Genomic DNA, 274712 nt, shown 5'->3' on the forward strand with positions numbered 1-274712 from the left:
TTTATTTTTTTTAGTAATCTCTATACCCAGCTTTAGGCTCACACTTCAAACCCCAAGATATAGAATCACATGCTCTACCGGCTGAGACTGCCAGGCACCCCTCTTATTTTATTCTTACAGGTTGGTAATAGATTAAAATTTTACCTCTAGTGTCATGAGGTTTCACTATTTTCTGAAGACTGCCCCAAGGACTCTTGCTTTGTGTGACCTTCTGATCCTGCAGTGAACCTTTGAAATTTTATTCAGTGGGGGACACCTGGGTGGCACAACTGGTTGAGCGTCTGACTCTTGGTTTTGGCTTGGATCATGATCTTGGGGTGGTGGGCTCAAACCCTGCATCAGGCCCTGTGCTTAGCCAGTAGTCTACTTCTTTCTCTCTCCCTCTGCCCCTCCCTCCTTGAGCTCATTCTCACTCTTTCTGTCTGAAGTAAATAAAAAAGTCTTAAATAAAATAAAATAAAATTTACTCCGTGGTAACAAATTATCTTGTGAGAGAATTTGGTATTTGGAAACCACTGAGACTCATTCAGATCTGAGTCATACCATGTGGGGTAGGGTTGCTGAGCAGTATTTTAGGTGTGATGGGTTTTTTAATTAATATATAATGTATTTTTAAAAAGGGGGGGGGGCGCCTGGGTGGCTGCGTGGGTTAAGCCTCTGCCTTCCGCTTGGGTCATTATCTCAGGGTCCTCGGATTGAGCCCCGCATCGGGCTCTCTGCTCAGCGGGGAGCCTGCTTCCCCCTCTCTCTCTGCCTGCCTCTCTGCCTACTTGTGATCTCTGTCTGTCAAATAAATAACTAAAATCCTTAAAGGAAAAAAAAAAAATATATATATATATATATAATGTATTATTTGCTTCAGGGTGCAGGTGTGTGAATCGTCAGTCTTACACAATTCACAGCACTCATTAGGTATGTTTTTATTTATTAATTTATTAAAGATTTTACTTATTTGACAGAGAGATATCACAAATAGGCAGAGAGGCAGGCAGAGAGGGAGCAGAGAGCCCGATGCGAGGCTCCATCCCAGGACCCCGGGTTCATGAACTGAGCCAAAGGCAGAGGCTTAACCCACTGAGCCACCCAGGCGCCCCTAGGTATGATTTTTAAATAGTGCACCTTACTTTCTCATTTGGCAGAGGGGCAAGAAAGCAGGTATGTTTCCAATACTAGCCTATTTAGGTAAGAGCTTGACTTGCTAATGAAACTAGATAGAGTATAAATAAGTTCATTCATTTACTGTAAAAAGGGTCTTGCCTTTTATCGCATCCTCCTATCCATCCATGAGTTAGGCTGCGAGCCCTCCATTCTCAGCTCCCTCTTTCCACCAATGGCAGCTAGCAAATGACTGAAAACATGGCTCTCTAACACACCGACATGTCCCAGAGAGAAGCATGATTTCTGAGGTGGTTCTTCCTCTGTCCAGAGGAAAAGCAGTGCCCAGTGTCCCTTCTTGGCTTTTTCTAATTCTTGGGCTTCTACAACACAATTCCATCCATGTAGTCTTTTACATTTGGGGAACATTCTGCCTGGCAGCTGTGCTGCTGTTAGTTTTCACAATTACTTGAGAAGAGTACTCTCCTACACATTTTCTTTGTTTAGAAGGGAGAGACTAATCATCTATTAAGTGTTCTTTCTTTAGCGAATCCCATTACAGAATCTTGGGTTGGTAGGGCCTCCTGAGAATAAGGACTGGTCCGTGCTGATTAAGAATCCTCTGTGATGTCCTGCCCTATTGCCGTGACAGACACCTCATCTCTGCAGTTGCTTCTGGGACTTTTCTCGAGAAGTGTTATAGAAAATTCTTATTTTTTTTTTAATTTATTTATTTGACACAGAGACCGCAAATAGGCAGAGAGGCAGGCAGAGGGCAGGGGGAAGCAGGCTCCCTGCTGAGCAGAGATTTCCCAATGTGAGGCTTGATCCCAGGACCCTGAGACCATGACCTGAGCCAAAGGCAAAGGCCCAACCCACTGAACCACGCAGGTGCTCCAGAAAATTCTAATTTTTAAGCAACTTCCAAAGGTCATGGATGAGTCATAACATCTTACACTTCCAGTGTCTTCTCCCTGTACACTGAGGAGATAGAAGCAGTTTGAATAGAACTTACATACAGACCTTTTGCAGTTCCTTGAACAGCATGCTCCCACTGTATGGTACATTCACTTGATTTGCTGTCTCCAGGGCCCAGAATGTTCTCCCATGTTTCTATATGTTCTCTCAGATCTTTGCCTTCCCAGATCACCCTTCCTAAAGGTGTATCCCCACCCATTCTGCATCACCGTTATATACTTTATACTCTGCAGCACTTACAACTTTGTACATATTCATTCCTGTAAGGTAAGCTTCTTGAGGTCAGGAACTTTGTTTTATTCACCCTGGGCTCTCCTGGCACCTTAAAGAGCCCCTCACATGTTATGGGAGGAGCTGCGTAAACATGTCGTGGGTGAACGAATAGGCTGCTTTCACAGAACTTCTTGTGGCGCGGACCTGGTGAAGTCCTTTTCAACCCCCTGACTCTGGCTATGTGAAAGCCCCGTAATTCTTCCCTTCAGTGACTCTTCAAGGGACCCAGCCTGTGGCTACCCAGGTAGAACTGGTCACCTTTCCTTTTCTTTTTTCTTTCTTTCTTTCTTTTTTTTTTTTTTTTTTTTGTTAAGATTTTATTTATTTGACAGAGCGTACAAGCACGGGCAGTGGCAGGTGGAGAAGGAAAAGCGGACTCCACTGAGCAGGGAGCCCTCTGTGGGACTCCACCCCAGGACCCTGGGATCATGACCTGAACCCAAGGCAGATGCTTAACTGACTGAGCCACCCAGGTGCCCCTGGTCAACTCTTCTGATGCCCAGCTCTGCCCAGCTCTGCCCAGCTCCGGCTGCAGCCACACCTACAGCTGGTCTCATGCCTTCTGATTGACTGTAGCTCATAAGCGGGGAGGGGCCAGTTGAGTTACCCATTGCGGAGGCAGCAGGCAGTGGGGTCACCTATCTGGGAGGTGGTACCTGCAACCCAACCTGGAGACTGCATCCCTGGCCCAAGGACATAAGTGTGGTGTGCTGGAAGGCAGAAAATCCCATGCACAGGAATCCTCTTGGGAATTTTTCTCCTTTTTATTTTGCATTTTTTAAAAAGATTTATTTATTTGAGAGAACACAAACAGGGAGAAGGCAGAGGGAAAGGCAGAGTCAGACTCCCCGCTGTGCAGAAAGCCTGATATGGGGCCTGATCCCAGGACTCTGATATCACGACCTGAACTGAAGGCAGACACTTGACTGACTGAGCCACTCCGGCACCCCATTCTTTTGCATTTTTAATCTCAGACTCTTGAAGATGGTGAAATGGTTCCTGAAATAGTGCTAACAGAGAGGTAAATTCCCAAAGCACTGCAGCCGTTGATGAGTCTGGCTGCCTTCCCCTACTGCTGCCATCTTTGTGAAACACAATTTCGCCCTTGTCAGAACCACCTCTTAATATCTCTTCATGGCTTTGTCCTCATACCCAAATAAAGGTAATAACTGCCATTTACTGAGCCCCGCCCAAGGGCCAAGCATTTTGTGCTTATGTTCTCCTTGAATTCTCACAGCAACTTGGAGTAAATCATTGTAATCCCCATTTTGTAGATGAGGACACGGGCCTCCTCCTGACTGTGAGGCTGTGTTATCAAAATCAGCATTTCTGCCCACATCTTCCTCTCCAGCCTCATTCCCCTTTGAATCAGCACCCTGAATTTCTTCTAGTGTCTCAGATCCTCCATGCTCTCTCTTCCCTTGAAGCTTTTGCAGGAAAGCTGTCACATTGGCGGGAAATATTCTTTCTCCCCCTTCGGTGAACTGCCTGTACTTCAGATCTCTGAAGGTTTCCCCCAGCCCCTTCCGGCTCTGTCCCCACCACTGCCTGGCAGGCACCCCTCTTACATGCTTCCTCAGTGCATATACTCCCCCACCCTCTGAGCTGCCTGCTCACTCCCCAGGATCCTCCTCCCCTGTGAGCTTCAGGAGAGCAGGTCTTGTTTGCCATCCCCAGTCCCTTGCACATCCCTGGCACACACATGCTCAATAACTGCTTATTGAACAGATCAATGTATCATGGCTTGCCTGAGCACCATGGGACACAAAATAGCCAGTCCTCTGGAAGGTCATGGACAGATAGGGGAGAGAGACACATGGGTCAGGAACTGAGAGGAGGCAGACTGGCAAGTTTTAGGATAGAGGTAGGAGTGCTGTGGGGAGAGAAAAAGATTTTTTTTTTTTTAAGAAATATAAAAGTTGGGCGCCTGGGTGGCTCAGTGGGTTAAGCCGCTGCCTTCGGCTCAGGTCATGATCTCGGGGTCCTGGGATCGAGTCCCGCATCGGGCTCTCTGCTCAGCAGGGAGCCTGCTTCCCTCTCTCACTCTCTGCCTGCCTCTCTGCCTACTTGTGATCTCTGTCTGTCAAATAAACAAATAAAATCTTAAAAAAAAAAAAAAAGAAATATAAAAGTTGCAGGAAAAAAAAAAGAACATAATAAGCACCCATATTTCCACCATCCAGAATTAACAAGGGTTAGTATTTTTCAAATTGCTTCCCGTCATGTCTAAAAGAAATAAACCATTATGGATATCAGCAAAGCCCAAAGAGATGATCAGTCCCTATTATATCCCTGCTCCACTCCTTAGAGACAGCCACTGTCAGAAGGCTGGTATTTGTCCTTCAGTCCCCTAACTCCTGTCTCTCTCTCTATATATAAGCAACTTACAATATTATTTTCATATTATTTTGTTTAGTAAGCTCTATGCCCAGTGTGGAGCTTGAGTTCATGACAAGAGTCACATGCTCTTCCGACTGAGGCCGCTAAGTGCCTCTGTATTGGCTTTAAGACACATTTATTCAGCATCATGATCAGATGATTACATTTAGCAATGAAAAGTATGAATGCAAAAAGAAAATCTATATTAAGACTCTTTATTGGGGGGGGGGGTGCCTGGGTGGTTTGTCTAAGGGCCTGCTTGGCCAGAGGGAGTCATTTTGTGTTTACATAGTGAACTTAGATTGACCCCACCTCTCCCAGAGGAACTTACTTGCAAAGTCTAGATAAAAGGGCGGGTCAAGCCAGGTGAAGACATCCCATCAGTGGGGCACTGATATCTACTAGGGGGCACATACATCTACTAGGGTAAATTGAAATTCAATTGGCCACCCGTGTGTTACCTAGCAGTTTTTTCTGTGTGTGGCAGACCTAGCGTGACTGTGCAGTTTTCTCTGTGTATTGCAATCTCATTGGCGTGTATAGCCCGGCTAAACTACCTCTATTAAAAGTTAGTCTGTGAGGCGGGGAGGGGTCGCCTCTTTGCAAGAGAAGGCCCTGACCGTTCAGTTTGATTCTCGATGCTTGGTGCGAAATGAAGCTTTGCCTGACCTTCGCTTTGTATCAGTCTCGCTCCTTTGATTACGGACCCTAACAGTTTAGTCGGTTAAGTTTCTGCCTTCAGCTCAGGTCACGATCCCAGGGTCCTGGGATCCAGTCCTGCATCAGGCTCCCAGCTTAGTGGGGAGCCTGCTTCTCCTCCCCAGCTCCTGCTCTCTATGGCTATCTCTGTCTCTCTCTCTCAAATAAATAAATAAAATCTTAAAAAAAAATTTATTGGAATGCTTCAACTTTTTACCGACAGAAACAAACAGAAAAACCTCTATTATAAAATTAGTCACAAATACAGTCCTTATGTTTTTTGTCCATACACATGAATATTATCTAAAACTTACCCTTTTTTTTTTAGATTTTATTTATTTATTTGACACAGGGAGAGAGCAGAAGCAGGGGAGCAGCTAGCAGAGGGAAAGGGAGAAGGAGGCTCCTCGCCGAGCTGAGAGCCTGATGTGAGGCTCGACCCCAAGACCCTGAGATCATGACCTGAGCTGAAGGCAGATGCTTCACTGACTGAGCCAGACAGGTGCCCCAAAACTTGTCTTCTTTGTAGCAGTTAGGTTCTGCCACCATGGTGTTTGGGGGGTTTCACAAATAAATCTATTGTAGCTTCCCTGTTCCTTCTCTGGCTCTCCTCTCTCTCTAAGCTTTATTTCTTGGCAGTAATTGAAACCTTCTGCCACTGCCATCACCAGCTTGGTTTTGTGGTTTGGCAGAGTATTGGCCTCCAACATCACAGGGCCCAGAGCTTCTGCCTCCAAAGTGTTTTCCTTTCATGGATCCAGATTTTGAAGAGTGATTGTTGTAATTGCCAGAATCATCATAGCTTCTGCTACCTCCGTAGTGGCTTCCATTATTACCAAATCCATTACAGCCTCCTCACTGCCACCATATGCAACCACTGCTATGGCAGCCACCAAAGTCACCTCAGCCACTAGCTATTCCATGACCAAAGTTGTCATTCCCATCAAAACCATTTCCATGACCACCACCAATGTTTCCAGAGTCACTTCAACCTCTTTGGTTGGACAAAGCACTATCCATCTCCTGCTAGATAGAGCTTTCCTCACTTCACAGTTGTGGCAATTCATAGCAGGTCTTTCTTTCTTTCTTTTTTTAAGATTTTATTTTTCTGGGGCGCCTGGGTGGCTCAGTGGGTTAAAGCCTCTGCCTTCGGCTCAGGTCATGCCAGGGTCCTGGGATCGCCCCGCATTGGGCTCTCTGCTCACTGGGGAGCCTGCTTCCTCCTCTCTCTTTCTCTCTCTCTCTCCCTGCCTCTCTGCCTAACTGTGATCTCTCTCTGTCAAATAAATAAATAAAATCTTCAAAAAAAAAGATTTTACTTTTCTGACAGAGAGATATAGAGAGTGCCGGTAGGCAGAGCAGCAAGCAGAGGTAGAAGGAGAATCAGGCTCCCCGCTGAGCAGGGAGCCTTATGTGGGGCTCAATATCAGGACCCTGGGATCATGACCTGAGCTGAAGGCAGAAACTTAACCGACTAAACTACCCAGGCACCCCATAATGTGGTATTTCTGAATGACAGTTTGACCACGACAGTTTGTCATGGTCATCAAAGATCCCAAAAGCAAAAACTCTCTTCCTGGCACCGCCTCAGTCAGCCATGATTTCAATGACTTCAATTTCCCCATAGTGTTCAGAATAATCTCTTAAGTGATGTTCTTCAGTGTCTTCTCTAATGTCACCAACAAAAAATCTTTTTCTACAGGTGAAGGACCCCAGGTCAGAATTATACTATAGCCTATAAGTTTTAACATTCTTTTTATAACCAGCTTATGCTAACTGAGAAACTGTGGCCAGCTGACCATAGATAAGGGAGTCAGCAAGCAGCATAACAGGATAACGAATAGCAAAAATCTGTGTTTAACCCAGCTGTTTCTGGCTTCTGTATAATAATGCTTCTAATGCTTTGCTAAGAAATGAAAAATTGCTTAAACCCTCGCTCGCTGTGTAATCAAATAAAGTTACACCCTTCCCTTGTTAAGAATTTCCCCTGCTACTGGGGCGCCTGGGTGGCTCAGTGGGTTAAGCCGCTGCCTTTGGCTCAGGTCATGATCTCAGGGTCCTGGGATCAAGTCCCACATCGGGCTCTCTGCTCAGCGGGGAGCCTGCTTCCCTCTCTCTTTCTCTGCCTGCCTCTCTAAATACTTGTGGTCTCTCTCTGTCAAATAAATAAATAAAATCTTTAAAAAAAAAAAAAAAAGAATTTCCCCTACTACTAAGTAAAATTGATAAGGGTTGTCTCCCGTACCAAGGCCGAGGACAGGCGGTTCAGCATGTACCCTCTACAGTACACTATCTGAACGGTGGCTGGCCAGAATGTAGGTCTTCCAAAGCCAATCCGCTAACACCAAGTATGCCTTTTTTCAAATGTTCAAATTGTCAGCCAATCAGCTCCGCCCCACCCAAAACTTGTTTGTACCTGTCTATAAAAATCCTGCACCACCCCAGCCTGGTGTGCTCAGCTAGCAGGAGCTGCTGACCACCCGCAGGCGCCTGCGCTACAATAAAGAACCTCTTGCTGTTTGTATCCTGTGGCAGTGTTGAATTCTTGGGTAAGGGGATCCGCGGGTCTTTCACAGGTAAGTGGGCACCAGGTCTTTGAGAATCTTCTCTTTGGTTCCACAACTCTCCAATCCACCTGCCCCCTGAAGCACTTAGTGTTTGGCTCTCTCATTACACCACATAGTCCGTGAGCTTTCTGCATTGCTCAAAATGGCTCCTCAGACTCATCAGCTGTTTGAAAGCTCCCATGAAGAACTCTGCAGCTGCTCAGAATCTTTGGGAGACTGACTTCAACATGCCAGCAGGAGGAGAAACTTGAACAGTGCTTACTTGCCAGCATTCACAGGTAGAAAGGATATGTATTTTGGCTTTATTGTTTTTATTTTTTTATAAATTTTATTTACTTATAGATTTTATTTATTTATTTGACAGACAGAGACCACAAGCAGGCAGCGAAAGAGGAAGGGAAGCAGGCTCCCGAATGAGCGGAGATCCCTATTCAGGGCTCGATCCCAGGACCCTGGGATCATGACCTGAAGGCAGAGGCTTTAACCCACTGAGCCACGGTGCCCCTATTTTTTTATTCTTGAATAGGCGCCACAGCCAGAATGGAGCCCAATGTGGAAGCCGAACTCACAACCCTGAGAACAAGACCTGAACTAAGATCAAGAGTCCGATGCCTAACCGACTGAGCTACACAGGCGCCCTGTATTTTTTTTGTTTAAGATATTATTTATTTGTTTAAGAGAGGGAGAAAGAGAGAGCATGAGAGGGGTGAGGAGCAGAGGGAGAAGCAGACTCCCTGCTGAGCTGGGAGCCCAGTGCGGGACTCGATGCCAGGACTCCAGGGTCATGACCTGAGCCAAAGGCAGTCACCTAACCAATTAAGCCACCTAGGCACACTCAATGTTATTTTCTTTTTAAAGTGCACCAATTGTCTGAGTATGTGTCATTTAGCATCTTGGTTATTTTCAAATGACGTTTTATTTTGGAGACGTACTCAGATTGATACACGTAGATATGGGTCATTGCTCTCCCTTGCTATAGAGTAGACCATCATCGAAGCATAACTGGAGAATTTCTGCATCGGTAGGGATTCAGACAGATGGTGCAGTCTATTGGAAAAGAGCAGGAATGGTCTGGGCCCCCTGCTTTAACCCACTAAGCCACCCAGGTCCCCCTACTATCCTGCTCTTGGATCTGTATAGGTCAACTGTGCTTTGGCTGATCTAGAGTGGGCTCAGTTCAGTGGATCTGCTTCAGACTCCAGGTCAGCAGGGTTTGGCTGTAGTTTAGGTTTTAGTCTGGTCCAAGTATCTCTCACATTCCTTGCACCAATAGCTTCCCAGAGCAAGAGAGCCAAGCCAAACCACACAAATGGTGAAAGTGAAAGACCCTAGAGGACCCGCACCCAAGGACGCACTCACAGACCGCTGGATGCAATAAGCAAGAGGATTTTATTCGGGCATGCTCGGACTCCCAGGGACACTTGACCACGAAATCCGCGAGGGATGGGTCAGTGTCTGAGAGCCCCGATCTGTTTCGGGAGTGACTTAATATAGAATTTTACAGTCCATTACATCAGAGCCCTCACTTTTCTAGCCAGTAATTTCAAAGCATTACAGCAAGGCCTACACACAGGTAGCCAATCCTTTAAAACCAACCATACATTCTGGCCAGTCACCGTTCAGGTAGTGTACAGTAGAGGGTACGTGTTGAATTGCACGTTTCTAACCTTTATCTGTATACATGCTGAACCGCACGTCTCCAGCTAGCGTACGTGCTGAACCGCATGTCTCCGGCCTTGGTACGGGAGACAACCCTTATCAATTTTACTTAGTAGTAGGGGAAATTCTTAACAGGGGAAGGGTATAACTTTATTTGATTACACAGCGAGCGAGGGTTTAAGCAATTTTTCATTTCTTAGCAAAGCATTAGAAGCATTATTATACAGAAGCCAGAAACAGCTGGGTTAAACACAGATTTTTGCTATTCGTTATCCTGTTATGCTGCTTGCTGACTCCCTTATCTATGGTCAGCTGGCCACAGTTTCTTAGTTAGCATAAGCTGGTTATAAAAAGAGTGTTAAAACTTATAGGCTATAGTATAATTCTGACCTGGGGTCCTTCATAAGCCTCTGTGCTCTCCTCACATCATTCCATGCTCCGTTGACCAAAGCAAATCATATGGCCAACCTTAGTATCAACAGAGCAGGGGAAAATATTCTACCCATAGTAGGACGAATCAATCACAAAGCCACAAGGGAAAGAACATGAGTGTAATACAGGGAAGTATAAAGAACTGGGACAAATGGGTAAAAATTCAACCTACCACAGAGTGTAAGAAAACAAAATTGATAACAATCATGGGCAGAAATAGCCAAAAACTTGCTCTACCTGAAAAGTAATCTTATGAACAGCAAAAAAAAAAAAAAAAATCTGCTTCACCAAACAAGTTTTTGCCCCAGCTTCAAAGTCACAAAAACCGAACATCTCAGCAGGAACCCTTGGAATTTCTTCTCAGGACTGTATGCTGCAAATCCCTCAGATGTTGAAGTTCCCACAACAGTGTAACAAAACTTGTGTTTGCTGAATGGGGTTAAATGCCTTTGGCATTCCTCACCTCCCCCCCAACCTTAGCTCTGGATTCAGTTACCAGCAACAGAGTCTATTGTTACCCTTCAGAACCCCCATTGTCTCAGTATTCTTTGGAAGGCATAGGATTCATAAAAAGTCATCCTGGAAAATTTTTGGACAATCTGGGTGTAATTGCCCAGCCATTTCATTCACTGACCCCGTGAATCTTAGAAAGTCACATGACCTTTTTAAAAAACGAAAGACTTGCACAAGAGCGATCTACTCACAACCACTCTTTCTCACCCTCCTCCCCCGAAAATCCAACTCTACACAGCAGCCAGAATGAGATTTTTTTTCTTAAGGCATCAAGGAAAGGTTTTATTCCAGAGGTAGCTTGAATGAGGGGACAGAAGTCTGGCTCAAATCTATCCGGAATGAGATTTATTTATTTATTTATTTATTTCTTAAAAGATTTTATTTATTTGACACCGAGAGATCACAAGTAGGCAGAGAAAGAGGCAGAGAGAGAGGGGGAAGCAGGCTCCCTGCTGAGCAGATCCCAGGACCCTGAGATCATGACCTGAGCAGAAGACAGAGGTTTAACCCACTGAGCCACCCAGGCGCCCCTAATTTTTTTTAATAAATAATGAAATCTTTAAAGATTAAAAAAAAAATCTTTATTTTTATTATTATTTTTTAAGGATCTCTACGCCCAACTTGGGGCTCGAACTCACAACCCTAAGATGAAGAGACTGAGCCAGCCAGGCACCCCTGGAATGAGATTTTTTAAATAAAACATTTCAATTTTGAGATAATTGTAGATTCACATGCACATTCTGCAAGAAATAATACAGAGGAAGCCAGTTTCCCAATGTAACATCTTGCAAAACAATGCATTTCTGCTATGGTCTGAACGCATCCCCCAAAATTCATATGTTGAAGTACTAACCCCTAAAAGTGATGGTATTCTTTGTCCATTTTTATTTTTTAATTTTTTAAAAGATTTTATTTATTTATTTGACAGAGAAACAGAGAGCACAAGTAGGCAGAGTGGCTTGCAGAGGGAGAGGGAGAGGCAGGCTCTCTGCTGAGCAGGGAGCCAGATATGGGGCTCAATCCCAGAAGCCTGGGATCATGACCTGAGCCAAAAGCCAACACTTAACCAATGGATACACCTAGGCACCTGCTTTGTCTCTTTTTAAATTGGGTTGTTTGGTTTTTTTGGTTGTTAAACCCAGCCATTTGAAGTGAACAGTTTAGTGGCATTTAGTATATTCACAATGTTGTACGACCGTCATCTCTACCTAATTCAGGAACATTTTCATCACTCCTGTAAAGTTTTTTCCGGCGAGATAAACACAACACCAGGCAAAGTGGGTGCAAGGCAAGATTTATTAAAAACACTCTCCGGCGAAGTTTCAGGGCTCAGGAGAAGGGGAGCCAGGAAAGTTGTTCCGGGAGGAGGTGGGCACCCTCGGGCGAGGTTCTGCAACTCTGGAAAGCAGAGTGGCCGAAGTCGCACTGAAGGCAGGGAGGAGGAGCTTTTAAAGGGTCTTTTGGCAAGTTTCCCTTATTTGGATATTTCACCTGCTCGTGGGGGTCCCATTGGTCCACTGGAGCCGGGGGCGGGAGGGTCTCAGATTCCTGCTTGGGCCTTTGTTCTCCTGTCCAAACTCAGGTCTTGCGGCGGGAATTTTCGCCATCTTTTTTTTTTTTTTTTTTTTTTTTAAGATTTCATGAATTTATTTGACAGCGAGAAATCACAAGTAGATGGAGAGGCAGGCAGAGAGAGAGAGAGGGAAGCAGGCTCCCCGCTGAGCAGAGAGCCGGATGCGGGACTCTATCCCAGGACCCTGAGATCATGACCCGAGCCAAAGGCAGCGGCTTAACCCACTGAGCCACCCAGGCGTCCCGAACTTTCGCCATCTTAAGTAGCCCTTTCTGCTAGCCCAACAACTCCAGAATACAATAATGTGCATAAGCAGTTACCGATGTGGCCCCATTTTTAATAGATGGAGGGACAAACTTTGAGACATTAACCAACTGCTCAAGGTCACACTGTGTTATGGACTGAGTTGTGCCTCTTCCCCCCAGAGTGCATATGTTGAAGTCCTAACCCCCAGGGCCTTCAGGATGTGACTGTATTTAAAGAGGTGACTCAGTTAAAATTAGACTTTAGGGGCACCTGGGTGGCTCAGTCAGTTAAGCACCTGCCTTCAGGTCAGATCATGATCCCAGGGTCCTGGGATAAAGTCAACAGGGAGCCTGCTTCTTCCTCTCCCTCCTGCTCAGCTCTCTCTTTTGTTGTATCTCTCTCTTACTCTCCAACAAATAAAGAAATTTTTTAAAAAATAAAATGAAACTTTATTTTTTTTTAAAGATTATTTATTTGACAGACAGAGATCACAAGTAGGCAGAGAGGCAGGCAGAGAGCGAGGAAAAAGCAGGCTTCCCACCGAGCAGAGAACCCTACTCGGGCTCGATCCCAGGACTCTGGGATCATGACCTGAGCTGAAAGCAGGGGCTTTAAGCCACTGAGCCACCCAGGCGCCCCTAAAATGAAACTTTAAAGAGGTGACTCAGTTAAAATGAGACTATTAGGGCTGGCTCAGTGGGTAGAGCATACGACTCAGTCTTGGGTTATGAATTGGAGCCCCATGTTGGGTACAGAGGTTACTAAAAAAGAAAAAAAGAAAGAAAAAAAAAAGATGAAAGGTAAAATGAGATGTTAGGGTGGGCTCTAATCCCATCTGAAAGGTGTTTTATAAGAATCTCTTCTTATAAAAACACACAAAGGGATGCCAAGAATTTGCACACACAGAGGAAAGAAGACCATGTGAGGACACTGTGAGAAGGCAGCCATCTGTAAAGCCAAGGAGAGAAGCAGCAGAAGTCAAACCTACTGATAACGTGATCTTGGACTTCTGGCCTCCAGAACTGGGAAAAAATTAGTTTATGTTGTTTAAGCCAGCACATCTGTGGTATTTTGTTATGTCAGCATTAGCTGGCTGGTACACATCACTTACAGGAAGCCCAGTGAGGACTCTGACATTCTCAAAGCCCAAGCTTCACTCATTTTATCAGGAGTGATGGCATACCCTCTCCATTACCACCCTAGGCCAACCTGATCACTAGGCACAAAAATAGAAAAAAATGTAGGCACTGTGATGTTGCTAGGGGCCCACAGCAATGTTCTAATTTTAATTTATTAAAATAGGGGAAAATATATAATTATAGTAACGAACCAGGCCTGGATTCCTTGGTATTTCTATAAATACAATTGTAAAATGCAATTTTTATTTTTTATTTTTATTTATTTATTTTTTATGGAGGAAGGGTTCCATTAAGGCAGAAGTGTTTAGGACTCACAAAAGCTATAATGCACTATGGCCACCACCATCCACAGTTTGCAAAACACCTTTAAAAGTTGAAAAATGAGGGGTGCCTGGCTGGCTAGCTCAGTTGGGGGAACATGTGACTCTTGATCCAGCGGTTGTGAGTTTGAGCCCCATATTGGGTGCAGAGATTACTTAAAAATAGAATTAAAAAAAAAAAAAAAAGATTTAATTAATTTATTTGACACAGAGGGACAGCACAAGCAGGGGGAGCCAGAGAGGGAGAGGGAGAAACAGACTCTCCCTGGAGCAGGGAGCTGGATGCGGGCCTCCATCTCAGGACCCTGGGATCAATGACCTGAGCCGAAGGCAGACACTTAAGGACTGAGCCACCCAGATACTCCTTAAAAATAAAATCTAAGAAAGAAAGAAAGAAAGAAAGAAAGAAAGAAAGAAAGAAAGAAAGAAAGAAAGAAAGAAAGAAAGAAAGAAAGAAAGAAAGAAAGAAAGAAAGAAAGAAAGAAAGAAAGAAAGAAAGAAAGAAAGAAAGAGAAAAGGAAAGAAAGAGAAAAGGAAAGAAAGAGAAAAGGAAAAAAAATAAATCTCAGGGGGATTGCAAATTCGTTCTTAAATCCTAGGCCACCTCTGCCCCCTAGTGGTAGTAGAGAAATTTCAGAAAAAATCAATGTGCAGCAGCTGTTGGATAATTCGCACCTACCAGGTGCTTTGAAATTGTCCTATATCGTTTCATCCTCACAATCCCATGCAGTTAGTGTTATCCCATGTCCAGATAAGTCGCCTAGACTCAAGGTGCTTAAGACCTTTAACCAGGGTCACATGACTAGTTGGACAGTTGGTTTCCAGCCATGGCCCAACGCTATGGAGAACCCCATTTATCCAGATTTCCCATTGTTGGGATGGGGGACTCCAGCAGTGAGAATTACAGTACTGCTCTAGGTTTCCCAGTTTGGAGACAGAACAGAACTTTTGGAGAGTTTTGCACGGCCAGCATCTTTCATGCTGTCTGCATTTACTTAGAGCCAGACACTGTGCTTAAGGCTGTGATGGGGATCATCGCTGAATGCAACTTAAGTTAATATGAGTCTTCTAAGGAGGCTGCATTTTCTTCCTTCCTTTCTTTCTTTTTTAAGATTTTATTTATTTATTTGACACAGAGAGAGAGAGCTGGAGCACACAAGCAGGGGGAGCAGCAAAGGGAGAGGAAGAAGCAGGCTCCCAGCTGAGCCCTGTGCCCAATGCGGGACTTGATCCTAGGCAATTGCTTAACCAACTGAGCCACTTAGGGACCTGGGAGGTTGCATTTTCCTGGTAGAGAAGAGATTTGGCTTGGCTGCCTCATTCACATCTCTTTGGAATGACATCTATTTATACATTGTCAGCGTCTCTGAAAGAAAGGCACTGGATGCCTCTCCCCCTCCGGATATAGAAGCAGCTGTTTTTCCTTGCTGAAGAAGGGCCAGCAAATTCAAGCGCTGATGGCCAGGGAGCATGTTTTAAAGTTTGGGACTATCTTTTACTCAAACCATTCAGTTATCCATTTCTTTCTTTCTTTTCCTGAGCCAGCTGGGAGCCCCCATAATGTACTTTTATACACTGAGATGAATACATATAGACTTGTTGAATCACTGTGTTGTACTCCTGAAACTAATGTAATGTGTGAATCATTCTTCAATTTAAAACAATTATTTTTTAAATATATTTTTTAAAATAAAAAGTATTTGGGGGTTGCCTGACTGGCTCAGTGGGTGGAGCATGTGATTCTTGATCTCAGGGTTGTAAGTTCAAGCCCCAAGTTGGGTGTAGAGATTATTTACAGATAAAATCGTTTTTCAAAAAAGTATTTTGAACTGAGTAATATTGAAAACATGGTAGCTCAAAATAGAATGTATAGCTAAGGCTCTACTTAGAAATAAGTTATAGCCTAAAATGCATATATTAGAAAAGATTGGTGAAAACCAAATCCTCTAAGTATTCTGAGAAATTTAGAAAAGGACAGCACATTGAACCCAAAGAAAGTAGAAAAAAAATACAGTTAAGTAGGTACTAATAAAATAAGAAAACAAATGTATAATAGTCAAAGTTAAATGAGTCCTTTGAAAAAAATATTACTAAACCTCTAGATTGACCAAGAGAAGAAAAACAAAAGAGACTCTTCATAAATTCACCTATGTCAGGAAAGAACATGAGTACATCACTAAAAATCCTATAAACATGAGAAAGAATACAAAATAATACTAGGGGGCACCTGGGTGGCTCAGTAGGTTAAGCATCTGCCTTCAGCTCAGGTCATGATCCTGGAGTCCAGGGATCAAGCCCCACACTGGGTTCTCTGCTCAGCAGGGAATCTGCTTCTCCCTCTCTCTGTGTCCCATGCCCCGGTTCATGGTTTCTCTCTCTCACTCACTCACTCTCTTTCTCAAATAAATAAATAAATAAATAATCTTTTAAAAAAGAATGTTAAGAACAAGTTTGTGCCAATTAACTGAAATTTTAGATAAAATGAACACATTCCTAGAAGAAAAGACAACTTATCAAACCAACACAAGAATAGGGCAACTGAGGATGCCTGGGTGGCTCAGTGGGTTAAAGCCTCTGCCTTCGGCTCAGGTCATGGTCCCAGGGTCCTAGGATTGAGCCCTGCATCAGGCTCTCTGTTCAGTGGGGAGCCTGCTTCCTCCTCTCTCTGCCTACTTGTGATCTCTGTCTGTCAAATAAATAAAATCTTTTTTTTTTAATATTTTATTTATTTATTTGACAGAGAGAGATGACAAGCAGGCAGAGAGGCAGGCAGAGAGAGAGGAGGAAGCAGGCTCCCCGCCGAGCAGAGAGCCCGATGCGGGGCTCGATCCCAGGACCCTGAGATCATGACCCGAGCCGAAGGCAGCGGCTTAACCCACTGAGCCACCCAGGCGCCCCCAAATAAATAAAATCTTAAAAAAAAAAAAAAAAAAGAATAGGGCATCTGTGTGGCTCAGTGGGTTAAAGGCTCTGCCTTCAGCTCAGGTCATGATCCCAGGGTACTGGGATCGAGCCCCACATTGGGCTCTCTGCTCAGCAGAGAGCCTGCTTCCCCCTTTCTCTCTGCCTGCCTCTCTGCCTACTTGTGATCTCTGTCTGTCAAATAAATAAATAAAATCTTTATTAAAAACCCAACACAGGAATAGAAAACCTGAACAAATACCACATCTCTTAAGCTTTTTAAAAAAGATTTTATTTCTAAATACTCTCTACACCCAAGTGGGGCTCAAACTCACAACCCCGAGACCTAGAGTTGCATGCCCCACTGACTGAGTCAGCCAGGTGCCCCACATATATTAAATGTATTCAATCTGAGATTGAATCTCTCTCCTTGTCCATGTAGCTTTGCAGATGAACCCTTCCAAATTTTAAGGAAGATGTAGCACCAATCTTACACTTTCCAGAGAACTGAAAAAGAGAAGGGCACTTTCATTTAAGATAACAAAAACCTGACAAGAACATAAGAAAAAAAGAATAATAGTCCATTCTCTCTCTATATAGATACAAAAAACCTAAACAAAATATTAGCAAATTGAATCTAGCGATATACAGACCAGCAACACAAGGTTGATTTAACTACAAAAATCAATCAATGGACAAATGAATAGCCACAGGTAAAAGAATGAGGTTGGATCCTTACCTCACAACTTGTACAAAACTTAACTCAAAATGAATCTTGGAGTGCCTAGGTGGCTCAGTGGGTTAAGCCTCTGCCTTCGGCTCAGGTCATGATCCCAGAGTCCTAGGATTGAGCCCTGCAGCAGGCTCTCTGCTCAATGGGGAGCCTGCTTCCCTTCTTTCTCTGCCTGCCTCTCTGCCTACTTGTGATTTCTGTCAAATAAATAAATAAAGGGGCGCCTGGGTGGCTCAGTGGGTTGAGCCGCTGCCTTCGGCTCTGGTCATGATCTCAGGGTCCTGGGATCGAGGCCCGCATCGGGCTCTCTGCTCGGCAGGGAGCCTGCTTCCCTCTCTCTCTCTCTCTGCCTGCCTCTCCATCTACTTGTGATTTCTCTCTGTCAAAATAAATAAATAAATAAATAAAAAATAAATAAATCTTAAAAAAATGAACTTTAAACTTAAAATGGGTCTTAAACTATAAAACTCTTAGAAGAAAGCATAGGTGTAAATCTTCATGACCTTGATTTGGGTGAATGATTATTAGATATGACATCAAAAACATAAGCAACAAAAGAAAAATTAGATAAATTTAACTTCATCAACATTAAGAACGATCATATTTCTTTTTTTTTAAAGATTTTATTTATTTATTTGATAGACAGAGATCACAAGTAGGCAGAGAGGCAGGCAGAGAGAGGAGGAAGCAGGCTCCCCGCAGAGCAGAGAGCCTGCTGCAGGGCTCAATCCTAGGACCCTGGGATCATGACCTGAGCCGAAGGCAGAGGCTTTAACCCACTGAGCCACCCAGGTGCTCCAAGAACGTTCATATTTCAAAGGACACCATCAAAAAAATGAAACGATAACTTGCAGAATGGGAGAAATCACATATCTGATTAAGGAATTATATTAGAATATATATAAAGAACACTTACAGCTTAATAAAAAGACAATGCAATTTAAAAATGGAAAAGATCTTGGGCACCAGGTGGCTCAGTCATTAGGCATCTGCCCTTGGCTCAGGTCATGATCCCAGGGTCCTGGGATGGAGCCCCGCATAGGGCTCCTGGCTCAAGCGGGAAGCCTGCTTCTCCCTCTCCCACTCCCCATGCCTGTGTTTCCTCTCCACTGTGTCTCTCTCTGTCAAGTAAATAAATAAAATCTTTAAAAATTAAAAAATAAAAATGGATCTGAATAGACACTTCTTCAAGGGAGATATTCAAATAGCTAATAAACACAGGAAAAGATGCTGAACATTATTAGTCATCAGAGAAATACAAATCAAAGCTAAATGAGATACCACTTCATAGACATTAGGATGGATGTAATAATGATAATAAAAAAAAATAACAAGTGTTGATGAGATATGAAGAGATCAAAACCCTCATGCATTGCTGGTGGGAACCTAAAACGGTACAGCCATCTTGGGAAACAATCTGGCAGTTCGTCAAACAATTAACAATTCAATCAACATACAAGCCAGGAATTCCACTCCTAAAATAAAATAAAAAGCAATGAAGTACCAATAGATATTACAACATGGTTGAATCTTGAAAACATGCTAAGTGAAAGAGCCAGTTACAAAAATCCACACATTAGGGGTGCCTCGGTGGCTCCACCGCTTAAATGTTTGACTTTGTCTCAGGTCACAATCTTGGGGTCCTGGGATCCAGCCCTGCTTCAGGCTCCCTGCTCAGTGAGAAGTCTGCTTTTCCATCTCCTTCTGCCCCTCCCCGGCTTTTGCTTTCTCTGTCTCTCTCTCTCAAATAAATAAATAAAAATCTAAAAAAAAGAAAAGTCTATGGACACATCTTTTCCTGTGTTTATTCTCCGTGGTTCAATTGGTTAGGCATCTGCCTTTGGCTCAAGTCATGATCCCAGAGTCCTGGGATCAAGCTCTGCATTGGACTCTCTGTTCAGCGGGAAGCCTGCTTCTCCTTCTCTCTCTCCACTCACCCTGTTTGTGTTCTCTCTTGCACTCTCTCTCAAATAAATAAATAAATTCTTTTAAAAAGTCTACATATTATTTTGATTCCTTTCATAGGAAAATCCAGAATAGGGAATTCTATTGAGGTAGAAAGTAGATTACTCTTTACTTACGTCTAGGGAAGTAGAAATGGGGGACATAGAGGTGATAGCTAAAGGGTGTGGGGTTTCTCTTTGGGGTGATGAAATATAATTCATTATGGTGACGGTTGCCCAATCCTTGTAGATATATTAAAAGCCATAGAGTTGTGCACTTAAAATGAGTGAATTGTATGGTATGTGAACTGTATCTCAATACATTTGTCTTAAAAAATAAAAAAAAAGTCAATGTAAGTCACCACATAAACAGAATTGAGAAGGAAAAAAGCTAACATATGCGCATCTTAATATATGCCAAAATGTACATTTATATACTCTCACTTATGATAAAAATTTTGCACAATAGTAGGAATAGAAGGGAAGACTTTTTAAAAAAGATCATTTAATTAATTAATTATTTATTTGATGAGAGAGAGAGATCACAAGCAGGCAGAGAGGCAGGCAGGGAGGGGGGGAAGCAGGCTACCCATTGAGCAGAGAGCCCAATGCAGGGCTTGATCCCAAGACCCTGAGGTTATGACCTGAGCCAAAGGCAGAAGCTTAACCCACTGAGCCACCCAGGCGCCCCTAGAAAGGAAGACTTTTAATCAGAAAAATATCTATTATAAATACCTACAACCAAACATCCTACTAGATATAAGCTCATTTATAAAGTATAAATAAAGTATTTATAAAGTATATTTCTATATTCTAGCAATAAATAGAAATAAAAAATTTTAAACAGCTTTATTGAGATATTCACATACCATATAATTCACCCATTTTATTTTATTATTATTTTTTAAGTAGGCTCCATGCTGGCTGTAGAACCCAATGTGAGGCTTGAACTCACAACCCTGAGATCAAGACCTCAGCTGAGATCAAGAGTCAGATGCTTTACCGATTGAGCCAGCCAGACACCCCCAAATTCACACATTTTAAGGTGACACTTCAGTGGTTTTTAGTATATTCACAGATATGTATATCATCACCACAGCCAAGTTTAGAACATTTTCATCAACCCCTGAAAAATCTCATCCCTTTAGTTATCCCCATCTCCTCATTCCCTCTTCCCCAGCCCTAGGCAATTACTAATCTGTTTTCTGTCTCTGCAGATTTCTCTGTTCTGGATATTTCTTACGACTAGAGTAATACAATATGTGATCTTTTGTGAGTGGGCTCTTTCACTTAGCATAAAGTTTCCAAGGTTCACCAGTGTTGTAACATGAATGAGTACTTCATTCCTTTTTATAGCCAAATAGTATTCCATTGTACAGATGCACCGTATTTTGCTTATCCATACCATGTCTATGTCATTTGATGGACATTTGTGCCTTTTGGATTTTATGAACAATGATGCTATAAGCACTTGTGTACAGGTTTTTGTGTGGACATACACTTTCATTTCTCTTGGTTATATGCCTACAAGTAGAAGTGCTGGGATATATGGTGGTAAGTCCATGGTTAATTGTTGAGAGACTGCCAGATTGTTTTCCAAAGAAGGTGCATCTTTTCACATTCCCACCAGCAGAGTATGAAGGTTGTGATTTCTCCACACATATTCTTCTCAATATTTGTTATCAACTAACTTTTAATTTTTTATGTATTTTTTAAGATTTTATTTATTTGAGAAGAGAAAGTGCAAGTGATGGGGAGGGGAGGAGGGAGAGGGAGAACTGACTTTGTTTTCAAAAATTGTGATAAAAAATATATAACATTTTTAAGTGTCTAATTCAGTGACATCAAGTATATTCACAATGTTAAACAACAGTTGCCACTATTTCCAGAACTTTTTCATCATCTGGGACAGAAACTTTGTACCCATCAACTCCCTAATCTCCCCTCCTCCCGGCTTCTGGTAGCCTCTATTCTACTTTCTGTTTGTAAATTTGCCATTCTAGGTACTTCATATGGCATCATACAATATTTGTCCTTTTGTGTCTGGGTAATTTACTTATCATAAGTAAGTAAGTTTTTTAAAGATTTTATTTATTTATTTGACAGACAGAGATCACAAGTAGGCAGAGAGGCAGGCAGAGAGAGAGAGAAGGGGAAGCAGGCTCCCCACTGAGCAGAGAGCTCGATGCGGGGCTCGATCCCAGGACCCTGGGATCATGACCTGAGCCAAAGGCAGAGGCTTTAACCCACTGAACCACCCAGGTGCCCCTATCATAATGTTTTTAAAGTTTATACATGATGTAACATGTATCTATACGTCACCCCTTTACATAGCTGAATAATATTCCACTATATGGATGGATCACCTTTTGTTTATCCATTCTTCTATAAATACACTTTCTGGCTATTGCGAATACTGCTGCTATAAACATTGGTGTACAAATATCTGAGTCTCTGCTTTCAGATCCTTTGGGTGTATATGTAGGAGTGAAATTGCCGGATCATATCATAGCTGTGTTTAACTTTCTGAGGAATTATCAAATTGGTTTCCATAGTGGCTGTACCATTTTACCTTACCACTAGCAATGCACAAGGATTCTAGGTTTTCCACATCCTTACCAATACTTGTTACTTTCCATTTAAAAAAAAATTTATAATCATTCTAATGGATATGAAGTTGGTATCTAATTGTGGTTTTGATGTGCATTTCCCTAATGACTAGTGATGTTGAGCATCTTATTAGCTATTTGTATGATTTTCTTTTCTTTTTTTTTTTTTTGAGAAATGACTGGTCATTTTTTGCCCAGTTTTTAATTGGTTTTTTTAAATTGAGTTTTAGAAGTTCTTTTTAAAAAAATATTTTATTTTTTTAAATTTTATTTATTTATTTATTTTTTAAAAAGGTGATTTATTTATTTGACAGACAGAGATCACAAGTAGGCAGAGAGGCAGTCAGAGAGAGAGGAGGAAGCAGGCTCCCCGCTGAGCAGAGAGCCGGAAGCGGGACTTGATCCCATGACCCTGAGATCATGACCCTGAGATCATGACCTCAGCCGAAAGCAGAGGCTTTATCCCACTGAGCCACCCAGGCGCCCCTAAAAAAATATTTTAAAAGAGATCACACGTAGGCAGAGAGGCAGGTGGGGGGGCAGGCTCCCCGCTGAGCAGAGAGCCCCATATGGGGCTCAGTCTCCGGACCCTGAGATCATGACCGGAGCTGACCGCAGAGGCTTAACCCACTGAGCCACCCAGGCACCCTGAGTTTTAGAAGTTCTTTATGTATCCTGGTTATTAGATATTTATCAGATACAGGATTTACGAATAGTTTCTTTCTGTGGGTTGTCTTTGAATTCTCTTGACAGTGTCCTTTGGTTCACTAAAGTTTTAATTTTAGGGGCGCCTGGGTGGCTCAGTCGTTAAGCGTCTCCTTTTGAATTGTCTCAGTTGAATAGTAAAACCAATTCTATACTTCTTTTTCCCGTCTCATATTCTAAAGGCCTATGGAAGGAGGTGTCTTCCCTCCAACAGGAAACCTGATGCCTGTTAGTCTCCCTGGAAGGGCTGGTTGGGCGCTAGTTGGTCTGTGCTTAAATAACCGCACAGAAATAATTGCAGACATCAGGCAATATATACTCTTGTGTCAAATGTCCGCTGAAGACAACTGTGATTAGCAGGCTGGGGGAGGAAAAAGTGGAGCTGTATTTCTTCAGTTTGGGAAAGTAAGAACGAGACACCGTGCACACAAAGTGCTCAGAACAGGGCCTGGTACTTAGGAAGCCCGGAATAAAAGGAGTGGTGGGTGCTCTTAGCTTCTCCACTTGTAATTAAGGGAATTGGCTAAACTGATACATTCTCAGATCTCGCTTGGGTGACTCATCCTCCAGGTGCACGAGGAATCGCACGCCAGTAGGAAGAAAGACTGCGGACTTTGCACCCAGGCCTCAATATAGCACAGCAGGAACCTATCCAACCTGGTTCTGGAGGTGCCCAAAGAGCCGGGCGGGCGCTGAGGAGCAGCCATAGGGTGGAGCTTAGCCGTCTCCGCCCACAGCCCACCACATTCTTCATTGGTCCCGTGAGCTCTATGTGCGTAACGTCACACGCATGCGCCACAAGTGTGGATAGGGGGCGTGGCCCACCAAGAAGGAGGACACAAGATGGCGGCGTCCGTGAGGTCGAGGTTCCTGAGGTTGCTACGCGTGGTCGCACCGTGGGGGAGCAGGTACAGTTGCCTGGAGAGGCTGTCTCGGGTGGGAGGCGGCCTGGTCCGAGCCGGAGTGTGGGGAGGGAGAAACCGTTTCTTTTTTGCGGGCTCCCTAAGAAAGGGTCGGGTAAAGACTGAGCCATCCACCTTCAGCTCGGGAGCAGGTGCGACTGCCGGTGCTAAGGGAGGTCAGGATTTATTTAGGGTCTGGCCTGAGCGCTCTCGCTTTGCCCTTTCCAGCTAAGTGAAAGTGCAGAAGGGACAACACAAACAAACAAACAAAACAGATGGAATAGGCTGCGTGCCGTCCACTAGAGTCGAGGCTAGGCTGGACATGTCTTTCGGGGTTTGTGTTCCTGGAAGGGCAGTACGATGTGGGAAGAGCTTTGGATTGGAAGTCGGGGACTTTCATCTCGAATTCTTGGTCTTTGAAGCAAAGAGGTTGATTGGGTGATCCCAAATAGTCTGTAAGGAATTAGGGTCTTGGTTAGTCTGGGGACTAACTCCCACCTCTTAGGTTCTTAGAATTAGAAGAGATCTGAGGGATCATCTGAATCCAGCTGTTTTTCGAATTGGCAAAATTGAGGCCTTGAGTGTGGGAGAGACCTGTTCAGTTTTACCTAGCCAGTTAGTAGCAGAGCCAGGCCCCTGACCAGCCTCATGCACGGACCTTTCCCCCAGACTGCCCACCATGAGGGCAGTTATTATTCAGAAATAGCTTGGGAGCATTTGGACTCCCGGAAAATGGATTAAAATGTTGGTAGCTATGACTCAGAGTTGTCTGCTTGGTGTCATTTCAGAGAGCGAGGGTATGAGAGATGCACAGTGATTTTTGTTTTCCTAGCAGGGTTAATTTTGTCAGCGTTAACCAAAACTTGCTCTGTGACCAGAGGTGGTGACCTGTCATTGTGATTTGGCAAGTAAAAGGACACTGGATTTGGACTGAGAGGGAACAGAAACTGTCATTGGCTTTACCATGAAAGCTTTACTATCACTGACTATTCAGAAATGGTGTAGTTCTCTTAGGAGAAGGCTCTGCAGTGTGGGGTAACTGTTGGAATTTGGACTGAGGGTCTCTGATTTGATATTGATACCAGCTGTGCTGATTTGCTATTGATACCAGCCATGAATTCAGCTAAACTATGTTATGAGTTAGAAAGCTAAAAATGACACTCTTCAGATATTTAAAAAAAAAAATGCTGATGGGGAGCATTACTCACCATCATTTAAAAAAAAAAGGGTTGGAGGCGGGGAGTCATACTTTAGTATCAATGGAGATTAAATGAGACTGGATTTAGGTGCGGGGGTTGGAAGGGATGAGGATTTGGACACAATACGAATTTTTAATTTTCAAAGGTATTATATATTAATACACATAAAAAACAAAAAGACAGTATTTTCTTAGGTTTTAAGTAAAGTATGTCTGTGAGACATATAGATGAAAGCCTCGTATTGCAGGGGAGTTTTTGTTAACTGGGTGATGTGTGGCAGGTGATAGAACAAAGAGAAAGCAACATCTTGGGTGATAATTAATGGCCGTGTTTTCCAAACTTGTTTGATAAAATAATAGGGTGGATGTTTATTAGAAATTGAGATTCCCAGATATATCCCCACCTTGCTGCCAAATTCAGATTCAGTAGGTGTAGTAGCTTGGGGCTGCAAGTGCTTCAGATGATTCTCAGGTTCAGGTTAAGTATGGACTTAGTAACTAGGTAGTGGTTGCTTATGCAAGACTTTGATTCAGAAATATTTATAATATTCCTACCACTGCAAACTATAGTGCCAGGAACCATGGGGGAAGGGAGGGAAGAAACGAATTATAAGATATGGTATTTGGAATAAGCTTTGTGTTTAAGGAACTTTGCAGTTTAGTAGAAGGGAGAGAAGACACTCAACACTAATACAAGATAGAATGTGGAATAAGGCCTTCAGAAGGTCTGCCAGTTCGTTTTTAGGAGAATTTTCATAACTTCGGAAAGAGGTGATAGAAGGACTACAGTTTGGGGTGCCTGGGTGGCTCAATGGGTTAAGCCTCTGCCTTCACCTCAGGTCATGGTCTCAGGGTCCTGGGATTGAGCCCCGCATCGGGCTCTCTGCTCAGCAGGGAGCCTGCTTCCCCCTTTCTCTCTCTGCCTGCCTCTCTGTCTACTTGTGATCTCTCTCTCTGTCAAATAAATAAATAAAATCTTAAAAAAAAAAAAAAAAGACTACAGTTCAAGCATCACCACCATAGATGATGTTAAAGGATTTTATAACCGTGACTGTATGGGCACAAACCAATCAGCATGGACATTGGTCATAGGCAAATTTTTTTTTTTTTTTTTAAAGTAATCTTTACTCCCAACGTGGGGCATGAATTTGCAACTCTGAGGTCATAAGTCACATGTTCCACTGACTGAGCCCCTGGTCATAGACAATTGGTAATGAATATAAACTGCTATTTTATTTACTTATTTATTTATTTGTTTGTTTATTTTTAAAGGTTTTACCCATCCATTTGAGAGAGGAAGCGAGAGCGAGCATGTTCGCACGAATGGGGAGGAAAGGGAGAAGCTGGTTTCCTGCTGAACAGGGAGGCCAACCCAGGGTTCCATCCCAGGACCCCAGGACCATGACCTGAGCTGAAGGCAGGTGCTTAACCAACTGAACCACCCAGGAGCCCCTAAACTCTGTTACTTTGAATAATAGTAATATGTAACTAGGTGCTTGTTTTTCATGATTGTCTCAGGTAATCTTATTGAGGTAGGTCCTGTTTTAACAGGTGGAGAAATTGAGGCTTAGAATTAATTACGTTTTTAAAGTCACACTGCTAGTGAGTGGCAGTGAGCCATACAATTAGACTTGTATGCTCAGTCATGGGTTTTAATCACCTGTTTGCAGGATACCCACATGAGTAACCAGCTTCAGAAGAGACATCTGATTAAACTTATCCATTCATCCCTCTGGACTTACTCTCACCACTGAGATTGGAGTTCAGTAAGAAGGCAGACCCCTATGTTCATCAAGGAATATGGACAGTTGGGGCGCCTAGATGGCTCAGACAGTTAAGTGTCTGCCTTTGGCTCAGGTGATGATCCCAGAGTTCTGGGATCAAGTCCTGCATCAGGCTCCTTGCTCAACGGGGAGCCTGCTTCTCCCTTTCCTTCTGCCTACTGCTCCCCCCTCCACTTGTGCTCTCTCTCGCTCTCTCCCTGTCAAAAAAATAAAATCTTTTAAAAAAAGGTTTATGGGGGTGCCTGGGTGGTTCACTGGGTTAAGCTTCTGCCTTCAGCTCAGGTCATGATCCTAGGGTCCTGGGATCGAGCCCCACATCGGGCTCTCTGCTCAGCAGGGGGCCTGCTCCCCTCCTCTCTCTCTGCCTGCCTCTCTGCCTGCTTGTGATTTCTGTCTGTCAAATAAATAAATAAATAAATAAATAAATCTTTTTAAAAAATTAAAAAAAAAAAAGGTTTATGGACAGTAAACAAATAGGTGGAGATTTATCTATCTATCTATACACACACACACACAGACACACATACATACTCACACGTATATATGTAATCTCTTATTCTAGGTAGCTATGAAAAAAAAATAGGGGCACCTGGGTGGCTCAGTGGATTAAGCCTCTGCCTTTGGCTCAGGTCATGATCTCAGGGTCCTGGGATCAAACTCCACATCGGGCTTTCTGCTCAGCGGGGAGCCTGCTTCCCTCTCTCTCTCTGCCTGCCTCTCTGTGATCTCTCTCTCTTTGTCAAATAAATAAATAAAATCTTAAAAAAAAAAAAAGGAAAAAAAAATAAAGGAAAGCAATTAAAGGGTTAATGCTTCATGGGGACAACTCTTGGGCATATGGTGGTCAGGAAAGCCAAGCTCAGTAGAACACCTTTTCACAGAGAACTGACTAATGAGGGAGTGAGTCACATAGAAGGGTGTGCCCAGTAGAACAAACAGCAAATGCAGGTTGTGGGAAGAGGCCAGGGTGTGGTGGGTACTAGGAGCAGCAACAGGAATGAGTGAGGAGAAGATGGAAAACAGCAGGGTATCGGAGAATCCAGCAAGGAATTAGTATATGGGGTCTGGTTTTATTTTCTGTTTTGAAAAAATCGTTCTGGCTGTTTTGGGATGAATAGTATGTAGAGGGCCAAGAATGAAAACGGGAGACTGGAGAACAGGCCTTCATAGTCATCTGGTAAGAGAATCAGGTGTCTTGGGCTGGAGTGTGAGTAGTGGTGGCAGTGAAAAATCTTCAGGTAAAGATATACACACAAACACACATTTTAAGTTTATTTTTTAAGTAGTCTCTACACTCAATGTGGGTCTTGAACTTAAGACTGGGAACAAGTTGCATGTTCTTCCAGCTGAGCCAGCCAAGTGCTCCTTGGCAGATAAAGATATATTTTATTTATTTAATTTATTTTTTGATTTTTTAAAAAAATCATTTACTCGACAGAGATAGAGCACAAGTAGGCAGAGGGAGAGGGAGAAGTAGACTCCCCACTGAGCAAGAAGCCTGATGCAGGGCTTGATCCCAGAACCCCGGAATCATGACCTGAGCCGAGGCATATGCTTAACAACTTAGCCACCCAAGCACCCCAGATAAATATATTTTAAAGGAAGTTTTCCTGTCTTGCCAGTGTACTGAATATGGATAGTGAGAAAGAAAGGACCTCTATAAGAATGAGTCTTAGGGTTTTGATTTGTGTAGCTGTGTGAGGGGTGATACCTTTTGCTGAGATTGTGTATTAATAGAAATGTTGCTATAGCAGCAGGTAAACCCCAGGATCTCTAACTTAACACAGTAAGTTTATGTCTTGATCTTAATAAAGTCCCAGTGGGTCCTTCTGATCAGTGGGACAACAGTAATTCAAAGATGCTCCTGCTGTCTTTAGCACATGGCTCCCCAAGTTCTTCACTTTTTTCTGCAGTGAGCCAGCTGAAGGGGAAAGCCTGGAGGTGGATTCCTGGAAAACCTGAATGGTCTTCACATTGGTTAGAACACAGTTTTGTGTACTGCAGAGGAAGCTGGCAAACTCCATGTTTTTGGTGTCCAGGGAGAAGAAGACATGGATTTGATAAACACAGACTAGTCACACCACAGGTGGACACCTCTGGGGATGGGGGGGAGCAGGTTGAAGGGGAGTTAGGGAGGGTTAAGAGTTGTGTTTTGGACAAACTCAATTTGAGATGATGATGAGTGGGGATGTTGAGTAGCCAGTTGAAAAAAAATGAGTCTGGACATCTCTGAAGGAGCAGTGAGGGAATCATCAGTGTCTGGCTGTTTAAAACATTTTTTTTTTTTTTTAAGATTTTATGTATTTATTTGACAGAGAGAGATCACAAGTAAGCAGAGAAGCAGGCAGAGAGAGAGGAAGGGAAGCAGGCTCCCTGCCAAGCAGAGAGCCCGAAGCGGAACTCGATCCCGGGACCCTGAGATCATGACCTGAGCCGAAGGCAGCGGTGTAACCCACTGAGCCACCCAGGCGCCCAGTGTCTGGCTATTTAAAGACAGGTGCTTGAGGGCCTAAGTGAAATAGGTGATGGGGATTAAGCCATGCATTTGTTGTGATGCGTATTGAGTGATGTATGGAATTGCTGAAATCACTGCATTATACGCCTGAAACTAATATAATACTGTATGTTAATTATATTGGAATTAAAATTAAAAAAAGTAAAGGCAGGGGACTGGATGAGCAACTCTAGGAAGAGTGTAGATGGAGATGAGATCTGAACGTGGGCATGGCAACAGTTTGAAGGCAGGGAGAGGCCAGAAAGGGAGGAGGAAAATCAGCGTCCTAGAGTAATGTGAGAGTTGTGTTTCAGGAAGGAGAAAGGGTGAAGAGGTCAAGAGGTACAAACTTCTAGTTGTAAAATAAATAAGTCATGGGGATGTGTAGTTAATCATAAAAAAGTTTTGTAGCTGTATGGCGACATATGTTAACTAGACTTACTGTGGTGATCATTTTGCAATATATGCAAAAATTTTTTTTTAAAGATTTTATTTATTTATTTGACAGAGAGAGAGATCACAAGTAGGCAGAGAGACAGACAGAGAGAGATGAGGAGAAGCAGGCTCCCTGCTGAGCAGAGAGCCCGATGCGGGACTCAATCCCAGGCCCCTGGGATCATGACTTGAGCCGAAGGCAGAGGCTTAACCCACTGATCCACCCAGGTGCACCAATATATGCAAAACTTTTAAAAGATTTTATTATTTACGAGAGAGAGATAGCAAGAGAGGGAACGCAAACAGCAGAGCTAGAGAGGGAGGAACAGGCTCTCCTCTGAGCAGGGAGCCTAATTTGGGACTGGCACAGGATGCTGGGACCATGACCCGAGGCAAAGGCAGACCCCTAACTACAGAGCCACCCAGGCGCCCCGCAATGTATACAAATACTGACTCATGTTGTACACCTGAGACTAACAATGTTATATGACAGTCATACCTCAATTAAAAAAAAAGAGAGAGAAAGGGATTAGTTGTGGCAGATGCTGCTGTGAGAGGTCAAATAATATGAGACCCAAGAAACATACATTGTGTGCTGGCAACACAGAGGTTGTTGGTGACCTTGACAAGAGGTGACAGGATAGGAAGAAAAGCCTGGTTGAGCAGGATTAAGAGAGGGTGGGAAGTGAACCTAGGTCTTTTTTTGGTTAAGTTTTTATTTTTTATTTTATTTTACTTCAAGATGTTACTTATTAAGTGAGAGTGAGAGAGAGAATGTGTGTGAGCCAGGGGAAGGGCAGAGAAGCAAATTCCCACTGAGCAGGGAGCAGATGTGGGACTCCATCCCACATGACCTGAGCCAAAGGCAGATGCTTAGCTGACTGAGCCACCCGGGTGCCCTTTTTAAGCTTTTTTTTTTTTTTTTTTTTTTAAAGATTTTATTTATTTATTTGACAGAGATCACAAGTAGACAGGGAGGCAGAGAAAGAGAGAGGGAAGCAGGCTCCCTGCTGAGCAGAGAGCCCGATGCGGGACTCGATCCCAGGACGCTGAGATCATGACCTGAGCCGAAGGCAGCGGTTTAACCCACTGAGCCACCCAGGCACCCCCTTTTTAAGCTTTTATTTTAATTCCAGTTAGTTAACATACAGTATTACATTAGTTTCAGTGTTACAGTGTTATATTAGTTTCAACAATATAGTGATTCAGCAATTCCATACGACACACAATGCTCATCTCAAGTGTGCTCATTAATCCCCATCACCTATTTAATTCATCCCTCTACTCCCCTCCCCTCTGGTACCTATCAGTTTGTTCTCTGTAGTTATAAAGAGTCCGTTTCTTTTTTTGTCTCTCCTGTTTTTTCTTTTTTGCCCTCTGTTCATTTTTTTTGATTCTTAAATTCCATGTATGAGTTAAATCATTTGTTATTTGTCCTTCTCTGACCTATCTCGCTTAGCATATACTCTCTTGCTCTGTCCATGTCATTGCATATGGCAAGATTCATTCTTTTCTAGGGCTGAATAATTTTCCATTGCCTGTGTATATGTATTGTGTGTGGTGTGTGTGTGTATATATACATATATATATGTATATATGTGTGTGTATACATATATCTATACATATAGTATATACATATATCTATGATATATATACATATATACATACGTGTGTGTATATATACGTATATTTATACACACACCACATCTTCTTTAGCCATTCATCAGGTGGATACTTGAGCTGCTTCCATATCTTGGCTATTGTAAATAATCCTGTTATAAAGAGGGGTACAAATATTACTTTGAATTAGTGTTTTTGTATTTTTTTAAAGATTTTATTTATTTATTTGACAGATCACAATTAGGCAGAGAGGCAGGCAGAGAGGGAGGGAAGGGAGCCTGACACGGGCTTTGATCCCGAGACCCCAAGATCATGACCTGAGCTGAAGGCAGAGGCTTAACCCACTGAGCCACCCAGGTGCCCCAGTGTTTCTGTATTTTTTGAGTAAATATCCAGTAGTGTGATTACTGGGTCATAAGTTTTTAACTTTTTGAGGAACCTTCATACTGTTTTCCCCAGTAGCTGCACCAGTTTGCATTCCCACCAACAGTGCAAGAGGGTTCCTTTTTCTTAACAACCTTGTCAGAAGAAACCTGTTGTTTCTTATGTTGATTTTAGCCATTCTGACAGGTGTGAGGTGATTTGTATTTTTTTGTATTGTATTTCTTTTGTATTTGTATATTTTTTGTATTGTAGTTTTGATTTGTATTTCCTGATGACAGATGATGAGCACCTTTTCATATGACTGTTGGCCATCTGAATGTCTTCTTTAGAGAAACGTCTGCTCATGTCTTCTGCCAATTTTTTATTTGGATTATTTATTATTTGGGTGTTGAGTTTTATAAGTTCTTTATATATTTTAGATACTAACCCTTTATTGGGTATATCATTTGCAAATATCTTCTCCCAGCTCATTCCATAGGTTGCCTTTTAGTTTTTTTTAAAATTAACATATAATGTATTATTTGTTTCAGGGGTACATGTCTGTGATTCATCAGTCTTAACACAATTCACAGCACTCACCATAGCACATATCCTCCCAGTGTCCATCACCCAGCCACCCCATCCTCCTACCCCCGCCTTTTAGTTTTGTTGATTGTTTCCTTCACTGTGCAGAAGCTTTTTTTTTAGATTTTATTTATTTATTTGATAGAGAGATCACAAGTAGACAGAGAGGCAGACAGAGGGAGAGGCAGACTCCCTGTTGAGCAGAGAGCCCAATGTGGGGCTCAATTCCAGGACCCTTAGATCACGACCTGAGCCAAAGGCAGAGGCTCAGCCCACTGAGCCACCCAGGCACCCGTGTACAGAAGCTTTTTATTTTGACATAATCCCAGTAGTTTATTTTTGCATTTGGCCTATCTAGAACAAAGTTGCTACAGCTGATGTCAGAGAAATTATTGTCTGTGTTCTCTTCTAGGATTTTTATGGTTGAGAGTGAACCTAGCTCTTTTTAAGAGCTTGTTACAAAGGAGAGAAGAAAAGTGGGGTGGAAGCTAGGCAAGGATGCATGGTGGACAGTGTATGTAAGATTAGAGACAGTATAGGGTTTATATGAGATAGAAACAGTCCAGTAATAAAAGACAAATTGGTGTAATGGCGCATTTGCTGGGCACTTTTTCCAGGAGCTGTGGCTAAGGCGGTGTACAAGAGAGCCGAGCTCTGTGTTCTGGAGTAGGGCTGCCAAGGGGGAAGACCTACATGCAAGAGAAACCACCTGTGTGCCGTGTGTCTGGTTCCAGTGGATAGACGATTGTCTCTGATTCCTACCTCCCCCAGCTAAGGGAGGGAAAAAAGAAGCCTTATTCAACAGTCTACAAACATTCTTTTAGTTGGGGGATTCAGCATTCATTCTGAGACACATAACACAGCAGTGTATAGAAGACAACAATGTACCTTTAGTCAGATTTATACTTCTTGTTCTAATTCTTTTTGGAAAGCAGGGTTTGAGGCTTTTAGCTTTTGTAGTGGGAGTTTTTAGTCTTAAGAAATGAGCATTGTTCAGTGCTGAAAGAACATTCATATACTGAAACATCACCCTTCTTTGTGTTAGTAGCTGTATGTCTCTCTGGCCTTTGTGGTGGTGAGTATCATGGTCCCATATTTTATCTCCATACAAACCTGACTCACCTATTGGAGCATCAGGTTCATCACATTAGCCCTATTAGCACCATGCAGTGAGGGTGTTTTTAAGTCAATTCTGATCATGTTTAGAGACTATCTATATAAGATGTAAATACTAAATATCCATGAAAGTAAACATTATTGTAGGAAGACCATACACAGAGTTCTGTTTTCCACAAAAGTGACATTGTAGACGTTTATTAAATTACTGCTTCTATCATAAAGGGCTCCAGCAGAGAAAGAAGCGCTACTGGCAAGCAGTTTCTTTCCTTCACCAGGTCAAATTAGGGGGAAACCGAAGTGCTATCTGAATTGAAAGGGAAATATTTCCTTTTTGATTAGGGGAGATCCAATTTTTAACTAAAAGTTGATGAATGCTTTCCTTTTTTTTTTTTTTTTTTATTTTAAAAAAGACTTTACTTATGGGGCACCTGGGTGGCTCAGTGGGTTGAAGCCTCTGCCTTCGGCTTGGGTCATGATCCCAGGGTCCTGGTCATGATCCCAGGGTCCTGGTCATGATCCCAGGGTCCTGGGATCGAGCCCCACATTGGACTCTCCGCTCAGCGGGGAGCCTGCTTCTTCCTCTCTCTTTGCCTGCCTCTTTGCCTACTTGTGATCTCTGTCTGTCAAATAAATAAATAAAATCTTAAAAAAAAAAAAAAAGAAAGAATGTTTCCTTAGAGTGGAAAGCTGTGAAAAGTTGTTGGTGATTTTTTTTCATTCTGTCAAACTAGCTTGACAAAATAGCAAAGTAGCCACAAAAAGAATTCAAAAATTCTAAATTAAGTGAGCCTTCTAGACTTGAAGTATATTAGAATAGTTCACATGGTTATTTGTGTCATTTTTTTTCCAGGCCAGACATTCAAAATTTAAAGTTTCAGCTACCAGTATTAGATTCCTTAATGAATAAGAGTTATATGTTTACAAGTACAATTGTTCTTTTGTGGTATGGAAACATAAGGCTTTTTGTAAGAGTGCTGGGTTTACTGTCTATTATGATCTTATGTTAATTAAGAAAAAATTAACTATTTTGAAATAGTTTCAACTTAACAGAAAAGTTATAAAAATAATGAATAGAATTCCTGAAAACCGTTCACCCAGATTTCCGAAATGTCAACTGCATTTGCTTTACTATTCTCCCTTCCTCTTCTCTCTGTATACACGTGTATGTGTGTGTGTATATATAGATAAAATATTATTATATATAAAATATAATTTATTATTTATTATTATTAAATATATAATATATTATATATTATAAATAAATATATATTTTTTGTAAAAGGCTTGAGAGAAAATTACAGATTTGGTACTCCTTCACTATGAACTTTTCAGCTTTTATTCCTACAAAATCATCTTCTCACACAACCACTGTACAGTGGTCAAAACTAAGAAATTAAGATTGATGTAAGACTTATTGAATCTATACATTGTATTCAAGTTTTGCCAATTGATCTACGTTTAAAAAAACTTTTTAAAAGATTTTATTTATTTATTTGAGAGAGAGAGAGAGCACGCATGCACCAGGGAGCCAGTGACCATGAGCGGGGGGAAGGGATAGAAGGAGAGGGAGAAATAGACTCCCTGCTCAATGGCGAGCTTGACGTGGGGCTCATTTTCAGGACCTTGGGATCATGACATGAGTCAGTCACTTAACCGACTGAGCCACCCAGGTGCTCCAACATTTTTTAAAGTAATTAAAAAAAAATATTTATTTGTCAGAGATAAAACACAAGCAAGGGGAGCAGTAGGCAGAGGGAGCCGCAGGTAGAGGGAGAAATGGGCTCCCTGGGAGCCTGACGTGGGACTTGATCCCAGGACCCTGGGATCATGACCTAAGGAAAGGTAGACGCTTAATCCACCAAGCTACCCAGTCATCCCTGTACTCTCTCTTTCTCTCTCAAATAAATAAATAAAATCTTAAATTTTTTTTTTTTAAATAGGGGCTCCTATGTGGCTCGGTCAGTTAAGCAGCTGACTCTTGATCTCAGCTCAGGTCTTGATCCTCAGGGTTGTGAGTTTAAGCCCCATGTTGGGCTCTATGCTGGGCAAGGAGCCTTCTTAAAAAAATTAAAAAAAAAATTTTTTTTTAAAAATAGGGCGCCTGGGTGGCTCAGTGGGTTAAGCCGCTGCCTTTGGCTCAGATCATGATCTCAGGGTCCTGGGATCGAGTTCCGCATCGGGCTCTCTGCTCAGCAGGGATCCTGCTTCCCTCGCTCTCTCTGCCTGCCTCTACTTGTGATCTCTCTCTGTCAAATAAATAAAATCTTTAAAAAAAGAAATTTTTTAAAAATAAATGTTTAATGGTTCATTTTTGCTTGATTATAGCCTTCTTCACTGTGAGAACACTGCTGTGAGCCACGTCCTGCAGTCCTTAAGAAAGCTGCCTGTCAGAGCCTTCTATACAAGTAAGTGGACAGTTAGAGGTGGTGCTGGCCTCTGTGCTTCAGTTTGCTTATCAGTACACTGGGATAGACAGCTCCTATTTCATTGCATTGTTAGTAGAATTAACTGACCTTATATCTGTGGGGTGCTTAGAGTGTCTTGTAGACAGTCATCACTGGAGCCCTAGTGATCATTACCTCATCATTTTTACTGGCTGCATAGTATTCTGTTGAAGACTACCATTTGGTGTTGGACCTTTAGGTTGTTTCTAGGCTTTTTCTATTATAGACATTTCTGAGGTAACATATTTTGGTGTAGCTTCGGGATAAATCTGTAGAGCTAGAATTGCTGGAGCAGAAGATTTGTGTATTTTACAAGATGGCATTTAGGCCAAATTGTTCTTCAAGGAGGGTTGTTCCAGCTTGTGTGCATATGAGCACGAGGTGCTCATGAGTACCTCAGTTTCCCACACCCTCATAAAAACTAGATTATGGACTTTTTTGATTTTGTACGGAGCTTGATTCTGTAAGATATTCTTTTTATTCGATCATACCAGAAGCCATTTTGAACTGACCATGAGAGGACCTTGGGAATAAAACAAATTTGTTAAAGAGAATGAAAACAAAACATTTATAACGGTAGATAGCAGCACATCTGGGTGTTCCTTATTTAGTTAAGACTTGCAAGCTGGACCACGTGGGAATCACAAGAAGGATAGAAGGGGAGCCACAGTACCTGAGCCATGATCTTGGATCTGCAGAGAAGCTGTGCTTTTATAAAGTGACAAGTCCAGCAGAGAGGTGGTCAGTAGTGGAGGGCTGTCTCTACTTAACAATTTCTTTTTGGGGAGGCAAAGTAAGCCTCTAAGAAGGCAAGACATGTAGTCAAAGGGCTAGTGTAGCTGGCAGCATTCAGTGGAACGTGACTAGTCCATCTAGGGTGAGGGCTCATTGCAGTGAGGAGGGAACAGCACTTCGCTTGTCACCAGTTATTTCAGAAAGTTGCTTTATGGTCAGTCTTTCTTGGTCAGAGGCAGAATATTTAGTTGTGAACTAGTAAGGGTTCATTAGGAATAATTAGAAGATGGAAGAGATTAATGACACCCACACTTGCTCATTAAAAGAAAAAACAGCAATACCCAAAACATGGTGGGGGGAGCTGGTGATGTCGGGAGCAGGAGGGCTTCCGCCCATTGGAAGTCACAGGTAGTAAGAAGGGTATTCTCTGGTTTTGTATAGGCTCCTGGTGACTGAGCTCTTGAGATATTGTTTTAATAACAGCATTATTGAGGTATAATCCATATACCATAAAATTCATCTTTTTTTAAAGTGCAGTTCGGTGGCTTTGAGTATATTCAGAATTGTGCAACCATCACCACTATTAATTTTAGAATTTCATTCCCCCCACTTTCCCCAAGCCAGTAACAGCACTTGACTCTTTAAACTATCACTCCCCATTTCTTTCACATAAGGTTTTTAAGGTTCATGTTATATCATGTGTTGGTACTTTATTCCTTTGTGTTATGAAATAATACTCCTTTGTATGGATACGCCACATTTTAATTCATTTACCAGTTGATGGACATTTGGGTTGTTTCTACTTTTTGGCTGCTACTGAACATTTTTATATAAGTTTTTGTGTAGATGTCGGTTTCATTTCTTTCAGAAATATCCCTAATAACAGAATTGCTGGGTCACAATGGTAATTTTATGTTTAACATTTTGAGGAACTGACAAACTGTTTTTCAAAGTGGCTGGCCCATTTTGAAATCCCACCAGCAGTGTATGAGTGTTCTACTTTCTCTACATCTTTGCGAGCACTTAATTGTCTTTTTTTTTTTTTTTTTAAGATTTTATTTGTTTATTTGACAGAGAGAGAGAGATCACAAGTAGGCAGAGAGGCAGGCAGAGAGAGAGGGGGAAGCAGGCTCCCTGCTGAGCAGAGAGCCTCATGCGGGGCTCAATCCCAGGACCCTGGGATCATGACCTGAGCTGAAGGCAGAGGCTTAACCCCCTGAGCCACCCAGGTGCCCCCTAATTGTCTTTTTGATTATAACCATCCTAGTGGGTGTTAAGTGGTATCTCACCATGGTTTTGATTTCCATTTTCCTGTTTACTAATGATTTGTTGGTTTGCTACAGCTGTGCTAGCAAAGTACTGCAAACTGAGTGGTTTAAATAGTAGAAACTTACTCAAGTTGAAGACTAGAGGTCTGAGATCAAGGTGTCACAGGGCTGCTTCCTTCTAAGGGTTGTGAGGGGAAACCTGTTCCATGCCTCTGGTCTGGCTTCTCATGGAAGCCAGAAGCATCATCCTGATCTCTGCCTTCATCTTCACACAGCATTCTCTTTATAAGCATGTCTGTCTCCAAGTTTTCCCTTTATATTAGTACATCAGTCGTTATCCGGTTAGGGCCCACCATGATGGCCGTATTTTATCTTGTTTACTTCTCTAGAGACCCTGTATCCAAGAAACAACAGGATTTAGATCCTGTGTATGTTTTTAAATTGGATTGTCTTTTTTTATTATTGAATCATAAGATCTTATGGGAGTTTGCATTTGAGAATACTTGTGTCTGGTCAGATTTGGGTCTAGATTGTAGAAGTAAGGTCAGAGAGTCCTGGGTGAGAAATGGTGCCCGATTCCCAGTTCTGGATCTGGTGGTAGCTAGCCTGGCAACCTTGATTAGTTTCTTGACCTCTTTGTACAGTGTTTTCATCTTACATTCTCTGGCTGTGGTGGCACTTGAGGTGCATTGTAGTTTCATAGGAAAGATGCTTGTCCCTTGGGCACCTGGGTAGCTCAGTCGCTTAAGTGTCTGTCTTCTGCTCAGGTCATGATCTCAGGGTCCTAGAATTGAGCCCTGCATTGGGCTCCCTGCTTGGTGGATAGTCTGCTTCTCCTTTTCCCTCTGCTGCTCCCCCTGCTTGTTTTTCTCTTTCTCTTTCTCTCTGTCAAATAAATAAGATCTAAAATCTAAAAAATAAAACACACACACACACACACACACACACACACGCACGCACAAAGATGTTTGTCCCTTACATATTGGTAGAATTTGGAGACAGAAGGTCTTTTTTAAAATTCTTATTTATTTATTTATTTATTATTTATTTTTTAAATTTTACTTATTTGAGAAAAAGAGTGAGCGAGAGAGAGCACAAGTTGGAGGAGGGGCAGAAGGAGAGTGGGGAAGCAGGCTTCCCACTGAGCAGAGATGTGGGGCTCAATCCCAGGACCTGGGATCATGACCTGAGTCAAAGGCAGCTGCCCAACCGAGCCAGAAGGGTCTTAATAGTGACTCAAGGTCGCACCTGCCTATCTAAGATGCACTGGTGTTTCCTGGACCTCATTCTAGTGCCGTTTGCATGACTCATCCTTGTCCCTTCTCCCAGTCTCAAAATTTTCCTGTTTTTTTTTTTTTTTTGTTACAGATGCCAGAAGAGTCCACACTGCCCCTGCTCGTACCTTGTTTCTGCTCCGTCCCCTGCCCATTCTGTTGGTGACAGGCGGCGGGTATGCAGGTTACCGGCAATATGAGAAATACAGGGAGCGAGAGCTGGAGAAGCTGGGGTTGGAGATTCCACCCAAACTTGCTGGTCACTGGGAGGTAGGAATAAAGGTGGAACCACCTTGAGTTCTCATTAGGCACAACTATCACTTTTTAAATTGCCTCAAAGTTGAAATGTTTGAAAAAATGAAATGTGCTTCTTTGGAGCTCATGTCTCCAGTGGGCTTTTGGCCAGACACAGACGTTATGCCTTTGGCGTCATGTAGGGCTTCTTTTCTGTGTCCACACCTACGCCTGGTCTCCCCAAGGGCTCTGAGTAGCAATTACCTGCAATTGCAATCCTCAGACTTCATGCCTTGTGTGGGGCCTGACGTCCTAGTCGTTCATGCTCTGCTCTGTCTGAGGATAAGCTGAAATGGTAGGACTTTTGTGATGTGGATAAGTTCTTACCAGGAACCAGACTGAAATAATCAAATTCCTTTATTGTTACTGCTTGAAATGCTTCCCTCACAACAGGGCAGGCTTTGATGTTGTTGAGCCATGTGTGAAGTACAATGAACTGTCTTATTCAGTTGCGCTCTCGTGGCCCAGGATGATACCTAACAGCCATTCAGTAAATGTTGAAATTGAACGTTAAGGTGTAAATTTAAAAATGCCTTCTTTTCAGCCATAGTGTAATCAATGAAAAATCTGAAACATCAGTAGATCAGTAGCCTGGGCAAAAGTGGGGGGAGCGAAAGTAGAGACTTTATGGCATTTGGAATGATGCATTTGGGTTTCTTCATGAACCTCTCTATATTGGTAATTTAGCTTGTTTGAATCCAGTGGCCAGGGCATGTGGGTTCTGAAGGCGAGTCCTAACCATGTCCCTCAATAGCTGTATGAACATGTCACTTGCCGTCCGGTCCTCTGTGTGACTATGCTATAAGTAGTATAAACAGCTATAAGGCAGGCTGGATTGGAACCCCTCTGAGATTCCTTCTAGCTCTTGCAGAGTTTATCTAGGAATATTTGTTGGCATTGGCATTACATGCTACATTACAGGCTTCCTCCCACAATCCTATTTTGAATTTTGGTTTAGACCCTCTTTCTCCAGTAGAATACAGTGTAAAGATTTCCTCTGATTTCCGACAGTCCTATAAAACTGTGACTTAGTCAGCCGGCCCTACAGATCCAGATGTGGGTATTACCCCAAGAGGTACCTTTTTGCTTGCCCATGTATCTCTACCCTTTTTTTGGCCTGTTCGTACATCTTGGACTTTATAGTAGCCTATCTCAGACCAAAAAAGAAAAAAGGTTTTTTGTCTTCTGGAAGTATCTGACAAAATCCTTTTGGCAAAGGATAATTGTGTAGTATGTGAGTCACACTTTTAAAATTTGCTGTACTCTATTTCCCATGACATTGGTGGTTTCCTCTGTAAATATACCTTTTCCTTTATGCTAATAAACTACTTGTTAGACTGTGATCATATGACGCCGCTCAAGTGTTCGGCCCAAGGTAGCTTCTCTCTGACCCCACGTGTTTGCAGGCTGAGTCACGCTGTGACAAGCTTTGCATGCTTGTTCAGCAAATTCCCACCCATTTCAAAGGTCTTCCAAGAGAATCTACATTTGGAAGAAATCTGTGACTTCCAAATCATAAAGACTAATGTCAGTAGTATTTTTTTAGCATTCACCGTTTGCATAATTAGTATTACTGCCATGTAGGAGCCAATACCTGAAAGACAACCATTTGTAGGGAGGACAGGTTTGATTGGCTTATAAGTTCTGGGGCCTGGACAGTAACAGAACACTGGATCCGAGTGGCCCCATGGAGCGTGAGATCTGAAGCCCCTATTGGTTAAGAGCTGGGTTTCAGTTAGATACGGTTCTTCTGGTGGAGTAAAATGGCCACAGGACTGTTGGGTTTACAGGCAGGATGCCAGCATTTCACTTCATGAAGGGGAAATGGTCTGGACTCTGAGTAGACATTGTAGGATTTCAGAGGAGAGACAGTAGGTTGTGAGAAGGGAGAGTGCTGACTGGCAGTCGCAAACTGGATTCTGGTTCTGCCCCTGCCCCACCTAATCACTGTCATCTCATGAAAAATGAGAGTACCCTAATCTGGTCAATCATCAGGATTGTTGGGGAGCTTTAGAAACTACGGATTCTTTGATCTCACCCCTGGAGATTTAGAAAGTTTGGGCAAGCTCAAGATCTTTGTTTTTAAAAAGTCCCTTCAGTGATTCTGATGATTTAGGAATCATGGGCAGATGAGCTGTAAGGTTCCCTTCAGGGCTCTTTTTTTGAGTGGCAGATGAAAACTGCTGCTGCTAATTTTGCTGGAATATAATCTCTTCATATCCTTGGGTCAAGTGTGGCATCTCTAGAGCTTGAAAGAGGACTGGCTGGTACTTATGCTGAGATGAGCCCCTGGGACTCTTTAAGGATTTATACCCATCTCCCCCCGCCCCCATATCTTTCCTTTATTTCAATTTAAGTCTGTCTGTCCTTCCTTCCTGCCTCCCTTCCTTCCTCCCTCCCTCCCTTGTCCTCCCTTCTCCCTTCACTTCCCTTTCCAACAGTATAGAAGAAACCATAACCCCAAACTCTGCGCCGCCTCATTCACCGCAAACTCCACTCGGGGGTGTGGGGAGAGGGCACAGCTCTTGCACAGGGGCAGCGGGGAGGCAGGTGTCAGACACAGTTGAAGACTTGAGCTCAGCTGTAGCACCTTGGCATGCTGTTTCATCTTCCTGGGTTCGTTCTTTATTTTTTTTTAAAGACTTTATTTATTTATTTGACAGAGACACTGCGAGAGAGGGAACACAAGCAGGGGGAGTGGGAGTGGGAGAGGGAGAAGCAGGCTTTCCACTGAGCAGGGATCCTGACATGGGACTCAATCCCAGGACCCTGGGATCATGACCTGAACCGAAGGCAGAAGCTTAACGACTGACGCACCCAGGTACCCCCTTCCTTCATTTTTTTAAAAGATTTTATTTGTTTGAGAGTGAGATCATGAGCATAAGGGAAGGATAGAGAGAGAAGCAGGTTCCCCACTGAGCAGGGATCCTGATGTGGGACTTGATCCCAGGACCAAAGGCAGGTGCTTAACCAACTGAACCACCCAGGTGCCCACTAGGTTCTGTTTTTATAGGTCTAAGAAAATCTTTGCTTGCTCTAAGAGTCATGTATGCAAAAAAAGCTCATGCAGTTGGCTGAGTGGAAATGAAGCTTATGTGTTTGCTTGATGGGATGAAGGAAACTCTGTAACTAGCAGCAAAGTGAGTAGTAGCCTGTTGAGGGTGTTCAGAAGCATCCAGGTTCCAGCAGCTCCGCTCTTTCTTTATATATATATGGCATCACTTTCCTCAACGGGGAAATAGCTCACTTTTTTTAAAATTAGAAAGCATTATAAAATGTGGAGACGAAACAGTGATGACCCAGGATTGTACAACTCACAGGAAACCACAGTTCACATTTTGGGGAACTTAGCCCTTCTGGGGTTTGGGGTATTTAGGAATACATATTGTTAATTTTTGTTTTAAATGAGATAGTTTAAAAAAAATTTTTTTTTAAAGATTTTATTTACTTATTTGACAGACAGAGATCACAAGTAGGCAGAGAAGCAGGCAGAGAGAGAGAGGGAAGCAGGCTCCGTGCTGAGCAGAGAGCCCGATGCGGGGCTCGATCTGAGGACCCCGGGATCATGACCTGAGCCGAAGGCGGAGGCTTTAACCCACTGAGCCACCCAGGCGCCCCTAGTTTTAAAATTTTTAAATAAAACACAATCATGTAAATTCAAATACTAATGAAGGGTTACATATAAAGATATCTTCCACTCTCTGCCCCTACTAATTTCATCTCCACTCTTCAGAAGCAGACAAGCATTTTTAACGTTAGCGTATCTTTACAGAATGTTTCTACTTACATATTTTTTGGCTATTCAAAGGTGATTTAATTTTGACATGCATCGCTATGTAAGTTTAAAGTATATAGCATGATGGTTTGATTTACATATATTGCGAAATGATTGTCAGAATAGATTCAGCAAACATTCATCATCTCTCTAGATATAATTTAAAAAAAAGAAGAAAGGAAAAAAGAAAAAACTTTTCCCAAACTCTTAGGATTACCTCGCTGTACTTTCCTCTGTGATAGCAGTGTTGGCTCTAGGCATCAGGTTGTATGTTCCGTCACTAGTACTTAATTTCTCTTGTAACTGGAAGTTTGTACTTTTTGACCTTCTTCTAATTCCCTGTGTCCTTCCACTCCCTGGAGTCCGATTTCTTTTCCTCCAAGTCTGGGTTTTTTCTTTTTCTTTTTCTTTTCTTTCTTTCTTTTTTTTTTTTTTTAACCTTTTATTTGTTTTTTTAGATTCCACATATAAATGAAATCATGCAGTATTTGTCTTTCTTTTTCTGACTTAATTCACTTAGCATAATGCTTGCAGGGTTCATCCATGTTGTTGCAAGTATAGGATTTCATCATTTTTTCTGGCTGAATAATATATTCTATTGTATGTATGTACATATATACATTGTGTGTGTGTGTGTGTGTGTGTGTGTGTGTGTGTGTGTGTTATCCGTTGGACACTTAGGTTATTTCCATGTCTTGGCCATTGTAAATAATGTTGGTATGATGATTTAATTTTTTAAAAACATTTTTATTTGACAGAGAGCATAGGCATGGGGAGTGGGAGGGGGAAAAGCAGGCTCCCCACTAAGCAGGGAGGACCCTGGGATCTTGACCTGAGTGGAAGGCAGATGCTTAACTGACTGAGCCAGCCACCCAGGCACCCTGATGATTTAATTTTTTAAGTTAACTTTACTGAGGTATCATTTCCATATAGTAAAACATACCCTTTTTAAGCATATAGTTCATTGTTGCTTTTTTATTTTACTTTATTATTTAAAAAACTTCTTTGAAAGATTTTTATTTGATAGAGAGGGGAAGATAGAGAGAGAGTGTGTGAGTATAGGGGGAGGGGCAGAGGGAGAAGCAGACTCTCCGCTGAGCAGGTAGCCTGACTTGGGGCTTGATCCCAGGACCTTGAGTTGATGACCTGGAAGTCAGACACTCAACCAGCTGAGCCATCCAGGTGCCCCAGTCTGTTTCTGTTTTGCTTTTTAGATTCTACATTTAAGTGAAATCCTACTGTATTTGTCTTTATTTCACTTAGCATAGTACCTTGCATGTACATCCATGTTGTCACAAATGGCAAGATTTCATTCTTTTTTGTGGCTGAATAATATTCCACTATGTGTATATACTACATTTTCTTTATCCATTCATTTATCTGTGGGCATTTAGGGGGCTTCCATATTTTGGCTATTGTAAATACTGTTGCAGTGAATATAGGGGTGCATGTATCTTTTTGAATTAGTATTTTCATTTTCTTCAGATAAATACCCAGGAGTGGAATTGCTGGGTTGTATGACAGTTCTAGTTTTAATTTTTCGAGGAATTCTCAGATTGTTTTCCACAGTGACTGCAACAATTTATATTTCCACCAATAGTGCATGAGGGTTCCCTTTTTTCCACATCCTTGCCAACACTTATTATTTCTTATCTTTTTGATATTAGCCATTCTGATAGGTGTGAGGTGATAACCAGTTGTGGTTTTGATTTGCATGTCCCTGATGATTAATGATGTTAATTTCTGCCCATTTTTTAATTGACTGACTTCTTTTGGTGTCAAGTTGTAGAAATTCTTTATGTATTTTGGATATTAACCCCTTACCAGATGTATCATTTGCAACTGTCTTCTCCCATTCAATAGATTGCCTTTTCTTTTTTGTTGATGGTTTTCCTTTGCTGTGCAAAAACTTTTTAGTTTGATGTAGTCCCAGTTGTTTAATTTTGCTTTTGTTGCCCTGGCCTGAGGAGACAGATTCAAAAGAATATTGCCAAGATCATCACCTTAGAGTTTATGCCTATGCTTTCCTTTAGGAGTTTTATGGTTTCAGGTCTTACTTTTAGGACTTTAATTCATTTTGAGTTTATTTTTGTATATGGTGTAATAAAGTGGACCAATTTCATTCTTTTTCATGTGGCTATTGAGTTTTCCCAGAACTATTTAAAGAGTTGGCATTTTCTCCATTGTCTATTCTCACCTCCTTTATTACAGATTGTGTAAGTGTGGGTTTATTTCTCACTCTATTCTATTCCATTCATCTGTGTATCATTTCATTGGGGTTTTTTGGGTAAATATATGTACCTGTGTAATCAGTACCACACTCAAGATAGGGAACATGTGCCTCTTTGTAGTCAGTATCCACCTATGGCTCCAAGGCAATCACTGATCTGCTTTCTGTCACTATGAATTAGATTTGTCTTTTAAGAGATTTTAACAAATGGGATATACTTATTTATTTATTCATAGATTTTTGAAAAAATTTATTTGTCAGAGAGTGAGAGAGAACGTACAAGCAGGAAGAGCAGAAAAGGGAGAATGCAGGCCTCTATCCCAGGACCCTGAGATCATGACCTTGAGCCAAAGGCAGATGCTTACCCAAATAAGCCACCCAGGCATCCCTTATGGAGTTTTCTGCATAGCTCCCACCTTTCTGGTTCTCCACCTTCGAGAACCTAGCTCTTTATTGATGTAGTCATTTGGGTTTCATTACAAACAAGCAGAACTCATTTCAGCAGGGACACTTGAAGGGGTCTGTTTTATCCTTAAAGGTTCTAGAACCAGTTCCAATGTGTGTGCTTGCAGGGCGGGGGAGGTTGTGTTTCACTACATCAATAAGCAGGGCCCTTGACACCAACTGGGTATCCTACAGTTCAGCTCCGTTCTGACGCTATTTGCCCAGAGATCGCATCCTATTTTACAGATTAAGGGCTCAAGTCCCACAAGACTGTCCCTCCCCCCACCAGATGCTTTCAGAAGTTGTTACTTGTGCTTCTGACTGACTAGCTATAGGTTGGAGGTTCCACCACCTCCTCCTCCCCACTTTGAGTTACTGGTGAAGAACTCAGCCCTACGAGACTGCCTTCCTAACTCTCTTCAGATGCCAGTTGCAAGTCCAGGTGCTTCTGATTGAATGGCTATAGATCGCAGGTCTCCATAATCTGCCTGAAGAAGATGAGGAACAAGACAAAGCTGAGCTTTGGAACTGGAAGGAGTCCAGGGTGGCTGACTCAGACATCTTCAGGGCCCTGTGTGGAGCTTTCTGCTAGGCTGTTCTTCCACAAATCACTTTGTTTCCTTGATCATGCTGCAGACCACCGGTCTTCTGGGCCCCCTCTTCCAGGAGCTGCTGGCGGGACTGCTAAGAAACATTTTCACGTTTGAGGGGGGAGTTTGGCAGGGCTGGGAGAAGCTTTCAGATGAAGAGATCTCCTAGGGCACCTCATGCTTGTCCTGGCTCCTTGGCCAGACTTTTGTGAGGGCGCTTACTTGCTCATGACTTCTGTGCCAGACTTGAGACACCAGCCATTAGTGGTCTTCCTCAGGAGGCCTCTCCTGGATCCCAGGAAATGAGAATTAGCAAGAACACCTGGCACCCTCGCCCCACCATTACTCTTCCCCTGGCACAGCAGTGCATGAAGTTCAGTCTGTAGGGAGCTCCAGTGGCTTGACTCACCTGGGACGCCTGTCCTCAGGTGCTCATGGCCAAATGGCCTAAGGCCTGCAGAGCCTTGAAGTGGCACTAGGTGGCACTCTCACACAGGGGAGTCCCAGCAGGGTGGTTGGAAGGGACCTCGTTCGGGGTGGGAATGTAAACTTACCAAAGGGTTTTTGTTTTTCCCAGAAATCATTATTAACTATTGTCTGGAATCTAGAAGGCATTTCCTTACTGAAACGTGTGAGGTGGAAGTCATGCTAGAAGGCTGATCTCAGGACAGACCTTTGGGCTGGTTTATGAGTTCTAAATACCAGTCTGCCCAAGAGGCCTAGAATGGTTATAAAGGAGCTCTGGTAGACATGGAGTAGCAGTGTTCCTCATTTTACAGGGAGAGCATTGGTGCTCCAAAGGCTGCTCAGCAAATGAGAACCCGGGCTTTTGTTTTCCTCCCCCGAGTGTAACTTGGACTAGACCTGGTCTGGAAGTAGTGGCAGCTTTGGGGAAGTCAGAATGGTCCTCCAGGATCTTTCTGGTTCTGGAATTTAGTGTTGCCAGGATTCTGTGTTATCCTCTTGTGCTTTAACTGCTTTTTATCCAGGCTCCATGGTGTGTTTGCTTAGAGTTCTGGGGTGAGAATGGAGTCTCTTAAGTCTCACTGAGTCTCAGAGAAAGCTGTGGGCCCAGACTGGGAGCTGCCAGGTACAGCCCATGTTGGGTATTCACCAGCCTTGTGCTGGAACCTGAACCCCAGGGTGCTGGAACTAGACATAGGGCATCCCTGCTGGCCTGTTCCTGCTCTGCATTGTGGTATCCAGTGTTATGGAAGTCCATGAGGAGGGACCCTAACTGTCTTCTGGCCTCCCCACTGCAGCATTCCAGGCCTGTAGCTTTTCACAGGGCATTTGCTGGGATAGAGCCAGATGAGGAGGACAGGTGTGTGGGTCTTTGTCTGCCCAGTACCATGTCCTTTTCCAGGCTGCCTGGGCCCAGCTGCCCATCTCTTTACAAGCCAGAAGGCTCTTTCTTCCTGTTCCAAATGTTGCTTTAGAAACAAAATCCTCTGAGGGCACCTGGGTGGCTCAGTGGGTTGAGGCCTCTGTCTTCGCCTCTGGTCGTGGTCCCAGGGTCCTGGGATGGAGCCCTGAGTAGGGTTCTCTGCTCGGCAGAGGGCCTGCTTCCTCCTCTCTCTCTGCCTGCTTCTCTGCCTACTTGTGATCTCTGTCTGTCAAATAAATAAAAATGAAAAATCTTAAAAAAAAAAAAAAAAAAGAAAGAAACCAGATTCTCCGTGGTCATAAGAAGCTAGGGATGTACCTTTTTATTTTACAATTTTTGTAAAGATTTATTTATTTATTTATTTGACAGACAGAGATCACAAGTAGGCAGAGAAGCAGGCAGAGAGAGAGGAGGAAGCAGGTTCCTTGCCAAGCAGAGAGCCCAATGCGGGCTTGATCCGAGGACCCTGGGATCGTGACCTGAGCCGAAGACAGGCTTTAACCCACTGAGCCACCCAGGCACCCCTAGGGGAATGTACCTTTTTTTTTTTTTTTTTTTTTTAAAGATTTTATTTATTTGACAGAGATCACAAGTAGGCAGAGAGGCAGGCAGAAAGAGAGGAGGAAGCAGGCTCCCCTCAGAGCAGAGAGCCCGATTCGGGGCTCGATCCCAGGACGTTGGGATCATGACCTGAGCCGAAGGCAGAGGCTTTAACCCACTGAGCCACCCAGGCGCCCCTAGGGGGATGTACCTTTGATCAGTACCCTAGAGTGGCAAGATTGAGCCTTCAGAGGCAGTCTGACCATTGAAGGGGGTGCTGACCTACCAGATGCTAATCTGGCTCCCGAATGCCATACCCTTTCTTTGGTGTTCCCGTCAGACACTCTGTCTTGCCTAGAAAATGTTAGGCTGGTTCCTTCTCTCCATCCCTTGTGGAGCAAGTGCTTGGTGGTCATGGGGATAGGGTGCTGACCTCCCCAGGTTGGGCCCTGCTATCTAGTGGGGTAGAAAGGCAACTGTAGGAATCTTTCCCCCCATCCTCCTCTGTCCCCGCCGGCAGCACAGGTTCTAAACAGCCCGAGGCCAGAGGGGACCTTGCTTCCTGGGTCTGGTTCCGTGGTCTATGCCAGATTTTGTGTGGCAGGAGTTTTGTATGATAGTGGAGAAGAGGGGGCAGGGGTGGGAGTAGGGGCAGCTTGTACCTTCAGGATGGGATGTGAGAAAGAGCCAGACTTAGATGCCTTGTGTGTGCTTCAAGGGCCAGAAAAGGTGGCTGGGGGTGGCATTCTCAGTCTTGGAAAGCTGGCCCTGGATGAGATAAGCCGCACGTGGAGGCCTGAGACTACCCAGATGGGGGTGGGCAGGGAGGAAGGCCCTCAGCCAGGCCCAGGAGGTGTTGCCTGGGAAATCCCGTGACCGGCGGGGTTGGTCCCTGGGCCGCAGCCCCTCCCCTTAAAGGGGCCCTGGGCGGGGTGGCTGCGCCGCCCGGCGGGAGGAAGGAGCCGTCTGTCTGCCGTTGTCCAGTGTCCGCCCTCTGTCCTCGCCCCCGGCGGCCTCAGTGGCTGGACCGGAGTCCCCGCCCGCGGAGGCTTCCTCTCCCGAGCGGCACCTCCCTGAGAGTCGGTCCCTGAAGTCCCGCCGGACGGGACCACCTGCGGGTGAGTGAGCCAGAGAGCAGTGGGCTCCCTGGAGCGGGCGTCATGGGTGCCCGGCGCCGCATGGAACTGCGGGACCCTGGGCCGGAGAGCCCACCCCACAGTCTCCATCCCGTTGTGGGTTTCTCCTGCCCCACATGGTGGGTCACGGGCCGCGCAGGATGAGCTCATTTCCGCCGCGTCTGGTAGCATCTCCTCGCCCTCCAGCCGAAAGGGGAAATGCTGGGCTGGGGCTCTGTGTCCCCTTCCGCGCGGGGAGCTCTGGGTGATTTCCTCAGTGCGGCCCTATTCCTGGGTGGGACCGGAGGTGTTCTCAGTTCCTCACCCAAGGGGCGGAGAGGGGATGACATGCTCCCTTCGCAGAGCCCCATCCCCGCGTCGGAGTTCCTTTCATTTGGGAGATTTAAGGAAGCCCCACGCTGTGGGGAGTACCTTCCCATCCCTTCCCCTTCCCTGGCCTCTGGCTTTAAAGAAGCATCTCTGGGTCCTTTTCTTTGCTTCCTCTTCTCTTGCCCAAAGCTTCCCCAAGATGGCTCGCCCGTTTCACCTGGCAAGAATCCATTTTCCCTGTTCCCAGTTCTTGAAGTTTTGTCTGCTTCTAGCCCTGGAACACAGGGAGGAAGGGTTGGTGGCCCCCCTGGACACAGCTGCCTGTGTGTGCTTCAGGTGAGCTGCAGGAGGAAAGCCACCCTGACCTGCCTTCTGGGGTGAAAGTGGGCTCAGAAAGGCAGGCAGGTAGATCTAGGACTTGAGGCCTCTGAGGCTCGCTATCTGCTGAGACTTCAGGAAGAGTGACCCTGGTACCCAGTAAGAGTTCCACTGAGGGAGCAAGAGCAAATTTCTCAGTGTCTCTGGCAGGACCTGTGCCTAGCTGCAAGGCCTTTGGTGCTCAGGGAGTGCTTGTTGGGGGCAGACAGTCCCGACTCTGTCCCTGCCTTCCTGGACTTGCCAAAACTCAAACCTGAATCCACCAAAGTCCAAGGGAACCAGGCAGGAGCCTGCCTCCCGCAGTCCCCTGCCCCCACACCTCTAGCAAGGGTAACTGGCCTGGGTCTGTCCATCTGACTTCAGTTGGAATGTTCCATTCCACTGAGGGGGTAGTGTTGCCTTCATCACAGGCTGTGAGGGGTAGATGGGGACATTGAGCATTGCTTGAGTTGAACCCCCAGAATGGGACATCCAGACAAAGGTGACCCCTCCCCTCAACCTGGTCCTGTTGGGCTGTTGCTTCTCCTCAGAGGGGCAGCCACTGTTACTGTGGTTTGGGCTCTTTCAGAACTGCCACCTCTACCCTGTGCCTTCATCTCGTCAGTGGGAGTGAACCTCCTTCCTCCAGAGTGTGAGTTTGGAAACAGAGGTGAGAGGTTGGGGATTCAGGTCCAGGGGATGAGGCTGCACCAAGGTCTTGGGTGGAAGTGAGGCGTGGTGTTTCTGAACAGAGCAGAGTTCTGGACCAGGGTTGCTGCTATGATCTGAGCCTGTAGGCGGTGAGCAGGACTGACCCTTCCCATTTTCCAGATGAGGAAACTGATAGCCTCAGAGCACCTGTGACTTGCAAGGCCTCTCCCAGCTCAGGGCCAGCTGGACTGCCAGGGTTGCAGTAATTGAGTTGTCCCCATACCCTACCAAAGCCTCTGAGCTCTCCTGCTCATTGTGGCCAGCCCTTAGGCCTTATGATAACTTTAAACTCTTACTGGTCACAGCTCACAACTCTTCTCCACAGAGTGTTCTTGAGACTAGGGAGTGAGGGAGGTTGTCTGTACTTCCTCGTCTCAGGGTATGCTCCTGGCAGATTCCTCATCTGGGCCTGAGCCCCTCGTCCCACTCCAGGGAGCCAGAGAGCAAGCGGGAGAGCAACAAAGTTCTGGCTTGGGCTCCAAGGTCATTGCAGGTGTGGGGGGAAGTCGGGCACTGAAATGGGGAGGGCAGGAGCACTGTTGGCCTAGGAAGTGGCGCTTAGCCTTTGGAAATCAGGAAGGAAGGAATGACCCTTAGGGAGCCCCTTCCCTCCATCCTGCAGCTTTGAGCTGAACAGAGGGTGCCAGGCCTGTTCCCTGGGGGACAGGTGAATTCATGTCTGTTTTCTGGGGAACTTTTCTGGCCCATGCATGGTGATTTGGAAGAAGCCTGACAGTCGGGTCCCTGTCCTATTTCCAGAGAGTAAGTAGAGTGGTGATGGAGACAGGATGGAGGGCAGAAGACATTCTGCTGGACCTTCGGGGCAGTTTCTAGAGTCTCTAGGATAGCAACAACTTGGGCCTGCACTGCCGTGACGGGCTGTGTGGTCTAGCCAAGTCCCTAGGCCAGAGGCTCTGGAGTGAATGAAATGGGAGAGGCACAGACAGGAATCTGCTTTGAGGACTGGAGGTTTGGGGCCAAGGTAGGTTTGTGTTTGGGTCCTGGCAGGTGCCTTTCTAGCCGCATGCTGCAGTGGCTGCTGCCTGGTGTGATAGGATGGTGAGGAAAATGGGTTAGAGGAGATGGGGGCTCCTCTCCTCTCCCACAAGGCCTCACTGTGAATCCCAGGTGTGCATTCATTCCGAGCTTTCTAGAGTGGGGGAAAGAGTGCTGGGAAGCCAAGCACTGTGCCCAACCCAACCTGCCTGACACCCCTTGGGGCCTGTTTTCCTGGGGAGCTGACAGGGACTAATGTGGGACCCCCATGGCCTGGTGGGTCATGGAGGGGCGGGGTGTGTGCTTAGTATGTGGGTAGTATAGTTGAGGTGATCTGACTGTTATGGATGGGAAAGTTAGGAGGCTGAGCCTTGGTGGGGCATAGACACAGGGGTGTCCATGGGTCCCTGGGCTGGCCCTTGGGGCGGAGGAGGTTTATGTCCAAGTCCGCTTTTTGGTGAGACTGGGTGGTGGGCACCATCCCACCTGGCTCACCCTCAGTGAGCTGTTCTGCCCACCCAGGCAAGTGGCCTGGGAAGATGATCTCTGTTGGAGAGGTCTGGGCCTGGGGTTGCCCAGGCTTTGCCACTTCCTTGGTGGGGGCTGGAAATCCATGCTTTGCTTTTGGACCTCCGTCAGTCTCTTGACCCAGTGCAGTCTCCCTTTGCACACTGCGCTCCAGGGATTCAACGCTAACCTCCAGGGCCTCCCTAGCCTTTTCACCTCTGGCTGAGGTGGCTTTACTGGGGCATCAACATTTCACACTAGTGTGGGTGGAGTCATGTCTAAGTGGGGCCTCTTGCTCTGTGAGTCCGTTGGCTGTGGCGGGGGTGGGGGGTGGTCAGCACTGGCCTGGGACTGCATCCACGGCCGGGTCAGTTCTCCGCCTTGGGAGCTTCTCTTGGGGCCCGCATCTCTGCATCTAACGTTGGTGGCGGGCACCGTCCCCTGTAGCCTGCCATTGGGATTGGAGGCCAGGCTGGGTGGGGCCTTGACTCCCCTTGGGTTTAGACAGCAACAACTGTGGAATGTTTGTTCTCCTTCCCTGTTATCTGTGAGGGTTTTGTGGAGGCTGGGCGTGTCCTCCCAGATCGCCAGGCAGAGTCAAAGTGCTGTCCAAAGCAAAGATTGTGGGGGGAGCTGGTTCGGGCTTCACTGCTGGTTGGTTTTCCTTCAGGTCAGGTCGTGTGTGTGCTCATCTGCTGAGGAGGGCTTGTGGGGGTTGGTATCAGGGATGGGAGGCTCTGAGGCCTGGGGGGCAGCAAAGAGAGAGCTGTAGCAGGTCAGATGTCCATCGTCTCACCCTCTGTGCCTCTCCTGCCTTCCTGCTCTCTCATTCCTCAGATGTTACTTCGTCACCTGAATGGAAAATGGGTCAGGTCCTGGGGAGGGAGGGGCTGCCCAAGCTGCAGACAGGCCGACGCTGGGCGCCCGCCTGGAGCACAGGGCTCTCAGATTCCCACTTGTATTTCTTGGGCTCATAAGCGTCTGGTCCCTTCCCTGCCATCAGCTCACTGGAGCAGGCAGGTGGCCAAGCCTAGGGACAGAGTGGGCGGAAGGCAGGGGCTTGTGTCCCAGGCGGTAGGCCTCTGCCGCTTCCTGAGCTGGTGTGACCAGTGCCTGTCTTTGCAATAGCCCCGACCTCTAACTTGCGCCCTGTGAGCCAGCGGGACCCAACCAAGCTGGGAAGAGGCCCACCAGCCACCAGGCGGCCAGCCAGAGGAGTGGTGACAGCACAGAAGCTCCTGGCTGGGGGGAAGGGAGGAAGGAGGAGAAACAAAGGCGAGTGTGCCTGGCGCCGCCCACCATGTGTCAGTCAGAGGCACGGCGAGGACCTGAGCTCCGAGCAGCAGCGAAATGGTGAGATGCTGCCGGCCCCGTCCTAACCCCTCTGTGCCCCGCCACAACCTCCGGAAGGTCAGAGTTCATGTCCAGCGGCCCCGTGGTGGAGGTGGCAGCCGGGGGCCAGGGGATCAGCCCCCGAGGCTGGAGGGGCCCGGCCCGGGGGGCCTGAGTCGGAGAGCCCGCTTCAGGTACCTAGGGAGGCGGAGTGGGCTGGTGGCCTTGTGTCTGCTGCACCCTGATTGCTGCTCCCAGGCCCCCCCACCCCGGTTGTCCCCCCATCCCCCAGCTCCGGGAGAGGGGCTGCTCTTCTGGGATTGGTCCCTGGGCTTCTGCAGTGATCAGGGCGGGTGGGGGAAGCCCTGGGGACAGCAGGGATTTATTCAGCTTTGCTTGGTCCCCACCCCCTTAAAAGACCTTTTGAAAATACGGTGGGGTGCGGTGGGGTCGCCTGGGAGAAGAGGAACACAGGGAGCCTGGCGAGCTGTGGGAAGAAGCGTCTTCCATGGCCATCCCAGCCATCAGCTTGGTGCTCCCATTTTTTCTTTTTAGTATCAGCTGAGATGCCTCTTTGTTCCTTGCTTTTGTTCAGCAACTAGGGGCACAGGACACGCTTCTCTGAGAGCACAAAGGCACAGATGGGAGCCTTAGATTATCCAGTTGAATGCAGTCTTTGCGCAGATGAGGAAACTGAGGCCTGGGAACCTTCCCAGAGTGGATGGGAATGTGGTTGCCTGGTGGCTGCACTGGACCTCAGGAGCATTTTCTAGTGCTTAGGCATGAGACCAGGGGACTTGGGTCTGCTGTGTCTCAGGAAGCCAGGGTTCTGGTGGAAATGCCCACCCCACCTCTAAGATCCCCACGAGGCTGAGCCCGTGCAGGATGCACTGAATTTGGCTGGTGGGGACCTTTGCCGAAAGGAGGGGGCTGGCTCAGGTGTGTGGCCCCAGCAGACCTGGGAGGTGTTCTGAGAGCTGGTAGGGGGTTCCCCCCACCAGCCTCTGCGTCTCCTTTGGAGAACCTGATCTGATGTAGAAAGACCAGGCAGGTGGATGGAGCTTTAGCTGTTCAGGGTATGCTGTGTGTGCAGGTGCATGTTCCTAGTCTTTTCCTTTGGGATCTTGTCAGGCCCAATCCCTTCATTTATCAGATGAGGAAATGAGGCCTAGCGCCAGGAAGAGATTCTCCAAGATGCTACCGTGCAGCAGTTGCAGTCGCGCCCCGCTGCTGTGTGCTGCTGCACCTCTGGGTCTCTGACTCCAGCTGTCTCCCCCTGGGGACCCTGTGGCCACAGCCGGCCCCAGGAGTGGGGGGCTGGCATGCAGGCTGTGCACCCCGTCTTCCCTGTGCTGCCCCCGATTCCTAGTCCCCCTTAACTGGTAGGCTGGTGGGTGAGACTGGGATGGGAGTCTGCTGAGCAAAGGCAGATGAGCCCCCACCTCAGCCTGGGGTTGGGTTGAGGAACCTCAAGGCAGGCTTGCTGAGGGCGGGGTGGGGCCTCCCAGACCCTGCCAGCTGACCTGGCCGTGCATGGACATCTGCTCTGCAGGTTGCACTTCCCCCAGCTGGCTCTGAGGCGGAGGCTGGGACAGCTGAGCTGTATGTCCAGACCTGCCCTGAAACTGCGCTCCTGGCCCCTGACGGTCCTCTACTACCTCCTGCCCTTCGGTGCCCTCAGACCGCTCAGCCGGGTGGGATGGAGGCCCGTGAGCAGGGTAAGTGTGCACAGGCTGCTGGCCCAGCTCCCCCTCCCTACCCTCCAGGGGTAGGCCTAAGGTTGGGACCCGGCCCACAGAAACGCAGGAGACATTTGTCAGATTAGAGCTGATGGTGTGGGTGCTGAGCCCTTGGGGATGGTCATTTTGACAGGCAAGTTGGTTGGGAAGTCCAGGCAGGCTGGTGGCCCTGATGGCCTGCTCTGCACTGCCTTTTCTTGCCTGCACTGTGCCATTTGGGGGCTCTGCTTCTGGAAGAAACCTATACTGGGAATTCAGAAAATGGTTTCCTGTGTTTGGGAGATTTCCTGTGTTTGGGCAGAGGAGAGCTTAGAGGTGATTTTGAGAGGAATGCAAATTAATTCCTGGGTGCCAGAGGGTGATTGAGGAGGACTGATGCCTATTTGGGCCCCTTAGGGTGTGGATGGACTTGGGAGCCCCAGGCAGTGCTGGGTGACTGAGCGACCTGGCCGCCGCACCCTTGAGGGCTGTCTGGCTGCCTGGCTCCCTCGCCCTGGGCTCTCTGGGCAGGCTGACCCCAGGCAGGGAACCTTGGACTCTCACGAGCGTCAGCTGGGAAGAGTTTGGGCCACTACTCACTCAGTACACTGTAGAGGTGTTTAAAGTTGGAATGAAATTGCCTTTACACCCTAGGGACTTGGTGTCTGGGTTGGGCTGACAAGCAGCAGCTGCCAGTTAGAGGCGGGTTCTGCTGTGGCGGCCGCACCTGAGGCTTGAAAGGCATCCCCTTCCAGGTCGCCTGGCCCGAGGATTTGGCTGGGGGTGCCAGCAGATAGCGGGGGTGCTGGGGGAGGCTGGGCCCAGTCCTCTCTGCCTTCAGGAAGCAGCCCCCGGTGCCCTCACAGTAAAGTGCCTCAGAGCCCTAGCAGCCTGTCCCTGGTGACCGTGGTCCAGAGCACCTGCCGGGGGCGGGGGTTCCTCTGCCTTCTCTTCAGATTAGAACGAGTGCTTTGGGCTGTAGACCTTCCCATGCCCCCAGGGGCTCCTGCCCCTTTCTGCCACAGCCTCTTGGTGCAGGTAGCAGAGCTGTTCACCCCCCCACCCCGCCCCTTTCCTAAAGAGGGAAGACCAGACTGCGCGGGCCAGTCTGTTCTTGGGGATGGGGGCAGTTGCTACTGGTGTATTAAGTGACTGAAACCACTGGGTTTAAGTCACTGTGTCAGTCTTGGCCAGTACTCAGTTTGTGGGAGTGTTTGGGAAGCTCAGTCTGGTTCCTAGTGGGCAACAACCACATCACAAAGCCGTGGCAGGGTGCCCACGTCTCCGGGGGTGGTGGGTGGCTGATTGGGGGGCACGCGGGGCCATCTGCTCATCTGCCTGCCTGTGGCCCACAGGTGGCCCTGTACAAGTCGGTGCCCACGCGCCTGCTGTCGCGGGCCTGGGGCCGCCTCAACCAGGTGGAGCTGCCGCACTGGCTGCGCCGGCCTGTCTATAGCCTGTACATCTGGACCTTTGGGGTGAACATGAAGGAGGCCGCCGTGGAGGACCTGCACCACTACCGCAACCTTAGCGAGTTCTTCCGGCGCAAGCTGAAGCCGCAGGCCCGGCCTGTCTGTGGCTTGCACAGCGTGGTGAGGCCTGGCCCTGTCCTCCATCCCTCCCCCGGAAATGGGACTCTTGCCCTTGCCTTTGGCAACCAGTCCCAGCAGTCCCCACAGGTGGCCCATGGGTACTCCTCCCAGGCTGGGGCCCCCAGGGAGGTGGAGACCCTGCCCCAAGTCCCCCTGCTTCCCTGGTAGCAAGCCTCTCTTGGCCCTTCCAGATCAGCCCCTCAGATGGGAAGATCCTGAACTTCGGGCAGGTGAAGAACTGCGAGGTGGAGCAGGTGAAGGGGGTCACCTACTCGCTGGAGTCGTTCCTGGGTCCACGTACTTCCACAGATGATCTGTCCTTTCCACCAGGTGGGTTGTTGCCGGGTGGCAGCCTTGAGACCCTATGGCAGCGTGGCTGGGCTGGTCATCAGGGAGGGAAGGGCTACAAATCGCTTTGTGGAGCTTTGGGGCCTCCCTGAAGCCCATGTCCAGACTGCACAGGCTCAGGTGCTTGTCTGACAGCTGGCCCTCATGTCTGCCTCCTGCAGCGCCCCCCTGCGGCTCCTTCAGGAACCAGCTGGTCACTAGAGAAGGGAATGAGCTCTACCACTGTGTCATCTACCTGGCCCCCGGGGACTACCACTGCTTCCACTCCCCCACTGACTGGACCGTTTCCCACCGGCGCCATTTCCCAGGTTGGCCAGAGCCTTACAATTTTTTTGGTGTCCTAAGCTTTTTGGTGTCAAGGGACCAAGGCTCCACACTTGGGAGTGCTGAGGCTGTGAGGTGACTGCTTTAGTCTGGCAGCATGAGGGCAGCAGGGGGCAGTCTGGGGTCTAGCCCACTTTGCATTTGGAAGGATATAGGTGGACAGGGGGCTTGGGGAGGCTGGTCTTCTTGCTGGGTGGGGAATGGCAGTGTCTCTGCTCCCACAGGTTCCCTGATGTCTGTGAACCCTGGTATGGCCCGCTGGATCAAAGAGCTCTTCTGCCACAACGAGCGGGTGGTCCTCACTGGGGACTGGAAACACGGCTTCTTCTCGCTGACGGCTGTGGGGGCTACCAACGTGGGCTCCATACGCATCTACTTTGACAGGGTAAGCAGAGTCAGGCCCAAGTTCTGGGCCACTTGGTGTCTCCCCCACCCCTTCTCCCATGGAGCCAGATCCGTTAAGACTAAGTTCTAGAAGAGCGTGTCCCTGGCCAGGCCCGGCTCTGTGGAACAGCTGCCCCCAGTAGGGGCTTGGCCCTGCTCTGCCAGCCCCCACCCCTATATGCTATCATTGCTTATCTGGAAATGGCTGGACTGGGAGGGGGTTCACCTCCCAGTCTGTATTTTGCTTCTGCTGGGAACCCAAGGGGAATATGGAGCTCAGAGTGGAGCATGCTGATCAGAAGCCAGTGTCCGAGGGGGGTGGCTAGTGGCCATCCTCCCCTGAGAAGTGGGGGGCAGGGCTGCCCCTTGCCTGTTCTGGGTGCTAGAGAAGGGTGGGGTCTGAATCCCCTGTGTCCCCCCCGGGTCCCAGTTCACAGCTTCTACTGGCGACTCTCTGGTTAGGCTTATGGGCCAAGTCGCTATGCCCAGCTCCCTTTCCAGGCTGGGTTAGGGACAGGCAGCACAGAGGTGTTCTGGGTCCAGGAGCAGACTCCACATGCTCTACCCCGGGCCTCCTGCAGGACCTGCACACGAACAGCCCACGCTACAGCAAGGGCTCCTACAATGACTTCAGCTTCGTGACACACACCAACAAGGAGGGCATCCCTATGCGCAAGGGCGAGCACCTGGGCGAGTTCAACCTGGGCTCCACCATTGTGCTCATCTTTGAGGCCCCCAAGGACTTCAACTTTAAGCTGAAAGCGGGACAGAAGATCCGGTTCGGAGAGGCTCTGGGCTCCCTCTAGAGCCTTCTTCCTGACGTCGGCTGCTGAAGGAGCTTTCTCAACAGAAATGGGAAGGTCTTTTTGGGGAGCCTCCATGGCTGTATAGGGAGGGGACAGTCTCAGGGCTATGGGGCCCGACCAGGCAGGACCTGGGTGACTAGTTCCTACCGTCCTGAGGTGTGGGTGAGGTCAGAGCCCTTATTGGCCCTGGACCTATATTGTCCCTCTTCCCATCTAAAGAGAACATGCAGGTCAAGATGATCTCAGATTACCTTTTGGAGACTCTTTTTAACCTATTGTATAAACTGGAGACCCTGCGTCTCCTGGCTGGGTGTTCAGTTGGTCTTGATTTTTGTTGTAAGACGGAAGTGGTTCTATCTGTTCTTGCTGCTCTCATCATTGCTTTTCAGCCTCCCCCCTGCCTCCCCTGCACTGACCAGGCTGTGCTGCCCCCAGAGCAGCGCCATGTGGCCTTTAACACAACCGCTTTCTGTTCCCAATTCACCCCCCACTTGTTTCGGAAGAGCTTTCTCCTTGCATTTGTGGCTGTGAACACATCATCTTTGACTCCGCCAGCATCTTCTGAGGGGGATCGAGGGGGGTGGCGCTCTACACGCCCCAGTGAGTGACCTTCCAGAGCTGGCGAGACATCGTTCTAGTAGGCAAGACCAGTTGTTGAACCCCCACCCCCCCAAATGGGTCCAGAGTGAATGGACAGGCAGGTAGTGGTGGCCTGGTGTGGGGGGGACGCCCCCCCCATATCCAGACCCACAGAAACATGGTAAGTTGCTGCTATTGATTCAGGAGCTTGTGTTGGCAGCAGAAGAGCCTTGGTGTATTGGCGGGGGGAGGGGGGGTGTCAGTGCCTATAACACCTGTCCCCAGGTAACAGGTACATAGTCCTTAGGGAGCCACTGACGGGGGGGCGGGCCAGGGTTCAGGTTTCCCGGGGACGCTGTGAATTTCTCCTGCAGGAGAAGCCATTTGAACTCTTTCAACTGTATCAGTAGCACAGTATTTTTGTATGAAAAGTGGGAGACTTCTGAACAGTAATTCATTTAATTGCAACCTTTTGAAATAAAAAAACTCATTGCAGCTTTGCGTTCTGTTCCTGGAGGTGGGCTGAGGCCTCCCTGGGGCAATGACTAGCACAGAGCCCGCCGCAGGGCCTGGACCCGGGCGATGCAGGCGTGGATGGGTTGGCGTTGGGCCTGGAGCTCAGAGGTCAGCTGCTGGATCTGCCGCTCCACCTGGGGAGAGGGGGCGGGGAGGCTGTGTGGGGGACCAGGGGAGGGGAGGGGGAAACTGTGCCAGGGCTGCCTGGGGCCTCACCTCCTGTAGTTCTTCCTGCACCTGCCGCTCTGCTTCCTGGTCCTCAGGCCTGGGCTCCTCCTGGCTCAGCTCCAGCCACCGGCGCAGGCTTTTTGCTTGTCGCTGGCAGGACCTGCCGGAGGGAGACACATGCTGCCAGCCTGTCCAGGCCCTTGGCTTTGCCTCCAGGTAGGGAAGCAGCCTATCTGCTACTTCTGGGGGTGGGGAGGCTCGAGGAGGGCGGTGCAGTTCCCTTGCCAGCCCCCCCCACCCTCCCCCACCCAGCTGGGCAAGCACCTTGGGTGGGCCCAAGGACCCTCACAGCCAGATCTGGGGAACAGCTGGCGGGGGGGTGGTTCTGGGTCTTACGAGAGGTTCTGCTTCATGGTCTGGTAATCCTGCAGTTGCTTCTGGATACTCTCAAGCTCAGCCTCCAGGTCCATGTGGCTCTTGGTGACAGAACAAGCTGGATCTTGACTACCCTTGCGGCTAGGCCAGGGCTGAGTGGAGGGATCCCAGGTACTGGGAGTGACCTGAGCACTTACAATGCTGTCAGGCTTCAGGTGCACCCACTTGGCTGTGGAGCCAGCCCCAGGCCCCGTGCCTGTGAAGTCCCCAGGAAGCAGGAGGCGGGAGTGAGGGACGCTGGCTGGGGATGGCGAGGCCTGGTGTGTCAGCCCAGGGGTGGTGGGTTGTGCAGACACCTGTAAAGGGAGAACAGATGAACACAGAAGCAGGGAGGAAGACTGGGGGAGACGCACCAGGTCGCCCACTGCAGGGGTCTGGGGGGGTGAGGTCTTGGACTTGACCAGCTCACCCAGGCCGGGTCTGGCCCTGCCCCTTTCTTCAGACCTGAGGAAGTTGCACAAGCAGCGCAAGGAACACCCCACACCTGTGCAGTCCAGTCCCACCCCTACCCTAGGGCCTGGTTCAGCCCATCCTGAGCAGCTGTTTGACCCCCACCTCATTCTGAGCTGTGCCCCTGCAGTTCAGTGAGGAAAAGTGGTCCAGGGCAATTGTCCTGGTCAGACCACACATCCCCAACCCTCCTTTCCTCTACTGGTGACCTTCGCCCAGCTCTCTGGGCACCAACTCTTGGGGGACCCCAACTCTGCCACTGTCTCCTCTATTACTGAGCACTTGTGCCTTCTCGCACCCCCTTGCTGTCCCTGCCCAGACTCCTCTATCTGGCTGTCATATGCCCCAGGGAGCCGCCACCTTCTCCAAGGTGACCTGTTTGGTTCCCAGGGGTTTACCTTCAACAACTACATTGCAGACTCTCAGTTTTGCTCACCACCTTCCCAAGGGCCACACTCAGAATCTTGTTGCTTTATCTTAAATTTAACAGGTTCACGACAGACTGTTCAGGCTTTATCCCAAGCAGGCCCCTACCCCCCCCCCCCGCCCCATTTTCCCTCTTTCAGTAAGGAACTCATTATTCCTGAAGTTATTCAAGCCAGAAGTCCAAAAGTCATCCTGGATTCCTTCCTCCCTTATCAAACCCATCGGAGCAGGTCCTGCCTAGCCTGCCTCCCACGATGGGCTCTGCCCACAGCCACAGTCACCACTTAATCCTGGCCCCTGGCACCCTGTGCTGGCCCATGGGATCACGGCTGCCAACCAGCCCCCATCGCTTTCTACTGAAAATCCAAGTATTTCCCCTGGGCCTGCAGGACCCTCGTGATCTGCAGTGTCTTCATCCATGTCCAGGGCTCTTTGGTCCCCACCTCTGCGACATGAGCTTCACAAGCAGGGGCCCAGCAGCCTTTCCCTACTGTGTTCCTAGGGCAGGGGCACCTCTACTTGGTAAAGGCAGGAGTGGCCTCTCTCCATCTCCCTGAGCCGGTAGTGCTCTGGAAGCAGTGAGTACTGCTGTGGCTACAGCACTGAGAGTGTGAGAAGAGCACTGAAGGCCAGACCAAAGAACAAGACCCCAGGTGACTAGGAGGACTTACCCTGGCAGGGATTTCCACCACACATGGCATGAAGGATGAAGGGGGCAGTAGCTCTGGGCCTGTATTCAACGCGGGGGGCAGCTTTGGGCCAGGGTGACTCAGCAGGGCCTTGGGCTGGGGCAGGGGGCTGCTTGGGACCAGGGCTGTCCAGGCTGCTGGTAGGAAAGGCCTCATCAGGGCAGGGCCTGCTGGCTGGGCCATGCCTGAGTCACATTCCTGTGGTGCCTTGGGCCTAAGCAGAGGGACAACAGGAGCTGGTCAGGCCCTGGTACCTGGCCTGAGAAGCAGGAAGGAAAGGAAGCCACCCACCCTAGGACCACACCATATACCCTTTCCCCCCAAGGGTGCCACACCCCAGGGGCCTCTGGCTCGGCTCCAGCTCCAGCAGGAAATGTGGGCGTCGAGGCTGCTTTCTTGCCAAGCGGGCATCATTGCTGGGAAGAAAAACAGGCCTAGTCCTCTCGCCTACCTAGGGCATCCAGTCCCCCCTCCAATCTTACAGGGAAACGGAAACTGCTGGCCTACGGTCCGCAGGTGACGGGGAGTGGACCTGGGCCACAGAGTACTTTCAGTAATTCCAATGAAGTGAGCCTGATGTCGTGGGGGTGCCTCACCCGCCTCATTTCATTTGACCTCTGCAGCTACCCAGTGACACAGGTGCCCCTCCCACATCAGAGGAGGAGCACACTCTTCCTGACTCTTCCGGGTCAGGCCCTGTTGGGATCCGGTGCCAAGGGAAGCAGACTGAGGCTCAGGCAGTGCCGGTCACTCTGGGAACCAACAGCTGGGTCAGCCCCGTGTGCAGGGATGGGCCAGGTTACAAACAGTGGGGTTTCCTGGTCAGAAGGGGAGAAGCAGGGTGACTGGCAGGTCTGGGGGCGTGAGGGCGGGGCTGCCCGACAGCCGATTCCTTTTTTAAAACCTACATGTTCTCTCCCCCACATTCTGCAGGAACAGAGGCTGCGGTCCCTTTATTTGGGGCTGATGGAATGGGAGGGACAGGATCCTGCTAGAGAAAGGGGTCCACAAGGTTCAGCTGGGACCTCCTTGTGTAGTGCAAATTTCTGCTCCAGGCAAAAAGCAAGGAGGAAGAGGCGAGGGATGGGCTACTCACAGCTCTAGGAGGTGGGGGTCCCCAGCAGCCAGGGACAGGCTGCCCCGAGCCCCCCAGGGCCCATGAGGAACTGGTGGCTTCTTGGTCTCCGGAGCAGCATCCCCAGCCCCAGCTGCAACATAGCTGGAAAGGGGACTGTCAAATGTCACTCTCCTCCTGGGCATGGTGGATGTGGTAGAATGAGTCTCCCTGTCCTGGCCCAGAACCTTCTGTTTCCAGAGCATGGCACAGCGATGGACCGCACGGTGGAGACTGTGAGCCGCCTGCAACGGGCGTCTGGTCAAGTCGTGCTGTGTCTGACCCGCTCCCCGTGAGAAGGCGGGGGACCCTCACCTGCACCTGCTGCTGGGCATGCAGCTGCTGCCGGAGGGCCTTCATGCCACCCGCGAACCGTAAAAGGCGTGTGGCACCCTCCCGGAGGAGCTGCTGCTGGTAGGCCTGTACGGCCTGCTCCTGACGCGCCTTCTTTCTTCTCCTCTCCAGCACAAAGCCCAGCCACGAGGCCCACACCTCCGGAGAGAGGAGAGGAGGCCCAGTTCTCCCTGCTTAAGGCTCCCCCCAGGGCTGTGCCCACGACCCACCCTGGCCTCCCCCGAGGCGTACAGGGACAGCTGGGTGTGGAGCCCCTATTACCTTTGCCTGTAGTGAGAAGGACCAGAACCACAGGGCCCGGGCTGTGCCCTGCTGTTCCCGCCTCCTGTTCGCCAGCTATGTGCCAGAAAAAGAAGATTATGGAAGTCAGGGAGGCCACTCTGACCACAGGGACCTGGTCACTCTGAGACCCTTTTCTAGTAAGGCTGCCCTCCCTCCACTGGGAAGGGCCCAGTGCTGCCTGGCCCTGAGTTGGTGGACCAAGGAGTGATCCTCTGGGAAGAACAAAGGCAGAGCTCTGGGGGAAGGGAGTGAGTGGGGCAGAGTGCTGGGCACAGGAAGGTCTGCTGGGCACGATGCAACCCTGCCTGGTGTTTTAGCACGTCCTTGGTGAAGACTTAAAATGCATTCATATTAATTTTTGGATAATACCCTAATGTGACACTGTAGAAACAGGGCCCTGAAGTGATGGGCTTGTATAGGTCACAGATGGAAGGAACTGGGCAGTGCCGGGAAATGACCAGGGTTGGGGGAGCCCTCAGACAAGGGTGGAATTTAAAATTTTAAATGTGGGGGTGCCATGGAGTATGTGACTCTTGATCTTGGGGTTGTGAGTTTGAGCCCCATGTTGGGTATAGAGATTAAATAAATAAAAATAATAAATGTGGGTTCAGGAGGCAGTGGGAGGGGGAAGGGGCTTCTCCTTGGCTCCCACCTGTTGTTTCCACTGGCGGAAGCAGGCCCGGCTGCGGGTCTGGGCCAGGAGCTGGGCACCCTGCCTTTGCAGGAGCTGGGGAGAGAGCAGCTAAAAGCAGTCAGGGCCCTGCATCCCAATCATCTGGGCACAGCCTTGTGGTGAAAGGCTCTCGGCCCAAGAGAACTGTCCTCCCATCTCCAAGAAGAGTCCTGGATGAAGCTAAGGCTTCCTGTACCAGGCAGGAGCATCGAGCTCTGACACCCCACCCTTCAGGATGAGCTAGGTTTCCCTCTTGGGCCATCTGGTGCCTGGGGGAGACCCGACCCAGAGGCTGGCTTCCCTCAGCCTTCCCAGAAAGGTCCCTGCAGCCTTGTGCCTGCAGGGCGGCAACCACCCAGCACCCATCCTGGCAGTCGTGGGTTCTGCCACAGAGCACTCCTCTTCCCCAGGTGGTGGTCTCCTGGCCCGGGAGCCACCGCTTGCCTCACCCGCTTCCTGATGCAGCCCAGATGGTGCGCCTTCCACTGGGCCAGAGCTCGCAGCAGCAGCCGCCAGCCGTGGTGTGCAGCCGCCCTCCTGAGCTGGGCTCTCTGCTGGGCCGCCCTCTGGCCTCGGTCCCGCCAGCGCCGAAACCACGTCCTGAGACAACCTAAGGCAGATCCAAGTCAGTGTTTACTTTTTTGGAGGTTTCTACAAACCAATCTGCAAGGTTCAGAGAGCTGAAAAGGTTGTGTCGGGGTAGAGCTGGGGTGTCAGCCCCCACTCGGTGAAACCGCCACATGGGGACGGTGGCCACTGTGTGTTGACAGCTGTGGCCACCTTCAGTGGCCATGAGCACCCTGGGGACCAGAACCTGGTGTGCCGTTTACTATTGTGCCCCCAAAGAGTCAGCCAGAACCACCCGCCTGTCGACGGTGACTACGTACCCCCATGGGTACCATGGGGGCCATGGCCCTATTTGGCCTGGGAGGAAACCCAGGCTCAGAGAGTCTAAGCTGCTCCAACCAGGCCTTGGAGGAGGCACAGCGTCTGCTATTCTGGGTGCTGCAGGCAGGCAGAGGCTACTGCATGCATTTTGTTTCTGTGTCACCAGATTCTCAAGGGGGAGCAAGCACTTTCCTCTTCTTCTTCTTCTTTTTTTTTTTAGGTTTTTCCCTTTTCTTAAGCCCTGAGACAAGTTTCTTTTATAGACAACAGATACTAAGGCACTGATGCCAAGATGGGGGTGTCCTCTGGGAACTGCTGGAGGGGCAGGGAGGGCAGGTTTGTAGGCCTGGAGGTGAAGCCTTAGGACCAAGTGCTGATACTTCCTGCATACTGCTTCCAGGGTGTACCTCTCACTGGGTCCTTACGACAACCCCACAAGGCAGCTACTATTATTCCATTTTGCAGATGGGGAAACTGAGGCTCAGAGAGGCCTTAATGGGGCCACACAGCCAGCACCTGACCCTGCCCGTATCAGACACTCTGTTGAATGTGTCTTAGGACACATTACCCTGAACTCCTCCTCCTCCAGCACTCAGCCCCGCCCTTGGGCTGCCAAGGTGTGCCTGAGACTCGAGGCCTTAACTAAGCCCAGAAATGGTTCCGCAGGCACTGAGTGCACATCTGCTATGTGCCGAGAACACAGTGTCTTGTCTTGTGGTCTCCCAAATCCTTGTACCACCTGTAAAGGACACAGCAATCCCAGGGCCCACCGTGTGCCACCCAACACCTTCCATGGAAAGCTGCTTGCCCCTCGGTCCTGCAGTCCAGGGTGCAGCCTGTGCCTGTCCCCTCTAACACCTGCTATGGCCACCTGACCCCCACTGGCAAGGCCTCTGCAGTGCTGATGCCAAAGCTCTGCCCAAACAGAGGCCCCAGAATGGGCCAAACCCCTCAGCTTCTTTCTTGGGAGACACCTGGAAACAGCACTGGTTTCTGGGGTGGGGGGGCAGCTTAAGGACACAGAGAAGCACACTAGCGTGGAGTAGGTGCGGGATGTTTGACCCCCAGGGCTCTGCCCAAAGGAAAGCAGAGATGTGTGTTTAGTCACATAAATAGTGCAGTCAGAACCAAACCAGTTTATCAGTTTTTGTCCTGGAGCAAACCAACAACTTGACCTGTCTTCCCTCCAGTCCGATTTAAAAAATTTGTTTTCATTTCCGGTTGTATTGTCATTTATTCTAACCACTGCTCATGTCCCTACTGCAGGGCCATGGGCCTCAGTTTCCCTGCATCTCACCTGTGCTCCTATCTGACGGTCTTCCCCAGGCTCTCTGTACAGCAGGGAGTCAGGCTGCCCAAGGCCACTACTCCCTGAACACACAAGGACCCAGCGACACAAGGAAGCAAACTCCCTCCCCTTGATTCCTTCATGAGAATCAGATACTAAGCCTCGGTCTTACACCTGAACATCAACTGGTTGGCAACTGGCTGGGAAGAGAACGCTGTGACACGCTGGGTTGAATGGTTACCCCTCCTCCCAAACCCGGAACCTCATCCTGAACCTCCAAACTGCTGTGACTCGGCAAGACGGTCAGTGTAGTCAGCTGACACCACCCTGGAGCAGGGCAGGCCCTTAACCCAGGAGGACTGGCATCCTTCTGAGAGAGGTGGTAGCAGGGCAGATAGCCCTGTGCCCGCAGAGGCCGAGGCTGGAGGGATGGGTCTGTGAGCCAGTAAACACCAAGGACTGCTGGGGCTGTCAGAGGCTGAAAGAGGCAAGGAAGGATTCTCCCCTCCAGCCTTCACAGGAATCATGGCCCCGCTAACACCCCAGTTTCAGACATGGCCTCCAGAAGGCCAAGAGAACAATCTTCTGCTGGTGGAAACCTCCCAGTCCGCAGTACTGTTATCTCAGCAACAGAAAACTCACACAGGGTAGAAGAATACAAAGACTGAGGGGGAAGAGATGGAACACGAGACAGTTCTATGTCCTTCAGAGCCCCCTCCCCAGCTGCCAGGAACTCCACTCACCCCTATCCAGCACCTTCTGGGCCTCCTTAATGGCACAGTCCTCCTGCTGTCGGTAGTATATCTGCACGGATGCAGCCTCCCGCCACTGCATCAGGACCTAAGGGACAGATGAAGAGCAGAGCCTGACTTCCCGGGACGCCCAGCGCTGTGGGACTGAGCAGGGACATGGCACCCACACATGTTCCGGAAAACACCGGCCAGAAGCACAGACCCCAGGCCATGGACCAAAGCCCCCAGTCCCACAGGAAGCAAAGTATCCCAGGCAATGAACTGTTCTATAGGAGTTCAACTTCTGAGCACGCCATCAAGAAGTCAAGGCGTCCCATGGGCATTTGTTCCATTATTAGGTGTTGAACGAAGCTGTACATTAGATGCGTGCATCTTCATGCAATCCATGAAATCACACTAGCAGAGCACTTTACAAAGAAGTCAAGCAGCCGGGGTTGCCTGCTCCCCAGCTCCTTAGGCACAAATTCCATTCTCTGCAAAAAAGGCCTGCCTTCCCAGCCAGAAGCCAAGCAAGTCTGACAGCAGACTAGGCCTTGACTTTGTCACAGTTCTTCACCCTCTGGAGGCTTCCAAGTTGTCAGGACCAGTCTTCCCCGGCCTTCCAGTGGGAGAACCACTGCTGTTCAGAGCTCCTGGCAAAAATCCTTCTCTCTAAAACAGCCCCCAGTGCCGGGACCACTGCTGTCCCTTCATTTCTGAACTACCCTGTTGCATAATACGCCTTCCTCCCAGGGTCGTGAGCTGGCACGCCCTCCCTCTTGCAGCACATAGGACAGGCCCCACCAGGTGGCATTTTGGGGCCACTTCCCACAGACGATGACCAACAATCTCACATTCCCGGGGTGCTCTACACTTTTGAGAAAGCCTCTGCAGCCACAAAATCAGCCACAATGAACATCCTCTGACAGATGAAGAGAAGGAGGGCCACACTGACATGGCTTGTCCCAGTGGAAAATTCCACATGTGTAGGAAGTACTGATTCTGATAACCAGTTTGCTCACTGTGTTTTTGTTTTAACGGATATTGGTTCATAATCCAGCAAAAAAAACCCTGCATGGAGGAGGATGAGTGAGCCCATGTCCTGGGTCCCTTGTTCAGTGCCTAGCTTCGGGGTGACCCCCTCGCAGGAGCGAGGTCCCAAACCCTCCTGGGCGACCAGCTGGTCTCCCCAGGCCTCACCTTGGAACACAAGGTTCGCTGGTAGTGAGCGCGTGCTCGGGAGCTTTGCTGGGCTTTGTGCACACGGGCCAGGGTGTTCTCTCTCCAGCGACGGAACACACTCCTGCAGGAACACGGGCCGGGGAGATGAGGGTGTCACCAGTGCGTATGAGATGGGGGAGGTTCCTGTGAGTCATTCCCGCTTCTTCAGCCCACTCCTCAATTGAGGACAGACTCCTTGTACCTAAGAATATCAGTCTCACCAACAGCCATATTTATGGTGACACACTCAACACAGGGCTGGTGAGCCTCTGCTCCGTGCCAGGCACTGGGGGAGCCCCAGGGGCACCACGGTGAACAAGACCAAATACTATGTCCTCGTGCATGTACGTGACACACAGTGGTGACCAGGCAGTGACAGTACAGGTGAGTCACACCACAGGCACATAGACGGGAGGTGGCGGAGGGCCGTTGGCCCCTGCCCCGCAGTTGCTGCAGAGTTCGCTCAGCGACTCCATCTTTCTCACTCCCTCTGCCTGAGGGGCTGGATGGGGACCTCCCTGAAGGAGGGTAGAAGTGGCAAGTCCACAAGGCCCACCTCCCACAGGCGGCATGGAATACCATGTGCTGAACAAATACGGAGGAAGGAAAAGAGCGGAATGAGGGAGGCCTGCCGGGAAGGAGAGTGTGAGAGGTTGGTTTAGCAGGAGCTGAAACAGAGAGAGCGAGTGACCTCCAAGGCTGTGAGAGATGCCTCTGGAATCTGTGGAAGGCCTGGAGAGCCAAGCAGGGAGGCAACTGAGTGGAGGCTGAGGCACAGGGGGTCCCTGCAGCTCTGGAGGGGGCTCTCGCAGATGCCCAGGTTGACAGCTGCCTCCTCAAGGCCCCAGTCTGCACACAGCAGCTTCCAGACAGGGGGTGACCCAATGAATGGAGTGCTTGCTGTGGCAAAGCCCAGCAACGCTGTGAGCAGTGCAAGGAGCTGGGCTGCCCTCCCTCCACACCAGCCTGGCCCTGCCTGGGGCTGGAGCGGGCGCCCTGATCCTGAGGCCCTGTGAGAGATGCTGGGGAGACTCACCGCAGTAGCCGCCTCTTGTGCTGCCTCTCCCTGGTCGCCACCTCCTGGAGGATGCTCCGAACCCGGCTCTGATAAGTCTGTGGGAGACCAAGAGGAATGGCGGGCGCAGGGCCCAGTTCCCTCCTTTGTCCCTCCCTCAACCGGGGCCCTCCTCCCAGGGGGTGCGATGCTGGAGGTGGGCACTGGCCTAGAGCTCTGAGTCCCATGCCAGTAGAGCACCTGGATAACAGAGAAGATGGTCTTGTGAAGTCCTCACCTAGCAAGTCAGGCCACTGGCCTCCTGGACAAGGGGTCACTTCGATGTGGAGGCTGGCCCTCCAGAGGGCACTCATTTTTACTTTGCCAAGCAAGGATGCCAGAGCTCAGCCCCGTGGCTGAGAGACCCACCGTCGTGGGCACACGGAGGCTTATGGGACTCCTCTGGGAGGGGCAGGGAGACCGAGGGAGGGACACAAGATCCCCACCCCACCCCCATCCCACCCGAGGCAAGGGGTGACCGAGGGACCAGCAGAAGCCCCTACCACCCAGGAGCACAGCGCCCCCCGCAGCACGGTGCACCGGTGGTGCAGGCGGGCGCGTGTCAGCTTCCGCCGCTCGGCAATGCGCAGAGCCAGGCCCTGCGGACAGAGGGGGGGCCAGGAGGGGCTCAGTCATGCCGCCATCTTCACCCGTGGGGTTCTCACCTGCCCCACCCACCCCGCCAAGGCCTCATCTATGACTAGGTATCTCTCAGGGCTTTGTGGGGATCAGATGGGGCAAGAGCCTGACTCAGGGTAAACGCTCAAGCCATTTGGCAGTTGACACACTTTTTACCCTGAGTAGGATGCCTGCAAATGGTTAGACCAAGAATTTTAGGTTCAGTGAATTCAGACCAGAACCGAAGAACATGGGAGTTTGAGCCAATCACCTCAGGAAACCAGGTTAGTGCTTGCCCCTCTGCTGCCCAGCCTGTCTCCCGTGCTCAGAGGCAGGTGGCTGCCGAGGGGCGGAAGACAAGCCCACATGCCCGTTCCGAGTCACGCTGACACCCAGCTCCACCTGTCCGCAACCACACGTGGTGGCATCTGTGCCAAAGCCTCACCTCCTTCCACCTGTTCCAGGCCCGGTGCAGGAGCCGTGCGGAGTGGAACTCTGCAGCCAGCACTAGGCCCGTCTTCCTGTGGGGAGGGCTGGAGTCAGCACTGCAGCCTGGACCCGGCCAGGGCTCTTTCCACCCACACCCCTCACAGTCCCAGGCCCCTGTCTAGTGGTTCTTAAATTAGTGGGGAGGGAGGAATCAAGACCTTCTCTGGGGGTACCTGAATGGCTCATTCAGTTAAGTGTCTGCCTTTGGCTAAAGGTCATGATCGCAGGGTCCTGGGATTAAGCCCTGGGTTGGGCTCCCTACTCAGCAAGGAGCCTGATTCTCCCTTTCTCTTTGCCCCTGTTTGTGAGCATGCTCTCTTACTCATGCTCTCAAATAAATAAATAAATAAAATCTTAAAAAAAAAAAAAAAAAAAAAAGACCTCTGAAGAGCTGCCAAAGGATTTGGGCTCTCCCCTCAGGAAAGTGAGCATCTACTCAAATTCTCGGAGCCAACCTGACAGGGTTCAAGTACACTGAAGTACACTCATGTGCTGGCGACTCAGGAGATTAATGTGGCCAGAATCTGAGTGGGGAGATCCTCACAGCACAAAGTGGATGCAGAACAGCATTAAAAGCGGGACAATGTCTGCTGTGTCCATGTGGGCTGTCTGCCCCACCCTGTCTCCAACCATATGGTGTGGTAAAAACTGCCACCACCTGCCCCTAGGCCACAGCTGCTGGTCCTGGTGCTCAGCTATCCTGAAACGGGCTCATCAGTCTATTTTCTGGACGTGGTCACACTGGACCCCACCCAGTGAGTGAGATGCATCCAGTGCGTAGGACCTCAGATCCATGGAGCATGTCTGTCCCTAGTCGAGTTCCTGAGACTGGGAGCTCCATGAAGTACCCCAGGATCCTCCCACTACAGCCCTGGTTCTGTATAGACTATATCAGGCAAAATTTCTGGAACTTAAAACCAGGACCTAGGCTAACACAACCCTCCAACAGGCACTCAGAGCTGAGAGTCTACCACTATGGTCGAAGCTGGCCTGAGAGGGGAAGAGCTTCAGGGGCAGAAGTGGCCCCTCACTCTGTTCTGAGCCCTCGGGCACTGTCTCTCCAGATGCAGAAAGCCCTCCTGAGCTGGCGGTGGCGGCGGTGGGCCCAGGCCGCTGCTGTCCGCTGCCGCTCCCGGTGCTGTGCTGCTGCCCGCTGGTGCCACGTGGACCAGGACCTCTGCAGGAGCTGCCGCTCTGAGTGAAGGATGGCCTGGGGCAGGATGGCAGGGAGAGAACAGAGTCGGTCCAGCAGCTGGGGGCATAGAAGCCAGAAAGAGTCTATAGGCCACAATTACTGACCAAGGCAAAAGAGATGGGCATTAACGAGCTGCCTTGGCCCAGAAGTCATATGTAAACTCCACTGACAAGGGCAACAGATGCCCCAGGCCCTGCCCTGCCCTGCCTTGTGAGTCCTGGTCACAGGCAGGACGCCCCGCAATGTGGGTCTGGGTGACGTCCCGAGCAGAGGAGACAGTGAGCGCAAAGTCTGAAGCAAGTCCTGCCCGTTCCAGGCACCTCCTCAGGGACGGCCACTTACCATCCTCTCCGCCAAGCGGTTTTCTCGATGCTGAAACATCTTCTGCCACCAAATAGCAAATACTTGCTTCTCCAACGTCTCCCTAAAAAGATAAATAATAACAATAATGGGAAACAAAGCACTGAAGATAAAACAAAATCACTATGAAAAAGAATGAGAAGTTCCAAATAATTGGTTTTTTTTTCCCTTAGGCTATTAAAAGGTGAATAAGTTGAGATGGGAGAGGAAGGAAAGAGAAAGAGAAGAAAAGCAGACAGCAGTGGCCAAAAAGCCCCACGAACGACCCAGTCCTCTCCAAGTTGTTTCCGGTGTCAGCCAAGCATCTGCACAGTATGAATAAGACTGACTTTGAGACGCTGGCTCTTCATTAGTTCAGTTCCACACTGAAATACCAACCGTGCTCAATGGTCAGTAGTGAAATCCTTTCTAGTCCGGGCTGACCGGCCTGGTTGCTGTTACACAAATACTTAGGGGAAGTGGTTAAAAACAGAGGCCAGGTCTCCAGGGCTGACCAAGCAAGTCTGAAGTGGGCCACAGGAAAGAATATTTAAAAGAAGCGTTCCATGTGAGGTAGACAGGGAGACAGGTTTGAGAACCACTGCTCTGTCACCTCTGCCTTGGCCTCCCCACTCAGCGCAATGATGTGAAGGCCCGCAAACGCAGCACTGGGACAACTGGTCAACAGCCACTAGGAGCCATGCGTTGGCAAAAGCACGGGACAAAATACACGAGGCAACTGTTTTCAGGCCCTGGACAAGAGGCAACATAGACTGTGATCCTTAGAGTTGAGAAGCAAGTAAGGTGAGCCCCGTGGCCGCCCAAGCTTTCTGCCTTGAGGGCACGTTCTGAACACCAGAGGCAGGGCCACCGAGTCCAAGCAGAACAGGCCAGTCTCACTCAGTTGGGGCAGAGAATAGAGTTCAAGACTGCAGGGGAAGGAATGTATGCATCTGTGGCTTTCTAGAACCTGTAGAGACCTCAGAGGCACGCTCACACACACCCTGCACACTGCAAGTGTGTACCTCACTTTCTCTGTGAGTCTGCCCAGTCCACAAGTAAGGCTATACAAGCAGGCTCTGTGAGACCTAGCAGAGTGGACTCTTCAGGGCTGACTGCTGGATGGAGATTACCAGAAGCTGGAAAGGGCTGGGAGATGGGAGTTCTGGCCCAGTCTGAATGAAGAGACTTTTCTGGGAACCCCAGAATTCAGAAAGGATGGCCTCAGGAATAAGCGCCATGCCCTAACTCTGAAGACAAAAATCAAAAAGACTCACACATGGGGCACATGGTACAGCGTGCAACCCTTGATATCAGGGTTGTAAGCTGAAGCACTGCACTTGGTGTAGAGATTACTTAAAAAATATCTTAAAACACAGACACACACACACACACACACACACAACCCACACAAAGAATGAACAGAACCACACTTGATAGGATCAACAGGAAGCACAAGAATAAAGAGCAATCACTGTCTACCAGAATAAAAGGCAAAACCCTTTAAAGGAAAAACAGCTGTCTACAAAAAGAATCACCCAAATGTTGGAATCAGCAAACACTTAGAAAGAATTATTAAAGTGTGTGTACTTAAATGAAGAATGAACAAAATTAGTTACCAGACAGGGAATCTTGGCAGAGAAATAGAACCAAAAGCAAAAAAGAACCAAATGATTTGGTGGCTTCTCAAAAAGTAAACACAGAATTATTTGATTCAGTAATTCTACTTCTAGGTATACAACCAAAAGAATGAAAAACAGAGACTTAGACAGATGTATGTACACCAGGGTTCACAGCAGCATTATTCACAATAGCCAAAAGGTAAAAACTCACGTGTCCATCAACATACAGAGGAACAAACTGTGGTATATCCATACAATGGAGTATTATTCATCCATAAAAAGAATGAAATTCTGATACATGCTATGACATGGATAAACCTTGAAAACATTATGGCAAGTAAAATAAGCCAGACACAAAAGGTCTAATATTACACAATTACACATATATGAGACATCTAGAATAGCCAAATTCAGAGACAGAAAGTAGTTTAGAGGTTCCCAGGGCTGGGAATAGACGGAAATAGAAAGTTAGTGTTTAATGGATACGGAATTTCTGTTTGGGATGATGAAAATGTTCTGGAAATGCACTCCCCCTGCTTGTGTTCCCTCTCCCCGTCTCTTTTTACAAAAAGATATTAATTATTTATTTGACAAGGAGAGAGAGATCACAAGTAGGCAGAGAGGCAGGCAGAGAGAGAGGAGGAAGCAGGCTCCCCGCTGAGCAGGGAGCCCCATGCAGGACTCAATCCCAGAACCCTGAGACCATGACCTGAGCCGAAGGCAGAGGCTTAACCCACTGAGTCACCCAGGTGCTCCTAAGTAAATAAAATCTTTAAAATAAAACAAAACAAAACCCAAAGATAAATAAAAACATCTTAAAAGCAAAGTAAGAGAGACAGATTACATTTAGGGGAAGAATGATACAAATGATGGATGCCTTTATACCAGAAATAATGGAGGCCAGAAGACAAGGGAAGAATGTCTTTAAAAGACTTGGGAGGTCTTCTGGGTGGGTCAGATGGTTAAGGGTCTGCCTTTGGTTCAGAGTCCTGGGATCAAGCCCCACATTGGGATCCCTGTTTAGTGGGGAGTCTGCTTCTCCCTCTCCTTCTGCCCCCTCCTATGCTCATTCACTTTCTCTCTCCTGAATGAAATCTTTAAAAAATAATAATAATAAATAAATAAAAATAAATAAAGATAGACAGACTGATTGATTCAGGAGTGAGGGGTAGAGAAACTCATTGTTTTATATCCACGAAAAGGTCCTTTAAAAATGAGACCAAGAGTGAAATAACCATGAACAAAAGCTGAGATAATTTCTCTCCAGCTGATTTATAGTATAAAAATGCTAAAAGACAGGGCACCTGGGTGGCTCAATGGGTTAAACCTCTGCCTTCGGCTCAGGTCATGGTCTCAGGGTCCTGGGATCCAGCCCCGCATCGGGCTCTCTGCTCAGCGGGGAGCTTGCTTCCCTCTCTCTCTGTCTGCCTCTGCCTACTTGTGATCTCTCTCTGTCAAATAAATAAATAAAATCTTTAAAAAAGATGCTAAAGGACAAAAGCATATAGATGAAAACTCACAAATTGAAGAAACAATTTTCCATATTAGATATGGAAAATATGTGGGTAAATATAAAAGATTTTTTTTAATCTCTTAATTTTTAAAAAAGAATTCTGTCTAAAGCAAAAATTACGTGGGCAAAATATATGACAAGAAATACTATCAATAATGGAGAGGGGGACGCCTGGTTGGCTCAGTGGGTTAAAGCCTCTGCTCAGGTCATGATCTCAGGGTCTTGGGATTGAGCCCTGCATCGGGCTCTCTGCTCAGCAGGGAGCCTGCTTCTCTCTCTCTCTGCCTGCCTCTCTGTCTGCTTATGATCTCTGTCAAATAAATAAATAAAATCTTAAAAAAAAGAAACATGATGGGGAGGAAAGGAATTCTACTGTTTTTATGTTCTTATATTTAACATGAAGTGGTACAACAGAACTGAACAGAACTGTAGTAAGTCTAACAATGTGTATTGTTAATTCCTATACAAAAGAGGGGTGCCTGGGTGGCTCAGTCAGTTAAGTGTCTGCCTGCAGCTCATGTTATGATCCCAGAGTCCTGGGACCAAGCCCCACATCAGGCTCTGCTCAGTAGGGAGCCTGTTTCTCCTTCTCCCTCTGTCTAGTGCTCTGTCTACTTGTGATCTCTCTCTGTGTCAAGTAAATAAGTAAAATCTTTAAAAAAAAATACGAAAGAGGGGCACCTGGGTGATTCAGTCAGCTAAGCGCCTGCCTTCAACTGAGGTCATGATCCCAGGGTCCTGGGATCAAGCCCTACATCAGGCTCCCTGCTCAGTGGGGAGTCTGCTTCCTCCTCTCTCTGCCTGTTGCTCCCCCTGCTTGTGCCCTCTCTCTCTCTCCCTGCTCTATCAAATAAATAAAACATTTAAAAATAAAATAAAATGATAAATACAAAATACAAAAGGTATAAAAAGCCAACGCAGGAAATAAAATGGAATATTAAAAAATTCTAAATGAACAGCGCAGAAAAGGGGAAACAGAGAAACAAAAAACAGATGTAGGCTTCGGCCCAACCACACCAATTACATTAAATGTAAATGAACCACACACTTTAATTAAAAAGCAGAGATGTGGGGCGCCTGGGTGGCTCAGCGGGTTAAAGCCTCTGCCTTTGGCTCGGGTCGTGATCCCAGGGTCCTGGGATCGAGCCCCACATTGGGCTCTCTGCTCCGCAGGGAGTCTGCTTCCTCCTCTCTTTCTGCCTGCCTCTCTGCCTTCTTGTGATTTCTGTCTGTCAAGTAAATAAATAAAATCTTAAAAAAAAAAAACAAAAAAAGCAGAGATGTCAGGAATCCCTAGGTAGTGCAGTCAGTCAGTCAGTTGAGCATCTGACTCAGCTTTGGCTTGGGTTGTGAGCTCAGTGTTATGGGATCAGGCCCCAAGCTGGGCTCCATGCTTGGTGTGGAGACTGCCTGGGAGATTCTCCCTCTCCCTCTCCCCATCCCAACCCCTTCATGCTCACTTGCTCACTCTTTCTCAAATAAATAAATAAATGAAAATAAATTGTCAGACTAGATTTAAAAAAAAAGACATAAGAGGAAAACTTTATTAAATATGAAGACAAATAGAGGGAAAGGTAAACCACATAAACTATAAATACAGAAAAAGCTGCTGAGGATATTTTAATAAAAGTCAAAGCAGGTTTTGAGAAACGAAATATTACCAAAAATAAGGAGGTTCATTTCAAAATGATAAAAAGGGACAGTTCATGAGGAAAACATAACAATCTAAACTATACATGGACCAAATAACAGAGATTCCAAACGCATGAAGTAAAACTGGTAGTATTATCAGGAAAAATAGAAAATCCATAATCATAGCTAGAGAATTTTAACACTTCTCTCTAGTAATCGATAGAAAAAACAGACAAACAAAAAAACTAAGGTGGGGGGTGATTCAGTTGGTTGACTGTCTGCCTTCAGCTCAGGTCATGATCCTGGGGTCCTGGGATCCCTGCTCAGTGGGGAGCCTGCTTCTCCCTCTCCCACTCTGCTTTATGCTCACTATTGCTATCTCTCTCTCTCAAATAAATAAAATACTTAAAAAACAAACAAATACCTTGCCTGAGGAAAGCATCTGCATCCTGGAGACTGACTGGAAAGCCAGGGCTTTGACTGAGTGAACACACTAACCTTTGCCTCTACAGTTCTCTTCCAGCCTGGTTCTACCTACAGGTCCTGGACCTGAGGCGTGGCCTCCAGCCCAGGCATCCTGCCTGCAGAATGGCTGCCCCCACTGCCCATGTCTTTCTATCCTGCCCATTTCTCCTGCCTAATGGGATTTTGCACAATTCAGAGTTTTTCCATAAACTAACTCTTGTATTAATAAAGGCTTTAGGAGATTTTTGTTAAAAACCAAGGACCTCTCTTCAGCTCTGAACAGATTTTTCCTTCAATTCAAACATAAAGATTTATGGACCTTTCAAGTTGACTCCAATTTGTGGATGGTTTCTCCCACTTTCCTATTCTACATTCTTAGTCCTATGTTAGCTTTATGTCTCAAATGGTGAAATGTAATCAGTCCAATAAAATATGAAATAACCATGAAAAAAACAAACAAAACTCAACAACAAACAAAAAGCTACAAGGATACAGAAAATTTGAAGATGACTACCAACCAGCTTGTCCTAACAGACATTTACAGAACACTGTATCCAGCAAGCATAGTATAAATATCCTTTTAAGGTACACACAGGAAAAAATAAAGTACACATCGAAGGTGCACCAAATCAGACCACATATATTCGGCTGTAAAACATATTAATACATTTCAAAAACTGAAGTTATATAAGGTGTTTTCTAGCCACAATGGATTAAATAATAATTAAAAACAATAATGTATCAAGAAAATTCCTATTTGAATATTAAATAACAGATTTCTTTTTTTAAAAAGATTTTATTTATTTATTTGACAGAGAGAGAGAGATCACAAGCAGGCAGAGAGGCAGGTGGGGGGGGGTGAAACAGGCTCCCCACTGAGCAGAGAGCCCGATGTGGGGCTCAATCCCAGAACCCTGAGATCATGACCTAAGCCGAAGGCAGAGGCTTAACCCACTGAGCCACCCAGGTGCCCCTCAAATAACATATTTCTAAATAAACCACAGGTCAAAAAATAAGTCACAAAGGAAATCAGAATATATTTTTAGTTGAATGATAATAAAAATACAGCATGTCAGGATTTGTGGGATAAAGCTAAAGCAGAGGGAAACCTTACAGCTTAAAATTTTCACAAGAGGGGAGCCTGGGTGGCTCAGTGGGTTAAGCCACTGCCTTCGGCTCAGTTCATGATCTCGGGGTCCTGGGATCGAACCCCACATCAGGCTCTTTGCTCAGCAGGGAGCCTGCTTCTCTCTCTCTGCCTGCCTCTCTGCCTACCTGTGATCTTTCTCTGTCAAATAAAAAAAAAAAATTTTTTTTCACAAGAGAAAGATTTAAAATTTATAATTTACTGCCAATAACAAAAGAATGGGTGGGCATGCCTGGTTGGCTCAGCTGTAGGAGCATGAATCTCTTGATCTCAGGGTTGTGAGTTCATGCCCCATGTTGGGTGTAAAGATTGCTAAAAATAAAATAAAATAAAATAAAATAAAATAAAATAAACTCTAAAAAAAATGGGTGATTTGTGCTTCCATCTTTTTTTTTTTTTTTTTTTTTTTAAATTTATTTGACAGAGAGAGAGTTCACAAGTAGGCAGAGAGACAGACAGGGTCAGGGGGGAAGCAGGCTCCCCGATGAGCAGAGAGCCCAATGTGAGACTCGATCCCAGGACCCTGGGATCATGACCTGAGCTGAAGGCAGAGGCTTAACCCACTGAGCCACCCAGGCGCCCTTATGCTTCCGTCTTAATGTTTAAAAAAAAAAAAAAAAAAGGAAGGCATATTAAATCCAAAGTAAGTAGAAAGATACAAAATAAAGAGCTAGAATCAATGTAAGAAAAATATACAATAAAAAAATTAGCAAACAAAAGTTAAAAAAAAAAACCCATGATAACTCCTTGCAAGACTGATCAAGCATAAAGAGAAAAGGGTGCCTGGGTGACTCAGTCTCAGGTCATAATTCCAGGGTCCTGGGATCGAGCCCCACATCGGGCTCCCTGCTTGGCAGGAAGCCTGTTTCTCCCTCCTGCTACCCCTGCTTGTGTTCCCTCTCTCACTCCCTCTCTCTCTCTCTGGGAAATAAATAAATAAAATTTAAAGAATAAAAAGAAAAAAATACAAATTACCAAAATCAGGAATGTACAAGGAGGTATCATCAGAGATTCTACAGACATTAAAAGTATATTAAGGCACTTTCATGAAAGCTTTTTGCCAATATATTTAACACCTTGGATAGAATGAAAAATTCCTTGAAAAACAGAGCTTACCAAAACTAACATGAAAAGAAACTCTTGGTTAGCTCTGTATCTATTTTCTTTTCTTTCTTTCTTTTTTTTTTTTTTTTAAGATTTTATTAATTTATTTGACAGAGAAAGAGATCACCAGTAGGTAGAACAGCAGGCAGAGAGAAAGGGAGGGTAAGCAGGCTCCAAGCGGAGTGGAGAGCCTAATGCGGGGCTCGATCCCAGGACCCTGAGATCAAGACCTGAGCTGAAGGCAGAGGCCTCACCCACTGAGCCACCCAGGCAACCCCTCTGTATCTATTTTCAAAATTATATCTGTAATCAAAAACCTTTCTGTAAAGGAAACTCTAGGTCCAGATAATTTCACTAGCAAATTCCATAACAAATTTAAATACCAGAAAACTAAAACCATGATCCCTCATGAAAATACATGTAAATATTTTTAAGAAAACATTAACAGATCAAAATCAGCAACACTTGGGGTGCCTGCGTGGCTCAGAGGGTTAAGCCTCTGCCTTCGGCTCAGGTCATGGTCTCAGGGTCCTGGAATCAAGCCCCACATCGGGCTCGCTGCTGGGCCGGGATCCTGCTTCCTCCTCTCTGTCTGCCTCTCTGCCTACTTGTGATCCCCCTCTCTGTCAAATAAATAAATAAAATCTTAAAAATCAACAACACATGAAAAAAATAATATATCATGACCAAGTGGGGTTTGTCTCAGAAATATAGGGCTGATCTAATACGTGAAATCAGGAAAACATATGATCATCTTAATAAATGCAGAAAAAGCATCTGGCAAAATTTAACCACCTTCATAATAAAAATTCTCAATAAACTATGAATAGAGGGCAACATTCTCAATCTGATAAAGGGTATCTACAAAAATAATGTGAAATACTGACTGCTTTTATTTTCCCCCTAAGATTGGAAAAAAGACAAGTATGTATCCTCTCATTACCTCTATTCAATACTTCATTAGAGATGTTAGCTAATGAAGACAGAAATAAAAGCCTACAGACTGGAAAGGATAAAGTAAGTTGTCCTTATTTGCATATAACAGGATTATTTATGCAGAAAACTATGTAATTAAAAAAAAGACTCAAACCATTAAGTAAATTTAGAAAGGTCACAGAACAAAAAGTTTCAGCTGTATTTCTATATACTAGGACAAACAGTGAATGGATTTAAAAAATAATTCTATTCACAAGAATATTAAAAAAAAAGGTCTTTAGGAATAAATTGAACAATATATATACAAAACTTCTATGCAAAGTTATAAAACACTGAGAAAAACTGAAGAAAAACTGCGTAAATGGAGAAGTGTATGTTCATTTATGGAAGACTCAGTAAGTTTGAGATGTCCAATCTCCCCTAAATGTCTATACAGATTAAGTGCAATCCCAAACAAATAAAAGAAAATTCCAGGAGGAATAAAGTTGAAGAACCAATTTCAAAACTTGCTATCAAGATACAAAAATCAGGAGAGTATGATAATGGCATAAGGATAAACAAACAGATAAATGAAACAGAAGAGAAAGTCCAAACATAGATACAAACTTATAAGGACAACTGATTTTCAGTAAAGGTGCCAAGCCAACTCAATGGGGGGATGAAAAGTCTTTTCAACAAACAGTGCTGGAAAAATCTGAAAAACAGAAAAAAAAATCCTTGACTCTTACCTCATACCATATATGGAAAAAATTCAGGATGATCACAGACCTAAATGTAAATGGTAAAACTTAATATAAAGCTTCCAGAGAAAATATTGGAAAATATCTTTCAAGATCCTGGCTGTAGGCAAATATTTTTTAGAGAAAACCCCCAAATCACTGATCTTTTATGATTAGAAAAAAATTTGATGAACTGGACTGTAACAAAATTAAACATTTCTGCTCAACAAAAAATACCGTTAATTTATTTCAGTATATATATTAGCTAATATATAGATCCCCACCCTGTGATCATTTCCATATATATATATATATATATATATATATATATATATATTTAACCACTTTGCTCTCAATGAAAAAAATACTGTGAGAAAATAAAAATGTAAGCCACATTACCAAAAGAAAATGTTCTTCTTTTTTATTTTTTTAAAGATTTATTATTTGAGAGAGAGAGACAGAAAGAGCATGCTAACATGGGGAGGGGAAGTTGGGGAGGAAGAGAGAATCTCAAGCAGACTCCCCGCTGAGCTCAGAGCACAGCACTGGACTTGATCTCAGGACCCTGAGATGATGATCTGAGCCAAAACCAAGAGTCAGAGGCTTAACTCACTGAGCCACCCAGGTGACCCTGGAAGAAAATTTTTTTTTTTTTTAAGATTTTATTTATTTATTTGACAGAGAGACAGAGATCACAAGGAGGCAGAGCAGCCATCAGAGAGAGAGAGAGAGAGAGAGAGAGAGAAGGGGAAGCAGGCTTCCTAGTGAGTGAGCAGGGAGCCCGATGTGGGGCTCGATCCCAGGACCCTGAGATCGTGACCTGAGCCGAAGGCAGAGGCTTTAACCCACTGAGCCACCCAGGCGCCCCAATATTTTCAATACATATATCCAACAAAGAATATATAAAGAACTTTGAAAAATCAATAATTTTTTAAAAAGACACAAAGCCCAATTTTTTTAAAAGGTAGGGGAAAGAACTGAATAGACACTTCACAAAAGAAGATATACAAATGGTCAATAAGCACATGGTAAAGGCTGAATCAGTCAAACTCTGTCTGGAATTCAAAGAAAGAAAATTAGCTCAGACTGATTTCACTCAGAAAAGAGGAAAAGCTGCCTAACCATTAGTCAGATCAGGACAGACACTGATAAAGCCAGCTACAAGGAAACATGGTTTCTTCAAAGGCCAGGCAGCAGCTGTAAAATGCCACAAGGGCCTCTTCGGAGTGGTTACTGCTTCTTTACCACGATGCCCCAGACAAGCTTTGCTGTTTTCACTTATTCCTGAGGGTACACATAACTGTACTCCCTAGTGAACCCCACTTATCCCTCCTACCTTTGCCTCAGAAACAGCAAGCAATCCAAAACCAATCCCTGTTTTTCTTTCCCCCCTTCAGAATCCTTTCATAGGATTCAAACCCTACAAATTCCTTTCCCTCAGGAACAGCACCATTCCAGAATTCCTCTGGAACTCCTTCCTTCAAGGCAATCAATCTGACTTGGTACTGCCAACTACAGGATTTTGATCCTGGCTGATTAGGCCTTAGGGTTGCTGGGGGGAGGGGGGTTGGGAGAAGGGGGGTGGGGTTATGGACATTGGGGAGGGTATGTGCTTTGGTGAGTGCTGTGAAGTGTGTAAACCTGGCGATTCACAGACCTGTACCCCTGGGGATAAAAATATATGTTTATAAAAAATTTAAAAAAAATGCTCCATATTATTAGTCAGCAGGGAAATGAGATGGAACTCCACATCCACTAGAATGGCTCTGTTAAAAAGATGGTCAAAGGGGCTCCTGGGTGGCTCAGTGAGTTAAAGCCTCTGCCTTCAGCTCAGGTCATGATCCCTAGGATCCAGCCCCGTATCAGGCTCTCTGCTCTGCAGGGAGCTTGCTTCCTCCTCTCTCTCTGCCTGCCTGCCTCTCTGCCCACTTGTGATCTCTGTCTGTCAAATAAATAAATAATATATTTAAAAAAATAATAAAAAAAATAATAATAAAAAAAAAAGATGGTCAAAAATCTTAAGAGACTCGGGGCACCTGGGTGGCTCAGTGGGTTAAGCCTCTGCCTTCCGCTCAGGTCATGATCTCAGGGTCTTGGGATCAAGCCCCACATCAGGTTCTCTGCTCAGCAGGGAGCCTGCTTCCCCCTTTTTCTCTCTTCTTGCTGTTCTGCCTACTTGTGCTCTCTTTCTGTGTCAAATAAATAAATAAAATCTAAAAAAAGACAACAACAACAACCATAAGAGACTCTTAATCTCACAAAACAAACTGAGGGTTGCTGGGGGTGGGGTAGGGAGAGGGTGGCTGGGTTGTGGACATTGAGGAGGGTATGTGCTATGGTGAGTGCTGTGAACTGTGTAAGACTGATGATTAATAAACCTGTATTCTGGAGAAAATAATACATCATATGTTAATAAAAATAAAAATAATTAAAAAAAAAGTCAAAACCAGATGTTAATGAGGAGGTGGAACAAGCAGCATTCTATCTGCTGGTGGGTGTAAAATGATGTGACCCCCTGTAAGAGGAAGCATGTCCCCACCTGAGAGCCAGAGTCCGCTTTTAGGTATCCACCCAAGAGAAATGAAAACATAACCCGCTTAAATGTTCATAGCAGATTTACTCATAATGGCCTCAAATTGGAAAAAACCCATGTTAAAAGGGGTGAAAATATTGCCTTATATTCATCCAACACCACTCAGTGAAGACTGAACTCCTACCAAACAACAAGGGTCAATCTCAAAAACATTATGCTGAACTTCAGAAGAAGCCAGACACAACAGATCACCTACTGTATGATCCCATCACTTAAAGTTCAAAAACAGGCAAAATTAACCTGGGATGACAGTAATCAAAGCAGTGGTTACCTATGGTGGTGGATGGGGGGAGGTGCAAATAGACTGGAAGGGGGCACGAGGGAACTTTCTGGGGTGATGGAAATGTTCTAGACTTTGACTCGGCTGTTGATTATCCAGGTATACAATTTGTGAAAACTCACCAAACTCTTTACTTAACATCTGTGCCTTTCACTATGAACTTAAGCTCAATTAAAAAAAAAACAAAAGACAAATCAGCATACTAAAAGACCACTGGTAGGTTAAGAAACTACCATTTTTAGTAATAATTCATGAGACCTCACTACAAATTCTGTCCATATTCCTAAAATATTAAACAAATACCCTAAGAATTATGGAAAGATAGAACATATATATTTTGGGGGAACTCTGATTTGCTAAACTCCAAACCGAACCTATGAATATTCATTTACTGTAAGAGTCACAAATCACTAGGGATTGGCGGGGAAGGCTGATATTCTGTACTGCCATTCTGCTTGTATTCCACAGGCATTATTTCACTTTTCATGACAACCTTATGAAACACGACTATTACATCAACCCATCTCCATTTTACATCTGAGGAAACAGGCTCAGAGAGACCAAGTGGCCTGCGCAGGGTTAGGGAGCCAGCAAGCAGTGGAGCAAGGGTCTGAACTCAGGGCTCTCCAGCTTCCAAGCCAGGCTCCCCATCACTTTGCTCCCTCAAGAGCTAAAGGCAGGAACCTAAAAAACTTCAGTTTTCTAAAAAGAGCCAACTCAACCAAAACAAGATAAAATCCACATCAGGCCAAATCCAGATCAGGCCCTGGTTCTCCCTCAAACTTCCTGGCTACACCCTGTCTCCAATTCACCCACCACCCCCCCTTTTTTTTTTAAAGATTTTATTTATTTATTTGACAGAGATCACAAGTAGGCAGAGAGACAGGCAGAGAAGGGGGGAGCAGGCTCCCCGCTGAGCAGGGAGCCCAATGTGGGGCTCGATCCCAGGACCCCGAGATCATGACCTGAGCCGAAGGCAGAGGCTCAACCCCTGAGCCACCCAGGTATCCCACTCACCAACCTTTTGTCTCAAGAATGGTCCCCAACAAAAATCCTTTTGGAAACTCCTCTTGGCTATTTTGAAAGAGCCCTCGATATTTTTTTAACATATAATACATTATTTGTTTCAGGGATACAGGTCTGTGATTCATCAGTCTTACACAATTCACAGCTCTCACCATAGCACATACCCTCCCCAATGGCCATCACCCAGCCACCCTCTCCCTCCTACCCACCCCTCCTCGCCCCCCCCTCCCTTCCCCTCCAGCAACCCTCAGTTTGTGTTCTGAGATTGAGTCTGTTATGAGAACCCTCAACCATCCCTATGGCATGCCAAAATACAAAAGAAGTAACAGAGTCAATCATGACTTTGCAGAAGAAATGAAGGAGTGCGTGTGTATTAAGTAGTAAAGCCATTTTTCCAATGGAATCTTAAACCAGACCTCAGTTCAGAAAGTAGGTAAAGGTGAAGTCACTCTCTTTGCAGAAGGGGAAGAGGTAAATTCTATCCCCTTGCCAGCCTCCAATTCCCCACCGCTACCCCGTAAATGCTTCTCCTTGGATTTTGGGTGAAGGACTCTCAGAATTCTGGCTGATCCCCTCAGATTAGCATTCACACTCTTTCAAAGTCAGGACCACTGCAACTTCTCCCAGCGTTCCTCCCACGTCCCTCCCTCTCGTCTCTGTCCTAAATTGATGGGAACTCTTCTCAGGCAATCTCCAAAACCATCACTTTACTAGTTACGTGCACCTGCTCAAACATTTATCTGTTATCTTCTTTATAGGCTCAGGCAATCCCCTCAGCCTGGCCCTGCTCATCCTGCCCCCTCCTGCCATCCATCCTCATCCCCGGGCTCACAGCATGCCTTCCTCCAGGGACCTTCCTCAGTAGCTCTAGAAGAACTCAGGGCTGCCCTAAGTGAGGACATGCGGATCTCTTCTCTGGAAGTGTCCTTCAATTGTTTCTTGTGTATCAGTTTTACTTCCTCACAAAGATTCAAAGTTTCTACGGAGTCATCAAAAAGATCTTCCTTTTCATCTAGGAGAAAGTCCCTGGTGTCAAGGAGATCTGAATTTAAACTCTGGCTCTGCCACTTACTGGTTGCTTTACATGGGGGAGTCATTAGTCATCTTGAGCCTGTTTTCTCGGGACTGCTATGAGAAGGAAATTATTAATGAAGTTGCTGACGTCACAGGCGAATGAGCTTATGTATTTGTTTCCCGTCTCCCATCACAGCATGCCCACCACAGGGGCAGACATACAGTCGGCGATGAATAATTTCTTTGTTGCTTTCTGCCAACATGCAGCAAGGACCTGCTATGGGCAAGTTTGGTTCTGTGGGAGCTAAAAAGACGTAGCTCTGCTCCTTGCCCATCTTAATTTTGTTGACAACTGTATTTCAAGACTTCAAAAAGCCAGGTCTAGCAGGACAGGAAGCAAGAATTTCAGGGAAATCACACTCAAGAATGCCTGCCAGGACAATGCAAGGTCCAACCACGCTCTGATCCAGAAAGCTAATGGGCAGCATTCACAGAGCTCACACTGGCTTGCACTGAGGACAGGGGCATAGAACTCAGGCTCTTCTGAAAGCATTTGCAATAAAGTTGAGCAAAAGCTTTCCCAGGGGAAATACTGGCTGGCTTTTCCTGCTAGATGAAATCAATGAGCCCACATAATTGACAAACCAGGAAGAACCAGGGCCTGGGAGGCTGGGAGGCTGAACACCACCACCAATGGCCGTGTGGGAGCAGAAGCCTGAGAAGCCTGCCCAGACAGGAGAGGCACCGCATACCTGTGAAAGCGTGCTGCTCTCGCATTGAGAACACTTTCCTGATGGTGCCATCGCCAGAATCTTCTCCATGTGTGGAAGGCTGCAGGAAGGGCTCTCTGCTGGAAGTGACTGTCTGCTCTAGACCGCAGCCACTACAGTGAACAGAATGACCTTTATTTGTACTTTACATTATTTATTTATTTTATTTTATTATTTTATTATTTTTTTTAAAAGATTTTATTCATTTATTTGACAGAGAGAGATCACAAGTAGACAGAGAGGCAGGCAGAGAGAGAGAGAGAGAGAGGGAAGCAGGCTCCCTGCCGAGCAGAAAGCCCGATACGGGCCTCAATCCCAGGACCCTGAGATCACGACCCGAGCCAAAGGCAGCGGCTTAACCCACTGAGTCACCCAGGCGCCCTAGTTTACATTATTAAAAAAAAAAAAAAAACAAAGGCAGAGGGGAGGGTGGCAGCCCTGGGTGGCTCAGTGGGTTAAGCCTCTGCCTTCGGCTCAGGTCATGATTGCAGGGTCCTGGGATCGAGCCCCACATTAGGCTCTCTGCTCAGTGAGGAGCCTGCTTCCCCCCACCCCCGCCTGCCTCTCTGCTTACTTGCGATCTGTCAAATAAATAAATAAAATCTTTAAAAAAAAAAAAGAGACCTTTCAGGGTCACATTCTAGAGGGAGGGTTGCTCTCTACACTAAACTGAGAAAATTAAAATCTACATGATAGGTGAAAAATGAAATATGATGGGTAAGAAATTTTTACTCTAATTAAAAAGTTTAAGCATCTCTACCTACTTGTGTGTCTGTATACACATGTGTATATACGTGGATAAGTCTAAATGTTTTGTCCTATGTACTAAGTGTTCATACCCACTGCCCGTTTCACTCTCTGACTGCTAGTGTTTGACTCAGTGATATACATGGGCTTTTTGAATCTTAAGAAATTTATCAATCCTTTGTCATGTGTATTATCAACATTCTTCCCATGCTGTAATATATCTTTTGATTTTACTGTAATTACGAAAGGCTACTACTATTTTACTATTATCAGCAGGAAGATAGACAACTGACATAAAAATATATACACTCCTCCATGATCCAAAACTTTGTGGGGATAAAAGCATATATATACAGCGGTGCTTTTTAAAATAGGACCTCAAGTTCTTTGGATTTCCTCATTCCCTGAGAAGTCCCCTCCCCTTGAATCTGGGCGGGACAGTGATTGCTTTGACCAGTAGAGAATGGTGAAAGCGACCATATGAGCTACTGGGTCATAAAGGGCCATACAGCTCTGTGTTGTTCACTGAGACACTTTTGGAGTGAGCAGCAACACAGGAAGTCTGACTCCCCTGAGGCCACTATGCTCAAAGGCAATCCAAGCCTCTTGGAGAGGCCCAATGTAGGTTCTCTGGTTAACAGTCCCAGATGTGCCCAGTCTTCGCGAGTTATTCCAGTCCAGGAACCAGCCATGTGAGTGAAGAAACTTCTAGAGAATGCTAAGCTCCTGGCATTAGAATCTTCCCAGCTGAGGCCCCAATAATCATGGAGCAGAGGCCAGCCATTATTGTGATGTCTTGTTTTAATTTCTGACCTGCAGAACCCTTAAGTATAAAGGGTCATCTTTTTTTTTTTTTTTTTAAGATTTTATTTATTTGACAGACACCAATCACAAGTCGGCAGAGAGGCAGGGAGAGAGAGAGGGGGAAGCAGGCTCCCTGCTGAGCAAAGAGCCTGATGTGAGGCTCGATCCCAGGACCCTGGGATCATGACCTGAGCCAAAGGCAGAGGCTTTAACCCCCTGAGCCACCCAGGCACCCCAGAACCCATAAGTATAATAACACAGTTGTTGTTTTAAGCTACTGAGTTCGGGGTGATTTTTTTTCATAGCAACAGACAACTGAACAGTAAGCATATGTGTGTGTGTGAACATATGGTATACATACTCCCACGCACATGGAGGAAAAAAGATACCAAATTTACTCACCAAATGTAATTTAAGATTACGGGTGTTTTAATTTTTTTCTTTTATCTCTTCCTACACATCTCAAATTACAATGTCTATATATTGCTTTTGGGCATTTACATTTTCAAATGTAAATGAAAGTAGAAGCAACAGTATAACGAATCCCCATGAACTTAACATTCAACTTCAATAACTGGCAAACGTTTTGCCATTCTCTACGCATTACTTTTTAAAAAGAAAGAAACCCACAATAAAAAATATCTTTATCTTTTCCTGAAATAGAAAGAACTGATGTTCTCTTTAACGAACTTAATGTTCTCTGATGTCATCTCCTTAGATGACAGTCAGATGGTTAGCAAAAGATCTGGGAAAAAAACAAAAAAACAAAAAAACCCCAGAACTAAGCAGGGCTCTTACTATTTTTCAGACCTTCTATATGACGCAGGCCATGCAAAAGCAGTGTGGAGAGATAAGAACACTGACCTTTGACCTTCCAGCACTGCTGGGCCCCAGGGTCAGGGGCTCTTTTTCCAGGGGGAAAATAAGAGACTCTGCTTCTTTTCCATCTTGAATAAACACAATCTTTCAACCCTGGCACTCAGTTTCCTTTTCTAAATGGTCTCTACCTTCTGTTGAGCTTACATTAAATGGGTTTAAGAAACCAAGTGGCAACGTCCTTTCAGAAAGAGTCACATCATCCAAAGGAATGTCAAAGAATGCAGCAATTCTAACCATTTTCCAGGTGTGGAAGGCAAACCATCCCCTGGGCTGGCACGGCCCAGATGCCAAGAACAGAGATGATCCTTCAGAAAAACTCTGTAGCAACCCATGGCAGTTTATCTGGCTGTTCACTCGTTCGTTCATTCACTCATGTAAATGTTAGTGGCACCTACCCTTTGTCCACACAGTGCTAAGGAGAAGAGAGAGACAGGGTCTACCCTCAAGTAGCTCACAGACTGGCAGGGAGAGGGGCTGGGAAACACCTAGGCACAGAATACACTGACAAAGCCACACAGGGGGCCGGGGGATGGGGTAACACCAGAGCCAAAAGGTTCAGAGGGACAGAAGACTGCATGTACAGTGAGAAGCACATTCAGGGAAGGACTGGCAGCTTAACTGGCCAGAGCATAGCTGTGAAGGAACGAAGAAGTAGGTAACAGGAAAGGGTACAGAAATTAACCAGAGGCCGGCTCCCACAGGATTTTATACACCTTACTAGAAAATTCAGATTCTCTCTCAACACTATGAGTAAACAGTCAAATTCTTTAGATTCTCATGTTAGACTCTAGCGACAGATGGAGGTGGGGGTGGGGGAGGCAGGAGTTTGGCTTTCGTTTCCCTGTTTCACCAAGGAGGGCCAAAACCAGGCCCAGGCAGCACGCTAACCCCTGAAAGGCCCGTGCAGACACTACCAGTTGAACACAAATGCCCCCAAGCCTAAAGGTGGCCTCCAAACCCTTCTCAGTTCAGCACTCTAGACAGCTGCGGCCATCATTTGAGCTGGCCTGCAATATTGCACTTAATTGCCATCCTGGGGCTAAATTATAAGGCCTGTGGGAGGAGGAATTTTTTCTGCTTTCGATCACAGCTAAGCCCCAGTGCTTAGCACGGTGTCTGAGGCACAGCGGCTGCTCAGTAAGTCTTTCCTTCCTTTTTTCTTTTCTTTATTTTTTTATTTGTCAGAGAGAGAGAGAGAAAGAGCACAAGCAAGGGGAGCAGCAGGCAGAGGGAGAAACAGACTCCCTGCGGAGCAGGGAGCTAGATACGGGGCTCGAGCCCAGGACCCTAGGATCACGACGTGAGCCAAAGACAGATGCTTAACCGACTGAGCCACCCAGGAGCTCCTCAGTGAACGGAACTGAAGCCAGGGCTCCTGGCTGGCTCAGTCAGAAGAGGATGTGACTCCTGATCTCAGGGTTCTGAGCTGGAGCCCCATGTCAGATGTAGACATCACTTAAATAAAGCTTTTCTGAAAAATGGAACTGCATCCTTCCTCAGTCTGCCTTTCCTAACTCGCGAGCCTGATCCCCATGTCCTCCCGCCTGCTATGGGTACCTGCCTCACACGGTTCAGCACTGAGAACTCAGCACTATGTTCTACACTTTCCCCAGTATTTCCTAAAGGCTGGCTAACTAATAGAGTAAATGAATAACGATGTGAATGGAACGGCTGTGTACTCACAGCACGTGAAGGTAGGGGGCTGACGCAGACTTTCCAGTATCACTAGAAGGAATTGGGGGAAATATCTTTGAGGTTTTCACAGCAGCACCAAGACCTCTTAGCAAAGGTCTTTTCCAAGAATCTTTCCAAAGTAAATGAGTCCGACAATGTAAGCCTGTGGAGTTACTCACTATGAACTTACTCCATACCTGCTTATATCGCCTCTTCTGAATATACTGTGACCATGATTTGATACACTTGCGTAGCAATGTTATTCTGAAATAAAACACATAACATAACACATACTGCCTACTGCATGTCCAGGTTTGGGTTTTAAAAATGTTGTTTGTTTTTAAGGCCAAAATATCTGGGTGTAGTTACATCTTCAGCGTTGAAGGCAACCTGTCAGTTTCATTCTAGGACAGGGGAAAAAAGAACCTATCATTCGAAACAACATCTGTCAGCCACTGATTTCGGACTACGGCTTGCCCCCAAATTTTGACAATTTTCTTATAAACCTAATTAGACCACCAAGCACAGTGTCTCTGGAACCTAGGTAATACGTACGAAATCCCCTATCATGAACTTTCTGGGGCTTGTGTTGGGACCACCTGGGTCTGTGACAGGCTCCTTCCACCAAAGTGATACCCAGGGTGAGAACTGCCTTCAATTCTGTAAACCAGGATTTAAAATAATGATTGACCCTAGTAACTCCAAATATAGTTAAATATTGAGATTCTCACCGACTCATTAAAAAAATGTTCCAAAACGGGACCTCTATGTGAATTCAATTGATTGGCTTACTGGCTGCAGGGAGGGTATATTGAATATTTCCCACAGGGAGAAAGTGAAGAGTAGTTACCTCTGAAGAGTAAGACTAAGGGATCAGAGGGAGGGATCCAAGCAACTTTTATTTTTCACTTTATACCTACCTTCCTATACATTGAGTTTTCCTTAGAGACATGTGCTGCTTTTATTTAAAATTTGGGACACTCTCCACTCTTCCAGAATAAGACACTTGCCTGAGCCTGCTTTTTAACACTATCAGTGCTTGAATTCTAAGATGTGAATGTCACTAAAGCATGAAGGATTGAGGCAGGCAGCTAGCTGGCACATATTCCGAACTATGGTGACCAAGAACCAGTACAAACATCTCTATTCTACCTCTCATCTAATGAGCCAAAAGGGAAACACAAGCTTAGGAACCACTGATTTATAGCAGGGCCTTTCTGAAGCTGGCCAGCACTGCAAGGAAGGGTAAGTGCTCTCTCCAAGAGAACAGTCAGTCAGTCCCTGGAGAGCACAAGGAGAAGGCCCAAGCCCCTACCTGCAGTGGTCGTGGGCAGCACACAGTGAGGGAAGCTGCACTCTCTCTTCCCTCTGCTCAATCCGAGACTGCCAGAGGTTCCAGAATCTGTGCAGCAGCTGAAGCAAGACAGAAAAGAAATGGAAGTTTAATTATTAAGGCAAAAGGTGAAATGATCTCTCCTAACCTATTAGCAAATCCTTGCCCCGAGAGACTATCAGCTCCCACAGAGGAGGAATTATACCTCAATTTGGAGTAGCCGACATATAACAGGCTTACAAAATAATTGTGGCTAAGTTATACAGAGCTATTCTAGGCCAACATAAAAGGCAAAAAGATGAATTTCCCTGTCTACAGAAATCAGAATCAAGACGCTGAAGCTATTCCTCATCTGGGCCTCAGAGAAGACAATGCCAGTTTGTTTATTTTTTATTTATTTTTTTTTTTGTAAAGATTTTATTTATTTATTTGACACAGAGAGAGAGCACAAGCAGGCAGAGAGGCAGGCAGAGAGAGGGGGGAAGCAGACTTGCCGCTGAGCAGAGAGCCTGATGCGGAGCTCGATCCCAGGACCCTAAGACCATGACCCGAACCGAAGGCAGAGGCTTTAACCCACTTAGTCACCCAGGCACCCCTTTTAATTTTTTTTTTTTAAGATTTTATTTATTCATTTGACACACAGCGAGAGAGATCACAAGTAGGCAGAGAGGCAGGCAGAGAGAGGAGGCGAAGCAGGCTCCATGCTGGGCAGAAAGCCCGACGCAGGGCTCGATCCCAGGACCCTGGATCATGACCCGAGCCAAAGGCAGAGGCTTTAACCCATTGAGCCACTCAGGCACCCCTACAATGCCATTTTATTTTTATTTTTTAAAGATGTTATTTATTCATTTGACAGAGAGAGACATAGCAAGAGAGGGAACACAAGCAGGGGGAGTGGGAGAGGGAGAAGCAGGCCCCCCGAGGAGCAAGAAGCCTGATGTGGGGCTCGATCGCAGGACCCTGGGATCACAACCTGAGCCGAAGACAGACGCCCAACAACTGAGTCACCCAGGAGCCCCAACAATGCCATTTTAAAAGTTAAAACTGATCTTATCACCTCTGACTGCTCCTGATGTAGTCTTGCCAAAAAAAGTGCTTAACTTCAATCTAATCAAGCCCTTAGATCAAACTTCTAATTTATAGGAATGACATTTAAAAAAGGAAAAATCAAATGACATCAAATGGAAACAGATAAACTGAGAATATGGAATATTGTATAACGCCAAATAGCTGGCCTTCCTTTTCCAAAAATCAGTGTCACTGAAAAAAAAAGTATACATTACACTAAGTGGAATAAGCCAGGCACAAAAGGGCATGTAAATATGAGATCCCTAAAGTGGTCAGGTTCACAGAGACAGAAAGAAGAAAGGTGGCCGCCAGCTGCTGGGGGCAGGGGAGAGGAGGAGAACGGGAAGTTATTGTTTAATGGGGACAGAGTTACAGTTTTGCAAGATGAAACAGGTTCTGGAGATGGATGGTGGTGAGGATTGCACAATGTGCATGCACTTTGTGTCACGAAACTGTTCTCTTAACGATGGTTAAGATGATAAATTGTTATGTGTATTTTACCACAATTAAAGAATAAACATATTAAACAAAAGAAGTGGAGGGGGACACTATTATTAAGAGCCTCATAAGACATAACCAGATACAGTAAGTAATCAGCCTTTGGTTGAGTCCTGGTTTAAAACGGAACATTTTGGGGCGCCTGAGTGGCTCAGTGGGTTAAAGCCTCTGCCTTCAGCTCAGGTCATGATCCCAGGGTCCTGGGATAGAGCCCCACGTTGGGCTCTCTGCTCAGCGGGGAGCCTGCTTCCCCCTCTCTCTCTGCCTACTTGTAATCTCTGTCAAATAAATAAAATCTGGGCACCTGGGTGCCTCAGTGGGTTAAGCCTCTGCCTTCGGCTCAGGTCATGATCTCGGGGTCCTGGGATCGAGTCCCGCATCGCGCTCTCTGCTCAGCGGGGAGCCTGCTTCCCTTCCTCTCTCTCTGCCTGCCTCTCTGCCTACTTGTGATCTCTCTCTGTCAAATAAATAAATAAAAATCTTTAAAAAAAAATAAAAAAAGAATAAAATCTTTAAAACAAAAAAACAAACAAAAAAACCCGGAACATTTCAGGAGCAACTGTGAAAATTTGGATATGGGCTGGGTATTGGATAAGATTAGGGAATTACGGTTCATTTTGTTAGGGATGGTAACGATACCGTGGTTATGAAGGAAAATGTGATTTTTGGACAATGCAGGCTGAGATGTTTAGGCATAATGTGTCACGATGTCTGTTACTTACTTTGAAATGATTCGGAAAAAAAAAAGAAAAAGTAGTAAATATTAACAATTGGCTAATATTTGAATTGCAATGGTAAATATAAGGTGTTTATTCTACTATTCTTAAATTTTTCCATACGTTCGAACATTTTCATAATGAAAAACAAAACAAAACAAAAATCCTCCTACACCCAAAAACATGATCTATAAGTAGAGATAGAATATTTGTTGCCCTCAGGTAAACCAACCACTGAAGACAAGAGATTTACAGTTCAAATACAACCAAAGCCGCCTGGAATGCAAAACTCAAAGTGTACTCCCCAGGTCAGGGTTGGAATCCACAGTCCCTGACCCCTGAGTCAACTATCAAGTTTCTTAGCAAACAGATTAAAAAACGGATTAAACTAGGAAAAACCAAGGGCTCCTCTACCAGCTGGTAGGGGTAGCCAGAGAAAATGGACACTAAGGTTTTGGGGTATGAAAGGTTTGGGCAAATCTCGAGGCACAAAGGTTAAAAGAGAAGATAAGGGACAAGAGCTTCCTCCACACAGATGACCCTCACCATGATGTCATGCTGCTGGTAAGCAAGGTTCTTTCTTATTTGCTGGAGATGGGCATGCGTCACATTGTCTTTCAGGGCTCGAAAACAGAAGTGCTGTGAATAGAAGGAAGGACACAAGCAGTTACAAATCAGCAGCATGTGTACCAGTAAGAGCAGCACCGGAGTACAGTAGGGAGAGGCCCGGGCACAGATATTCACAGCTGTTCCCGGATCCCGGAGTGTTTCTCTGCTTTATGATTCACCTGGGAGTCTGATACACAGTAGGCACTTAATAAGTAGCTGTTGAACTGCTCCCTGGCTATCCACCAATACTGCCCTGGAACAAACACACCATCGCCTCTGACCAGGAGAGATCCCCGTGGCCCAGACAAGAACACGACAGACAAAGGTTAAAGACATCAACTCTGCCTCTCAGGAAAAGACTTAGATTATGGTGGGGTTTTTTTTGTTTGTTTTCTTTTTAAAGCCATGTTGGCGGTGGGGTGGGGGTGTCCAGTGTGCACACTTATGCAATTCCAAATGTAGTTTTGCACGAGCAGAATAGAAGGAAGAGAAGGAAGTGGTGAGTAGGGGGGTGTTGAGTGAGTAGAGGGGTTTGGGGCAGTGGCAAGACGTGTGGGACTGGCTCCAGCTCCATCTACACTGCCTCGCATGTGACCTAAGTAAAGCCTTTTATCCAATGCCCTGGGTTCCAGTCCTCTGAGACAGAAGTGAAGCAATCAGGGGTTTTCATATTGTGCTTTATAGAACCCAAGGCCCCTGAATGTGTCTGAAGACCTCCTCATGTGGTGAGGGGTTGGGAAAAGCAGCGGTAGATGCTTCACCCACAGCATCTACTTTGATCGATTTTACAGATGAGGCTCCCAACACTAAAAAGGGAGTCCGCCCTGGGGGTCATGAGTTCAAGCTCCACGTTGGGGGTAGAGGTTACTTAAAAAAAAAAAAAATGAAGGGGGACCTGGCTGGCTCAGTCAGTAAAGCATGTGACCCTTGATCTGAGAGTTGTGAGTTCAAGTCCCATGTTGGGTATAGAGATCAATTAAACATAAAATCTTCCAAATAAATAAAAAGGAGGCTGACCATGTGGATTAAAAAAAAAAAATGCAGGACTAGATCATCTCCAAGATTCCCTTTTATGTCCAGAACCTTCTGATCTCATCCATGAACTTTTCTGATCCAAAATGAAAACAGGGACACTTGGAATAGAACAGGGTTTCATGAGTGAAGCTAATCCCACAACCAGATACACCTGAACAGTCTGCTGTGTGCCTGGGTCCTCCAAACGTGAAGGCCTGAGCAAGGCTGCTAAGTATGGCTACTCTGTGTAGACAGGCTTTCTATTAAAAGGTTGCATTCTCCTTATCATATACTTTACATTTTATAGAGTGATTTCTCCCCCCAGTTTCTTGAACATGGTACCTTCACATCTTAGGACTTTGGCCAGTTGTGCTGTTAAATATTAACCACTCAAATTTTGGCAGTTCTGCAAAGAAAAAAAAGAGCCTCAGGAAGCTTCCACACACTTACCAGCAAGCTGTGCCTCCTGTGTTCTTCCGCCACCTTCCACTGGGCCGCTTCTTCAGCACACAGCAGCATGTCTGGCAGGGAGTGAAGGCCCCTCATCTCAAAAATGTCCCCACCCCCGCACACTGCAATCCTAGGGACCCAGCAGAAGGGTCTTGGCTGTGGGGGATAACAGGTGGGCTGCCGTCCACCTCTGTCTCTCTCCTCCTGATGACCCAGAGAAGAGGAAGCAAAGGGAAATTGAGTTGCTTATTGAACAGTTGGCCTTGCCTTTCTCCCCTCTGATGCCCATTTGATGAGAGGCAAAAACAGTTAAGATAAATTGCCACAGATTAGAGTAAACATTTCCAAATCATGCCATCTAAAGAATTCCTGTCTTCCTGCAGGCTCTGTTGGGTGCCACAACCCAGTCCAATGTTTCAGGTAAAAACCTTGGAGTTATTTTCAAACCTTCTCCTCCCACTCCTTCCATCTGGGCTGCCAAGTCCATCTGCTCCCCTCTGAGGTATCTCGGGCTCTCTGTTCCCGCGCCCAATGCCCCACATGACATCCGACTTGCACCTCACACAGACTGGCGAGAGCCTTGCGTAACTGCTCCCCCTGAGCTGGCTTTGCCCCTGTAACCCAGTCTGTCCCCTCACATACAAACCTGCCACATCACTTCTCTTCTTACACACCTCCAGGGGTTCCCCAGTGCCATCAGGAGAAAGCCCAAGCTTCCAACCACCGTACGCAGGGCACTACAAGCTGGCCCCAGCCCACCTCCACCCGTGCTGCCCTACCGCCATCTACACCCCTTGACTCACGACAGACCCCCCTCGCTGTCCCTGGGTCTTTTCCTCACCTCTACCTGTGTAAATGCCATTTCTTCCACCTGCAACACCCTCCCCAACTTCTCTGCTAGGTGACCTTGTCACCCTCTAGGACAAAGCTCGAATCTGCACAGTAGCTCCCACAGAACGTGATATGGACCTTTATGACAGCACTTTCTGCACCACATTGTAAAGCCCTGTTTTCATGTCTCTTTACCCCACAGACAACCAACTACTTACTGTTCACCTCTGAGCTTCCCTATATTCCAGAACTTAGGCAGGAGGCTAAAACAAAGCAAGAGTCTGTGGAACAGATAACGTGTGGATGGACACTGAGGGTGGTCCAAATCTGTCTGCATAGCTGGGCACCTAGTGTAGCACGTGTCTAGTGCCAGAGGCCCAGGTCCAAAACTCCCAGCTCAGCCAATGATCACCCATGACTTTGACAATCATTTAAACCCCTGAATCTCTGTTTCTTCATCTGTAAAATGGGGATAGTGACATCTACTCCACTGGGTTATTTTGAGGATTAAAGAGATAAACGCAGAACGTCTGCATGTGGTAAAAGACAATGGAACCTATGGTCATAACGTTAGAGCTGAAAAAAAAAAAAAAAAAGACCACCTAGTGGGTAGAGAAAAGTAACGAAATGACAATGTAAAATTAAGGACAGTGGGATTACCTCTCTGAAGGGGAGAAAAGGGAATGCAATGAGGGATGAGCAGATAGGGTATTAGCAATGTTCTAATTTTTAAGTTGGGTGGCAAGTATATGGGTGTTCATTTTATTACTATTCATTAAACTGTAATGTATGTTATACATACTGTTTTGTAAGTATACTTCCAGTTAAACAGAAACATTTTAAAAAGAAATCAACAGACATCAGGACCACCTTCTATTGTTCAGTGTCTTACAGGCTGCTGAGCTCCGGGGAGGCCCTGCTGTGGTGGTAGAGGAGGTTGGGGGGTGGGGGGAGGGACAGATGAAAAGGATACAGTGTTTCCAGTGAGTGAATGCCCGCCTCAGAGCCATCCTCCGGGCCAGCCCCTCCACCCTGGCTTGCTGGGCGTACAAGCTCTCCTTCCGCTCCCAGGCCCACTGCCAGTCACAGAAGCGTGTCTGGAGCACAGTGACCCGGTGGAATCGCTCAGCCATCTCTGCAACAAAGAAAATCACCACGTGCTGCCCCCTGCAAGGTTGAGATGAGTTGGAATCATCTTTCAGATAAGCTGTACCCTACTACCTGCGGACAGCAGGGATTCAAGGCTGTTCTTACAAAGCATCCTAAAATCAGAGTCTGTTTAGGCATGGGAGGGCTATTTGGAATCCCTTAGTTATTTATACCTCTTCTTTCCAAGAGAAAAGGTCTGTTATTTTAGGAGATGCTATAAAATCAGTTATAGCAAAGAGTTGAGGCTTCTAGTTAGCTACTGAGGAGCCGGAATGGCACCTGCTGCTTTCAAAGACTCTTTCAAAGACTCAAATGACTCTTACTTTTGACTCTTACTCTTTGTCTCTCGGGTAGGACTTTGGAGAATGAGGTCAATGACACAACTTGGTCACCGTGCTGGCAAAGGTGTTTGCTAGCTTTCAGCCAGGCTGATCCTGGCTGCCAGGGTCCCCTGCTTTTAACACTAATTAGCCAATGGTCTGATGAACTAACTCAAGTCCAGGAAGTGGGAGGGAATTGGTCCTGGAATTCGATGCTGAAATGAGAGGCACATTAGTCTGCAGCTTATCACACTAAAGAGTTTAATGTCTTCAGCTTCTAGGCTTGGGCAATCAGAAAGTGGGTCTTTGGCCGTTATCGTCAGACAGACACATTCAAACTCTCCCAAGAGACAGTGCTGGCCTGGCAACCCAGGAGTTTTCTGCAGGGAGGCCGAGTTGAAACCCAGCCAGTGTCTAGCACACCGCTTGACTCACTTCTGTGTGGGCTCCAGAAACCAAAGTACAAAAAGTACCAACAATTGTGACCTATGTATTATCACTTATGAACACTAACTGGGAAACTAAGCTATAAGAATAGTGTTAAAAAAAAAAAAATCAGGGATGCCTCGATGGCTCAGTTGGTTAAACCTCCGCCTTGGGTTCAGGTCATGATCCCAGGGTCCTGGGATTAAGTTCCATTGGGCTCCTTGGTCAGCAGGCAGTCTGCTTCTCCCTCTGCTGTGCTTGCTCTCACTGACAAATAAATGAAATCTTTAAAAAACAAAATCAACATCATAAACCATCACTGGGGAGACATAGAAACAATCCAAATGTCGAAAGAAGGATGGCCAGATAGTTTATTAAGGTAGACCATTCCACAAAATGCAGACAATAAAAAAAAATTTATGAAGACTACTTAAAAATATATGAAATATTGTTAGTTGTGGAGGAAAAAATCAAGATACAAAGTTTTAAGTATCATATTAATCATAATAATCACACTACTTATAGGAGGATTAAATCCTATTGAGAAAATATACGTAATAAATAAAATCTTTTAAAAAAGGGGGGCTGCCTGGGTGGCTCAGTCAGTTTCATGTCTGTTTTTGGCTCACGTCATGATCTCAAGGTCCTGGGATGGAGCCCTGTGTCAGGCTCTCGGCTCAGCGAGAGCCTGCCTTTACTATGGCTCCTGCTCCCTGCTCCCTCCCTCCCCCTCTCTACCTCTCAAGTAAATAAATAAGTAAATAAATAAAATCTTAAAAACAAAACAAAACAAAAAGGAAAAAAATATGTGTGGAAGAGAAGGCCAGAAGGAAATAACTTAAATGTGAATTGAGGATGATGTATGTTTCTCCTTGATCTCTTCCCCTCACCCTAAATTTGTGGCATAATATGATTATATCTCTTCTAAATAAATTTGCAGCACTGGCAGCTCAAGAGTGGAAATTGTGCCATGCCCCTCTGTCTCTAGAGCCTGGGACCTTCTGCTCACCTCTCTGCTGTCTCTTCACTCTTCGGGCCCCCAAGTATTTGAGCCAGGCCTTCAGGGATTTACACTTTTGCCAGTGCTGATGGTGTTTCACTGCCAAGACCATTTTCCGTCTCTCCTTCTGGACCTGCAGGAGCTGTTCCCACCACCGTGACCAAGCCTGAAAACCAGAGAAAAGGAGACAATTAGAGAAGAGGCAGGAAAACAGATGGGAGGTATGGGTGAGGGAAAAGAGAAACAGAGACACACTGGAGAAGCTAAAACTGGGCGTCGTTCAAGGAGGATCATGATCTACGGGAATTTGCAGTGAAGGGCTTTTTAAGAAGGGCATTTACTTCCAGAAGTAGAATGGATGAAAGAACAATGAATGAAAGAGCAACAAGGGAAAGAGGAATAATAACATCAACTAGTAGACAAGAGGCAGGGACAACCCAAGGGGTGATATACTTAAATCTGACCTGGGACAGGGGAGGGTCTGCCTTTTCCTTCCAAGTGGGAGGAAGCCTACTGTCTCAAGCACATTTGTTTCTGCGAAAGGTTAGCTATGGAAGCTGAGGGCCTACAGAAGGATTCCCTCAAGACCATCTATAAATGTGCACCCTTAGCAAAGTCCTTGTGTGTGCTTGGCAATATGCATCCCTAGTCTGAAGCGGAAAGTCTCAGATGATGACCTCATTATCTTCCCTCCTTAGACCTGTAACACCTCTTCTCCTTTCCTTCCTCTCAGCTGAATACCATTCTTCCTATTTCACCAAGAAAATAAAAGTGATCAAAAGAGAATTTTCGCAAGCTCCTTCCCCATCTGCCTTCTCTCTGGCTACTTTGAATAAAGTGTCTATGCTCTCTTCAATCGGAAGTCACTCCCAACTATGGACACATCCCATCGTCTCTGACCTTCTCAAGCTTATCACTGGCAAATTCCCCCTTCTGCATCATAGATTCTCACTCTCTACTAGCTTTTTCTAAAGCAGCAAATGAATGTGCTACTATTTCTCCCATCCTCAAAAGCAAATCTCTTCAGGGATACAACCTCTGATTGGACCCTAGACCTGCCCATAAAATAGCAATAATCTATGGTTTGAATGTGGCCTGTACTTTAGATATTATATCAGTATTCAATGTCGTGAATAAGATGATATTGTGATTATGTAGGAGAACGCCTTAATTTTAGGAGACAGAAGCTGAAGTATTTAGAGTTAACATTTATGTCTGCAACTTTAAAGCCACTCAGGAAATGTGAGAAATGTATTGTTATACTTAGAGAAAGCCAATGTGGCAAGATGTTAGCAATGGGTTAAACTAGTGACTACAGTATCTACCTTTTCCGTCATTTGGTATTTGTCAAAAATAAAAAGTTGGGTGGAAAAGATTAGGGTCACAGAAATACTTTCGGAAAGGAATAAGTCAGATTTTTGAGCAAGCCACCACTAGACCACTTTGGCATCCAGCTAATTCTCAAGTTCTTTCCTTTCCAGACTCCTCAAAAGAGTGGTCTATTTTCTAATTTCTCTTCCCCCAGGCAGGCTCTCATGAACCCTCTCCCCTTCAGGCCTACTGAAACTATTCTTCCCAAGCCCATCAACGATCTCCACATTGTTCAATCCAAAGGTCAAATCCCAGTCCTCACCCTCCCTGACCTGCCAGAAGCATGTGATGAGGCCAGTCATGCCTGTGGATTCTCCAGGCTACCTGCAGTCTCACCTTTATTCCTCCCAGGCTGGGTCCTGCAACCCCTCTTCTAGCTATGCTTACTCTCTGTGTGCTTTCATGCAGTCTCATGACTTTAAATACCAACTGCAAGCTCAGGACTCCCACATTTACAGTTCGGGTCTCGACCCATCCTCCATACTCCCCAAATATCCAACTGCTTCCTGTACAATTCCTTGGGGGATATTCAAAAGGCCTGTCAGGCTGCAGATGTGGCGCTCAGAATGGAGCTCATCTTTCCGGACAAAACTGCTTCTCCCTCCATCTTCCCCATTTTACTAAATGGCCATTCCACTGTTCCAGTTACTCAGGCCAGAAACCTGGAGTCACCTTGGATTCTTTCTCCAAAACTTCAGGTCTTAACTATCTATTAGCAAGTCTTGTCAGCACTACCTTCAATGTACACCCAGAATCCAACACCATCTTGCTATCATCCTTGTGTAGAATCTCACTTGGGATTTTCTTTCTTTTTCTTTTTTTAAAAGATTTTATTTATTTACTTGACAGACAGAGATCACAAGTAGGCAGAGAGGCAGGCAGAGAGAGAGGGGAAAGCAGGCTCCCTGCTGAGCAGAGAGCCGGATGAGGGGCTCGATCCCTGGGATCATGACCTGAGCCGAAGGCAGAGGCTTTAACCCACTGGGCCACCCAGGCGCCCCCTTTTTCTCTTTTCTTCTTCTTCTTCTTTTTTTTAAGATTATTTATTTATTTATTTGACAGACAGGGATCACAAGTAGGCAGAGAGGCAGGCAGAGAGAGAAGGGGAACAGGCTCATCCTGAGCAGAGAGCCTGATGCAGAGCTCGATCCCAGGACCCCAAGATCATGACCTGAGCCAAAGGTAGAGGCTTAACCCACTGAGCCACCCAGGTGCCCCTCACTTGGGATTTTTTAATAGCTTCTTGACTGTTCTCCCTGCTTTCATCCTTGATCTTCTATGGTCTATTCCTAACACAACAGCCAAAACCAGGAATGCAAGCCCCTCTTAGACCCCACAATTTAGCCATATGGCTCCTAACCACCTCCGACCAGAGTCAACAGAGCCCTTACTTATTGTTTAAAAAAAACAAAACAAAACAAAAAAACCTGTAAAAATGCCTTCGGGAATAACAGAAACTTGCCTTTTGAAAGGTCTGTGGGATGCTGTTCCACCTGAGATAACAGACACAATGTGCTGTGTTTGCATGAAAAAATAGTAATAGCGTGCAGGTTAGTGATAATCACAGGATGTGGAACTTCTGAGAGGATACTGCTAATGTCTTCTGCTAAGAATGTTTTACAGTTCTGGACCCCTAAAGTGGAACAAGCGGGTCCTTGAAACAGAACAACCACCTCACTACAATCACAATGAAACCAGACAGGGACATGCCAGAAGGGAGAAGATGAACAAGAAGGGAAATGTTACAGCTGACCTAACCCTAATCAATCAGCACGATCCAAGACCCTGAGACCCTTACTCTGAATTTCACCCTTTAAAACCTCCACCCCTGCCTGTGAGCCATAAGGGAGTCTGGGACTCTTGAGCATTAACTCCCTGTTCTCTTGGGTGGCACCACACCAGCAAATAGTCTCTCTTTCTTCCCTGCAAAAGCCTGTGTCAGTTGTTACTGGCTTGTGGCACACTGGACGCATGAACTCTTGTGTGGTTTGCTACAAAGCCACAGCAATCCTTTTTGGTTTGTTTTGGTTATGTCACTTCAATCTCTCCTTTTTATAGGACAATTTTCCTCCCTGCCCTTTTTCCTCTTTCATGCCACCAATTTCTTTGAGAAACTAGGTCATTTATCCTATAAAATGTCCCACACTTCAGGTTCGGCCAATTGTCTCAAGGTGTCTTTGCCTTGTTCCCCTGATTCCTGTATTTCCTGGAAACTGATAGAAAGATTCATGTTAGGCTTGGTTGGAATCATGTTCAAATTTCTAGGCAAGAACACTTCTCACATGGTTCTGGGGACCGCCCATTACCTCGCCATCATGAGGCACATCACAGCTGGCTGCCACAGTTTTAACAATGTCAAGACGATCCGTGGCTTCAGATGTCAACCTGATCCCTCCATTTTATTTCCCCACTGTGTGATCCCACTCTGTGGTTGCTGCTTAGATCCATTTTCTCATTAGGGGTAGCAAAACGGCAGTTTTCTCATTCCAGTACTCCTGTAGCTACTAACTAGAATTCTATAAAGAAGTCTACTCTCATTAACCCTCAGGTTTTGAAAGATAAAGTTTATATAGGAAAGGCAGGATAAATGCTTGATTTTTGCCTTCACTAATTTTCAAACTGAGTTAATACTCTAACAACCCCAATATGTGCCAATGAGTTCCTTCCTCTCCCCTCATTATACATGCATGAATTTTTATATATTTGATGTGCTTTCAATTCACTGCAGTCATTATTCTTCTGGATGTCCCAACTGATTTATCATTAGTCTAGGAAAGTCCTTTGGCTCCTGAGTCCTTCTGACACAGCCCATTAACCTTTGTTCATTTCCTCACTCTCCAGCAAAGTGTATCCTAGGCCTATGACGTGGGTGATATGCATATCTTGCTGCAGACCAGGAATCAGCCATTTCTCCAAAAAGCCTCTGTTCCTTTTAGCCACGAAATAACAGAGCCCACGACTTGGGCACTGGGAATACTAAATGCCATATATTCTTTGCTGCTCACTCCTAACTTTTCCATAAATAAAATGAGAAATACATTTCTTAAGGTTAAAAAACATCTTAAGGGGACGCCTGGGTGGCTCAGTTGGTTGAGCCGCTGCCTTCGGCTCAGGTCATGATTCCAAGGTCCTGGGATCGAGTCCCACGTCGGGCTCCTTGCTCGGCGGGGAGCCTGCTTCTCTCGTCGCTGCCTCTGCCTGCCTCTCTGCCTGCTTGTGTGTACTCTCTCTCTATCTCTGGCAAATAAATAAAATCTTTAAAAAAAAAAAATCTTAAATTCCTACCGATATTTACATTTCCAATCTCAGATTATAGGGCTTTTATTTCCTTTCTTTTATATTTGTAATCTTTTCCTTGACACTGAAAATCATGATTCCTAATGACACTGCCTTCAGTTACTTGTTTTATCTCACAATGTAGCTATAATAGTTTCAACATGACAATTCTAAACCCGCCACTAACAATAAGACTACTGAATGTAGGTTTCAGATTTCCTAGTTCTTTGTGTCCTTAGAATGCATTCCACTAGGGATGAAGAGCCAAAATATTGCATTTTAAAGTTACCTGAAGTAATTATTTTCTCTGTGTAGTCATGGCTACGAGCTTAGGTTTGTTTCAGTGTGTTTTAAAATTCTGGGGATTAATTTCTCTCCTTTTTGACTTGCTTGTGTGTATTTTTTAAATTATACAAAATATTTATATGGTTCCAAAGTTAAAACTGTATAACAAAGTAAATTCACAAAAATATTTTGTTCCCTCCATCCCACTATGGGTAACCACATTTTGTTAGTTTTGGATTTATTTTTCCCATTACTTCTTTAAAATATAAGTGCACACACACAAACACACCCACACACATAAACATATACCTCCTTTCCTCTCCAAAGGCAGCACACAATGAACCAGAGGGATCCCATTAAGAAGGAGGTGTGATCGTATCATCCTCACTCAAAGCCAGCAGCTTCTCACTTCCACTAGAACAAGAACGTAAAGCCTTTATGGGCGCAGGGGTCTCCTGTGTTGTTATCTCATGACCTCATCCTTCTTATTCTTTCTCTCACGCTCATCAACATGTCACAAGATATATCAAGTTTGTGGATGGGATGACTCTCAGTATCATAAACATGACAATTTTCCCCAATCTAATGTAAAAAGTTGGTGCATTATAATAAAAATCCTAGTAGGCTTTGATGTGGAACTTGAAAGTTGATCCCAAAATTAATGAGAAAGAGTAAAGAAGAATAGCCAAAAGAATTTGAAAAAGAACAAAAATAAAAAAGATCATCCTTTTCCATATACAAAAACTTAAGAAATAAGGGTGCCCAGCTGGCTCAGAGGAGCATGGGACTCTTGATGGTGAGTTTCAGCCTCATGTTGGGTATGGAGATTGCTTAAATAAATACCTGCTTCATTAAATCACAACTAAAACAGTGTGGTATTGGCTCAGAGACAGCAATACAGAGCAATGGAATGCAGAGCCCAGAACAGACCCATGAAGAAATGAGACCCTGGCTCTATAATGAAGGTAGATTAATAACCAGTATAAAAAAGATAAAGGATGGATGAATCAGCAAACAGTGCTACAGCAATTAATTATCCATATGGAAGATGACCAACTGAGACCTTTTTCACACAATTTGTAAAATTAAACCCAAGATATATTAAAGACCAAACTGATTCAAGAATAAATTAGGCTAGATTGAGATTAATAATAGATTGAGATTAATAATATCTGCATGAAAAAAAAAAAAAGGATACCATAAGCAAAGCAAAAAAAAACAAGCTGCAGACTGGAAGAAAGCTCCTGTAAAGTACAGAACACTCAAAAGATGAGTAAGCAGAGTCTACAACAATGTCCACAAATCAGTGTTCAAAAAGAAAAAGCCAAATAACCCAACAGAAAAATGATGGAGGGATGTAAACCAGCCCTTCTGTAACTCGAATGCAAACAAGCATCTGTAAAGATGCCGGGCCTCACTGGGAATCAGTGAGATAGAAGTTAAAGCGACAATGAAGTTACCACTCCACACACATCCCTCTGCTGAGGAGGACCAAGTCTGACCATGCAAAGTGCTGAGGAGACTGAAAGAAAGGGGAACGGAAACATAACCATGTAAACTGGCACTGGAAAGCACTGGACAATCTGTAGTAAGGATGGAGAGATGAATACCCAATGACCCAACCATGTCACTTCTAGGAACCAGACTGGAGAATCTCTCAGACTCTTGCACAAGGATCTATGTTTAAAAATGCTCTCCACAGCAGCGTTTGTAATTGCAAAAATGTAGAAGTAATCCGTAGTCCATCATTAGTAGTGGTAAACTACTGAACGAGATCAACTGTGCCTACCCATACAATGGCATAGCACACACAGTTAATAGGTATCTACGTCCCTACAAGGGTAAGCCTCACAAACACACTGCTGCTTCTAAAAAGGAAACTGCAGAGGAAATGTACAGGATGACGTCATTCATAGATCTCCTAAAGACACGAAACCGGAACATTTCTTCTTTGTGGTTACGTATGCGCGTATTTCTACAAGTTCAAAAGACCACGAGAGAATGATGACCTTGTATCCGTGCAGGGCCCACCTCTGAGGTGGAACGGTGGCAGAAAGGGGGAAAGGTAGGGTTTGAGCCATGTCTGGGCAGGTGTGGAGCATGCTAACACCTTTTAATCTAGGTGGTGGGTACTTGGGTATCTGTTCATGTTTTTATCAATGTCTTATATTTAGTTTTCTATGTTTTAAGTACATTTATAAAAATTTCCTGTATCTCAGGATGCTCTGCCCTGTCTAGTTCAGAGATGTTTTGAGGGTTCAAAGAAATGCCTTAAGCGGACCTTCTTGGTAAGCTGTATGGTACTTATTAGACACAAGGCATTATTGCTCATAATCCACACAATATAATTTGGTCTTAGAGTCTTGCACAGCTTTTGGTCCACATCAGTATAATCTTGATCACTCACATTTTTCACTGGATTTGATTCTAAGTGACTCCTGGCTGTTTTATATGTTAAATCCAACTGCTAACCATGAAAACCTTCTATCACTAAAAATATTCAATCAAATCTGTAGCAAGCTTTGAAAACAACAGTCCAAAGGGAATTCTGAAAGTGTTCTAAGCTATAGTAGCACCAACAGAAAGAATTTAGAGGCCCTCAGAGTGGCTCTTTGAAAGAAAGAACACTCACACAGTTGTAGTCCCCCAGGAACAGAAAATCAGTCTCACTATGCTTCCATGTTGATGGCATTTTCACATTTGTCAGTTTCCTCTCCTTCCTGAGATCACAAATCTATTAAGGACAATCCAGCAGGATGGGTAAAAGAATGGTTCTGCAGCTGTCAGGCTGCTTGGATTTAAACCCTGGATCTGACCTTTGCCAGGTGTCTGACTTGCATTCAAGTTATTTAACCTCCTTAGTTTCCATAATAGTAATATGGGACTTTAAAAAATAACTGAGAGGCATCTGGCTGGCCCAGTCAGAAAAGCATGCAACCCTTGAGCTCAGGGTCATGAGTTTGAGCCCCACATTGGGTGTAGAGATTACTAAAAAAAAAAAACCAAAAACTAAAGAAAAAAAAGAATTATGAAAACTAATTGAGATAATGCATGTAAAGCCCTTAGTCTAACACCTAGGGTTAAGTCAGACCACCACAAATGCTATTTGCCACTGCTGCTGTTCTTGTTACTATTATTATCACTGTCAAAAAATATCTTATTTCCTTGCCTCTTATTACCTCTGAAGACCTCATGAGTTCAGAGGTCAGCAACTTCTTTTCTTAAAAGTTAGATAATAACATTTTAGCCTTTGCACACCACATGGTCTCTCTGTGGGAACTATTCAACTCTGCCCTTGTAGCCTAAAAGCCGCATTGGACAATACATAAATGAACAGGTACAACTGTATCCCAATAAAATTTTATTTATAACAACAGAAAGCACGCCAAATATGACCTGCGGGCCAGTCTGTGGACCCCTAGCCTAGATGATTGCATATGTGAATTGCATGTGATTTCTACATACTGCATACGTTCACGTAGCCTATGCAACATGTTATCAGATTAAAAAGAGATTTACTCTTAGTATAGTAACAGACACTTCCCTTTTTTTTTTTTTTCATATTTCCTGTTATATTCTCTATAAATGACTTGGCAGATCCAGAATACCCAGAAGATCCCAAAAGTGACAGAAACTCAGTCTATCAAAGGTCGTAAGAAAGTTTCACTACAGCATCGTCTTGGTACAGATGTTAGGCCTTTATTACTGACCAAAAGCTAGTGGCTTCCTCTAATATAAGCAAAATTATATTTAGCAGCCAGGTTTTCTTTATTGTCTTAGTTTCTTTTCTGCCCTATTATCTTCCAACTTGCTGCAGGAAAACAGTAACAAGGAAATAAAGAATATACTGCTCTTTCTTTAATCATATTTATAACTAATTCATAAATCCCTTCCCAGCACCATGACCAACACACATTGTGCAAACCAACTGGAATCCCATTCAGCATCTTCCTATTAGCAGCTTTTTTCCGTTGAACCCCAGCCTTCTGTGTTGCTTCTGCCCTCCACCCCCTGCCCAGCTCCCTTTGCTGCAGGGAGGGCCCAGGACAGAGGCAGCAGCATGACGGCCAGCCCTCTGCTTGGGAGTCCAACCCCACCCTCCGTGGATGTAGGGCTTGACAACATGGACAGAATATACCAAAACCGCAGTCGGCTGCACTCACCTGCAGCTGGAGGCTCAGGGCCCTGTGCTTCACAGCTGACGCGAGCAGGGCGTGGCCCACACGCACCTGTCCCAGTTGCTGCCTCCACTGGCTCCACCACAGCCTGCCAAAGAGCAAATCAAAGATGGAACCAGTCAAAATAAGCCACCCAGAAAACAGAAGGGCAGCGAAGGACCCTCGGCTCAAGTCCCTATCGCTCTCTGTGCCAGTCATCTTGACTGACATCTGCTGGAACCACCGTTGGGGGGAAAAAAAAAAAATAGAGAAGTAGATCTAGAATAGCCAGTTAAGGGTTGGAAACTGATGGTTCCTAGGGTTCCAGCCTTAGAAACTACAGACATGCTCTATTTGGAACAGGTTTGAAAAATGTATTTATAAATTACTGCCAACATTAAAAAAAGAGGAGATTTTGCAGAATAATCTGCAAAAAACATGGCTTTTAGATTTCCAATCTTGGCTTCTTTTCTGCTTATTTTCTAATTAGCTGTAGGAAAATAGTAGTGAGGAAATGAGAGTTTGCAACTTTTTTTTTTTTTTCCCCACAGAAACACTCACTTTGCTCAGTTACTCTAACCTAGGAAAATCTTCCAGTCCTCCTAATCCGGCCGAGGCATAGCTGTATCACTCACTTCAAAATCTCAAACAATCTTGCATTACTACTTATTTTTTTAAGCATTTAGAGAATTACAAGTTCCCTGGATGCAGCCCAGCACCCAGCATAGTACTAGGAAATTTTAAGCTCCCAAAAAATACACATTGAATAAATAAAATTATGTAAAAATATCTCCCACAGGCTCTAATAGAAATGCATACTTAAAGCATTTAAAAATATTTGCCAGGATGCCTGGATGGTTTGGTCGGTTAAGCGTGTGACTCTTGATTTCAGCTCAAGTCATGATCTCAGGATCCTGGGATCAAGCCCCCCCCAAGTTGGGCTCCCTGTTCAGCGGGGAATCTGTTCCTTCCTCTCTTCTCTGCCCCTCTGCCCCAACTCATGTTCACTCTCCCTCTAATAAATATCTTTTTAAAAATTTGCCAAATAAATTTTAAATAAGGTATTTAAAATAAAGATTTTTAGGTGTACTGATGTTCTGGACACTGTGTTAAATACTTTAGATATTACCATATTTATTTCCCATGACAATCCTGAAAGACACTTACTGGTGAGCCTGTCTCACACCTGAACTGTGGAGAGGTGAAAGGACCCAATACTGCACTGACATGGATTTGACCGTGTCAGTCTAACGGTCTAAAGTCAAAGTTTCTGCACTTTTCCATACTAAATAGAGGATCTAGCTCTTTTGAGATTTTAATATGCTGCCAATGAGAACACCAAAGGACAACCAGAGGTAACGCGCAGCGGGATCAGTCCCATTGTAAAGTAGCTCATTGTTACACATGTCTGGCTCTCGAAGTCATCTAACTCATGTCCCTCCTAAGTGTGCACAGAGCTGATGAAAGGCTGGGCAGGGCAGTTAAGGGCATGGGCTCTGGCATCAGATAGATGGGTAGGTGAGCCCTATTTTGCCGAATACAGCTTATATGAGCTTGGGCAAGTTACTCAACCTTTCTGAGACTCGTATGTATCTTCATCTTCAAAAAAACAGTATTTAGTTTAGTTTACGGTGACGATTATATGAGAATTTACATTAGAAAAATTAACACACACAAACTCAACACAGGTTTAGAACACAGCGAGTACTCAGTGTTACTTCTGATTGTACAGTTGAACAAGTTGTCAATAAATACTTATTAAGCATCAATTATGTCTGAAGCACTGTTTTTAAGGTGGGTTTTTATGCTTCGTGAGACAAGGCTAAGGTAAGATGATGGCTACTAATCTGTAGGGCGAAGGAGCGCACTCACCACAAAATACTCCGCTGCCTAAACTCACGGGCGGTGGTCTGCATCTGAAGTTTGGTTCTACGAAAAACCACGTAGATCAGCCACGACTTCCAGGCCTGCCGCATCTTTTGCCTTGCATCTAGATGCACCAAAAAGATTTTTAAAAAGGAGTAGGGAGAGATACATTACTCTGGGTTATGATAAAAGCTCATGGGCATTCTGTATTCATCCCTCCTTCTGAAGATCTAAATTCCTCCAGACTTCAAGTGCCCCCTGGTGGAAAAGTTCTGAAGCTCTACCAAATAAATAAGGATGCAAACACACATGAAGAATGGCTCTATGAGGGATGACATTTATAAAACAGGAAAATCAATATACTGCACTGTTCAGAAATCTTTTGTTTTAAAGCCCTTATTTTTAGAGATATGTTCTATAATAATTACAGATAAAATAATGTGAATAACAAAAATCAGAGAAGTGAGACTGGTCTGAGTTGGTAACTGCTGAAGCTGGATGACAGGTACATGGAGGTTCATTACTCCATTTTTAAATTTTGTAGATATTTGAGATTTTACACAGTACAAAGTTAAAGGAGAAGAAGAAATCACGTCATAAAACTTACTGTTTGAAACGATAACTGTAAAGTAGAGTAAGCAAGAAAAAAGAAGGCGATACCGTCTATATCTGCTTGAAAAACAGAATAATAGGGACCAGTAATGATCCTGGAGAAAAGAGACTTTACTAGATATGGGAACTGCAAAGGTCCATAGGTCTCCCTTTACAGTAAATCCCATTTTCATTATCAAAGATTTCACTAATGAAATAAATTTCTGTTCTTTTTACAACAAAAAGGAGAAAGCAAAATTATGTCAACCATTTTCAGGAGATTCTCCAAAATGTGATTAGCAGGATAAGAACTATATTTATATTTCATAGCAATTGACAAGTCAAGTCAAAACATGGAGAACTTAACATGTAGCTTCCTCAGGCCCCTTGGGCAATGCTGTTGTGGTTTAGAATTTGGGTTCCTGAGTGAGACAAACCAGGTTTTAATATGAACTTGTCACTGAGCTCAGTAACCTCACAGAAGTTCCATATCTCCAAAATGGCACCTTCCTTAAAGGTGTATTTGCCAAGAGTAAATGAGGTCATTGATAAAAAGTGTCTCCAATAAATACAAGCTGTTATTTTTCTGAGGGTGGTACCCAAGAATCTGCATTAATGTTCTCTGCCCTGATTCTGGACAATCTGAGAACCACACTTCCCTAAGGCCTGAAAGTACTTGCTACTTTTTATCTAACAGTACAAGAGTGACTGAAAACTATAGAACACTCATGAAAGAAATTGAGGAAGACACAAAGAAATGGAAAAACATTTCATGGTCATGGATTAGAAGAACAAATATTGTTAAACTGTCTATGCTTCCCAGAGCAATATATACATTCAATGCAATCCCTATCAAAATACCATCAACATTTTTCACAGAGCTGGAACAAATAATCCTAAAATTTGTATGGAACCAGAAAGACCCTGAATAGCCAAAGGAAAGTTGAAAAAGAAAACCAATGTTGGAAGCATCACAATCCCAGACTTCAAGCTCTCTTACAAAGCTGTAATCTAGCTTTGTGCTGGCACAAAAACATACATATAGATCAAAGGAACAAAACAAAGAAATAAGAAATGGATCCTCAGCTCTATGATCAACTAATCTTCAACAAAGCAGGAAAGACTATCCAATGGAAAAAACAGTCTTTTCAATAAATGGTGTTGGGAAAAATGGGCAGCCACATGTAGAAGAATGAAACCAGACCATTTTCTTACATCATACACAAAAATATACTCAAAATGGATGGAAAACCTAAACATGAGTCAGTAATCCAACAAAATCCTGGAAGAGAACACAAGCAGCAATCTCTTTGACCACGGCCGCAGCAACTTCTAGCTAGATATGTCTCCAAAGGCAAGGGAAATAAAGGCAAAAATGGGCTATCAGAACTTCATCAAGATAAAAAGCGTTAGCACAGCACAGGAAATAGTCAACAAAACCAAAAGACAACTTACAGAATGGGAAAAGATATTTGCATATGTTTCAGATAAAGGGTTAGTATCCAGAATCTATAAAGAACTTAACAAACTGAACACCCAAAGAACAAGTAATCCAATAAAGAAATGGGCAAAAGATAAGAACAGACATTTCTCCAAAGAAGACATACAACTGGCCAGCAGACACATGAAAAAATGCTCCACATCACTCAGCATTAGGGAATAAGTAACAATCAAAACCACAATGAGATACCACCTCACACCAGTCAGAATGGCTAAAATTAACAAGTCAGGAAACAACAAGTGTTGGCCAGGATGTAGAGGAAGGAGAAACCTCTTATACTGCTGGTAGGAATGCAAGCTATTGCAGCCACTCTGGAAACCAGTATGGAGGTTCCTTAAAAAGTTAAAAATAGGGGCGCCTGGGTGGCTCAGTGGGTTAAGCCTCTGCCTTCGGCTCAGGTCATGATCTCAGGGTCCTGGGATCAAGCCCCGCATCGGACTCTCTGCTCAGCAGTGAGCCTGCTTCCCTCTCTCTCTCTCTCTCTCTCTTTCTCTGCCTCTCTGCCTACTTGTGATCTTTGTCAAGTAAATAAATAAAATCTTAAAAAAAAAAAAAAAAGTTAAAAATAGAGCTACCCTATGACCCAACAACTGCACTACTAGGTATTTATCCCAAAGATACAAATGTAGTGATCCAAAGGAGCACCTGCACCTCAATGTTAAAGCAGCAGTGTCCATAATAGCTGGAAAGAGTCCAGATGTCCATTGACAGATGAATGGCTAAAGAAAATGTGGTATATATAGGTGCGACTGGGTGGCTCAGTGGGTTAAAGCCTCTGCCTTTGGCTTGGGTCATGATCCCAGGGTCCTGGGATCGAGCCCCGTGTCGGGCTCTCTGCTCTGCAGGGAGCCTGCTTCCTCCTCTTTCTCTCTCTGCCTGCCTCTCTGCCTGCTTGTGATCTCTGTCAAATAAATAAATAAAATCTTAAAAAAAAAACAAGAAATATATACACAATGGAATATTATTCAGCCATCAAAAAATGAAATCTTGCCATTTGCAATGATGTAGATGGAACCAGAGGGTATTGTGCTAAGGAAATGAGTTAATAGAGAAAGACAATTATGATATAATTTCACTCATATGTAGAATTTAAGAAACAAAACAGAGGAACACAGAGGAAGGGGGGTGTAAAACAAGACGAAATCAGAGAGGGAGACAAACTGGAAGAGACTCTTAACCATAGAAAACAAACTGAGGGTTGCTGGAGGGGAGATGAGTGGGGTGATGGGGTAAGTGGGTGATGGGCATTAAGGAGGGCATGTGATATAATGAGCACTAGGTGTTATATACAGCTGATGAATCACTGAACTCTACCTCTGAAACTAATTAATACACTGTATTAATTAACTGAATTTTAAAAATTTAAATTGAAAAAAACAGTGCAAGAATGAACTGACGCTCCCTGAGGTCAGTGGGCATGGCGTGAGACAATTGTCATACATCAGAAAGAACTCTTCTTTTTAAAAAATATTTATTTGAGAGAGAGAGAGAGAGTGCCCATGCATGCACACACACACAAGCATTGGGGGGGGCGGGGTGGACAGTCTTAAGCAGACTCGACCCTCTCATGACCCTGAGATCACAACCTGAGCCACAACGAAGAGTTGGACACTTAACAGACTGTACCACCCAGGCATCCCCAGAAAGAACTCCTTTTACCTGAAGAATTCAAATGATTTTTCTTTCTACTCCATAATATAGCTTTATTTATTATAACTGCAAATAGTAATATAAGATAGCAAAATGCCTATTCCTGAAATAAATTTAAAAAACCTTAACAAATTTAATAGAACTGAAATCATACTAAGTCTGTTCTCTCATTCCTATTGGGGTAAACTAGAAAATTAATAAAAATATTTTGAACTATTACTATAAACATAGATAGATATTACAAAGTCCCCAATATAGGACTAACCACACTTCTAGATAATCTGCGGGTCAAAAAGGAATGGAAATTAGAAAACGGCCTGCTCAGCAGGGAGTCTGATACTCCCTCTACCTGCCACCCCCCCTAGTTGTGTGCTCTCTTGTTCTCTCCCTCTTTTTCTCTCTGGCCAATAAATAAATAAAATCTTTAAAAAAAAAAAAAAAAGGAAAGAAAACTTTTCTCACTGAATGAAGCAGAATTGTAAATATTAAAATCAGAGGGGTGCAGTTAAAGCTGTGCTTAAAGGTAACTTAATTACAGTAAATGTTTGTGTTAGAACAAAGGAAAGGCCTCAAATCAATCTCAGCTTGCATCTTAAGAAACTAGAAAAGAAAAGAGCAAATTAAAACCAAACCTTGCAGAAGTGAGAGAATATAAAAACAGGAACAAAAATCAAGGAACTTAAAAACAGAAGTTCAACAGAAAACGAATATAGAAACTGGTTATTTGACAAGGTAGATAAAACTGATAAAGCTCTAGCCACACTTATAAAAACTGAAGGCTAAAGACATAAATGGTCAATATTATGAATGAGAGGAGCTATCACTACAAATACTGCAAACATTAACATTATAATAATGGAATAAATACTTCAAATGACTCTATACCATAAATCCAACAACATATTTAAAATGGACCAATTCCGGGGTGCTTGGGTGGCTCAGTGGGTTAAGCCTCTGCCTTCAGCTTAGGTCATGATCTCAGGGTCCTGGGATCAAGCACTGCATTGGGCTCTCTGCTCAGCAGGGAGCCTGCTTCCCCCCACTCTCTGTCTGCCTTTCTGCCTACTTGTGATTTCTGTCTGTCAAATAAATAAATAAAAATCTTTTTAAAAAATGAAATAAAATAAAATAGAATGGACCAATTCCTTGAAAAACAAATTACCAAAACTCATTCAAGAAAGAACAGGTAACCTAAACAGTCTTACATCTACTAAAAAACTTGAATTCAAAGTTCAAACTTCTTCAACAAAAGAAAACTCCAGACCCAGATGAATTCACTAGAGAATTTTACCAAATATTTAAGAAAGAAATACTATGAATTCTACAAATCCTTTTTGGAAAATAGAAGACAATGAAACACTCCCTAACTCATTCTATGAAGCCAGTATTACCCCAAACCAAAATCAGACAAAGACATTATAACAAGAGAAAAGTACAGGCCAATATCCTCAAGAACACAGATGTAAAAATCCTAAACAAAAAGTTAGCAAATTGAACCTAGCAATATATGAAGAATGGCATTAATCTGAGGAATATAAGGCTGGTTCAAAATCTAAAAATTGCTCTGTTTCACCGTATTAATGGACTAAAAAGGAAGAGCAGTGGATCATCTCAATAGATACTGGAAAAAATCATTTGACAAAATTTAATGCCTCTTACTGATAAAAATACTCAGAAAACCAGGAATAGAACATAACCTGACAAAGGACATCTATACAAAACATACAGCTAACAACATATTTAATGATAAAACACTGAATGCTTTTCCTTTAAGATCAGGAACAAGGCAAGGATGTCCATTCTGACCACTCCTACTCTATTAGAAGCTCTAGCCAATGTAATAAAAATAATCTGCAAAGGAAGGAAAAAACTATCTCTGTTCATATATCACTTAACTATCTGCACAGAAAATCCCACAGCATGAGTTAAGTGTCTACCTTTGGCTCAGGTCATGATCCCAAGGTCCTACAGGGAGTCTCCCTCTGCCCTTCTCCCAGCCTGTGCTTTCTTGTGCTCACTCTCCTCAAATAAATAAATAAAATCTTTTTAAAAAAATCCCATGGACAGGTGCCTGGGTCATTCAGTGGGTTAAGCCCCTGCCTGGGGCTCAGGTCACGATCTCAGGGTCCTGGGACTGAGTCCCACACGGGGCTCTCTGATCAGCAGGGAGCCTGCTTCCCTCCCTTTCTCTCTCTGCCTGCCTCTCTGCCTACTTGTGACCTCTCTTTGTCAAATAAATAAATAAAATCTTTTTTAAAAAATCCCATGGACTCTACAAAAAAGCTTCTATAACTAATGAACTTAGCAAGGTTGGAAAACATTGGAAAAAATCTTTGTGATTTTGAAGCAGGTGGAGTTCCTATAGTATCAAAAATAATCCATTAAAAAAATTGGGCTTTATTCAAATTAAAAATTTTTGATCTGCAAAGACACTGTTAAGAGAATGAAAAGACAAAGAGAGAGAGAGAATGAAAAAACAAGCCACATTCTGGAAGAAAGTATTTGCCAATCATGCTTTTCACAAAAGACTTGTAGTAATCAGAACATGTTTTTAACAAAATTCAACAAGAAAACAATTTAAAAAGGAACCAATTTAAAGGGACAAGAAACCAATTTAAAAGGACAAAAGATCTTGAGTAGACTCTTCACCAAAAAGAGATATAAAAAGCAAGTAAGCATAGGAAAAGATACTCAACATCATTAATCGTTAAACACAAATTACAGCCTAAATGAAATATTTCCACACACCTATCTGTATAGTTAAAATTTTATTTTAAATGTTAATACCAGGGACGCCTGGGTGGCTCAGTGGGTTAAGCCTCTGCCTTCGGCTCAGGTCATGGTCTCAGGGTCCTGGGATCAAGCCCCGCATGGAGTTCTCTGCTCAACAAGGAGCCTGCTTTCTCCTCTCTCTCTGCCTGCCTCTCTGCCTACCTGTGATCTCTGTCAAATAAATAAATAAAATCTTTTAAAAAAAATGTTAATACCAAGTGCTGGTAAGATGCAAAATAAGTAGAACTCTCATAAATTGCTGGTAGGAATGCAAAATGGTACAAGCAGTACCATTTGGGAAACAGTTTGGCAGCTTCTTATAAAGTTAAATATACACCTACTGTAAGATCCCAGCAATCTTACACTAATCACACTAGATAATTATGCCTAGATAATCTACCCAAGAAAAGTATTCACATATGAAACTATACACAAATATTTATGATTTATAATTCATAGTTGTCTAAAATGGAAACAACTCAGATGTCCTTCAATCAGGGAATGGATAAACAAACTGTCATACACACCTACTATGCAGTATACAGAATACTACTCAGCAATATAAAGGAACTAACTACTGAAACATGCAACAACTCAGATGAATATCCAATGCATTATGCTAAGTTGAAAGAAAGCAGCGTCAAAATACTACCTACTAAATGCTTCCCTTTATAGGGCCTTCTAGAAAAGGAAAGTCTATGGTGATAACTGATCAGTGGTTGCCAGGAATCAAGTGAGGAGGGAAGGTGTCACAGAAGGTTAGCACAAGGTCAGGAGTAATGGAATTTTCTGTCACTTGATTGTGGCGGTGGCTACACAGCTATGCATTCCTCAAAACTCAAAGAACTGCATACCAAAAAGAGTGATTCTTACTTTGAATAAATTAAGAAGGACACAACACAACATAAGCAACTTACCAGCTAAATACTGAAACAATGCACCTACCTCAGGAACAGCTTCTCACATTTTGGGAAAATAGACAAGGGAAGGAAGAACCCATGGGAGAGAAGGGAACACTACATGGGGAAGATGATACTTGAAATGGGCCCGCTGGAAGAACTGCAGGGGCAAACACGGAAAGGTATCAAAGTACGTATCCAGTGTGGCAAGGGCATATGGTGTATGGAAGGTAAAGAAGAGAAAAGGTGAATACCTTGTATGCTATACCAAGGAGTGCTGACTTTATTAGCAAAGAGGAGCCAAACGAATTTATATGCCCAGGAGTGACATGATCTTACCTATATCTTACCACTATTATAGCCATGTGGACAATGAGAAGGGGAAGAAAATAAATGCAGAGAGATGAAGGAAGAGGAACTTATAAAACTTTGGGGGAAAGGAGAGGATGAATCAGACAGTAGTGAAGAAAAGATGAATGCAAGTGACACGTCGGAGAGCCATATTATAAACACAGATAAATGAATGACATGAGGCATGAGGAATGGATAGGCCATGCCTCAGTAAGGTTTCTCACTTAGCTAGGAAAAGCAGATCTAAATGTGGGGCAGTTAAGTTTTATTTGTAACTTGCTGAGTTTGAGGTGGCTGCAAAGCATTCACGTGAAATGGGTATGAGACAACTGCTAATGCAGGAGGAACCATCATTCTGAAACTCAGTGTCTTTTTCTCTTAGACTCCCAATATGGGTCTCTGGACTCAACTCACAGAGGAACCAGATACTGACCAGAGCTAAATTGGCCACAAGATCACTAAAGGGCAACCTGGACAAACAAGACTAGAAGTGAGCACTGCAACTTGACACATGATAGCTAGACAGATGACCACCCCAGGTGCTGTGGGAGGGCAAGAAGAGCCACTTCACAGAAATCATGCTTAAATGAGTTGTAGGTGCCAAAGCCATGCCACATGGAGAAAACCAGAGGGATGTGACCGTACAGGAGTTCTTGCTCAGAGATCAAGTTCTTGCTCAGAGGTAATTTACTTGTCTTCCCCAAGAGCTTCTTTAAAAGTAAATGTGGGCTCTCCAGAAACTAGGAAAAAGAAAGGGGCCTTCCTCAACTTGATAAAGAATATCTACAAAAAACCTATATCATACTTAATGATAAGAAACTCAAAATTTTCCCACTAAGATCAGGTACAAGGCCGAAATGACCCCTCTCAACTACCTTTCTTTTTTTCAAAGATTTATTTTACTTATTTTAGAGAAAGAGAGAGAAAGAGAGAGGAGGGGTGGGGGGGTGGGGGAGGTAAAGGCGCAGATGGAGAGGAAGAGAGAAACACAAGCAGACTCTGTGCTGAGTGCAGAGCCCAACACAGGGCTCAATCTCAAGACCAACAGTGAGATCAGACCTAAGATGAAACCAAGAGTTGGGACACTTAACTGACTGTGCCACCCAGGTCCCCTCAACTACTGCTTTCCAACATCATACTAAAAGTTCTAGCTAATGCAACAAGAAAAAGCAGTAAAAGTATAAAGATTGGGAAGAAAGAAGTAAAATTGTCTTTGTTCACAGTAAAATTGTCTGTATAGAGAATCCAAAAGAACTGACAAACAAACAAAATTCCTGGAACTAATAAGCAATTCATAGCAAGGCTGAGATACAAAGTTAATATAAAAAAGTTAACTGCTTTCCTATGTACCAGCAATGAACAAATGGAATTTGGAATTGAAAGCACAATAACATTTACATTAGCACCCTCAAAAATGAAATCATCAAGTATAAATCTAACAAAATATATACAATGTCAATATGAGGAAAACTGCAAAACTCTGACAAAATTGAAGAACTACACAAATGGAGGAATATTCCATTTTCATGGATAGGCAGACTCAATATTATCAAAATGTCAGTTCTTCCCAACTTGATCTATAGATTCAAAGCAATCCTAAACAAAATCCCAGCAGGTTATTTTGTGGGTATCAACAAACTGATTAAAAGTTTGCATGGAGAGACAGAAGACCTAGAATAGTCAACACAATAATTTTTTTTTAAAGATTTTATTTATTTATTTGACAGAGATCACAAGCAGGCAGAGAGGCAGGCGGGGTGGGGGCTGGGGGAGAAGCAGGCCCCCCGCTGAGCAGAAAGCCTGATGTGGGACCCGATCCCAGGACTGTGGGATCATGACCTGAGCCAAAGGCAGAGGCTTTAACCCACTGAGCCACATAGGCACCCCAAGCCAACACAATATTAAAGAAGAACAAGGTTGAAGGAATGATATTATTGGACCTCAAGACTTATTATAAAGCTACAGTAATCAAAACAACATGATATTGGTGAAGGAACTGACAAACTGATCAATGGAACATAAGAGAGGGCCCAGAAGCAGACGCATGTAAATACCAGGTTATTGACAACTTATCTTTGACAAAGGATCACGGGCAATACAATGGAGCAAAAACAGTCTTTTCAACAAATAGTGCAAAAACAAATGGACTTAGACATGCAAAAAAAAAAAAAAAGAATCTAGACACAGATCTTACATTCTTCAGAAAAATTAACTCAAATGGATTATTAACCTAAATGTAAAACACAAAACAATAAAACTCCTTGACAATAACAAAGGTTGCAAACTCAGATGACCTTGGGAGTGATACAACACAAAAAGCATGATCCATGAAAGAAAAATTTGATGAGCTGGATTTTAATGAAATCGTTTTGGGGTGCCTGGGTATCTCAGTCATTAAGCGTCTACCTTCAGCTCAAGTCATGATCTCAGGGTCCTGGGATTCAAGCCCTGCATCAGGCTCCCTGCTGGGTGGGAAGTCTGCCTCTCCCTCTCCCACACCCCCTGCTTATGTTTCCTCTCTCACTGTGTGTGTCTCTCTGTCAAAAAAATAAATAAAATCTTTGAAAAAAAATTAAAAATGTCTGTTTTGTAAAAGACAATGTAAAGAGAATGAGAAGACAAGCCACAGACTGGGAGAAAATATTTGCAAAAGACACATTTGATAAAAGATTGTTACAAAATATACAAAGATTTCTAAAAACTCAACAAGAAAATAATCCAACTTAAAAAATGGACAAAAGATACCTCAGCAGAAGTATACAGCTGGCAAATAAGCACATTTTGAAAAGATGCTTCAGGTCATATGTCATCAGAAAATAAAAATTAAAAACAAGATACCACTACACACCTATTAGAATGGCCAAAATCCGTAACACTGTCAACACCAAATGCTGGTGAGGATATGGAGTAATAGACACTCATATTCACTGCTAGTGGGAATGCACAATAGCACAGCCACACTGGTAGACAGTTTGGTAGTTTCTTACAATACTAAACATACTCTTATCATATGATCCAGCAATTGCAATCCTTGGTATTTATCCAAAGGAGATGAAAACTTATGTCCATACAAAAACCTGCACATGGAAAGTTTTATTTGTAACTTCCAAAATTTAGAAGCAACCAAGATGTCCTTCTCAGAAATGGATAAAGAATTTGTGGTACATCCAGACAAGGGAATATTATTCAGCACTAAAAAGAAATGAACTATCAAACCATAAAAAATAAGGAGGAACCTTAAGTGCAATTACTAAGTAAAAGAAGCCAATCTGAAAGGGCTATATACTATATGATTTCAATCATATGACATTCCAGAAAAGGCAAAACTATGAAGACAGTAAAAAGTTGCTGGGCACAGGGAAGATGGGTGCTTGGATGGGCACCTAGATGGTATGTCGGATGATCATCCAACTCTAGGTTTTGGCTCAGGCCATGATCTCGGGGTTGTGGGATCAAGCCCCACATTGGGCTCCATGCTTTGCACGGAGTCTGCTTGAGATTCTCTCTCCCTCTTCTTCTGCCCCTCCCATTCATGTTCTCTCTCTCAAATAAATCTTTTTTTTCTTTTTAAGATTTTATTTTTATTTATTTGAAAAAGAGAGAGGGAGATCACAAGTATGCAGAAAGGCAGAGGCAGGCATAGAGGAGAAAGCAGGCTCCCCGCTGAGCAGAGAGCCCGATGCGGGCCTCGATCCCACGACCCTGAGATCATGACCTGAGCTGAAGGCAGAGGCTTAACCCACTGAGCCACCCAGGCGCCCAAATAAATAAATCTTTAAAAAAAAAAAGTTGCCAAGGGGAGGAGATGAGCTAAACAGGTAGAGCACAGAAGATTTTTAGAGCACTGAAAATACTCTGCATGATACCATAATGATCAATACATGTGTATAAAAGGGACAACACTGGGGTGCCTGGGTGGCTCAGTGGGTTAAGCCTCTGCCTTCAGCTCAGGTCATGACCCCTGGGTCCTGGAATCGAGCCCCGCATCGGGCTCTCTGCTTGGCAGGGAGCCTGCCGCCTCCTCTCTCTCTGCCTGCCTCTCTGCTTACCTGTGATCTCTATCTGTCAAATAAATAAATAAAATTTTTTTTTTTAAAAGGGGGGGGCAACACTAAGAGTGAGCCCTAGTATAAACTATGGACTTTGAGTAATTGTGATGTGTTGATGTGGGTTCACTGTAACAAACGTACCACTTGGTGAGTGATGTTGATAGTGGGAGAGACTAGGAATGTTTGGCAGAAGAGGTATATGGGTAATCACTCTATCTGCCCCTTAATTTTGTGCTATGAACCTAAGTAAAACTGCTCTCAAAAAATTAAGTCTTCATATAAGAAAATCATATAAATGAAGGCATTTTCTTTAAACATGTACTTCCTTTTCTCACCATGATTCTTAGCTCTAATGTACTTGATCCTCATCTCGTGCTGCTGATGCACGTAGGTCCTCCAGGTCTGGAACATCAGGTTGTACAAGTAATATCTGAGGAGGGGGAAAAAAAAAGTAAAACATTTAAAAAAATGTTTATTTATTTATTTGTTTATTTATTTATAATCTCTATACCCAATATGGGGCATGAACTCACAACCCTGAGATCAAGAGTCGCATCCTCCACACACTGAGCTACTCAGGTGCCCCAAGTGGCATTTCTTTAAACCAAAAAAACTCTTGGGACGCCTGGGTGGCTTAGTTGGTTAAGCTGCTACCTTCAGCTCAGGTCATGATCCCAGGGTTCTGGGATCAAATCCCACATTGGGCTCCTTGCTCAGTGGGGAACCCTGCTTCTCTCTCTGCCTCTAGCCTGCTTGTGCTCTCTCTCTCTCTCTGACAAATAAATAAATAAATACGATCTTTAAAACAAACAAACAAACAAACAAACAAAACTCCTAATTCAATAATCCCAGTCCATTCTGTACTCAGAAAGTAACACGGATACTTCTAATACAAAAAAGCCGTATTTATATCTTTTTAACTTTTTTAGAAGATTTTATTTATTTGACAGACAGAGATCACAAGTAGGCAGAGAGGAAGGCGGGGGGTGGGGGAAGCAGGCTCCCCAAGGAGCAGAGAGCCCTATGCAGGGCTCGATTCTAGAACCCTGAGATCATGACCTGAGCTGAAGGCAGAGGCTTAACCCACTGAGCCACCCAGGCATCCCACATATCTGTATCTTAAGCTAAAATTTTATTTCCCATAGTCACAGTGAAACTTGGTCTCCTTGATGGAGAGTCGTTCTCCTCACCTTACAGTATCACTAAGGAAAAATAGACTTTGAATTATACGTGAATAACTTCACATTCTCCTTACCTTACTTAAAGTATCACTAAGAGGGGCGCCTGGGTGGCTCAGTGGGTTAAGCTGCTGCCTTCGGCTCAGGTCATGATCTCAGGGTCCTGGGACTGAGTCCCACATCGGGGGGGGGGGGGTCTCTGCTCAGCAGGGAGCCTACTTCCCTCTCTCTCTATCTCTCTCTCTCTGTCTGCCTCTCCATCTACTTGTGATCTCTCTCTGTCAAATAAATAAATAAAACCTTTAAAAAAAAAAAGTATCACTAAGAAAAAAAAATAGGCTTTGAATTATATGAGAATAACTTCATCTTCAGCATCACAAAGCTGTGACATTTGGAGTGACAGTCATACCTTTATCACCTTAATCATCCACATTATTAATATAAAACATTACCTCTCTTCTGCACTAAACATGGTCAATGACACTCGTCCTTTGTCTTTTCCTTCTCAATACATACACTACACACATTAAGACTGTCAGTCCCTCCGTATTTTCTACCCCATTTCCTAAGACTTGATTTCTTTTTTCTTAAGATTTTACTTATTTATTTGAGACCAGCACAGCAAGAGAGCGAACACATGCAAGGGGAGTGGGAGAGGGAGAAGCAGGCTTCCCACTGAGCAGGAAGCCTGATCCAGGCCTCAATCCCAGGACTCTGGGATCATGACTTAAGCCAAAGGCAGTTGCCCCATAAGACTTGATTTCGTACTCTACAAGCTTATTAGAATGATTCAACATTGTCTTTATTTTATATGAAATATTCACAAATCAGAAACCCTGACCCAAAGAACCTAAATAAAGAAGTGATTATGAGAGTAAGTACTATTTTTAAAAGATGAATGTGTAAGATACATTAATTTTTTATTGCATAAAAAAGGTATAAAATGTGTATTTGACAGAATTCTAATTTTTACTTTTTCCTCTACTTATCCCTGGGAGTACCAATGTCAAGATTTAGTTTTTTCTTTCTATTTCTACTTTCTTAATGTCCCATACCGGACACATATTTTCTCCTATAATCAATAAAATTTAAAACAACTTATTATTTTAAAAACATGGAACACTCTCAGAATTAGAAATTATACGTGAGAGTCAGTGAGAAAACCCTATTCAAATCATTAACAAGAGCAACACATAATGGCTACTTAAAGAGGTATTTCTGTGTGTGTGTGCCCACATGCACATGTGCTTGGGTTTAATTTAGGACTTTGATCTTATTCTAAAAAGAGTTTGAAGAAAAACAGAAATAGGATTCAAAACGTTTCTCCAACCAATGCGATCCATCACATTAACAGAATGAAAAAAAAAGAATCATAGGGTAACCTCAACAGACACAGAAAAAGCATTTGACAAAACTCAATAACCATTAATGATAAAGATATTTAACAAATTATGGATAGACCAGACATATCTCAATATAATAAAGGCCATATATGACAAGCCCACAGCTAACATCATACTCAAAGGAGAAAGGATGAGAGTTTTTCTTCTAAGATGAGGAACAAGACAAAAGTGTCCTCTCTCACCACTCCTATTCAACATAGTATTTGAAGTTTCAGTCAAAGCAATCAGGAAAGAAAAACAAATGAAAGGCATCAGAATTGGAAAGGAGGAAGTGAAATTATCTCTATTTGTAGGCGACATGATTTTATATACAGAAAACCCTAAAGACTCAGACCTAAAACTATTTAGTAAAAAATTCAGTAAACTTGGCAGGATAGAGTATAAACACACAGAAATCAGTATCATTTCCATACACGAACAGTGAACTATCTGACAAATCAATTCCATTTATAATAACATCAAAAACAATAAAATACTCTGTAATAAATTTAACCAAGGAGGTGAAAGATCTCTATTCTGAAAACTATACAACACTGACGAAAGAAATCAAAGACACAAATAAATGGAAAGGTATCCCATACTTATGGATAGGAAGAATTAATATTATTAAAATGTTATTAAATTATGTAATTTAATTACATAATTGTTATTATTAAAATTATTAAAATGATACTACCAAAATCCATCTATAGATTCAATGTAAATCCTATCAAATTCCAGTAGCATTTTCTACAAAAGTAGAACAATCCAAAAATTTCCATGGACCCACAAAAGACCCAAAATATCCAAAGCAATTCTGAGAAAGAAGAACAAAGCAGGAAGCATCACAATTCCTGATTTAAAGCTGTACTATAAAGCTACAAAATCAAAGCAGTATGGTACTGGCATAAAAACCAACCAATGGAACAGAATCAAAAGCCCAGAAATAAACCCAAGTATAAATGGTCAACTAATATTTGACAAAGGAGCAAAGACTACTCAATGGAAAAATGATAATCTTTTCGAAAAATGGTGCTGTGAAAATTCAATATGCACGTATAAAAGAATGATACTAGACCCCATCTTAAACCACTCATAAAAATTAACTCACAGGGGATTAAAGACTTAAATATAACCTGAAACCATGAAATCCCTAAAAGAAAATACAGGAAAAGAGCTCCTTCACATGGGTCTTAGCAATGATTTTTTTTTATATGACACCCAAAGCACAAACAATGAAATCGAACATAAACAAATGGGATTCCACCAAACCAAAAAAACTTCTGCACAGCAAAACAAATCAACAAAATGAATAAGATAACCTATGGAATGGGGAAAAAATATTTGCAAACCATAAGATTTGATAAAGGATTAATATCCAAAATATATAAAGAACTCATACAACTTGAGAGCAAAAAACCCCCCAAATACTCCAATTAAAAAATAGGCAAAGAGGGGCACGTGGGTGGCTCACTGGGTTAAAGCCTCTGCCTTTGGCTCAGGTCATGATCCCAGGGTCCTGGGATCGGGTCCTGCATCGGCTCTCTGCTCAGCAGAGAGCCTGATTCCCTCTCTCTCTGCCTGCCTCTCTGCCTACTTGTGATCTCTGTCTGTCAAATAAATAAATAAAGTCTTTTAAAAAAATAGGCAAAGAAACTCAATATAGACATTTTTCCAAACAGGATATGTGAAAGGCCAACAGGTTCATGAAAAGATGCTCAACATCACCCGTCATAGGGGAAATGCAAATCAAAACCACAAGGAGCTATCACCTCGTACTTGTTAGAACGAACCATCACCTCACACCTCACAGCTGTCACATCATCAAAAAGACAAGAGATAACAAATGCTGGCATGAATGCAGAGAAAAGGGAGCCTTGTGCACTGTTGGTGGGACTGTAAATTGCTGTAGCTACTATGGAAAACAGTATGGAGGACCCACAAAAAATTAAAAGTATAACTACCAAGTCTGTAAACCTAGCGATTCACAGACCTGTACCCCTGCGGCTAATAATACATTATATGTCAATCAAAAATTAAAAAAAGTATTGATTTAAAAGCAGAACTACCATATGATCTGGCAATTTCACTTCTGGGAATATATTTGATATAAATGAAGACACTAACTTGAAAAGGTATTTGTACTCCCATGTTCACAGCAGCATTATTTACAGCCAAGACATGGAAACAACATAAGTACCTAAGTGTCCACGGATGGGTGAATGGATGCAGTTGTACATACAATGAAATAAAAAGCAAAGAAATCCTGCCATTTTTGACAACATGGATGAACCCTGAAGGCATGATACTGAGTGACTAAGTCAGATAAAGACAAATACTCTATGATCTCACTTACATGTGGAGTCTAAAAGCAAACACAAAAAACTTATAGAAAAAGATCATATTTGTAGTACCACAGGCAGGGGTGGGAGAGGGAACTGGAGGAAAGTGGTCAAAGGCATAAACTTCTAATTATAAAATAGAGAAGTACTGGAGATAAAATGTACAACATGATGCCTATAGTTACCACTGCTGTATAATATGTATGAAAGTTGTTAAGAGAATAACTCCTGGGATGCCTGGGTGGCTCAGTTGGTTGGGTGTCTGCGTTTGGCTCGGGTCATGGTCCCAGGGTCCTGGGATTGGGCCCTGCGTTGGGCTCAGGCCCCGCGTTCGGCTCTCTGCTCGGCAGGGAGACTGCTTCTCTCTCTCCCTCTGCTCTTCTACCTGCTTGTGCTCACTCTCATTCTCTCTCTCTCTCTCCCTCTCTCCAATAAATAAATAAATAATATTTTTAAAATAAATAATAAACCCTAAGACTTTCTATTATAACTAAAAAAGGTTTTTTTTTCCCTAAGCTTTTATTTATTTATTTGACAGACAGAGATCACAAGTAGGCAGAGAGGCAGGCAGAGAGGAGGAAGCAGGCTCCCCGCAGAGCAGAGAGCCCGATGTGGGGCTCGATCCCAGGACCCTGAGATCATGACCTGAGCCGAAGGCAGCGGCTTAACCCACTGAGCCACCCAGGCGCCCCTATAACTAAAAAAGTTTTATAAAAAAACCTGTATTTATTTATTTGAGAGACAGAGAGAAAAAACGAGTGGGGGCAGGGGCAGAGGGAGAAGGACAAACAGACTCCCTGCTGAACAGGGAGCCCAGTGCAAGTGGGATCCCATGACCCTGAGATCATGACCTGAGCTAAAGTCAGATGCCTAACAGAATGAGCCACCCAGCTCTTTTCTTTTTTTTCCCATTTCTTTTTATTGTGTCTGTATGAGATGATGGATGTTAATTAAACTTACTCTGGTAATCATTGCATAAGTGAAACCTTTACACTATACATCTAAAACTCATACAGTGATAATATGTCAATTTTATGTTATAATACTGGGGGCAAAAATCTTTTTCCTCTTGGGGAAATCGGCTGAGTGTCCGACTCTTGACTTTGACTCAGGTCATGGGATCAGGTCCTATGTCAGGCTCCCTGCTCAATGGGGAATCTGCCTGAGATTCTCTCTCCCTCTCTCTCTGCTCACACTTTTTCTCTCTCTCTCAAATAAATAAGTGAATCTTTGGAAAACAAACACCAAAAACCTCTCACCTTTTGACCAGAAATATGCTAACAATTAACTACTTAATAATGTGTATCAATAAAATTTAATGTAACATGAAACCTGACCTGTAGTGACAGTCTGCTCGAACACAGAGTTTCCACTCTCGCTGGAAAACCCACCACTCTTCTTTCCATTCTTCAAAGGCCTTCCGAAGTATTCTTTGCTCATAGTAAAACCTTCAGCAATAAACGAAAATCAGAGATCCATGATTATGATATTTATTTCCAAATTAGTTTCATATTGCCTTTAGCATAGAAAAGTGTGGCTCATTATTTGACAACACCAGAATAGAATAAAAACACATTTTTTAGACCAAAATCTTTGAACTATTTAAATCAGAAAGAAAACTAAAAAATGTTATACTCCAGATCTTACCAATTAGAGAGGTTAAAGTAAAATAAAAATCTGACTTTCTGAGTTTCCAAGTTAAGAATTAATCTCCAGTTTTTGTTTTCCTTCATCAGACTAAAAAATATTTTTTATTAGTAAAAAGCTGTAGCTACACTTTCCATTTACATATACAGGAGATTAAAAATTATAAGCAAATGCCTAATGGTATTCCTAGTACTTACAGGAACACAGCATATTAGTTTAACTGAAATTTAGCCAGAGGAGTTATAAAAACAGCCAAAGACAGGCAGAGGAAATAAAGGGGCAAAAGTTGATTAGAAAGAAAGTAAGAGCAATGGCACACTGCGTTGATGCTAACAGGCACTGTGAGGTGACTGAGAACTCAAGAACTCTGTGCCTGTTGGTCACTTTGAATTTCTATTCACAGTTCTGCAGAACTGTGTCCTTTAACACGTGTCCTTCTTTCTCGCCACTCATGGCTTCTTCTAGCTAGCAAAAACAGGGAAATTCACTTCACTATTGTTTGTGATAAAAATTAAAAAAAAAAAAAAGAAAATTATAAGAAATGCCCCTCAAAGGGGGATAGGTTAAATTCAATCAATGCCATTCTAGTCATTTTTTAATGAAGTAGAGCTAAGTACAACTGAAATGGAGAGATGTTCCAGGAAAGGTGTTAGGTGAAAAGATAAAGCTAGCTCATAAAGTATGTATGACACCATTTTTAAAAATTAATTTTTTTACTTCCAGTACCCATATGTTGGAATTAATACATACTAAATTTACATATATCTACATAAAAATATAATGTATGCACACATATTTGCATACATACATAAAAACATCTATGTGTACATGCATGCATTGTGTATACATATATAAATGATTATATTATACATATTAAAAGCCTGAAAAGGTTTCCAGTATACCGAACTATTACCAGTGTTTATCTCTCAGGGAGAGATTGATTATAGGAGACTGCTGTTTCCTATTACACATGTCTATATTTGAAAATTTTTAAAACAACAACTGTTCATGATTTAGAAAAAAATTTTTTTTTAAAGATTTTATTTATTTATTTGTTAGAGAGAGAGAGAGCGCGTGCGAGCACAGGCAGACAGACTGGTAGGCAGAGGGAGAAGCAGACTCCCCGCGGAGCAAGGAGCCCGATGTGGGACTCGATCCCAGGACGCTGGGATCATGACTGGAGCCGAAGGCGGCAGCTTAACCAACTGAGCCACCCAGGCGTCCCTGATTTAGAAAAATTTTAATGGAAATGAACCACTTGCATTTGTATATGTACTTCCTTCTATCAACTACTACTGTCCACCTACCTCCCTCCTTCCCCAAACCTTATAAAATAACAGCCCATATATTTTGAGGGGTAAGCCCACGATGACAGAGAACAGGAGCAACGATGATAGACAAGAGATGTCAACAAATTTTAGATGCTAGAGAGCAGGAAGGCAAGGGGCAACTGAATCAACAGATTGGAGAAAGCAGAGGAATCGAGGCACACCCAGCTGGTGGCACAGACAGAAAAGCAGGGAACATGAGGCATCAGGAACAGGGGAGCCTGGCTGGAGATGGAAACAGGATGGTTGGCAGGCATAATCAGTTGGGCCCCAGGTCCTGTTCTTTACCCAAGCAGAGACTCAGGTTTCTCTCTGGAGAGGCTGAAAAGAGGGCCACTCGACTGCAGAATACCAGGCAGAGCTCTGGAGAGGGTCTTCAACGGAGTCCACATACACAACAGTGAGAACCCCATTCCCTCTCCTCTGCCTAGAGCCAAACTTATAACCACCAAGACCCGCCTCCAAGCCATTCAACCCAAAAGGAGTCTGGAGGATTCCACTCCTCTGGGGAAAATTGATCAATTTAAGGGAAAGGCTTTTATTATTATTATTTTTTAAGATTTCATTTATTTATTTGAGCGAGAGAGAGAGCGAATGCACACAAGCAGGGGGAGCAGTGGAGGGAGACAGAAAAGGCTCACTGCAGAGCAGGGAGCCCACTTTGGGGCTTGATCCCCGGACCCTGGGATCATGAACTGAGCCAAAGGCAGACACTTAACTGATTGAGCCCCCCAGGTGCTCCCAGGGAAAAGGCTTTTAGATATTGACAGCTGGAGGCTCCCCAGTGAAACTGTCTTGTCTCTGCCTCAAAAACCTAAAGCGAAGCCTTCAATTTACAAGTCCCTGTGCATACACAGAGAAGCCTCCAAAATTAATATTTTAGTGCTTAACTCTTAAATATGAACAGACAACAAAAGGGTCTTTTGACATTTAGGGAAAAGCTCCCATATGAGACAGTGACCAAAAGAACAGAGAAAAAGGGGCTCAGGAGAAACAGACAATATAAGCAAAAATCTTAAAAACAAATTGCTACATTAACCTAAAAAAATTAAGAACCTTCAGGGTGCTATGTTTTTAAAAATATTCAGAGAACAAAACGAGATGCAGGAAATTTAAAACAGGACAGCAGAAATTAAAAAAAAAAAATCCACAGCTGGGTGAAACAAAAAGGTGATTGGCCTTATACACCATGTAAGGACTACAGTTTTACGCTCTCTCAGCCTGTAGGGAAGCCACCTGCCACATGAGCACAGGAGAGACAGGACTTGATCTATTCAGAATACCTGTCGTGAAGAGACTGACTGGAACAGGGCTGGAAGCAGGAGACCAGTGCGGTCACCGGGGTCATTCAGGGGAGACACAATGATAACTGGAGGTTCTGAACAGAGGTGGAGTTTGAACACATTTTGAAAACTGAGTCACCACAATTACGGCACTGGCATTGCAGACTGGGGTGTGAGAGAGTAAGAGAGGTCAGAGGTGACTCCCAGGCTTCTGACCTGAGTTCCTGGAAATATGGGAGTTTCCATTAACAGAAGGAGAAAACTTGGGAGAGATGTTTGTGGGGATGATCTAGATTTTGGATTTGAACATACTAAGTTGTGACATCTATTAGACACAATAGATTGTTACATATGTAGCAGTCTGGACAAGGGGAGAGGTCTGGGTGGGGTGTATATATTTGGGAATCATCCTGAGAGCTGATGAGACGGTCACGGTTGTGAGGTTCCACGGAAGCAGTGCAAAGATGATGTAGTGACCTTATCGAATCGAAAACAGTTCTGGTGGAGGACCAGTCTAAAGCCTAGTGGGATGGATTTGAGAGAGACTACAAATCCATACTCTGTGTTGGAGACAGAGTAAGGCCAGGGGAGTTGAGGTAAAGGGGAGCAAAGAGACGGCGGTGCTAGCTGCAGGAGGACGTATGGTCAAAGAGATTTTTTTTTTCAGGTTGAGAGAAATAAGGGTATATGCTGGTGCAAATGACCCAGTAAATGGCAAAAAACTGATGCAGAAGAGAAAAAAACTGCTTGGGTAATGGCCTTGAGTAGGCACAAAGAAAACGGTGCAAAAGCCAAGGATTTTGCCACAGATGAGAGCAAGGACAATTCACCTACCTAACGGTAGGGAAAGCAGCTTGCACAGTGAAAGATGTTGGCGGTGGGTAGATATGGTGGAGGGAACTTGTGCTGGTCTCCTCTGTGTCTTTTCTTTCTTTCTTTAAAGATTTTATTTATTTATTTGAGAGAAAGAGTGAGTGAGACAGAAAGCACATGAGCAGTGGCAGAGGGAGAGGGAGAAGCAGACTCCCTGCTAAGTAGGGAGCCCGATGCAGAGCTCAATCCCAGGACCCTGGGATCATGACCTGAGCCGAAGGCAGAGCCTTAACCCACTGAGCCACCCAGGTGCCCCTCTTCTGTTGTTTCTATCAAGAAAGTAGGAAGCAAGGCCATTAGCTAAGAAATCTTAGGAAGAAAGCTTGATGAATTAAATACCATAGAAGGACATGACTGTTCTACCTACTTCTCAAATTAGTCAAAAAAACTGTTCAGGGGGCACCTGGGTGGCTCAGTGGGTTAAAGCTTCTGCCATCTGCTCAGGTCATGATCCCAGGGTCCTGGGATCAAGCCCCTCATTGGGCTCTCTGCTCAGCGGGGAGCCTGCTTCCCTTCCCCTCTCTCTGCCTGCCTCTCTGCCTACTTCTGATCTTTCTCTATCAAATAAATAAATAAAATCTTAAAAAAAAAAACTGTTCAGATCTTCTCTTCAGGAAAGTAAGTGACTACCTCACATTTAAGACTACCTTATATATGGATATATACTGCATTATTTTTGGTCATTTTGGTTCAGTTTATTAATGATAAAACAATGCCAGTTAATAAAAGTTAAAACAATCTCCAAGAACATAAAGGCATTATTCTGCATTTTCTGGTATGAATTAATTCTCCTCTAATATTCTTAAAAGTGAGGAAAAACATAAAGAAAGATGAAAACAAACAAAAAAGCAAACATCAATATGCCCAATCTTCCCCAAAGTAACAAACAACTCACTTGATTTAAAAAGAGATTACAGGGCGCCTGGGTAGCTCAGTGGGTTAAGCCGCTGCCTTCGGCTCAGGTCATGATCTCGGGGTCCCAGGATCGAGTCCTGAATCCGGCTCTCTGCTCAGCAGGGAGCCTGCTTCCTCCTCTCTCTCTCTCTCTGCCTCTCTGCCTACTTGTGATCTCTGTCTGTCAAATAAATAAATAAAATCTTTAAAAAAAAATGTTAAGGGGCGCCTGGGTGGCTCAGTGGGTTAAGCCGCTGCCTTCGGCTCAGGTCATGATCTCAGGGTCCTGGGATCGAGTCCCGCATCGGGCTCTCTGCTCAGCAGGGAGCCTGCTTCCTCCCCTCTCTCTCTCTGCCTGCCTCTCTGCCTACTTGTGATCTCTCTCTGTCAAATAAATAAATAAAATCTTTAAAAAAAAAAAAATAAAAAAAAAAATTAAAAAAAATGTTAAAAAAAATAATAAAATAAAGAGATTACAAAATGAAAATAATAATAATAATAAAAAAATAACAATAGATTATAACTTAAAGAAAAAAACAAAAACATCCCACCCTAAATTTCTAAGTCAACACAGTATCAGAATTCTAATTCTGGTAGATGTTAGAGAACAAGCAGTATTCTTACTCTCTCATTCTACAATCTGAGAAACTAAGGCCCAGAGCCATAACTTTTCCCCAGGTCAAATAATTAGCTAGGCCCTGGACTAGGCCCCAAACTCAGGTCTCCCAAATTCCAGTCCAGTATCATCCCTCCAGGCCCTGCTACCACTCATGAGCAAAGAAAGTAAAGAGTGTAATAGGATGATTTTATTTTTTAAAAAGATTTTATTTTTTTATTTGACAGAGAGATTACAAGTAGGCAGAGAGGCAGGCAGAGAGAGAGAGAGAATCAGGCTCCCTGCTGAGCAGAGAACCCGATTCGGGACCTGATCCCAGTACCCTGGGATCAAGACCTGAGCAGAGGCTTTAACCCACTGAGCCACTCAGGCACCCTAACAGGATGATTTTAAAGCACTATAACAGACATCGGTCACTGGCTAACACAACACCCACTGTCAAGCCGCTGCCTCCTCACGGTCATCTGGTGCAGAAGCTGGAAAGGTTTCTTTCCCAGCCTCCTCTATAGCAAAAGGCAGTCAGTAACATAGCTCAGACAATGAGGCAGAAGCAGAGGAGTACCTGGGGGACTCAGTGGGTTAAAGCCTCTGCCTTCGGCTCAGGTCATGATCCCAGGGTCCTGGAACTGAGCCCTGTGTCGGGGGGCTCAATTGAGCCTCCCTGCTGAGCAGGGAGCCTGTTTCCCTTCCTCTCTCTCTGCCTGCCTCTCTGCCTACTTGCGATCTCTATCAAATAAATACATAAAATCTTTTTTTTTTTTTTAAAGATTTTATGTATTTATTTGACAGAGAGAAATCACAAGTAGATGGAGAGGCAGGCAGAGAGAGAGAGGGAAGCAGGCTCCCTGCTGAGCAGAGAGCCCGATGCGGGACTCGATCCCAGGACCCTGAGATCATGACCCGAGCCGAAGGCATTGGCTTAACCCACTGAGCCACCCAGGCGCCCCATAAATAAAATCTTTAAAAAAAAAGCAGAATGCAACTGAAAGTTTCCAGGAAAGTTTTATTTTCCTGAGTAAAAGAGAGATCTGACGCTACCCTTCCTTATTCCTTCCTGTGTAAAACAGAACAGTCATTTTGCAACAATGCAGTATCATCTCTGAGGAAAAAGGGCCAATACGTTAAAAATGGTGAACTCAAAAGGTACTAAGAGCCTGAGTCTCCGATGGGCTCCCTGAGCAGCTAAATGAACACCAACCTCCAGACTGCTTACAAGAAAAAGCAAATCCCAATTTGTTAAAGACACTATCAGTCTTTCTCTTACTTAGAGTTGAATGCATTTCTTTTCTTTTCTTTTTTTTTTTTATAAACATATATTTTTATCTCAGGGGAACAGGTCTGTGAATCGCCAGGTTTACACACTTCACAGCACTCACCAAAGCACATACCCTCCCCAATGTCCATAACCCCACTCTTTTCTTTTTTTTTTAAGATTTTATTTATTTATTTGACAGACAGAGATCACAAGTAGGCGGGGGGGCGGGGAGAGCAGGCTCCCTGCCGAGTGGAGAGCCTGATACGGGCCGATCCCACGACCCTGAGATCACGACCCGAGCCAAAGGCAGAGGCTTAACCCACTGAGCCACCCAGGCACCCCTGAATGCATTTCTAATATAATCAGCATTTCCCAAGTACTGGGACTATAAATGGGCATTACTTAAACAAACATTTCTAGATAAATATGGGTCAAATAATAAGTTAAATAAAAGTTAAGAGGAAAAGAACTTGGGGAAGACAGTGGAGGGGACAACAGAGGTTTCCAGTCTCTAAATCCCCATAAAACACAAACAGTAACCATGTAGCAAAACCAAAAATTCACGTACCAATTACAACAAAACCATGGGACAAGTTGTCCCCATAAAATAAAAATGCAAGCAGATGAAGACAAACCATCCACAGTCAAAATACCAGCATGGTTTTAACATTTCTACGGGAGAAAGAAGGAACAAGGAGGTTGGCATCTAAGGAACCTGAGAATGGGGGGAAAAAAAAACCCAAAACAGCCATTAGTGGTCACTGCAAATTGTAAAGGCTCCATCTGAGACTTGCAGCTGAACCTGAGAGGAGTTTTCTCCACTCCACTACCAGGCTCACGTAGACAGAACTGAAACAGTTGGAGCAGTCCTGCCCCTAGTCTCAGAACCAACATGCCAGGCTCCCTTTTAGGCCAGAGCTTCAGAATGAGGAAAACCTGCTGGCAGCAGAATAGAAATTGAGCAGGAGATGCATGAGAGATGAAGAAAGAGAGGATCAGACCAAGTGTTTTAGTGGAATAGAACCAGGATATCCCATAGAGCAAGCTGCCATATCTTTAAATACTACAAATGAGACAGAAGTGGGAGCTCTGTGAAATAGGAAAGTTAACTGATCTTGCCTCATTCTAAAAAGGCCAGAAAGATCAATTCCACATAAAAAGGAGCAACAAAATATGAGGTCAAATCCTCCTCAAGGTTATTTTATGGGAAAGCAAAAGGAGAATAACATGCCTATAGACAAAGAAACTATGCCAGAAAGATGTGTCCACAAAACAAAGCAAAAATACAAAGCCCTGTCAGCTATTATCTCAGAATGAACTAAAGGACTTTAAGAAAATAAATCCATACCTAGGCATATCATATTAAAACTCTGAAAAATAAAGGGCGCCTGGGTGGTTCAGTTGGTTGGGCAGCTGCCTTCGGCTCAGGTCGTGATCCCAGCGTCCTGGGATCGAGTCCCACATCGGGCTCCTTGCTCAGCAGGGAGCCTGCTTCTCCCTCTGCCTCTGCCTGACATTGTCTGCCTGTGCTCGCTCTCTCTCCCTCTCTCTCTCTGGCAAATAAGTAAAATCTTAAAAAAAAAAAAAACTCTGAAAAATAAGATAATGAATCTTCAAACCAGCAACAGTTAGACTAACAACTTACAAATGGAAGCCATAGACAATGAACTATCTTCAAAATGCTGGGGAAGAAACTGGCAACCTAGATTTCTCTATGCAGTGAAATATCCCTCAAAAACGAAAGTGAAATAAAAACATTTTTAGACAAAATCTGAGAGAATTCATCACAAGCAGATCTATTCTGATGCAAATTATCAGGCTGTTCCAAGGACATAAGGAAAATAATCACAGATGGAAAACTGGAGACACAGGGAAAAAAAACAGGAAGGATAAATATGTGAATATTAGCTGTATAAAACCAGAAAAAATAATGTTTTACAGATTTTCAAATATAAACAGAATTAAAATACCTCACAGAAAGGGCATACAAGTCAGGAGAGGGGACAGACAGAGTTAAAGGTTGCTTTAAGGACCTTGCCTTGTTTGGGAAGAGGGCAAAAGAGCCTATTAACATTAGACACTGATAAATTAAACATATATATTTTATGCTTTAGGACAGTCACTAAAAGAAGAATAAAAGTTTGGATGGAGTAATAAATAAAATATTCAACTGAATTAAAAACAACTTTATTTGAAGGTACTGAAAAGCTACAAGCAAGTGAAAAAGGACAGGGCCAAGGTCCAGGAGAAGAAGGAAATGCAGAGGTGAACTCTGCCTAACCTGTGAGGCTGGGACTGGTAAAGACACACAAAGGAGATGGGAAGAGCATGGCTCCCCACAGGGTTCATGCAAAGATTTCAGAGGACACCCGCAGGCCAAATTTGCTTAAGAGACTTGGATGAGGGGCACCTGGGTGGCTCAGTGGGTTAAAGCCTCTGCCTTCAGCTCAGGTCACGATCCCAGGGTCCTGGGATCAAGCCCCGCATCGGGCTCTCTGCTCAGCAGGAAGCCTGCTTCCTCCTCTCTCTCTGCCTGCCTCTCTGCCTACTTGTGATTTCTGTCTGTCAAATAAAAAAATAAAATCTTTAAAAAAAAAAAAAGAGACTTGAATGATGTTCCAGATTAGGAAAGCCACAATGTCAGAAAAATGAAAAAAGAAAAGTTGTAATAAGGGAAGAGTAGAGGGGTTAAGAGCCCACAACATTTCTGTTTTTAAAAAAATGCTTACATCTCAATGGCTGTCAATTTTTCCTTAGCAATAAACTCTACACTGGCCCTTTGTCTCCAACCCCACCGGCTCCTGTATGGGTCCCTGACCCTGGTGGCCCCCAGTGCAATCCACTCTTCGCTCTTTGTGCTGCAGCTGAAGCAGTTTTAACCAAACCCGCAGTAGGGGGCAGTGGCCCATACAAAGTGAAGTGGGGGGGGGTGGGAAGACAAGGACTTTCTATAGTAAAATTTCACTCCCCTTGCCAATGCCAACATCCCCCCCCCCCCCCCCCCCCCCCCGGTTCTGTTCTAGATCAAGTCAATGTGGTCAGTCCATGAAAGAGATTATTTACTTCTGGGCAAATCCTTTTTTTCAGAGAGGGTCTTAGCTACCCTGGTTTACTTAGGATTCCTTCATACACTCATTGGGTCAAACTAGGGCATGTTAGGTTACCATTATATCATATGCCTGCTAGAGGCTGGGGGAGAGGGGAGGAGAATGTCATAACAAAGGTTACATATGGGCTTACTACAAAACAAAAACCTAGAATAAACTCAGAGGAATTTGGTTTTCTGAGCTAATACTACCTGGCTTTAGAGGGAAATACTCTTCCAAAAGTCATTCGAATCCACAAATATAAGAACTTTCTGGTCACGCATCTGAAAGAAGGAAAGAAAGAATATATACATACACATTTTAAAATTCCATTTGACTTATTTCATCAATTTTCTGGAAAGCAGGGGGAAATTAATGTCCCATGGGGAGATATGCTAGCATGAGTCAAAAGGTGAATCACAGCTATTCTTGCAAAAAATAGCGCATAGGATGGACAGATTTATAAAACCAAGATCAAGTGGATTGTTTCATTATTTTTATTTTTATAAGTAATCTCTACCTTCATTGTGGGGCTCTAACTCACAACCCTGAGATCAAGAGTCATATGCTTTACCAACTGAGCCAGCCAGGTGACCCCCAAGCTGATTATTTTTAAAAAATACTTTCAATATAAAGTCTTTTGTCAATGAAGACTTCAGAGTCGAAATAAAGGAAGCAAGTACATGAAAATGCTTTTATTCACATTATTCTTACTACCTAAAACACCTAGCAAATGCCCACTTACCTATCAAGGCTCACCTTCAATGCTTGCTCCTAAGGGAAGCCTTCCTGGACCTTCCCCAATCGAAACACGGTGAGTAGCCTTGTACCCTCAACACCCTGATTCAACCCTTAGTATAATATAATGTTATGACACCAAATCACAGTAATTGGCTCACAGGGGACCTGTTGTTCCCTCTGCACTATAAGCCCTTGAGAATGGGGACCAAGTCTTATAGTATCTCAAGTACCTACCTAGCACAGCGCCTGGTACACATACAAAAAAGGTGGCTTGTCTCGGCCAGTTAGTCTCCAGGTTCAGCTTGGAACACTCTTCTTCTTCCTACTCTTTATGTGGCTTATTCATACATTACCATTTAAGGCTCATCTTAAAGCCCACTTCTTCCAGGAAGTTCCTCTGGCTACACTAGCAGGGCTGTTCTACCCATGTGGGCCTGCAGCACCACATCCTCTCGTATTCTAGCATTTATCCTGCTTTCTTGGTGGGACTCAACACTCAGTCAAGCCTACATGATTTTAAGCCTTTGGGAGGTCATGGACTACAAATGTCTTATTCACCTTATATGCTCATCATCTAGCACAACACCTGGCCAAGTAGGCACCTGATAAATTTTTTTGGTAGTTTGATGGTTTTTTTAACACAAATATGCACATAAGCTATCTATTCATTTTCTTCACTGTGAAGCTTGGTATTGGGATCGGTGGCTCTGATGGCCAGATGGACTGCTCTTTCCACAGTGGCTTTGTGCTTCTTAGAGGAGACACTGGGAGTAATCTCTACACAGTAAGATTTATTGCACATCGCAGAGCTGACACTGTGGGCTAGGAATTTCCAGAAACCAATGGGCAGCATGTGCTTGGTATTCCTGTTGTTCCTGTATCATATGCCGGGCATCAGGATCTGGCCCTTGAATCTTCTGTGCACCCTCCCGTCAATGCCTCTGGGTTTCTTCCATTTGACATATCTGGTGCCAGATAAATTTCTTGGTCCTCTTTGTAACAATCTTGGGCTTCACCAGAGGTCAGAGGAAGTCCGTGATGCTGCATAGGAGATGGATGCCACGTCCTCAGGAAGAGAAAGCCTGATAAATTTTTGTTGAGGGCACCTGAGTGGCTCAGTTGGTTAAGTGTCTGCCTTTGGCTCAGGTTCTTATCCCAGAGTCCTGGGATCGAGCCCCGAATTGGGCTCCTTGCTCAGTGAGGAGTCTGCTTCTCCCTCTGCCTCCATCCCTTCCCCCTTGCTCCTGCTTTCTTGCTCTCCTTCTCTCTCTCCCCCTCAAATAAATAAAAATCTTTAAAAAAATTTTTCGCTGAATGAATAAATGCCTTTGATAGACCTAATCAAGAGGAGTGGAAAATGATAATTTTTCTTAGACTATGCTTAGACTTCTTCTGGAAGACTCTTTATAGCTTATACATTGTGGGTACAACTAGAGAATGGGAATGAAAACACAGAATGACAGACTTTAAGTCTGTAGATTCCTAAATATCCTTCTCTTCTGAACATTCTGCCACAAAAGAGTAGGCATCAAAGTCTCCGACTAATTGAGATAGGAGAATAAGAATCATCCCCTCCTTTTAACCAAGAAGAGTGAACAGTGGAAAATCCACTGCAGGCAGGTGACAACTTGCAAGCTCACCTGACACGCAATTCTCGTAACCGGTTCCTTCGGGTCCAACCATGTGAGGCAGGATACTGAACTGGATGAGTGGCACAAGGTTTCTCACTCCGGATCCCAGAGAAGGCAGAAGACTTTTGGTTGGCCAATACCTTTGGAGGACAAGTTTTCTTAACTGCACCATCCTTAAGAGACCTTAAATTTGAGGAGCAATGGGTAAAGGAGAGAATCAGATTATCTCTGCATATGATGCAAATATCTCTTGATGCACAAGGGAAATTAAATAGATAAGCAAAATGAGACTGACTGAGAGTAACTGCTTCAAGAACAATAAGCAGGCCCATCTCTGACAAAAATACCTCCCATTCACAATGGTAAGCCAAACATTCCCAAGGCTACCCCCTAGATTCAGTGATGATTAGATAGAAGGACTCACAGAACTCAGCATATAGTTGCCCTTGCGGCTATGATTTATCACAGCAAGAGGGCACAAAGCAAATTCAGTAAAGAGAAAAGGGGGAGGGGACAAATCAGATGCATACTTCCAAGAGTCCTCTCCCAGTGGAGCCACATAGAATACCCTTAATTCATCATCAAGACTGCACGGTACTGGCACAAAAACAGATACATAGATCAATGGAACAGAATAGAGAGCCCAGAAATAGACCCTCAACTCTATGGTCAACTAATCTTCGACAAAGCAGGAAAGAACGTCCGATGGAAAAAAGACAGCCTCTTCAATAAATGGTATTAGGAAAATTGGACGGCCACATGCAGAAAAATAAAATTGGACCATTTCTTTACACCACACATGAAAACAGACTCAAAATGGATGAAGGACCTCAATGTGAGAAAGGAATCCATCAAAATCCTTGAGGAGAACACAGGCAGCAACCTCTTCGACCTCAGCCGCAGCAACATCTTCCTAGGAACAACGTCAAACGCAAGGGAAGCAAGGGCAAAAATTAACTATTGGGACTTCATCAAGATCAAAAGCTTTTGCACAGCAAAGCAAACAGTTAACAAAACCAAAAGACAACTGACAGAATGGGAGAAGATATTTGCAAAGGACATATCAGATAAAGGGCTAGTATCTAAAATCTATAAAGAGCTTAGCAAATTCAACATCTGAAGAACAAATAATCCAATCAAGAAATGGGCAGAGGACATGAACAGACATTTCTGCAAAGAAGACATCCAGATGGCCAACAGACACATGAAAAAGTGCTCCAAATCACTCAGCATTAGGGAAATACAAATCAAAACCACAATGAGATATCACCTCACACCAGTCAGAATGGATAAAATCAACAAGTCAGGAAATGACAGATGCTGGCAAGGATGTGGAGAAAGGGGAACCCTCCTACACTGTTGGTGGGAATGCAAGCTGGTGCAGCCACTCTGGAAAACAGCATGGAGGTTCCTCAAAAAGTTGAAAATAGAGCTACCTTACGACCCAGCAATTGCACTACTGGGTCTTTACCCTAAAGATAAAAACATAGTGATCCGAAGGGGCACGTGCAACCAAATATTTATAGCAGCAATGTCCACAATAGCCAAACTATGGAAAGAACCTAGATGTCCATCAACAGATGAATGGATAAAGAAGATGTGAGATACACACACACACACACACACACACACACACACACACACACAATGGAATACTATGCAGCCATCAAAAGAAATGAAATCTTGCCATTTGCAACAACGTGGATGGAACTAGACGGCGTTATGCTTAGCGAAATAAGTCAATCAGAGAAAGACAATTATCATATGATCTCCCTGATATGAGGAAGTTGAGAGGCAACTTGGGAGGCTTGGGGGGTAGGAAAAAAATAAATGAAACAAGGTGGGATCAGGAGGGAGACAAACCATAAGAGACTCTTAATGTCACAAAACAAACTGAGGGGAGCCGGGGGTACAGGGGTAGGGAGAGGAGGGTGGGGTTATGGACAATGGGGAGGGTATGTGCTACGGTGAGTGCTGTGAAGTGTGTAAACCTGGCGATTCACAGACCTGTACCCCTGGGACTAATAATACATTATATGTTAATAAAAAAATAAAAAAAATTTTTAAAAAGGGAAAAAAAATAAAATGCAGGAACAAACGTTAAAAAAAAAAAAAAAAAGAATACCCTTAATTCCCCCAGCACTCAATTATGTGAACACATATGAAATGTCATCTACCAGGGAAGTTTATCAGAGACTCAGTGGCCAAAGTTCTTATGGGGGCTGGTCCTATTGGAACCCTCTTCCTATCACATACCAAAATTCTAGATTCCTAGAAAGAAAGCTGGTGCTCAGTATAAACTACATTATTAGCACAGTTAACTACCCTTATCAGTGGGAACGGTGAGAACCGTCCTGAAATCTAAGTCTCTAGACACCAGTCAAGGACCTACCTTGTAAGCAGGACTTTCTAAGAATAGCAGTCTCAGGCCTGCAATGTTGATTCTTTTTCACATGAATGGAAAACATAGCAGAGAAGAGCAAAAAGGAAAGTGAGTTTTTAAAAAACACTAATAAAGCTGACAAATAGTCAATGAAACTGATCAAAAATCTCTTCTTAAAAAGAAGGCCAAAAACCAGTATTAGGGGGGAAAAGGAAATACATCATTAGAAATGCAAAGAGATATTGTAAATAACTTGATAAAAATAAATTTGAAGATATAGATAAAATGGATAAGTAGCTAGAAAAACAAAACTTATCAAAAACTGCACAAGAAGTATAAAATGTGAACAGTCCAGTAACCATTAGCAAAAATAAACAGTAGTAAAAACCTTCTTGCAATGAAATATCCAGGCCTTGATGGTCTTCCTGTCAAGTTCCACCAAAATGATAGGAAAAATTCATGCCAATCTCACATAAACTATCGAAGGAATTCTTTTTCTATTCTGTTCTATTCTATTTGAGAGAAAGAGACACAGAGAGAACAGGGGAGGAGCAAAGGAAGAGGGAGAGAGAACCTCAAGCAGGTTCTGCACACAGCACTCGGCACGGAGCCTGACATAGGACTTAATCTCACAACCCTGAGATCATGACCTGAGCCAAAATCAAGAGTCAGACACTCAAACAACTAAGGCACCCCCCTCAGATTTCTTTTTTTTTTTTTTTAAAGATTTTATTTATTTATTTGACAGAGAGAAATCACAAGTAGTCAGAGAGGCAGGCAGAGAGAGAGAGGGAAGCAGGCTCCCTGCTGAGCAGAGAGCCCGATGCGGGACTCGATCCCAGGACCCTGAGATCATGACCTGAGCCGAAGGCAGCGGCTTAACCCACTGAGCCACCCAGGCGCCCTCAGATTTCTTTTTTAATAAAGAACACTACACACCCAGATCTGTATAAAACCACATGGTTTTAGGAGACTAGCCATAACCTTAATACAAAACCTAACCAGGAAATTTTAAGAAAGAAAAATTTACATCTCACTAATGAATACAGATGTAAAAATCTAAACAAAATATTAGCTAACTCAAGTCAGCAACACAGAAAAAGTATAATACAATATAATGGAGGCTTAATTCCAGAAAGGGAAGGTTACCATTAGAAAAATCAACCATAGGGACGCCTGGGTGGCTCAGTTGGTTAAGCAGCTGCCTTCGGCTCAGGTCATGATCCCAGCGTCCTGGGATCGAGTCCCACATCGAACTCCTTGCTCAGCAGGGAGCCTGCTTCTCCCTCTGCCTCTGCCTGCCATTCTGTCTGCCTGTGCTCGCTCTCTCCCCCACCCCTCTCTGATAAATAAATAAAATCTTAAAAAAAAAAATCAACCATAAAGACAAATAATCATTTCAATAGATGGAGAAAAGATAGTTGATTAAAAAATATTCAATATCCATTCATGACAAAAAGTCTTAAACTAAGGTTTAAGGTTCTCAGAAGAGAAACCTTAATCTGATAAGGGCTATCTAAGAAAAACTTATGCAGATACCATACTGAAAATGTGAATATAAATATATTCATATGAATCAGTATATGAATATGCAGGTACCAACTGAAACTCATAGCTTTCCCCTTTGAGATTATGAACAGGACATGTAAGACCACTTCTATACAATGTACTGAAGGTCCTGGCTGGCAGAGCAAAGCAAAAAAGAGAAATTATAGTCCTAAAGATTGGCAAAGGGGGAATAAAGTGTCATTTTGCATATGACATGATTATGCATGTGGAAAATCCCAAAGAATCTACAGGTAAGTTATCAAAATTTGTAAGAATCTAGCAAGACTATTCTACACAAAAGCAGTATCAAAAATATATATACAGGGCGCCTGGGTGGTTCAGTGGGTTAAAGCCTCTGCCTTCGGCTCAGGTCATGATCCCAGGGTCCTGGGATCGAGCCCCACATCGGACTCTGCTCAGCAGGGAGCCTGCTTCCCTTCCTCTCTCTGCCTGCCTCTCTGCCTACTTGTGATCTCTGTCTGTCAAATAAATTAATAAAAATTAAAAAAATACATATATACAGTTGATTCTTGTTATTCACAGGCTATATTCTATAAAGTCACCTCAAATATTCCATGTCATGGATTAGAAGAATCAATATTGTTAAAATATCCAAACTACCCAAAGCCATCTATAGATTCAATGTAACCCTTATCAAAATTGCAGTGGTATTTTTCACAGAAATAGAACAAATAATCCTAAAGTATGTGTAGAACCAAGACCCTGGAGAGCCAAAGCAATCTTGAGAAAAAACAAAGCTGGAGGCACCATTTTCCCTGATTTCAAACTATATTACAAAGCTATAGTTATCAAAACAGTATGGCATTGGCATAAAAAAGATACACAGACCAATGAACAGAATAGAGAGCCTAGAAATCAACTCAAGTTTGTAGTCAATTAATTTATAATAAAGGAACCAAGAATATACACAGTAGGGAAAGTACAGTCTCTTCAATAAATGGTATTGAGAAAACTGGACAGCTACATGCAAAAGAATAACACTGGACCTCTATCTTACATCATAAACAAAAATTAACTCAAAAGAAATTAAAGACTTGAATGTAAGACCTGGAACCATAAAACTCCTAGAAGAAAATGTAGATAGTAAGCTCCTTGACATTGGTCTCAGTGCTGATTTTTTTGGATTTGACACCAAAGCAAAGACAACAAAAGCAAAAATCAATACAGGGAGCTAAAACTAAAAAGCTTCTGCATCGTGAAGGAAATAATCAACAAAATGAAAAAGCCATCTACTGAGTGAAAGAAAATATTTGCAAATCATTCTGATAAGGGGTTAATATCCAAACAATATAAAGAATTCCTACAACTTAATAACAAAAAAACACAAATAATCCAATTTAAAAATGGGCAGAACATCTGAATAGACATGTTTCCAAAGAAGACATACACATGGTGAACAGGTACGTACGTGAAAAGATGCTCACTATCCCCAATCATCAGAGAAATGCACATCAAAACCACAAGGAGATACCACCTCACACCTGTGAGAATGGCTATATCAAAAACACAAGCAATAACAACTGTTGGCAAGGATGTGCGGAAAAGAGAGCCCTTATATACTATTCATGGGAATGCAAACTGATGTAGGCACCGTGGAAAATAATAAGGAGGCTTCTCAAAAATTAAAAAGAGACCTACATATGATCCACACTTCTGGGGATTTACCTGAAGAAGAAAAAAAAAATACTAACTCTAAGATATACACATGCCCATGTTCACTGCGGCATTATTTACAATAGCCAAGACAAACAACCTAAGTGTCCACTGACAAGTGAATGGATAAAGAAAATGTGGTATATAGGTACAATAGCATATTCTTCAGCCATAAAAAGGAATGAAATCCTGCCATTTGCAACAACATGAATGACCTTGAGGGCACTGTGCTAAATGAAACAAGTCAGACAGAGAAAGACAAATATCATATGTTCTCCCTTATATGTAGTTTAAAACAGAACAAAATACAAGCTTACAGACACAGAGAACAGACTGGCGGTTGCCAAAGGCAGGGGTGGGGGTGGGTGATCAAAGTGGGTGAAGGAGTCAAATGCTACAAACTGCCATTTATAAAAGAAGTAGGTCATGTAATGATATAGTTAGTAATTGTACTGCATATTTAAAAGCTGCTAGGAGAGTGCCTGGATGGCTCAGTGGGTTAAGCCGCTGCCTTCGGCTCAGGTCATGATCTCAGGGTCCTGAGATCGAGTCCCACATCAGGCTCTCTGCTCAGCAGGGAGCCTGCTTCCCTCTCTCTCTCTGCCTGCCTCTCTGTCTATTTGTGATCTCCCTCTGTAAAATAAATAAATAAAATTTTAAAAAAAATAAAAGCTGCTAGGAAAGTAAATCTTAAAAGTTCACATCACAAGAAAAAAAATTCTGTAACTATGTATGGTGAAAGATGTTAACTAGACTTCTAGTGGTGAGCAGTTCCTGATACACACAAATACAGAGTCATTATGCTGTACACAGGAAACTAACATAACGTTGTACTTCAATTATACCACAATAAAAACTTAAGAAAAAAAAAGGGCCTAGCATTCCTTGTTTCATCTCAGCTGAGAATGTGCCTGTTAAGAAACTCAAATTTTATAAGGCTCTACACATGTCTGAGAACGACCCTGAGAGCTGAGAGATCTGGGGGTTAAAATAAATTCTGGGAATTGGGGCAGAAATTATGTGAATTCACAAATTCAGAATCTATGAATGAGGATCATTTAGGATTTATTCAACAGAGAGATCCCAAGTAGGCAGAGAGGTAGGCAGAGGGAGAGGGGGAAGCAGGCTCCCCACCAAGCAGAGATCCCGACACGGGGCTCGATCCCAGGACCCCAAGACCATGACCCAAGCCAAAGGCAGAGGCCCAACCTATTGAGCCACCCAGGTGCCCCTGTAAACATTTTTATAGGGAAAATTTTAGGACTCACCAAAATTGTTATTTTTCCCAACCTGATCTATAGCTTCAAAGTAATCCCAATTAAAACCCCAACGGTTTTTGTTTAATGCCAGTTAAAACCCAACAGCCCACCCATACATGGCCAATGAGAGCACAGGTGGTACAACCAATTTAGAAAACTGTTTCCTAGCAAAATTGAAGATTCTCTTCTCTTTGGGCCCTGCAACCTATTCCCAATTATATAGCCCAAATAGTGGTTATCAAAGTGATTCCCAAAACGGCATCAGCATCAACTGAGAACTTACTAGAAATACAAATCATTGGTGTGACCCCAGATCTACTGAATCAGAACTCCGATGGTGGAGTCCAGCAATCTGTGTTTACCAAACCCTCCAGGGCATTCTGCTGCAGGCTCAAACTTGAGAACCACTGTGTGCCAAACTATGCATATGAGAATGTCCATCACATTCAAAAAATGGAAACAACCCAAATGCTCAACAACAGAATTGATAAACTGTGTAATATTCTTAGAATGTATCACAGAGCAAGGAAAATGAGCAAACCACAACTATGGACTACCACGTGAAGAAATCTTAAAATCTTTTTTTTTTTTTTTTTTGGAATTTTATTTATTTATTTGACAGAGAGAGATCACAAGTAGGCAGAGAGGCAGACAGGGAGAGAGGAAGGGAAGCAGGCCCCTGCTGAGCAGAGAGCCCGATGTGGGACTCGATCCCAGGACCCTGAGATCATGACCTGAGCCGAAGGCAGTGGCTTAACCCACTGAGCCACCCAGGCGCCCAGAAATCTTAAAATCTTGAGAGAAAGAATCAAGACATACATACAATATGATTCCATTTATATAAAGGCGAAGAGGGAAAACTAAACTATATTGTTTTAAAATGCACACTTAACTGGTAAAAATATAAAGAAATTTGCAAAAGTGATTACTATTAAGGTAGGACACTGGTTTACTCTAGAGAAGAAGTGGGTGTGATTAGGAAAGAATACAGGAAAAGGGATTTCTGAGGTGTTGACAATACACTATTTCTTTACGGTGTGATGGTTCCATGTTTGTTTCAAAATGATATAATAAACAGTATATTTTATGTACCTTTCTGAATCTAAACTGTGCTAACAGTTTAAATTTTTTTTAAGCAAATACATTCTCTTCTCAAGGTCCCACATCTAAAGCCGTAAAGCAACTGGGGAAAATAAATCAGAGTTAGAGGCTACAGAGCTTCATTTTAAGCCATAGTTAATTTGCTTTGGAGGATATAATGAGGCAGGCCTGAAGGGTCAGATCACATTGGAAACACCGTCAGGGTGCTGATTCAGCTTTCAAGGATCCCTTTTCCATGGGATCAGCTGGGGCAGACCTCAGCAGCCATGCTGGAACTCCATGACCTTTCTCCAAGTCCTGATGGATTAGAGCAGGAGGAGAAATCTGACTCATGCTAGACCAACCAGATTCGTCCACCCAGGACTGAATTTGGAGCTGAGACACAGACTGAACAGGAGTTGGTCTGAAGCACCAATATGGCATCACTCAGAAGGAAGGGTCCAAACAACTGCTAGATAGGTCCCTCCCACTATACCCTGGCTTCTACCTTGCCCAAGGAATGCCACAAAAAATTTCTGTGTTAGTATCATAGGTTGCAAGCAAAAAGAATCCAACTCAAATTGGAATAATTCTTATATATTGTAATATAATAATATAATATTAAAATGTATTACATGTATAATAATATAATTCTTATATATTATAATAATTCTTAATTGGAATAATTCAATAAATTCTTATTGTAAGCAGTAAGAATCCAATTCAAATTGGAATAAGGAAAAAAGAGTGTAACAACAGTAAGGGTCATTCAACAAAACTGACAACCCTTTAGCAAGTTACTGACAATAGGAATGAAAGAGAGGACATTACCACCAATTTTTCATAAGTTGAAATAAAGTCTATTTTATTAGAAAAAAAATATAAAGGAATACTATGAACTCTCTGCCACAAATTAAATAACTGAGATGAAATGAACACATTCTCAGAAAAACACAAATTACCAAAATTGGCTCAAAAAGAAGTAGAAACTCTGAACAGACCTATAACAAGTGAAGAAATTGAGTTAGTAATTAAAATTAAAATTTTCCTACAAAGAAAAGCCCAGGTCCAGATGGCTTCACTGATGAATTCTATCAAATATTTTAAAGATTTTATTTATTTATGTATTTATTTGTCAGAGAGAGAAAGAGAGAGAGAGAGACAGCATGCAGGCAGGCAGAGGGGCAGCAGAGGCAAAGGGAGAAGCAGGCTCCCTGCTGAGCAAGAAGCCCCATACAGGACTCGATCCCAGGACACTGGGATCATGACCTGAGCCGAAGGCAGCCGCTTAACCCACTAAGCCACCCAGGTGTCCCTCTACCAAATATTTTAAAAATAAATGATGACAACACTCTATAAATTCTTCCAGGAAAAAAAAAGGTGGAAGGAACACTTCCAAATTCATTCTTTGAGCTAGTATCAGACCCTGATACCAAAGACAGACAAAAATACACACACAATGGGGCACATGGGTGGCTCAGTTGGTTAAGTGTCTGCCTTCAGCCTCAGGTCATGATCCTGGAGTCCCGGGATCAAGCCCCATGCCAGGCTCCTGCTCACCGGGGAGTCTGCTTCTCCCTCTCCCTCTGCTCCTCCCCACTGGTGTTCTCTCTCAAATAAATCTTAAAAAAAAAATCACACACACACACCTATAGCTAATAAACAGAACTGTTAGCACAAAATTCCTCAAAATATATTAGTAAACCAAATCCAACGTAGAAGAACCATACAAAAAACACCATGCACTAGTTGGATTTATCCTAGGAATGCAAGGTTAGTTTAACATCTGAAAATCAATGTAATATACCCTATTAATAAAGGACAAAAACCATAAGATCAATTTGAGATGCAGAAACACCATTTGACAAAATCTAACACTGGTCATGATAAAAATTCCCAAGATTCCCAAAGAAAACTGATGATATACTAACAATAGGATAATCTGAGGATGGCATATTTACAAAGGTGTGGGTATAGAGGAACCACAAGGGAAAGTGCAGGAACCTGAAGCTAGAGAGGCTAAGCTGCTGCCACCTCTAGGCCCAAAGGGATAAGAAAAGGAAATAACTACCAGAACACAGAAGGAGAGTCAGAGTCTGTTGCTTTACAAGGGGCTCTGTGAGCTTCAGGGGAGGGACACAGCCAACCCAAAATATCTTCCAAGGTGGGAGCCAAGGGAATAAATACTCTGGCCTCATTCTTCTCCCTCCCTCATACCTCCTGCTGAGCTCCTCTTTGGCTAATTTCTTGCAGTGAGTGGAGATTAGATATCCAGCACAAAGAGGTAATTCCCGAGCTCTTGCACTCTGGGAGAATTCTGCAGTAGATCTTTAAGAGCCAGAACTGGTGTCTCAGCATTGTTAGATCTTCCTGCTTCTCTCAATGTGCTGACCTGCTTACCAGCACAAGGTTCTGTTGCCTCTGCTTGGTGGATGCTATAACAGCTGCCCCAGCAACCTCAGCAATAAAAAGCAACCCTCACTTTAAATGGCTGTCTCAGCTTTTGGGGGTGGGGGGTGGGACAAAGAAACAAACAAACCCTGATTAGCCTCTGCAGTCACGTGCCCACCCCTGAACCAATCACTGTACCCAGGGCAGTGGGACACTCATGACTGGCCAGCTATAAGCCATATACCCACCCCTGTGAGTCTGAGGTCTGTTAGTAAACTGCACTCTTTCTTCTAAATTCCTTCCCTCTGGCAAGGCTAGCTAGAGTTGGATTCTGCTATTTGGAATCAAAAGAACCTTCATCTGGGCTAAAAGTAACCATGGTCAAAAGCAGGAGAAAGATCCAACATCCAGTCAGCCTTTGGTGTTAGAACTTCCAACCTCAGGATGTCCCAAATACCAAAAAAGGACTCTTTGGAGAAATCAAAACTACTGGGGAAATGGAGGACCCACAGCTGCTCTACCATGCACCACAAACCACAATTCCCAGTGCTTCTTTCGTGGCGCCACACTGGTATCCCCACAACCTATGAGATGCTCAAGGAGGAACATAATGTGGCTGTACTCCGGGAGTCCTAGAGATCAGCTCCCATGGCAACCACCATGATCAACACCCACAGCAAGATGTCATTGCCCAACCACACTGCCCAGTCCCTCTTCAACAGAATCTTCATGAACTTGTGCTTCCTGGGCTTCATGGCATGCACCTACTCCATGAAGTCTAATGACCAGAAGATGGTAGGTGATGTGACTGGGACCCAGGCCTATGCCTCCATCACCAAGTGCCTGAACATCTGGGCCATGGTCTTGGGCCCCCTTCTGATCATTATGTTCATCAGTATTCCTTTTTTAAAGATTTTATGTAGGAATGCCCAAGTGGCTCAGTCAGTTAGGCGTCTGCCTTAGGCTTAGGTCATCCATGACCCCAGGGTTCTGGGATCGAGTCCCATATCCAGCTCCCTGCTCAGCGGGGAACCTGCTTCTCCCTCTGCCTGTTGCTCCCCCTGTTTATGTACTCTCTCTCTCTCTCTGACAAATAAATAAAATCTTTTAAAAAATAAAAAATAAATATTTTATTTATTTATGACAGAGAGTGAGTGAGCATGAGCAGGGAGTAGGGACAGAGTGAGAAGCAGACTCCCCATTAAGAAGGGAGCCTGACATTCATCATTATTTTTGCCACTGGCTCACTTATAATTTTCTAAGCAATTTCAGAGAACATAAAATATTATGGAAGCTATTAGCAGCTGCCCATGGTCTGAGGCTGTCACTCCTTTCACAGCATTTTAGATACACATCTGCAACTGAATTCAATAAAGCATTTGTGGGTAGGGAAAAAAAAGGAACTTTCAATCTCAGCAAAACCACCCCCATTCTTGCTCAAAATCATAATTTTAATGATGGATATTCCCACACTCTCAAAATGGAACAAAATTGTTTTGAACTGTAACATTATGTATGAAATGTACATTAATTATACTCTAGATGAGAAACCCAAAATATCAACAAAAAAATCCTTACCCAAAGTTCCTTTCTCACCACTCACGATTGAGGCAGAAACTACTTTTTTTATTATCATTTTTACACACAAAATGTTTACAGGTTTTTATATGGGTCACAATTTCAGTTACCTTTTTTTATCAAGTCCTATCACTCACCTGGAGTCTATCTTCCTCTGCATTCTCTGCTTACTTCTTTTCTGATAGAAATTCGGCAGCGGCTTGATACACACTTCTTAGTGAGCAGGTTCTTCATGAATCAAAAAGTCTTTTATCTTCCCCTTCTAACTGTAAGAGAAAGAGGGAAAAGGGGAGTAAATTATCTGAGCCATATTTCCGAACAGCTACATGCTAGCTCCTAATTTCCTCCTAATTCAACACTAGATGAACATGGCAAGTCTCTGAAATTTTTTAATGCATTTTTAAAAAGTTATTTTATAAGAAAGGAAACTGGGAGGAAAGAGGATGACACTCAAAAGGCTATAACTGGCTCATTTTTCTTGTCCCAGTGATGCTCTAAGACCTCCAACTTCCCTTTGTAAGAACACTAGGAGAGGCCTAGATTTCCTATTTTTTGCCTAGATTAATTTTTTTGGTTGTCAATGTTACCTCTATGAATCTCTGGGCAGTTTTGGTCAATAGTAAATTACTGTGTACAGTTTCCATTTGCATTTGGTGATAATTTCTACCAGTAATTTTCATCATGAACCAAATAAGCAACATAGTTTTTATTTATTTCTTAGTGCAAAGAATAGCAATGTTGTGGGTTGGATAGCAATGTTGTGGGTTGAATTGTGTCCCCCAACCCGGAGTACCTATTAATTAACCTGACTTGGAAATTCTTTGAAGATGTGATTAAGATGAGGTCACATTGGAGTAAAGTGGGCCCTTAATCCAGTATGATTGGCATCTTTATAAAAAGAGGAGATGAGGGCCGCCTGGGTGGCTCAGTCAGTTAAGCGGCTGCCTTCTGCTTGGGTCATGCAGTAGGTGAATGCCATGAAGCCTAGGAAGCACAAGTTCATGAAGATTCTGTTGAAGAGGGACTGCGCAATGTGGTTGGGCAACAATGTCTTGCTGCAGGTGTCCTGGGATCAAGACCCACATCAGGATCCCTGCTCAGCAAGGAGTCTGCTTCTACCTCTCATTCTTCTTCTGTGGGCTGTCTCTCTCTCTCCAATAAATAAAATCTTAAAAAAAAAAAAAAAAAGAAGAAGAGATGAAACACAGGGACAGATACACACAGAAAGGAGAATGCCATGTGAAGACAGACATACAGGTAAAACAGCATGTGATAATGAAAGCAGAGACTAGAATGATGTGTCCACAGGCCAAGGAACACCAAGGACTGCTGGCAACACCAGAAGCTAAGAGAAACGCACAGAACAGATCCTCCTCCAGAGCCTCCAAAAAGAGGATGACCCTGTTGACATCTTGATGTCAAATTTCTAGTTTCCAGAGCTATAAGACAGTACACTTCTGTTGTTTATAAGCCACCAAATGTATACTACTTTGTCAGAGCAGTCTTTGGAAACAAATTCTAGTAGAAAGAAAAAGGAGTAATAAGTGCACGGTGGAAGAAGGGTGCACTTGTACTATGTGTAATTGTGAGTAACTGTGAGGCATTTATAGTAAGACATTTATTCTAAAAGAATGAAATCACCCTTCATAACTAAGGTCACATATTTCAATGACAATCAGAGAAGGAATTAGCCAGAAAAGAGAGTTAATCCATACAAATGAATAATCCTTATTCAGATCAAACATTTGTTCTCCTCCTCTTTCTGGTATCACACTCTAAGTAACAAAGGTCGCCATTAGTGACTATTTCAGTAAATAAACTAAAGGATAATCAAACTGGGGTTTTTGATTAAATACTGCTATAATAAATGGGTCACTGTCTTGGATTTATGTCTTGTTATAGTGATTCTCTAGAATATCTAGAGTGGGATACGGATGAGAAGCAGGCCCAAAGAATTGCAGGAGAGCTCAGAACTAGAAGGAACAAGGAATGGCTCCTAGAATTGTAGTTACAAGCCACAGATGAGGGGACTGAATGGAAGTCTACATAGTGAGCATTTAGGGGCCCCAGTCTCCTTCCCAACCCTGCTAGGCAGGGTATCCAGATCCTTCTCCACACCCTGCTTCCAGAATTCTGGCAGCTTGACTGGTATCTCCATCAGGGGACTGGAAGTATCTTTGCAGAAGAAGCTAAGAACTAAAAGCCTCAAGATTCTCACATCTGTGCGCCATCTCCCTCAATGAAAAAGCAGGCTTGTCCCTAAAGAGAAGCTCACAAATCTACAAGTCCTGCTCTGAGACTGGGAGCTTCTAACTAATTTCTCAGTTGCTGACACTTAAGTATGAATGGATAATCAAGACTCAAGACATTTGGATGTGACCTCCAGCAAGAAAGAGACCAGAGCAAACAAAGAAATCTGAGGAAATCCACGACCTGTAATGTACTCCTACCAAGAACTTGAATCTAAATATCTTCAGACCTCATCCACAACTAAGTATCAACTTGTAAAAAATACAGGGAACAAATAAAAATGGTTCTGCAATCAGCAAAATCAATGATGTAGGAAATGTCACAGGACTAATAACCCAGTTCCCTCAACAAATAAACAGCAAAAGAAAGAGGGGGAAACTTACACATTAAAAGACACTTAAGATGTAGGTTAATCAAAGGCTATGTATGGACCTTGGATCTTCATTTTAACTAACTACAAACCAACTCTCAAACAAAAAATGCTAAACAATCAGGGAAACTTAAACGTAAAAATTTTTCTAATCTAAAAAATATTTTAGGGGTGTCTGGGTGGCTCAGTTGGTTAAGCCTCTGCCTTTGGCTCAGGTCATGATCCCAGGGTTCGGGGATGGAGCCCTGCATCAGGCTCTCTGCTCAGCAGGGAGCCTGCTTCCTCCTCTCTTTCTGCCTGCCTCTCTGCCTACTTGTGATCTCTGCCTGTCAAATAAATAAACAAATCTTAAAAAAAAATAATATTTTAATGAGTTATTAAAGAATTCATATTTTTGGGGGTTGCATGGGTGGGTCAGTTGGTTGGGTGTCGGACTCTTGATCTCAGCTCAGGGGATGGGGAGAGGGAGAGAGAGAATTTCAAGCAGACTCCATGCCGAGTTCGTTGCCCAAGACAGGGCTCAATCTCACAACCCTGGGATCAAGACCTGAACTGAGATCAAGGATACCCACAACTGAGCCAAGAGAACTTAAAACAAATGTCTATACAAAATTTGTATATGGGGGCACCTGGGTGTCTCAGTCATTAAGCATCTGCCTTCAGCTCAGGTCCTGATCTCAGGGTCCTGGGATCAAGCCCTGCCATCAGGCTCCCTGCTTGGCCGGAAGCCTGCTCTTCTCTCTCCCACTTGCCCTACCTGTGTTCTGTCTCTCACTCAGTCGCTCTGTCAAATAAATAAAATATTAAAAAAAAAACTTGTATATGAATGTTAACAGCAACATTATTAATAATAATATTAATTTGGCTATTAATAATAGCCAAAAAAAGTGAAAGCCCAAATGTTCACTAACTCATGGATGAACAAAATATGCATATCCATACAATCCATACAATTAAATATCACACAACCATAAAAAGAAATGCAGTACTATTACATGTTAAAACATGGATGCATTCTGGCACATGCTAAGGGAAAGAAGCCATTCACAAAGACCATATAGCATATGATTCCACTTATATGAAATGTCCAGAACAGATAAATCTACGGAGTCATAAAGTAAATTTCTGGCTGCCTAGGGCCTGGAAGGATTGAAGGGAAATGGGGAGAGACTCCTAACATTAAGGGTTTCTTTTCAGGGTGAAGAAAATGTTCTAAAATTGATTATGGTGATGGTTGCAAAACTGATTAAAAAGCAATGAACACTTTAAATTGGTGAATTGTATTCTATGTGAATTATTTTGCAATAAAACTGTTAAAAGAAGAAAAGGAAGAGATGAAAAAGTAGAAGCAGTAGTTATTAAAGGAAAATATATCCCAGAAACCAAAGAAGCAAATTGAGGGGGGGAAAGGAACCCAGGCAAAAGCAAATTCAACATAAGGGAATAGCAAAAAGAAGCAAATCCCATGATAGATGAGAAAAGAAGTTTCAGGATTAGAACTGAGGACAGCAGGGATAGAGCCACCAGATCATTTTAGAGCAGAGAAGGATCTCCAAGAAAAAGATGAAATGGACAGTTTTGAGAGTAATTTTGCAAAAAAAAAAATTAGGCGGGCATATGAGAAATGCTGTTACATTCAGGAAGAAAATTTAATCTGGGCCTGAATGCTAGGCAAATGAGAAAATAATAGAATAATAGGTTGTACAAGAAAAAACAGTTGCTATACTCTGCTTGGTATAGCTGTGAAATGTTATAAAACAATGACCACTAATTTAAAAATAAATGAATACATAATCACACTGGTGAGAGGATGGAAGGAAAACTGTAAGCTAAGTATTTATCTTCCATGAATAACAGTGGACATTTTATGTGTAAAACTAAAAAATCAGGAGATATTGCCCATAAGGATATTTCCTTCCAACTTATAAAGATCAGGAGAAACAGCTGGCATAATGTAAATTATAACTGGGGTATGTGGCTATTTTCTATTACAAGCTTTTAATACTGGCTTTTAAAATCATGTATGGTAACTTGGAAAATTAAGTAAGTTTCTAAAGCATTTTTCAGCTGCTAACAATGACCGAGAAATCAACGATCATAGTAAAGAAAAGGAAGGAAAGACCTAAATTGGTATCTTTAAGCCCCCAAACAGTTTCAACTACTTCTTCCAGGAATCCTTCTCTGACACCTCCAAGCCTCATACTTTCATGGCATTTAGGCGGGTACCATGAAATCTATAACGAATAGATTTAAAAAACAAAAAACCACTTATGGAGAGGGTACTACTCTGTGTCAGGTATACATAGTACTATGCATTTTTCATTAATAAGCTGCCTTTTAACAAACACCGGAACAGGATTTTCAGACAGAGGAAGTTTATCTATTTGAGGTCATTAGCTAAGTGGTAGGGTTGGGACCGGTACGCAGGTCCCTAACACCATTCGTTCAACAAATATTTACTATGCATCTGTACAGGCTGACAAGAAACCTGAACGGCCACCCATGAGATAAAAACGAAGCATTTATCTCCCGCTGCTGGGGAGGCTTCGCTGTTGTTGCCTTGTTGGCCCTCTGGGTTCAGATGAGGTCCCCGAGATTTGTGCACACTCGCCCCTAGCTGCCACGCTGGAGAGATCCAGAAACTCCTAATTCGGATCCGCTCACGAGCCTTGCATCGACGCAGGCACCGGTACCCGCCTGCAGCACCAGACGCTCGGGAGTAAGCGGTGCCCGGTGGCCCCCGGGCGACTAGATGCTGAAGGGAAGCAGCACCCGGCAAGAAGGACTGAAGCACCGCGCCAGGCGAGGAAGAAGAGCTCCGAAAGTTCTCCGCACTCTCTTCACACCTCTTCCACTCCCAGATCACAGTCTGTGGGTAGGCAGCTTCGCCTGCACTCCTGGACAAGGAAGCGGAGGCTTGGAGAAAAGAGTCACGGGGTCCAGCTCGAGGGACGTCCGCTCGCCGCTGGACTCCAAGCCGAAGAGGCCGAGCCACTTACAGGCTGGAAACAATATACTGGGCCTCATACCTGACAAGCCGAGCACACTGGCCTCCCGCCTCGCGAAGTCCCAGCGGGAGTAGGCACACGCGCCGCCAGCGGTCCTCTGACCCGCGGGACACACACCCGCCTCAGCACTTCCCCCGTCTCGGCGCCTGTGTCTCGCGCCGGCCCCGCCCCCGTCTCCACGGCGACTCGGCGAGCGTGTGAGACGCCCCTCCCCGGACTCTAGAGTTCGCGCAGCCTCAGTCCGATAGGTGGCACGCCTCCCTCCGGCAGCCGAGAGGGGCTGGCTAAGCTGAGTTGGCCCCAAAGTCCGCGGAAGAACTGGACAACCCCGAGGAGGGCTCTCGGCCTCCTTGGCCCACTAGAGCTTAGCTTCCTACAGCCACTCTTAGACAAGAGGAGTAGGAGTCATTTCGCATCGAATTTCCGAACTACACCTCGCGCAGCAAGGACTACGGATGAGGTTCCCGTCTGGAGGCCCACGCAGACGAAGATCCTCCTTAGCCCCATTTCCAGGCTCCCGCGTGAACCTCTCTGGCTCTTGGTTCTCCATGGTTCCCAGCCGGTGCAAGCGTAGAACACGCGCATGCAGGGACCAGAGAAGCTGTCAATCTGAGGGACAAGGAAGTTGTTCCGTGTCCCCGAATTTGAATTACCCCAGGCTGGGATCTTCTGTGAACCCTCCCCTTAAAAATGTAGTTAATAAGCACTAATTGTTAGTAAATGGTCGATAAATTTTTAAAAATCTCTGAACATCTTTTAGAAAATAGGGGTAAGGGAAGGTAGGTGAGGCATTTTTATATGCTTTTCTCCTGTGCTTTGTAAAACATTTGAAAGCACACAAGACTTCTGGTAGAGAGAGTAAAGGCAAGCGTTATGTACTTAAATGCTTGAACGATTTTTTATTTTTATTTTTAAAGATTTTATTTACTTATTTGTCAGAGAGTGAGCGAGCGCACACAAGCAGGGGGAAAGGCAGGAAGACGGAGAAGCAGGCTCCCCAATAAGCAAGAAGCGCAATGTGGGACTGGATCCCAGAACCCTGGAATCATGACCTAAGGCAGACGCTTAACCAACTGAGCCACCCAGGCACCCCTAAAGATTTTTATACTACAATTTTTATACTACAATTATGAGGTAAAATAATTTGTTGGGTGTCCCAGGATTAAAGTGACACAGGTAGTTTGCATTTTCCATTTTCTACATATGCTAATTTTTGTTTAAAAAAAAAAAAAACAACTACACCAGGTGCTTAAATGGAAAAGTTCCACTTTAGCAGGACATGGGAACCAATCTTTTAGGGATGACTAATCTAGTGAGTTTTAAAGCCCTAATTAGCACTAATATTTACTGTCAAATTAGTCTTTCTTAAAAGTACTTTATGCTTTCTAGGTGATTTGCTGATGCTTTATTCCTGTCATGTACCTTTACTACTATCAACTCTGACTGATTTGGGAAGGGATGAAAGGCATTTTCATTTGAGTTATAATGCAAATAATTATTCCTGTCAGTAAAGATTAGAACAGTATAGATTAACAACAGCTAGTGCAGCAGCACTTAATGATTTCAGTTGGTTTTGTCTTAAGTACTTCCCATAAATGAAATCAAGCATGTAAAAAGCACCAGAAAGGGTAGAGGCTCTTTGAAGAATTAGTGTGTTTCTAAAAGTCCCTTAATTTCTTTAGTCCTTAAACTGAGTACATGATGCCACACACCTGTGAAACTGTTGAAATCTTAGAACCAGGGACTACCCTTAGAGCAAGAAAAAATGAACAGGAAAAAAGCCCATTAAGGAGACACTGACTAGTTGAGGTGTAATCCCAACTTTCTGAGATGAGGGTGCTCTCAGAATTATTAGGTTTCTTATATTTTCATTTGCTTTTCTACTGCTCTTGGACTCCTCAACTGACTGAACTTTTGAGTCCCCTTATGCCAAACTGAACGAACAACTGAACCTAAACTAAGATCTGAGAAATATTTAGTAAAGAACAAGAGTCAATAATTTCTTTTATTCTCTCAAAGAAGCTTCTTATACTGGTATTTGAAAATTCATTAACTCCAAAATGGGCATTTAGAATTACAAATTATCATTCTTACTGAGAATACTCAAAAGCTACAATGAGGGGCGCCTGGGTGGCTCAGTGGGTTAAGCCGCTGCCTTCGGCTCAGGTCATGATCTCAGGGTCCTGGGATCGAGTCCCGCATCGGGCTCTCTGCTCAGCAGGGAGCCTGTTCCCTCTCTCGCTCTCTGCCTGCCTCTCCATCTACTTGTGATTTCTCTCTGTCAAATAAATAAATAAAATCTTAAAAAAAAAAAAAAGCTACAATGAAACAAGGATTTGCAAGCATCTAAGTTTTGCATGACACAGGAGAAAGACATTCATAGATACCTTCGCTTAGTAAATTATTACCTTTATTCTCAGGTGCTAATTTGCATCTCCTTTCACAGGACAAATTGAGTCTCTGAGAGATAAGTGAGTTGAGACCAAGGTTCTACATGACACTAAAGGACACCTTGGTGGAAGCGTGCATCCCAACTAGGATAGACCTGAAGGCCTGGGAAATTAGCTCCAAGCCAGGCCTCTCTCATGGTAGCTACAATGCCTTGAGCAGATTTTGTGTACTTGCGGTCATTTAAAAATATGTCCACGAATTCTTTGACACTTTTATATAAAACTAGTCTAAGCCTCCTTCCCTTAGTGACTTCTTTCTTTAATATTTTATTTATTTGACAGAGATCACAAGTAGGTAGAGAGGAGGAAGCAGGCTCCCCGGGGAGCAGAAAGCCAGATGTGGGGCTTGATCCCAGGACCCTGGGATCATGACCTGAGCTGAAGGCAGAGGCTTTAACCCACTGAGCCACCCAGGCACCCGTCTCTCTTTTTTTTAAAAGATTTTAGTTACTTGTCAGAGAAAAAGAGAGCACAAGCAGAGGAGCAGCAGGCAGAGATAGAGGAAGAAGCAGGCTCTCTGCCAACCAAGGAGCTCCATGTAGGACTTGATCAGAGGAGCTGGGATCATGACCTGAGTGGGGCAGCCAATTAACAACTGAGCCACCCAGGTGTCCCTTAGTGACTTTTTTCTAATAGATTATGGCATGTGGAAGAACATGGACTCCAAGGCTAGGTTGGAAAGGACAATTCAGCAACTGGCTGCTGCAGAATCCTGCCACCATGTTGTGAGAAAAAGCTCAAGCCCCAGAGAGAGCGCATGTATAAACATCCCAGCCAACAGATCCAGGAGACCCAGCTGAGAGCCGCCATCAAGCACCAAATATGTGAGTAAGCAAGCCATTAAATGATCCTAGGCGCAAGCCTTCTACCCATCTTAATGGAGCAGAAACCAGGTACCCCAGCTAGAAGTGGCCTAAAGTGCAAGTTTAGGTGCAAAATACATATTGAGTTAAACCATTGAGTTTTGGGGTGGTTTATCACACAGCAATAGATGACTAATTCCCACTACAAGCCTGAAAAGTAGGTACTGCTATCCCTTTTTGACAGAGGAGTAAACAAGTCCAGAGAAATGAAATGACTGGCTCAGATTTCACACGAAGTGGCAGAATCAGAATATAAGAGCTTCAAGCAATGGGCCTTCTTCATTACACTTGATAGCGAAAGGATTATACCATTATCCTCAACCTTAGGAAGAACCTGATTCCAAAAGCAGCTTGATTTCTAAAATATTAAGATGAGCATGGTGTGATTACCTACCATGTGCCTCTGAATAGGCCTTACAAGAACAAAAACAAAAACAAAAACCCAGCAGCTTCACGAAGGTTGTATAAGGCTTTTTACCCACCTTATCCTTTTTAATTTTGATAACAGCCTCTGTTATCAAGTTGGATTATCATGTTTCCAATTTTACAGATTAGAAAACCAAGGCTAAGGATAAAGAATTGGCCTAATTTGCCCCAGCCTGTAGGATGTGGCAGAGCTGGGTTGCAAATATTTCCCTCTGCCTCTTGCCCGCAGATAGTTAATACATTTTATTAAAAAAAATTTTTTTTATTCAATATTACAGACAAAAAGAAAAACGTTTTCTTAATTATCTCGGTTGCCAAGACTTACAGGAAGGGAACTCAGCGATCACTCAATGCCCAATCCCCTTATTCTATTAGTGAAGCTCAAAAAAAGCAGGCCCCTTCAAAGAAATGTAGACTTCACTACCCTTTAGCGAAAAAAACTGCGTTTCCCTCTACACCCGGGTAGACTTCACACCAACCCCAGGAGGAAGCACGGGACGGAAACTGGGGCTGGGGATATTCCTGCAGACCGGGCTCTCAGGTGATCTTCGTCAAACCTTTACAGATGGCTCTTCCCCAGCACGGCAGTTACTCTCATTTCTTAGAGTAGGTAAAGTATGTTTGCACTGCTGTGCTCTCATTTGCCAGTCTCGCCAACGTGTACTCTGCGCTTCACATTCGCTATCTCATTTTCACCCAAATACACTCGTACTTGCCCTTCCCGTGCAGGCTATGGAAAGATTCCGGTTATGGGCGGGAAAAAACAAAACAAAACAAAAACCCAAAAAACCCTTTCAGTGACTCTTGTCAGTCGCTTTTAGCTCAATCTAAAGCAATCGTGGCAAATTTGTTAATGCAACAAAACAGAATCACACACACTTAAAGAGGGGCCACTTTAGAAAGAAAAGAGAAAACTCAAGTCAGGGCTTTGCCCAACATCACACCATTAATGATAAAACCTGAGATTCGAGCCCACAAACGCCAGGCTCAAAAGCCCCCAGGCTCGCCTCAGACTGCCACCGCCGAAGCCCCGCGTTTCCCGCCGTCGCGAACCGTGCAAACGCAGCAGTCAACGCGCTCCCAAGTCGCACCGGGACCAGGACCCCGGACCCCGGCTTTCGCTGGTACCACCGCCTTCCAGAGACAGCTGCCAGGCGCGTACTGCAGGCTACAGCACCGCCCGCCCTGTTCTGCCCCGCCCCGAAGCACGCGTGGGAACACTGCGTCCTCCCCAGGGCTGCCCGGGACGACCGCCTGCGCGCACCCGAAAAGGCTTCCGCCGCCGCCGCCCCAGCCCCATCTCCGCCGCCGCCATCTCCTTCCAGCCTCCGCCTCGCCGCCGCCGGACGCACGCTGGGGCCGGCGTCCGGGGAGCGCGCCGCAATGTGTCTTTTTTCCACCCGGCACCGCCGCGGTCACCTCACTTCCGGGCGCGCAGCGGCGAAGGCGGTGCTGGGGCCCGGGTGCGTGGAGGGAGTTATTAAGGGGGAGGGGGTCTGGGAGGAGGGGCTGAGGGCTGGGCCGTGGTTACGGCGGCTGAAGAGAGACAGTCCGAACGGGTGGGGGGGCGAGAGCGAAGGCCGCGCGGAGCAGCCCTCGGACCGGCACCGGCGGCAGGGAGGGGAGCGGCGGCCGGGGCGAAGGGCCGCCGGGCGGCGGAGGCACCGAGTAAGAGCCCGGCGACAGCGGGAGCCGGGGCGCCTCGCGCCCAGGGCCGCAGGGAGGGCAGGGGCGCGGGCGCGCTGCTCCTGGGGTCGCGTGCGTGAGCGCGAGCGCCGGGGTGCGCGCGGGGGGCGGGCAGGGGCGCGAGGCCAGCGGGGCGGCCGGCGGGCAGCAGGCGGGCGGGCGGGCTGGCGGGGCCCGAGCCGCCGGGCCGGGGCGGACGGCGGCGGGCCTGCGCCGGCTCCAGCTCGGAGCGGCTGGGCCGGGGTATTCGGCCTCCCCGCTCCCTCCGGCCCGCCTCCCCTCCGTGAGTATAGTCCCCGCCCTTCCTCCCAAGGAGGCCGCTGGGCTGGGGCCTGCGCGAGAGGCCGGGGGTTGGGGTAGCGGCCCGGGAAAGCCGAGTTTCCGAGCTGGAGCCGGCATTCGCCCTTTCCTTGCCGCCGGCGCCCCTGACATGGCCACAGGTGCCGCGGGGCCGGGTGAGGGGCGCTCGGGCCCCAGCCCCTGCCCCCTGGATAACAAGGGGCAGCTGGCGCCGTCCATTGGCAAGTGACAGGCACTATACCACAGTCCGACTTCCCGGATCCCCAACCAGTCTCCTACCTGCCCCCACTCGGGAAACTTCCCCACTACTGTCGGAACGGTCCTCATGGGTGGCAATGACTAATTTTGGTTTCTTTTTGTCTTAAAGCTGCTTAAAGGCTGTGCCCTGATTGGGTACCTTCCACTTAGGCTTTCCTTAACCTTTCTGATTCTTAGAGCACGTTACTAGAAGAGATTAAAAAAAAAAAAAAAAAAAACCAGTCATTCTATTTCCAAATGGGTTCTGGTTTTGTTGGGTGAGGCTTTGTTTTTTAAAGGTAGTCATTTTAAGAGATTAAAGAGTTTCGGTGTCTTAAACGGTCAAGACTTCTCAAAATATATTGTTCCCCCTGACAGTTTTGCTGATTGATCTTTCAGGTGCAAAGAATTGTAGACCAAGGAGCCATGGATAGGAGAAGTTTGGGTGAAACAGAAAATGGAGATGCTTTCCTTGACCTGAAGAAGCAACCAGCCTCCAAATCCCCGCATCGCTATACAAAAGTAAGTATTGTTACTAATGAAATAGTGTTTCTTTATAGATGGGGAGATTAGTAACATTGTGTAGGTATTTCATTAGTGTTATTTAAAGTGGAAGTCTCATTCTGACTATATAGACTAAATATTAACTAGATTTAATAAAGCATTGCTTTGAATTTTTTCTGCAAGTGTGAATATGCAGTTTAAACTAGAATTTGCTTCTAATTAGCTTTTGGGTAGAGGAAATATTGGCTCATATGGCATATGAATTTGTGGATCAGCATATGTTAGCACACATGTTCTGCAACAACTGTGTGTAACTGGTATGTTACTGACTTATATGCTCTAGAATAAGCATTCCAGTTCTGGCATGCAAATCACTCAAGGTCCTGTACTTACTGAAGTTGTTGCTTCAGTATCTTGTGGGCCTCTGGGTGTTTCTGAAGGGGTTGACAGACTCCTTGAGGTGTGAATTCATTTCTTTTTCCTTGAAATGTATTGGGCAGAGTACAAAAAAATGTGCTTGGGACTTCTGATGGGAAGGGTCATATTCTAGTTGGTCTCTTATCTCTATTTCCTGAATATGAACCCAGTCAGGGGTTCTGATGTGGTTATTGTCCCTGACTTACCAGAATACTGACTGGTTAATATTTGAAGTCAGGCCTTGTTTGTGTACTAGTGCCACTGCTCAGACCTACTTGATAAAGTGTCTTGTACTATCAGAGCAATATTCATTTTTAGCATTAAAAAAAAAAGATGGCATTTTATTCAGATTTGATCTCCACAAATGTAGTTTTTCTCAAACGTGAGGGTACTTGAATAATGTTTCACAACTTAAATTCACTGTCTAAAATGTTGACAGGTGAATTCTGAATGGAGAAAAGCTTATTAAATGAAGGGGAACTAATTTGAACTGCTTTCATAAGCTTTTGTGATTTTAGTTCTCCTAGCACTTTTTGAATAAAAGTTCTTACTGGTATTCTGCTTGTAGAGTCCACACAGAGAGGCTTTTGTGTCACTCTCACACTGATCAGAGGATGGCATGTATATGTCATCTTTCTGTATAGCCATATTTAGTTTAAGTCATTTTGGGGGAAGATAATACTGGTCTTTCTTAGGCTAGAACTTATGTGTGTCTAAAGATTAAGAAGCCCAATATTGTCCATTTTTGATAATCTAGTCTTAGAATTCTGTCATACTTAGATAAATGTGCCTCAAAGAAATGATTAAGAAAAGCATCTTTTAAATTAATGACAGTGGAGCTTAGATTTAATGGTCTTCTCTACCAGATTTAGTTGGAAGTTGGTTTACTGTCCACTCCATTAGAGAAGATTTAGTTAATGGCAATTTTAGAATCATGTTTAGGCAGTGTTTGGGTGGTGCTTTCATACATACGTTTCTTATACTCGAGTAATGTGGTACTTGAGGCAAACAGCCTTTCTCTTTGAAGAAAGCTTGAAACAGCCCTGTGTTCTGAGAACTATAATAAATGGTCTGTTGCACAACTGGAATAATACTTGAGCCATCCTACTCCTTATCTCCATATTGAGATTAAACTATTGGCGTAAAAAAAGGCATTTAGTAGTGTTTCCGCTGCTTCAGGTTCATGGGCTAGAAAGTTTAGAAGAGAAGGAAGTTGTCCTTAGTGATTTTTTTAATAAGCTATGTGCTTTGTGAAAACTGGTAAACATGGGATGTTTACTACAAGATCAAAAAAACACATTCACCAGATGAGAGGGCTTCTTAAACTTTGACCTTTCTTAGTTTAGCACTCATTTGTTTTATGAGATAACATTAATAGTCTGTTCGGAATTCTAGGGTTTTTTTTCCATGAGGGTGGAGTAATCCAGGAGTTTGGCCTAGTGCTTTTCAGTTAACATCAGAGTCTCCTGTGTGTTATGGCATTCTTTACTCAAGCTTCCTAAATGTTGATATGTTTGGGGATTATCTGTGAACCCTTGTGAAGTGTGAGTTCTGGTTGTTAGATCATGAGTGGGCTTCAAAATCTAGCTTTTTAACCTGCTTGCAGGTGGTGCCCATACTGCTGGTCCACTGACCATACTTGGAGTAGTAAGGCTTTAGTCTTCCTTAGAAAACTTGGTCTATGGTCTTGATGTTGTCAGGCAACTCAGATGCATAATTACTCTCTAGGTTTCCATTGGTATCTGTTGTGTTTCCATGAATGTCTCAGGAAGTCAAGTTAGAATCATATTAGATACTTTCAGGCCTACCCCTAGGCCTTAGTGATGATTAGTTGGGATGGTTGTAAGTGGATTTATCATAGGCACCTGTTACCCTGAGAGTCTGACTCTTAATTTAAAAGCCCACTCAGGTTCATTTTGCCAGGCCAAGTTGCTAAGACCAAAAATTCTTTCTGGTGATACTTAAATGTGGCATTTATAAAGTGATCGAATTATGTTGAAGGACCTTTGGAGGCTACAGAGTGGGACCTCAGCACAAAATCATGGATTGAAAGTGTTTTTAGACAGTGGTTCTCAAAGAGTAGTCCCTAAACTAGCATTTAGTACCGCCTAGTAACCAGTTAGAATTACAAAATCTCAGGTCCCATTTCAGTGGTATTAAATCAGATTTTAGGGGTAGGACCCGGACATCCACATGTATTAAGTCTTTCAGGAAATTTTGACTGATTTAAGCTTGAGGACCATCAGTTTAGAAAACAAGATGAGGTGGTCATGTTTATTAATGGAAAAACTTTGGGACCCACCAGCTTATTAATGGAAAAACTTTGGGACCCACCAGCTTACCTTCATCAGAGGTCCTTGTTTTACCAGTTCTTGTGTAGTACTTGCTATTAGTGATACCATTTACTTCTTCAAATACAGAGTAAAAATGCTTTGGACTGTTCACTATTCAGATCCGTGTTCTTTTTCTTTGAGTGTACGGACTGATTTTAGAGTATACAGACTTGGTGCTGTTCCTCCTTTGCTCCTGTGTCTTGCCACTGATTACTTATAAAGTATTATCACCTACCAGTTGAGCAGTATATAAAAGCAGGGAGGGGCACCTGGGTGGCTCAGAGGATTAAGCCTCTGCCTTTGGCTCAGGTCATGATCTCAGGGTCCTGGGATCGAGCCCTGCATTGGGCTCTCTGCTCAGCGGAGAGCCTGTTTCCAATCCCGCCCCCCCCCCCCGCCCCCGCCTCTCTGCCTACTTGTGATATCTCTCTCTGTGTGTCAAATAAAATCTTTACATACATAAATAAATAAATAAAAGCAGGGAATACCCATAACATTCAGCTTGATACTGAGCAGTGTTTCTTTTTTTATTTATTTATTTATCAGAGAGAGAGGGCGAGAGAGCAAGCACAGGCAGACAGAATGGCAGGCAGAGGCAGAGGGAGAAGCAGGCTCCCTGCCGAGCAAGGAGCCTGACGCAGGACTCGATCCCAGACCGCTGGGATCATGACCCGAGCCGAAGGCAGCCGCTCAACCAACTGAGACACCCAGGTCTACCTTCGGCTCAGGTCATGATCTCAGGGTCCTGGGATCGAGTCCCGCATCGGGCTCTCTGCTCAGCAGGGAGCCTGCTTCCCTCTCTCTCTCTCTCTCTGCTTGCCTCTCTCTCCATCTACTTGTGATCTCTCTCTGTCAAATAAATAAATAAAATCTTAAAAAAAAAAAAAAATCTACCGGCTAAAAAGTAGGCATTGGGTTATCTGAGCTTAGTTTCATGTTTTGCCTTGATTAGTTATAAATTGGCACCATTTTTATCAGTGTCTGTACAGCTCTTCAAAGGAGTCCACCCTAATTTGCAGCTGATGGGCAGTTAGTCACAGTGATACAGCCATGTTTATGTCTTTGCTTTATTTATTTATTTTTTAAAGATTTATTTGAGAGCGAGAGCATGAGTCGGGGGAGGGGCAGAGGAAGAGGGAGAAGCAATTTCCCCACTGAGAGGGGAGCCCATGGAGCTTGATCCCAAGACCCTGAGAGCATGACCTGAGCTGAGCCACCCAGGTGCCCCTGTGTCTTTGCTTTAAAACCATTTAAAAAACCTTTAAAAAAAAAAAAATAGACAAGCACCTAAAATGGACTGATTTGTTTCCTTCTAGCCTTCTTGGAGAGAATCAGTTGTAAGATTGGAGTCCAGCCTTGAGAAAAGAGGAAATAGAAAAATAGAATTTAAATCTTGGGTTGAAGTCAGTAGCCAAATGGTCAGGTTTAACTCGACAAGAGATCTCATTTGGTAACTTCATAGATATTTTCCAAAAACTGAGTTGAGAAGTAACCTCTGACAGGTGGTATTTCAGGGACATGTTTTGCTACAAACTTCTTAAGCTAATATAAAAATAAGGATGTCTTTTGGGAAGGCAGAATTATGGTATGAGAAATTATTATACAATCTCAAAGTTTCAGCTGCTCAGAAACGCCAGGGGGCGTCAACTGGCAACACTACCAACACCGTCTTCTGATTATTCTTTCGTACCTGTTCTCATTCTTGGAACAGTCATCTTGAAAAGTTGGGATTCAGGGCTGTTGCCCCATGAGTATCCTCTCCTATTTGCTCATGGAGGGACCTTCTAGCTAGATAAGGAACCAGTCATTTAACATAGAAATTTGTGGCTAGGGCCTTTGATTCAGGAAAAGGTGCTATGAATGGAGGCAGGCTTAAGGGAATCCTGCCTAAGGATGAGGCAGTTTGATTCAGAGTTCCCAGTAGTCCACTGGGCAGGGACAAACCCGACACTGAGTGACAGTTGCTGGGAGGTGTCATGCCCCTTCCCTTGTCCTCTCAAGAGGAGCGATGAGAAGAGAAGGATTGGGGTGTTGAGCCCCACTGCCTGGTTTAGGATCCCCTGCTTTACCACTTACTTACCCTATGCGGTCTTCAGCTGTATACTTAGCTTCTCGATTCTCATCCTTTTCCTCCATAAAATGTGGGTGGAATAGCGTCTACTTGATAGGATTTTTATGGGGAATAAATGAGAAAAATGCATGTTAAGTGCTTAGAAAAGGGGCTGGCACACAAAGTATGAAAACTGTTTATGATGTACTGACGGGCATACTCAAAGGTACCTTCTTTAGATCAAGATGCTTATTTTTTAAATGTCACAGTAACCATTTCCATTTTAATATGAAACCGGAAAGTCCTGTTGAATACATAATGCCACCACCCTGAAAATGATTTTAAGTTTCCTTCTAGTCTTTACCTACTTAAAGTTTTACATTGTTTTAATCAGTTGTATGAACACTTTTAGAAGCCAAAGTTTATTTTTATTGTGTTGGCCAGATCAACAGAGAAAACAGACTTTTCTGGGTTTTTTTCCCCCATACCCTTAGTTTCAGATCTTTCAGTAGAAGGAAGTCTTTGCATCAGATCAGCCACCATTAGATGCTTAGATGAATCCAGGTGCGAAGTCCTGCTTAACAGCTCTGCAGGACTGTTGAAATCCTGACCTGCCTGTAAGAACTGTTGGAAATGATGCCTCCAGCAACAAACTTCTAAGTGGGGAATGGTGGAATGTATCCCATGTACCCCCTATGTTGTTAGTTCACCGTTGCATTGGCTATCATCTTTGGGTACCATTACCCTGTTGTGATTTATTTTTAACAGCTTTCTAATCCTTTCAGAAAAGTCATCTGATTTGGCAGAATGAATATCTGGTCCGTCAGCAACTGTCTAAGAGCTTGATGACCAACCCCAGTGCTAGTGGGTGTGTGGAGAGTGGGGACTGGGACAGGAGGTCAAAGGCGGATGACCCAACCCAAATACTGCTCTGGGGACATTTGCCTTCTTTAGGAAGAGCCAGGCATACACACAGGTGAAGTACTGGGTCACTTCTAGAGTCTTTTGACCGCTAACAATGAAATAAAACTCTGTGTTTTTTACAAAATACATATGTTAGTTTTTTAAAAAGTTGTGTTTTTAACTCTTAAGAATTAAATTTAGCTTACAAAGGTAAAGAATATTTCCTTTTCATCTTACGTAAGGGGCTTCTGTGAAATTTGTAATGTCAGAATGTCATCAGAATGCATAGCTGCTTCTACATGGGATTTCTGCAACAAGAAACTGGATGTGGGTTTTAACCACTGTTGTTTTGGTCTTATATTCACATTCATTTGCTTTCTCCTTCAAAACTGATCACCATAAGTGGGTATCCATATTAGTAATTCCCAAATAGATTGTTTTGGGGAGCTTGACAAATTTTCTCTGAGGAAGGCTGCTAAAACTAAGAAAATGTGTTTATACTATTTTGGCTGTGTGGCTCTTGGGCCATTAGCAGCTTATTTCTTGCTTAGTCAGGTTTTAAAACCTGTGCAAAAATGTTTTCAGATATTAACTCTTCCTGTCCAGATGGTGATAGTAGTGAATTTGTTTATAATTAGTAAGTTCCTGTGGGTTCTTAGGACTCTGCAAAAGGGTACTCTCCTATTTCCTCCTATAATCATACGGAGAGAGTATGCCCAACTTAGAGTAGGCACTTTCCAAGTATTTTGCCTTTAGCCAAAGTTGAAGATTTTCTTTGAAAATATCCCAAAAGGGTGCCTTTTCAGGAATATTATTCTTAAGGGCCCTTGATGAGATGGCAAGTTCAAGAACACTTCTCTTGAGAGACTGGAGAGCCATGGGGCCAGGGCCAAGAGTCATCTGCATATGGCTGGATACTCAGCCTGGCACACAGGAAATGTTCTCTGGACAGCTATGAAGAGAGCAATTTTTGTATTAACTTAGCTCATGGTTCTCCCCTCCCCACTTATGTGGAGGACCTTGTAGGCTGGAATACTGTCTTTTGCAACTTAAGACATTGGTGGAAGGTAACAGATTTAACTCTTTAAGCCCCATGAAGAGGGCCTCGTGTTGTCCCTGAACATCCAAGTGGACTTTGGACCACATTTTCAGAAACATCCATTTAAAGTGCTACTTCTTAACTTCTTTGGGGTCCATTGGAGATCTTTTGAAGGTATGAATACTCAATACAGGAATCGCAGAAATGCACGGTTTTGCATATGGTTTCCTTGGAGCCATGAAATTGGTTTAAGAAGCCCTGCTTTTGAGAACAGTAAGTCTAATTTTACTAGATGTTTGAAGTTATTGCCAGCAACTTTTACTATCCAAGAACCGTTGTTTTGATTTCCCAGTTAACAACCTACTACCGAAGAAAATAGTTCTTCGTACTCTCTAGACAGGTGAGCTATGTCTTAGCCGCTTGGTCAGCAGCACCGTTTGTGGGGCCGACATCGTTAATGCCAGTGTAATATCTGGCTAACTGCTCTGCCTGTGCTCTTGGAGCCCCTTCAGGTTGTGTAGTCGGTTGCCAGAGTGTTTATTCACACCTCATATAAGCCAGGCATAGTAAAGTCAACCTGAATAATATGGGAGGGAAAGTTAAAACATTTTTACCAACCTGAGCAACTCTCGTATCTGAGGGTTGTTGGCATTTATCAGTCTGTGATTAGGGCAGTAAGTCTGTAAGAAAAGAAATTAAAGTATTAATCTCTGGTAACAACACCTTAGTTTGATTTATTAAAAATATTTTTTATTGAGATATAATTCACATAATAAAATTCATCCCTTTAAAGGTGTACCATTCAGTGGTTTTCAGTAAATTCATGAAGTTGTATAACCATCACTGTTACCTAATTCTTGAGTATTTTCATCACCCCATACAGAAACTCTGTACCCATTAGTAGTCTCTCCATTATCCTCTTTCCCCAGTCCCTGGCAAGCATTAATCTACTCTTTTTGACTCCATGGATTTACCTATTCTAGACGTTGGTTGTAAACAGAATCATACTGTATGTGGCTTTTTTTGTCTGGCTTCTTTTAATCTTTTCAAGGTCTGTGTTATAGCATGTTTCAATACTTTATTCCTTTTTATTGCCAAATAAAAATGGATTCATTATATGGGCTTACCACATTTTGTCTGTTCATCAGTTGATGGGCATACAGGGTTGTGTCCATTTTTTCGCTTTTGTGGATAATGCTGCTCTGAGCATTTGTGTACAAGTTTTTGTGGGGATATAATCTTTTCAGTTCCTTTTGATAAATACCTAGGCATGGAATTGCTGGGTCATAGAGTAACCGTGCTTAACTTTTTAAGGAACTGCCACTGTTTTTCCACAGCAGCTGTACCGTTTTACATTCCCATCAGCAATGCACAAGGGTTTTAGTTTCTCCCCGTCCTTGCCACTACTGGTTATTTTCCCTTTTTTGATAGCCATCCTAGTACGTGTGAAGTGGCATCTCACTGTGGTTTTGACTTGCATTTCCTTAATGACTAATGATTTTGAGCATTCTTTATGTGCTTGTTGGCCATTTTTGTATCTTCTTTGGAGAAAAATCTCTTGAAATTTTTTACCTATTTGTAAATTGGATCGTTTGGTGTCTTTTTGTTGTTGAATTATACACATTCTCTCCATATTCTGGACACTAGACCCTTATCAGATACATGATTTATAAATATTTTTTCTTCTTCTGTGGATTGCCTTTTCACTTTGATAGTCATTTGAAGCTCAAAAGTTCCTAAACTTAAAGTCCAACATACCTGCTTTTTTCCTTTGGTTGTTTATGCTTTTTCCATATCCCAGCTAAGAAACATTGCTTAATCTGTGGTCATGAACTTTTTACACCTGCATTTTCTTCTTTAAGAGTTTTATAGTTACAACTCTTATGTTTAGGTCTTTGATATGTTTTGAGTTATTTTTGTATATGGTATGAAGTAGAAGTAAATTTTATTTTTTAGAATAGTGTGGGATTTATAGAAAAACTGGGATCATAGAGTTCTCCCTGTTAATATGTTAGTATGGTATACTTGTTACAATTAGCAATGTTAATACATTGTTATTAACTAAAATCCATACTTTATTCACCTGTCCTTCCTTTCTTTATCTAATGTCCTTTTTCTGTTTCAGAATCCCATTTGGGATTCCACATTAATTAGAATCATCATTTCCTTAATCTCCCCATTTCCCTTTTTGTAAGATTGTTACCTTGGTGAAAACATTTTTTGATCCCCACAAATAGAACTTTTGGTCCTCCTGCATGTTTTGTGGGTATGTTAAAATGTTAGTCTCTTCCAGTTGACTCCTAAATAAATAACTAAAATCATTAGATTCAGTCAACAGGTGTGGTAGTAATAGAAAACACCTATCACCTGGACTCCCTATTATCTTTGGCAGTTAAAAGTTTCAAATAAAGCCTTATTACATAGAAACTTTAGTATATTGAGAGTATACATGTTTAAGAATAAGATATGTTTCTCTTGGTTTAATAGTGTACTAGGGTTCTTAGTTTAATGTTTGGATTTGAGGGTGGTAAAGAAATAGGAAATAATCTGTGGGTTTCTTCTAATAGCAGACAGTTGCTTTGCAGCATTTTTTTCCTGTAGTGTAAATATTTCCTATATTATGAGGTCCTTCCTGTTTCTACTGGAATGTGTTTTAAGCCTTCCTGTCCTCGGGTTTCTGTATTATGATGTTTACTATCATCATAACTACTATTGGTCCAGCCACCCTTCACCCACCACTGAATGCACCCTGCATCACTGACACAGTGTCCTAATGATCTCCCTGGACTCCAGTCTTTACTGGTGATTTCTGGGTTGTAGGTCATTGCTTCGACAGTTTTTTTTTTTTTTTTTAAGATTTTATGTATTTATTTGACAGAAATCACAAGTAGATGGAGAGGCAGGCAGAGAGAGAGAGGGAAGCAGGCTCCCTGCTGAGCAGAGAGTCCGATGCGGGACTCGATCCCAGGACCCTGAGATCATGACCTGAGCCAAAGGCAGCGGCTTAACCCACTGAGCCACCCAGACGCCCCTGTTTTGTTTTTTGTTTGTTTTTTGTTTTCAGAATTTTGGGCAGTTTTTAGATATTTTCTTATATTTGGAATTTTGTTTACCTCAGACTTCTAGATTTTTCTAGGTATTTCTTCCCAATTAAAAAGACATTAATAAATCCTAAGGAGATGCAAATGATAGGGGTGCCTGGGTGGCTCAGTCAGTTAAGTGTTTGCCTTTGGTTCAGATCATGATCCCAGCATCCTGGGATCTTCTGCTCAGTGGGGGACCTGCTTCTCCTGCTCCCTCCCGTTCCACCTGCTTGTGCTCTTGCACACACTTGCTCACTCACTCTTTCTGTCAAAGAGACAGATGATCAAATGATTGATATGCTGGTTTTAAAACCAAAATGTCATCTGGTCCTAGGGCATTTTGCTATCATGAAGAAAATATTTAGATGATTCAAGTGTCTAAAGATACTGAGTGAACTCATGGCATGCTTGTGTGCAATGATTCCTTATAGGCTGAGAGAGTAAATCTATTCCTCCATGTTTACCCCAGGATATGGGAAGCAGTGATCAGAGAAGCAGCAGGCATTCTATTATGAGGCCTGAGATGGTATTACTGAGGTCATACACAGTGGTATGTATATAGTTTTATGCAAGGCAGTTGTAGCATTTTATGCAGTGAAAGGTTGGAAATTGCCTTTCTTACTTTGTTAAGAAAATGTTGGAATGTAAATAACAAGAAGGCAGTGGTTTTTTTGTCTCTGCATGTGTACAAGCAGATGTGTGTATGTTAAAGCATATGTGCATGGTATACGTTTGCATGTGTAATTGCACTTACTCCCTAGCTCTGGCAGAAGGACTGAGAAGCTGGTGAGGATACCTAATTCCCAGACCTTGGGTTCTGATACCATTCCTCACTTAAAGGAACTCAAGATTTCTCTGAGTTAGGTGACTGACACGAGGGCTAGGACGGGTACAAGATAAAACAAAGCGAGGAAGTGCTTTTTAAAAAATGATGGGACATGTCAGAAGACACAGGAACCAGCTTGAGGATGCTCCCAAAAAGCCCCAAATAATTAAGGACATGAATGAATTCTAAACCTGTTGGAAAAACTAGGAATCTATGAGTCCATGCCAATAATAGGTAAATACATGGGGGAAGAGGGATGGTTTGTGTTTTCCCTCCCAGTGAAATGCCACCTGCTGACTGGTAGATATGGACAGAGGCCTAGAGTTGGGAAATCAGAATTGGTTTGGGCAAGATTCATCGATAGATGCTAAGTTCAGGGGGAAATTTTGATGAAGACCAGGATATGTGCAGACTTCTTGCAGACTGCACAGTAGTTTTAAGTGGGAAAGTAGTAACTGAACTGTAGAAAAACTGGAGAATACCTTGACCTTGACCAGATGATCAAAATCAGGATCACTACTAAGGGGCAGATGGACATCACATTATCCACAGGTGATGGTCTGAGATGGACACAACATTTCTAATGTTAGTATTCTCTTCCGTGGATGCTTAGCCTGAGTGTAATCAGAAGGAAACATTAGATAAACCTCAAATGAATAATGTTCTTTTGGGGGTGAGGGAAAGTAGGCTGTATTCTTTAGAAATGTCAGTGTCCTAAAAGAAGAAATTATAGTGATGTTTCAGTTGTAGAAATGTCCCAAAGAAATATGACAGTCAATGTCTGATGCTAGACTCTATCCTGCTTTGGAGGCTAAAACAATATAAAGAACATTTTGGATTAGTTGACAAATTGGAATCTGGGAGGGATTGTTAAATAAAAGTATTATTGACAACTGTATAAAACTGGCAGCACTTCTCAACCAGGTTTTGTAGAAGGTAAGCCCTTATGCCCTAAGGCATCTGTTAACATATAATGGGTTTGGTTCTCTTTTATGCATCTACAGTGATACTGGCCAAATACAGGCCGTGGAAGAATGGAAAACTAGTCACTCAAATTATTTTCTGTAGAGCTTCATTCTCTCATGGAACTGGATAAGAGATTGTGAAAGAATATCCTTATTCTTGGGAAATAAGCACTGAAGTATTGAGGGTTAAGGACCATGAGTATACAATTTACTCTTCTGTGGTTTAAAAAAAAAAAAAAGGTATAGAGAGCCCAAATGCTAAATTAAATGGGAGAAAATGTTAACAGGCAAATCAGAGAAATGGCAAATGGATGTTTTTGGTGCTTTGTTTTCTTGCAACTTTACAATGACAAAATCTATCTGCTTGTAAATCGAATGCATTTAAGAATATTAATTAACTGGAGGTCTTATTTAAGCCTGAAGCTTCCATACCTTGATAAGCATTCAGTGTTGTAGACTCCAACTATATTTTTGAATGGCAGTTTGTGAGAGAATTGTCTTTTTAGCAAGAAACTGATCACTATGAAGTTATTTGCCAATTCTGCTTGAGCTTCTTCTTGTAAGATGAGCTAACTCCATTCCTTTCTGGAATAAGCCCAGGTGTAAGTAAATAAAAACTGTGACATCCTTAAAATAGGCACTCCAGTCATTACTGAGAACAAATATAAGTTGAAAATACATGGTATGAGAAATATTATTCAAAAATTACCATTTGGTTTCTCTTTCTAGGAGGAACTCTTGGATATAAAAGAACGCCCTCATTCCAAACAAAGGCCATCATGCCTCTCTGAAAAATATGACAGGTATGGCAGCAGGGGGAAAGGTGTGCTCCCTCTAGTCAACTTCTTGTTACACCAAACTTGGTAATTTAAGTTTTAGAGTTTTTTTGGTAGAATGGTGAGTGGGGAGAGTTCAAGGGTAATGACGTTGGGCTTCTGCTCATATACATCACAGATAAACTGTGGGCAGTGTAACACCTTACTGCATTGTCTTCATCAGTTTTATTATTAATTAGTTTTAACTATTCAAAGTTGAGCTTCATGGGACTAAGGACTACCAAACCAATTCCCTTTCAAAGAACTAATGATGAAACTAAAGTTAGAAAATGACTTGGTCAGAGGCACATAGTCGGAAAGCAGGATTAAGATTTGAACACAGGAGTCCTCTCCAGGGCTTTTGCTGTTGGTGGTTGTTTTTGCCCTGTGCTTTGGGGCTCCTTCAAGGGCCTGCCCTGAGGAGGCTGGTCAGGAGGACTCTGACCCTTGCAGTACTAGTCCACCTCGCTCCTTGCCTCCAGCCAGAAAAACCATTCAGCTGTTTAGGTTAGCCCTCTTGCATCTTGAGCTCCTTCCTAAAAGGTAGAAGGCTTTGGTCTGAGAAGACTAGAGCTAAATTATGTTCTGAAAATCTTTGTAATAACCCTGCATTGCACTCATTATGGCCACCTTAGGACTTTAAGGTCACTTCTTAAATATCAAGGTGCATGGTTCACATGGCCCTCAATTTTAATGTACAAAGTGTATTAAGTTTAATTGGTTGAATAGGACATACTATTTTTATTTGTATGTCTACTCTTCAGAATGTTGCTTAGTCTCAATTCCTCAATTAGTCTGAATTCCTCAATTCAACCACTTTCCCCTGATGAAGGTGGTGCTCGAACAATGGCTGTTCTAGTTGGTTAGGATTTTTTTAATAGGTCTCAGATAAGCTGTTTTTTGTTTGTTTTTCATTAAAGCTGTCAATCTTTTTTATGCCTCAAGTTGAATTTTCTTGTTAAAACTGTTCTTGGCATGGGGTGCCTGGGTGGCTCAGTGGATTAAGCCTCTGCCTTTGGCTCAGGTCATGATCTAAGGGTCCTGGGATCAAGCCCCGCATCAGGCGCTCTGCTCAGTGGGAGCGCTGCTTCCCTCTCTCTCTGCCTGCTGCTCTACCTACTTGTGATCTCTCTCTCTGTCAAATAAAGAAATAAAATCATTAAAAAATGTAAAACAAAACAAAAAACCGTTCTTGGCATAAAATTATCAGGGTACACATACTTTTATTCTGACATGGAAATGTGCTAGTAATAATAATAAAAATAAGGAGAAAGAGTAAAGACCTTTCCATCCTGGTATTTCTCTTCTCAGAGTTAAAATTTATTTGATTCTTAAATTCTAGGTAATCCTCACACCAACACCAGAAGATAGGTAATATCTTCTTTAGTGTGAGGAGTTTGAGATTGACAGGTTGACTCACTTATTCAAGAAATGCTTAGTTGGTACCTGCTGCTGTGTGGCAGATACTATGTCAGGTGCTATCAGATACTGCCTTAATGGAGCATTGGTCAGTGGAAGGATACAGTGAGGTACTCTGGAGTTTATCATTACCACCATTACAGGCAGTGAAGGACAAGTGCAGAGTACCCTGCTACTCGTGTTTAGCACAGTCTGGTCTGATCTAGGGGTTGGGAAGTCCTTTCAAAAGAAGAGTAAAGGGCATAGCTTATTAACTTATCCAGGATGTCCCTGGTGGTAATGGCAAAACTAGAATTCTGTCCCAGATTGTTGGACTCCAGAGCTCCTGTTCTGCACACTCTACCACCTTATCAAGAGAGAGGGAGTGTCAAACTAGAACCCAGATCACACATTTTATGTTCTTAAGAGCTTTCTGTCCTGGGGAAAAACTGAAACAGTATGCATCAAAATTCTGGAAAAGGATATACCAGGCATTCCAAGAACTACTTTAAGTGAGAGCTTTTTCTCTCCTATATACTGATCTTCAGTCAAATGGGTGTTTTCCTCCTTCAGTAAACTTAAGTATTTATGGAGCATCTTCTTTGTGTAGGACAGCATAGTTACTGTAATCCCCATGCACCACAAGGTTTGTGTCTGATATTTCATTTATAACAGACCACTGGTTTCTTTTTTTTTTTTTTTCCTTAAAGATTTTATTTATTTATTTGACAGACAGAGATCACAAGTAGGCAGTGAGGCAGGCAGATAGAGAGGGGGACGCAGGCTCCCAGCTGAGCAGAGAGCCCGATGCGGGGCTCAATCCCAGGACCCTGGGATCATGACCTGAGCTGAAGGCAGAGGCTTTAACCCACTGAGCCTCCCAGGTGCCCCAGACCACTGGTTTTCAAGTGACTGTTGGTGCTCTATGAAAAACAAAAACAAAGAAAAACAACAAAATATTACTGAATTAATACAGATCTTCCTGAGTGTACAATGGTGTATGTTCCAATAAACCCATCGTAAGTTGAAAATACTGTTAGTCGAAAATGCATATAAGACATCTGGCCTGCTGAACATCTTAGCTTAGCCTAGCTATGTTAAAGTGTTCAGAACACTTCTACTAGCCTATAGTTGGGCAAAATCAGCTAACATGAAGCCTTTTATATAATACAGTGTTGAATATCTCATAACCTATTGAATGCTGTATTGAAAGTAAAACCCAGAATGGTGTGGTTTACGCTTGTGTTCACACTGGCCGACCGGGAGCTGTGGCTGTGCTCACTGCCACTGCACGGCATCTCAGGAGGTCATTATGTCACACATTGCTAGCCTGGGCAATGATCAAACTTCTACAATTTGAAGCACAGTTTCTATTAAATGTGCACTGCTGCCAAGTAGAACCCTCTTGAGTTGAACCATAGTAAGTCAGGGACCATCTGTAGCTGTTCATTTTCATGTTAAAAGAGCTAACCATTCTGATGGCAACCATGGAGTTTTATATTGGAAAGGGGTTTTCAAAACTTACCACCTGAAGAAATTTAGAATTTAGACTACATATGTGGTCCGCAGATTCAAGTGCTAACTGTGTGTACCCTTTGACTTGTAGTGATGGTGTCTGGGACCCGGAAAAGTGGCATGCCTCTCTCTACCCAGCTTCAGGGCGGAACTCACCAGTGGAAAGTCTGAAGAAAGAGTTGGATCCAGACCGGCCTTCCCTTGTGCGCAGGATAGTAGGTGAGTGGGTAGAAGTCAGGGCACCGATTTTGAAGCAGCAAATTTGTTTGCCGCTGGTTTCTTAGCTGAGAGTTTTATGCATTCAGGGAAAAATGTCATTTTCAGGAAACTGATTTATTAACTGGGCTTATCTGATTAGCAGAGAAAAATCAACTTTTCTATATAGCAGTGGCAAGTAGACTGCATTAGACTGTGTGCTTTTGGAATTAAAAGTACTGCTACCCTTCATCATTCGGGATAACTGAGTGAGATGTGATGGGCAGAATGTTAGTGAGCATAAAACAGTGCTGGAAATCCACTTATACTTAGTCTGCTATATGAAACTAGTCCTCAGGTATAAATTGGTTCTGGCAATTCTTAATAGTGGATTATGGTCTGAATACAGGGTTTGGATATAGTTTGAGACTGGACTAAAGTTTGGCTTTTGGTTTTCTATACCTTTACTCTTTAAATGCAGTAAGAGATTGAGGAGTGAAGTAGAGAGCTGGCAGTGGAGAAGCTAGTCAAGGAACTTGTTGCAAGAGGGACTTCTTTTGAGATAAGTGAAAACCCATCGTAAAACAAATTTGGCACTTGGCAAAGAAGATAGGGGTTATTCTAGTTTGAGATATGAGATCCCTCTATACAGCTTACAAGTACACTTAGTACAGTAATGTCTCTCAAACAGAAAATTTATTTTAGGAGAATCATTAATTACACAGAAACTGTATTAAGTGACAAAAACTAGTAAGCAGCCTAAATGTCCAGGGGTAGAAATGGGTTACATAAACTTTGGTACGTCTATAGGTAGGAGTATTAAATTTTTCAGCTGTAAATTGGAAACTTGTCTATACTGTGTCTTGTTTTTAGAAGACATGGAGACACCCCATGGAAATTCTGGAAAAGTATATACGTTTTAGGTACTGTTCCTGGTGAGAAGATTAAAGGAACTTTTTCTCACTTGGACTTCAGTTTTCTGGTTTTTCTGGGAAGAATTTTTGTGTGGTGACATGTTTGGTTTCCTCAGCTCTTTATCAAGATATAATTGACAAAGAATAGACTGCACGTAAAGTATACCATTTGATGTTTTGGCAGGTGTATATACCTGTGAACCCATTACCATGATCAAAGTAACAAGCATTTCCATCACCCCCAAAAGTTCCTGGTACCTCTGAGTCGTTCCTCATACTCCCCCATTCCCCCCACCAACCCCCACCAAGCACTGATTTGCTTTCTGTCACTACAGATTAGTTTACATTTTCTAGAATTCAGTATAAATGGAATCCTATAGTGTGCACTCTTTGGGTAGCTTCTCTCACTTAGAATAGTTTTAAGATTCAGTCGTGATGTTGGGCGTATAAATAGTTCCTTTTTATTGCCTATTAGTAGTCTATCGTATGAATTTGCCGCATTTTATCCATTTATCTGTTGATGGACATTTGGGTTGTTTCTAGTTTCTGACCATTAACTAAAACTACTATGAATATTCAGGTACAAGTTTCTATATAGGCATACGCTTTCTTTTCTCTTGAGTAAATACCTAAGAGTAGAATGGCTGAGTCCTATAGTAAATGTATGTTCCACATTTTGAGAAACTGCCAACCTGTTTTGCAGCACAGTTAGGCATCTGCCTTCTGCTCAGGTCATGATCCCAGGGTCCTGGGATCGAGCCCCGCATCAGCCTCCCCGCATGGCAGGAAGCCTGCTTCTCCCTCTCCCACTCCCCCGATTCTGTTCCTCTCTCGTCATCTCTCTCTCTGTCAAATAAAAATCTTAAAAAAATAATAAAGGGTTATGGAGACTGATCATGGAAAATCGTTGATTATGAAATACATTTATTGCTACAAGGAGAAAGAGCAAAAGAGTTAGTCTTATTTAAATATGTAATGTTCATGGCACTCTGTAGCTGTTTCAGTGGTGACTCTTTCCTTTTTTTTTTTTTTTTTTTAAAGATTTTATATATTTGTCAGAGCACAAGCAAGGGGAGCAGCAGACTGAACAGGCAGAGGGAGAAGCAGGCTCTCTGTTGAGCAAGGAGCCCGATGCAGGGACTCCTTGGCAGTCCCAGGACCCCAAAATCATGATCTGAGCTGAAGGCAGCCACTTAACCAGCTGAGCCACTCAGGCGTCCTGTGACTCTTTTTTCCAATACCCTCACCACCATTAGTTGTGGACATAACCACTGAAAAAGGAAGAACACACTGCTGGTTTGCTTACCTTTCTCTTTCTGGCGTCTTTCCAGATCCACGGGAGCGTGTGAAAGAAGACGACTTAGATGTTGTTCTCAGCCCACAGAGACGAAGCTTTGGAGGGGGCTGCCATGTGACAGCTGCTGTTAGTTCCCGGCACTCAGGAAGCCCACTGGAAAAAGACAGTGATGGGCTTCGCCTGCTTGGCGGACGGAGGATTGGCAGTGGGAGGATAATCTCTGCTCGGACCTTTGAGAAGGATCACCGCCTTAGTGATAAGGACCTGCGGGACTTGAGAGACCGAGATCGAGAGAGGGACTATAAGGACAAGCGATTTAGGGTTTGTCTTCTAGATTCTTTGGCCCTTTGTGTACTTAGGGACATGATATGCTCTTCATTTATACCAGGTTATTTTGAGGTGCTGGATGAACACAGCCCATTCTTCAGCCAGATAGAGAAGAAGAGAGTGTGCTGGGGGGCTGGGAGGGACTTCAAGTCTGCAGCATCATATCTTCATTGTGTTGAGCACTACTTAATTCATCAGGACCTTAACTGAGGTAGAAATGCCTTAACTAGAACCTTATTTTTTTATCTTACATTGTGTATTTTTCCAGAGGGAGTTTGGGGATAGTAAGCGTGTCTTTGGTGAGCGAAGAAGAAATGATTCCTACACAGAAGAAGAACCAGAATGGTTCTCAGCTGGACCCACAAGTCAGTCTGAGACCATTGAGCTGACTGGCTTTGATGATAAGATACTAGAAGAAGATCACAAGGGGAGAAAAAGAACAAGGCGACGGACAGCCTCCATGAAGGAAGGTAAGCAAAGACTTTGAGAGGGAAGCTAACTGTTCTAATATGAGATGTACCAGTTGAAAGTTTCTAACGTTGTAGCCTGATTTTGAAACTGCTTCCTAAGTGTGAATTCCTAGGTGTATATCATACTCTATCCTCAACTTGTTCTGCACGCAGAGCTAAGCAGAAGTCTCACATTACCCTGTAGGAGCACTGTGTACACAAAAGGGTTCCCTAGAGATAAGAAACGTGGTAGAAATAGTGAAGGAGTCTTCTTTTTGAGCACTCTGCATAGTGGTAAGCATTTTGTGTGTATAATCCCACTTCTAACAGCCCTATGAGGTTGGTGCTTTTATGGATGAGTGAATGGAGAGCAGGAGGCTGAGGGACTTCTCTGTGGATACTGACGAAGTAAGTAGTGAAGTTGGGAGTTGAACAAGTCCTTTTGTGCTTCAGAGTCCACCTTCGTCACCATGGTTAGACCTTCCTACAGGAGTTGTTTATGACTTAGCTTCTCCCAGACTCAGCTGTGAGATGAGGTGAGGTATCTCCTTTGCTAAACTGAAGAAGCCAGAGCTAATGTGAGATTGCCTGGTGTAGGGTTGGGGGCCCATTAGTTATTTTCAGGGCAGTAGCCTGGATCCAAGATGGCCAGTCCTGGGCTGATGATCCTGAGAATTGGTGAAGAGCCAGGCTGGCTAGCCTGGGTTTAAGTACTGAGGCTGCTGTTTACAAAGGGATAATCTTTGATAAAACTTTTGAGGTGGGTCTGTTTCTTTATAAGGTGAAGACACTGCTTACTCCATAACTTTAAGTGTTACTTTTAGCATTAAAGATCAAATGTGAAAAATCAGAGGAAATCAGAGCTCAGCCTCTTGTGGGCACTTCTTGATTAAGTTCTAGTTCTCTTCAGCTTTCAGGCTTAATTGAAAAACACCTTTTGGCAGGTACTGTTAACAAAAGTAGAAATCTGTCTTAATACGTGTTTAATCAGTAGCATCTTAATATTTTGAGGCTAAGATAAATCTCAACAGAAAATAAGCTAGTGGAATTTCTTTAGGGGAAAGTAGGGAGAAATCACTTGCCCTTTTTTTGTAATATCTTTGAAATACAGTAGACATCATTATTTTTATGCTGTTACACATTGTTCCCTGGGGCGGCGCAGGAAATCGATGGGTAACTTGGGAGACGTTGCTCTGAAATAGCCTTTGAGACATACCCTTGTGTCATTCTCAGACTAAAGCAGCACCAGCCAAGTGTGGTTTTTTTTTTACATAAGATAAAGATAAGGCTTCTAGTGAAAAACACATGTTTTTCTTAACTGGTACAATCTGAATTTTACCCGTTCTTGTATCAACAAATGTATGAGCCAGATGGCGTGAGTGTCACCTCCTTACCTTAAAAATACAAAGAGAGTCTGGAAAGAAAGAACAACCCAAGACCCTGTCACATGGATTTCATGGCAGCCCCTTGAGTGGAATCCAGGGGTCCTAGCTCACTCATCCCAATAGTTAATTGCAGGGGTGCCTGGCTCAGTCATTAAGTGTCCGCCTTTGGCTCAGGTCATGATCTTGGGGATGTGAGGCTGAGCCCCGAGTTGGGCTCCAGGCTCAGTGGGAAGCCTGCCTCTCCCTCTCCCATTCCCCCTGTTTGTGCTTCCTCTCTTGCTCGATCTCTCTCTGTCAAATAAATAAAATCTTAAAATAAATAAATAAATAAAAAGTTAATTGCTGAAGGTCCCTAGGCCGTCTTAGCTATTGTATTTAAATCCTACTGTATTTAGGATCAACAAGTACCCTGTAATTTCATCTTGGCTGTAAAAATGAAAGGAGGGGAGGGATGGTGAGTACCTTTTAGTCCATGTTTGTATCTGTACTCTAGCTTTCCATGATTTTTTGTTTGTTTAGAGAAAGTTGGGGGAGGGTGGTGAGGGGCAGAGTAAGAGACAGAAACTCAGGGTTCCCGGAGCCTGACTCAGGTCTCAGTGTCACAACCCCAAGATTGTGACCTGAGCCAAAATCAGAGTCGAGGCTTAACGTGCTGAGCCTCCCAGGCGTCCCTCCGCAGAATTATTTTATATAATAGTGCTCATAGTGCTGGGAATGTACCAGTGAGCAAGACAAGTCTATTCCTTGCCTGTTTGATTTTAAGACTGATGTGTAATGAGCAGTTGTTCTAAACAGGGCCCAGTCCTAAGTGATATGTAAATGGTAATAATTGGAACAGTTTGAATATGCATTACACCTGTAACCTGAAAAAAATGTAGTTAGAAATGGACAAAACCCTCCATTGATAGCAAAGAACATTTTAGGAATGGCTGGGTGGCTCAGTCAGTTTAGCATCCAACTCTTGATTTTGGCTTAGGCCTGATCTCAGGGTCGTGAGATCGAACCCGTTTTGGGCTCCATGCTGGGGCATGGAGCCTGCTTAAGATTCTCTTTCTTCCTCTGCCCATCCCTGCATAGCTCACATGTGCTCTCTCTCAAACAAAACAAAACAAAACAAAAAAACATTTTAAATTGCACTCTCTCTAATGAAGGTATATGGTCCTTCTGAATGTGATAAAACATCCCCCTAGTTCTCTTTCCGAAGTCTTTCCCTTTTGAGTCTGTCATAATAAATGGCCAGTTGTGTTTGTCTGCTAGTGCACATCTCTGCCCACTCATACCCACTCTCAGTTGACCCCATCTGCTTTCAAGAGAGCTTGACAATGGCATAAAATTGCGTGAGACACTCTTGCTGCCTGCAAAAGCTATTTATCTGTTAAGAGATATTGCCATATTGACACAAAATAAGAGGGGTAGGAGAAGTATTAAAGTTTCTTTTGTAAATGTATGAGCCAAGTACAGACTCTCGTTTCTACTTTTCATCCTTAAGTTGGGACCCAAAACTGCAGCAAAATGTCACTGGTCAGTCCTGAGGGGCGGGCAGGCAGGTTCTGCTGGGTAAAATGGGTCAGGGAGAAGCACTGCTCTAGTGCTCTAGTCTGGGCATTGATTAGGCTGAGTTGGTCATTTTTCTAGGGCTCCCTTTCTTTGTAGAGTGAGGGCAGTACCTCCACCAAAGCAGTCATTTTAGTTTAACTGTCAGTCTGGGAGGAACAGTATTTGCTTCTGTTTGGCAGAAAGTGTGTGTCAACCCACTGGAGAGACTGCTGATTGCCTTGCCGGTGGCTTGCTAACTTTCTGTCTCATTGATGGCTTTAGGCCCTCGAGAGCTCGGGGTAGTCCTATGGTAGTCACCCCTATGGAGGAGCAGTGCCACCTTGATACACACGGCTTGGTGTGGAACAGCATTGGTGGCCATCTTAGGTTGAAGCTTCTGCCACTTGGCTGGGATTGAAACTGGGTCAGGAAACCACTTAATCCTTCAGTTGGAGTCCCCTGCTTTGCTGGCTAGCTTCTGAAGCATTATTAGAATGAAAGCAGCTGATCGTGTTTAGTGTCTCTTGGTCTGATTAATAACGAGACTGAAGTAACTACTGGGGACTTTTAAGAAGGGATGGGCCCAGGAGGTGGCTTCTTCCCCCCAACCCCCAGGAGGACTTCTATCTGCCATAGATCTTGAAACTATAGGTAGCTCTTACTAGGTGATTTTGCAGACTAGGCCTTTGGGAGTCCTGTTCTTCGGATAAAGTTGAATGTCTTACTTACTTAAAAGAAAAAAAAAAAATCCTAAGGATTTTGCCTTTTCCCATATTCCAGCTAAAACGAAGGTATTAGATTCCTTAAATGTTAACACTTGGTAGCTTCACTTAGACCTTGCCTTCACATCCTAACAACAGCTGAACAATACTTAGTTTTAAATTCGGGACGCCTGGGTGGCTCAGTTGGTTAAGCAGCTGCCTTCGGCTCAGGTCATGATCCCAGCGTCCTGGGATCGAGTCCCACATCAGGCTCCTTGCTCCGTGGGGAGACTGCTTCTCCCTCTGACTCTGCCTTCCACTCTGTCTGCCTGTGCTCGCTCTCACTCGCTCTCTCTCTGACAAAGAAATAAATAAAAAATCTTAAAAATAAAAAAAAAATAATAATAAAAAAATAAATTTACTTGGCACCACAGAGTAAGACAGAGTAAGACAGAACTGAGTAAAGCAGATTACCTCTCTTCAGAGAGCTTGGTCTCCCTAAACAATTATCTCACTAGACAGTGTGATAAGTACTCTGAGAGACAACACAAGGGTTACAGAGAAGGCAGTGAGTGATGTTTCTGGGCATGGTAAAAATGGGTAGGCAGGTCAGGCGTCCCAGAAGAGGTAACATTTGAGCTTCACCTTGAAGGATGAGATACAACCAACCTGTAGGCATGTGAAAATTGCCCTCATGCTAGGTTCACAGGAACACCTTAGATTGCCAAACTCTGACTTAAAGTGGTGGTGCAGATACCTGGATGAAGGCAGGGCCAAATTAATGTGGTTCCATTTTTAAGCAGTAAGAGACTTGCAAAAACTATCTTTAAAAAAAAAACCTGAAGAATGGGTGGCATCATCCTTCCTGCATTGTGTTGGTGTTCTGGCTTGTGAGTAAGGCTTTTTTCTTCTCTAGCTCCCATAGGAAAGGAATGGTTTTACTGTTGCAAATGCTGTATCAGCACATGAGATTTGCCTTTAAAGTTATCTGTGGCTCTTTTGCACGTGTGCTGATGGCTGAGGCCACAGATTAAGCCTAGAGCGGTTCACTTGATCAGATCACTTTTTGTCCTGGTTTTGCTTTCAGGCATAGTCGAATGCAATGGAGGAGTGGCCGAAGAGGATGAGGTGGAGGTCATCCTCGCACAGGAGCCTGCTGCTGATCAGGAAGTGCCAAGGGACGCCGTCTTGCCTGAGCAGTCCCCAGGAGAATTTGACTTTAATGAGTTCTTTAACCTTGATAAGGTGCCAGGCTTGGCTTCGGTGAGTGTAGCGGCACACTTATAAACAAGATGGAGCAACTATATGGTTAAATTTGACCTGAATATTTAGGATACTCTTTAAAGTATTGTTTTGCTAGATGTTTGGGGGATTTAGGCTTTTATTCATAAATATTATTTGAGTTTTCATGGCTTTGTTTTGAGAGGCCTAGTGGAAATGACCAAGTGAGAATTCTGTACCGTTACCTCTTTTTCTAGACTGGCAGCATTAGACTAAGAATTCTTCAGATGTTAAGAACATTGTCTGCTTTTATTTTTAAATAGTTAAGTGTTTGTTATAGACTTGCCGTGGAGGTGGATTTTTATAACTGGTGATTAGCATCATGCTGATGTGTATCCTTGCATAAGGTTGACTAGTTAGGTGGTAACTTTGTGGTGTGATGGTTCTGAAAACCTGGTGAAAGGCACCTTGAAATATTATCAGTGTTGATGTTAAACTGTTGAGGTCCAGTCTTTCTTGTCTTTCAAAGTAGAAACAGTAAGACATCCCAGATCTTCACTTGCTACCGGCCCTTGCTCCTATCGTCTTTGGTCCTTCAGGGATTACTGTAGCTTCACAAATTGGATAAAAGATAGAACTCTGACCTGTGCACACAGAAATGAGTTTCTTCTGTGGTTATTGAAAGAGTGTATAGAATCACCATGAAACAGTTTTTTAAAAAATTTTATTTGAGGGGCGCCTGGATGGCTCAGTTGGTAGGTGTCTGTCTTCAGTTCTGGTCATTATCCCAGAGTCCTGGGATTCAGCCCCGCATCACGCTCCCTGCTTGGTGGGGATTCTGCTTCTCCCCCTCCTTTCTGCTCATGCTATCTCTCACTAGCTCTCTCAAAGAAATAAAGTATTAAAAAAAAAAAAAAATTTGTTTGAGAGAGAGCTAGAGTAAGCACAAGCAGGGGGAGGGGCAGAGGGACAGAGAAAGGGAGAAAGCTGACTCTCCGCTGAGCAGGGAGCCCAGTACAGGGCTCCATCCCGGGACCCTGGGATCATGACCTGAGCTGAAGGCAGATGCTTAACTAGTGGAGCCACCAAGGCACTCCATGAGGAAACAGAATCCTAAAAAACATTTGGAGCACCTGGGTGGCTCTATTGGTTAAGCATCTGACTCTTGATTTTGGCTCAGGTCATGATCTTAAGGTTGTGAGATTGAGCCCTGAATCGGGCTTCATGCTGGGCATGGAACCTGCTTAAGATTCTCTCGCCCTCTGCCCCTCCCCGACCTCTCTCTCTCTCTCAAAACCAAAACCCACATTTGCCCAAAAGTGTCTGTATGATCTAGACATCTCATTTATAGCACCAAATACAGCAAATACATTCAACCTGTCCTTTAAAATTGGTGGTTTAATGACTCTACTTCATATCTGTAGTGGCTCCTTGCTTGATTATTGCATGAGTGGAGAGAACTGTGCATGACGGAACAGACAACATTGGCTCTTTTCCTTTGTCATGTGCAGCCCCTGTCCCCAGAAGATGGCCACCCAGAATAGGCAAGCAGACACTGCATAGCACTGATAGGTACTCACACTGATAGGTGAGTTCTAGAGCAGACTTCTGAAGTTCTCCATGATGGGGGTCAAGTTGTATTTCCAGTCCTTAAGGACCATGCTTTCGTATAAAGTACAAAAGTCACAGCAGTGCTCTATTGCTATAAAAGTATCTAAACATTTACTTTGACTTTCTGGTCCAAGAGCACACTTGTCTAGAGCACCCTTCAGGAGCTTGTGGAGTGTGGCTCTAAATCAACTGGCAACTGTGTGGCTGATTCTGTTCCTTAAGTTCTAGCAGCAGCTGTAGCTGTAAGTCTCCAGTCAGACACCTCACTTCGAGTCAGCTAGTTGGTAGTAGTCCTTCGGCTCACTGAGCAGAAGCATGGCATTCAGACAGGAGCTTAATTTCCTTGCTGGAAAATTCTTAGCTTTTAAGGGGACATTAGTAGCTTTTTCTTTCCCCCCCTTAGATGGAATCTTACTGTAAAAAGTTTTCACCGCAAAAGGTCAAAATTTGTAGGCTTATTTTTTTTTTTTTAAAGATTTTATTTTATTTATTTGACAGAGAGAGATTACAAGTAGGCAGAGAGGCAGGCAGAGAGAGAGAGGAGGAAGCAGGCTCCCCGCTGAGCAGAGAGCCCGATGCGGGACTCGATCCCAGGACCCTGAGATCATGACCTGAGCCGAAGGCAGCGGCTTAACCCACTGAGCCACCCAGGCACCCTGTAGGCTTATTCTTAACTCCAGATGTGAACACCAGTAAAACTTAACCCATGCGTTTGCACAGAAGAGTTCAAAACTAAACTTTTACTTATAGGTAACATTCATTAGCCTTCACATGTAGTAAGTCATCTAATGCTCATAAACCCTTGTAAATTAGATTACTACTATTTCCATTTTACAGATGAGGAAACAAGCAGAGAGGCTGAAGTAACTTGCCCAAAGTCACACATCCAGTAAGTGGTAGACACTGAACTTTGACTCCTAGCAGTTTCAGTTAAGGGTCTTTGTTTTTAATGCCCCACAACTATACTGCCTCTGAAGCATAAAAGGCACTGTGGGAGCTTCACGATATCTTATCTTTTGGCCCTCACCCTCAATCAAAATTTGGCTAAAGCTGAGCAGTAGTTGCTACTAGGCTAGGAATTCTCCATGTTTTTCATAAAGGTCCTACCCATTAAGGTATATATAATATGTTTACTTAACAGATGCCCTGATTGTGCCATGTAATTATAATATTATGCTCAATAAATGACCAATTAGGAAAAATAAGAACTACGTAGGATTTGAGTATCAACTGAGAAATGTTATAAAAAGTGCATGAAATAGTACATGGCACTCAGTAAGCTCCACCAGTGTTAAGTATTAATAGATAAAAATAGAATTATACCTATATTTGTAGGCTATATTTACTGCCATTACAACACATTGGAAGTTGAAAGTCATAAAAAATCTACTCAAACTGAAAGTTTGGATCACATGTGCAAGTAATTTCAGTTAAATAATTAAAAATAAGTTTATTTTAGATATGATAGAAGTCTTACTACAGCGCATGACACATAATAGGTGCTTACTTATGTTGAATGAAGAAAAAGAAATTCAGAGTAGAAAGAGTAAACTATTTAGAGTGATGAACAAGGATCATGACATAGAAGAACCTTAGTGTTATAATCAAAAGTGTACTCAGAAGAAAATGTATATCTTTGTTACAAATCCCAAAAAGTATACTGGAGTGAAAAAATTCAAAATGATAGAAATTTCCATAAAAGTGGAAAGTACTAGAAGAGCATTGATCAGTAAAACCTAGTAATTGTCAAAGAGAAAATATTTTATATAAAGAGAAAATATTTGGGACGCCTGGGTGGCTCACTTGGTTGGACGACTGCCTTCGGCTCAGGTCATGATCCCAGAGTCCCGGGATCGAGTCCCACATCAGGCTCCCAGCTCCATGGGGAGTCTGCTTCACTCTCTGACCTTCTCCTCGCTCATGCTCTCTCTCACTGTCTCTCTCTCAAATAAATAAATAAAATCTTTAAAAAAAAAAAATTTTACAGTGTCTTTGACAATCAGAATAATCTGAATCTTAAGAAATGACTTGTCTAAATGACCTTGTTTGAAGGGCCAGACTAACAGTCATGTTACCTTAAAATGTTACTTAAAGGGATGCCTGGGTGGCTTAGTCGTTAAACGCCTGCCTTCAGCTTGGGTGGTGATCCCAAAGGTCCTGGGATCAAGCCTAATGTCGGGCTCCTTGCTCTGTGGGAAACCTGCTTTCCCTCCCCCACTCCCCCTGCTTGTGTTTCCTCTCTCACTGTGCCTGTCTCTGTCAAATAAATAGATAAAATCTTTTGTTTTAATGTTGTTAAAAATGCAGGAGTAACAGTTTAAACATGCCAGATTACAGTCCATAGGCTAATCTTGACCAGCTGATGGCTGACAAGAGGGTAGCAGAGGATGTCTTGACCAAGAAGTTAGAGCAAGCAGCCTGTACCACCTCTCCATTTCCTGTACCAAGGTTCAGGAAATCTCACTGCTGTTAGATCATCCCTGCTTGCTGTGTGGTAAAAATGACTGACTAGAAAATACTGTTAGGATTCCTTTTGGGCTTAAAATACTTTAGTTTCTTGAAATTGGCATTTCTAATAAATGTGTGTAAGAGTAACTTTTTTTTCTACTTTTTATGTTCTAGCTGTAATAAAACAGCTCTAACAGAAACAAAGTTGATCACTGATCAAAATATGGAAATGAGTTTCTTACTGTCATGGCTTTAAAAAATGTCCAGATACTTCATATTCATGTCCTTTGCTTTTTCATGTTGCTCTTGTGTATCTTCTATTTTCGGATACACTATGATCAGAGGAAATAAGAGGATTAAAATGCAAAGAGATTTTTGGCTACTTGTAAAATTTCACATTCTTTTCAACATTAAAACATTTTTAATGGCTATATCTTTTAGTTTTAAAATAATTCCTGTTTATTCCTAAGGATATCCCTTATATTTTATCCCTTATATTTTAGGTACAATTCTCAATTTTCCACAATGAAACACTTCTTACATGCTTCTCTTCTATTCTAATTATGGCAAAATTCGTACACTTTAAAGTCCGCTAGTCTACAAGTGAGTGATTGAAACTGAATAATACTCCAGAAAACAGGAGTACCACAAATAATAACTTAGCATCATGAATTAAAATCTCTCATTCTTGTGTTCAAGAGAAGTATTTCATGGCTTAGCTTGGGTACATTATGAGAAAATTCTTCTAGATGAGAATAAAATAAGAAATCCAAACTGTTGTCGCTGAATTTTGACTGGAAATTGTGGGTTCCTGTCTTTAAATAAAACAGTGTCACTGCTTTGCCATCCTCATGCTAGTTTGGGGGAAAACCTGTTTTTGCTTTGTCATTGGTATAGAAATGAAAGTTTATGCCTTTCAAGGTGTGCCTCATTTTTTGGATTGACATTCGCTTTACCTTGTCTTTTCTAAATATGGATAAGGAAGAACACTGCATAAAGACCAGTTTGGATATTTAACTGGACTTAGGATAGAATAGAATTAAAATTTTTTTAATGCGTCAATCTAGTTTTTAAGGATTGATAATGGAAATTACTGTTACAAAACAGTGGTGAGAAATTATATCTGATTGTAGCACATCAATTATTCTTGTTAACTGAACAAACTACTGCAGCTGGATTTCAAAGAAAACAAAACTTGCAAACTCCCTATTAAGTTCAAACATACTAGAAATCCGTTAAAAGTTCATCTTTTACTTTCTGACACTTTGTAAACTTAGACTGGAATTATGATCTCTACGAGCTCTACTTCTTAGCTTCTGAAATTGTCACCATTGAATTTTATGATCTTCATAAAAGAAACAAAGTTGAAGTTTGAAGCAAGGGCTTTCTTTCATCATCTCTCCATCCTTGATATTTAGTTGAAGGCCACCCAGCAGCTTGGCAATGGAATGCTTTACTGTGGTGCTGATTTTGATTTTGAAACTGTCCTCTGAGATTATTAAGTAGATCATGAATTTTCTACAGAGGCAAAGGATAGAAAACCAGAACATATTCTGTGACACAGAGGTTTTTCATTGTATGATCAGAAAGTACATGGTCAGTAATGCCTACCTTTGGGTTACTCAGAAATGACTCTGGAGGGGAAGAAAAATTAAAGATGTTGAAAATCATAAATTCTGAGGGTGTTTACCTTCAGGTCAGCAACATCAAAGGAAGTTTCAAAGTAAGTGAACTTTTAAAAAAATTTGAACCTTGTTGTTCTTTTCACCTAGAAACCATTATTTTAGCTCCTTGTCTTTCTTTTTAGATGATAGAAGATGTTTTGGGAGAAGGGTCGGTCTCCGCCAGTCGGTTCAGTAGGTGGTTCTCTAACCCAAGCCGGTCAGGAAGCCGATCCAGCAGTCTTGGGTCAACACCACATGAAGAACTGGAGAGACTAGCAGGTAAAATGGCTTCAGATTCTGACTTTTAATGTGGTTTTGAGCCTTTTTTGACATGGTTCATTCTGTCTTCGTTAGGGTACAGTAGGGTTAAAGAGTCTTTGGGTACTTAAACAAAACAAAACAATACAAAAAACCTTCAGTTTGTGCCCCTTTTAATAACTGAAGATCTGTTTCTGTGCTTTATTGGAACCAGTTGATTAATGAATATCTTTACTTGCAATATTAGGTCTGGAACAAGCCATCCTCTCTCCTGGGCAGAACTCGGGGAATTATTTTGCTCCTATCCCACTGGAAGACCATGCTGAAAATAAAGTGGATATTTTAGAAATGCTACAGAAAGCCAAAGTGGATTTAAAACCTCTTCTTTCCAGTCTTTCTGCAAATAAAGAAAAACTTAAGGAGAGCTGTAAGTGTTTATTAGAGTCTCCTTTACGCATTGAAAAAGTGTGGATCTCAGTCTTAGGGCACTTACTTGGTTCTAACATACTGCTGTTTCATCAAAAGTCAAATAGCGAGTGGTTTTTATTTAATGTATTTCAAAATTTTTATCAAACAGTACCACCTTCTTGAGAAGCTATTAGTTAGTGGTTCATGGGCTTTTCCTCCAAGTCCTCCTCCTCACCTGGAGCTTGATCATTATACTCCCGTTAATGCTGTAGTCCTCCTGGGGATACGTTGGCAGCTTCTTACACCTTTGCCTCAGTCTGCCATGTTCTTGCTTAGGTTATGCACCCTCAACATAGACCTTAGTTTTATGCTGTCTTCCTAAGTACAGAATTATGGCCTTATTTCCACTGAGCAACCATGATTTTAAGTCTTCAGTTTGTTTGTTTTTGGTATCAACCTTTTCTGACCTCAGTTCAACTGTGAAATAAATTATTATTTTCACATTGACCATCATGGTTGCCAAAGAGCATTCCCAACACATATACCTTGGCTTGGCTTGATCTGGATTTTCTGAATCTTTCAGCGCATTCAGGAGTTGTGCTGTCAGTGGAAGAGGTAGAAGCGGGGCTCAAAGGCTTGAAGGTTGACCAGCCAGTGAAGAATTCGACTCCCTTCATGGCAGAACACTTAGAGGAGACCCTGAATGCTGTAACTAGTAATCGACAGCTCAAGAAAGATGGAGATATGACTGCATTCAACAAACTAGTGAGCACCATGAAGGCAAGTGGGACTTTGCCTTCTCAGCCCAAAGTCAGCGTAAGTATTTGGCACAAACCCCAGCCTTTTCTGCTTTTCCCTTTCTATTCCATTTCCCACTATAATAAATGGACTTAAAAAATGGTATTCTGAGTAAGTTGGAAGTTCTTTAATAGTCATTTGGTCCTTGATGCTTTTGTGTGTTCTTTAATTATCACTGTGCTATTTGTTACTAGAAAAAGAAGGCTTGTGGCTAATCTCTATGTTTTATGGGTGACAGTGTAATGATTAAAAGATTTGGATATAACTTTAAGTGACCACTAAAAAAGAAAGGGGGGGGGGTTGGAAAAAATATTTTTTGGATGCACTCCAGAGGTTTTTTTGTTTATTCAGCTACTTAAGCCAAAATATCTCATCACGTTTTTATAGTAGAGTCTTTTCTTTTCACATATTTTAATCACCCCTGTATACCTGGAATTACCTGCTTTCTTGATTAGGCAGTTAGCTGTTGTACGTATCATTTGTAAAATGTCCAAGATGGATTTTTCAAGACCATTGCATTCTGTCAACTTACTAAATAGAAAAAGCTGTGACTCGTAAAAACATTTTGAGGCACGAATTTGGGTTGTGCGTGTCGTGACTGTAGGTCAATAAATGCAGGTGCGTAGCGCATACTGGTCTTTGTCATAACACATTAGTGGTGGCTCTCCGCCATGACCTGTGTGTTAGTATTGCTGTCCCTTGATAATAAAGGGGATACAGGATGCCAGACAAACCTGAATAATAAAAACATAAACATAGATTTCTTCTTGTTGCTCAGTTGCAGCAAATTTATTTAATTGTATTTTGCCTCTTGTTTTCTCCTGACATCTTTCTAGGAACTACAAGTTGGTCATGATATCAGTAGTTTTTCATGATTCACTATGCCTTGTACCAAGGGAAGGAAACTGGTGTTGTTTTATCTGACCAGAAGCTGGCAGTAGATTCCAACAGAGGTGCCGTTATTCCTCGCCTTATCGCCAGGACTGACTCTACCTCTGAAAGGAGGCATCTCAGTCAGGCAGACTTATTTCTTTGAATCTGACCACACCATGCCAATTATAGGGGAATGTTTCTCCTAAACCGCTGTCATAATAAATTGCTTAAGAGTTGAATTATTAGATATACATCTTTTCGAATGAGGACTAGATTAAAAGATTGCAAACTGTCCTTTCTTCCTGTTCATTTGGGTCTTAGTGATTGGACCCAAGCTATGTATAAGCACCCAGTCTTGTAAGTAGCTTCTTTTAGTGTGAATGAGTTAAAAAGTGGGAACAGGGGTATTCAGTAGTTTACCTGATGTTTTAAACATTTTGTTTCAGATATGAGGCTAGGGCTTGATATTGATGTAGTTGGCCCTGTGTTGTATGAGGGTAACTGGTTTGATGTTGAGGTTTCGGTGCTCAGAAATATATCTGGACAAGGGCGGAAGCTTCAGACACCTGTGTAAAGGGATGGATAATATAATTCAAGTTGCTACACAAAAAGTAGCACTAACCTAGGAAAGAAAGCAACAAGGAAAGTAATATAATAAGCACACCAGGTATTATCTCAAAATATTGCTTAATTTGCATGTTGTCAAGTTATGGTCTATTCCAAAATCAAGGCTTCAATTACTATGGCTGTATATGTGATGTGTACTACTACTGATCTGCCGCCATCTTTTAGCTTCAATCTAAACTCCATTTCAAACTGAATATAGAGGCTCTGTCTTCCAAATATAGTAAGCCACACGTGTAGTGTAAAGTTGCCCATTTTTGTTAGATGGAATTAAATGACTCTCGAGATCTCTTACTAAAAGCATCTACAGTTAGGGATACCTGAATGGCTCAGTTGTTTGAGCATCTGCCTCTTGATCTCAGAGTCCTGGGTTCAGGCCCGGAGTTGGGCTCCACGCTAGATACAGAGCCTCCTTGGGGGGCGGTGGGGGGTGGAAGGCAGTCCCAATTCTAAAACCAACAATAAAAGACTGGGCTATCTTTGGGCTCTTGTCACACCTCTGCAGCTTCACCTAGTAGAGGGAAGCTGTACCAGAGAAAGCACTTCAGGCAAAGCTAAATGGGCACAAGAATGTCCTGAAGTGCAGGTGATGATGTCAGTGGGATAACTGCTGCTTCACTGAAAGAACAAAGAGTGGAGGGTCTGAATTTTACCCTGTATATGAGAGCCATTTTGAAACAGCTCGTTTAAAAATAAATCTAAAATTTCCTGAAATGTGAAACTCTGAAATATAACAATTCCAGCCAAACTTTCATGTTGTTTACTAGGTTTTTTAAAACTACTGATCTGTGATCTATAAATCTTGTTTCAAAGATACTGGGTAGCAAAGGTTGCCTTGAAAATTAAAATCTATAAATTACGGCTTCTTACAAAGTGCTCCTGTATTACACCATATTCTTTCTCCCTTCTTTTGGTCAGTGTTAGAAACAGTGAAATGCACTAGGGTTTCCACAGGGAGGAAACACCATCTGAGAGTCTCTGAGTGGACTTTGCATGTACATGTGAAGATTCTTTCCATTTCCAGATCTTTGGGACTATGTAATGAGCAAGTGGATCTAAGTTAGTTTTCTGTGCCTTAGATGTCATTCTGCTTAAGTGCTAACTCCCTGGGGAGTTTTTAATGCTTTCTTGTGGTCCCCAATGAACATGTAAGTTAAGTGTGTAAGAAGGTTAAAACCAGTTTTCCTTTGACTTTTTTAGCGAAACCTTGAAAGCCATTTGATGTCCCCTGCTGAGATTCCAGGCCAGCCTGTCCCTAAGAACATCCTGCAGGTACTTCACCATCTTATACCAAGATAAGAAGTCCTGAACACTAGTCCCTTGAACCGGTTTTGTGTAGTGGTCCAGCTTTGGGCCTTAGAGAAGGATCCATGTGGCCTGGCAATCAAGGATACAGTGTTGCTACCTGACATAGTTCTGTGTTGCTTTTAATCTCATTGCTGGGTGGGGAGGTGGTTGAAAATGACAAAGTAAGCCCTTGATTTCCAGCTTACAGGTTTGCAATTTCTATGGAAATTGGAAGTATCTAACACCTATATTTGTGCACTAATTTAAAGCAAATGTTGCTAGCTGCACAGTGACAGAAATGTGTTGCATGTACACGTGCCAAGTCCTTCAGTGGAGCATGAGGGAGATTCATCGTTGGCTTCCAAAAGTTAATCCATAATTCACAGCCTCAGACTAGGAAGAAGAATGAGGTTTGTTCACAAGGATGACTTTTTTTGCCCTAGGAACTTCTGGGTCCGCCAGTTCAGAGACCTGCTTCTTCCAATCTTCTGAGTGGCCTTATGGGGAGTTTGGAGCCTACAACATCTTTACTGGGGCAAAGAGCACCCTCTCCTCCCTTGTCACAGGTGTTTCAGACACGAGCAGCCTCGGCAGACTACCTTCGTCCTAGAATACCATCACCAATTGGTAAATCCTTTGTGCATAGATGTCTGCCCATTCTCCCCCAGCCTCCCACAAAGGTTATACTTGTTCCCTAGAACTTGCAAAGTCTTCTTCATGGGCATCCCTGAAGAGTTTACAAAGAAATAAGTGAATTTATTATGCCTTTTGAGGGAGATAGTGAGGCACAAAATTAGAAGATAATTTATCTGGCTGCCCTTCTAGATAAATACACTCATAGTTCTTTCTCTTAAAACTGATCAAAATTGTATAAATTGGATCCAGCTTTTTAGTCTTATTCCTTATTTTGGGAATTCAAAGAAGTTAATTTGATTTTTCCTTGTTAGAGTAGAAGTCAGGGGTAGTGGCTCTCCACCAACTTAATGAAGTTGGTACATAATCAACTGTGAGGTCTTGTGGCTAAAAGCTGTCTTAACATGAGTGTTGCACAAAATCTCAGTGTTCTGTCACCCTGGACCACTTCAGGCTGCTGCCAGTCATACCTTGAGAGTAAGTTTTTGTCCTATTCTTCCCCAGTTAGTTAGATAGAATAGAAAGAGTATAAGCCTCAAAGCCCTGGACTCTACTTACCAGCTGGTTCAGTGATAATGAGCCAAATCACTGACTAGAAAAGCACTTCTTTCTCAGGTAGAGGTCTCAGCTCTGAAAGGGACAAAGCTGACAGCTTAGTGGAGTAGATGAATATACCAGCAGTTTGGGTCATTAAGTGCTCTGATTAGGGTCCACATAGCCCAGTGTGGAGGCATAGAAGAACAGGGACATGACCAGCACATTGCCTGAAAAAGATGGCGTTAAACAAGCAGCCATGTGCAGTCGTGCTGATACTTCTCTCGTGGCTGTGTGCTCTCTTGACACTGGTACACAACTCTCCCATCAGGTTTCACACCAGGACCACAGCAGCTACTCGGAGATCCATTCCAAGGCATGCGCAAGCCCATGAGCCCCGTCACGGCCCAGGTCTGTCTGAGCTTTTTCTCTAAGTTACTTGCTTGCTTTTCAACCTTATTATTGACTGTGGGATGGAGAATCGTTGCAATGCCTAGAAGTGGTTTTGAACTACAATTTGAGCTCAGTAAAGGCTAGAAGATTGGTGAACAATTATAGTCATACTTCATTAAAATCCTGTTCAGGGGTGCCTGGGTGGCTCAGTGGGTTAAGCCTCTGCCTTCGGCTCAGGTCATGATCTCAGGGTCCTGGGATGAAGCCCCACGTTGGGCTCTCTGCTCAGTGGGGAGCCTGCTTCCCCCTCTCTCTGCCTCCTCTCTACCTACTTGTGATCTCTATCAAATAAATAAATCTTAAAAAAATAAAAAATAAAGTCCTGTTCAGAGGATGGCAGCACAGTTTAGTCAGGTTTGCAGTGCCCCCTTTCAGCTGCTGCTTAAACATACCTTTCTGAAAGTGAAGAGAGCCTCCATAGAAAGTACATGGATTATCCTCATTTTTCTGCTGATCTTCCTCTACACCTTGTTCAGCAGATGAGCCAGCTAGAATTGCAACAGGCAGCTTTGGAGGGGCTGGCCCTGCCACATGACCTTGCAGTGCAGGCAGCCAACTTCTACCAGCCTGGTTTTGGCAAACCACAGGTGGACAGAACCAGAGATGGATTCAGAAACAGGTAAGTTTACTAACTAATCCTACCCTTGTGGGAATTTGCAAATCACTTTTCCACAGATAAGCAATTAGTTATCCACAGTGAAATTCTGTGGTACACACTGATAGGTTTGTACAATATATGGTGAGAATTCCATCTCCAGATATGCTGTAGAGGAAGTGAAATGATAGAATTCTGCAGGGGCATAGGCTTTTCATTCTACACAATTTTATATTCTTGATTTAAAGGAATCATTTTTACAAATGTAGTTAGTGGGCATAGCTCTTACTTGTTGTTACAAGATGATGAAAAGTAAAACTCCCCCTAGCTTCCTCCCCTACAGAGTCCTTGTTGAGTTACCAAACTGTCCTTTGATACAGGTTTGCTGATCCATTATTTGTTGGTCAGAGGTAATGGGTTTGTTGACCAAATCTATAAACAAGTGATTACTGATTTTAGTCTCCTCCTGTTTCTTCCAATAATTGCAATAAGTAGCAGTATGAACAATAAATTAGGGAAAAGGGGCAGCAATACCATTCTTTTTTGTTATAAAATAAAACAGAAAACTGCACTAAACAAATGTGTAGCTTATTACAAGATAGACTCCTTTGTTAGCTGCTACCCAGAAGCTCACTATGTGTCTTCTCCTGGTAATACCTCTTCCCTCTCTCAGATTCCATCCAGCCTTTAAACGTAAATACCAGGGTGCCTGGCTGGCTCAGTCAGAAGAGCTTGCAAACTCTTGATTTCCAAGTTATAAGTAAGCGCCCTACGTTGGGTGTACAGATTACTTAAAAAAAAATAAACAAATAAACTTTTAAAAAGGTAAATACCACTTTAATTTTTTCAGTTTTATCACCAATATTTTTATCCCTGAACGTTAGGTCCTGCCCATACAGCATATTTGGTAGTGAAAAAGTACTTATATTTTGGGGCGCCCGGGTGGCCCAGTGGGTTAAGCCTCTGCCTTCGGCTCAGGTCATGATCCCAGAGTCCTGGGATCAAGCCCCACATCGGTCTCTCTGCTCCGCGGGGAACCCGCTTCCCTCTCTCATTCTCTGCCTGCCTCTCTGCCTACTTGTGATCTCTGACTGTCAAATAAATAAATAAAATCTTTAAAAAAAAAAAAAGGTACTTATATTTTTATGTGATTCTTAAAATTGTCGTATCAGTGTCTCGTTGTCTTGCTTCAGCTGGTTTTATATGTTGACACTTCCAGAAAACATTGAAACCAGTAAGCACCCTGTATTCTTACATAAGTACTCTATCTATACATAGTAGCCCTCAGCCTAAACAGAGAGCTCAGGACTGGTCTGCTGAGCCCCTCACTGTATTTCTCTCTGTAACGTAGTTTCTCATTAACTCATTGACTTGATTTATTGACCTTGAAAGCACTTTTGATATCCAGAACTTTATGTGCTTTTGGTAACAACCCTGTGAGGGAGATGGTATAAATAACTGCATTTTACAGATACAGAAACTTAGATTTTTTTTTTTTTTAAATGCAAGTTCCTCAAAACTAATAAGTAGACCTAAGTCATTGTCCACAGAGCCTTCATGTTGTTCGAATCAAATGTCAAATGTCTCTCAGGCCCTCCCTGAACACCCTGTATACACTTGTGTCCCCCAACAGACTTTATTTTTTTTATTGTACTTACCACCTTCTGAGTTGTTTTTGTTTTTGTCTATCTTTCTCCCCATAGTAACCCCTTTACCCTACAACCAAAAGAATGTAATGAGGCCAGAGATTTTTTTTTTTGTCTGTTTCGTTTATTGCTGTATCTCCCACACGTCAGCCCAGTGTCTAGCACATAGCGGATGCTCAAGTATGTTCATCAGAAGGAATAAATGATAGGTGTGCAGAACTACCAGACTTGGGGTTTTCCCCCGATCACTCCAGAGTACTACCGATCTGTTTCTCCCTCATTGTCACGCTCAGATTCACAGTGTGGCAGCAGTGCGTCTTACCTGGTACAGACTGGAAAGAAGCCATGGGTTTAGGAGTCTTCTCTGTTTATGATTCAGGAACTCCCAGAATCACTAAGGCTTTGGCCCTCATGGTACAAGGTCTGATAGCTGAAGTGAGTGAAACTCTCATTAGCCAAGGAGCTCATATAATTCATTCTTCTCTCAGCCTTTGTATATCTTCATCAGTTGTTTCCTGTTTTCTCCAAGTGAAGGGAGAATGAGTAGAATGGGAGTAAAGGGAAGTCTCTTCTTTTAAACTTTGGGAGGCCTGGGATCAGCCTTGTCTGTGGACCAGGAGTAATGGGGGATGCTGCATGTTCCTGGGTCTTGAGATAGCTGAAACTCTTTGTGCTCTGATTTGAAGCAGTGTCTTACATAGCAGCAGTTCTACACCAGGCCTTGTGCTCGTCAGTATTGCTCCCTACTCTCAGGAGCACAGCCTGGCCCACAGAATGAAGACTCACTCATAAGCTGCCCCACTGACATAACCTACAAATAAACTATACACCAGTCCTGGATAACCCTACATTCCCAAGGCCTTGTACCCGACCCTTTTGCTTGAATTGTTGTTCTCCATGTTACAGCTTTCTCATTGATCACACTCAGTTTAATGCAGCTCCTTCCCAGAGATGCTTTCCCAGAGTCTTTCCAGTAGGAGTATTGTGTCACTCCTTATCTACTTCATATTCCATTTCACTTTACTGTTATCTAATATCTACGTGCCTTAGTTTGCCCTCGTTAGTGGCTCCCCACTAGACAAGAAGAATTCTTGCAAGGCCCAGAACCATGTTTAATCTTTTGTCTTCCTTCAGAACTTAGCATGTGGTTTTGCATATGTTAGGCACTTAATAAATGCTTAGAAAGTTGAAATGGATGAGGGAAATGGGATATCCAAGTCCTGCTGGTCTTGAGTATTCTTTGGTTTTAGGATTTGGAGTTCAAGCAGCTTGAAGCTCATACTGATACTTGGTTTGTTCACAGGCAACAGCGAGTGACCAAGTCACCAGCACCCGTGCACCGAGGGAATTCCTCTTCCCCTGCCCCTGCTGCCTCCATCACAAGCATGGTCAGTGACCTCTGCTTTTGTAAATGACGTGAAGGCTTCTCCATTTGATTGTGCTTATATAGTATCACTGTGTACCCCAAAATATCCTTAAGTGCCTTCATAGGAATAACAGGCTTACTAGTCTGTCATACCTGCTTATTTATTTGATCTTCCCCTTTCAGGATGCAGTCTTAACTCTTAGGGTTCTAGTGAAGCCCCTACATTGGGGAAGGTATGTTACAGCAGATGGAGGAGTATGGACTAAAACATACCAAATGATACAATACGTTCAAACAAATGAACAGTTGGAGTAGGGAGTAGAGGATGATAGGGTGAAAGATAGGTGAGATGGATGGAGTGAATGGGTTGGATCATGGGGAATCCAGTGAAACAAGTTGGGGACTTCACAGATTCAGGTCTGTGATATGAATTAAAGCTAGGACAAAGGAGTTTGCTTATTTGTGTTGTTAAATCTAGTTTTACAACTGACTCATTCATATATTAGCTTTTCTTTTATCCCCCAGAAACTTCTATCACCATCAAAGCTGATAGAGAAGGGGAAAAACTGTTACTCTGCTTCTGGACCCCAAGTGGGTCTTTGCACAAGAACTCTGAAGACAGGGTCTAGAAGGGGTTCTCTGTTCATAATTCATGCCCTGTCCCCTGCCATCAAGGAGTTAGAGTTAATGAGAAAAGGCACATGCACAATAAAATGATCAAAGTTAAAATGGATATTGAAGAGATGGGAACAAATGAACCCAAAAGGTGAATCCTAAAGGGTGAGGAGACTGTTAACACAACTGTGAATTTTCTGGTAGCCAAGTTAAGACGCGATATGTTAAGAGTAGAGAAAAATTTAGGTTTTGAGGTTGTCTTTGAACTTCCCCAGCTGGTAAAGCTCTTGCTCTAGGGTATACTTCTGGCCATGTACTTCCCTGTTCTCAGCCTAATCCCAGGCAAGGGAGATGGTTGAAGCTGGGCTACCATAGTTAGGCCTCTATCACCACAGACACAGACAGGTGGATAGGTTGAAGCTCCGTGCTTTAACTACGTTTGTGCTAGAGCTAAATCTAGGTTTTGATGAAAATGCGATGTGAGCAAGGGATGGTGCACTTGGGGTACCACCTGTCTGGTCCATCCTGTTTCTCTTCCTCCAGCAGCTAGACACCAGAAGGTTGGAGTTGGTCTCTGCCATGAGTAGCTAATAAGGGGACTGGCTCTTCAGCTTGTTGAGCAGCTTGACCAGTTAAGCCTGGCTTGATTAGGAAAGACATTTAGAGAACACGCTAATACTGTTTTTCTCTGCAGCTTTCTCCTTCCTTCACCCCTACCTCAGTGATTCGTAAAATGTATGAGAGCAAAGAGAAAAGCAAGGAGGAGCCAGCATCTGGAAAAGCAGCTCTTGGTGACAGTAAAGACGACACTCAGAAGGCCAGTGAAGGTAATGCAGAGCTCTTGAGTATGTACTGCCCAAGAAAGTATGTGATGGAGCACAGGGTTGAGTGCTCACCAGCTGGTCTGATTCTCAGCAAATCCCTACACAAAACCCCTGCCTGCTTTGGACCATAGTTCGGTGTCTGACAGTGGGGAAAAGCACTGTACCAGTTCACAATTGCTTAGGCATCTGAAATTCTGACCAACCTAATAGTGGTATGAGTGCTAGTATGAGGAAGAGTGAGTATTCATTTAGAATCATTTTTTAAGATCTTTATTTATTTGAGAGAGAGAGAGCATGAACTTGTGGGAGGAGCAAAGGAAGAAGCAGACTCCCTGCTGAGTAGGGAGCTGGATGCAGGGCTCCATCCTGGGATTCTAGGATCATGACCTGAGCCACCCAGGTGCCCCTAGTTTCGAATGCTATTGAGGCTTCAAAGTTGAATTATTAGTACATTTATTTGGCAGATTAATGTGGTACAACCCATTTTACTTCTGAAGTGTTCTCTCTAGTCTATGGAGACTAAGTGTCCAATATAATCCAGGAATGGGTGAAGCATAAGGTATGGAGAGCCTTTTAGAAGTATGTAGAAAGGGTGCCTGAGTGGTTTAGTCGGCTAACCATCTGACTCTTGATTCTGGCTCAGGTCATGCCCTGAGGGTCATGAGATGGAGCCCCAGCTGTGTGCTCAGCTCAAAGTCTGCTTGAGATTGTGCCTCTCCCGCTGATTGATTGTGTGCAACGCTCTTTCACTTGCTCACTAAATAAATAAAATCTTAAAAAAAAAAAGGGGGTATAAAGAAAATGTTGCACAGTTGGGACTGTCAAGGATGTGGTGAAATAGAATCTAATTAGTTAGGTTTACACAAGTCTACAGTATTGGTTTGAAAGCTTTTTGCCTGTGAGAAAGCTTCTGGGAAAAAGGAAATCCTATTGGTTCTACTAAAAGGCAGTTCAGATTCCTTCACTAGACTTCTGTTGTGATGGATTTGTATAATTTTACTTTCATTTGATTTCCCCCTTAGGCTAAAAAAAAAAGCATGTTAATCCCAAGCACTTAACTAGTACTAGTTCCCACACAGATCTGAACCACAGCCATATGGGCAGGCTGAGCAAGGTGCCTGTCTGGTTGAGCCAGCCAGACCTCAACCCAGCTTCACTTGCCCATAGCTGTTCCTGGGTTTGGGAGGATTATAAGAAAAATAAACTCTGTTCCAGCAAGGTAATTGGAGACTAGCAGTCCTGGGGTGTAGTTCCAGCTCTGTTCCTAACTACTCCTGTTACCTTGACTAGGCCTACTCATGAGGCAAAAATGATGGTTTTTATGATACAGTCCTCTAAATCTGTTGAGGGGATCAATTAAGGACTGTAAACCTAAGAAATGAGATTTGCTGGATCGTTGGGAAGGCCACGTTTGGGTGAAGTTTGCCAATACCAAAATATTCTCTGGGTCCTTACAGAGAACTTGCTGTCATCGAACACTGTGTCCAGTGCTGATCGGGACTCTTCTCCCACTACAAATCCCAAACTTTCAACGTTGCAGCGGTCTTCATGTTCTACCCCACTGTCTCAGACTAACCGTTACACCAAAGAGCAAGATTATCGACCTAAAGCAACTGGGAGAAAAACACCTACCTTGGCATCCCCAGTTCCAGGAACACCTTTTCTCCGCCCTGTCCACCAAGTTCCCCTTGTCCCCCATGTCCCGATCGTGCGGCCTGCTCACCAGCTTCACCCAGGGTTGGTCCAAAGGATGCTGGCCCAGGGAGTACATCCACAGCATCTTCCAAGTTTGCTCCAAGCTGGTGAGTTTCTGACCTTGCATGACAGCAGTTGCCAGAACTGATGAAGTATTACAGTTTTGAGGTTTTTTTTTTTTTAATCCCTAGAAAAACGTTGGTAGATTTTTCCATCTAACTGGTGGGTAGTGGGTCCAATCCAAACTATCCCTTAGTCTACTGAAAAATGAAGAAGCTAGCTTAAGCATTGCTCACTGTTCAACTTGTACTTCAGCAAAGCTTGAAAACTTCCAGGCACATTACGTCTTACCAGTTTTTTTTTTCTGCCCCTGCCCAACAGGTGTACTTCCTCCTGGGATGGACCTGACTCATTTACAGGGATTATCTGGCCCAATCTTGGGTCAGCCCTTTTACCCTTTACCTGCAGCTAGTCACCCTCTCCTGAACCCTCGCCCTGGGACACCTCTGCATCTGGCAATGATGCAGCAGCAGCTACAGCGCTCAGGTAGGCTCAGCTTTGGGCCAGGGCAGCTGGGGATGGCCTGAATAGGCTTCAAGCTTTTGGACCAGTTTCCAGTGAGGGGATGAATTATGTGATTCATTCTTTAACTTATCCTAGCAAGAGTAGGATAAGGGGATAACCAGAGAATAGGATGAAGTAAACCAACCTCTGTGGGATTTGGAACTCCTATTCCCATAGACAGTGAGAGAACAGACTATGCTTTGGCCTTTTTTTGGTCCTCTGCCTCTTAAAGAGAGGAGGCTGACAGGTTTAGCATGGAGACTCTCCAGAGCAAATGCCCTCTCACTAGCTAAGGTTAGTACTTCTGTGATAAGGCTGCTTGTTATGGGCAGTAGTGGTCATGTCATTTATGACGGCTTCTGAATAGTTCTGCTTTCCAAGGTGCTGTCTTCTGGCATTTTTAAGGATTTGAGTGAGGCAAGGCCTGATACAGAACTATGTTCCCTTACATGCTCTGAATGATAACCTTCTTTCTTATCCCCATAGTTCTTCATCCTCCAGGCTCTGGTTCCCAGGCAGCAGCTGTCAGCGTTCAGACGACCCCTCAGAATGTGCCCACCAGGTCAGGCCTGCCCCACGTGCACTCCCAGCTAGAGCATCGCCCCAGCCAGAGGAGCAGCTCCCCCGTGGGCCTCGCCAAATGGTTTGGCTCAGATGTGCTACAGCAGCCCCTGCCCTCCATGCCTGCCAAAGTCATCAGTGTAGATGAATTGGAGTATCGTCAATGAACAGGGCAGGCAGACTCACCTGTGCCTGGACCTATGGTGGCACCTTGATGGCACCTTGATTAGGACTCTGCTTCCTCATTGCGGGTTGGTTTATGGAGTTTTACTTTGGAGCACTCTGTGAAGCTATTTAGGGAAGCCCAGGCACCTGGTGTGGTCTGCATTGAGGGAAGGATCTTAACCAATCGAATGGAGCCTACATGGTCTGAATACAGGATGCACATTGTTGTCAATCCTGGAAGTAGTCTTTTTTTGTAAGATATGTGAATGAAGTGTTGGTGTCTTCACCAAGAGGTGGCACCTAAGGGTTCTGAGGAAATAAATGTATAGACCCTATGTACAGACTTGTGTATAAACAACTTTTGTATATACATATAGGATAGCTTTTTTGAACTTATACAGCTGTACATAAAAGTAGCTGATATTAGTTAAGCCTGTGTCAACAATTTGATTTTTTCCACTTGTACATTTGGGACTTTTTCTTTTGGTTGATTAAAGTTGCATATGCTAAGTGTGTGAATGAAGTGAATGACGTTGTGTTCTTTCTGAATTCATTCCTTCTCATTTACAGCCAGCTAACCTGTAAGGTTCGGTAGGTTCCCCAAGGGAAATTATCTGAAGTTTAACTTTTCTTAAAATTCAGAATTAAACTCTTTATCTCATTTAGAAGGAAGAGGCACTGGCCATCTTTTTTGAGCCTTAAAGACCCTAATGGGCCAGCTTAGGCTGGAATGATCCTATAGAAAACCTTGCAGTTAACACCAGATTATAATGTGTCCAGTCTTCAATTAAAACCACCCAGTGAAAACAATGTATTGGGTAATCATGTATATGGTAGCTTCTCCCAAACAAATCCATGTTTACTCGGGCAAAAGTGAATAGTCTGTCAGCATCCTGTTCTCCAGCTCATAAGCCCCCTATAAAAGAATAGGACTAGAGAGTTCTCACTCAATCTATTAATTAGTCTTTTTCATATGAAACTGCCCTAAAGACTGTGTCAACAGACTTTGTGCTTTGTGTCTCATTCCTCAGCTCATAATTATTTTCATTATTCACCTTAACTGTATGCACAGCATTAGAAAACAGTATTCTACCAGAATACTTTAGCTATGGTCTTGAGCCCCCTTTCCTGACTGAAGGTTTTTCAGTCCTACTCTCTGAAGTGGTAACTTTTATTTCTCAAACTCGAATCCATTTGCCCTAGTTCTCAATACTTGTCCATGGAGGGCCGTCAGCGCTACTCTGACTTCATGCCAGAGGGTCAAATAATGAGGTAGTTCTCTTGATTCACAGATGAAGGCCAAGGTGACTGATTACAGGGATAAAAAACAGCCTTGAGTCTTCAGTGTTAGGAGTGTTGCCTATGAGCCTGGAGCTGCCCACCATGACTCGTTACTTCCAGGAACACAAGAAACTAGATTGCCTTTAAGCAAAACCTAGCTTTATGGACTGAGCATGAGGTCTGTCTTGTCCTTGTACTTCATCAGTCCTTCCACTCCCCAGGCCCTCATGGGATTTGCTCTTGGGATTCCTTAGCTTTAGAAATAAAGCCTTTGTTTAGAATTCTTGCAAATGCTTTGTTTCCACAAGCAGAAGCTGGAAAGCAGTCTAAAGACAATAGAACACAGATGCCTGAATCCAGTTCCATCTTTCCTGTCTTCTTTGACTTCCTAACCCCACTTCATGTTGAACCAAGAGTTATAGGTGTTTGGCGGAAGAATTGGGCTCAAGTTGCCAATTTTCAGACTAGAAGCTGATATGACCGAAATGAACAATGTAGGCACCAAGCAATGGGCAAAGCCATTTACCAGTGGTTGGTGAGATAGAGCCAGAAGGAAGTAAGGGAATGTTGCAAACACTAGCACAGAAGGTAGATTTTAAAATTATTTTGGTGCAGGGGAGGGAATGGAAGCAGAAGAGGAAACTAATGCAGTCTTCAGGAGCTAAGAGCCTGATAAAAGGGTCAGGGCAGGAGGAAATGATGTCTCTGCTAATAGGAGGGGTCATGTATGTAAAAACTTTGGGAAGTCTAGCAGGCCTGAGTGTTTAGAAGCAATCAGGACTAGAAAGATGTATCAGGACTAGAAAGATGTACAACACAAAGGTCAAGAGAATCATGGGAATAAAAGATGCAGCAGAGGGAATACCGGCAATGGTACTGCATGGTGACAGCTACACTTGTGAGCATAACATGTGGACTTGTCGGATCAGTGTTGTATACCTGAAACCAATGTAACACTGTGTGTCAACTACAATTAAATCAGGATGTGGAAGGCAGCCTCAAAATAAAAAAGGAAAGCCACAAAGAGCCTCATGGAAGACCTGCCTTTAGGGAGGGTGGGTCAGGTAGGAGCAAAGAGAATGCCTCCCAAAGGAAGCAGCTGAGCAGCAGGTACACAGGAAGTCAGGGTAACCAATAAGAAGTGGGGAAAAAATAGGCTAGTACAGCCAGCTCTTCTTTCAGGAGACAGCTACTGAGTATCTTTAAGAGAGGTTCTACTAAGAAGAGCAGCAGGGTCACCGGCCCTTCTTTTAAATGAGTAAGATGAGCAAACAAAATCCAGGAATGGGGGCACCTCGGTGGCTCAGTGGGTTAAGCCTCTGTCTTCGGCTCAGGTCATGATCTTGGGGTCCTGGAATCGAGCCCCGCATCAGGCTCTCTGCTCTGCTTAGCAGGGAGACTGCTTCCTCCTCTCTGCCTGCCTCTCTGCCTACTTGTGATCTCTGTCAAATAAATAAAATCTTAAAAAAAAAAAAAATGCAGGAATGAAGATAACTTACAGGAGTAAACTCTTCAATAATTCTATTCTCTTCACCAACAGCTGATTCAAGCATAGGCTTGTGCCCAATTTAGGACATAAGACACAAGGACAAACTGGGCAGTTTCTGGCAAATAGCTTCCCACAACAGTAAGAATCAGTCCTAATTATTATCCTCTGGATGCCTGGGGCTGCAGCAGACATTCTGATTGTGAGGGGACCCAGCTGCTCAGCAAAGCCAACGAACTGCAGTGGACAGAGTTGACTGATGAAAAAATTTGGATCTTCAATGGCATCATAGCTACTGTGAGCCCATCTGAGCACTGTTACAACTTAGATGAGAGATCAAGTTTCTTTCCACATTAACTTGTTAAGTTAGTGTTTGCTGTTAAACACAGTTAAAGGCATTCTAACTAATGGCACAGAACAGTGAGTCTGTTGTGCTAAAAAAAAATCAGGAAAGGGGCACATGGCTGGCTCAGTGGGTAGAACATGTAGCTCTCGATCTCAGGGTCATGAGGTAGAGGCCCACACTGGGTGCAGAGATTGCTTAAATAAACGAACTTTTTTTAAAAAATCACAAAAAAATGGAATGTGTAACCATACAGGAAATTCGAGCCATGCTGTGACAGCCAAACCTTGTAATCTTGGGAGTCCATGAAGAGAAAGCCATTATTAAAGGAATGCCTCTCCTTAGCAGCCCTACCCCTGCCAGGATTCCTCTCCAAGAACTCTCAAGTCTAAGCCCAAAAGGGAAAGAAAGGAAAATGGTAGGGTAATGCTCTCCTTAAGCATCAAGGGGTCACTGACAGGCAGAGAGGAGGATGCTGAATGATGGAAGCAAGGCCTGTTCAAAGCACATCCTGAGGTCTTTGATGAACTAGATTTCAGCAACCTCTTCTACCCAAATCCTGGCAGTGCTAAATCCTTGCTCAATGATATGAATTTGAACATGAGGATTTCTCTGAAACCCAGTATTTTCTCTGGTTGGAAAGCAAACCTTGCTGGAAAGCCCATAGCTCAGAAAGCCGATGTTTCTCTAAACAGCTGGGGGTAGGTCCAGATTTTGGTCTGATACCTATCATGAATGCAACAGTGATATCAAAGTTTATATCCTCCAAAGTGACTGGGATACCAGGCCTATCTCCCGGATAGGGAGACAATGCTAACCCCAAGCTCCAGAGAGATGATCAGAGAAACAACTGTTACTAAGGTAGCATGAATAACAAGTACGGGAAAAGGCTGAGTCTGATATGGATAATCCCACATCCCCATCCCTCACAACCTGCTAGAAGCTCTAGCTCACTTCATCTAAAAATCAAACTGTCTTCCTACAAATCTGTTTCCATTCATGATTTTCTCAGGGACTACCCTTCTCTATCATCCCTGTAATCCATACTGAAATAATCTTTGACTTCTTTTTCACCAAAGAGAAATTCAGTCGATTACCAAGATTAGACTTCTGTGTAACTACCTACATAACCACACCCTCCCTCGGCCATAATTACCACCAACCCAGTCTACCAAAGATTTCTGCCTATGAATTTCCTAGTACCAGGATGATCCCTTTATATCCCTGTATTCCCAGCCCAAAAGTTCTCATTATGTTCCTCAGTACCCTCTCAAGTAGTCTCGACCCCACCTTCCCTTATAACATCCCACCTCCATACATACACATATACACAAACCTGCTCCGTTCAGGTAAAGGAAAGTGACCAGTGGTCACAGCCAACATTCACTAAGTACTTCTGTGCCAGATACTACACTAAATATTTTACAACTACCATCTCTCCCTTAATACTAACAGTCTCCACTCTAAAAGGTAAGTGCTATCACCATCTCCGTGTTACATAAGGAAATGGGACAATTATAAAGGTTGTGTAATTTATGCAGGGTTTCACAGCTAATTATTAGTGGCCATGCAATTCAAACTCTTGATGCATCTGGTTAGAGTACTTTACTCAACTGTCACATGACATTATATCCCAAATTGACCAGCCTTGCAGGGAATTATCAGTTAACTTACATCATGGCCTTCCTCTTTCCAGTATCACCTGCAAAAGACCACTTGAAAAGAGTGAAGGCCACATCCAGTTGGAAGGGTTTCCCATGACTAAACATCAAGTAAGATGTTGTAGTCACATTTTTGATCCATTCCACACTTAAGACCAAGCTCCCAAGCACCCCTTCTGCAGATGCCTCACAGTACATACCCGTCCTCATTCAGTACAACCCAAAACAAATGCTGATGACACATGAACTGCACATAGCTGGCTTGGCCTACCAGGTCGTTTATGCAGTTAATTTACAAGGTGACACCAAGTTAAGACAAGTAAAGTTCCAGCTTGGATGCCTTCATCTCCCTCCCCTAAATCCTGATTCACTGGGCTGCCAAAGCTCAAAAGGGTTTGGGGTAGGGAATAGCTTGGTTATGGGAATAGCTGCTATGGTTGGCCCAGCAGATGGGCAAGGGGAAGGTTTCACTTCTTCACAATCTGAATGACATCCTCGTCCTCCAACGTATGATCTTTACCCACTTTTTGAGGATTGTGTTTCACAGAGAGACCCCAGACCAGAGCGCTGTATGGAAGGGGGAAAAAAAAAAAGTCAGTGTAAATAATCACCTAGCTTCTACCCTAGCTACCAGGGTGTCACCTTTCTGCTTAGATTTAGCATTCCACCTCTTAAGAACCCTAGGCTTGCAACATCCCCTCACCCCGGTCAATGACTACATTCAAAGCCCATAGGCATTAGCTTCCCCAGCAGTATGGCACAATGGAGCCTTCACATACAAAGTAGCAAAGACTTCTGGAAGTTGTGTGGTTCCTCTTGTTCCAGAGTCAATTTAGGAAAGTCAAAGAGAAAAAACACAAATGAGAAATATAACAAGACTAGCTTAAAATTAAAAGAAGAAAGCATGGATTATAGAAAAATACTCTAAAATAATTCAGATTAGAAAGTCTTATGGTGTCAGTTGTAGACTGCTACAGAACACCAATTTTTATTGGATCTATTTAAGCCATCAGTGGGTACTCAGAAATATAGGACCTCCCTCCTTAGTCTTGCTAGGAAGATTCTCTCTCCCTTCCAAGACACCATAACTGGTATGTTCTCCAGATTTTTTTTTTTTTTTTGGAATTTATGAAAGTAATTTTTTTTAAGATTTTATTTATTTGAGAAGGAGAAAGAAAGTAAATGAGAACACAGCAGCAGGGGGAGGGAGAAGCAGACTGAGCCAGCAAATGTTTTTTTTTATCTATAGGCCTCCAGTACTATGTTATGTTAGTGATGGACACTGAGACCTGCCTCACAAAGGCTAAGAACTATGTACCAAGGGATAGAAAATGGTGGCCACACCATTTGTTGCCTTTGCAACAAAACATCTTTAAAAACCTATGCTCTGGGGCATCTGGGTGGCACAGTTGGTTAAGTGTCCGACTCTTGATTTTGGCTCAGGTCATGATCTCAGGGATGTGGGATAGAGCCCCACATAGGGCTCCATGCCCCTCAACCCCCAAGCATGTGCTCTCTTCCCCAATCTCTAAAATAAACAAATCTAAAAATAATAATAATAATAATAACCTATGTTCCAAAAAGAAATCATTGAACAAGATTTCACTTTGCAAAAAACAAAAACAAAAAACAAAAAATAGGTAACAGGAACAAATACAAAAGCATTTATAAGATGTAAAATTTTCAATGCACTAATAAGGTAAATGCAAGGTAACTATTTTATAATCTTAAACCAGAAAACTAGTTGGTTTTTTTAAAAGATTTTATTTATTTATTTGACAGAGAGAGAGAGCACAAGCAGGGGTAGCAGTAAAAGGAGAGGGAGAAGCAGGCTCCCAGGGAGTCCGATGTAGGGCTTGATCCCAGGACCCTGGGATCTTGACCTGAGCCAAAGGCAGACGCTTAACCATTTGAGCCACCAAGGTGCCCCTAGTTTTGTCTTTTTTTTATTATAAAGATTATTATTTTTTAAAGATTTTATTTGAGAGAGAGAGAGACAGCATGAGAGGGGAGAGGGTCGGAAGGCGAAGCAGGCTCCCTGCTGAGCCAGGAGACTGATGCAGAACACAATCCCAGGACTCCAGGATCATAACCTGAGCTGAAGGCCAATTGCTCAACCAACCAAAATGATGTGAATCTTGTAACACAGAAAACACATAGCCACCCAGGCACTCCAAGATTATTTATTTACTTGAGAAAGAGAGAGCATGCTAGAGAGAGAACATGAGCACATGAGCAGGGGGAGGGGAGAGGGAGAAGCAGACTTCCTGCTGAGCAGGGAGCCCAATTCGGGACTTAGTCCCAGGACCCTCGGATCATGACTCAAGCTGAAAGCAGACACTACCTACTGAGCCACCCAGGCACCCAAAAAACTAGTTTTTAGCAATCATATTCAGTGCCTACAGTAACATCAGTGCCTCCCATTTTGTTGATGGCAATGTAAATAGGTCCAGCCCTTTTGGAGCAATGCAGCAAAACATATCAAAGACCATATTATCATGAATCCTGGATTAAAGAAAGTAAAAGGGAAAGGTCTGTGTGTGAAGACAAGAAAACTATGTAAAGTAGCAATAAATAGGAAAAATGGGATTATAAAATGATGTGAATCTTGTAACACAGAAAACACACAGTAAATGATCAAAGGACATGTGCCTGTAATTCAAGGACACAAACAGAATACAATAAGGACAGATGTTGTAATTAGCAGGTCTAAAGCTGAAATTTTTTTCTATTAAGATGGTTAAAATGTTATTTGTTCCATAATTAAAAAAAAAAAAAAAAAAACAGGAAAATAGTAACCAAATAAAATTCCATTTGCTTTGAAATGTCTTTTCTTCAAAATATTTTTCTTCCTTCTCATTTAATTCCTTCATTAACTTACAGTTCTAGAGGCTTAGAAAAGTGTTCTGCCACCATGGAAGGCAAGACTTATATAGAAATCTATGAAGTTTTATCTAACTTCACAAGACTCTCCTTCGCTGATTCAAGTATATGCCAAAATGTAAAGGTCTAAGGTTAGTGGAAATTAGCAGCTGCACGTGGAATACAGTTGTTTTAGATCAAAGGAACGTAAGATAAATGTCTTCACTCTTTCTTAGGATAAGAAACAAGTATTTCTTAGGATTAGAAACAAATATTTTTTTAAAGTTTTTATCTTAATTCCAGTTAACAGTGTTAGACTAGTTTCGGGTGTACAATATAGTGATTCAACATGTATCACCCGGTGTTCATATCAATTGTGATCCCTATCACCCCTTTCACCCATTCCCCCAACCACCTCCCCTCTGGTAACCATCAGTTTGTTCTCTATAGTTAAAGAGTCTATTTCTTATTTCCTCTTTTTATGCCCCCGTTTGCTCATTTGTTTCTTAAATTCCACATATGAGTAAAATCATATGCTATTTGTCTTTCTCTGACTGATTTCACTCAGCATTATACTCTCTAGCTCCCTCCATGTCGTTGCAAATAACAAGATTTCATTCTTTTTTATGGCTGAATAATATCCTATTGTGTGTACATATACCACATCTTTCTAAACATTCACCAAGCGATAGACAAAAATTGTTCTACCGTGGTTACGTGAGCTGATAATGTCAGAAGAGTGGTTAAGGGATATAAGGAAACCCCTTGTACTCTTTTTTCAACTTTTCTGTAAATCTAAAATTAGCTCAGGGGTGCCTGGTGGCTCAGCGGGTTGAGCATCAAACTCTTGGTTTAGGCTCAGGTCATGGTCTCAGGGTCGTGGGATCAAGCCATATGTCAGGCTCCGTACTCAGTAAGGAGTCTATTTGAGATTCCCTCTCGATTTGCCCTGTCCCCACACATATGTACATGCACACTCTCTCACAGATAAACCTTTAGAAAAATAAATCAAGGTAAATAAAATTAGCTCAAATGAGTTCAAAATAAGGTGTCAGAAATTTTTTTTTTCAGCCTGTATCAGCAATGAAAGTATATGAAGGAGATTTAGGGGCATTAAAGCATGCTTAAGGTTTAGAAGTGGGTCTCAGTACCCACTGGAGGCCAGTAAGATGCTGTCAAGAAGAATTAACATTCGTTCACTCTTGTCAGCCCACCTGACCTGACAAGGCTTCTAGAGCACTTCCTGCTCCAACTTGGCATGGTTTTAGAAAGACACTGCAGAGTTCTACCCAAGCAAGCATTTTTGCAACTGCTCTGAAGCCATTTTCTTTAATGGTACCCCAAGAATTGCTAGCTATTGGAATCAGGAGCTCATAGGGAAAAGAAGGCACTACATGTCCATGATACTTACTATTTAAATTCTTTGATAAGGTTTTTGTGAATCTTCATGCAAAAATCTTCCACTGTAGTCCTAGAGTAAGGCAGCACCACTGGAGATGTATAATCTGGCAACTGGCCTTTGGGTTTGGTGTAACTAGAACAGAGAGGAAGCAGAGGTTGCCTACTTCTTAGAATGTTCCATGTATTAAATGCAAATCAACCCTCCATCACCCCTGAAAAGTTCATAGATAACCTCCAATTAAGGAAGAAAGTGTCCTCAATATGGCCTAGCAGATAACAGAAATTTACTTATTTATATCTCCAAAAAGAGACAAATTAGGTCAATGAGCTCCAGACAGTATCCTTTTAGGATAGCCTGGTTTAATTCCTACAGCAATATGACCCTTTCTACTAAGACTTACATCCTCACTAGTTTCAGATAGTCCCAGATCTTTTCCAATAGGTCATCAAAATTCCAGCGATGATGGGCAGAAATGGGTACACAGTGAGGCACCTTATAGATGATATCCAATTCCTCAATGGAAATCTGATCTATCTTATTCAACACGTAGATACAAGGTATATAAACTCTACAGAAGTAAAAGAAAAACAGGACATTAGTCTGGAGCTGTGGACAAGACTCTCTGTGAATATCAGCATCCCCTAACCCAGGACCCCAAATCATAGACTTGAAAAACGTAAGAGTCAGATCAACCCCTCAACCCCACCCCCAAAAAGGCTTCCTATCAAAGTAAGGTAGAATATCCAAAAAGTGAACTATGAGTTGAAAAGTAACAAAACTCAGGCCCAAGTCTGAGCCATGCAGCTAACTGAGAGGTATCATAAGGAACACAAGCTTTGGAATCACAGAATCAATCTACTCCCAGCTCTGTCACTTCCTAGATCTAAATCCCTTGGGAAAGTCTGAGAGTCAATTTCCCACAAAGTTGTTTTATATCCCGTAAGTGTAAATATATTTGAACAATATATTTCATGAAAATTTTTTTAAAATAAAAAACATAACAACTAACAATGTCACAATCCTAATGTCCATATCAATACAGCAGCTAAGGATACTAGTAATTTATAGCAAGCCACAACTTTTCAGGCTTCAACTGCCTCCACTTATACAATGCCTAACACAAAGAATTGCCTTTGTTTGTTTTCAAATGAGAATCAAATAAATCTATCAAATAAAAAAGAACAAATGAATAGGAAAACAACTGAAGAATATTATGCTCAAATGCCAAAAAATTTTAACAGTGGCTTAAATTATTATTTGATTTAAAATACTAATAATAATTTTTCATGGAATAGGGCTTCAGCTACACACTTTTAGGTTACCCTTAGAAAGAACAGATACAGCCCAGCAAACTCTGAGTTCTTTACAATAGCAAATAGGATTTCTCAGATGGATTAATTCTGAGAGCAGACTGAAAACTGCTCTCTTCCACCATCATGTGACACAGCTTAGGGAACAGCCTACTTCACAGCAAGTAACAGAAGTGGAGAATTGACCACTTCTGGTCAAATTTCAGACCAAAGAAGAATGTTAGAAATCAAAACCAACCCTTCGATTTACAGCTAACAAAACCAAGGCCCACTATTATCTGAGATAGTAGCACAGCCAGTTAGAATCAATGTCTTCCAGCTTAATAATCCAATACTGTTTCCACTACAAGACTTCAAATTCAAACCTGGGCACCAGACTGTACACTTAATCACACCTGTTTCCTTCCACCACATCGATGAGGTCATCCGCTGTGGCATCACTACGCAGCGTCACATCAGCATTGTGAATTTTGTATTCGGCCAGAATGCTCTTCACAGTTTCAGCATCCAGCTCACTCTGAGGGCACTGCATGTGCACAGAAGACAGTAAGTGGTCACAGAGCAAAAAAAATCTCCCAAAAGTATCATCATGCCTGGATAATCCTAAAGTACAAATTCGTTTCTAAAGTCGGTTATTCTCGATGAGAGTAACTGACTTTCATCAAGTAATACCTGAAAACTAATAATCTTTCCGAACTCAAGTGAAGGTGCTGTGGGCTGAATCACTCCCACCCAAATTCGTATGTTGAACTCCTAACCCCAGTTATCTCAGAATGTGACCGTTAGGATTAAAGATAGCATCTTGAAAGAAGCAACTAAGTTAAAGTGAGGTCATATGGATGAACCCTAATTCAGGTGACTGACATCCTTAGAAGAAAGGGAGATTAGGATACAGACGCATAGAGGAAGACCATGTGAAGACACCGGGAGAAGACAGCCATCTACAAACCAAGTAGAGGCCTCAGAAGAAACCAACTCTGCTCATACCTTGATCTCAGATACCTAGTGCCTCCAGAATTAAGACATATTAAATTTCTGTTGTTTAAGCCACCCGATCTATGATACTTTATTACGGTAGCCTTAGCAAACAAATAAAGAATACTAAATGTTTACACACACACGAAAGAATACTAAATGGTCAAATTCAACCATTATAACAGGATAATGAGAAAGATCTTCTGGGCAGGACAGCTTAACTCTGTGCTAGTCATATCACCTGGACCTCTGAATGTTAAATGTTCTATAATGAGAAGCAAGCAGAAGTGGATAGAGTTGATCACTCCTCCAATCTAAAACAGTTTTTTTACTTGACTTCCAAGATTCCAAACTCTCCTGGTTTTCCTCCTTCTTCGTCTAAAAAAACCTTATCTGCTGATTCTTCCCAACTCTCAACCTATAATCACTGGAGGGGGACCATAAGACTCAATCTCTGAACTTCTTTTTCTATTTATACTCATTTACTAGTTATCTCAGATGAGTTCATGGCTCTAGAGTTGCTAATCACCAAATTTATACCTCCAGCCTAGATAATTCCTCAGATGCCTGTCTGATCATACTTGGGTATCTAGCATCTCAAACTCAATACCCTTATCTTCCCCGCCCCTCCAATCTTATCCTATTCAAAGTCTTACCATTTTAGTAATTGTAAGTCCTACCAGCTACTTTCAAAATCTTTTGATAATCAACCACTTTTCATCTCTCCCACTATTACAACTCTGGTCCGAGAAACATCACTTCTTGATTGGCTTATTGCAATAAACTATTAAATGGCTTCTTTGCTTCTGTTCTTCTGTTCTTAACCCAATCCAATCTATTCTCAACAAACAGCTAGACTGATTCCACCAAAACCTAAATCAAATCATGTTCACTCCATTGACAGGAACCCAACCAAGAATTAACCATCTCCTAAAAAGTAAAAGCACATATGTTCTGACTTTATCTCCTACCACTGTCCTACTTGCTCACTCTGCTGTTCCTCAAACATCCAAAGGCATGCTCTACCTCAGGGCTTTGCACTTGGATATTTCCTCTACATGGAATGCTCTTTCCCAAGACAGACCTTCTGTTCACCCCTTCACATCACCTTAGTGAAGACTTCTCTAATCAATTCTCCCACCAACACTCTCCATCCCTTTTCCTAGTTTATTTTTGGCCTTAGATTTAACATCATCTAATATATCATATTAACTCATTAATTTTGTTCACTACTTTTCCACATAGAATATAAGGAAAGATTTTTGCCTATTTTGCTCTCCATTCCAACCTATCCCTCTGTCCAAGAAGAGCCTAAAACAATGCTTGGCTCATGGTGGGCACCCTATAAACCTGCACTGAATGAATGAAAACACATTAGCAGCCATCTACTTCATGTAAGCATTAAAACTGGTCTATAAAGAAAAAAATAATAATAAAAATAAAACTGGTCTATATTTCCATATCACACCAAATAAATAACCCAAGAGAAGAAATGAAGTTAAGTCTGAGACTGATTCTTGTCCTACTCTGAAAGTTAGAAGGTCATTGTGTTACCTCTGTTAGGGCTGGCAGAAGCCAGGTAATTTCCAAAGGTCAATATCCCTGTGCCTCAATTCACTCTTGACCCCAGTCCCTTCAGCAGCCTGCCCCATATCATCTCCACTTACAGTGGCCGTGAGATTAATGCCTCCTTTATCCTTCTTCTTAAAGCCAATGTTGGGGGGTTTGCTGTTCAAGCGAATGCCAAAACCTTCCAGCTCATTTTCAATTATCTTTTTATGTCCCAAGGGTTTCAAGACATCCAGAACAATCAGGATCAAGTTACATGTTCGGGCCACTGAAGAATGGAAAAAATAATTCATATCCAAGCAAAGTTCACTGAAAACTTATCTAAGCCAAATACTCAAAAGCTGACTAGGGTGGGGGGCAGTGGAGTTCCATTAAGACAAAGGATTTTTTTTTATAAATACACAAACATACATGAAGTTCTTAAAGTTACAAAGTCTATGCCAGAAATCAATTTGCAATGTGTGCCTCATTTTTCCACTGGTGTATCTAGATGTGTTAACTTCCAGATACACTAGCTGAAAAACAAGTCAGAATGAAGGTAAGAACCGAACACTAACCTAAATCCTAAAAAAGTTTAAAAAGATTTAAAACAGATTCTAAAAACTTAAGACTGTATGCTTGGCAAATTCTTAGTCAACTTATCATCAGCGTAATTATATATATATACACAAACATATATATCATATACATATTACATATATATTATCAGCGTAATTTACAAAAAAACAAATTGTGTCCATGTTAAGCATATGGTTTAAAGACAAATGTATACACCTATATAACCACCACAGGGAAGTATGAGAACATTTCCATCACCTCTGAAATCAATCTTCCTCTTGATTCCCAATCACTGATCTGCGTCAATAACCTATCACCACAGGTTAGTTTACATTTTTAAAAATTTCATATAAATGGAATTATACAAAATATAGTCTTGTGTGCCTGGCTCTTTTAATTTAGCATAATGTTTCTGATATTCATCCATGAATTACCCTAATACATAATTCTATAAACAGCTAAATGAATAATATAAGGATAGAATAAAAATACTCTCAAACATGAAAAGACAAAAATTTACCTATCATTTATCCTTTTCCTGGAAGTTTACTAAAGATTGTGCTTCAGGAAAACATGAAAATGACCCCAAAAAAGACACTGACTCCAGGAAATAGGGGAGCCCACAAAAAGACATAGAAGAGAGCCTCATATTGATAGCCATGCAAAAAATCTATAGCTGCACTGTGCAATACAGACTCATGGGGCTACTTAAACTAACTAAAATAAAATAAAATTTGAAATTCAGTTTCTCAATCACACTAGTCTCATTTAAAGCACTCCCAATAACCACACATGCCTAGGGGCTACCATTGTGGAGAACACAGAGTTAGACCATTTCCTCTACTGGACAGTGCTGCAACCGATCCAGATTAAAGCAAGAAGACAGGGTATACAAGGGTACTGTCAGGGTTTGGGGAAAGAACGGACTCCGTTAGACTGATTTGGAGCTATATTTAACTATCTAGGAAAATACTGACTAATAGGCATTTGATCTGTTAGGACATTTGAAAAATATTAGCAAGCACAGAAAAGTAAATTAAAAAAACAAACAATCATTAATTCCATGAAAATTTTAAAAACAGACTTCAAGAGAAAAGAATTAGCATTGAACAAAAGTTACATATTCATTAGATGATAATGTAAACTATGACTGGTAAGTTAACTAAAAACTGTGATATAATTTATTTGAAAGGAGGGGGCAAGCTGGCTCAGTCAGTGGAGCATGTGACTCTTGATCTAGGGGTTGCTAAGTTTGAGCCTCATGTTGGGTGCAGAGATTACTTAAAATTAAAATTGAAAAAAAAGAATGGGGGGACCTGGGTGTCTCAATTGGTCAAGCAACTGCCTTTGGCTCAGGTCATGGACCCAGGATCCTGGGATAGAGCCCCGCACTGCACTGGACACCCTGCTTGGCAGGGAGCCTGCTTCTCCTTCTGCCCCTCTCCCTGCTCGTGCTCTCTCAATAATTAAATAAATCTTCAAAAAAGAAATGAGAAAAGAGGTATAGAGGAGAGCTAATTCTCCACCATAACATGAAACCAATAAATGACATCTAAAATTAATTAATCATGAAATAACAATATAAGCATAATATATGAAAATATGAAGTGAGTAACAAAAGGAACAGTTGAAGAGTTGATAACAGTTGCCAATGGGGAATAACTGTGGAGGTGAGGAAAAGTGTGGAAAAGCAGATTGTTGCAATTTTTGATGACCCTTTTATATTTTACTTGAAGTAAAAGAAGAAAAGAAGGCAAGGCATGAATGGGAGTCAGGAAACCCAAGTTCTAGTTCTGAATTGGCCACAACTAGGGCAACAATGGACTGAAGCACTTCACTTCTCCCATCCTTAGTGTTTCTCCTCAAATGGAGATGTGGACTTACTTTCTGAAATCCCTTCAAGTTCTGACATCCTACTCCAGTAAGAAGTCAGGTAAAACTATGCCCTTCATCGTGGCAAACTCTCGAAAGTCCAAGAATCCCCAACTAAAGGAACAGTACCCAATAAAGGGATGATATCCCAGGATGGTGGCTCTGGACCACTCACCTGCAATGACCTGACGGCCTCTACCTTTCCCATCCTTGGCACCCTCAATGATACCCGGAAGATCCAGGAGCTGCAAGATTAAGGATAGGATAAAGAAGAGAAGGGAAAAAGAAGTCATAAATCTGAACAAACAGAATGATTTCAAGTATCCAAAGTATAAAAGATCCAAATCCAACCTTCTTTATGAGTGTACTATGCACTTAAATGTCAGTTTTTTTATATACTTTTTAGTAAGTTTTTTATGTATTTTACCTAGTTTAAAATGCCTAACAGGGGCACCTGGGTGGCTCAGTGGATTAAAGCCTCTGCCTTCGGCTCAGGTCATGATCCCAGGAGCCCCACATCGGGCTCTCTGCTCTGCAGGGAGCCTGCTTCCTCCTCTCTCTCTGCCTGCCTCTCTGCCTGCTTGTGATCTCCGTCTGTCAAATAAATAAATAATAAAATCTTTTTGAAATAAATAAATAAATAAAAACAAAATGTCTAACAACCCTGAGATAAGGATATTAGCTGAGATTCACAGAGGTTAAGCGATTTGCCCAAAATCGCAATCCTAATAAATCAAGTAAGATTATAACTCACATTTTGAGGGCCAAACCCATTATTCTACAATTATTATCTTCTAGGGGAGCCTGGGTGGCTCAGTTAGTTAAGTGTCTGATTCTTGATTTTGGCTCAGGTCACTCAGGGTTGTGAGATCCAGCCCCATGTTGGGCCCCATGCTGGGCGTGGAGACTACTTAAGACTGTCTCTCTCCCTCTGCTCCCCACCACCTCTCTAAAATAAATAAATAAATAAATAAATTTAATATTGTATATATATAATGTATATTTTTATTTATATATTTTATATATTAAATATATATATACACTTCTTTTCAGAGCCTCCACACCAATTCCTTACTGTGGATAATAGCTGAATCTTGATATTCACGTGATACATACTGAGAGCTTTCCACTCCTCCAATTTACAAAAATTTCTGCATTCTTTTTTTGTTGTTGTTCTTCAATTTGTTAATTTTTAAATTTTTTTTGTTAACATATAATGTATTATTAGCCCCAGGGGTCTGCAGTCATTCTTAACCAGGCGAGCACATAATAATCACCTGTAAAACCATTAAAACTGCAGATATCCAAGATATCCAAGCCCCATCCTTACAAATTCCAGTATATGTGCTGCCAAAGCAAGCACCCATCCTTACAAATTCTAATTTAGAAGGGCAATATAGGGTTCAGATATTGATCTGTACTTCAAAAGGTTCCACAGGTGACTCTGATGTGTCCCAGTTGAAAAATGACTGTGTAACTGCCCAGAAAATGCAGTAAAGGTAAAACTTCACAGAAGTCATAGTGTATGGGACGCCTGGGTGGCTCAGTTGGTTAAGCGGCTGCCTTCGGCTCAGGTCATGATCCTGGCGTCCTGGGATCGAGTCCCACATGGGGCTCCTTGCTCGGCGGGGAGCCTGCTTCTCCCTCTGCCTCTGTCTGCCATTCTGTCTGCCTGTGCTCGCTCTCTCCCTCTCTCTGATAAATAAATAAAATTTTAAAAAAAAAAAAAAAAAAAAAGTCATAGTGTATGTACATAACAATAAGAACATAAAAGCCAACTTCATAGCACACAAATCAAATGCACATCTCAGCAAAATTATAAACTATTATTTATAAACCCTTAAAGAGTCCACTGAAAACAGTTAAGAGCATATAAAAGATCTGGAAATATCAAGGGTCTTCTATATGGCCAATACTGAATTATCCACATAAATGGACCAGAAACAGAGTGGCAGCTTATCAAAACATTTAAAACCAGCCTTTGCTATAAGCCTATCTGACATTCCAAAAATATATTTCATGTTAAATAAACCACATGGGGGTGCCTGGCTAGCTCAGTTTGAGAAGCATTAAGACTCTTGATCTCTGAGTCTTAATAAGCCCCATGATGGGTGTAGAGATAACTTACAATGAATAAATTTTTAAAATAGCTAAATAAACCAAAATGAAAAAGAACTAATTCAAGGTGCTTAGTTCAACTTTTCCTTCCTACTCAAAGCTCCTCCCTATTCTTCGCTAAATAATGTTACACCTCTAAGACTAATACAACACACTGAATTACCCTTTTATAATTTACGTTGACTAGAAAAATAATAATTTTTTTAAAAGATTTTGACAGAGAGAGAGAGAGAGAGAGAGAGCAAGCACACACACAGGCAGAGCGGCGACAGAGGGAGAGGAAGAAACAGACTCTCCATTCAGCAGGGAGCAAGATATGGGGCTCGATCCCATGACCCTGGGACCAAAACCCAAGCCGAAGCAGCCTCTTTAACTGACCGAGCCACTCAGGCACCCCAGAAAGATAGTATTTTTTTTAAAAGATTTCATTTATTTATTTGACAGGATCACAAGTAGGCAGAGACACAAGCAGAGTGAGAGAGGAGGAAGCAGGCTCCCCGCCAAGAAGAGAGTCAGATGCGGGGCTCAGTCCTAGGACCCTGGGATCATGACCTGAGCTGAAGGCAGAGGCCTCAACCCACTGAGCCACCCAGGTGCCCCGAAAGATAATAACTTTTTTAAAAAAGAAAGATAATAGATTTACAGTAGAGAAATCCTGCAGATACCACCAACTGATGGATGTCAACATCACCAATTAAGACATATAACATCATGAATCCTGTAAGATGCATTGAGGACACACCATCATTTCATTGTATTCTTGACAAAATACATAATACCTCAATCTAATTGTGAGAAAACATCTGATAAACCCAAACTAAGGGACATTCTACAAAACAACTAATCAATACTCTTTAAGTGTCAAGGTCTTAAAGGATAAGACTGAGTAACTATCACACATGGCAGGAGAATAAGGATGAATAAACACAACACAGGATGATCCCAGATAAAATCTTAGAAAAGGACATTGGTGGGAAAATTGGTAAAAATCTGAATAAAGTCTGTAGTTTAGTGACTATTCCAGCAATGTTAATCTATTCCTGCTAATTCTCCTGTGATTAGGTAGGATATTCACATAAGCGGCAGCAACATGAATGATACAATAAACCTCAAAATAATGATGCTGAATGAAAGAAGCCACCTAAAACAGAGTACATTTATATTTACACATGGTCTTATTTATGTAAAACTCAACATGTAAACTAATCTGTAGTGATAAAATGTAGATAAGTAATTGCTTGGAGATAAAGGGGATCAGGAAGGAAGCGGCATACAGAAACTTTTGGGGATGGTGTGTTTATGATCTTGATTGTGATGATGTTTTCACTAGTATATAGCTATGTCAAAACTTAGCAAACTGTATGCTTTATCTGTAGTTTATTGTATGTGAATTATACCTCAATAAAGATGTTTGAACATCATCATCAGTTGTTCCTAGAAATTAAATCTAGAGTCTACTTCAACTCTCCCAAAGATTCTACCATCTATTTCTAACACTCAGTAAATCCCAGTCTACTAAAAAAAATATATACATTACTTCTGCTTAAAAAAATACATATATACACACATATATCAGCAAAAGGCTTTAAAAGTGTATACTGAGCCTAGCTAATGTTCTCAAAAACACAAAAAAGAAAATCCACTGGATAATCTAAAACTCTGAAACCTAGAATATGGCTATAAAAGGCCATCTGAGGGCGCCTGGGTAGCTCAGTGGGTTAAGCCGCTGCCTTCGGCTCAGGTCATGATCTCAGGGTCCTGGGATCGAGTCCCGCATCGGGCTCTCTGCTCAGCGGGGAGCCTGCTTCCTCCTCTCTCTCTGCCTGTGTCTCTGCCTACTTGTGATCTCTCTCTGTCAAATAAATAAATAAAATCTTTAAAAAAAAAAAATAAATAAAAAATAAAAAAAAATAAAAGGCCATCTGAAAGAGAGAATATTAAGCTAAGAGAAAAGAGCACAGGCTTTCTATCATAACTGAAAACCGGGAAATTTATTGAAGCCCCTACAAAAGTAAAAATACAACCTAACTTAACTTTTCTTGACAGAAATAATTTTTAAAGTTACATCAAACTTTTTTTTTTTTTTTAAGATTTTATTTATTTGACAGAGAGAAAGAGAGAGAGGGGGAACACAATCAGGGGGAGTGGGAAAGGGAGCAGCAGGCTTCCCACTGAGCAAGGAGCCTGATGCTGGCCGAGCCAAAGGCAGATACTTAATGACTGAGCAACCCAGGCACCCCACAGCAAACTATTTAAACATGGCAACTAAATTTCAGACAATATCAGGACGCTATGGCCATAGATATGGAAACTAAATTTCATTCAAAAAATAACCCATGCTTTACACATCTGAATTTTATATTACAACCAAGAGACAAGAGTAGTTTTTTTTTAAATCATGAAACTGTACGATTTTAAGAATTCAATATTAAACTAACTCAAACTGAAATGTCTTTAGCGGTTAAAGCAGCTAAATGTACAAGTCAATTATTTATACAGGACAAGAGGAGTCCTAGAGACCCTAGGAAGGTGAAATTAAGCCCCATAATTTTTAAAACTGAACATCCATTCTGCAGGCTAATATCTGCCTATGTGATAACATCAGTTTGCTTTATAACCTCCCCAGTAAGTGGTGGTTCAGTCACTACCTCCACACACAGTAATTTATTGCCTCAAGAGGTACCATTCCATTTTTAGGCAACTTCACTGTTAAAACCATCATCCTTCCTAACAAAAAACCAGAAATTTCCCTCCTTATAATTCTTATTAAATGGTTCTAGCTTTGTATACCTCTTCATCCATGTCACAGATAATGAGTACTCTGCCACAAAACAGCTATTTAAAAAACATTAAAAAAAAAAAAAATTCAAAGGTGTTCATTTTCATCCTGTCATGCACACCTTAACTTGGTTTCTAAAGTCGGTGGGGGGTGGGGGAGAAGGAAAGTGCACAGGCAGAAAAGAAAGCATCATGCAAAAAAAAAGGGGAGGTGGCTAACAGGTCAGGAGACAATGAAAGGAATGCTTTGTGGGAAAGAAAAGGAAAGAGAGGGTTAAATAGTTTTTTATTCTGATATACTCAAAAGCTCTGAAAGAGGTGTCAAGAACATCTCATCAAGGAAGAAGTTATTCTCTGAGCTGCTAAAACTGTGATTATCACCAAGACTCTAAAACCAGATGGCATGAAGAAGTAGTCCAGATATGCTCAAGCATCCTCATTCTTGTTATATACATTTGGGCATGGAGTCCCTGAAAGGTCCATGTCCCACCACAGTCTTTGCATGGCCAGGAAAAAAAGCCATTGAAAATAACACTAAGGGGGCGCCTAGGTGGCTCAGTGGGTTAAGCCTCTGCCTTCGGCTCAGGTCATGATCTAAGGGTCCTGGGATCAAGCCCCACATCGGGCTCTCTGCTCAGCGGGGAGCCTGCTTCCCCCCCCCCGCCTGCCTCTCTGCCTACTTGTGATTTCTCTCTGTCAAATAAAAAACTTTAAAAAAAAAAAAAATCTTGGGGCACCTGGGTGGCTCAGTGGGTTAAGCCGCTGCCTTCGGCTCAGGTCATGATCCCAGGGTCCTGGGATCGAGTCCCGCATCGGGCTCTCTGCTGAGCGGAGAGCCTGCTTTCCTCTCTCTCTCTCTCTGCCTGCCTCTCTGCCTACTTGTGATCTCTCTCTGTCAAATAAATAAATAAAATCTTTAAAAAAATTAAAAAAAAAATCTTAAAAAAAAAAAAAAGAAAAGAACACCAGGACATTGGTCCCTTCCTACTTCAGATCAATAAAGAAGCACAAATGTACCTCACAACTCACTGTGTAGCTCAGCAGGGGGGTAAACGAATGCTTACACCAACAGTTCCCAAATAATGAGCCAAGGGACTCTGGAGCACCACATGGAACTTAAGGGTGGCATGGGATATTCTAAATTTCCAAGAGAAACAGTAATTCTTGATATATATCACACAATGAAGAACTACTAGCTCCACATAGCTCACAATTTCAACATTACATCCAACTACACTGCTTTCAGTTGTCATATCCAAATCTTTGAGAAGTTAGATTTTTCATTAGTTGCTATGGTAAAAAAGCACCACACAAAAATCAATGTGGAAAAGGTTAACAAACGTGATTGTATCTAGTCTGATTCCAAAGTCTGAGAAATTATGTGGTACCCAACAGTGCACACACCCCACTGGTAAATAAATAACTGTGGCTGTAAGGACATAAATACTTAAGCTGTTTGGACCTAACAAACAGACCCATTGGGTATTTCTTTTGGCCTGGAGCATGATAAAAAAATTACTGGGACAAGAAAAGGTGTCAGGAAATAACTGCTAAGACACTAAGGGTGCTGTGAGCCAAGAGAGTCTGGGAACCTCCAACCTAAATTCAAATGTCATGGAATTCAGAATCTTGCCTTCTCAGCTACGCAGCCAGTAAGAATATGACCCATTAAAGCTTACATTTACATATACCTTCTTTTACACCCAAAGGGACTCTTTATTTGCTACCCCTAAATTCATCACCTAAGAAATACTTCTCAGGACATAACTTCATTAGGCCTCACAGACAAGAGTTATCTTCTAAAAAGGATCTCATCAAAAAATACAAAAACAAAAAATAAAAAGGATCTTACGTTATTTCTTTTATTAAGAAGTTTCTAATGGTTCCTAGCTACAGGTAAGAGAAAATTCAACTGTCTTAGCTGGCACACAAGGCCCTTCATAATTCAGCTCCAACCTACTTCTCCAGATTCAGTTTTTACCATTCCTGTCCCACGCCTCAGCTTGTACCACAGCAAGCTATTTACCATTATGGCTGCCTGAAATTGCCCTTAACCTTCTCTGGCTGATGAAATTCTGCCTGAATTTCAAGACCCACCTGCACTGTTATTTTCTACATGAAGCTTATTTTAACTCTTACCAGACCTTGCCCCAATATCCTCAGGTGAAAAAATAGTTCCTTCTTTCCCTGTGTTTTCACAAACACTATCCCACTGCATTACTGTCTTTACGTACTGTTCTATCTTCCTTGCTAGACAGGAAGGGCCTCAGTAGATCAAAGATCAGGTCTGCCATACAGAGAGCTTCCAATAAGTGCTTTTTACATGAATGAAAGAGAATGGATTTCTTTCCGTCTGTGGCCTGAGGCCTGACTCACCTGGATCTTGGCACCTTTGTATCTGATGACACCAGGCACAGTGGTCAGAGTAGTGAACTCATAGGCTGCCACCTCAGAATATACCCCTGCCAGGTTACTAAGCAGTGTTGACTTCCCCACTGATGGAAAACCCACAAACCCAATTCGAGCATCACCTGTCTTGGCCACATCAAAACCTAAAACATCAATAAATATCAAAAAGAAGAAAGTTATCTCTTGAAGTGTTGAGATTCATGAAATTCCTTTTACATTCTGGCAGTCTATCCATCTAGAACATTTATCTCCAATTTTCTACAGTTTACCTCTCCAGAGCTTAAGTACACAAAATAGCAATAACATTGCTTATTTATTTTTAGATTTTATCTATTTATTTGAGACAGAGAGAGGGAGTGCACAAGTGTTGGGGGTCGGGGGGTAGAGGGAGAAGCAGGGAGCCAGACAGGGCTGGATCTCAGGACCCTGAGATCATGACCTGGCCAAAGGCAGATGCTTAACGGACTAAACCACTCAGGTGCCCCTAACACTGTTTAATGGAGTATTTATTTAGAAACTTTATTCCTCTACCACAGTTATACACCTTTCTGGTACCCACAGTATTTAACAAACATTTTATAATAATGCATGTAAAAATGGGTGGGGCGCCCTGCCAACTCTTAATTCTGGGTCAGGTCATGATCTCAGGGCTAAGAGATCAAACCCAACACAGAGCTCTGCCCTCAGCGCAGTCTGCTTATCCTTACTTTCTCCACCCCCGTTTGTGCGTGTATGCACATGTGTTCTCTCTCTCAAATAAATAAAATCTTTAAAAAATGAGTTTCTTCATATGTGGACTATAACAAACAAAACAAATGCAAAAAGAGAAACAAAAAATTAGACTCTTAAACATAAAGAACAGATGGTCACTAGAAGGGAGGTGGGGGGGATGGGTGAAATAGGTGAAGGGGATTAAGAGCCCATGTATTGTGATGCTCACTGAGTAAGTATAGAATTGCTGAATCACTATATTGTATACCTGAAACTAATATAACACTGTTTGTTAATGTTACTAGAATTAAAAAACTAATTTTAAGTAAAAAAAGAAGTTAAAGTTTTTTAAAAATAAAATTAAATAAATAAATAAAATAAAAATGGGTTTCTTTTTTTATCTTACAAACTCTAGGAACTGTATGACTGACTGGATTTTCCTTCTTTTTCTTTTTTCTTCTTTTTAAATGTCTGCAAATGAAGCCAAATTCATGGCCCTCCTCTGGGAAGTATATAGATTTTATGACATTATTTTTGGTCCTAACCTTATCTCTCTTGGCTTCAAATTATTCTTCCTACTTTCACTTCTCTTTGTATCAATGTCTTTCCTTATTTCTTACCTCGATGATGTATTTATGTATTCATGTAAGCCAATGAAAACCTATTTTGGATCAATACAGGATATTCTTAAGGATGCCCGGCTGGCTCAGTTGGAAGACCATGGAACTCTTGATCTCAAGATCTTGAGTTCAGGACACCTCTTGGGTGCAGAGATTATTTAAAAAAAAAATTTTTTTTTTTTAAAATATAGTATATACATAAAACTCTAGTTTATCACTTAGACAATATTCATTTGCCTTTGAAATCAGCAGAATTAAATAAACATAACTCATGAATTAAGGATTATAAAATACAAACCTACTATCATAGAAATTTTTAAATTACCTTAAACGATACACCCATATTATTTTGCCAGAAATTACATCAAAAAAAATTTTTTTTGAAGAAAAACACAAACCTTCTCCTGGTCCACCACCACCACCACCTTTTGGGGTAATGAGCTCTCTACGAAGCTTAGCAAGGCGAGCCTTAAGCAGCCCTAGGTGGTGTGCTGTGGCCTTGTTCTTTTGAGTCCGAGCCATCTGTAAGGAAGGATATCACAGCCATAAATCAGAAGCAGTTCCTAAAGGGTAGAATACCCAGAATGAACTCCCACCCCCGAGCTGGGAATGATTTTTTTCTAGATCCTACCTGATGCCAATATACCCATTTTAGTCAGACATAAAAAAAGAGTGAAAAGTCATCCTCTTCATTTCCCACTCCATTTCCCTCATTACAAAGCAAACAACTGAGGCCCAAACAGAAGAAACATGACCAAGGTCACTGCAATCAGCGCCCAAAGATCAGACTAAAACTCAGATGCGAAGTCCTCTTCTACTGCTTGTACCTGGCATGCACGATCTGATGTAAGGTCACCACTTTTCGGGATTTTAAAAGGCTCTGAGCACTTCAAACAACAGAATCACATAGTAATTCAGGTTGAATCAACATCTACTGCAGATAGTTATCCCAGATCCATTCCTGGGACCAATACTCTGGGAAACGCTGTCTTCAAAGACTGGAGAAAGGGGGATGGGTTTTGGGAGATGATCAAAGATACTGAGTGCGTGAGCGGGTCAGGGCTGGAGCAGGGGGGCGGAGAAGACTGTGTTGCTCTCAAAAAAGAAGACTGAGAGGATCGATGTTCGGACAGGAGCCGAACACGGAACGGGGTACCAACCAAGGAGCAGGAGTGTGGAACGCGGCTGAGAGAGTCGGGGGGATCCAGCGAAGGCTGAGGGGAGTCGGGGAACGCAGGATTGGGAAAAGCGGAGTCGAAGAACGCTGGGCCGGTCCTGACGCCGCTGAAGGGAGTATAGGCAAGAGCAACACTACCTAAAGAGGAACACTCTGAAGGAGAGTGAAGCGCCACCTGTGCCCATTACCTCGGCTTCAATCTCCGCGATCTTGGCTAAGGTGCTGCTCATGGTTGCGAGTCACGGGGACTTGTGAAGAGAACGCAGTAGCCTCCGAACAGATTGCCTCTCCTCACACAACCGTCGGAAGACCTGCCAAGGCCACCAGGCGCTACTGCAACGCGCAAGCGCGGTACTTTCTACGTCTCGCGAGATAGTCCCGCTCGAGGCTCACCGCGAGATGTAGGGCTTGAAGTGGTCTCCTCCCCCTCAACCAACCCCGCCCCGTCCCGCGAGCCAGCGCGGTGTCATAGAGCCCGCGGGAGTGGGGGCCAGAGAGGCCGCCCGGGTCTGTAACTCCCTGAGCGCGCGGAGGGTCGCGCGCCGCTCGGCCCCGCCCCGCCCCGCCGGACCTGCGCCCACGCACTGTTCCGCGCCCAGCGCCTGGTGTGTGAGCAGTGGTTTCTCCCTACTGTCAGCTAGACCCGCAGCTCTAGGACCGAGGGCGTGAGCAATAAGCACTCTCAAGCCATCTACTCCTCTTCCTCGCCAGCAGCGGCGGGTCCTGATGAGGCGGAAAAGCCCAATATGGCCGCCTCACTGAGATAAGGAACCCCCCCCCCCGAATGACTTGGCACTTCTCCACTCAGTCACTTCCGCATAGCTTTAAGAACTGCTGTGTGACCCCGAGCCAATCAGCTATGCGATACCGCGAAAATCCCTAGTTTGCCTATAAATATCCGCCCCAATCATAGCTGTGTGTTCAGACATTGGGAACCATCCCGCTGAGCCCGCCGGTGTTAATAAAGCTGTGTTGTGTCCCACCTCTCTGCGTGCCGCTTGAGTTTCTCGGTTGCCTCAGAACTTCCGCAACATTTGGTTCCCTGATCGGGAAACTGAACCCCGCTAGCCCATTGTGCCACCGGTGTGGGACCGGAGATGGGCCATGAAGGGCAGCGGAGTGCCTAGCATAGGGTTTGCGTGCGCCCCACTGATTTCGAGGGACCCGAGGCTGGGTTCTCCCGGACAGCTGCGGCTCGTCTCCGCCCTGCTGGACCAGCGATAGGAGACCGGGGACAGCTGGCTAGATCCACCCGTTGGACCAGGTAAGTCCCAGGGTCACTGTCTGAGTCAGACCCGTCCATCAGGACTGGAGGGGAGACTGATAACCCATTAGCCAGGTACACCCAGAGCGGGGTTATCCAGCCTGTTTGAATCTGAGGAACGTTTGAGTGTATGAGTGTGTCCGTATGGCTCCACCGCTTCAGCTAGGGAGTCTGAGTGGGCTGCACCCTGAGTCTCATGGGGCCTCATAGGGCATAATGGTCATCTACTCCACCGGGTAGCCTGGTCTGGACCTTATACCGATAGACCTTAGCTAAGACGCTCCTAAGTTCCTGCCAGGGATGTGAGCAGGACAGCACCCAAAAATACCCCACCCTTCGTTTGCAATGCACACTGTTCACAATGGGTGGGAAACCCAGTAAACCACACTGCCTTAGATTGTATGCTTAAAAACTTAAGGAAAGGCTTTAGTGCCGAATACAGGGGACATATGACCCGGGGACAACTAAGCACTCTATGTGAGCTAGAGTGACCAGCTTTTGATGTTGGCTGGCCCTCAGAAGAAACCTTAGACCTCCCCACTGTCTGGCAAGTTTATTGTGTAGTCACGGGAAACCCAGGACATCCAGACCAGTTCCTATAAATTGATTCCTGGTTAGAAATAGTCAAGACTCTTGTTTTCTGCCAATGGCAAGGGACAGTGCAGGATTCTCATCGCACAACCGACCAAGAGCGTCTGAAGTAAGGCCACACAGCAAGGGGAGTCAGACGATGAACTCCCACCGCCCTATGGACCTCCAATCCTCCCAACTGCATCGGCCCTCCTGACTGCACCTGAGGTGGGACGCGGTACACCACCACCTTCTGTTTCCAGACATATCCACCAGACATATCCACCACCAGACATATCCTCCCCACCCCCTCTCACTCCAACACCATCAATAGCTCTTCCGGTGTCCCCAGCCCTGCCAATGACAGCTGTTTCCCCACCGCCTCCAACTCCCCAGATGCTGGTGACCCCGCAGCCAGCACCAGTTTCCTTGCCAACTGTTCCTGAGAGGGACTCCTCCCCAGAAAGCGAGCCACGGAACATCACACACCACCTCCGAATGTGAGAAATCCCTGCTTATCCGGTGCCCCTCTGAGAAACTCGAGATCCTGACAAAATTGGAGTAGATGAGACCCCCCAACCAGGCAGACCCATTATCTACTACCAGCCCTTCAACACCACAGACCTCCTAAATTGAAAAAATCATACTCCCACCTATTTGGAAAAACCACAGGCAATGATCAACCTTATGGAATTCATCTTCAAATCCACTAAGCAACCTGGGAAGACTGCCAACAGCTCCTTCGCACCTTGTTCAACACTGAGGAAAGAAGAATTCTCCAGGAGGCACGTAAATGGCTCGAAGAGGTGGCACCAGTCGGCACCTTAAACCCTGAGGGATGGTCCCAAGAGTCTGCCCTGGACAACTGGCCTGGCTGGGACTTCAACACAGAGGAAGGCTGGAATGCCATCAACCGGTACCAAGATGCTATCCTGTGGGGCCTCCACCAAGGTGCCAAAAGGCCTACTAACATGTTAAAAATGCCTGATGTGACTCAGGAAGGAGAAGAGATGCCTGGTAATTATGAGCAGCTCTGCAAGGCTTTCCACATATACGCTCCATTTGATCCAAAGGCACCAGAGAATCAATGGATGGTGAATGCAGCCTTCATGGCTCAGTCAGCTGCTGATATCCACTGCAAACTCCAAAAACTTGAGGGTTTCACCGGGATGAACATCACCCAACTACTAGAAATAGCAAACAAGGTCTACTACAACCAAGACAACATATCCAAACCAGAGGCTGAAAAGAAAATGAAACAGAAAGTCAATCTGCTAGCTGCGGCCCTCCAACAAGACTCCCAACTACGTGGAAAAACAGGATGGTCAGAGGCATGACCTCAGCAGTGCAGAACCCTCAAAAAGGATCAATGTGCATATTGCAAGGAAATGGGACATTGGAAAAATGAATGCCAGAATCGGAAGCCCAGATCAAACAAGCCCTCCACCCAACCCAAGGCTCAGGCAAACCAAGATGCTGACTTCATTGGGCTAGCCAATATAGATCCAGACTGACAGGGACTGGGCTGTGATGTTAGGCCCCCGGGAGCCCACAGTTGATATGAACTTTGGGGGCCAAAAGATCACTTTCATGGTCAACACCTGAACAGAACACTCAGTAGTGACCACACCAGTGGTACCCCTAACAGGATGCACCATAATCATCATGGGGACCACAGGGAATTGGGCCACAAGTCAACCCTTCTGTCAATCTCAGACCTATAAACTGGGAGGACAGGTAGTCTCCCATGAATTCCTATATGCCCCAGACTGCCCACTACTGCTATTGGGAAGAGACTTACTTTCAAAATTAGGGTCACAGATTTCTTTTGAGCAGTCGGGATGGGCCACCATGAATCTAAGCCCCACCGAGCCTGGGTTTATCATGTCCTTAAACACACCCTGAGATGAGGATGGACAAGACCATCCTGAAGCCAACCCTGAAGCTTTCCAGACCGCAGTTCCCGATGTATGGGCAGAAGATAACCCACCCAGGCTCACGTCCAGCGAGCCCCAGTTATTATAGAACTAAAAATTGGAACTCAACCTCAGCAGCAGAGACAATATCTGATCTCACAGGAAGCTCAGTTGGGCATACAGGCTCATCTGGGGCGGCTGAAAGAGGCAGGCATCCGAATTGAGTGCCAGTTCCCCTCGAACACCCTGCTGCTCCCAGTCAGAAAACCCAGTGGTGACTACCGACCCATCCAGGGCTTGCATGCTGTGAATCAACTGGGGGGCAAAGGGTCTTTTAAAGTCCTTGTTCCCGATGGAAACCCTAAACCCAGTGGTGCCCAACCCCTATTTAAGCCAGATCCCACCGGACGCTGCCTGGTTTACCCGCCTCTACTTGAAGGACACCTTTTTCTGCATCTGCTTGGCCCCAGTAGGCCAGCCCCTTTTTGCTTTTGAATGGACAGACACCAATTCAGGGCGCCAAATGCAAGTCACTTGGACCTGGCTCCCACAAGGATTTAAAAACTTACCACAATATTCAGTGAAGCCCTAGCCTCTGACCTAGCCAACTTTTCCCAGGGCCAGACTGAATGCATGGTCCTCCAGTACATCGATGACCTCCTCATCGCCAGCTCAACTGCAGACACCTGCCACCAAGCAACACTTGATCTCCTACAACACTTTTCAAAAAGAGGATATCAAGTCTCTTGGAAGAAAGCTCAGCTATGCAGACAAGAAGTCAAGTACTTGGGGTTCATAATAACTTAAAACGAGCCCTCAGCATAGAACAGAAGGCTATAATAAATAGCCTTCCATGGCCAACTACTAGAAGGGCCCTACATGAGCTCCTGGGAGCCACAGGATTCTGCCAGGTCTGGATATCAGGGTTTTCAGTCATAGCCAGGCCCCTACACAATCTGCTAGTGGAACAGGAGACACAATCTTTACACTGGAAAGACACACAAGAAAAAGCCTTTAACCAACTTAAGGACCTACTTGGAAAGGCTCCAGCCCTGGGCCTACCTGACACCAGAAAACCTTTCTGTCTGTATGTCCACGAAGAGGATAAAACAGCTTTAGGGCTTCTAACTCAACCTTTAGGCCCCTGGGGAAAGCCCATGGCACACCTGTCCAAGAAATTAGATCCTGTCGCTTCTGGATGGCCCCCTTGCCTGCGAGCCCTGGCAGCCACCATACTCCTTATCAAAGAAGCTGAAAAGCTCACCCTTGGACAGCAGCTAACCGTAAAGATTCCCCACTCAGTAGTAACTCTGATGAATGGCCAAGGTCAAAAATGGGTATCAAACACCAACCTCACTCAATATCAAGGACTACTCCTGGAGAAGCCCCACATTACCTTGCAGACTGTACAGGTTCTCAACGCAGTCACATACCTTCTGACGGAAGAAGGAGAACCAGAACATAACTGCCTGGAAATCATTACTGAAGTGTATACACCAGGTCCAGAACTCAAAGATGGACCTCAAATGCCAACCTCACCCTATACACTGATGGCAGCAGCTTCCTGAGTAATGGTTCAAGAAAAGCGGGCTATGTGGTCACCATAGCCACGAAGGTCCTGGAAGCTAAAGCCCTCCCTGCTCAAAGAGCTCAGCTCTGAACCTTAGTACGGGCGCTTATGTTATCAAGAAACAAAAAGGTCAACATATACACAGACTCAAGTATGCCTTCACCACCTAACATGTACACGGGGCAATTACAAAGAAAGGGGGCTCCTAACATCCTAACATGGAAAGACCATCAAAAATAAAAGGGAAATTCTCCAATTGCTAGAGGCAGTATGGGTGCCCCGGAGCCTAGCTGTCATTCACCGTCAGGGACACCAGAAAGGGGTTAACGAGCCTGCTACTGGAAATGGCCTGGCTGATCAGGCAGCCAGAGAAGCTGCACAGAATGGGCAACTAGCCATCACAGCACCTGTCACTCCCTCCCTACAAAATCCCACGTACACAGCTGCCGAGAATAGCTGGGCCAAGACTGAAGGAGCAATCCAGCACCCGCAGGGTGGTGGATCCTACCTGACGAGTGATTGTTCCTTCTGGCGGCCCTCGCCCCTCATGTGGTCATGGAACAACACTCAGTCTCGCACCTCGGAAAAACGGGACTTGAAAAACTTCTGCAAAACACTTCTACATTGCCAGACTCACAAATCTATGAACGTTGTGTCACTTGTGCAAAACATAACCCGAAAACTGGACCCGGTCCACCCCCAGGGATACAACGCATAGGGGCAATTCCCTTTGAAGACAAAGAAATGGACTTTACCAAGATGACCTTTACCGAGGTATCAAGTATCTTTTGATCTTAATCTGCACCTTCTCGGGATGGGTCAAAGTGTTTCCCACCCAAACTGAGAGAGCCAAAGAGGTCACCAGGGTACTGCTCCAGGAAATTGTTCCCTGATATGGGATCCCGCTCACCTTTCACAGTGACAATGGCCCTGCTTTCATCTCAGAAGTTCTACGAGGACTAACTTAGCCCCTTAACATCTTCTGGAAACTCCATACGGCCTATCAACCTCAGTTCAGGGAAAGTAGAGCACATGAACCATACCCTAAAGGAAACCCTCTCCAAATTACACACCAAAACGACTCTGGGATAGACAGAGTTATTCCCCTTAGCCCTCTTCTGCTCCCGCTGTACTCCACAAAAACATGGGTTCTCTCCATTTGAAGTGCTTTATGGCAGACCACCACCTGCCCCCCGCCGTTAATGCCCATCCCGGGCAATCTCAATGTCCTAGGAGATGTACACCTCCAGAGTCAACTAAAATCCCTAGGACAAGTCCTCACAAAGCTACATGCCCACCTGTTAGAGCCCCCATATCTCTAGGAACTCCCGTCCATTCCTTCCACCCTGGGGATGAAGTCTGAGTAAAAGATTGGAAACACGAACCCCTGCACCCGACCTGGACCAGTTCACATACAGTAATCCTTATGACCCTTACCACCCTCAAGGTCTCCGACATCACACCATGGATCCACCACTCGAGAGTGAAAAAGACAAATCCAGACCAAGCTACCTGGACCCCACATCCGTCACTATCCAACCCTCTGAAGGTCACTTTATTTTTTTATTTTTTTTTTTTAAAGATTTTATTTATTTATTTGAAGGTCACTTTAAAGAAGGGGACCTAAACTTTAAAATACATCTTCTCCCTCCTTGACCCAGCTGGGGCCTCATACTAGGGTTATTAAGTTTCTCCTGCCTTTTCCTGCCAGGGGCCTACTACACCAAATATAACTGCATGAGAGGCTCTGGAAGGTCTTGATACTTTCAAACCTTCACGCAATGCCTCAGGCCTGTTACTGGGGGAGAACTCCGACTACCTGCACCTCCTCCCATGCTCCCGGCCAGACTTTTGGATGGCAACCTTGACACAGACCTCTTGGTCCCTCTGTACAATATATCCAATCGAGTCCAGTATGTTGGACCTATCTAGCCCAGGCTGGTTCTTCGGATGGGGGCGGTATCCAAGATCTTGCCCTCTGAGAGCAGGGTATGACTCAACTAAAGGAACTAGCCAGCTGAACCCCAGCACCCCAGCCTCATTACCGAGGAATCAACCTGACCTCACTCAACTTCCAGACACCTAGAGACTCACAAAACAACTCATCAACGCCAGCTATCAACTATGGTTAAAATTTTCTCAGAATCCCATCAACAAAGCCTGTTGGGTCTGTCTCCCCCTCACCCAGTCAGCTGTGTCCATGATTCCCATTCTGCCCAGCAGGCCACTACAAATGTCACCAACTCTTCTGTAACCATCGGACCTCTGAGCAATCCTACTCCCCTGGCCCCAGCACCCAGTCTTACTTGCTTCCTACCCCCAGGCCTTTCTCAACCCCCAGATACCGCTGCCTTAACTTTACAGCTCCCCTTCCTTACTGCATTCCCCCCAGCATCTTTCTCTCCTGCAAGGACAACCTCTTTAAGTGCTGTGACAAAGATGACACCAGCTCTGGATGCATACTTGTATTTTTGTCCCACATCGGGCTGTCTGCTCAGCGGGAGGCCTGCTTCCCCCCCCCCATCTCTCTCTGCCTGCCTCTCTGCCTACTCATGATCTCTGTCTGTCAAATAAATAAATAAAATCTTAAAAAAAAAAAAAAAAAAAAGAGGGACATGAGGCGGAAAAGCCCAATATGGCCACCTCACTGAGATAAGGAACCCCCGCGGATGACTTGGCACTTCTCCACTCAGTCACTTCCGCATAGCTTTAAGAACTGCCCGGTGACCCTGAGCCAATCAGCTATGAGACCAAGCGAAAAATCCCTAGTTTGCCTATAAATATCTGCCCCAATCATAGCCAGGTGCTCAGACTTTGGGAACGATCCTGCTGAGCCTGCTGGCGTTAATAAACTTGTGTTCTTGGGGCTCCTGGGTGGCTCAGTGGGTTAAAGCCTCTGCCTTCCGCTCAGGGCATGATCCCAGGGTCCTGGGATCGAGCCCCGCATTGGGCTCCCTGCTAGGCGGAGAGCCCACTTCCTCTCTCTCTCTGCCTGCCTTTCTGCCTACTTGTGATCTCTGTCAAATAAATAAGTAAAATCTTTTAAACAATAAATAAATAAATAAAGCTGTATTCTCCCAGCTCTCCACTGCTGCTTGAATTTCTCAGTCACCTCAGAACTTCTGCAACACTGAGGCCCCCTTTTCACAGCCAGGGACACACCCTGGCAGATTCCTCAGCCTTCTGGATTGAATAGAGACTAATCTTCAGCCTCACTGGCTCACTTGAAAAAAGAGAATGCCCCCTTTCAATCACTCAAAACTATATTAAGGTGTCTGTTTTGTTTATCCCCAACCCCAGAACAGCGTGGCACATGGTGAGCCTGTAGTAAATGGGTGATTGATTGGATAATTTCCAGAGAACCAGGGCTCTCAACATAGCTTGTAATACTGAAAAATCTGAAGCATGTTAAGGCCCATCAGTAGGGAAATGGATAAATAAGGGTACCTCTGTGTTGTAAAATACTGTTGCAGCCATTAAAACATTGATTTGTGTGGTCTGACTGTAAGAATGTCCAGGACATATTGTTTAAAAGAGAATAACTGGGGGCCCCTGGGTGGCTCAGTGAGTTAGGCCTCTGCCTTTGGCTCAAGTCATGATCTCAGGGTCCTGGGATCGAGCCCCACATGGGGCTCTGGGGGGACTTCCCCCTCTCTCTGCCTGACTCTCTGCCTACTTGTGATCTCTCTCTCTCTCTCTCTCAAATAAATAAACAAAATCTTAAAAAAAAAAAAGAGAGAGAGAGAGAATAACTGCACCTATGTTGTGATCCCATTTATTTTATTTTTTAAATGAGTTGTTTACATAGGTGTACTTGTATGAAAGTGCATTGTTTAAAAGTCTGAATAGAAGCATATGCCCTCAATCTCTTAACAGGGGGATGCAAGGAAAGAAGGAGAAAGACTTTTCACTTGTTATTCTAGGTATCTGTGTCTTGAATTTTTTAAAAGATGAAAGTTGTCCCTGTATTACTTGTGTAATAATAAAATTGAAAATTTCAAAAGACTCCTCTTCCCCAAGTGTCTTGTGAGGAGGAAGCCAGGACATCAGGAGCTACGTGCTGGTTTTGAAAGCTGCTTCCTGTGGGATCAATGAATTCTTGTTGATAGATTGATTGATCCACCGGGAGTCTGCAGGCTAGGCTTAACCTGGCCTCCTAACCTAGGCTGGCCTCCACTCAGCCCTGGGACGGAAGTTTATTTATTTAAATTTGTAAGTAAGAACAATTCCAACTTGCCAGTAACAGAAAAGGTGGTTTTAACAGGCATAAGGGAAGGAATGGGGAAAGGAAGGCTTTTACAGAAGGTCCCCATAGGACCCAGGAGTTTCATTCTTGTCTTTAACCTCAGCCTTTTCATAAATAAATTAAGGGGTGGTGAGGTAATGAGATCCTGTATCATCAGTAATGGAGGAGGAAGAAGAGGAGAGGAAGTCCAGCTGGAATGGGATATGATGATAGATCAATCTTAAGGACAGATAAAATCAAATCAGCAGGCCTTTCCTAATTTAAAGTACTTAAGGAATTAATTGGCTGACAGTATTAGGGGCATCACTGCCCCACGAGTAGGTTCTCCTTAGCAAATCTGTCATAGGACGCCTGTAGTTAAAAACTTCATTGCTCAAGGACACCCCAGAAGCCACCTCAGGGGCCCCAAGCTGTATCAAAGGGTAATATCCCCCCCCCCAGGGTTCTCTGGGTGACCATCTTTTGTTTGTTTGTTTTGTTTTGTTTTGTTTTCTGGGTGACCATCTTATTCATCCCAGTCAGAATATTTACTGAGCTCTGACTGCTGGCTGGCACCATACCAGGGCTGGGGACAGAGCCGAGTGAATCAGACACTGTCTTTGCACTTAGGAAGTATCTAGGTTAGGAGGCCAAGGCCAGACCTTGAAGCTCAGCTCCTAAGAGCCATAGTTAGCCCAGGTCTGCTTTGTACTAACTGCAAATGTTTTGCCATATGGCTAAACCACCAGTGCCTTGGCACTGTATTTCTTTTAAAATAATAATAATAATAATGAAACAAGACAGACAAAAAAGCTTCATCTCTTGCCAGGATACTCAAACTATTCTGAAGTAATTGCACTTCTTCCAATGTGCAGGTGTTCTCTGGCACTAGTTTTTTCTGCTCAGTATCCTACTTGCCCACCCTTTTCTTCTACCACCCATGTCTGGCTAACTCATCCTCAACCTTACGGCCTTCTGAGACTTGTAGTCCTTGAGAAACATCCTTGGTCCATCTCTAGGTTCTCCAGTCACAGGTGCTCAGTCCGTCAGAGCACAATCACTCTGCTTGTTTGATTTTGTCTGATTCTGCACTAACCCATGTCCTCATGAGGGAGAAGCGATATATATCTCCAGCACCAGCATGTAGACAGCTCTCCCTAGCTCTTGAAACATATGTATTAAACGAATGGGAATAAAAACAAAGAGACAGGGAAAAAAATGTTAAGAAGCAGAAGAGGTATTTAAATGATATTTCCCCCTAAATAAGCACTTATACCTTATTACAAACACCATAGTAATTAAGAGCTAAACACCTGGTTCTCATTCATAGAGTGAGAAGTAACAGGATGACACATGAAAAATCCATGCTACCATGTTTTTAAGCCAAGCTTCTAAATAGATCAAAATTGCCAGGATACTGTAGCAGTAGAGAGTAGGAAGCCCTACTCAGCTACTGAGCCTCAGCCCTACTCTCTACTGCTAGTGAAGGATAGCTATTCATATCATTAGTAAGTGATAAATGTTTTGCTTTTAGAAGGAGGTTTCTGGAGAATGTGGTCATTTAGGGCATGATGAAGATAATTCTTCTCTACAAACACTTTGTTTCTTAGATGCAAACAACAAAAAGTACAAAAAAGTCTTCACTAAATCAAAGTCTGTTTGTTTTTCATTTTTTTCCCCCCCAAGTGGGTGGGTGATTCCTTGACCCATATAATATGTTCTGGTCATTTCAGTTCAGTATGTATTATGTGCCAGGGACTGTGGTAGGCAGTGGGGATACAAAGACAGGATACTTTGTTTTTCCTCCTTGGAACAGTGGAGGGGAAAGGTGAAGGTATGTAGATAACCAAACCTCAGTAATACAGGGCCCAGTGAGGGAGGTGTCAGAAGAGATATAAACAAGAAGATTTCTGGGTGGTTCAATCCGTTAAGTGTCTGCCTTCGGTTTGGGTCAAGATCCCAGGGTTCTGGGATGAGTTCCACATTAGGCTCCCTGCTCAGCAGAGTCTGCTTCTCCCTCTACCCCTCCCCCCTGCTTTTGATCTCTCTTGCTCTCTCTCGGATAAATAAATAACAAAAGAAAAGAAAAGAAAGGAAGGAAGGAAGGAAGGGGGAAAGAAAGAAAGAAAGGAAGCAAAGAAGAAAGAGGGAGAGAGGAAGGAAGGTAAATCTTGAGTTCAGAGGAAGAAACGCCCACATCTGGTTTGGGTCAGAAAAGGGCTAGCCTTGGAAGATAGAAATGGAAGTGGTAGAAAGGAAACATTTCAGGTAGACAAATTAGGGTGGGGCCAAGAGAGACATGGCACACATCTGCATTCTCTGTAAATGTCACTAGGCTGGGTCAGAGTGTATATGCTGACTTTCTGAAACAGAAGATTATTTTCATTATTATTATTTTTTAGACAGTGGCGTGTGGGGAGGGATCCAGAGGGAGAGGGAGAATCTTAAGCAGACTCCTCACTCAGCATGGAGCCCAACATGGGGCTCGATCTCACAACCCTAAGGTCGTGACCTAAACTGAAATCAAGAGCCAGTTGATTAACTGACTAAGCCACCTGGGCACACCAGAAAATTATTCTTGAATGTCAGCACACATCTTACTCACCTAAGATTGTTGATATGGTCACATAGGCAGTCTTTTTTTTTTGGAAAAAGCAAAATACTACTTTGCCAAAAAAATGATTCACTTCCTTCCATAGCCGCCTTCTGAGAAAGTTGTAAAAACATAAAAAAATGGTTTGCTCTTAAATATGCTCAAAAAAGAAGAAATGAACTAAAGATAAAAACCCTGGACTTGGGGTGCCTGGGTGGCTCAGTCGTTAAGTGTCTACCTTTGGCTCTCATGTTGTGATCCCAAGGGTCCTAGGGTCAAGCCCCGCATCAAGCCTGATGTTTGGCAGGAACCCTGCTTCTCCCTCTCCCACTCCCCCTGCTTGTGTTCCCTCTCTCGCTGTGTCTCTGTCAAATAAATAAATAAAATCCTAAAAATAAAAAAAAAAAAGGCAAAAAACCCTGGACTATGAAAAGTAAACAAAAAACCTTGACTAGAAATGTTAATCTAGTGTAGCAAAATGGAGACATTGAGAGTGGGGAAAAATTGAGAAATAAATGTCCCCTAAAGTCTTAGTGATTATTTAATTGTGATATGTTATTAAAGAAATACACATTGATTAGCAATGGGAAGGTAGCCATGTTAGAATTGAAAAGCATAATAGAGCTTCTAAAATAATAGGGAGGGTATGTGCTATGGTGAGTGCTGTGAAATGTGTAAGTCTGATGATTCACAGACCTGTACCCCTGGGCCAAATAATACATTGTGTGTTAATTTAAAAAATAATAAAAATGGGGCGCCTGGGTGGCTCAGTGGATTAAGCCGCTGCCTTTGGCTCGGGTCATGATCTCGGGGTCCTGGGATCGAGCCCTGCATCGGGCTCTCTGCTCGCTGCTTTCCCCTCTCTCTCTGCCTCTCTGCCTACTTGTGATCTCTCTCTCTGTCAAATAAATAAAAAATAAAAATAATAATAATAAAAATAAAATAACGGAGAATGGGGGCTTCTGGCTGGCTCAGTTGGAAGAGCATAAGATTCTTGATCTCAAAGTCGTGAGTTTGAGCCCCATTTTGGGTGTAGAGATTCCTAAAATAACAGGGACATAAGGAAATGGGATTAAGGCAGAAAAAGTAAGGAAAAAGACAAAAGGGAAATAATAAAGTAGAATAAATAGTAAGAATTAAATAGAATGAAAGGAATAACATTCAGTACGTCTGTTATACAATAAACATGCTGAGTACTCCTTTCAAACAGATATTGGCAAATTGGATTTCTTATATCTAGCTGGATTTTATTTTTTTATTTCATTTTTTTAAGACTTTTATTTTTAAGTGATCTCTGCACCCAACATGGAGCTTGAACTTACAACCTTGAGATCAAGAGTCACATGCTCTACCAACTGAGCCAGCCAGGCACCCCTAGCTGAATTTTAAATATATATATGCAGAGAGAGAGAAAAAAAAAAACCCATTTAAACAATGTGACAAGGAAAGGTTAAAAATAAACAAATGTGAGTGCCTGACTGGTTCAGTCAGTAGAGCATGTGGTTCTTGATCTCAGGGTTGTTCAGTTCAAGCCCCATGTTGGGTGTAGAAGTTATTTTAAAAAATGAATAAATGAAAATAGGTGTATATGTGGTCAAATATATGCCAAATAAATGCAAACAAAAGGCAAACAGCACTATTCATAATAGGTAAAAAGTGGAAATAAGTCAAATGGGTATTAACAGATGAATGGATAAACTGTAGTATATCCATGAATGGATTTTTCAACAATGAAAAAGGAATGAAGTACGATACATGCTATAATATGCATAACCTTAAAAACATTATGTTGAATGAAAAAAGCCAACCACAAAAGATTACATTTTTTAAAGATTTTATTTATTTATTTGACAGAGAGAAATCACAAGGGAGGCAGGCAGAGAGAGGTGGGGAAGCAGGCTCCCTGTGGAGCAGGGAGCTCAATGCGGGGCTCGACCCCAGGACCCTGAGATCATGACCTGAGCCGAAGGCAGAGGCTTAACCCACCGAGTCACCCAGAGGCCCACAAAATTTTTTTTTTGAGATTTTGTTTATTTATTTGACAGAGCCAGACACAGCAAGGGAGGAAACACAAGCAGGGGTTGTGGGAGAGCGAGAAGCAGGCTTTCCGCTGAGCAGGAAGCCCGATGCGGGGCTCGACCCCAGAACCCTGGATCACGACCTAAGCTGAAGGCAGATGCTTAACAACTGAGCCACCCAGGTGCCCCAAAAGATCACATATTACATGATTCCACTTGTATGAAATGTTCAGAATAGGCAAATCTATAGTGACAGGAAGTAAACCAGTGGCTGCCTAGGACTTCAGTGAATGAGGGCTGGGGGAATGACTGCTAAAGGATATAAGGTTTGATGACAGTGTTATAAAATTGATTGTGATTATAGCTGCTATAAACTTGTGAATATACTAAAAGCCACTGTGGTTAAAAAAAAAATGTAAGAATATTTTGAAAAATCTTTCAAATAGTCCAAGTAGTAGAGATTACATACACCAAACAGTAGAGATTACATAGGTAATATGTAATTACTCAGGTAGCTTAAGAGTCTGACTCTTGGTTTCAGCTTCGGTCATGATCTCAGAGTTGTGGGATCAAATCCCATGTCAAGCCCTGCATAGGGCTCCAGGCTCAACATGGAGTCTGTTTGTCCCTCTCCCTCTTCTCCTTCCCCGGCTTGCTCTCCTTCTCTCTCTCTCTCTCTCTCTCTTTCTCGCTCAAATAAATAAATAAATAAATAAAATCTTAAAAGTGAAACAAAATGAAATAACAGCAAAACACTTCATCCCTAACATAGGAATACTGCTAAAGCTGTACTCAGAGGAAATTGTATAGGCTTAAAGGTTTTATTATTTGAAAAAAAATGAATTAATTAAATATTCAAAATCTAAAATAGTATAAGAGCCATAAAACCAAAATAAAAGAAAAAGGAAAGTCAAAAAATTTAAAATCTAAAATTAAATAAAATAACTATTTGTCAAAAATACTTCAAAGAATTGGAGGGGCACCTGGGTGACACAGTTGGTTAAGTGTCTGCCTTTGGCTCAGATGATGATCCTGAGGTCCTGGGATCAAGCCTCATGTTGAGCTTCCTGCTCAGCGGGTAGCCTGCTTCTTCCTCTCACTCTGCCTCTCCCCCTGCTTGTGCTCACATGTGCTCTCTCTCTCTCTCTCTCTGTCAAATAAAAAAAAAAATCTTTAAAAAAATATTTTAAAGGATTTGAAAGGACCAATAAGACAGAAGAGAAAAATATCTTGGCAAGCCTAATAAAGGGTAAAGTATAGAAAAAATAATAAAAAGAAAAAATAATAATAAACAGTAATCATGAATAAGAAAGGAAATATAACCACCAATAATAGCAATTAAAATATGTTACTATTTGTAACTCTCTGCCAAATAATTAGAAAATCTTGGGGAAATGACTTCCTGGCCAAAAAAAAAAAAAAAGCCAAACAACAACAAAAATACTACCTATAATTCCTCTAAGAGGAGAAAGAAGGCCTAAGTAAACTAACTGTAAAAGAGACTGAAAAGATAAGTATCAATCATCTTAGAAGGCACCAGGTACAGACGGTTTTACAACTGAGATATCTTCAATTTTGAAGAACAAGAGGAAACTTGGGAGTAATAGATATGTTCATTATTTTCATTTCTTCATTGTGGTAATGGTTCCATGGGTATACCCATAAATCAAAACTCATCAGTTGTACACTTTAAATATGTACAATGTATTGCATGCCAATGATACCTCTAAAAAGATATTCATGAAAAGACAGAGACAGTAGGATTTCCACTTCCAGTAATCCTCTAATCCTAATCTCTAATCCTCTAATCCTAAATAACTATAAAACTGGAGATGATTGTTTTCAGGCACTGGAAAATGGGCAACATACGTTATAATTCTTGAGAAAAGAACAATATAGCTGGGTCCCCTGTTTGTCCTGGCTTTCTACTGGGGACAATTTCCCAACTACAGTGAATCCCAAAGAAGTGGTCTTCCTAAACTTAAGAGGGAGAAATCAGTATTTGGGGCTGCTGAAGCAGCAGGAATTTGCAGGTCAGGGTATACAGAAAAGCAGAGAATAACACAACAGGAGGTGGGAGGAGGCAGAAGTCCACATGGGAATACTTGAGTCTTTGGCCAAAGAAGCCTGGGCTGTGGGCTGTGCATGTACGGAGGGAGACTTTGTGAGGCTTAGCAGAGAATGACTGCTCTCTCAGGGCTGAGAACTGACCAGAAATACCAGAGTTTGCTCAGTGCTAGAACATGTTAGAGCTCAAGCCCAACCAGAGTAGACATGCTGAACATTTTGGGCATTCAGTTGAGACCCCAAAAGGCCATGCTGCAGAAGTAAGGACTACACCCTAAAGACCATGCCCTAGAACCAAAGACAAAACCAAGAAACTGTACCAAACAAAACTTAAAACCAAACCTGATAGGTATGAAAAACTCCACCAGTAATTTAACCACTTACCAGAACAAAACTCAAAACTGGGGCGGCTGGATGGCTCAGTCGGTTAAGCATCTGCCTTCAGCTCAGGTCATGATCTCAGGGTCCTGGGATTGAGTCCTGCATTGTGCTCTCCGCTCCGCTTGGAGCCTGCTTCTCCCTCCCCCCTGAGATCGCTCTCACTCTCACTCTCTCTCAAATAAACAAATAAAATACATTTTTAAAAAAGAACAAAATTCAAAGCCCTTGAAAAGAATTTAGTAAAATGCAGCTCCCTAGAATATGTCATTCATGTCTACTGTACAATCAAGTTACTACTTATGCAAGATGAAGGAAAATGAGATCAATAGTCTAGAGAAAGTCAGTGGAAAAAGACCCCAAGAGGACCTAGATGTTGGAATTAGAAAAGGATTTAACACAACTATAATAAACATTTTTAATGATTTAAAGTTAAAAAAAAATAATGAACATAATGAGGGAACCACTCAGCACAGAAATGGGGAACGTAACAAAGGAGACCTATAGAACAGGTAAATACAATATCTGAACTGAAAAGTCCTCTGGGCTGAATGAAAATGGTACCAGATAAAACTCAGATCTGCAGTAAGGAATGAAGAGCACTGGAAATGAGAAATATGTAGATAAATATTTCAAAAATTATCTTCTCAGGGTGCGTGGGTGGCTCAGTCGAAGCATCGGCCTTCCGCTCGGGTCATGATCCCAGTGTCCTGGGATCTGGGTTTGAACCCCACATCAGGCTCCCTGCTCGGTGGGGAGCCTGCTTCTCCCTGGACCTCTGTCCCTCTCTCTGCTTGTGCTCTTTCTCTCAAATAAACAAAATCTTTTTTTTTTTTTTAAGATTTATTTATTTATTTAACAGAGAGAGAGCACAAGTAGGCAGAGAGGCAGGCACAGGGAGAGGGGAAGCAGGCTCCCAGCCCAGCAGAGAGCCCCATGCAGGGCTCAATCCCAAGACCCTGAGATCATAACCTGAGCCGAAGGGAGAGGCTTAAGCCACTGAGCCACCCAGGTGCCCCTCAAGTAAACAAAATCTTTAAAAATTATTATCTTCTCAATTATAGGTTAATTACATCTCAGTGAAACTGGAAAATTTGTTATTTATGTTTCCTTTTCTACTTTTTTATTTTAAGTAGGATCTGAATCCAGCGTGGGGCTTGAACTCATTACCCAGAGATCAGGAGTCGCAGGCTCTACCAAGGGAGCCAACCAGGCAATTTCTTGTTTTTGTTGTTGTTATTATTAATATTATTATTATTTTATTAATAGTAATCTCTACACACAGCTTGGAGTTCGAACTCACAACCCCAAGACTGAGTCATTTGCTCTACCCACTGAGTCATTCAGGCACCCCTGTCTTCTTATTTTCTTTAAAAGACAACTGTTTGAAGCAAAAACAGTACTATTGTATTGCAAGGTTTGTATATACACATGAAATATAAGACTAATGGGATGAAAGATAATACTGGGGTGTAAATGGAATTACAGTTGACCCTTTAGCAACATAGATTTGAATGGAACAGGTCCATTTATACACAGAATTTTTTCAATAAATACAGTATAATACTGTAAATGTGTTTTCTCTTTGTTACACTTTTTTCCTTTTATTTCCAAATTTTTATTTAAATTCCAGTTAGCATACCAGTTAATATTAGTTTCAGGGGTAGAATATAGTGTCTTACAATTTTCTTAATGACATTTTCTTCTCTCTAGCTTACTTTATTATAATAATACGGTATATTATACATAGACAACATACAAAGTATGTGTTAATCAGGTGTTCTTGTTATTGGTAATGCTTCTGATGAAGAATAGGCTAATAGTTAAGTTCTTAGGGAGTCAGAAGTTATACATAGATTTTTGACCACTCATGGGGTCAACATCCCTAACCCTTGCATTGTTTGAGGGTCAATTGTACATTGCTGTAACAGTCTCACATTTCACATGAAATGGTACAATATTAAATCTTTTAAAAAATGACCACAATTTAAAGTACTAGAAGAAACTATTCAAAAACATATATAAAACTGTGGGTGAGAGGGGCACCTGGGTGGCTCAGTGGGTTAAAGCCTCTGCCTTCAGCTCAGGTCATGATCTCAGGTCCTGGGATCGAGCCCCGCATCAGGCTCTCTGCTCAGCAGGGAGCCTGCTTCCTCCTCTCTCTCTGCCTGCCTCTCTGCCTGCTTATGATCTCTCTCTGTGTCAGATAAATAAATAAAATCTTAAAAAAAAAAAAAAAACTGTGGGTGAGAGAAACTTTCTAAAATAAGGCAAACCCAGAGGCCACTAAGGAAATGACTGGCAAATTTAACTTAAAAAAAAAAAATGTGTATTTTTGGACTGCAGAAGATACCAAAACAAAGTAAAAAATAAATGACCACTTGGTTAAAAAAATTTTTTTTTGCAACATATAAGACAAGAGTTTACAATTCCTACTATTAAAAAAAAAAAAACCTCTGTAAACTGTTGCAAAAAAGATAAAATATTCCAATGGAGAAGTGAGCAAAGAATATGAACAGGCGATTCCAAGAAGAAGAAACTCAAATGGTCAATAAACATGAAAAACTGCTTACCCTGTCTACTGACCAGGGAAATTCCAATTAAGGAAACGAGAGAGCATACTGCTGCTACCATATCGATGAAGACACAGAAACGACATCCAGGGGCACCTGGCTGGCTCAGTTGGCGGAACGTGCAATTCTTGATCTCAGGGTTATGAGTTCGAGCCTCACATTGGGTGCAGAGATTACTTTAAAAAAGAAAATCTTGGGGCGCCTGGTTGGCTCAGTGGGTTAAGCCTCTGCCTTCGGCTCAGGTCATAATTCCAGGTTCCTGGGATCGAGCCCCGCATCGGGCTCTCTGCTCAGCAGTGAGCCTGCTTCCTCCTCTCTCTGCCTGCCTCTCTGCCTACTTGTGATCTCTCTCTCTCTGTCAAATAAATAAATAAGATATTTAAAAATAATAAAAATAAAAATAAAATCTTATGGGGGCACCTGGGTGGCTCAGTCGTTGTGTCTGTCTTTGGGCTCAGGTCATAATGCCAGGCTCCTGGGATGGAGCTCATTATCAGGCTCCCTGCTCAGCAGGAATTCTGCTTCTTCCTTTCCCACTCCCCCTGCTTGTGCTCCCTCTCTTGCTGTCTCTCTCTGTCAAATAAATAAATAAAATATTTTAAAAATAAATTAATTAACTAATTAATTACTTAACTAAAATATCTTTTTAAAAAATGACATCCAGTGTTAATAAGAATGTATAAAAAAGGGCACTCTCATTCCTTGCTACTAGAAAGGTGAATTGATAGCAATCATTTCAGGAAATAAAAATGGTAATATTTGGGCGCCTGGGTGGCTCAGTGGGTTAAGCCGCTGCCTTTGGCTCAGGTCATGATCTCAGAGTCCTGGGATGGAGTCCCGCATCGGGCTCTCTGCTCAGCAGGGAGCCTGCTTCCCCCTCTCTCTCTGACTGCCTCTCTGCCTACTTGTGATTTCTCTCTGTCAAATAAATAAATAAAATCTTTTAAAAAAATGGTAATATTTACTAACATGTAAAACATACATGCCCTTTGACCCAGCATTCCCACTTTGGAGAATCTATCCTATAATTCCTGAATAAACACAAGAATATTTATGGCTGTATTGTTTGTAATTACAAAAGAAAAGGAAAACACCTGAAACAATCCGGTGTCCATCAGTAGAGGAACAGTAGACTCCACTACATACATGAACAATAGGGTATGTTACATAGCTACTAAAAAAGAATGGGTAAGGTCTTTGTTATTTTTCCCAGGAGCTATATACATGGTATACAGCATATAAAACCAATTTATAGAGTAATATGTACAGCTAACCTAATTTTTGTAAAAATAAAACAAAAAACCTCACATAAAATCCTATACAAGTTCCCAATGGCCAAAGCTGAAACCAACTGGGCAACAAGATAAATATAGAAGTATTGGATTATAACCCGAATTAGAAGTAAGAAGTATCCACAAGTCCTTACTGATATAAATGATTGAATAAAAATATCCATGAGGGAGAAGAGCCAAATCTGCATAGAATTCCAGATGATTTATAAGGACACACTCCATCAACAAGGAAAAAGAACATAAGTCCCCAGTACTTAGGTGTGGGCTTTACATGGTGACTCTTCCGAAGAGTACAGTGTGTATGGGAGTGGGTGTGGGTGGGAGTACCTTGGCAGAGAACCTTGAGAAACACTGTCTTAGCCGGGTGATTGAGGTCAATATCATCAGCGGTAAGTCATGCAGATAACATGTGCCCTTGATAGGATGTGATGAAAATGACATTTTACCTCCGCAGTCTTCCTCCCCTAAACCAATAACCCCAGTCTGATTATGAGGGAAATATCAGACAGATCACAACAGAGAGACATTCTACAAAACACCTGAGAAGTACACCCCCAAAACTGTCAAGGTTATCAAAAGCATGGGAAGTCTGAGAAATTGTCACAGCCAAGAAGAGCCTAAAAAGACCTGACAATTAAATGTAACATGGTATCCTGGATGGGATCTAGGATATTAGGTAAAAAACAAAACAAAACAAGAAAATCTTAAATAAGTTATCGACCTTTGCTAATGCATCACTATTGCTCATTAATTGTAATAAATGTAGCCTCCCTGTGTAAGATGTTAATAATAGGGGAAACTGGGTGTGTAATATATACAAGCTCTCTATACTATCTCCTCGGATTTTCTGTAAATCTATAAGAGTCCCAGCCAAGGGTGCCTGGGTGGCTCAGTGGGTTAAGCCGCTGCCTTCGGCTCAGGTCATGATCTCAGGGTCCTGGGATCGAGTCCCACATCGGGCTCTCAGTTCAGCAGGGGGCCTGCTTCCCTTCCTCTCTCTCTGCCTGCCTCTCTGCCTACTTGTGATCTCTCTCTGTCAAATAAATAAATAAATAAAATCTTTAAAAAAAAAAAAAAAAGAGTCCCAGCCAATACACTCATGAAAACATGCTCAGTATCATTTACCATCAGGGAAATGCAAATCAAAACCACAATGACCTTACCTCAGTCAGAATGACTAAAATCAAATACACAAGAAACAACAAGTGGTTGGCAAGGATGTAGAGAAAAAGGAACCCTCGTGTACTGTTGGTGGGAAATGCAAACTGGTGCAGCCAATGTGGAAAACAGTATGGAGATTCCTCAAAAAATTAAAATAGAATTACTGGGGCATCTGGGTGGCTCAGTCCATTGAGCATCGGACACTTGAGTTCAGCTCAGGTCATGGTCTCAGGGTCGTGGGATCAAACTCCGTGTTTGACTCTATACTCAGTGGGGAGTCTGCTTGAGATTCTCTCCCTTTGCCACTCTGCCTTCTCCCCCCAATCCCAAGCCCCCACCCCCCGCCGCTCTTGGACCTGTTCTCTCTCTCAAACAAACAAATAAATCTTTAAAAATTTTTTGAATTACTGGGGTGCCTGGGTGGCTCAGCCATTAAGCGTCTGCCTTCAGCTCAGGCCATGTTCCCAGAGTCCTGGGATGGAACCCTGCATTGGGAATCCCTGCTCAGCGGGAAGCCTTGTTCTCCCTCTGCCTCTCCCTCTGCTTGTGTTCCTGCTCTCGCTGTTTCTCTCTCTGTCAAATAAATAAATAAAATGGTTATTTAAAAAAATAGAACTACCATTTGATCCAGTAATTCCACTACTGGGTATTTACCCAAAGAAAACTAAAATGCTAGTTTGAAAAGATATGTGCACCCCTACATTTATTACAGCATTTTTTAAAAGATTTTAATTATGTATTTGATGGAGAGAGGGAGAGAGCACACAAGCAGGGGGAGTGACAGGCAGAGGGAGAGGGAGAAGCAGGCTCCCTATTGAGGCAGAGAGCCCGATGCGCAGCTCAATCCCAGGATCCTGGGATCATGACTTGAGCTGGAGGCAGAGGCTTAACCAACCAAGCCACCTAGGCGTCCCTACTGCAGCATTATTTACAATTATGTACAATAGCCAAGATATGGAAGCAATCCAAGTGTCCATTCTGTTCATAGATGAATGGATAAAGATGATAGGGGCGTGTGTGTGTGTGTGTGTGTGTGTGTAATGGAATACTAGCCATTAAAAAAATGAGATCTTGCCATTTGTAACAACATGGATGGAACTAGAGGGTATAATATTAAGGGAAATAAGTCAATCAGAAAAAGACAAATACCGTATAATTTTGCTCATATGTGGAATTTAAGAAACAAAACAAAGAAAAAGAGACAGAAGAAAACAGATTTTAAAATACAGAGAACAGGGCGCCTGGGTGGCTCAGTGGGTTAAGCTGCTGCCTTCGGCTCAGGTCATGATCTCAGGGTCCTGGGATCGAGTCCCACATCGGGCTCTCTGCTCGGCAGGGAGCCTGCTTCCTCCTCTCTCTCTGCCTGCCTCTCTGCCTACTTCTGATCTCTCTCTGTCAAATAAATAAATAAATAAAAATCTTTAATAAAAAAAAAATACAGAGAACAAATTTGTGGATACGAGAGGGAGATGTTGGGGGAGGGGTGAAGTATAAAGATAAAGAGTATTGAGTACACTTATCCCGATAAGCTCTGAGTAATGTATAGACTTTTTCAATCATTATATTGTACACCTGAAACTAACATAACACTGTATGTTAATTATGCTTCAATATAAAGAAGAAAAAATAAATAGGGGCACCTGGTTGGCTCAGTTGGTAGAACATGTGACTCTATCTCAAGGAGATGAGTTCAGGCCCCAACATGGGGTGTAGCACTCACTTAAAAAAAAAAAAAAGTAAGTGGTCCTAAAAATTAAAGTCTATTTTTCAAAAATCCTCTATGTATACATATAGTTATATTTATCCATAGATATGTGTGTGAGTGTTGAAAAAGAGGTGGATCCTGGTCACATCAAGGGGGTGGAAATGGAGCCAGGTGGGAAGAGATTATTTAGATTTGTTTCATTTGTGGGTTTTGGTTTGTTTGTGGGTTTTTTTGAGATTTATTTATTTATTTGAGAGAGAGAGAGCATGTGTGCAGCGGAGGGGGCAAAGGGAGGGGGAAAAGAGAAGCTTTGACAAAGTCTCTCCTGAGCATGGAGCCTAAGGCTGGACTTGATATTAGGACCCTGACATCACGATCTGAGCAGAAAACAAGAGTCGGACGCTTAACCGACTGAGCCACTCACTTGCCCCAGATTTGTTTCACTTGTTAAAACAAGTATGTACAGTAGTGCTTCTGAAATTTAGAAATACATATTTTAAAATAGTAATACCATACATACATGTATATATATCATATATATATATGATGTATACACCTTAAGAAGTCTATTAAAACGAGGGATTTTGTCTCAATGACTCTATGGATACTCCCATGTTGCCCTTCTGTGCCACATGTGTAAATCACATGATAGTCACCTCACCATTCTCTTTTGGAAATTTATCTCGGTAAAAGAACATTTCACTGAACCTAGAGTCAGGAAAAGAAAGGCATCCCTTATAAAGGTGGGACTCTTCAGTTCCTTGTCTGCTTTTAAAAATTGCATTTATTTGGGGGCCCCTGGGTGGCTCAGTGGGGTAAGCCTCTGCTCAGGTCATGATTTCAGGGTCCTGGGATCGAGCCCTACATCGGTCTCTCTGCTCAGCAGGGAGCCTGCTTCTCCCCTCCCCAATCTCCCTGCTCTGCCTACTTGTGATCTCTCTCTCTGTCAAATAAATAAATAAAATCTTTAAAATAAAATAAATAAAAATTGTATTTATTTGTAAGTGTTAGAATTATACTTACAGTATTATTACTAAAAATATCTTGGGGTGTCTGGCTGGCTCAGTTGGTAGAACGTGCAACTCTTGATTTCGGGGCCCATGTTGGGTGTAGAGATTACTTAAAAATAAAAAATCTTGTAAAAGATAACAAAACTAGGGGCGCCTGGGTGGCTCAGTGGGCTAAAGCCTCTGCCTTCGGCTCAGGCCATGATCCCAGGGTCCTGGGATCGAGTCCTTCATCGGGCTCTCTGCTCAGCAAGGAGCCTGCTTCCTCCTCTCTCTCTGCCTACCTCTCTGCCTACTTCTGATCTCTGTCTGTCAAATAAATAAATAAAATCTTTTAAAAAAAGATAACAAAACTAAACTAAAAAATAAAAATGTCTCCTTGTAGACAGTTTGGAACAAACAAAAAATATAAGGAAAACAACATAAAACACCCACAACCCCAGCATCCACTATCATCATTTTTGTCTGTTTCCTTATGGGTCTTCTTTCAATGCACATGTATTAGTTTATATTTAATTTTTTTTCTCATTACAAAAGTAATAAATATTCACTACAGAAACTTCAGAAAACAGGTACACAAAAAGAAGAAAATGAAGATCATATGTAGCCTACAGACATTTTCTTCTGCATTTAATTTTTCTCTACACCAAACTGGAGATCACTGGGGGTATTGGGGGGGTTGGAACTTTTACTTTTAGTTAAAATATAGTTCACATACAATATTATATTCATTGCAGATATACAACGCAGTAATTCAACAATTCCATACATTATGAATTGTAATTACTGCCTATTGCCAAAGTTATTACAGTATTACTGACTATATTCCCTATGCTGTAGTTTTCTTCACCATGACTTACTTATTTTATAACTGGAAGTTTGTACCTCTTAACCCCTTTCTCTCTGGCAACCACCAGGGAATCATTCTTCAAAACCAATTTCGTACCCCTATTTCTTTGAACTCAATATTACATCATGAACACTTTTTCTCTTCATTAACAATTTTGGTTCATTAGAATCCCTGTGGGGAAATACTTCTGGAGTTCAACTCTCATTCAAGCAGTTATTAACTGAGCACTTAGTCTGTGCTATTATCAGAAACCACCCAACATATTACCTGGCCCAATAGAGTTTACACTTTGGTAGGGGAGACAGAAAAAAACCAAACACACAAATCAATGTATGATCACAATTTGGAGAACATGTTCTGAAGGAGATAAAGAGGGTGCAGTGATAAAAACAATAGTCAGGGTACAATTTGTTTGGATAGTCCAGGGAAGCTTTGTAAGGACTTGAATTTTAAGCTGAGACCCGAAACCAAGAGGAGGCAGGGGTAGGTTTTGGAGCTAGCAAGGAATAACTCTCTAGGTATATCTGGAAGCCAATGAAGTAAAGATATTTAATCGAAGTTCCTGCCAAAAGCAGCAGCATCTCTGGAGCCAGAACATAACTTCTAACTCCCCACCCAAAGCTCTCTGCCTTTGACCTCTCTGCCTGTGGCCTCTGCTGTGCTGAGGAAGGGACAACCAAGGCTGGCATCATGGGTGTGCCACCCATGCAGTCCCACAGGGCTCCTCATCCAGAAGGGCCTTGAGCTTGAGACGTAAGGCCCTGCTGTCACCATCTTGAAATTCTTTTTTTTTTTTTTTAAGATCTTATTCATTCAACAGAGAGAGAGAGAGAGTAGGCACAAAGGCAGGCAGAGAGAGAGAGGAGGAAGCAGGCTCCATGCTGAGCAGCGAGCCCAATGTGGGGTTTGATCCCAGGATCCTGGGATCATGACCTGAGCCAAAGGCAGAGGCTTAACCCACTGAGCTACCCAGGTGCCCCACCATCTTGAAATTTTTAATAATTTTATCTTGGCAATGACATTTTGTAAGTGAGATCGCATGGGACAATGCGGTGAAGGAGGTAAGTACAATATGCGTGCACTTACATATAACTATATATACTTACGTATCAAGAATGGTCATAGCATTGATCAATTCATAGAATTCCAGTGAACTGCCCCCCACCCCCACAGCATGGGAGTTCAGCAAGACTCAAAGCAAGTACAAGGTAGATGGGTTACTCACAGACTGAGTAAGTGGGGGCACAGCTCTGGAGGACAAGACTTCCATTTGAATCAGAAGAACACAGAAAGAAGTCACTAGTGTTCTGAGAAACATGAATTACTGGGACGCGTGGGTGGCTCAGTGCCTTAAGCATCTGCCTTTGGCTCAGGTCATGATCCTGGGGTTGAGTTCCACCTCAGGCTCCCCACTGGGCAGGGAGTCTGCTTCTGTCTCTGCCCCTCCCCCTCCTCGCACTCACGTGCTCACTCTCTCTCTCTCAAATAAATAAAATCTTAAAAAAAAAAAATAGACCAATACGAATGACCAAAGAACCCTGTTGTATTCTTTCTTACTCACATGCCTTCTCCACATCAATAAACTACTTAGGCCCCAAATGCCAGAACAAAAAGGAAAGATAGGATAACCGATGGCTGCTTTTCCTTTCAGTCTGTCCCCACTCACGGGTGAGCTGAGAGTACTGGTAAAACGGACATGTATCAAGAACTGGAATAAAAACAGTCGAATTTGATTTGTGCAACATTTCCCGGCAGCAGCAAGAACAAAACACAAATGCACCTACTTGTTACAAAATGCAAACTGTGTAAATCTGGTGATTCCACACATGAGTTCAATTCTCTTATATTGGGGTGCCTTGGTGGCTTAGTGGGTTAAGCATCTGCCTTTGGCTCGGGTCGTGATCCCAGGGTCCTAGGGTCCTGGGATCGAGCCCCAGGTCAGGCTCCCTGCTCAGCAGGGATCCTGCTTCTCTCTCTCTCTCTCTCTCTCTCTCTCTGCTGATCCCCCTGCTTGTGCTCTCTCTCAAACAAACAAATAAAATCTTTTTTTTTAATTCTCTTATATCTTTTGCATTTGAAACAGGCTTAGCATGTAATAAACTTCAATGGTTAAATTCATGCTAATGACAACATTTTATTTTTTCTTTTCTGAGGAGGCCATAACTAACAAATAAATAACACCTAAGAAATGAGAAGTGGCGAGAGACCGCAGAAGAAAGGAAAAAGCTGTACCTGTTACTACTTTTAACAATCCTTTTCTCTGCTTTTTGTTCAAGGGAACCCACATTTTCATTTTGCATGGGATCCCACAAATTATATAGCCAGCCCTGGGGGCAGCCAAGATCCAAGAAATCCTAGGATCTCTGTCTCTGAGTGAGGCGCTCAAGGTAAACACACACACAGAGCAAATAAACAACTGAGCTGAGACACCAGCACCATTTTCCTGGCTTGAGTACAAGCCAAGATTAGCAGCAGCCTGTGCCTAGACATGTTAAAAGCTCAGAGGTAGGGAGCACCTTTTTGCTTGCTACATGGGATGCTGCCCGATTCATGAGAAAACAAAAAAAAAGCTGATGTGCAACTTTTAAAAATCCGCCTTTGTCTATTTTCCTCTGAGTTTTTAAAATGTGTTTTGAAAATCTGAACAGAAACACACGCTCTCTGTAGTTAATTCAGATAATATCTGATGAATATGAGAAAATGTCCCTTTGCTGCTCACTAGAATTCCCACTCCTCCCAGAAGAATCAGCGGCTAACCTGTGGTTCTGGGCCCTTTTCCAGAGAGGGGGTGACTGAGGCTCAGAGAGAGGATGTGAGCTGTCCACACTGACCCAGCTGGTACAGGGAAGAGTCAGGACTTACATCAAGAGAGGTCTGTCTCCCGTATTGTGTGTGCTCCCCTCATGCCTTCAGCCGAACCATTAATTCCACGACAAGCTAACACAAACCCCGGAGAGCATCACGAGTGTGTCTGGCCTAGATTCCTCTCCGTAATGACGGGTCTCCATGGCTGCTTGGGAAATCCCAACCGGATATTAATTTCACCACTGTCAATGGCCTTCGTAAGATTTTTGCTTTAAAAAATGATGATTCAGAGTAAGGAGATCAAGTACATTATTAGTTCCTGTGATCTTGCCTCTCAGATGAATTCATGCAATTTAGTGTCTCCTAATGCAGTCAGATGGAAGTTCCAAAGCAGCTGTGTCGGAAATAACAGATTTCTAAATGAGCTTGACGGATATAAACACCATAATGGGGGTAGGGGGGCGGATCTCGTGAGCAGAGATGATCTTTGATCGTCTTTGGACAGTCAGGCCCTGGCACAGCTCAAGGTAGATGTTCAATATGTTGGCCAAATTGAATTAGTCGCTGTGTGCAAAGGTTTCTAATCCTGGTGTCCTTGAAATGAAAAGACGCCCTGGTTTTTCTGGGGTTTCAAGAGAAGATAATGAAGCGAGCGCCTCATTTATGAAGATGCTTTCAGGCTTAGCAGTGCCAACGTGATATAATTGCATCAGGAAGAACTATCATCTTGTGAGGCATCTGACCAGCTCATAACAATCCACATATTCCAAAAACTGCCCTCTCCCCACGTATGAGCCAGGGCGAATATGTGATAGGACATGATCCTTCCCCTGTCTCCTAGCCACATGCATGTCTCCTAGCCACTGCTGCATGACGGATCTGAGCTGCACCCATCCAATTCTCTGTCCAAGGGATTCAGCATTTGGCTCGGCAGTTCTAGTCAGTTACTAGTGTGGCTGGGATGGGGAACATAGCAAAATCCAGGAAATTTTTGAGAAGTCGATCTCAAGAGGGCAAGGATGCTCAAGGGGAAAGAAGAAACGAGAACCAGCTCCTGGCAGCTTAGTTAGTACCATCCTGCCTTTGACCCCAGCTGACTGGACCCACGTGGCAGCAGATCCAAGTCTGGCCAGTTAGTCTTTCCCCTAGGAATTTGGTAGAGGTCCCATCTCTCTGTGTGCTAGAACTACACCTGTGACACTGGGAAGCTGGGGGCAGACATGCTCTCTTTCCCCAAAGAGACCAGAAAAGCAGAGTAACTGGTCTGCAGCCTGAGAAAAGCATGTTGGAGATAAATGCCAGAGTGAAAGGACTACTTCAGTCCCCAGAGTGCTCTTGTCCTTCCTTCTGGACCTTCTGAGATTCCGTTTTGTTCTAGGAAACACCCTAGTGTCTTCCAAATAGAGTCTTCCAATAGAGTTTTTTATTTACCAAGTTTGAGTTGACTTTGTTACCTGCACCCAAAAGAGCTCTACCTCTGTTTAATTCCAGCCCTCTGAGGCCCCATTAATTTTGGGTTCAGTAAGACGTGACAGTGCCCTTCCAGTATATTCCTATTCTGTTCACGTAAGCTTTTTAAAATAGATCTTTGGGGGCACCTGGGTGGCTCAGTCATTAAGTGTCTGCCTTCGGCTTGGGTCATGATCCCAGAGTCCTGGGATCAAGACCCGCATCGGGCTCTGTGCTCAGCGGAGATCCTGCTTCTCCCTCTCCCACTCCCCCTGCCTGTGTTCCCTCTCTTGCTTTATCTCTCTCTTTCAAACAAATAAATAAAATCTTAAAAAAAAATAGATCTTTGCTTCCAAAAGAGCTTGACTAAAACAACACATTTGTATCAATGTAGATATTGACATATGCCCATATGTTTGTGGAAATCAATTTTGGACAAAACTCCCCCTGCCCTATTACAAGATGTCGCCTCACGTCTGTTTCCACTGGCCTCTCTGCACCTTGCACAATCTTTAGATGCCACATGTGCATGGCTAGGGGAACGCAGGAAGTGACTGAGAGGTTTCCCTTAAGAAAGCAAAGACTAGGACTCGGGAGGATCTGGGTTTGCTTCTTAGCTTTAGGTTTTGGGCAAGCCCTAGGTCCCCTTCTAATCTTAGTCTGTGCATCTGTAAAATGGGAATAACAGTTCTCACTTTACTGATCACAGCAGTTGTTGGGTGATAACAGAGTATTAACGATTCGATGGTATAAAGAAGTTATTTTATAATGACCACAAAATGAATACATGATTATATAGAAAATTCTGAAAATAAAGAATAACATGAAAAGAGAAGTAGAGGGGCACCTGAGTGGCTCAGTCTGTTAAGCATCTGCCTCCAGCTCAGTCATGATCCCAGGGTCCTGGGATCAAGGCCCAAGTGGAGCTCCCTGCTCACTGAGGGAGGGGTCTGCTTCTCCCACTGCCTCTGCCCTTCTTCCCTGCTTGTGTTCTCTCCCTCTGTCAATAAATAAATAAAACCTTTTTTTAAAAGGGGGGAAGTAGAAAAGAAATTTTGCCTGTAATTCTGCCCCTGACTAAATGCCCTAAGTTAGGTCTTTTTTTTTTTTTCTTTTTGCCTGACAAAATTAGAATCCTACTGTTTTGTGGGAAGGGGTAACCTAAGGGCACCTGGGTGACTCAGTCTGTTAAGCAACTGCCTTTGGCTCAGATCATGATCAGAGGTCCTGGGCTGGAGCTTCAGCACCTGCTCCCTGCTCAGTGGGGAGTCTGCTTCTTCCTCTGCCCCTGTCCGCTCTGCTCGTACTCTCAAATACATAAACAAAATCTTAAGAGAAAAAAAAAAAGGAAAGGGTAACCTACTCTTTCAGCTCAGCAACAATTTTAAGTATTTTCCAGAATTCTTCTACTTCATCTTTAACAGCTGCATGGGATTTCCTCCCACAGCTGAATCTTATTTTCACAACCATTCGCCTTTCATTGCAAGACCCCATCCTGGACACTGATGCAGCTTAATGGTGGGAGAGGTCAAAGCTACTGGGATAGAAGATAGAGATCAAGAAGGACTTCACTGCATTTGAATTTTGAGTGTGTTTGTGAATATCTTGCCTATTCAAATGAATAGATGGACGAATGTTTCCAGAGTGGAGTTGAAATCTGAGCCAACTATTGAAAAAAAAAAAAAAAAAAAAAAAGAAGAAGGATTTTTTTTTTTTTTTTTAAGAAGAGAAAAATGGAGGGAAGTGGAGTTCCTATAGGAAATCAAGCAAGGCAAAGGTGAGAAACACAAGTGGATCAGGGGACAGATTTATTTATCTTGAAAAAGGGCTAACATCAGGAGCTGGCAAGTGACAAAGCCAGAATTTGAACCCAGGCCTGTCTGAGTGCTCACTAGTAACCACTATCCCTTTATAGACCACTCTGTGTCTGCAAAATGGTGACATTGAACTAGATGACTAAGGCTCAGTCCAAGTTTACTACCCGTGAATCCAAGTTCTGACCTACAGTTTGTCTGCCACCTGGGTCTAATGGATTAGATAAGACTTCCAAAGCTGAAGGACTCTGCAGAAACTTCTAGAAATTTCTAAGAAAGATCTGAGTTTGTGTGAGGCTACCAGGGACTTATCTGAAGGCCCAAGCCCCATCTTAGAGCACTTATATGGTGGGAGTACAGCCTGCAGGCTCAAGGCACTTGACCTCACTGCCCAAGGTCATATATTACATACTATTGGCAGAGAAAGGCCCCCCTGGGAATCCCGGGAGCAATTTCCAGGCACATAAAATGGCAAACTAAGTGAGAGGACTGTGAAAAGAGTCATCCCAGGGATGATAAATTGGGAGCTGGAGGCCCACTTTGGCCCAGAGGCCTTTTACATTTGGCCAGCACAATGCTTATTGAAAAGTTTGGACTAGTTACCAAACATTTAAAAATGAGAGATTTTCAGATTTCTAGATTTTCATGAAAAACAGGAAGACTTGACAATAGTGGGCCTACATTCCCATGGTTGGCTAGACTCTGGCTGCCCTTTTCTGTGGTACCTTCCTAAGCCCTAGAGTCCCCAGTGGGCCCATACACTTCACCAGGTTCCCTTGGGACCTGGAGGAATGTGAGTTTGCCCACAATGTTTTACAAGATGAGGAAACTGAATCCTAGAGACAAGAAGGGATTCAGCTGGGGTCACAAAGACTGGAGACTATAGCTAGTTTCCGGGGTACAATTCCCAGTTCTGTGTTTCTTTAGGAGAACAAGCTATGAACCAGAAAACCAGGACTCCTCAGGCTTGAGGTAAAGGTCAAAAGCCTACTGTATGCCACGGGCCTCAGAGAGAATGGAACAACAGTTCCCTCTATAACCCACCACCCCAACCCCTCCACCTCCTCACCCCTAACCCACCCAGGTTTGGGAATCACCTGGCATTAGAATATGCTACATTCTCACTCAGAATGGTTTAGAAAAGAAATATCCTGGGCTTTCTCCTTTACCATTCGGAATGTGTCAATGGCATCCTGTAGGAAGCTTGCCCTGCTCCCCTAGACTGGGTTTTTCACACCTGACATGAGTTTTAATCCTGGTTTCCTTCATCAAAGGACTTAACACCGAATTGCAAGCAATAACAACAAGATGGCTACCATTTGCTTACACATTTACAATGTGCATAATAATATTCTCATTAATTCCCCATGAATCCCCAGGTTCTGGGAAGTAAAGTAAATTTACCCCAAATCCCACAGCTGGAAGTGGGTTCAGACCTTCCTGTCTGACAGGAAACTGATGCTCTTCCTATTTTCGATCCCTCAGTGACTAGAAATGGATTTTCAGAACCAAGTGAGACCTGAAGTCCTGAGGATGTGGGTTTACTCTATTACCTTGGCTTTTCAGGTTCCCCACGCGAATCTTGAAATGTCAGGTTTGTATAGATCAGGGCTGGGAAGTCATCCCAGGAAGGAACCTCAAAAAGCTTGGCAATATTTTTGTAAATGTGAACCACATTTGTAAATGTGAATCACAAACTTCTGCTTGTATCCCCAACCTATCCTTGTCCCAGTGTGGGATTAAGGTGGGTGACCGTTAACTGGTTTGGATTGACACCCCAAACTCCTAAGCCATAGTCTATGCCAGGAACCATTCTGCATTTTCATGGTGTGGTTGTGCTCAGACAATGAGCTCAGAAGGAGCCGCTAGTTGGATCACACAGCACCCCGAATCCTTGGCTTTTTAAAAAGCTTAACTCAATCCAAGCACCATTACCTTTGTTGATGCAAATGGCCCGCCCTGTTGGACATTTAGATGATTTCTGGTTTTTTAAATTTTATTTTATTTTATTTATTTGACAGAGAGAGAGCGCGCACAAGCAGGGAAAGTCGGAAAGAGAAGCAGACTCCCCACTGAGCAGGGAGCCCAACACGGGGCTCAATCCCAGGACTCTGGGATCACGACCTGAGCCAAAGGCAGACACTTAATGACTGAGCCACCCAGGCACCCCTGGTTTCCAGTTTTCATCAGTAGAAACAGTGCTCCAGTGAATACTCTTGAACCTACAACGTCGTGAAGCACAACTGTGCTTATTTCATCAGATTCCTACAAGAGAAATTGCTGGGTTAAAAGGTAAGTGTATTTCTTAGACTTCTAAAAGGTCTCCAGACCGCTTTCCAGAAAGTTGCCCCAGTGTACCCTACGAGGAGCGTGATATGAGAACACTGGGTCCTTCCTTCTAGGCCATCGCCAGCTAGAGTGACAGGTCGCAAAATATTTGATACCTTGACAGCCAAAAATGATTTTTCTTGTGTTCATGCAACAAATATTGATGAGAGCCACACACCGTGCTAAGCAATGGAGATGCTATGGGGTCAAGATAGTAGGAGACCTTGCCTTTGGAGACTCAGTCTAGTGGGAGGGAACACAACTTAAGTGGTCATTATTACCGCTTATTATTATATTATTTATTATATATCATATTTATATTATTTATATTATATGTTATATATTATAATTATTATAAGGAGTAGTGGTGTTAGTGTTGGGGGAGCTCGGGACCCTGCTGCAAATGCAGTAGGACTTAACTAGGAGTGTGTCTGGGGCAGCCTTTTTGAGGAAGCCGCATTTAAGCAGAGCACCAATTAGTACGTTGGGAATAGTATTTAGCTTTTGTAGGCCATTTGTATTTCCTCTTTTGTGAGTTGTCTACTGGTGTCCTTTGCACATTTTTTTCCCTTTAGGGCTTTCTTTCTTTCTTTCTTTTTTAAGGGTCTTATTTATTTATTTGACTGAGAGACTTCACAGGGAGTGGCAGGCAGAGGGAAAGAGAAGCAGGCTTCCCACTGAGCAAGAAGCCCTCAGGGCTTGATCCCAGGATGCTGGGATCAGGACCTGGGCCAAAGGCAGCCGCTTAACCCACTGAGCCACCCAGGGATCCCAATTTTTTTTTTTTTTTAAAGATTTTATTTATTTGACAGAGAGAGATCACAAGTAGGCAGAGAGGCAGGCAGAGAGAGAGAGAGGAGGAAGCAGACTCCCTGCCGAGCAGAGAGCCCGATGTGGGACTCGATCCCAGGACCCTGAGATCATGACCTGAGCCGAAGGCAGCGGCTTAACCCACTGAGCCACCCAGGCACCCCCAATTTTTTTTTTTAAGATTTTATTTACTTTAAAAAAAAGATTTTATTTATTTGACAAAGAGAGAGAGCATGCATGAGTGGGAGGAGGGGCAGCGGGCTAGGGAGAGGCAGACACTCCACTTAACAGGGAGCCCCAAGTGTAGCTTGATCCCAGGACCCTGAGATCATGACCTGATCTGAAGGTAGTCACTTAACTGACTGAGCACGCTGGCGCCCCTAGGGCATTCTTTTTTTTTTTTTTTTTTAAGAAATTTTAAGTTTAAGTAAAATGCACATATAAAAAAGTCACCATTGTAACCATCTTAAAGTGTGCATATCAGGGCGCCTGGGTGGCTCTGTAGTTAAGCGGCTGCCTTCAGCTCAGGTCATAAACCTAGGGTCCTGGAATTGAGCCCTGCATCAGGCTCCCTGTTCAGTAGGGAACCTGCTTCTCCCTCTCCCTCTTCCTCTCTCCCCAATGGTGTGCGCGAGCACACGCACACTCTTCGACAAATAAATTAATTCTTAAAAAAAATAAATAAACTGGGGCACCTGGGTGGCTCAGTGGGTTAAGCCGCTGCCTTCAGCTCAGATCATGATCTCAGGGTCCTGGGATCGAGCCCCTGCATCGGGCTCTATGCTCAGCAGGGAGCCTGCTTCCCCCTCTCTCTGTCTGCCTCTCTGCCTACTTGTGATCTCTGTCTGTCAAATAAATAAATAAAATCTTAAAAAAAAACTGAACAATTCAGTGACATTTAAGTTCATTCACAATTTTCACAATTTATTTTGAAAAATGCCTAAAAAGAAGTAAAAGAAATATCCTGATTATTTTTTTTTTAACCCATCTTTAATAGCTCTGTTGACATTTAGGATATTAACTCTTTCCATGTCACCCACAGCACCTTAACTCTCCTTTAGGGACAAAAAGGAAAATCTTCATAAATTTGAGTATAGACAATCTAGAACAGGGCGCTTGGGTGGCTCAGTCAGTTAAGCGTTGGCCTTCGGCTCAGGTCATGATCTTAGGGTCCTGGGATTGAGCCCCACATCGGGTTCCTTGCCCCTGGGGAGCCTGCTTCTCCCTCTCCTCCCTGCTCCTGCTCTCTCTTGCGCTCTCTCTCAAATAAATAAATTAAATTAAATAAAAAAGAAAGAAAATCTAGAGCAATTGTATAGGAGGATTTTTTCCCCTTTCTTGTTCCTGATTAACTGAAAAAGAGTTAAGGTCCTGATGGTGACACAGAGGCAGGAAATACTGCGGATGATAAGCCATGGCCCACAAGAGCACTGTCACCCCCGAAGACCACAGCACAGAGGGCCCTCGATAACCCCGGTGGGGGCAGGAGGCAGGAGCTTCTGAGCCTGTACGTCTTGCAGGATCCGTGGTGAGGCTCAAAGAGAACAGGAAGAACACAACAGGCAGATGATTCGCACACTCCTTCCAGTCACAAAGGAAACCCTAACTGTCAAGAGAAAGAAAAGAGGCCCAGGGTTCAGTGGGAAAAGCCTGGCTGTTAAGAGTTAGGGAGGCCTGCACTCAATTTGGCCCCCATCCCTCACTGCTACAGGCTTGGATGAACCACCTAACTTCCCAGTTACCTCTAAAAGGGGGGCAGTCATCTTACCCTCAGAGGGAGGCTGGCAGGACTAGAGACACTGGCACAATTCACCCAGAGCTACACTGTGGGCAAGAAGCAGAGCTGGAACTTGAACTCTCGTCTGTTTGGCTCCAAACCCAGAGCTCTGCACCTGCACGAGGTACTGTGATTATACCACGAATAATCCTGCTATTGTTAGAGAGCCGGACACAGTAGCACCTAGGTGGCTCAGTTGGTAAAGTCTGACACTTGATTTTGCCTCCCGCCATGATCTCAGGGCCATGGGATCAAGCCCCGTGTTTGGCTCCGCCCTCAGCGCATGTGCATTCTGCTTGTCCCTTTCTTTCTGCTCCTCCTTCCCCCCTTAAAAAGCAAGCAAACAAACAAACAATAACAACAACAACAAAACCAGAAAGAACCAGATACAGGTCCGCATTGAAAAAAGCGCTTGAAAGTGGGTTATCCTTGCATACCTTCTAGGCAAGGCCAATAAAGGCAAGTTGGGAAGTGTCCAACTGGCTCAGTTGGAAGAGCATGGGACGCATGAGTTCGAGTCCCACCTTGGGTGTAGAGATTACTAAAAAAATTGAGAACCTTAAAAAACTAAAGGTGAGTGGGGTGGTTTCTTGTTATCCTGCAGAAACGACAGTGCCTCTCTTCTGCGCTTGACTCTATCATCTCCTGCTCTAGGGTCCCTGGCTCATGGCCAATCATTCAACAAAGCCTGGCAGCAGGGGCACATGGGGAAGACCCCAGAAGCAAACCAAGGTCCAGGGGCCACTCTGTCTTATGCACGCTTTTGGCCATTACTCTCCCTTCCTTACCTGTCCAGTCCTCAGTTTCTCCATCTGTAAAATGGGAATCCCACAGTAGGCACCTCATAAGGGTGTTTTGGGAATTACAGAGGGTCATCTCAGTAATGCACTCAGAACCACGGCACAATGAATGTTCTCTGTTATTATCAACACTCTGTCCCTGCCCTCAGGGTACTTCAAAACGTGATGGGAAGAAAATATATTATTATGAGACAAGATTACAAAGATTACAAAATCGGACCCAATTGTATTCTTAAAAACCCCAAAATATTATATATATGTCAAAAGGGGAAAAAGCCAGAAGGAAATGTTGACAGTGCTTAACTCTTGGTGGTAAAATTACAGGAGATCTTTATTTTTCTTTGTGCTCTCATGTTTTCTCTACATTTTTCTGCAATGCACATATTATTTGCAATCCAAGAAAATAAAAAATGCTTTGTGAGAGCTGAGAGGAGCTATCACTTGGATCTGAGCTTGCAAGGATGCCCCAGGGGAAGTGGGATTTGAGCCGGCCTTGAAAAGATGGGAGAATTTAAAGAACTGGGGACGGGAGCCAGAAAATTTTTTTTTTTATTTCTTTGTGTTTTGTCTGTTTCCTTCCCTAGGCTGTGGGCTCCCAGGGGCACCATCCATGGTCTAGCTTGCTTACTACCCTATCTCTAGCATCTAAAACAAAGAACTCCCAAACCTGGTGCTTAGTAGGTGCTCAGTAAATACGGATCTGGTGAGTGAGTAACTTTAACAGCTCTACTTAACCTAGGAGACAAGGGTGCTCAGTTCCCTGTCCAGCTGGTGCACTGCCAAAACTGAGGTGCGTGGTTTCCATGGCAACAGAAGAGGGGCTGCTGGCCAGCAGCAGGAGGCAGATGCAAGAATTGTGAGCTCTGCATCTTTTCAGAGGTGCAGCCTGGAAACTGGGAACATGCAGTGGGCTCTTTCAACAAATGTTGAGGGAAAGGAAGGAGCTTCATAAATATGGTTAACGCAGTTGTTCACTGTATAGGTCTGTCAAAAATACCAATGAATGGGTAGTTTGGGTCTTTGAAACAGGTTGGGAGGCTCCTAGTGGGTGGAAGGCTAGGGACTCAGGAAAGATTGGTTCTAGTCTGGACCCTGCTGCGTGACCTTGGACAGCTTACTTAACCTCTCTGAGCCTCATGTTCATTTATAAAATAGGTTTGACCAACTCTAGAATTAGTTATAAAAAGATGTGTGTGGTAAGAATATAAAATGGTACAACAGCTGTGAAACAGTTTGGTTTCTCAAAAAGTTAAACACATAATTATCATATGACCCAGCACACCTATCAGTAGGTAAATACCCAAGATAATCGAAAACAGGTATTAAAACAAATACTTGCCTATGAATATTCAAAGCAGTGCTATTCACAATAGCCAAAAGACCACTAGTGTATGAATGGATAAAGATGGTATATACATACAATGGAATTCAGCCATTAAAAGTTATGACATACTGGTTTGGCGTAGATGAACCTCAAAAAGCATGCTAAGTGAAAGAAGCCCAACTCAAAAGATCAGATGTGTATTAAAAAGATCCCATGTGTATTAAATAAAATACTGACAACAGGAAAATCCATAGAGATGTAACATAGCTTGGTCATTGACAGGGGCTGGAAGTGGGGAGAGACTGCCTAATGGATCCACAATTTTCTTTCGGTGTAATGACATGTTTTGGAAGCTGATAGGGTATTGTTGTATAACATTATGAATATAATATGTGCTCCTAAATTACACACTCTAAAGTGATTTATTTTTGTTAGGTGAATTTTGCCTCAACTACAAAAAAAAAAAAGGAAAAAAAATTGCCCTGTAAGCACACCCTGTTGCCTGGTTACAGAACGGAATCTTGGGAGCCTAAAAGATGAACAAAATTGAAGGATGAGTTAGAGATGAATTTGAGAGATCATCACAGCAGCCTTGCCCCCATCCCAATTATACTGCCAAGGTGACATGCAGCTGCGGCCAGGACTGAAATCTGCATCTGTCTCTGGCCACTCTTCCACGGTGGGATCCTGGGTCACTGACTCAAGCTCCCTGAGTCTTAGGCTTCCTATCTGCAGAACAGGGCTGATGCATCTTCAGTTACCCTCACTGCACTGTGCATGAGGGTCCAGAGAGCACTCTGATTCCATCTTCATTGGGCGAACCCTCTGAGATGAAGGCAATCACAGGACAGTCTCCGAAGCCCTGTACAATGAGAGCCAGTTCCTGGTTCATGAGGTACTCGTGTGGAAAGAGCACACGCGGGTTAACTGGTTGGATTTGTGGGGCCCTGGGCGAGTCACACATCTCCCTGTTTCTTCAGCAGTAGAATGTACTTACATCCACCTCAGAGAGACGATGTGTGTGTACCGTTAGCTCTCAATAATCAGATCCCTCTTCTCTTTATGGCTCTTGAATACAAATACTGCCAGCTCCTGCGATCCGCCTAAGAATCTCTGAGCTGTAGCTCAAAGAGGATAAGGCAACTCGTCCAAGATCACACAACTCATTTGGCCTTAGAACACAGATCTCCTGCCTCCAGATAAAGGAAACTTTCCTCAAGCCTCTAAGTTCTCCAACAGGCGTTTGGCAACTGCTACGCCAAAGAAAGGGCGGAGGTGTGTAAGGAGAGAGATCCACCATAGAATTAAGTGCTGTGTAGACGTGACCTTCGAATCCTCATCAATTCATGAGACAGGTGTTGCTGTCCCGGGTGTTTATATTAGGAAACTGACTCTGTTTAACAGAAGCTTCAGAGCAGCCAACTGACACCAGAACACACAACCAGAAAGCCGAGGTCTCGAATTCGAACTCGGGTCCCGCCACCGCGCCTCGCCTGGAAGCACCCCCACGGCGCGCGTGGCTCCATGCAGTCCCGGAGCGCAGCTGTGGGAATCCCGAGCGGAGTTGGAAGCCGGGACCGTTCATTTGCATGCTAATACCCAGAATGCTTTTCCCCGCACACCGCTTCTCTTAATGGAAGCGCTCAGTTTGGAACCGTGGAAAGTTTGGAACACATACTTTGCTCCCTCTTTGCAACTGTGGGAACTTCCTTCCCGCACACGCGGTGCCTGCAACCCCGGGCTCCAAGTCGGGCTGGCCGCTGGCTGCCGCCCGCGCTTCCCGGGCCAGCGAACCTCCGTATCCAAGCCGCGCGCGGCAGCATCCCCAGGCCCGCCGGGGACAAAGCACCTTGGCCCTGCCGGCGGAGCCCGTGGCTTGAGCGCTCGGCGGCGACTCTCTGGCCTGTGGGCGCTAGGGATGCTCCCGGCCCCAGGAGATTTTACGACGCTCCCCAGAACCGCCAGTATCCCCGGTTCCCGGGGGCTTGCTGGGGTGCGCGGAGACCCCTGTATTCTTGTCCATCGCCCTTGCCTCTATGTTGTCGCCTCCCTGAGCTAGTGACTTCCCGCTCCCTGGGGCACAAAGCTCAGCGTGTGGCGGTTTGGGAGAAAGGCTGGACGATGGCCTCATCTGCCCAGCTCTTCCAGGCACGCAGCCCCTTCGGTTCGGCCTGCCCCCAGCCAGGACCCCGGGCCCTCGCGGGGGTTGCGAGCAGGGAGGCGGTCGCAGGCGACTTCTGGGGATTTCGCGCATCAAAGTGGGGCTCCGGAGGGCAACCGACGCCCGCTCGACTTACGGGCGCACAGCAAAGGCTGGGGGGCTCAGGTCTGCACCCCTCGGTCGCTCACCCCTCCCTCCCGTCCACTCGCCGCCACTCTCGGCGGGGAGGGAGGGACAGTGGGAGCTGGTTTGCTGGCTTGGTGCTTCGTTTGCATTGGTCCGGGGGGGCTGAGACTGCAGCCCCCGGCCCCGCGGGCGGGGTGGGGAGGCGGGGGCCGGACGGGGGCTCAGTCTGCGCCAGCATTGGCGGAGCTGGGGAATGGGGAGGGGGGGCAGGAAGCGGGGGGAGCGGAGCTGCGGGGGGGGTGTATAAATAGGGAAGGGGGGACGTGCATCCTCGGCTGGGTGAGGGGGGGGCGCTCGGCACA

The 274712-nt window shown here is 43.6% G+C and overlaps 4 protein-coding genes and 1 long non-coding RNA gene across 31 annotated transcripts; 3 read left to right on the plus strand and 2 right to left on the minus strand.

The window, feature by feature from the left end:
* Positions 1-6898: 6898 nt before the first annotated feature.
* LOC116571720 lies at positions 6899-8394 on the plus strand. The gene is made up of 3 exons (XR_004277956.1): positions 6899-7126; positions 8001-8269; positions 8356-8394. It is a non-coding gene; the product is annotated as an uncharacterized LOC116571720 (long non-coding RNA).
* Positions 8395-23557: 15163 nt separating this feature from the next.
* On the plus strand, positions 23558-59839 carry PISD (phosphatidylserine decarboxylase). 7 transcript variants are annotated; one of them, XM_032309984.1, is made up of 9 exons: positions 48426-49363; positions 50637-50717; positions 53390-53787; positions 55146-55311; positions 56667-56903; positions 57095-57233; positions 57413-57559; positions 57800-57960; positions 58541-59839. In XM_032309984.1, exons 3-9 carry the CDS (start codon positions 53612-53614, stop codon positions 58763-58765), a joined length of 1251 nt encoding a protein of 416 aa, XP_032165875.1. In that variant the 5' UTR covers positions 48426-49363; positions 50637-50717; positions 53390-53611; the 3' UTR covers positions 58766-59839. The 7 variants fall into 7 exon arrangements, with proteins under 7 accessions (XP_032165876.1, XP_032165877.1, XP_032165875.1 ...); XM_032309985.1 differs by lacking the exons at positions 48426-49363; positions 50637-50717; positions 53390-53787; positions 55146-55311 and adding exons at positions 23558-23672; positions 35590-35669; positions 39080-39255; XM_032309986.1 differs by lacking the exons at positions 48426-49363; positions 50637-50717; positions 53390-53787 and adding exons at positions 35604-35669; positions 39080-39255.
* On the minus strand, positions 59788-165247 carry SFI1 (SFI1 centrin binding protein). Of its 12 annotated transcripts, none has more exons than XM_032309961.1 (32): positions 165183-165247; positions 153688-153816; positions 141647-141820; positions 139478-139549; positions 129621-129731; positions 123717-123811; positions 111575-111692; positions 109709-109811; positions 100623-100779; positions 98692-98853; positions 96888-96958; positions 95361-95453; positions 92515-92612; positions 91397-91463; positions 87078-87208; positions 72278-72359; positions 71772-71950; positions 70697-70772; positions 70137-70232; positions 69616-69692; positions 68559-68661; positions 67371-67467; positions 64901-65061; positions 64431-64505; positions 63758-63832; positions 63458-63634; positions 63125-63387; positions 62340-62444; positions 62011-62242; positions 60425-60759; positions 60077-60188; positions 59788-59994 (listed from the first exon to the last, which is right to left on the minus strand). In XM_032309961.1, exons 2-32 carry the CDS (start codon positions 153708-153710, stop codon positions 59890-59892), a joined length of 3825 nt encoding a protein of 1274 aa, XP_032165852.1. In that variant the 5' UTR covers positions 153711-153816; positions 165183-165247; the 3' UTR covers positions 59788-59889. The 12 variants fall into 12 exon arrangements, with proteins under 12 accessions (XP_032165852.1, XP_032165853.1, XP_032165855.1 ...); XM_032309962.1 differs by lacking the exon at positions 165183-165247 and adding an exon at positions 164015-164103; XM_032309964.1 differs by lacking the exon at positions 165183-165247 and adding an exon at positions 164009-164095.
* Positions 164308-209159, plus strand: EIF4ENIF1 (eukaryotic translation initiation factor 4E nuclear import factor 1). 9 transcript variants are annotated; one of them, XM_032309975.1, is made up of 19 exons: positions 164308-164380; positions 165540-165662; positions 177990-178063; positions 181080-181207; positions 183429-183715; positions 183990-184191; positions 188880-189055; positions 194880-195015; positions 195242-195421; positions 195986-196218; positions 198898-198969; positions 199428-199611; positions 200483-200562; positions 201081-201223; positions 204149-204233; positions 205521-205653; positions 207108-207452; positions 207727-207891; positions 208396-209159. In XM_032309975.1, the coding sequence occupies exons 2-19, from the start codon at positions 165567-165569 to the stop codon at positions 208635-208637; spliced, it is 2961 nt and encodes a 986-aa protein (XP_032165866.1). In that variant the 5' UTR covers positions 164308-164380; positions 165540-165566; the 3' UTR covers positions 208638-209159. The 9 variants fall into 9 exon arrangements, with proteins under 9 accessions (XP_032165866.1, XP_032165873.1, XP_032165864.1 ...); XM_032309973.1 differs by lacking the exon at positions 164308-164380 and adding an exon at positions 164415-164585; XM_032309978.1 differs by lacking the exon at positions 164308-164380 and adding an exon at positions 164415-164585 and having other exon boundaries at positions 201084-201223.
* A 4176-nt stretch (positions 209160-213335) lies between these two features.
* DRG1 (developmentally regulated GTP binding protein 1) lies at positions 213336-234135 on the minus strand. 2 transcript variants are annotated; one of them, XM_032310373.1, is made up of 9 exons: positions 233956-234135; positions 232989-233112; positions 231227-231402; positions 224130-224199; positions 221623-221792; positions 219376-219506; positions 218071-218238; positions 217680-217802; positions 213336-213973 (listed from the first exon to the last, which is right to left on the minus strand). In XM_032310373.1, exons 1-9 carry the CDS (start codon positions 233995-233997, stop codon positions 213874-213876), a joined length of 1104 nt encoding a protein of 367 aa, XP_032166264.1. In that variant the 5' UTR covers positions 233998-234135; the 3' UTR covers positions 213336-213873. The 2 variants fall into 2 exon arrangements, with proteins under 2 accessions (XP_032166264.1, XP_032166265.1); XM_032310374.1 differs by lacking the exon at positions 233956-234135 and adding an exon at positions 233418-233627.
* Between the last annotated feature and the right edge of the window lie 40577 nt (positions 234136-274712).

This window comes from Mustela erminea, chromosome 13 (genome assembly GCF_009829155.1).
Source record: "Mustela erminea isolate mMusErm1 chromosome 13, mMusErm1.Pri, whole genome shotgun sequence".
NCBI classification, from domain to species: domain Eukaryota; kingdom Metazoa; phylum Chordata; class Mammalia; order Carnivora; family Mustelidae; genus Mustela; species Mustela erminea.

Bases quoted from the DNA above. Each gene is read 5' to 3' on its own strand.
- PISD (XM_032309984.1), top strand. From the start codon at position 53,612: ATGGTGAGATGCTGCCGGCCCCGTCCTAACCCCTCTGTGCCCCGCCAC. The intron at 56,904-57,094 runs GTGAGGCCTGGC...TGGCCCTTCCAG, and splicing joins TCTGTGGCTTGCACAGCGTG to ATCAGCCCCTCAGATGGGAA. The intron at 57,961-58,540 runs GTAAGCAGAGTC...GGCCTCCTGCAG, and splicing joins TACGCATCTACTTTGACAGG to GACCTGCACACGAACAGCCC.
- SFI1 (XM_032309961.1), bottom strand. From the start codon at position 153,710: ATGCAGAGGAAGATAGACTCCAG. The intron at 96,959-98,691 runs GTATCCTTTTCA...ACTCCCTGCCAG, and splicing joins ATTCACTCACTGGAAACACT to ACATGCTGCTGTGTGCTGAA. The intron at 62,445-63,124 runs GTGAGTAGCCCA...TTTTCTTCCCAG, and splicing joins GACCCCCACCTCCTAGAGCT to CAATGATGCCCGCTTGGCAA.
- EIF4ENIF1 (XM_032309975.1), top strand. From the start codon at position 165,567: ATGGATAGGAGAAGTTTGGGTGAAACAGAAAATGGAGATGCTTTCCTT. The intron at 201,224-204,148 runs GTAAGTTTACTA...GTTTGTTCACAG, and splicing joins AGAGATGGATTCAGAAACAG to GCAACAGCGAGTGACCAAGT. The intron at 207,892-208,395 runs GTAGGCTCAGCT...TTATCCCCATAG, and splicing joins GCAGCAGCTACAGCGCTCAG to TTCTTCATCCTCCAGGCTCT.
- DRG1 (XM_032310373.1), bottom strand. From the start codon at position 233,997: ATGAGCAGCACCTTAGCCAAGATCGCGGAGATTGAAGCCGAG. The intron at 233,113-233,955 runs GTAATGGGCACA...CCTTCCTTACAG, and splicing joins TCGCGGAGATTGAAGCCGAG to ATGGCTCGGACTCAAAAGAA. The intron at 231,403-232,988 runs GTTTGTGTTTTT...TTGATGTTTTAG, and splicing joins TGGTGGTGGACCAGGAGAAG to GTTTTGATGTGGCCAAGACA.